The sequence below is a fragment of the Lepidochelys olivacea genome, assembly GCF_965140295.1.
Source record: "Lepidochelys olivacea isolate rLepOli2 genome assembly, chromosome: 25".
Taxonomy (NCBI): domain Eukaryota; kingdom Metazoa; phylum Chordata; order Testudines; family Cheloniidae; genus Lepidochelys; species Lepidochelys olivacea.
Window position 1 is genome coordinate 18,542,501 of NC_140435.1, and position 279,218 is coordinate 18,821,718.

Here is a 279,218-nt window from a genome sequence, read left to right on the forward strand (position 1 = left end):
TCCCTGGCAGCAGCCAGGCCAGGGGTCACGCTGCCCGGGGGGGGCGAGTTCTCCTGGCTCCGGAGGCTTCGCTTCGTGCAGCCCCGCGGCTGACACGGCTGTGCCTGTGGAGGCCTGCTGCTGGGGGGCACTGTTAACATTAAGCATCACTCTGCTGGGGGGCAGCTAAGGACCCCCGGCCGCCAGGGACCAGTGCCCCATGGTGCTGCGCAGCCAAAGCGCATGGGGCCCTTCCTGCGGAGAGCCAGACAAGAACCAGCCAGGTGTGTGTGAGGGGTTACAGCTCAGAGCCCTCAGCAGCCCCCCCCCACCCCGCATGAGCCAAAATGCCCTCAGCGGGACCCTCCCTCCAGCTCCGGACAGCTTGGATGGGGAAAGCGAAGCGTCAGGTAGCACGGGTAACAGGTAACACCCTGTTTCCTGGCAGCTGATGGCCTGGCCCTTCCCCCCTGCAAGGTGAGAGCTGAAGGGTTGGAGAACAAAGGAATCCGGTGACCTCCTGGCCCGGGAAAAGGGAAAGCCCAGAGGAGGAGGGGCTGGAGGGAGTGTCAGTTTGGGGCTGGTTGGGGACATGGAGTGAAGTGCAGACGTGCTTGTCTGGCTCACTGCCCCCCAAAATGGACCCAGCTGAGGGGTCCTGTTCTCTGCACCTACAAGCTCTGTGTTAGACCATGTTCCTGTCATCGAATTAACCTCTGTTTCACTGGCTGGCTGAGAGTCCCGTCTGACTGCGGACTTGGGGGGCAGGACCCTCTGGCTTCCCAGGACCCCGCCTGGGCAGACTCGCTGTGGGAAGCACACGGAGGGGCAGAGGATGCTGAATGCTCCGAGGTCAGACCCAGGAAGGTGGAAGCCGGGTGAGCTGTGTGTCCTGCAGACAGGCTGCTCCCAGAGAGGAGACTCCCCCAGAGTCCTGACTGGCTTCGTAGGGAGCAGTTCCAGAGCATCGCCCAGGGACTCCGTGACAACTGGTGGCAGTGGTGGAATGCACTGCACCCCATGGATGGCACTTCCTGCAGTAAGTGACAGGGGAGCAGTAAAACAAAGGGGGAATGATGAGGACCAGGCGTGCTGAAGGCTCAGAGAGGAGCGGTTTTGGGGGGAGCAGTTCCAGAGCATTGCCCAGGGACTCCGTGACAGCCACTCATTAAGGGGATGAATGAAAACTAATACCCCAGTAAAAGAAAAAAGATTCTCTCAATCCCAAAGGACCAAGTCCCAGACCCAGGCCAATATACAAATCAGATCTTACCCACAAATCATGCTGTTGCCAATCCTTTAGAATCTGAAATCTAAAGGTTTATTCATAAAAGGAAAAAGCTAGAGACGAGAGCTAGAATTGTGAAATGGAATCGATTCCATACAGTAATGGCAAAGTTCTTGGTTCAGGCTTGTAGCAGTGATGGAATAAACTGCAGGTTCAGATCAAGTCTCTGGAGAACATCCCCAGCTGGGATGTTTCAGTCCTTGGTTCAAAGCTTCAGGGTAGCAAAGTCCCTCCAGAGGTCGGAAGCAGGATTGAAGATAGAGGAGCTGCAGCAGCTTTATGTGGTCTGTCTTTCTTTGTCCCAAGGACAAGCTGTCCATCACACGGCCTGGAAAACCCGCAGAGTTCGGTCCATGGGCAGGTCCCTGCACGCCTTGCTGAGTCCCAAGGCGTGTCTGCCTTGTCTCAATGGGTCAGTTGTGTAGCTGATGGTCCTTAATGGGCCATCCAGCAGGCTAGGCAGAGCTGTCACCAGCTTGTCTGAGGTGTCCCCCAGAAGAATAGCATAAGTTTGAAATACAGACAGTATAGAGCCAATATTCATAACTTCAACTACAAAAATGATACACACATATAGACAGCACAATCATAACCAGCAAACCATCACCTTGTGTGAGACACCTTATTAGATGCCACTACAGGACCGTGGTTGCAACCATGTTCTATATGGTCCCAGTTCAAGTCAATAACGTGACACCCCCCCACCCGCTCTCACATGTCTGGGTTTTGTCCCTTAGAATAAAGCCCCCCTCCCCCCAGCATCCAGAGGTGAGATGCATCCTCAGGGGTTAAATAGCAGCAGCCGCGGTCACAGAGCCCGTCTGGGGGATGCTGCTCCTGCAGTGAGAGGCAGATCCCGCATGGCCAGCTGCAGCAGGGACTGGTCTCTGCCTGCCAGCAACAGCCTCATTTCCCTGATTTTCCGCCCTGTCTTATTGCCTTATGTGGGTCGGGCCCACTGGTCTAGAGGGTGGGCTTGCAGAACTACCAGGCTGCTGGCATCTCCAGGCTGCACCCAGCTTGCACTCCACTGCCCATGACCCACTGTGGACACACACAGACTATGGGAAGTCCCAGCCCAAGGGGCCTTGCAGTCAGTGTCCACGCAGCAGCGTGGCTCTCCTGTAGCTGCCACTCGTAGCCTTGCTCCCAAACGCCTGGGTTCGGCCTCCCCTCGGTTTGGACCTCACCTCCTGACCCAGCCCCCGAAACCCAACTCACACTCGGCCCCCGGATATCGACGCTGGCCGGAACCTGCCTACAAAACTCCTCTGCTCCTCCCAGCCTCAGGCTTGGCCCTGCTCTGACCCTTGGTCCCAGCTGCCCTGTCAGGATCCTGACACCTGCTTCCTCCGATCAGTCAGTGCTCATGCCATCCGCCCACTGCAGGACTCAGCCAGTCCCTTTGGGCGTGGGCCATGGAAGAGAGCCGTTATTTCCCAGAGTCCCTCATTGCCATGCCCCCCAGCAGCTCCTCTCTCCTGGGCCCAAGCCGCCTGTGGGAGAATGAGCCCTGGGATGGTTAGACCTGAGGCCGGTGATGGCAGTGGCCGGGCACATGGCAGCGGGGATTCATGTTGTCAGCGCAGCTCGCTCTCCGCAGAAAAGCTCCGTTCCTTTGAGCAGGGCCGGGTTCTCCCCAGGAAACGTGAATTTGTCTCTGATGCTCCCGACCCAGCTAAAGTAAATACTTGAGCCTGGCCCCTGCGCAGTGCAGCACAAGCCCTGCTCCCCTCCCGCAGCCTCGCCTGTCTCCTCCTTGGCGCTCGCCTGCGTGATTTATCCCTGAGCGCAGGCTTCCGCCAGGCTCCGGCCTTGCCGCTCGTCTCTCGTCGACTCCAAATTCCAGCCCAGCATTGCCTGCCGCCCACAGCCCAGATCCCCCCAGCCTGGGCCCCGCCGCCCCCGCCAGCCCAGCCCCAGACACTGCGAGGAAGCTGACGCCCCGGGGCAAGCCAGGCTGCTGGACACGAATGTGCGCCCACTCCATGCAAGGACTGCGGGCACCGGGCTGAGCCAGTCCTGCTGGGCTGTGTCACCGCTGACCTTTCCCTAGTCTCGGCGTAAGTTTCCAGCTTGTTGCTTTTAGTCCCGTCCCTGGGCCGCTGCTCCCTTGTCACAGTATAACCCCCCCATGCCCAGGCACGTTCCTCACCTAGTGCTATTCATAAAGCTGCTGCCCAAGAGGCGCCAGCCCGGGGCCCACTGTGCGACTGAACTAGCACTGGCAAACGCACTCAGTGACAGCCCCTGCCCCACACGGCCTAGCCTCCTCCCCCTCTGCATCCCCCCTGCCCGACACGGCCTAGCCTCCTCCCCCTCTGCATCCCCCCTGCCCCACACGGCCTAGCCTCCTCCCCCTCTGCATCCCCCCTGCCCCACACGGCCTAGCCTCCTCCCCCTCTGCATCCCCCCTGCCCCACACGGCCTAGCCTCCTCCCCCTCTGCATCCCCCCTGCCCCACACGGCCTAGCCTCCTCCCCCTCTGCATCCCCCCTGCCCCACACGGCCTAGCCTCCTCCCCCTCTGCATCCCCCCTGCCCCACACGGCCTAGCCTCCTCCCCCTCTGCATCCCCCCTGCCCCACACGGCCTAGCCTCCTCCCCCCTCTGCATCCCCCCTGCCCCACACGGCCTAGCCTCCTCCCCCTCTGCATCCCCCCTGCCCCACACGGCCTAGCCTCCTCCCCCTCTGCATCCCCCCTGCCCGACACGGCCTAGCCTCCTCCCCCCTCTGCATCCCCCCTGCCCCACACGGCCTAGCCTCCTCCCCCCTCTGCATCCCCCCTGCCCCACACGGCCTAGCCTCCTCCCCCCTCTGCATCCCCCCTGCCCGACACGGCCTAGCCTCCTCCCCCCTCTGCATCCCCCCTGCCCGACACGGCCTAGCCTCCTCCCCCCTCTGCATCCCCCCTGCCCGACACGGCCTAGCCTCCTCCCCCCTCTGCATCCCCCCTAGCTAACACGGCCTAGCCTCCTCCCCCCTCTCCTCTTACTCAAAAGCGGGACTTACTTATTTACCAGACTTCAGCCCTCTGCTCCTCCCGCCTCTGCGTCATTCTAGCTGTGTGCCTCCGAATCCCCCTCAGATTTCCCAGCCACTGTGCGGCCGAGGAGCCCAGAACCGAATGCAGGGGTCAAGGTCTGGGCATCCCTGGACCTGCCTAGAGAGGGCACCGGATGCCCTCCGGATCTGGGTATGGAGCATCTCTGCAGACAGAATTCACAAACCCGTGGTTCTGTATTCTTACATATGGCAATAGCACCTGGGGGCCCCCCAACAGCACCACTGTGCTAGGTGAGGCAGAGACCCAGGCCGGGCCAGGGGCAGTACCACCGCACATATGACTGAGGCCCTGCCTGAGGGAACTCGCAAGCTGGGATTGTGACAAGGTGCAAATGGGAGGGTGGGAGGAGGCTGCGGCCAGCTCTGCTCCACACCTGCCTGGTCGCTCTCAGACGGTTTATGCATGTTACTCTGTATAGCCCCGCTCCAGCGGTTTGGATTTGGGCAGGGTCTGATGGAGGGCAATTGGGTGGCATCTGGGGCTGGACAGTGAGTTTTCCCCACAGTGGTTGGCTGTCACTGAGAGCTGATCTGTCCCTGGAGTATTTGGCTGTCATGCCACAGCCCAGGGAGAGGGCCCCATGTCCTGAATGCAGGGTGCAGAGCTGGGCTCCCCCTGGGGCCTTGACAAATTTAACTGAAAGAAGCAGCCAGCTATAAACTCAGCTCCTAAAACTAATCTCTGCCCCAGAGCGACCTTAGCCAGCGCTGCCGACTAGCCAAGGGAGCCTGGGGCACCCAGAGTAGCTGTGTCCTTTCCCAGGGGTGACATGGCCAGCCCTGGCCCTGGGAGAATGACAAGCACTGGCTTCAAAGGCTCCTCTCACCCGTTGTCCAGCCAGGTGGCTGAGGAGCCGGGGATGCATGGGCAGGGCCGAGAGAGGAAAGGAACCGGCAGCTCGGGGCCCCCGAACTCCATGGCTTGGCTGGGAGGGAGCAGCGCAGAATGTGCCTGCCGAGTGTATTTTTAGAGGGCTCTGGAGTGCATCATCCCTGACTTCTGGGGGGCTGTTCATCCTCTCCCCGGGCCTCCGGTGACCGGGGAAGCCTGTGCTCTATGCGGATTGATGGGAAACAGGCCCAGGCAGAGGAAGTGCGTTGCATTCCCCAGGGGAGCCTCACAGGGAGAAAGCCAAACGCCCAGCCCAGCTGGGCACGTGCTCCAGCATGCCGCTTCACCATTGGCACTGTCCACCCACCTAGCCATCACTGGCTCCCCTAGCCACACCCAGGCTGCTCCCTGCACCGCACCTTGGCTTGAGTTAGTGCAGACCCAGGGCAGGGCATGGGGGGCAGGCTGTAGCTTTTGCTGGCTGCTGTGAGCTGCAGAGATTCATCCTAGCCACTGCTGCTAGGTGGGTATTTCCTCCCGCGCAGGCTGCCTGCCTGCGATGCCCCCAGTGCTATGGAGGCGAGTGGCCTAGGCCAGACTGGCTCTCCCCTGCCCGTGAGGGTCCGGGCGGTGCTGTGTCAGCAGGGTAAAGGACGCAGGCAATTTGCAAGCTGGGTGCAGCCCCCGACCCACCCAGGAATGGCACCTGCAGCTCTCCCTGGCCCTCTGGGGTCCCCTGAGCGGGTAGGGCCCTGGAGAGGTCCCCAACTCCCTGTAGCACTGAGCTGGGCAGCAGCAGCCACCACCTCCCATTGCAGGGCAGTGGATGGAGCTGAGGCCGGGGGGTGGAGCAGGGCTGAAGTGGGGGGCCGTGGAGTCCAGGGCAGGAGGCAGATTGGGAGCCCCTGGTGCCCTCCCGCCTGCGTGTGGCTGCCGGCTGTGAGACTCCCCTGGGAGGCGCCTGCTCAGCCCCCAGTGCCTTGCTGGGGCTGCCGGGCTCTGACTCTCATGCTGGTCGTGCCCGCAGGGCATCCGACCAGTCACCACGAGGGTCCCTTCTGGCCTTAAGGGCCCGGAACCAGATCGCACAGGGTGGGGCCGGCTACCCCCGGGGGCTGAGCACCCAGAGCAGGAGAAGCCACCTGTCCTTGCCCCCCACCTCCACGATGCTCCCAATAACGGTTCAATGGCACCACCCAGTGGCCAGATGAGTTAGCCAGAAGGACCCTGCAAGGGCTGGGGAGAGGTTTGCTGCCCTGCCTTTGCTGCCAGCCGGCTGGGGGATGGGATGGGGGCTCTCCCAGCCATGCCCGGTAGGTCAGTCACGTCGCCTCCATCACTGCCTCTGCCCAGGGCACGACGGGGCTTGAGGCCCAGGGTCCATCTCCTCCCTGGGGGCTGGGAAGGGGCAAAACATGTCACATACACCGTGCTCACCAGCTTGGGACTCCGCCCACCCCCTCACTCGGGCAGTGACATGTTTCCATCCCACTCGCCCTCCCTGCCCGCTCCCTACGCTCACTTGCCACAGCGTGGGGGAACGCCGTCAGTGTGCCAGACCCCTCACCGCCAACACTGCTGCTCTGAGCCACATTTCACCATCAACGGCAGCGATTAGAGACCAGAAAGGCCCCACCAGGTCTGGGGCAGCCCACGCTTTTGGGGTCTGTGCAGTGCTGTTCCCTACAACCTGCTTTCTGGGCATATTGCTGAGGGCTGCTCAGCCCGTGTTCTTTGGGGATTGTTCTTAGCTCCGGCTGATGCTTCAGCAACTGATGAAATTATCCTTGGATAGATTTGGTAGCTCAGGGCCGCCTTTCTGGTGGGTCGCTGTGACCGGCTGTTGGGCAGGTAAAGTGAGACGGGTTGTGCCCTCAGGGCTGCATGCAGGGGCTTTAACGCCTGAAGCCACTGTGGCTGAAAACAACAGCGCGTGTGCGACTGTGACATATGGTGCTTCCACCTAATCCCCCAAGCCAATCGCCTGAGCCCTTTGGGACAGGGCACTGGCCGGGCCCCAGGGACGCCAGACCTAGTTCCAGGCACTGCTGCTTGTTGGAGTAGGGGTCTCAGTGCTGCTGGGACGTCAGCGTGCAGCCTTCGCGCGAATAATGGCTCAGCGCCTTCCTTGGGCTCAGGTTCGTGTAAATGGAGGTGACTGGGGTTAGGGGCCATAGACCTCCCCAGGCTAGAGAGAGGGTTGGGGGTAGGGCTCCCTGGCTATGGGCAGGGTGGGGATGTGTGGGGCCCCCAGGGGTAGGATTAGGTTGCAGTCAGTGGAGCTCCCCTGGTTAGGGTTGGACCCCATAGAGCTCCCTGGGTTCAAGTTAGGGTTGGGGCTGGTAGAGCTCCCCAAGCTTGGGTGAGAGTTGGGGTGTCTCCCCAAGCCAGGGCGCAGGTGAGGCTTCCGGAGCTAAAGTTAGGGTTGAGGTTAGTAGAGCACCTGGGCCTGCACTTAGGATCGGGGCTGCTGAGACACCCAGGACTAGGGTGTGGGCTGAGTCTGAAAGGCTGCCAGGGCCAGGGTTAGGTGTGGGTCCCATAGGGCTGCCCAGGTTCGGGATAGCGCTGTAGGACTGCACAAGCTGGGGTGCAGGACAGGGCTGGGGAGGTTCCTTAGCTAGGGCAAGGATATGGGCCTGTTGGGCTCCCAGGCTAGCAGTAGGGTCATGGCCCATAGGCCTCCCTGGGGTAGGGTTGAGATTGGGGCTGGTGACTCTGGTTGGGCTCGATTTAGGCTTGGGGCGCTGGGGCTCCCCAGGCTGGGGTTAGGGTTCATCCCTAGCGATCGCTGGGATAATATGGATCAAGGCATCTTGGGCTCGCTGGGCTAGAATTTAATTTTGGGCTTCTAGGGCTTGGCAGCTGGGGTAGGGTTGCCAACTTTCTAATTGCACAAAACCTTCGTTTCAAGACAGAAACCCTGACCTGAGGCCCCGCCCCTGCAACAAGGCCCCGCCCCTTCTCCAAGGCCCCTTCCCTGCTCACGCCATCCCTCCTCCCTCCATCACTCACTCTCCCCCACCCTCACTCACTTTCACTGGGCTGGGGCAGGGGATTGGTATGTGGGAGGGGGTGAGAGCTCCGGCTGGGGGTGTGGGCTCTAGGGTGGATCCAGGGATAAGGGGTTTGGAGAACGAGAGAGGGCTCTGGGCAGGGACAGAGGGTTGGGGTGTGGGGAGGGGGGGGTATGCGCTCTGGGCTGGGGGTGTGGGCTATGGATAGGGCCAGAAATGAGGAGTTTAGGGTGCAGGAGTGGGCTCTGGGCTAGGGCAGGGGGTTGGGGGGCAGGACAGACTCCAGCTGGGGGTGTGGGCTCTGGAGTGGGGCTGGGGATGAAGGGTTTGGGGTGCAGGATGGGGCTGGGGCAAGAGGCTGGAGGGGCTACGGACTCCGGGAGGAAGTTTGGGTGTGGGAGGGGGCTCCGGGCTGGAGCTGGGAGTTGGGATGCAGAAGGGGGTTTGGGGTGCGGGGTCCCAGCAGTGCTTACCACGGCTCCTGGGAAACAGTGACTCCCTCACACCTGCAGGCGCCGCCCCCGCAGCTCCCATTGGTTGTCCTGGCCAATAAAAGCTGTGGAGCCGGCCCTCAGGGCGGGGGCAGTGAGCGGAGCCCCCTGGCTGCCCATGTGCCTAGGGGCCGCAGGGAACTGGCGGCTGCTTCCCGGGAGCCACACGGAGCCAGGGGCCTGCCTTAGCCCTGGGCTCCCACTGCGCCGCCCACCAGACCTTTAACGGCCCGGTCGGCAGCGTCAACCAGAGCCACCAGGCTCCCTTTTCGACCGGGCGCGGCCCCCGAAAACCGGTCATCGACATGGGGCTGGGGCGGCTCGTACCACCGACCCATGGGGGGTGACATGTGGGGCAGGGGAGCGGGCCGGGGTGGCTCGTACCACCGACCCATGGGGGGTGACGTGGGGCAGGGGAGAGGCCCAGGGCGGCTCGTACCACCGACCCATGGGGGGTGACATGTGGGGCAGGGGAGCGGACCGGGGCGACTAGTACTGCCGACCCATGGGTGGTGAAATGTCGGGACCGGGGAGATGGCCTGGAGTGGATCGTACCACCGACCCATGGGGGGTGACATGTGGGGCAGGGGAGCAGGCCGGGGCGGCTCGTACCACTGACCCATGGGGGGTGAAATGTCGGGACCGGGGAGCGGGCCGGGGCGGCTCGTACCACCGACTCGGGGGGGTGAAATGTCGGGACCGGGGAGATGGCCTGGAGTGGATCGTACCACTGACCCATGGGGGGTGACATGTGGGGCAGGGGAGATGGCCTGGAGTGGATCGTACCACTGACCCATGGCGGTGACATGTGGGGCAGGGGAGCAGGCCGGGGCGGCTCGTACCACCAACCCATGGGGGGTGAAATGTCGGGACCGGGGAGATGGCCTGGAGTGGATCGTACCACTGACCCATGGGGGGTGACATGTGGGGCAGGGGAGCGGGCTGGGGCAGCTCGTACCACCGACCCATGGGGGGTGACATGTGGGGCAGGGGAGCAGGCCGGGGCGGCTCGTACCACCGACCCATGGGGGTGACATGTGGGGCAGGGGAGCAGGCCGGGGCGGCTCGTACCACCGACCCATGGGGGGTGACATGTGGGGCAGGGGAGATGGCCTGGAGTGGATCGTACCACCGACCCATGGGGGGTGACATGTGGGGCAGGGGAGCAGGCCGGGGCGGCTCGTACCACCGACCCATGGGGGGTGACATGTGGGGCAGGGGAGATGGCCTGGAGTGGATCATACCACTGACCCATGGGGGTGACATGTGGGGCAGGGGAGCAGGCCGGGGCGGCTCGTACCACCGACCCATGGGGGGTGACTTGTGGGGCAGGAAACTAGCATGCGGCAGCTCATACCACTAGCTCCTCTGGGGGCAGGTGGGAATTGTGACAGAGGAGGGGGCATATATGGTGGCTTGTACCACTATCCCTACTGGGGGGAAACCTGTTGTGACGGGGGAGATGACGTGTGCGGGCCCTTGTGCAGGATGGTGCCATGTCCTGACAGGGGAGAGGCGGAGATCCAGTTCATACCACTGTTTCCTGTGGGGGTGGCATATATCTTGGTAGTGTTGGCTCGTACCACTGCCCTACGGTGTGGAGGGGTGGCACGTCACGTGCCACTAACAGCCACTGCCTTGAGGGGGCTATGCCACCCCTGAGGGACCAGGCCAGCTGGCCGCCCTAAAGGAGGCTCGAGCTCGAGGCTGTCACTCAAAAGCTCACGAAAGCGTCGAATGGGTGGTGCTTTCATGCTGTCAATCATTAGCGCGAGCCTATCATCGCGCAAGATTGGGTAGAAGCCCGCCTCCTCCGGAGTCTGAGGGAATAGCTCAGAATGGATCGTCTCCGGCCTCCTGACGTCATATTCTCATCTGCATACCGGTCCCCACCCCTTCGGAATGCTGGCGACGTCAGCCGGGCTCTGCAATTGCCGGGGCCGCGCGCGGTGCTGCTGCATTTGGTGCAAGAGAAGGCTGGGGAGCGCGATCTGGAGGTGAGCGCGCGCCCCCCCCCCGGCCGCCCCCCCGGCCCCCTTGGCAGCCCCGCCCGGCCTCCCGCGTGCAGGGCGATAACCTTCATTTGACACCCGGGGGGATGATGATGCAGCGGGCGGGGCTCGTGGCTGCACGGGAGGGGGGGGCAAGCAGGGGGCTCGGTTCCTGCTGAAGGATGGAGGGAGGGGGGCTGTGTGCTTGGGGGGCGCCCCTCGCATGGCAGAGCAATGGGGGGCGGTGTGCACAAACCCCGCTGGGTGATGCATGCACACAGACCTGCTGGCGGGGGGGGGTGCATGGGTCAGCGTTCTGCATCCATGTCCGTCTCTATCCGGCCTGGGGGGGAGAGCAAACGAGCTTCCGCTCCCCCCCCTTTTCCACCTACGCTGCCTGTCTGGCGGGGGGGATTGAGGGGAGCTGGGGTGCACGGGAGCTCCTTGGCCTCCTACCTGGAGTGGGGGTGATGGGGCATTTTAGGGATTTGTATAAAACATATTGAAGGGTCGTTTTTGGACCGAAGGCTGAATCCGTTCCAGTGATTTGCCAGGCTCTGCAAATGTGATTTCTCGGCTGGTAACGTGGGGAAACATGGAGGTTCAGGGGACCAAACAGGGTCACTGAATATTTCTCTCTCTCGGCCCCAGGTGAGACATTTCTCTTGGTTGGTGCCAGGTCAGAAGATTTGGCTGGGCCTCAAGAATAACATAGACGTGATGTTTGCTGTGCATGCAGCCTTTTCTGCCAGTGTTGGGGCGGGGGGGTGCTCACTGATGCAATCCAGAGAAAGCCTGTTAAATAAAAGAACACTGAGCTGGTTAAGGATGTTTTAATATGAATGATTGATAGCAGGGCGGGGACTCTGAGGGCTGAATGGTACAGACAACTGAATAGCTTGAAGCCATCTGCATCCACTCAACCCCTTGGTCTCTGAGTGACGATCATTTATTAACACATCCAACCAAGCATGCAGCTTAGTTGGTTCCTGCTGTACCATGCGGTGGTGTATAAGGTTACTGCTTTGCTCTCCTTTTGATGGGTATTATAACTAACTTCACATGTGCCTAATGCTGCTCTTAAAACAGAGAGCAAAATGGATGTGGGGGCCTGAGTGATTGTTTGCCTTGGCATCTGTGCACTCAGTGACATTTGCATGGTGAAGGCAAACCAGTGACTGAGATGATCTGCCTACAATGATGGGTGTTTTGTGTTTCTTGGGTGATATTAAAGGATGAAATTTCCAGAAGAACACAGGAGAAGAGCGCCCATTGCTAGGGCAGAAGCTTTTGGTGCAGACATACCACGAACCCTTTTCAGTCCTGCTATCTCTACACTCCTCTCTACAGAGTAAAACTGCTCCCTCCCTCAGAAAAGCCCTAGCTAATGAAAGACACTCATTGCCCAGGTCCTAGGTACAGCCCCGCTTCATTGTTACCCTCTTCCTCACAACATGCCTTGCCTAGCTCAGTGTAATTATCTGACTTTACCAACCCAAATCTGCCTCCCCACCAAGCTTTGCTCATTAGCGCAGGGTCACTAGTGTCCGTTACTTTACACCAGGACGCTGTGAGGTTACGAAGAATCTTGCCATAGACTCATGAAAAATAGAGGGCTCGGCCAGGCCAGGACTGGGCTGCCCTGTCCAAAGGCATTGCAGAAATGGAGCCCACCACCAGCCTGATCTGCACGGTCCCTTCTCTTATGTCCCTTACGGTGCGGCTTGGGTCATGTGTCTTAGTTGAGCCTTGGCAGAAGAGAGATGCCTTTACTTGGGTGGCAAACACTAAGTCGTGGGGCAGCAGGGCTAGTGGGGAATCGCCCTCCCTTTTGCTGGAGCGCTAGCTCATTGCTGGGGTCTCCATGTGCCTGTCAGAGGAGGTGTGTGTTCCTTGTTCAATGCAGATGCTTGGAGACAGTATACAGGAAAGCTGCCTGTAGGTATTAAGAGTACTGTAATTAAAATGCACTGGAGGAGTTAGCTCACTAAGTGGCTGGCTTAATGTAGCAATAAAATGTTTCTCTAAATATGAACTTGGTCCACAAGGGCCAAATGACTAATATTATGTTGAGACCCATTATTTGAGTTAAATTGCATATTGTTAAAATGGCCTAAGTGACTTGCTGGATTGTATAGTTCCCATTGGATCTGGATTGCTGGCAGATTAGCCATGTAAACAGGATTTATTCATGGTTTCAGAGTAACAGCCGTGTTAGTCTGTATTCGCAAAAAGAAAAGGAGTACTTGTGGCACCTTAGAGACTAACCAATTTATTTGAGCATAAGCTTTCGTGAGCTACAGCTCACTTCATCGGATGCATACTGTGGATGCATACTTATTAATCGGATACATACTTATTCATACACGTGTTCGGAGGTTTTCTTCTGTTTGGCTTTAGAGAAATGGAGCAGGGCTGATTTCTCAGAGGCTGAAAATTCTCTTGATTTTTTTTCCCCCCCCAAACTCTGAATTGTGCAGCTTATTAGGAAATGGCGTTCGGCTCGGTGCACCATTAAAGCTTCCTGACGGCATGTAATGGCATGACCATAACTGTACTGCCCAGTACGTCCGAGTGCTCCTTATTTGAGGTGCCTTTGGACTGGGGACAGCACTTGTAAAACAAAAACTCTCCTCCTTCTGGCTGTTTGTAAGTTCAGTTTGATAAAGGGAAGCAGAAAGTGGCCATGTATTTCTGGGTGAGTTTTGCACTCAAAACTGAAGTTGTTCAACCTTTTGCCTTGTGCATCGTGCGTACACCGCCTTGCGTACACGCTTGCCTCGTGTACTCTGCCTGTCACCTTATTGCTTGAATATTAAGTGATCAGAGACTAAAACAAAGGTACAACAATTTTTCAGGAAGTGCGATTAGAGACTCAGAGTAGGAGTCTGCCCAGTAGTGACTATGAATGAGGTTATAAGGTCGCATTTCCCGATATTATTTCACAGAAAGAGAAAAAAGTACTTTGTGGCTCGGGAGTCTCTGTTTCTCCTTTGCAAAGGGTGACCTTAGAACAGGGAAGATGCAGCTCACCCACCTTGCCAGCTTCAATTGGCGGTAAAGGGAGACAGCATACCCGGTGCAAGCAATATCCCACGTACTTAAATCTTGGAGCTAAAAGCTCATGCTACTGTGCACCCTGGTACAACTCAGATCAAGCCGAATCTAGTCTCTGTGCTTTATAAACAGGGCTCGGAAACGTCACCGGAGATTTGAAGCGATTAGCCGGGGCCAGCCTGCAAATCTGAGAAGGTGGGCGTCTGCAGGTTATGTGGGCAACTCCCTGGTGTGAAGCAGTAGCCAACCCCCATTTCCTCCCTGGCTCTGGGATTCTTACCAATGAGCTGCCCCTGGACCATGCTCAGGGCTCTTTCTCAGCTCTGGGTGGTAGGGATCTGATAAATGTCAAGCTGCTGGAAGGGAGAAGGATCTGCCTGTCTGAAGAACCTCCTGCCTATGGCAAGGAGAGGAGGTTTGTGCTGCTTCCCACAGCCATCTTGTTTTGTGCCTTCCCGACTGCAGATGACTGGAGCGCCCAACTTGAAGTTGACATGGTTCTTGAGTTTCCCTGAGGTGCTGAGACTAAATACTTGAAACTAATTTCATGCTGTTGCTGAAAAGAACTCTTTCCTGCAGCAGCAGAAGCAATGGAAAGGTCTGTCTGCAGATTCAGGAAGATGCTCCTGTATCCGTTCGTACTCTGCTCCAAGTTGCAAAGTTTATGGTTATCTTCTTCCCCTTTCCCCCCCCCAAAAAAGCTACTAAGGGTTACAGAGGGGTCAAGGGGTCGTCCCTGGTGAACCCTCTGAGACGTGGGGGTCTCCAATCAGCCTGTTAAGGCTTGCTGCAGGTTCTCCCTCTTAAGAAGCTCACAGCAGAGGGGAACAGCACCCTCCTAGGCCCTTCTGGCCTTGGAATCTACTGCAGACATCTAGTGTCTCCCTCTGTTGAAAATGGGCCCAGGACTTCCCCAGAATCATTCCCAGTACATTATTTTAGCAAAACAGCCAATCTTGATCATCTGTTCTCTCCTCCCAGTCCTCCACAGATCTGCTACGGTGAGAGGAGCAGGGGTCCTGAGTGTGTGTGGGGAGCACAGGGGCCTAGGGCTGGGCAGCAGGGCGGGAGCTGTTTAGCCCAGGAGAGCGATTACTCCAGTGAAGGTAACTGTCTCTTGTCCTCCCACTGGGGTCTGGCGATGACATGTTTGAAGCTTAGCCGTGGCGACCACCAATTCTTAATGTCTGAATTTACAAATGGCCTCTCTGCTTCACTTTTGTATTGCAGGGCTTTTTGTCCTCTCTGTTGTGGTGTTTTGGGGGGAGGGATAGCTCAGTGGTTTGAGCATTGGCCTGCTAAACTCAGGATTATGAGTTCAATCCTTGAGGGGGCCATTTAGGGATCTGGGGCAAAAATTGGGGATTCGTCCCGCTTTGAGCAGGGGGTTGGACTAGATACCTCCTGAGGTCCCTTCCCACCCTGAGATTCTATGATTCTGTGACATTTACATTGCAATAGTCCCTCAAGGCCACAGCCAGGTTGGGCCCTGTTGTGGTAGGTGCTATGCAAACGACAACCCCTGGAGAGTCGAGTTAAACTTTGCAGTTTGGCTCTGCAGGAAAAAGAGAGAGTGAGACCACGTCTGCACTGGGGGGCGGCAGCCACGTAGCTGTGGCCCATAGCCGCAGAGCGTAGATGCAGAGGGGTAAGGTCTGCAGAGCCTGGTGAAAAGTGCGCACCCAGGAGCGCTGTAGCCATGTCAGCCTACATTTAAAGCGTAGCCCAGGCCTGAGTGTGAGAAGCTCAACTGGGAGGAGTGGTAGATACGCTGGAGGGCAGGGATAGGATACAGAAGGACCTAGACAAATTGGAGGATTGGGCCAAAAGAAATCTGATGAGGTTCAATAAGGATAAGTGCAGAGTCCTGCACTTAGGACGGAAAAACCCAATGCACCGCTACAGACTAGGGACCGAATGGCTAGGCAGCAGTTCTGCGGAAAAGGACCTAGGGGTGACAGTGGACGAGAAGCTGGATATGAGTCAGCAGTGTGCCCTTGTTGCCAAGAAGGCCAATGGCATTTTGGGATGTATAAGTAGGGGCATAGCGAGCAGATCGAGGGACGTGATCGTTCCCCTCTATTCAACATTGGTGAGGCCTCATCTGGAGTACTGTGTCCAGTTTTGGGCCCCACACTTCAAGAAGGATGTGGATAAATTGGAGAGAGTCCAGCGAAGGGCAACAAAAATGATTAGGGGTCTGGAACACATGACTTATGAGGAGAGGCTGAGGGAACTGGGATTGTTTAGTCTGCAGAAGAGAAGAATGAGGGGGGATTTGATAGCTGCTTTCAACTACCTGAGAGGTGGTTCCAGAGAGGATGGTTCTAGACTATTCTCAGTGGTAGAAGAGGACAGGACAAGGAGTGTGGGGGAGTCCAGGCCCTGCACCCCTCTTCCTGGGATCCACTGAGACTCTCAGCCAGCCAGTAAAACAGAAGGTTTATTGGACAACAGGAACACAGTCCACAACAGAGCTTGTGGGTACAACCAGGACCCCTCAGTCAAGTCCTTCTGGGGGAGCAGGGAGCTTAGACCCCAGCCCTGGGGTTCCCTGTGTTCCTCCACCCAGCCCCAAACTGAAACTAAACCCACCCAGCAGGTTCCCTGCTGCAGCCTCCGTCCACATTCCTGGGCAGAGGTGTTACCTCCCCCTCCCCCTCCTGGCTCAGGTGACAGGCTCTCAGGTCTCCCATCCCCAGGGCACATTCCCAGGTCAACACTCCCCCCTCCCTGCTGAGTCACATCGTCACAGGGAGGTTTAGGTTGGATATTAGGAAAAACGTTTTCACTCGGAGGGTGGTGAAACACTGGAATGCGTTACCTAGGGAGGTGGTAGAATCTCCTTCCTTAGAAGTTTTTAAGGTCAGGCTTGACAAAGCCCTGGCTGGGATGATTTAATTGGGGATTGGTCCTGCTTTGAGCAGGGGGTGGGACTAGATGACCTCCTGAGGTCCCTTCCAACCCTGATATTCTATGATTCTGTGAGGTGTGATGCAGCACACGCTGGCGTACCTGTGCTAACGTTAACTTAGCAAGCATGGCTGAAAATAGCAGTGAAGAAATGGCAGCCCGAGCTTCAGTGTGGGCCAGCTAATGCAAGCGTGTCCCCAGCGTGCATTGCACAGGTCGTGCCGAAGTCCTGCCGCTGCATTGTCATGGCTGTTGTAGCCAGCTGCGCTCGCTAGATTCAAGCTGGCATGGTCGTGCGGACCCGTGCTGCCATCGCACTGCCAGCTGCAGGGCAGACCTACCCTTGGTGGCTTTTCAACGAGAGCTTTGGGGTAATGTTTTCAGAAGCACCTAAGTCCTATTTCTGAAAGTTATTTAGTCCCTTGAGAGTTTAAGTCTCATTGGAAGCGAATGGAATTTAGGCTCCGAGTGCCTAAGTCACTTGAAAATAGGGCCTAGGCTCCTAAGCCACTTGGGCCCTTTTGACAATGTTGCCTTTGGTCTCTCGCTGACAAGTTGTGCTGCGCAGTGCTTGTTGGGGCTGATGATCCACAAGAGTGCCCGTGTTAAAAAATGTTTAACAGCTCTTCATGTTTGATCACAACCGAGTCATCTCAGACCTGGGGGTAGATCTCAGCTTGGAGAATCCGCTCCTTTTGTTACAAAGTGGCACAATAATAGACTTGATGAGCTTCAGTGAATGCCTTTGTTTTTAGGATGTCATAATTCGGGAGCTGCTTATCCAATTCAGGTAAACTGGGGGGGAAATTCTACCTTGGCTCTAACCCTAACCCACTAATATTGGGGCTGGTATGACTTAAGAAAAGGGGGTGTGTAGGAGGCACAGTTGGGTTTATAAGGGAAAAGGTACAGGGAAGGGCAACAAAAATGATCAGGGGGAGGGAACAGCTTCCCTATAAGGAGCGAGTAAAAAGACAGGCTCGTCAGTCTAGGAAAGAGACGACTAAGGGGGAATATGATAGAGGTCTGTAAAGTCCTGAATGGTGTGGAGCAGTGGCTCTCAACCTTTCCAAACAACTGTACCCCTTTCAGGGGTCTGATTTGTCTTGCGTACCCCAAGTGTCACCTCACTTTAAAAACGACTTGCTTACAAAATCAGACATGGAAATACAAAAGTCTCACAGCCCACTGTTACTGAACAGTGGCTGACTTTCTCATTTTTACCATATCGTTATAAAATAGAACAATTGGAATATAAATATTGTACTTACATTTCAGTGCATGGGATATAGAGCAGTATAAGCAAGTCATTTTCAGTATGAAATTTTAGTTTGTACTGACTTCACTAGTGTTTTTCATGCTGCTTGTTGTAAAACAAAGCAAATCTCTAGATGACTAGCTCAGTTCCTGGAGGATAGGTCCATCGGGGGGCTATTAGCCAAGATGGTCAAGGCGCAAACCCATGCTCCGGGTATCCCTAAACCTCTGACTGCCAGACACTGGGACTGGGTGACGGGATGGATCACTTGGTTAATTGCCCTCTTCCACTCATTCCCTCTGACCTGTCTTGTCCCAACCACTGTTAGAGGACACTGGGCTACATGGACAATTGGTCTGACCCAGTGTGGCCGTTCTTATGTTAAAACATCTTACTTTGTTTGCATGGTTTTGGCTGCTGCCAGCACCCAGGCCGGTGGGATGCACGTTAGACCCAGTAGTGGAGGCCTGGCTTTGTAGTGGTTCAGACCGAGTGCAGGAACATCACAGCTGCATGGATCAAAGGCCCGCACTGGCTGGCTGCCTCAAGAAGGAAATTGGAACCTTATCTATTCATGCAAGCTGTTCGCTTCAAGGGTTTCTTTTGAGGAAGCTTATATAATGGGAAAAACACCATGGTGCACTTGGACTGTTACTTCACAGGGAGCATTAATTTCTGGGGGGAAGGAGTTTGTCTCAGGACCTAGTAAATACAGACCTCCTGGATCTATTGCATTCAAAGCTCTTGGGACCTCCCAGAGCAACAGTGTTTGCTGGTGCTGTCTGCCCTGCTATGTCCCTGGAAAATCTAGAGGCACAGACCTGCCCTTAGTTCTCAGGAATTTTGCTCTGGGTTGTCCAGGGCGCTCTCACCCTGCTCCTTCAGCCACATGCCTCTCCACATTCGCGTAGCCTTGTGGGGAAGGCTCTAGACAGAGTCTTGAGATCTGGGCTTGGTTCCTTGCTCTGCCCCAGAGGTCCAGTGTCACTGGGGTAGGGCTGTCACAGGCAGCTGAGAGAGTTCAGGCACCCAGTTCCCATTGAAAACCCAGGAGAGTTGGCCACTGATAATCCTGCCCATAACCCCTCTGGGCACAGTTGCCAACCTGCAAAATGGGGATTGTATTCCCTTTCTCCCGCCATGTGCCTGTCTTGGGCAGGGACGGTCTCTGTGTCTTTGGGCACCACTGGTCTAGGAATAGCGATGCTGATGTTAGACCAATGGTCCATCTAACCCAATATCCGTCTCTCACGGTGGCCAGTACCAGGTGCTTCTGGCAGTTGGAGGTTGAGGGGTACCTGGAGCGTGGGGTTGCATCCCTGACAGTCCTGGCTAACAGCCATTGATGGGCCTGTCCTCCATGAAAGTATCTAACTCTCTAGTCCAGTTCTACTTTTGGCCTTCACAACGTTCCGGGCCATGACCATGGGTTGTTCCATGGCTTGACGGTGTGCCGTGTGAAGCGGTACGTCTGTTTGTTTGTTTTCAACACATGACCCCCTAGCTTGTGTGTGACGGGAACAGATAAATAACGCTTCCGTATTCATAGAATCATAGAATATCAGGGTTGGAAGGGACCCCAGAAGGTCATCTAGTCCAACCCCCTGCTCAAAGCAGGACCAATTCCCAGTTAAATCATCCCAGCCAGGGCTTTGTCAAGCCTGACCTTAAAAACCTCTAAGGAAGGAGATTCTACCACCTCCCTTGGTAACGCATTCCAGTGTTTCACCACCCTCTTAGTGAAAAAGTTTTTCCTAATATCCAATCTAAACCTCCCCCACTGCAACTTGAGACCATTACTCCTCGTTCTGTCATCTGCTACCATTGAGAACAGTCTAGAGCCATCCTCTTTGGAACCCCTTTTCAGGTAGTTGAAAGCAGCTATCAAATCCCCCCTCATTCTTCTCTTCTGCAGGCTAAACAATCCCAGCTCCCTCAGCCTCTCCTCATAACTCATGTGTTCCAGTCCCCTAATCATTTTTGTTGCCCTTCGCTGGACTCTCTCCAATTTATCCACATCCTTCTTGAAGTGTGGGGCCCAAAACTGGACACAGTACTCCAGATGAGGCCTCACCAATGTCGAATAGAGGGGAACGATCACGTCCCTCGATCTGCTCGCTATGCCCCTCCTTATACATCCCAAAATGCCATTGGCCTTCTTGGCAACAAGGGCACACTGCTGACTCATATCCAGCTTCTCGTCCACTGTCACCCCTAGGTCCTTTTCTGCAGAACTGCTGCCTAGCCATTCGGTCCCTAGTCTGTAGCTGTGCATTGGGTTCTTCCGTCCTAAGTGCAGGACCCTGCACTTATCCTTATTGAACCTCATCAGATTCCTTTTGGCCCAATCTTCCAATTGGTCTAGGTCCTTCTGTATCCTATCCCTCCCCTCCAGCGTATCTACTACTCCTCCCAGTTTAGTATCATCCGCAAATTTGCTGAGAGTGCAATCCACACCATCCTCCAGATCATTTATGAAGATATTGAATAAAACCGGCCCCAGGACCGACCCTTGGGGCACTCCACTTGATACCGGCTGCCAACTAGACATGGAGCCATTGATCACTACCCGTTGACCCCGACAATTTAGCCAGCTTTCTACCCACCTTATAGTGCATTCATCCAGCCTATACTTCCTTAACTTGCTGACAAGAATACTATGGGAGACCGTGTCAAAAGCTTTGCTAAAGTCAAGAAACAATACATCCACTGCTTTCCCTTCATCCACAGAACCAGTAATCTCATCATAAAAGGCGATTAGATTAGTCAGGCATGACCTTCCCTTGGTGAATCCATGCTGGCTGTTCCTGATCACTTTCCTCTCATGCAAGTGCTTCAGGATTGATTCTTTGAGGACCTGCTCCATGATTTTTCCAGGGACTGGAAAAATCACTTTCTCCACACCAGTCCTGTTTTCTTTGCTTCAATCATGTTCCCCCCTCAGGCGTCTCTTTTCCAAGCTGGACGGTCCCCGTCTTTTTAATCGCCCATGGAAGCTGTTCCATCCCTAGCAGTTTTTCTTGCCCTTCTCTGTACCTCTTCCCATTCTCATATATTTTTTTGAGATGGGGTGACCAGAACTGCACGCACTATTCAAGGTGTGGGCGTGCCATGGATTTATAAGTGGCCTTGTGATGTTTTCTGTTTTATGATCTATCCCTTTCCTAATGGTTCCTACCATTCTGTTTGCTTTTTTGGCTGATTTTTCAGATTGAGCGGATGTTTTCAGAGAACTAGCCAGGATGATGCCAAGTTCTCTTCCTTGAGTGGTGACAGCTCATTTAGACCCTATCGTTTTGTATGTATAGTTGGGATCATGTTTTCCAATGTGCATGACTTTGCACTTAGACTGAGTCTCAAGGTGCCATTTTGTTGCCCAGCCACCAGGTCTGTGAGATCCCTCTGTAACTCTTCGCAGTCAGCTTTGGACTTAACGATCTTGAGTAATTTTATATTGTCTGCAAATTGTGCCAGCTCACTGTTCCCTCCCTTTTCCAGATCATTTATGAATATGTTGAACATTGTTGGTCCCCGTACAGATCCTTGGGGGGGCCATTTCCGTTAGAAGCCCCGAGGGGTCCTTGTTTTGGTTGACGCATGTGCTGGGGTAGTTCACAGCTACATTAGCAGTTGAGGAGTTTGTGGCAGAGACCTGAGTTTGCTTTGTGCTGAAGCTGGGTGGACTCTCAGCCGAGGAGTCTGGACTAGAGCTTGCCCTGGGTTAGCCCCTCCACGCTGGGGAGGAAGCAGGACTTGAGGCGCATGCTGAGTGTTGGCTGGTGCCTTGCTCCAGTTCACTCCAGCAGCTGGGAAGGAGGGAGACAAAGGTGGTGATGAGCAGAGGAAGCAGAGGCCCTTGTGCAGGCACGGCTGAGAGCAGCGTTCCAGGGAGGAACTGGCCACACGCGTGTGGCTTCCCCAGGCTGGTAGCCGTAAGGCTCCTGCGAGCTGGGCTCCCGCTCCATCTAGGACTCGGAGCGCAGCTATGGGGGCTGCAGAGAGCCGTCCCACCTCCAGTGTGAGCCACAGGGGCTCCATGCAAAGGGCTGCTGTTTGGGGGCCCGTCTGTCACACCTTCCATTTTCCCAATGGTCTCTTTCCTGCCCCACTGAACCTGGGGAGCAGAGTCGCCTCTTTCCACACCCAGAGGCTGTGCCCAGTGCTACGGACCTGGCATTCTCCACTCGCAGATGCTGCTTGCTGTGTCTCCACCAACTGTTCAGACCCTGAATATCCATCGCTTGCCAGCAACAGGCTTCAGAAACGTCATCATGGGTCTGGATCCCTGACGGTTCTGTGGGGCTCGGTCCTGTTTCCACTGGCACAGAACTGCTGCCACACCTGGAACGGACTGGCCCCCGTGCTGCCCATCCCCCCAAGGGCCCCGGCCTGAATGGGCTGTGGGGCTCGAACTCCCCTTAGCAGGGTTGGGGGTGTGGGGAATAGCGGACACCAGCTGCCCATGTCACTGGGTAATCAAAGGGCATCAGTCTTCAGGACTGTCCCCACACGGCACCTCTCATGAGCCCTGGCAGGGGCTGCAAGGATCACAGCAAGGGCAGCCTGAGCCTTTGGCCAAGTCAAAGGGGCGAGGGGGAAACGCAGTATTGTCTAGGCCCCTCGTACCGGCCCTTTGCAGACAAAGTGCAGGAAGGTCTGGGGAGAGCAGGGGCATTGCCTGGGGGGCTGGAGGGGCTGAGCTCTGAGGGGATCGGGAAGGAACTCTGCCTAGTTTGGCCAAGCAGCAGCAGCCCACGGGGTTCGATGGGGCGCTTTGCTGAGGGCAAGGCCAGAGGGACGGAATGAAGATGCAGAGACTCGAGGTGGGTAGCAGGAAGGCTTTAGGCCGTGATGGGGCTCTCCAGGGCGGGATGAGGGGAGCTGTGCCTGGAGTCATACAGCCTTGCTCTGGGTGCTGCCCTGGGGAGCAGGCTGTAGGAGCAGCTTTGTGCTGGCTGGGTGATGGGTTGGGTGGAATGGGCCTCTTCCCCCTTGTTGACTTCCGGGTGTAACGTACCCCGGGTATGTGCCGGGATAGAAAGCCCGGGCCTGTGGTCTGCTGGGCCTCGTGGCTTCCGGCTTGTGAACAGGGCAGGGAGATCCTGTAGAATAGCTAGGTCTGGGAGAGGCTGGATCAGAGAGCCCAGCTGGCTTGGGGCTGGTGTCCTCTGCCGGGTCCAACTTCCTGCATCAGCCGCATTGGTGGGTGGCATGTGCTGTGATCACCCCCAGCTGCCAGTGGGGAAACATGGGGCAGGGCCCAGGCTCAGGCAGGGCTGCGGTCTCAGGGTTATCCTAAAACAGCATGGCAGAGAGGAGCATGTTTAAAATCTGACCAATCCGTTCTGGGTATGCGTAGACCTGGATTCTGTTCCCAGCTCTCTGGTCACTCCGCCCTCGCTGAGAAACCTTGTACCTTCGTTCCAGGGTGCTGGACGCTGCAGTACTCCGTTGCGAATGACACCAGATATGACCCACCGGAAGGGCACCCCCATGAGCCTCCCCCCTCCCCATTGCAGGGCAGAAAGGGTGGGCATATCTGGGTGCCATTTCTGGTGCTTCACGGTGCCCGCCCATGTTACTGCACCCAGAGGGGTGATGGGCTGCGATACTGCATGACGTGGCCTCGCTCTGACCTCCCAGAAGCTGGTGGTGGGGTCTCTCTGGGTCTGAGCGGGGAGCAGCCACCCTGGTGACTCCATGGGGCCGAGCATGCCTGAATCCCCCAGGAAGCACGTACGCCCCCAGCCCAGCTCTGCCGTATGCTTCCCTTTGCAGATGGCTTCCGCTACCGACTCCCGCTATGGCCAGAAGGAATCCTCGGATCAGAACTTCGACTACATGTTCAAGATCCTGATCATCGGGAACAGCAGCGTGGGGAAGACCTCATTCCTGTTCCGGTACGCTGATGACTCCTTCACTCCCGCCTTCGTCAGCACCGTGGGCATCGACTTCAAAGTCAAAACCATCTACAGGAACGACAAGCGCATCAAGCTGCAGATCTGGGTAGGGGCTGTGGTCGCAGCAGGTGCTGGGGGTTGTGGGATGCAGTGAGGGGGGCTCTGTGCTGCTGTATGTCACAGGAGATGTGCACTGAAACCTCCCTGGCCCAGCCAGCTGCTCCAGGGCTGGGGTGATAACCCAGAGTCCTAGCCAGGCCTCAGTCCGGGGAGTCCTGTTCAGCCACCCTCAACTTCCCTGTGGCTTAGACTGGCCCTCCGGCCTTGGCTGCTGCATGGTGTGCCTGGTGTGTTCTCCCCAGGCCGTCAGTGGGCACCATGGGATCGGTGCTTGCTGGGGGAGATGTTCACGAAGTGATAACCAGCCCGGAGTGTTTTCCGAAGGTCGGACATCACATGGGTGATGCCGGTTCTGGTTTCTTTTACGCTCTTTCCCCCCAGGACACAGGTTGCTAACTAACCACTTCCACGAAGTGTGAGCATCCTGCATCTGCTGCTAGCCCCGCGGCGGCCTGGCAGAGTGGCCCTCAGAAGAGGGGTCCTGGTGTGCTGTGTACACCCTGGGACTGTGGTCCGCGTGGGACAGCGGCAGTGAGAAGAGGCTTGGACGGGTGGTGGCTGTGGCCATGCTGTCTCCTAGAACCTGAGCACCCCGCGTAGGCTCAGGGCTGTTCTAAAGCCCAGCTCTACAGCATGGCCTTTCCCAGCTCCTCCACCGAGCCGCTGCAGAGCAAGCCTGGGCTGCCCCTTGCTCTGCACCCAGGCTGTCAGCTCCACCTTGATTCACCTTGGCCCCCTCCACCCCCCCACTCTCACACACACACAGCCTCTGGAAGGAGCCATTAGCCCAAGGCCTTGGCTCCAGAACGCTCAGAGGTGGCCTCACGCTCCGCAGCGCCGTGTGCTGACAGGCTCCCTGCCTCCCCGGGCACAAAGCGTCAACACAGAAGCGCCCAGAACAGTCTCAGCAGCAGAGATGAGGGAGTAGCCGGAGTGACAGATTTAGCTGCGGTGGCTTTGCCCTCGTTCCCGTGGGATGTAAATGCAGCTTCGTGGCTCTGAGCTGCCTGCCGCAGCGATGAAAGGCTCTGGGTGGTGGAACCAGAGAAGCGATGAGCCTGGTGACTCTTGGAGAGCGGGGAGGGGTCTCTTGGGCACACGTGCCAGTTCCCAGCCTAATGAAGCCACTGCCTGGGAGTGCAGAGTGGGGGTTAATTTTCAGGAGAGCCGAGTTCGGGGTTCTTTGCTGGGGCTGCGTTCAGCTCCCCCGGTAGCATTGAAGGCAGCAGAACGGTCCCTTGCTGGGAGGGGAGCCCCTGTCTGACACTGAACCGCTTCAGGGCGGCTGTCTGAACATTGGGGCACGCGGGGGGTGTTCCTGCCCCTGCCTGCTGGGCTTTGCCCTGTAAATTTTGTGGCTTCCTGTTTTCTTCCCTGGGCTCCTCTGGTCCGTCTGTCCTCTGTCAGGGTGCGTAGGGAGGGGCTTCTCCAGCCTTGCTTCAGGCTGCTCTTTGCAAACTCGGTGAGCTGGGCTGTTCACGCAGACATGTGGCTAATCGCCGGGCACCCCACTCCCACAGGCTCATCTGAAACGAAGGGCTCCCCCTTCCCATTCAACGGCAGGCGAATGAGAAGCTGGTGTGTCGGGAGTGCCTGGGCCTGCCTCTCCCTACAGGCCTCCCTGAGACAGGACAGTCCCAGCCCCTATTGGCCGCTCTGCAGCTGAGCCCTGCTTGGGTCCTGCTCCTCGGCATTGACATGATCCTGGCAAGGCAGCTGGCATCTGCTGTCAGTGCCTCCCAGCATGCCCTGCAGCCAGGGGTGGCCCAAAGGGAAAGGGTAGATCTGCAGAGAATTTGGAAATTCTTTGATTGGAAGAATCATAAAATAATTCAAATATAAAACCAGAGACATGGCGATTCCAGTGGGATCAGAGCGGAAATCGGGAACCGGTCTCTTGGCCAGGCTGAGACTCTTAGCGAATCCACCCCAAAGTCTCCCCCTTCATCTGCTTGAAACCCAGCCCTGGAGAGAGACGGGTTCCATTAACGCACCTCTCCTCTCCTGAGCAGCGATGCCATGGCAGGTCTGCCAGTCCCCGTCTCTGCCTCGTGTGCTTCAGGTGGTCCAGGGTTGCCCACTGGGGACGGGGAGCTCCTCCAACCCAAGAGACCCCTGGGTGGGGATGGCAAGTTACTTGGCACAGTAGCGCTGCAGTCGGCCAGCCACTGGGGTGGTTTTGTTATACAGTTAGTTACCTAGTAGTTAGAGTAGGGACTTACCCAGGAGTCCCTGGTTCTGTTCCCAGCCCTGCCACTCACTTGGCTCATGTGGCCTCTCTGACTCTGTTTCCCCATCTGTGAAATGGGCAGGAATCTTTCCCACCCCCACCGAGGAGTCGGGGCTGGTGATTGTCTGAAGTGCTTGGAGCTGCCCACGGGTGTCGCTTTACCGGCTGGTAAACATCTTGCTTCTACTGCCCTCAGTGCTCGGGGTGGATTTCTCCTCTCCATGGCCTGCCCTGCAGCACCTGTTCCGCAGGCCGACAGCCACGGGGGTTTCCAGGCCCTGCACTGCTCCGGAGCACTGGGTTGAACTGTCCAGGCAAATAAGCAGGGGCTTCTGCCAAGCTCCTGGGGCCTGTGGGTCCCAAATAACGGAGCGGAGCGATGACTAAACTCCCTGGATCCTGCCCTCCACCCCCGCCCCTACCAGCACTTGTGGGAGCTCTGGGTCAGATCTTGCTAGGAGGCAAAAAATGCCCAGGTAGGGCCACTCGGGACTCCTGCTGCCAGGAACCAGGGGGCCAAAGCCAGACTGTGAGGTGCTTCCCCACCTCTGCCTGTCCCTGCGGGGAGGTCTGGGGCAGGGCACCCTCCACATGGATCCCCAGGGCAGGGTCTGGCCAAATGTCTCGGGTGGGTGCTGTGGCTCGCAGCCCTGCTCAGACCCCGGGCTTCTTTCCTGGGCCCGGGGCCGGCCGGCTTCTTCCCAAACTGAGCACACCGCTTTGGCCCTGAGCCAGACTCCTGCAGGTCGGAGCCACTGCGCCGGCTGCACCCCGCTCTGCTCGCCGCAGTGGCTGGAGGGAGTGCAGGAGCTGAAGGCATGTGCATGCAGGGGCGGGGCACTTTGGCAAGAGGCGTGTGCATGCGGGGGGAGCTGTGGCGTCCCGAAGCACACGTGTCTGGGATGCATCAGCAGTGGCTGGAGGCCTGGGGCAGGGTCGGTGGGGGTCCGTGGGGCCATGGAGGAGGTGTCTGCAGGCATCGCTCTGACAGTGACCGGGCCCCAGCCCTGCCCTTGGTGCAGCCGCATGCAGGGCTGGGAAGGGAGGGCCTGGGCCCACCAGCTCTGGGTGCGAGAGCTGCCCGCAGGAGGCGGCAAACCACAGCCTGTCCCTGGAGCTGGGTGCACAGTGTGGGACCAAGGCTCCCTTTGGCACGGGGACAGGTTGCCATGGTGAATCGCAGGCAGCTCCACTGCAGGCCTGGCTGAGCCTCCCAGCTGTCCTGGGAAACCCCAGAGACAGGGATTCGCGGTTCCTCTTCCCCCTGCTCCTTGGCAGGGCTCCCTGGAGGCCCCGTCCCCCTCCCCACCCCCATAGCACACGCAGGGTTGCTTGGGTGTGATCTCACTGCCAGGCTTGGGAGGGGATGTGTGGGAGAGGCGCTCTGCCGTGTCCCACACTCTCCCAGCCCAGGAGACGCCGAATGGGGAAGGGGGGCGCACTGGCTTGGCCCCGTGCCCTAGATCATTCTGGGTGGGGGTCAGCAGCCCTGGGAGAAAGTTCCAGAGACTTGGCTAAACATTGGATTTTCCTTCTTTAAATCTCAGAGGCAGGATCCGTCTCCTCCCGTCTCGCAGTGCTGGAGCTCCGGGGCCCGGGCGGGGGGTGCACAGAAGTTAGGGTGAGTTCCCACATGCTTCCTGCTGCTCCCAAGTGACCCTGCTCTGGTCTCCCCAGGACACCGCGGGCCAGGAGAGGTACCGGACCATCACCACCGCCTACTACCGGGGGGCCATGGGCTTCATCCTGATGTACGACATCACCAACGAGGAGTCCTTCAACGCTGTGCAGGACTGGTGAGCGGGTGGCTCTGAGGGCACCGGGAAGGGAAAGCAACACTGAGCCTTGGCCAGTGCCAAGACGGGGCCAGCGTCTCGTTAGCAGAGCCAGTGAGGATGGGGGAGAGGGGGAGGGAGCCTCTCCATCGTGCAGAGCCAGCTTCTCACTGCCGTCACTTTAGCCATGCTGGGACCCGGCAACCAGGCCACTCAGCAGATGTCTAACTGCGCTTCTGCCCAGCCCCAGTCCCGAACTGGACTGTGTAGCCGGGACCCCTCCCCCAGGCCATGTCTGCATGCCCACGGACTGTGGTCCCGCTGGGAGCACTCCCTGCGTGTGACTCTCTCTGCCGCCAGCTGGTCACCAGGTGCCCTCTAGGGCCTGCTCCGCTGCAGAGCCGTGCTCCTAAGGGGCTGCTGTCTTCTCGAAGCTTGCCAAGATGTTCCCCCACTTACAGTCTTCCTCTGCTAAGGAAACTCCCCCCACACGCACATTTGGCACCTGCACCCCCTGCCTCCTCCTAGGGCTGCAGCTTGGACTCTGCACAGCTGCTGCTGGCTGCTTTTCCGCTGCGGCCCCCACCCCATTTGAAGTGGGTGTTTCCTACATCTGGGTAAATACTTCTCTGCGGGGTGGAGCTGGCCTGGCCTGCGATGCCCCCAGCTCTTGTCGCCCAGAGACAGGGCAAGGTTTGCTGCCTGGAGCTTCTCCCTCCTCTGCGCACTGCGATTCCTGCCTCTGCCCAGGTTTGAGGGGACAGGGGCTGCTTGTAATGCAGCCAGCATGGCTCCCCCCACAGGGTGGTCCCCAGCCTTGAGTACTGTGCTGTCAGCAGCCTGGCTAATAACCCGCCCGCGTGGGCTGTCTCTGCACCTGAGCCAAACGAAGTGCAGCCCTTGCAGAAATTCTGGGCCAGGAGCCGCCTCCTCCCCCAGCCCACGGCAGCGAGATGAGTTCAGAGCCCCCAGGAACACTTCTGCAGCAGGCTGGGAGAGCTGCCCTGAGCCAGGTGCCAAGGTGCCCCAAGCAGCCACTGACGGGCCATGTCCGTGGAACTAGTCCAGGCTCCAAGTGCGAGAGCTGGAATCTGGGCTGGAACGTGTCCCGTTGGCACTGAGCCTGGCTGGCTGTTTGGGCCGCCCACTACCTCCCCAATGCAAGACCGAAACAGCCCCCGAGTGCGTTCAGAGAGGGTCCTGTCAGTCTAGCGTGGCCTGGTTCCCACTTCCCCAGGCTCTGCTTTCAGCCCTGGATCACTGGGAATCTCTCAGAAATTCACCCTAGTGCCCTCCCCTCCCCGATGTTGCCCAGACCTGCTGTGTAGCTGGAGAGTCCCACGTACATGCAGAGTTCCTGGCCTTTAACTGAGCCTGTGCTGGGCCCTGCCAGCCCGTTCCGTGCATCTCGCGCTGCTGGTGGTAGGCTGCCTGGCTCTGGCTGTTGGTGACGGCGTCCAGAGCTCTCCCCCTAGGAGGCTGGTTCCCGGATGGGCAGTGACCGAAATCCTTTCCTGGCACTTGGTTCAGAGAACAGGTGGCGTGTTTTCAGCACACTCGCACGCAGCCCCCCAGGCATGCCCCTCATGGCAGTCTCTGCAGAGAAGCTGAAGCCCTGGACACCCCAGCTGGGCACGCTAGGGCTGGGGGCAGGCAAGTCGCAGAGTGGTTTGTGGGAGGAGGGGAGCCCAGCTTGCTCTGTTGCTGTCTATTCTGTGCTAGCCATGGGGTGTCCAGGCTGCTCGTCTGGCCCCTGCCCCAGCACTGGGGTTGAGCTTTTCCATCTCTGCTGTCCCCCTCTCCCCACTTCCTCTGCTCCCCTGTTCTCTGTGCACTGACCACCAATGCATCTTGCTACTGGTTTCTCTTCCCATTAGCTCTCTCTTTAGGTCTCTTCCTGCTTTGCTGGTTTCTTCACACTCTGTGGCTGCAGCTGTGGTGGATCTCTGACATGCCCTCTGGCAGTCTGGCTTTGATGGCTTGATTGAAATGGGGTGAAGGCGAAACTTCTCTGCTAAGAGGCTGGGGGGTGAAGGCCTCTTGCCACTGACCCAGAGAACCTGGCTTCAGTCTCTGGCTGGGATCTGGGACTTTTGGCCCAGAGTCTTTAAAAGTATTGATGTGTTGCTATGCTCAGCACTGCAATGCCTAACTGATTTAGGAGCCTAAATTGCATTACCTGTCAATGGGATTTTGGCTCCTAATGTGTGAATCACTTTTGAAAATGAGCTAAAGGCTCCTAAATCAAGTTAGGCATTGCAACGCTGAGCACAGCACCTTTGACAATCTGGGCCTTTGTCTATAACCAGCTGCCCACAGCCCTGCTGTCTGAATATTGTGATTATTTGTTCCCCTATTGCGGCTTTAAGGTCAACCCAGATCAAGACCTATTCCTGGGATAATGCACAGGTGCTACTGGTGGGTAACAAGTGCGACATGGAGGATGAGCGAGTTGTGGCGGCGGAGAGAGGGCGCCAGCTGGCGGAGCACCTGGGTAAGTGCTGGGTGCTGTGCACTGAGCCCCAGCCTAGGTAACGTGCCGACCCTGCAAGGTTCCGGTTGGCGCCGCTCGGGCCCTTTCAGGATTCAGTCTTATGTGAGCATCTGAGAGGGTTCCAGGCATTGCCGAGCTGTTGGGGCTTTGCGCTGCCTTGCACAAGAGCAGGTCAGAAGCACCGTGGGTAAGTCCTGGGCATGGGAAGGTTCTTTGGCCAGTTGAGCACCAGCATTTGCTGCCCCAAAAGGCATCTGGACGTCCTTGTGCTGAGAGATGGCCGTAACGGTGCCCTGCAGGCCTGGGCAGCATCTTTTAGGGGCCTGACAGGTGTGGGGAAGATGGGGGGTGCTGCACAGAGCTGTAACCCTGCAAGGGGACCTGTCTGTGCGAGTGCACACGCGCGTGTGTGGAGGCGGTGCGGTTGTGTGGCAGGCACAGGGGCTGTAACCCTGAGAGGGGACCTGTGTGTCTGTTTCTTTCCTGTAGAGTAATTTAATTGACTCATTGCACTTGCCATAATCCTGTCATTAAGTAGCAGCATGGCTTGTCTTCTAACAAAACTGTAATTGCCGAGCCAGCGCCAGTGTTTTCGACAACTGTTTCTATTATAATCTGTTATTATCACAACCGTATAAACCCTGCGTTTACTGCTGTAAAGTGGTTGGAAAACCAGTCGGCCTGGGTGGATTGAACAGCAGGTTGAACCCAGTTTAGAACGTGGGGCGAGTTTATGGATTTATAACTAAACCCTTTTCCCTGCAAAGTGTGCCATTAAAATTTAACAGCCCAGAGGAGGAGCTGTAAAACCCTTAAAAATTCAGAGACTTTCCATATTTATCATGCACATGACGAGAACTGTCTATAGCCAGCAGGAGCCTGAGTGGCCCCGGCCATGGACTCTGTCACCTACCTGGACGGGACTTGGGCAATCAATGTTAAGTTACCCCCACCCCACATCTTTAAACGGTCAGTCAAGACCCAACTGCTGATCAAAGAGGCGTGGGTATTTGCTGGGCTTTGTAAGGTGGGGTCCCTTGCATGTGGGTCTCACCTGGCTGCACAGAAAACACTCAGCTCTAGGGATGCTGAGCACTGATACTTGGTTCTAAGCTGGTGGAATCCCAGCCCCGGATCTCGGCTCTTGCCGTCAGAGATGCAAAGCTTGTAAAAATGCCTTCCCCTGACTGACCTAGTTAGCTTGAATCAGCAGCTCCTGTGATGGGGAGCAGGAGTCTGAGCTGAACATCCCGGGCCATTTAACAGAGCCGGGGGGTGACTTCGCTGGCCAGAGCGATGGTCCCCGGCTGCTGACGCTGCCTATGCAGCCCCTGCCTGCTGCTGAGGTTGCCTTGTTATTTTCCATGAACATTTGGGGCCATGTAAAAGTAATTACCTGGGACAGATTAATTTCCAGGGTCTTTAATTATCCCAGCTAAAAATACTTCCCAGGGCTTAGGAATCGTTTGGTAAGGTGCATTGCAGGGGCCCCTGTTGGTGAGCAAAGGCCCTGCCTTGCCCCAAGTCCCTCCCGGCTGCCAGTCTCACACTCTCCCATCTCTCTTTGGGCAGGTTTTGAGTTCTTCGAAGCCAGCGCAAAGGACAATATCAACGTCAAGCAGACATTCGAGCGGCTCGTCGACATTATCTGCGAGAAGATGTCCGAGTCCCTAGACACGGCAGACCCAGCAGTGACTGGTGCGAAACAAGGGCCGCAGCTGACTGACCAGCAAGCACCCCCCCACCAGGACTGTGCCTGTTAGAGACTGCAGGACGGCCCCCTCTGCCCGCGTAGGCCACATCACCCCTCCAAGTAACCAGTGCCCTAGTTACGCTCAGTTGTGCTCCCACTTGAACACCCCAATCACGAGGTCTGGTGGGATGGCCCATAGCGAGGAGTTGTCTGTCCGCTCTCACCTGGCAGGATTTGAAAGGGCTCTGGCCACCCTCTCAGAGTCTGCAGGTTCCGTGGGGCGTCACCCTGCCCTCCCCGTGCCCTCCAGTTTTCCAACCTGGGATGGTAGGAGAAACTTTTTTGTTGTTTGCTTTTAACTATTTCCTGATTGTGCCCCCTTGTTTATAGATAATTGTCTATCTTGCTGGAAGGGGGGAGGGGTTAATTGCAGAATCCTGCATTAACCAGCTGACTCAGCTTGGCCAATGTGTTCCTTACTTTCTTCCTTCCTTCCCAGCTGGATCCCTGCTGCTGGGTGGTGGGAGGAGCCCTGCTCAGGGGACAGCAGCTTAAAGGACTAGAGTCCACCTGGTCCTGAACAAACAGCCCTGCCCCATGGAACCAGAGACCTGCTCCCTTCGCTGTAGTGCTGCTGAGGGGGTGACACACTGGGGTTGCATCGGGGCAGATGTGGATTTTAACCTTGACAATTCAATCACTTCCTAAACGGTGCGTCTAGATCCCAGTAAGGCATTAGTGCAGGTGGTTTGTTCTTCATAGAGATGTGTTCCAGCCCTGTCTTTACACCTCCCCTTAACTTCTCCTTGCTAGCACAGAGGCCTTGGCCGATAACGCTGGCTGGCTGAAGAGCCGCTTGACTTTCATTCCTCTGCTGCTCTGTTCTCCCCCACCAAGGATGGCTAGTTCCTGACTATTGTATAAATAGATGCTAATTTATGCTCCTGCTGTCTTCCTCCTTGTACATAAAAACAACCTTCCTGTAAATAGAAGTAGTGAGTGACCATGGTGTGACATGCTGTGCTGTGATTGTGCAGATGTATTTATTTTATCAGTGTGGTATGAACCTGCTTGTGAATATCACTTTTAAATCTATTATTTAAAAACAAAGCTGAGTAAGGGCCAAGGCACTCCTGTACCAAACTAGCCCCAGCCCGGTGGTGGATGACCAATGGAAACCTCGTGCTAGAGGAAAAACTTTGATGGTTTGCCTCAAGCAAAGAAACAAGCCACCGAACTGCTGCCCCATTCCATGCTGGGGGTGGGGTTGACACCCCACCTGCCCCAGGATGTCGCACTAGCAGCTGAAGGGTGCTAGTTTGCTACAGGCCTCGCTGTTCCTTGTCTGTTACTATAGTAATGTGTTATTGTAGAGACTGTGAAGCAGTAGATCGAATTCTATCAATGCCCAAACCTGGTGCGTTGCTTCCCTCTATTTATTTTTCTTGGCGAACTCTCTCTATTTCGCAGGTACGCACATCCAGCCTCCTGTTTTTGTGATGTTTACTGTAAAAATGTCAAAAGTGTCAAAGTAAAATTTCCTAAAGATCACTGTATCCAAGAGCTGGTGTGAAGAAATAAATCAATGCTAATCACAAGTCCTTCAGGCTCATTTTCCGCAGCCCCATGGGGTGAGGGTCAGGAGCTAGTCCTAGAGCAGAGGTGCCCGAGCACCATACCACTGCACTAGTTCACCTGTCCTGGAACGTCCTTGCTCTGCGAGGCCTAACGGGGACTAGCCCACTCTAGTCTGTGGCGGGAAGGGACCCCATCTACTCCTTAAGCCTGGACTGGGGGCTCTTTCTACAAAGCTGGATCTGACTGATCCAGGGTCCCTTCTCAAGCCTGAGGCGTCTGATTGCCTTGCTGAGGCCAAGCTTAGATCAGTGTTTTCAGACACTCAACCTGGCTGCAAGGAAGACCAAATATCTGGTTTCTTAATTAACATTCACCAATCCCATGGTTCTAGTTTTAAGTGAGTAGCCTCCCCACCCCCCTTCCCAACGGGTGAGCTTTAAATTCCCACTGTGGGACACAGTTACTGTTTCAAAAGACAAGCTACATAATTAAGGTCTCATTTAATTATTTTTTAAGTGACATTTTGGTACATCACGGTTTCTAGCAAAATACAGTTTTCAGACACAGTGAGAATAAATTAAGTTGGTTCCAAGTCATGGGATTATTTTAAGGATCTTGGCTCACTTAGGGATGCCTGGCACCTTGGTTTCAGGTGCAAAACAGTAATGTGCAGCACCTGCCCCACTTCCGCAGAAGTCAGTGGAAGAATAAGAAACTTAGTTATATTAGGCAGCCTGTTGACACATGATTCTTCGTTTTAAAAAGTCACTGGGTTTGCGGCTAGCGAGTTAAATGCTAACTCAGAGAGAGACCCCCTCATGTTTCTCTTCCACACCCATCAGGATAGGTCAGCCACATGACAACGGTAGTGATTTGTCTCCAGGAAGCATTTTGTTCACTTGATCAAGCTATTTTTTCTGGTCTGCATGGGAGCCAGCTCCCTCCCCCAGGAACAGATGGAAACAGAGCAGCCATCCTTGCAAACAGCTTGTCAGCCCACAGTTTTCACCCCAGTGCGGTGGGGCTGAGTACTGCTCTTCAGCTCAGCCTCAGCACCGAGTGGCTGCTTGTGCTACAGACGCAAGAGAAGAAATTGACTGAACCATGATTCATTAAATGTTTGTTGGAGCAGCAAAGGCTCCAGCACAAGGGGTTAGGGGCTGGGGAGCTGACAGCAGCCTGCAATGGCCTGTCTGGGTAATACTGACCCTGTGTTTGAGATAGGAAAGGTATGTGTCCCAGCCCAAGGTCAACACGTTCACATATATCACCCGATACTTGGGAGGAAGGAACAGGAAGTTAATCACCTGAGCTGCTGGCCAGATGCACCAGTCTGCCTGGGAAAGAGAATCAAGTATTAAGAAAGGGGAGAAAAGGCTGAGGGGGCAGGGAAGCTATCAGGGATTCGGAGCAGCCTTACCTTGTAAAATTCCCAGAACTTCTCTCTGAGCTCGTCCCAGCTTTCCTCCAGCCTCTGCCCCTCCAGTAACCCCATCCCTGTGCAAGGCACAATTGGTTGCCGGTGAGTGAGCGAGCAGCCCTGGCCCCCTGCTTTACTAGTGTACCTTTGTTCCTGTCCCCTAGTGGTCATCCCGAAAGTTGTAGCAACCGATGAAGTGAGCTGTAGCTCACGAAAGCTCATGCTCAAATAAATTGGTTAGTCTCTAAGGTGCCACAAGTACTCCTTTTCTTTTTGCAAATACAAACTAACACGGCTGTTACTCTGAAACCTGTCATTGAGCCAGGGAGTGTGATCTTTAGTCTCAGCAGGCCAGGGACTTTGCTGGCTCAGCTATATGGGGAGCTTAGTAAGGCAGGGAGAAAAGGCAGTGGCCGTGCTTTCATCTAGTATGGCAGCCACTAACCCATACCTGCTGTGAGCTCTCTGTGTTTATCAGGACAGAACATGCCTCCCAAGGGCTCTGTTCTCCCTCTCAGCTCCATGGGGCAGTACAACCCCCCCATGCCCCAGCTAACGGGAAAACAGGACTGGCTGGAGGAGAGTGAGCTCTCTGAGTCATTGCAAATGCAGCTGCTTAATGCACATGTTGGAATAGAGCCTGGGCACTACACCCACTCCCCAGCCAAGGCAGGGAAACACTTCAGGGGGAAGGAGCAGGCCTGCTTGGTGCAGAAGGGTTTCAATGCTCCCCGACTGATGACTGTTGGAGAGGGCACATGTTTGAATAGTCTATTAGTAACATTTACATGAGAAAGTGATATTAAAAGTTTTACCCAGAAAATACCAGATTCCAAAGGCCGGAGATGCTACTATCTGGTCAATGAAGACTTTCTTCAGGACAATTTTAATTCCTTTTAATCCACTTGCAGGAAATGCTCTGTCTAACCAGAGATACCAGTAATGCACTAACGGGCCCATGCTGCAGCCAATAGCAAACATCCGAACTGCAACAAAATGCCACCTTATTAATAAATACAAATGCCCAGCACAATGCCATCATGCATTATTGACACAGCTCTGTAAGAATATCTGTCCCTTTACAAAAGGTGCATGTACCCTGCCTCACACAAGGACACAGAGACGCATGGAGATGATGGCAGATTTCAGTCTAGAATATTCTGAATGTTGCTTTGACTCCCTGCAAAAATGGCCTTAAAAACAGAATGGTTAAAACCGCAGCAGTTCCCCAAGGGTCGGATGTTGTTGGGAAGTTTGGCCCCAGCAGATGACAGACAGCTGCCACGGTTCACGCACAGAAGGAAGACTGACCTAATAAGCACTAGGCAGAGAGTAGGTATGATCCCCAGATCTACCACTACTAAGCAATGCTGGGGAACTCACCTCATCCTCTCTGGGCCTCGGTGCCCATCTTCCTTTTCTGTCTGGCTGTGACCTCTTCAGGGCAGACATTCTCACTTGCTATGTGTATGCGGCTTTACCCAGCAGAGTGGAGCCCCTTCGCTACCACAATACACATAATAAATAACAGAGTAGACCCCACATGCTGTTTCCAGCCCCCTACTCCCACCCAATGCTGCTGGCAATACAGGCCAAACAGCAGGAGAACTCTCAGGCTGGGCAGAGCCAGGCATGAAGATGCCCCTCATTTCATTTAAATGGATCAGAGGCAGCTGGTGGGTCCTTTCCGGAGGCAGAGGGAGACACTAGAGCCCTGTGAGTGGTATGTGCCCACCCCTCCTGTGGCACAACAGCTGGCTGTCAAACAAGCACACAGCAAACACACCTGTGCGGCCCAGCTCCCGCTTCCGCTCCGGGTCCTTCCTCATTTGCCACGTCTGCTGGACGGTGTCGCCAGTCGCCAGGAGAGCCCCGCAGCTCAGAGTGTTTGTAACCAGGAGCAACCGGCCTCTGAAAAAAGGCTTCCAATACCCCGAGAAGCCAACGAACATCTGTCTGCCACGGGCCAGCATCCTTCGCTCAGCAACAAACCCTCAGCAACCAGGTTGCACCAGCTGTGCCTGCGCCAAAGCGAAACAAAACGTCGGGGTGCTTGGCACTGCGCCAAACCGCTGCCATTGCCCTGGGCAGCCTAGCCTGCTCGTCCCCAGCTCTGTGCCCCACACGCCCACCACGAGTCCCTGCGCCCAGCTCCACACGAACCCCGGAGCGGGGGGCTCCCCTGATCTGCCGGGCCCCACCCGTCGCCCGCTCTGCACCCCAGAGCGCCAGCCTGCAGGGCCACACAGGCCTTGGGACGCCCCCTTCAGCCCGAAGTGCGTCTCCCCCTCCTCGCCACAGGCCCTCCCCCCACAAGTGTCCCGTGCCCCTCCCCCATAGCCCCTCCCCCACAAGTGTCCTGTACCCCCCCCCAACAGCCCCATGGCCCCTCCCAAGTGTCCTGTACCCCTCTCCCCACAGCCCCCTCCTGCCACAAGTGTCCCGTGCCCCTCCCCCACAGCCCCTCCCCTCACAGCCCCATGCCGCCCCCACGTGTCCTGTACCCCCCGCCCCTCCCCCCGGTGTGTGAAACGTCTCCATTTCCACCAGGTGCGGAGTGCAGCCCGGGTGGGGAGTCGCGGGGCAAAAGGCAGCACCGCGGGGGGGGGGCGTCCCGGGGGGGGTGGCGGGTCGCTCAAAGCCGGATCCGGGCGGCTCCCGCGGCCCCGCCCCACCTCAGGGCCCTGGACGCCCCCCCCGCCCCCGCCCCCTGACCCCGGAGGGTCCCGTCTCCTGGGTCGGCTCCGCTCAGCACCTCGCTCCTGCCGGCTCCCGCCGCGCCCCGCGCCCCGTCACGTGACGGCGCTGCGCCTTCCGCTTCCGGGGCCCGGCGGCCGAGGCGGAAGTGCCCTGGGCCCGCGGCCGGTAACCCTAACGGCCCCCCGCGCTTCCCGCCCCCCCGCTTCCCGCCATTTCCCGCCTGTGGCACCGGGGCCGGAGCAGCCGCACGGCGCCGGGCAGCGCCGAGCACGGGGACGGTACCGGGCCTGGCGGCGCAACTGGGCTCTCGGCCGCCCCCCGTCCCGGCTCCTGGCCCCCCCCGCTCCCCCAGGGGCTCTGTGACCCCCCCTCCCGGCTCCTGCCCCCCCAGGGGCTCTGTGCTGCCCCCCGCTCCCGGCTCCTGCTCCCCCTCCCGGCTCCTGGCCCCCCCGCTCCCCCAGGGGCTCTGTGACCCCCCCTCCCGGCTCCTGCCCCCCCAGGGGCTCTGTGACCTCCCCTCCCGGCTCCTGCACCCCCCGGGTCCCCCAGGGGCTCTGTGACCCCCCCCTCCTGGCTCCTGCCCCCCCCAGGGGCTCTGTGACCTCCCCTCCTGGCTCCTGCCCCCCTCCGCTCCCCCAGGGGCTCTGTGACCCCCCCATCCCAGTTCCTGACCCCCCGGCTGCCCCAGGGGCTCTGTGACCCCCCCACTCCCAGCTCCTGACCCCCCTTGCTCCCCCAGGGGCTCTGTGACCCCCCTGTCCCAGCTCCTGCCCCCCCTCGCTCCCCAAGGAGCTCTGTGACCCCTCCTGGCTCCGCCCCCTCCCCGCCCACTCCCCCTCCACTGCGCTCAGACAGGGGTGCTAGGGGCCCCCAGCCCAGCAGGGCGCGGAGCCTGGGCAGCTGCCGTTGAGCGTTCTGGTGCCCGTGGGCTCACGGCCTGCCCATGCGGCTGGTTGGGTGCACATCAGGCCGTCTGCGAGGGAGTCAGCTTCGCCCCGCCAAGGGCGGTCACAGGACATCACCGCACTGCAGAAGAGATTGCGCTTCTTCCCACCCAAGCAGCCCATCCCGTGGGCCCTCTGCCCACACCCAGCCAGGCAAGGCACCTGACCATGCGGTTCAGCGGGTGCTTTGGAGTCACCAAGAAGTGCTCAGCTTTTCCTTCCAGGCTGTGCCATTTGAGTTGCCCTCTTGTAACCGTTTCCTGGGTTGCCGAGTGCCTTCTCCTCCCGGCCACCCCCTCTGGAACACTTCTCACTTCCCCTCCTGTGGCCCTGGATGGGGAAGCAAGGAGCCAAAGGGGTACCCGTGGGTCCCGCTCAGGAGGTGAAGGACATCCCCTCTGTCCTGGTGATCCTCCCAGCTAAGCTGGGCAGTGCAAGGGCCTCAGCCTGTCAGCAGCTTAACTGCAGTTTGCAAGACCTTGCAAAGAGCCCCGTAGAAGGCCATGGGCCCCTGCTGCTAGGACTGGGCTCAGCAGCTACCACATCAGGGGTTAGGCAAATGCAAGGCTACTGCAGTAAAACCACAGGGAACTCGTGACAACACTTAAATACACTGAGCGTTTCCTGAGCTCAGTCCAGTGGAAGTTCCCCAAGGCACAGAGAAGGCATCTGGCCCCCAGAGCTAGGTCTCTACCCCTCCCCCCAATTTGGTCCAGGCTTCCTACAGCACTGTTTGGCTATGGCACAGAGAAGAGCATCTCCCCAGGGGAGGAGCTTCCAAGAGCCCCTCTTTAGCTGAAAGCTAATGCCCATGTTTGAGATAACCGTGAGCAAGGTGCCATCCCTACCCAGTGGGTGAAGTGAGAGCAGCTGCACCAGAGGGACTGTTACATTTCCCCAGTGTAGACATGGCACCAACATCCCCACACCAGCCTTGCCCCTCACCCCTCCTCCCACCCCACCCCAGCCCTGGGCTCAGGGCTAGACGCAGGAGAGACCCAAAATGAGAGAGAACTAGGCCAGGAAGTTACTCAGTAGATTCATTTGCAGGAAGGGCATTCCTACCCTGAGTCCCAAAAATCTGCATTTGTGACATCAACACAATTAGAGCAAGTAGAAGGGAGTGTACATCAGGCTTGGGAGGGTAAGGCACTGGTCTGTTTGCGTGGAAGGAGGATGGGGCTTAGCGACACAGAACCATTTCCTGGAGGGGCCAGTGGGTAGAGGACATGGAGATGTCAGCATTTGGAGGGGCCGGTGGAGCTAGTTCACATAAGGCATCAGTACGGGCAAAGGGTCAGGTGTCAGGCACCAAATCAGCAAAGCAAATGTAGCGTGTCCCCCAAGATTTGCTGTGCTTAAGGCTTGTCCCCCTCTGGTCACAGCACCCAGCAAGCTGCGCAGCATAAAGCAAGATCTTCAGCCAGTCTTGCTGGTGCCCAAGGCCGGGGCAAAGCAGGGCAGGCGTGGGGCCCCATTCCTGGTTTGGACTGTCTGCTGTGAGAGGCGCAGGTTCCAGCCCAGGGATGGGGCACCTCCTCGGAGAGTGAGCCGGAATGTACCCTCCCTTATGTCATCTCGACAGATCTGGAGAGGGAAGAGCCGAGGGGGTCAGGGAGTTCCCTGATGTGGATAGTTGCTCCTGCGCTTTCAATACGGTGTATTCGACACACACTGGCCGAGATATCTGGAAGCCCTTCCAGGCCCATGCTGCCCAGCTGCTCAGCCAGGCTGCCTACTGGAGTCAGGGTGACCAGATGCCTCTCTCCAGCAGAACCTGCTCTTTTAATCGACTCTCCAGCTGGTGCTGCTCCCTGACCTCTGCAGGGCTCCTGCTGCTGCTCTTCCTGATTACAAGGCTGGGCTCTCCCTAGCACAGCTCCTGGTGCTAGACACCCTGCGTGAAGAGATGCTTCGAATTCCCATGTCCAAATTCAAACCATCTTGTGCCTTTTCTCCCATCAACCCCCCCTCACAACTGAACTGCCCCCACCTGCAGCAGAGTTTACTGGGCATGAGCCCAGAGCTGACATCATACCAGGCAAAAAGACATCCCCTGCTGCCTCTGGCTGTCTGGTCACCCCAGTTGCAAGGCCAGGAGCTGGGGTGCAGGGAGCTGCCCTAGGCTGGGGGTTAATTCAGGCAGAGAGACTGGGTCTTCAGAGGAACTGGGACTCAGCCCCCCCATCTTTGCAGGCATCTGGCTTTTCACCCTGCAAAGACACAGATCAGTCAGGGACCCTCACGACATTCCAGACACCGGGAGGGGCGTAGAGAGGAAATGGCTGCAGTCGCATTGCTGGAGCACTAAGCCTCGGCCCCTGTCCTTGCCTTGCTCCCCTCCCAGCTGGCCCTGGCCTTTAGCCCCAGCGGGCACCCTGCCAGGGAGGCAGGCAGGCTCGAGCTGCTTGTTCTTTGGGCAGGCAGGACAACAGCTATTCCAGCAGTTCCACCAGTAGAGGGGCGTCCCCGAATCTGGCTAGTGGGCATCCTTTGGGCATGAGCTGGCCAAGGTGCTACTGCAGCTCATTGCCCAGAGCCTGGGGAGCAGGGCGCTGTGACCGTGGTGCACTGGGAACAGCTGCCCACACAGGGTTTCATGCATTGCCAGGGTCCACTCACCGTGTACATCTCACAAACCATCTTGAACAGAGCACTCTGCGCTCGCTCCTGGAGAGCGTCTGTGTGTTTCTGAGCAGGAGAGAGAGAGGACAAATCGGTGTCAGCAGCTGGACAAGCCCATTCCAAGGCTCAGCCTCTGGCTGGAGAAGGCAGGCAGGTGCTCAGTAATTCCTCCAGGAATCTAGACATGCCTTTTGCTAGGGCTGCTGCCTGGAACACGAGCGACAGCTCTGCAGCGCTTTGCTCCGGACGCACAGGACGAGATGGAGTGAGATCGGATGGTGCTACCTGACTGCGTCAGTCGCTACCTGCATGGTGCCCTCAGCATTCACCGGGGTCCCTGTTTGAGCAGCTGCAGAATGGGTGTGTTTCTTGTCAGCACAAAACCAGGGCTTGTGTCTGAGCACAGCGCAGCCTCTTGGGGGCTATGGCTCGGGTACAGAACATGCAGCCCGCCAGGGAAAGTCAGTGTGAAATCCCCTTGCGGCCCAAGGCCCAAATCATTGCACCCATGGGGGACATCGGTCACACCTGGGCCAAGTGGGTACAATGTGTCACCTGAGCAGAACAGCAGCATCAGGCCCCCACGTGGCCCAGGTGTAAGTGACGCGACGTGGCGTCAGGCAGGGGAGTGCCACGCCTCAAGCAGGACGGGCTCAAGGGGACACAGCAGAACTGCATGCAGGGAGCTCACACCGCACCTGGCTGGAGCCAGTCCCTTGGATTCAGTTTCCTGAGCAGATTCACCCCAAAGCAAGTGGATGTTCATAGAATCATAGAATATCAGGGTTGGAAGGGACCTCAGGAGGTCATCTAGTCCAACCCCCTGCTCAAAGCAGGACCAATCCCCAACTAAATCATCCCAGCCAGGGCTTTGTCAAGCCTGACCTTAAAAATATCTAAGGAAGGAGATTCCAACACCTCCCTAGGTAACGCATTCCAGTGTTTCACCACCCTCCTAGTGAAAAAGTTTTTCCTAATATCCAGCCTAAACCTTCTCTACTGCAACTTGAGACCATTACTCCTCATTCTGTCATCTGCTACCACTGAGATCCATCCTCTTTGGAATCCCCTTTCAGGTAGTTGAAAGCAGCTATCAAATCCCCCCTCATTCTTCTCTTCCGCAGACTAAACTTCCCTCAGCCTCTCCTCATAAGTCATGTGTTCCAGTCCTCTAATAATTTTTGTTGCCCTCCGCTGGACTCTTTCCAATTTATCCACATCCTTCTTGTAGTGTGGGGCCCAAAACTGGACACAGTACTCCAGATCGAATAGAGGGGAACGATCACATCCCTTGATCTGTTGGCAATGCCCCTATGTTTCCTGCCCCTTTGTCTTCACTGCAGGGCAACCAAGGGCAGCCAGATGAGGCTCATGCAGCGGCAGGGCCTGGCTGCTGAGATAAAGCATTTCCTCAAAAACTCTGCAACAACTTTCACCCTTCGCTTCACCACAAAGACAGGCTCTGTGGGTGCTTCTGAGAGCCGTTCATTCTTCCCTAATCCCACAATGCATTGCACTCAAGTCACCTACCAGAGCTAGATACCAGGTGCATGGGCTCCATAGCATTAACAGGCATGTGCTTTGGGACGCCCCCCCGTATTTCACATGCTAGGTGGCTGGTGCTCCCATGCTGTAACACCTAGCTCTGTGTGGGACTGCAAGAGACTGACCCTCTGGCTACGAGACCCACCGACTGCCCTGCCTCAGTGTTCTCAAGGGCAATAGGCCTGGGTTTTGGAGCTGAAGGTCCCAGGTTCTAGCCCGTGCTTCCCATGCACGTCTATTATCTGCAGCACATGGACGCTGCACTGAACTTCTGGCTCTGGTTGCTGCCCACTGATTCACTGTGTGGCAATGCCCATGGGCCCTGCCAGCATTTCAGCAGGAAGGCCACAAGGCACCATGTCTCCTACCCCATTGACGAGGATCCATGGCACGTAGTTATGGGGTGGGTTGAGGGCATCTGTCAGTTGAGCATTGTGGTGCATCAGCTTGTTCCCCAGATCTCCTGTCACGCAGGCCGTGATCTCAGCCAGCTGGGTAGTTGGGGCATAGACCTGCAGGCACTGCGAGGAGAGGAGTAGTCAGAACCAGTGCAGAGAGCTGGTTACCCAACTCCCCACCACATAGGAAGGCTGAGGCCAGGGGCTCTTATCTGTTCTGAACTCATTAACTCATAGTGCAGGCTGGAAGCACAACGGGCCATGGGACTCAGCCAGTCCCAGGGGCAACCCCCGTGACTGCCTGCATAATGCTAGAGTCTCCAGAGCATGTCCCAGTTCACCTGCCACCTGGGCCTCACTCCTGCAGAGCACCTCTGGAGTGAGGGCAGGTGCCTGGTGGCAGCACGGAGGGGAAAGCGTCCTCGCAGTCCACATGGGATGGCTGAGGCGTGGCAAGAAATGGACATGGCCTTGTCCTTGTCACTAAGCTGCAAATGGCCAAGGCCGGATGTCCCACCAGGCACAGATTGGCAGGAAATGCCAGCCCTTCTGGGCGTTGGGTCAAGACACTTGATTGGACCTGGGCAGGGGAACAAGGGGCAAGTGGAAGGGGGGTTACTGTGGGGTGGGTGCAGAGACCAGCTGGCTGAGGCAGCTCCCCCCAGGACTTGATTGAACCAACGGAGTTTTATAGCTCTGGGCCCGCCCAGCACTGCCAACATACAGCTGCAAGATTCTCGACCACAGAGCCCGCCGATTCCATGCAGAAGATCACAGGGAAAGACTGATCAAAGTCCTTCAGCTGGTACATCAGGCAGGTCTGGAAGAGCAGGGCAAGCCACAGTGTTAGTGCCCTGAGCCCAGCGGGAACATACCCAGGAGCAGAAGCCCTGTCTGAAGAGCCCAGAGAGGCTGTGCCCCGGGGGTTCTCCAGCTGGCAGAGCCTAACATGACCAGCTTCTCCTCCTAGGGAGAGAGGAATGGCTGCAGGGGGAGCCCCACACTTCACTGTCAACTGGGAGAGTCCTATGGAGTCCTTTCCCCAAGGTGGGATGATGCTGAGAGGCCTATAATGAGGCAGCTGAGGGGCAACCCCCCCGAATCCGCTATCTGTGGAAGGCCCCGGGGAAGGTGTTGCTGCTCTCTGATGTTCACCCCGAGATGTCCTGGCTCACCCCCATAGATCACACCTGGGTCTGGCTCCCGATGCCAGCACAGCTGCCTGAGTGGTTCCTGGACTCTGCCCTGTGGGGCCAGGGGCCTCCTTGCTCCTTCCCTTGTGCCAGCAAGGATGTGAAACTCAGCAACTCGCGTGTCACATGGTGACTGTGCTGAGGCCACACGTGGGACAGGGCCTAATTCCACCCCAGGCTAGTCCCATAGCAGAGCCCTTGCGGCTCTCACCATGGGCCCCACCTCCGGGCCAGGGACGAGGGAGCCCTGCCCCCTCCTCCCCCACTCCAAGCACAGCTAGTGAGTCCAAGTCGCCCCTGGCTCAGTGACACAGGGGTGGGGCGGAGTGTGGGGGGTCCCCATCACCTAACCAGGAGCCACTGTTTCCTTCCATCCCGCTGTCCTGCACATTCCACCGACAGCACACACCCCCCCCTCAATCCTAATGCCATGCCTGGGGCCAGCCCCACCTCAATCATGTTCCCCTTGCACTCTGGTTCGCCATGCTGGCATTCGAACTGCCACTTCCCGCTGACGTTCTTCTCCTGCAAAGGAAACCGAGTCAGAGCCTAAGATAACACTACCCCTCCCCCATACTTCCCCCTCGCCCCGTAGCGTGTGCCCCACACGCCCTGCCAGGATCAGGGCAGTGGGGGGAGGGAAGACCAGGCTATGGGGACAGAACAGTCATGCAGTCCCTACCCTTGGCTCAAACTGGGGTGCAGGGCCCTTCCCCCCCCCTCTGCAGCCAGAGACTCTGCCGCTTACCTGGGCATTTCCGTACGGCACCAGTGTGATGTTCATGATGTCACTGAGCATCACCCAGGTGGGGAAGAGCTGGGTGACCAGGAAGCCGCGGCAGGCCGGGCACAGGCTCTCGTAATACAGGCTCAGCGACACAGGGTCGGCTGCCTGGGGGCGGCGGTAGAAGTTGGTGCATTGCTTCTCCACCTGCGGGCAGTGAAAGATACGGGGAGCGGGGATGAGCAGCAGGGTTGGGACCGGCAGAACCAGGACTGGCACAGACCCCATTGCCCCAAAGAGCGAGCTGGGACCCGGCCATCCTGAGCTCTGGTTCCGGCTCGGTCACAGGCAAACCGGGCGTGCACAAGGGAGTCATGAGCCTCTTGGGGCATGCGGAGGAGAAACCTGACCCTGCTGGGAGCCACCAGGGTGCTGCAGCAGCTGCTCTGCTCAACCCGTTTATGCAACAGCCAGCAAGGGGCCTGGGGACAAAGTCCCTTCCCCAGAGGCGCTTGACGGACAGGATGGGGGTGCCACCCGGAGTCGTGTTTAAATAGCAACCAAGTGAGCTGGTGCCGACAGGTGCACGGAGGGTCCCTGTCCTAGGACTGTGCTCTGCCTCCAGCCCAGCTCATTTGTATTTTAGAGGAAACAGCTGGGAGACCTGCCAGCCCTCCCCAAGAATCCAGGCCAGAAGGGAAGTGAAACAGGATGCCGGGGCTTTCAGGGGGGCTTTCTGGGGAGCTGCAGCCGAGCCTGCCACACACCAAACAGCTGCTGGGGCTTTCCAAGGGGATTTTCTCAATCCACTTGGTTCAAACGTGCACTTCAAACGCTTAGCGAAATGAGTCCACACCCCACGGAGGGATTGGGGGGTGGGGGAAACATCCAGGTCCAGAGCACTCAAGGGCTTTTTTCCTTCTGGTTCCGAGTGCACATCCGGGCCCCTAGACTCTCTCCTGCTTCAACGTCCCATCAGACCCAGTTCTGGCTTCTGTTCAATGGGCAGAATCCAACCCAGCAACTGGGGCATTAGCAGACAAGCCTGTAAGCAACACACGCAGCAGAGCCTGGCTCCCGTTGGCAGGCCGGGCCTGCGGGGCCCATGGGGCCAGAGCTCAGGGCTCTGGCTCCCATCGCCAGGCTGGACCTATGGGGACAGACCCTGGGGCTCTGGCTCACGTTGCTAGGCCAGGCCTGTGGGGCCCATGGGGACAGACCCCGGCCAGGGCTCTATCTCCCATCACCAGGCTGCGCCTGTGGGGTCCATGGGGACTAGGTGACCAGATGTCCTGATTTTATAGGCACAGTCCCGATATTCAGAACTTTGTCATATATAGGTGCCTATAACCCCCCACCACTGATTTTTTACACTTGCTGTCTGGTCACCCGAATGGGGACAGACCCCCGGGGCTCAGGCTCCTGTCGCCAGGCCGGGCCCGCGGGGACAGACCCCCGGGGCTCGGGCTCCTGTCGCCAGGCCGGGCCCGCGGGGTGGACTGAAGCTGAGAGTTTGGAGTAGCGTCTGGTCAGGGCTGCCAGTTTCTGAGCCCCGCACTCTGAAGCCCACGCAGTGGTTGTGCAGCTTCAGGCCCTGCTCCCGCTCCGCCATGGGAGGGTTATTAATGGCTGCTGTGCTCAGAGCGGCAGAAAAAGCAGAAGTATCACCAATACCCCCACACAGCTGGATGGGGTGAGGGCAGAGCAGGCTGGGCCGTGGCAAGGGTGCGGGGACGGAGGTCAGGAGCTGCACGGCAGCGCAGCTCTCCCATGGGGATGGCAAATGGACCAGGGCCCCAGCTGGCTCCCTCTTGAGCCAGGGACAGGGGCCAGCTTCCCCCTGCCCTGCAGGCTCTCTCCTGAGCCTGCCCACGTCAGGGAGGCCAGGGGCAGCTCTGAGCCACCAGGCGAGGCGCAGGGTCCGAATGGCGGGGCTCCCCCAGCCTGAGGCTTCTGCCAGCGCTGAAGGCCTGGGCTCGGCTCAGGGGGTGACTAAGGAACAGGGAGGTGTGGGGAGTTAGCCGGAGCTAGGAGGCTGTTCAGCACCATGAAGAGCTCAGGATCCAGGCGCTGCAGCGTGCTGCCCCTTTAGGCCTGGGGCCATGGCCACAGGCAGTCACTGGCACTGGGCACTGCTACCCCTGGATCATAGGGTAAAGAGCAGGAACCAGACGCTTGCTGGGTCCCATGTACAACCCCTGTGGGGGCGGGGGGGGGGGGGAGGCACAGCGTTGTCTGCGCTGCTCCCAGTGAGGCACAGGAGATTACAATTAAGAGCTTGGATCCTGGTGCCTAGATATTGGGGTGATGGGCAAATTCTACGCTGGGCAGGCAGGAACTCAGGCTGGGGGAGTGGGGGGTTCTTTCTCCGCCTTGTGCTTATTTTTCCCAGCTCTGCCCCTATCCTGAAGCTCATGGGGATAGGGCTGCTGCTGCTGCAGTGGAGAGCTGAGGGGGGCTAGCCCCTAGAGGCAAACCTCTCTCCCTTCCCCACAGCGCCCGAGGAACGCCTCCTCTTATGGACACATCCACAGCCAGGAGCCCAGGGGCTTGTGGCCTGCGAGTCTGCTCGGGGCAGGCTGGGTGCCTGCTGAGTGGGTTGCAAGGCCCCAGCCCCAGGGGGAAGGAGTCAGCACTGTCTGCCTTTTACCCAGCCTTGCCCCTGCGAAAGCGAGGGGACAAGGGATGGGAAGGGATTTGCTGTGTCTCACAGGGGGCCCGTAGGCAACACTGGTGTTGGAGTATCAGTGAGTACATGTACTCCCCCCGAGTCTCCAGGGGTCTGAGCCGGTTTCTCTGCGGTCAGGGTCACTGAGGGGGAAGCTCAGCTCAGCCTTGTTGTGAAAGGACCAGGCAGGTTCTCCGCTTTCCCAAGACCAGAGAGGAAGCAGCTGCTGCCAAACCCACAGGACAGAGCAGGGCGAGATGCCAGCTCCCCAGCTCCTGCTTGGAGCTCCCCAAGGACAGGCTGCCCTGAGTCGTCCCCCTTACCTGGCAGGCCATGGCAATCTTCCAGGAGCTGCACAAGAGCCTGGGCGGGTAGTTACAGGCTGGCAGGGAGTCCCCACCGCTCACAGCCCAGAGGGCCAGGGCAGCCAGCAGCCAGCGGCTCATGATGCGATCAGCCTGGAGGGGAGCCAGAGTGAGTAGAGCTGGGGAAGGAGCTGGGACTTTCAACGCTCTCTGGTCCCGCCTTCAGCTGCCTGCCTGCCTGCCCGCCCAACTCGGCCTGTTCTTCCTCCTCCTGTGCCTGCCCCACCTTCCAGCTCAGCCCCTGCTGGCACCCGGAACAGCAATCACATCTGGGCACCAGAGAGGGGGCAGGGGACAGTGGGACGGAACGAGCCGTGCACTGACCACCTCCTGCACACACCTTTCACTGTATGGGGGTAACACCCCCAAACCCCGGGGAGGGGTCAGGGTGCTAGGTGCTGTACAACCTCCCAAAGGGGCTCACAGTCTACATGCAGGACAAGGGGGAACAGGTGAGGCAGTGGTGGGATGGAGGTGAAGGCAGCAGGCTGGCAGGACAGGACAGTGGCGCTGCGGAGACCGAGAGAGAGGGTCTCCCTCTGTCCCAGGGCAGCATTGCTCGGAGCTGCCTGGCCCCCATTGTGCCTGTTGAAATCAGCAGCAGTCCCCCTGGAACGCACGGAGACCAGGAGGCTCCCAGGGCTGGGCTGGGGCCTGCTCCCTTCCCAGCAGTTCAATGGGGGATTTATTTGCACAGGAGGGTGAATCGGCCTGTAACCCACCCCCTGGGGAAAGGGCCCCTTGCTGCCCCCAGAGCCAAGGCTGCTTCCCAGGTGCCGTGGGGCAGGCAGGCTCAGAGGCAGCTCAGGGAATTAGTGCCCCGGAGGCTCTCAGCCCCCCCTGCTTCACATTGGGGGCAGGCTGGCAGGAGAGGGGTCTGCACAGCCATAGGCTCAACCCCTCCCAATTAGATGAGGGACAAGGGGCTACACATGCACAGCGCCCTCCCCAGCCCTCCCCACTGGCTGCCTGCTCCACCACGTCTGCGCACACACCATTCCTTGGGCCCCAGCAGACACTGAGCGAGCGCCACGCATGGCCTCCTGGCTGCTGGCAGGTCACACCACAGCCCTGCTGCTCCGACTGGCACGCCAGGGCAATGGCCTTGGGCATTACCTGGGGGAGGCCCTTTTGAACTGGTGAGAAGTCGAGAGGCTCAGGATGTTGCCTGGGCAGAACAGCTTGCATTGGCACCCTGGCCACAGGCTCCCTGTGCGACTTGTCCAGCCCCCAGGCGGGCGGGTGGCCAGCAGTTGCTGAGGGAAGAGTGGAAAGCACCATGCAAGCCCTGGGTGCAGGTCTATGCTGGGGTGAACATAGGACACCCTGTGGCATTCCCACGGCCGGTTCCATAGATAAAATGCTACAAGCTACTGTCCCCAATGGCCATGGGGAGACTTCTACACATGACCCCCACGCTGAGCCAACAGCCCCTATCCCCCTGCATTACCCTGAACAGTGCCCGAGGACACCAAGTCCCAGAAGTGCTGGCTACTTCCCATGGCACAAAAATCTGCTGGCCACACTGATGTGAGAGATTTGAGGAACTTCCCTTTTCTAGGGAAAAACAACATATGGCCACTTCCTGCCCTGTCAGGGGGTCAGCTTGTCACAAGCTTGTCTCCCCGGGGTCCACATCTCCCCCTGCTCAGTAGGGAGAGCCTGGGACACCAGCAGCCCCCAGTTAGGGATCCAGGGCCTAATGCGCATGAGATTCAGTGACTTTCTCTTGGACGCGATGGGAAATCCACCCCATCACAAGCTGGCTGGGCAAGAGAGCTTTCCACTGCCATGGGGGCCCAGAGTCACGTCTTACTGGGGTCACATGCTCCCTCCATGGGTCCCCCATGCACTGCAGCCTCCTGTGGGCAGGCCTGGAGCAGCGCAGTTGGACCCTGGTGGGAGGGTCTTTGTCTGGCAATTGACACCTTCTAAACAACTGGACAGGCCTCTCCCTGCCAGAGGCACCTGGAGCCCTGCAGAGGCGGTGGGTGCTGCCTGCCAGAGCGTGAGCGGTGGAGAACTCCCACACGGGGCCCAGTTTTACCTGCTGTTCTCTGCAGCACAGATAACCAGCCGGCTCCTGCTCCAGAGCTCCCCAGCGAGATAATTTAACCCTCTGGGGAAAAGGCAGAAGTCAGACAAAAAACACTCCTGAACTTACAAGAACATTTTAAAAGAATTAACCCCTCCCCTCATCCAGCAGCTTCATTCTTTCAGTTTATTTCTTCCTTTGTTTAAAGTACCGTACAAAAATGATCTGACAGTAACAAATCCTGGGCTTAGGTTAGTAAACGTACACAGAAAGAGCACAGAGAATGTCTTCTGCTAACAGACAGAAGACATGGCGATTAGAGTATTTATTATTGCATATCTCATAAGAGCTAAAACCTCAGGAGTGCTCACCAGCCAAGTTCCTCTCAGACTGAGTGCAAATCCCAGCATGTCAGCCCGCCCCCCAGCAGGCAGGGACCCATGCAAGGAATCAGGCTCTTGTCTGCTCACAACCCAAACGGGCTCTTTCCTCCAATGAAATTAGGCTGCAGGCTTAAAACAAACCACCTCTGACTAATGCAGCCCAGAGCTTCCTGCAGAACAAGCAGAATTTCAGCATCCTGCACAAAGCCACATGGTCCTGAGGCCAAGAGGGGGGTTCTAGACCAGGGCCTCCTTTGCTGTCCTCCCAACCAGGCGGTGACCCCGTGCATTTGGCATGTGTGCTCCTGCCCCGAGCTTCCGCGTGCTGCACAAACTACGATGGATGGAGCCGGGAAGCAGGAGTGGCTCAGGCCCCCCAAAGCAGCTTCCCCCCTCCCCTTGTGACACTGCCCATTCCCCACCCCCACATCTCCTCTGCCCTGATGCCAGGGGGAAGATTTGCACTTTCCCCCCTACCCAGTAACCCTGGCAGCGCAGTCACCAGGCCCATAGTGGATGGAGGAGTGGAGAGAAACAAGAAGGGAACTAGCAAAGGGCCTGGCCAGGAACTGGGCACTTGGTCTCAAATCAAAGCCCCATTTCAAGGATATTAGGTCAATTTCTTCCACCCCCACATGGCAGCCAAGACAAAAGGGGAAGGCTGGCTGGGTGCTATTTCATGTTGGGCAGCCTGGAGTTGTGCAAAGCAGAACGAGCCGACTCTCTGGCTTGCGGCTTTACGTTTGCCAGGTGGGACGAGGACACGCAGAAGATGGGCCTAGAATCACAAGAGGTTCTGGTTCACATCCTGACCGAGGGTGCAGATGAGATCACAGACAGCAGAGCACAACCAAGGCGATCCAAAGATAGTGTTCTCACGGATTAACCCAGAAGACGTAAACAGCAACAGCTAAAGCAAAGACCAAATCACAACTGGCTTATTCCAAAGGAGTCATGTCATAAAAAAAAGAAAAAGAAAGAAAGAAAGATTCATTCAAGGGCCTTGTTCTTCCACTGGAGGAGGAGAAAAAGCCAAGTTTCTAAGAGCCAAGTCAGGCATCATCAGAGAAAGTCAGCCGGGGAGGCGAGGGGCGGGGGGGAACTCTTCATTGCGTACTGGATTGAGGAGAGCAGAGCCTTCCTTCTGCAACAGGCACAGGATGCAGCCACTGACCACATTTCCATCCTCAGCAGTGTTCTAGCCACTCTGAAAGGGCCGTGCTAGCAGATGCACAGAAGCAAAGCAACCACTGGTCAGAGCATTCACATGGAGCTGGCTCAGCTCCCAGGGAGCAAAGGGGGAATTTCAAATTCCCCTGAGGAGAAGCAGGCTTGGGTCAGGCAGCAACAGACCAGGCCAAGTGGGCAGAGGGCAAGTCTCCCCCAAGGAGCTAGAACCGTCCATGCAGGGAGAGGCGGGTGAGCCCACCAACGAGAGGAGGGTGAGGCTAGAAGCAGAGGGGAGAGGTTTTCCTAATCTCAGCAGGATCCCAACACACAATGCTGGCGGAGTTACCAAGGTGCTTCCAAACACAGGACGGCTGAGGAGCCGGAACACAGCATCCCCAGCCAGCTCCCTAGCTGTGCAATGGATGTAGTGTATGTAACACCTGCCAGCCCGTGTGCCCCAGGGACAGAGCAGCACCTCTACCCCCCGCCCAGGTGCTGTACCCTACCCCAACAATCCCGCTGTCTGGCAGCACAGACAGGCGCCGTGAGCCAAGTCGCCACACTGAGGTGTGGGGAAGGCCAGCGAGGAAGTAAGTGGCTAAGTATTAATACTAATATGTACAATAGAGGGGTCAGTTTTTATGGCTTAATTTCTCAAGGAGCAAGTCAGCTTTTGGGAGAGCAGGTAGGGTTGCCCCAGCTTCTCAGGGGGTCTCGTGTGCTTTGCTGTCTCCTGGCGCAGGGACATGGACTCCAACCAGCCAAAAGCTGGGGGTGATCTTCCTGACCAATCGAGTCACCATCTCCTAGGCCTCTCCCGAGGGAGCTTTACCTCCCTGAGCCTCCCACCTACTGACAGCTGCCACACTGGGCTAAACTCACTGGCTCTGCCCTTCATTGCCCAGAGATCCCCAAATCCAGTCCTCAGTGTCCCCCTGTGCCAAGGGGGTCGAAGGAGCAGCAGCCATCGTGGCTGCTGACCTCAGCCTGAAGCTAACTCCCTTCTTGCCCCACACATGCGGCTCACTTTGGCCAGCACGTGGCTGGACCCAGCCGCGAGTCCTCCAGCCACCTCGCTCCACTGGCTGACACTGGCGGAGTCCAGGGAGCTCAGACAGCCGAGCTCCACCCAGCGAGGAGACGCCAGCACTCGCTCGCTGAGCCCCGAGTCCGTTCCCACCAGTGCCGCAGGGCACGTGGACGGGGGGGAGAAGAGAGACCCATGCTCACGCCGCCACGCGTAGGGCCACATCAGCTCCTGCAATTCCCAGTGCCACGAGAGCCCAGGGCAGGCCGCACTGGGCTCCACCCACACCATTTCCAGAGGAGCTAGAGAGGAAACCAGGCCCCAGCAGCAGGACATGAACAGCAGAGCTGATGGTGCAGGGGTGGGAAGGGTGCGGGGAGTAGCGTGGTCGTGGCAACGAAGCGCATCCAAAACTCTTCCCCGCCCCAGCGCGCCCACACACAGCATGCGCACGACAGGACGCACTCCCCACCCCAGCAGATCTCACACATGCTCCCTACCCTGCCAGCTGAGGTCTCCCCCGCCCACCTCGCACCTAACCATGCCGCGACTGACACAGACCAAGCGTCTGCCTCCAGCTGGGACGGAGCATAAGGCCTTTGGAGACAGACCAAGGGGTGAGGAGCACCTCCCTAGAGCTGGGCAGGCACAGTGCCAAGGGGAGAGTGCCATGGGATACCAAGCATCACCCCTCAACCCTCCTGGCACTGCCAGCCACGCTGGGGCAGAGGGGCAGGCACTGCAAGGGGCTGGTGCCTACTGAGGCCCGACATGGAGGGAGAGGTACCACATCCCACCCAGGAAGCTTCCCAAACCATTTTGCTCGGTCGAAGAGAACCCCCCGTCTCACCCAGTAGGTAACACTGGCCCCTGCCCCACAGCAGTCAGACCTATGCCCTGCACTGCTGCCTGGCTCAGGCATCATTAGGAAACACACAGCAATTCTCCTGCTCCCTCGTACTAAAACGGACACGATTGGAAATACTACAGAAATCCCCAGCTCCTTCCCCAGGGCTAAGCTCCATGCCCGCTCCCTACAGTACTCAGGATTAGAAGTGCTTCGGAAACAGTTGGCTTTGCATACATAGTTCTACCTCATGCATACACATTGCTCCCTGCTGGGCCGAGTCCACACCTTTCCCTTGCAGGAGGGCCTCTCTTTGCATAGGGCTCGCAGCATCAGACATTCCAGGCACCTCTGACTTCACGTTCTCCCAGGGCCGGGGATGTGCTCGGTCTGTCGCTGCCCAGGGCTTGCATATCATAACAAGGGTTCTGCATACGAATGAGCACTAGCAAGCAGCTGATTATAAAATAACCGTATTCACATGGCTACAGTTCGCTGTGATCAGGGACACTGAGGAGACTTCCCAGAAGCAATGGACAAGCACAGCTGTGCATCCCCCAGGGGCAGCCAAGGGAAGCACTGGTACCAACATGGATTTCACAGCTTAGCTGGCACAACCAAGGCGAAACGGGGGGTTAGTAACAAACTAATCTAATGGGGCCCCCCCAGCAAGCCACACACAGAGGTTACATGGAATGTGCTGCCAACACCTGGCTTCTCCGCCAAGGAGCCAGCGTGCTATGCCCTCGCCAAGCCCTTCAATAATCAAGTGCCCCCTTTTCTAGCTCTCCCTGGGTGAGGCTGGTGCCCCGCAGACCAAAGGCCAGCGCTCACTCCAGTCCACAATATTACTGAAGTGGAGGGAAAGGCGAGAACGCTTTTAGCAACGACCACTCGGGGGTCAGGCAAGAGCGCTACCTGCCCCGTCCCCGCAGGGCTGGTCCCACCAGCGCTCTGGGACAGGGACAGCACCAGAGTTATACGCGAGACGGGGCCGCTGGGCTGGCGACCCCACGGTGCACCCCGGACCTAGGAACCGAGCTGTACAGCGACACACAGTGGGGGAGTGGGAACTGCGAAGGGAGAGACAAAGCCCCACACAGCAATTAGCCTGCGACTGGACTCCTCCTCAGCAAGGCTGAAGTCACGAGCGGCTTTTCCATCCCAAGCCGACGGCCCAGCGTTGCCTCCCCGTCGGCCAGCGTCCAGCTGGGTTTCTACTGCTGAGCGAGCGGGACACCAGGAGCAGGTCACAACATCCCACAGGCTCTGGAGGGGCAGGAGACTCATCTAGACAAGGGCCAGAGCCTGAGGAGGAGCCAGAGACAGCCATTGTGCTCTGCGTCAGTGGCTCATCTGGCAGGTGGCTGGGAGAGGACCGGGTAAGCCAGTGTGACATTCAGGGAGTCATTGTGCTGCACCAGGGACATGTGTTTGTAATGCAGAACCAGGTCCTTCAGGGATGCGTACAGGTTGTAGGGCTCGGCAAAGCCGTAGCCGGTCACCGTCTTGTAGATCACACAGTGCTTGGTGTCTCCATCCACCCTGCCGGGGAAGCAGAAACACACGAGTCACCGGGGCTGCCGTCAGGAGCCGGGGACCCCTCCCACAAGCCATGCAAGACGAGAGAGGCCCGCCACTCCCCGCCTCCCAGGGGCGGCCCGCGGGGGACGAGAGAGGCCCGCCACTCCCCGCCTCCCAGGGGCGGCCCGCGGGGGACGAGAGAGGCCCGCCACTCCCCGCCTCCCAGGGGCGGCCCGCGGGGGACGAGAGAGGCCCGCCACTCCCCGCCTCCCAGGGGCGGCCCGCGGGGGACGAGAGAGGCCCGCCACTCCCCGCCTCCCAGGGGCGGCCCGCGGGGGACGAGAGAGGCCCGCCACTCCCCGCCTCCCAGGGGCGGCCCGCGGGGGACGAGAGAGGCCCGCCACTCCCCGCCTCCCAGGGGCGGCCCGCGGGGGACGAGAGAGGCCCGCCACTCCCCGCCTCCCAGGGGCGGCCCGCGGGGGACGAGAGACCCCCACGTCCCTGCAGGAATCGACCAGCCTATCTGCGAACTTAGCAGAGAAGCTTCAGCCCTGCATGTCGGGAGCTGAGCCTGCTCCAGGCATCACGCCTGCGCCCAATCAGCCTGTTCTCCCCTGATGGGAGAGCCCAGCAGTCCCTTGCACACCCTGCTTCGGCCGGCCCGCCTTCCCCAGCCGGGCTGGGGCTGGCAGTTGGAGGGAGACCCACGGTGGCCCTGCAGAGGGGGAGGGAACTCACACCACGGAGCAGGCATAGCAGCCCTTCTGACTGCTCTCGCGGATCAGGAAGGTGCCGTCGCGCTTGCCACACAGCATCTCCTCCGCCTGCACACGGTTGATTTTCCCCACGTACCAGGTGCGCTCCTCATGGTGCGGCAGCTCCTCCTCATCGTCCATCATGGAGTACTGGCTGCAAGACAAGCCTGGGGCTGAGCAGACCCTTCCCCCACAGGGTATGCGCCCACTGCTGGGGGAGGCCAGGCCAGTTCCGCTCCCACACGCAGAGCTACGTTGCTATGCAGGAGACCCCAGCCTAGAGCAGTGCCTCCCCAGCTCCAGCACCTTCCCAAATACCCCCCGGGCCTTTGACCCTTCCCCATGGCTCAGTCCCCAGCCCCCTGCTCCACCAGGCACCCGAGGCACCCAGGGAGCTCTCACTGTAACCTGAGGGAGGCTGACAGCGTCAGGGCCTGGTACCAGCTTTGAGCCCGCAGTCCTCGGCCCCTGCAGCCCACAAGCCACCAGCACAGAGGCAACGTCAGTGCCGACAGAAGCCCCTGAAACACAGGCAGCTGCATCTCCCCCATGTCTCAACACCCCGTGAGGAGAAGCTCTACAGCCAGCCTGGTGAGAGCACAGGGCTGGGGACCGGGAGCTCCTGCTCCCAGCCCAGCCCAGCCCAGCCATCGTCGCGCTGCGTGAGTCCCTGCCCCGCTCTGCATCTCAGCTCCCCCCTCCGTAGCACGGGGCTGGGACCCGGCGCCGGGGGCTAGCCGTGTGTGCAGTGCTCTGCACTGCAGTAGCAGAGCGAGGCCTCGAGGGGGAAGCAATGCTCGGGCCACTCCTCCACTCAAAGCCAGGCCAGGCTGGAAGGGCTCTCCGAGCAGCCCGCAGTGCCCCATCGCGCTGGGCGCAGTGGGGAGGGACACTTACTCCTCCGTCTCATTCTTGATGCCCAGCCATTCATTGATTTTCTTCTGCCGGGCCCCCTTCTGCGTCAGCCACCTGGGGGAGGAAGACGAGAACTGAGCGATTTGCAGGGCGGGAGAGGAGCAGCTTTTCATTCCGGCCTCCTTCACAAACTGATCCACCAGGGGGCAGAATCCCCCACGGAATGAGCCAAGCAGGCAGGATTGGGCCCAGCTGCCCCTTGAGCTGAGCCCCACAGGGCACAAGGAGGGCGTACCGGGGCCAGAGCCCCAAACACGGCTGGACGCCCAGCCAGAAGCCAGCCGGGATCAGTGAGCAGCAAGGACAGATCACAACTGGGGCCACAGAAGGGCCCACGGGCTGCTTCTTCCCTCACTCCCAGGCCAGAGCCGGGAGCTGGGGCAGGGGGACGGGGCAGGCCGCGGCACCTACACCAGGTACTGGTCCCGAAGCTTGCGCAGCTGCATCAGGTCCGGCTTGAGGCTGTTCATGCGCTTGTCGATCTCCCGGTTCTCTGAGGCCTGTTTCTTCAGGTCCTGCTCCAGCTTCATCTTGCTGTCATGGATCTCAGTGACGCGGGACTTCAGCTTCTCGGAGTTCATCAGGATCCTGCCGGGGAGGGCACAGGAGTTACAAGCTGGGGAGGGGAACCTGGGCCTGATGCCGGAGCCAAAGGGGAAGGGCTGCCGGGCAGCTGGAGCTGGCTGGTGGAGGGGCAGGGGGGGGAAGGACTGGGAGCAGCTGCAGTGTGGTAGGGCTGCGGGGTGACAGGAAAATCAGGCAAGCAGTTTGCCTTGCAAAGGAACTAGCCCTGCTCCATTCAGGCTCCGCCCATCCCCGAGGCATCTGAGCACCCACAGCTAGGGCGGAGATTGCCCTGGGGCCTGTGCCCCTGGCAGCGCCAGGCTGGGCCCTCACCGCTGCACCTCCTTCTCATTGCCCTCCCGCCGGAAGCGCTCGATGTACTCCTTGCTGCACTTCTCCTGCGTCTGGCACTGCTCCTCGAAGATCTTGATGGTTTCGTTGAAGGCCTCGATCGCTGTCCTTTTCATCTGCAGCTCCTGGGGGGAGGGGGCACTCTGAGTGAGAGCCGAGAATCGGGGCCCAGCCCAGTCCCCTGCCTTCCCAGCAACGCCCCAACTGCACCCCACCCTGGGCTGCCCAGCAATGGTCTGATCCCCAGCCCAGCCCTCCCAGCCACGCCTCAGCCCCCAGCCGGAACCGTCTTCTGAGGTCCTACAGCCTCTCAGCGAGGCGACTCTGCCAATTCCTCCCCCTTCACCAGCAGGCTGGGTATCTGCACCCCAGCGCAGCTCCCCCAGGGCTCTCCAGGGCCCAGATCACCTACAGAGCAGGGCAAGCCAGCCAGAGCTCAGGCCCCACTGGCAGCGAGAAGCCGTGCAAGGTATTACACCCCTGTGCTGGCTGGAGTGCCAGGTAGAACAGCAGTGGAGGACGGGGCGTGCGTGGCCCCAGGGGACCCGCGAGGGAGCCGTGTGGCCCCGGGGGACCCGCGAGGGGAAGGGGGGGGCGCATGGCCCCGGGGTACCTGCGAGGTGCGTGTATACTCCTCGTACAGCAAGTCATACTCCCGGCTCTTGTCCTGGTATTGCTGGTGATAGACCTTCAGCTGCTCCCCCACGGCCTCCACGCTGTCCTCCTTCACCAGCTGGTCCTGCCACACAGAAGGCCCCAGGGCACGTCAGAGCTTGGCACTGCCCTCCCACCCAACCCCACCAGCTATGCGGGCACCGCTGTACTCTCACTGCAGGACGTGGGGCTGGCCCACCATGCCAGCGCTGCCCAGGAGTGAGAGGGCCATAGGAAGGAGGTGGAGAGAGGCCTGGGGTAGGGCCAGGTTCGGGGGAGCTCCCAGGGCACCAGGAAGGATGAGACAGCAGGGCATTGTGGGGCCCTGTGCCTGCCTGCACCGAGCCCCGCCTCTTCCACCCGTGGACAGGACAGAATTACCTGGCAGCGGGAGGCACCCAGAGGCCCCATGGACAGCCCCGGAATATAGGGTCTGCCCACATATCCCTGCTTGCGCCCCTCAGCAGCCTGGCCCAGCCCCCTGCCCCTCCTGTCGCATGGACCCCACTGACAAGTGTCCCATTCTCCAGGCTGTGCTGTTGCCCAGGGGATGGTTTGGGCAGCCCCAGCTCCTCCACCCTGGCCACGGCCCCTTGGACATCAGCGTCAGGCTGGGGCCGAGTCCCCCATGGCTCAGGGGACGCAGCTGGGTCGGGAGGAGCGTGTCCCAGGACGCCATGCAAACGTGGCTTCCCTTTCCCCTTGCTGACTCCCTGGCCAATGAGCGTCCCCTGGGCAGCCGGGCCTCGCACGCTCCAGGGAGGTGGGAGGATCTGCTGCCAGCTCCGCCAGGGACCTGGAATCCAGCATTTTCACAAGCCCTTGGCACGGCCACTTGCCATGGCTGGGCCCTATGCTCACATGGACGGCGCTCAGCGTGGGGAGCAGGGCTGGGGCAGCTCCTCCGTATCAGCACCAGCCGCGGGGCTCAGAACCCCCCAGCCCAGGCCTGACCTGCTGGTACTTGGAGATGGGGTACAGCAGCTTGCTGTCCAGCTTGGCGTTGTACTGGGCCAGCGACTCGTGCCGGTAATGGTTAATGAGCTCCACCACGGAGCTGAAGGTCAGGGGCTCCGAGAAGCCGTACTTCCCCTCCCGGTGGAAGATCTTGATCAGCTTGTTGTTGCCACCTTTCCTGCGGGGCGGAAGTGGGAGCAGGGAGCGAGCTCAGCGCCAGGCAGAGACCCACTTGTCACATCCCCAGGGGACCAGCTTGGCAGTGACCTGCCCCCGTGTGACGAAGTGGGACTGTTCTTAATATTTCCTCCGAATATTGTGGGGGTGCCTCAGTTTCCCCTATGCAGTTCTTAAGTATCTAGGGGGTGGGGTAAGGGTGTATGATCATTGCAGAGCCCTAGAGGGCAGGTGTGTGCAGAGGTCTGGACACAGAGAATGGCCGACACCCTGTTTCCTGGCAACTGATGGCCTGGGCCCTTCCCCCCCTGCAAGGTGAAAGCTGAAGGGTTGGAGAACAAAGGAATCAGGTAACCACCTGGCCCAGGAAAGGAACAAAGCCCAGAGGAGGAGGGGCTGGAGGGATTTTCAGTTTTGGGGCTGGCTGGGACATGGAGTGAAGGGCAGACGTGGTTGTCTGGCTCACTGCCCCCCAAAATGGACCCAGCTGAGGGTTCCTGTTCTCTGCACCTACAAGCTCTGTGTTAGACCATGTTCCTGTCATCTAATAAACCTCTGTTTTACTGGCTGGCTGAGAGTCACGTCTGACTGCGAAGTTGGGGTGCAGGACCCTCTGGCTTCCCCAGGAGCCCTGCCTGAGCGGACTCGCTGGGGGAAGCACACGGAGGGGCAGAGGATGCTGAATGCTCTGAGGTCAGACCCAGGGAGGTGGAAGCAGTGTGAGCTGTGTGTCCTGAAGACAGGCTGCTCACAGAAAGGCGATTGCCCCAGAGTCCTGACTGGCTTCATGGGGAGCAGTTCCAGAGCATCGCCCAGGGACTCCGTGACACCCCGTGCTCCGGCCATGGCAACCTTCACACTCACTGTGGGGCTCAGAGCACCCAGCACAAGCCTGGCCGACGGGCATCCCCTCAGTCCAGCATCAGGGAGTGATGGAGGCTGGGCACGGGACAAGGATAAGCCCCCCCACTGCCACCCCTTCTGCAGATGCCACACTCCTCCCCTCCCTCACTGCATCGTTCCCCCTAGCCCCTCACAGACACCCGGGGCAGCGGGGGAGCCTGTCTGGTCTGGAAGCCAGCAGGCTATCAGTGCTCTACAGCTCGGGGGTGCTGCAGCCCTGCCGCCACACTGGGGCTCAGAGCCCTAGTCCTGGGGCAGGGAACCGCCGCAAGCCAGGCACGCACAGTGGGCAGAGCCCGGCCAGTCAGGCGCGTACCTCGGCATACGGCTAGTGGCCCTGCCTAAGGGGCTTGGGCGCCCTTACCTCAGTGTGAGCGTGTACTCCCCCTGGATCTTACTGGAGGCATCGCGGACCAGGAAGGTGCCATCTGGTGTGTCGCGCAGCTTCTCGTTCACCTCCTCCCTGGGGAGGGGACAGGGCACGCGTGGTCACAGCCGCCAGGGCACGACCCACAGAACCCACCCTCGCCCGTGGGGGGCTGGAGTGTAGGGATTAGTCAGTCTCACCCTGCCCGGCCCCAGCCCCACACATCCCCAAACAGGGGGGCCCCACGCCTTTAGCGGCTCCTGAGGGTGTAATGGCTACCCAGGGGGCACGGGGGGTGCTCTCGCTGGCCCACTACCCAGAGGAACACGGTGTGAAGAGCCCGGTACCTGGAAATGTCGCCCCAGTACCACTCCGCCTCCTGCAGGGGCGCGCTGCTCCCATTGGCCAGGCTGGCTCCACCGGGCTTTGGCTTCGAGGGCTTCGGAGGCAGAGCTGCAAGAGAGCCAGGTGAGCACTGGAGCTGGGCTGCGCTCGGGCCCTGCTCCGGCCAGGATTTGCTCGCCACCAGCCCCAGCACCGTGCCACTTGCCCGGCTTGGGCTGCCCTGGCCCAGCTCCAAATGGGCGTCGAACCGCATTGGTGTTGGGGGTGCTGAAGGTGCCACCCCGAGAGCCCTGATGCAGCATCCTCCAGGCAGGACCCACTCCCTTGAGTGCCCCCCCCAACCGCCTCCCCGTGCACGGGAGAGACCATCTCTGCGCCCGTCCCAACTCGGGCCAGTTCAGCGAGTGCCCCGCTCAGTGCCCGTTCTGTGACGGGGGCCGACGGGAACGAACCAAACACACAGCCCTGGCGGAGGCTGAACAGCCTCCTCCTTCCCAAGTCACACAGGAAGTGAGCAGCAGCCCGGAAGGGCCCCAGGGTGCTGCAGCTTGTGGGGCTCAGTACCTGGCGGCACTTGTTCTGGCTCCGAGTCCTTCACCTGCAGAAGTGTTTCCAGGAAGAGTCCTGAGAAATCGGGGCTCAGCTCTGCACTGCAGGGAGACAGGGACTGGAAATCAGCACCCGGGAGAGATGCCAACAGATCCGGGAAGGAGGCATCGCGGCAGGTACTGAGCCAGAGGGGGATGGGGGTTCATTGCCCCAGCACCCCCCCCAGGCTCTAGGGTGCACGCTCAGATGAGCAGTGCAGCATGCTGCATTATCCGGACAGCCTGTAACCCCGGGGTGGGGGGTTGGGGGGATGGGACTTCATTCTACTGTCCCCAACTCACCAAGCTAGCAAGGTGCTCCTTGACAGACAGATGCAGGGTCTGCCCCACTTTCTAGTCCCAACTCTGCCTACAACCTGTGGCCCCAGCTCCCCACTCTAGGGTTGAACAGGTACTCAGCTGCGGGGTGGAGCTGCCAGAGGCCATGGGGAGGCACTGGCTGTTACAGTTGGGCTTTGCGCCCCTTGCTCATACCAGCAGTTTATTTCCGGCGGGGCTAAGTCAGGGTCTCTTTACAGACCACCAGCGAGGGGCCGACCCCATTTGTCTCCCCTTGATGCTGGTGCAGGAGGCAGCGTGATCTGGGTGTGACAGAGTAAGGTCAGGGGCCACTGTCTGCAAAGTGTCACCATGCAGGACGTCGAGTACAGGGCCCTCAGCCACACTCTGGGCTCCTGCACACCCCTAGCTCAGAGACCTGGCCCACGGCAGCGTGAGCTGAGCTGGCAGGCTGGCTCCCGGGGCAGAGCACCACCAGCCATGTCTTGCTCTCACCCATCTGCCCTCTGGTGAGACGCAAACCCCCAGCCCGCGTACCTGGTGCCAGGCAGCCGGAGCAGCAGAGGGCCGAAGATCTCGCCCAGGGCCCGAGGGTGGAGGCCGTTGCTCTCGGCCTGCTGGGACACCTTCCCCAGGTGGTGGAGCAGGAACTGCAAGGTGAGCAGGTTCTGGAGAGGGACCGCAGGAGACTCCAGCGCCAGCAGCAGCTGCTTCCTGCAGCGCTCTGTCTGTGGGATCTCTGGAGAGAAGCAAGAGACACGCTGGAAGGGCAGGGGCCAGGCCTGCCTCACTCCCCAGTGCTCCCAGTGCATACGGGCTGCTCTGTAATCCACCTGCCTCTGTGCACCAGGGTTATCACCAACTGTGCCCTGGAGCCCATCAATGCCCTTCCCCACCCCCTGCAGCACAGCCCTTACCCTGCAGGATGCACAGGATCTCGCCATGCACAGATGTCGGGACCACAGGAGCAGGCAGATCCTGCAGGAAGCCTCGCAGCGCCTCACCCAGGGAATGCACGTCGAATGGCTCCACGTCACCCAGCACCCAATCTGCACAGAGCAAACAGACCCTTCCAGCGGGTGCCGGGGCTCACACACGGCAGCCCCTGGCAGCTCTCTGGCCAGCTCAGCTTTGAAGGATGTATCTGGAGTTTCCCCAGCGTGGAACCTGGGGGCATGAGACACCCCAGAATCCACAACAGTGGCTGCTGCTGGGGCACAGCAAGGGGGTGGCATATGGGCGGGGTCCCTCAAGGCCCAGCACAGGGCAGAGCTGCCAAGGACAGACATGCTCTCTGATTCCCATCCCCAGGGACCTGCGGCATACAGGCCTCGCTGTGACGCAGACTGCAGCAGCCCCGCCCCAGCCCTGACAGGAGCTCTGCAAATCCCACGCGGCCCAGTGCAACTCCACTGGCATGAGCACAAAGGCTCGCTACTCTCCTCTCACACCAGAGGACCCTGGAGCTTGGTTTTGCTCGGCAGGGAGCGGGCGTCGGGCAGGCCAGAGACTCCCTGCCGCAGCTGGTTTAGGGCCTTTGCATTTTTAGACCTCTCCACAAGGAGGAGGATCGGGCAGCCCTGGGGCAACACAGCAGCAGCCACCTCCAGGTGGCTGCACCCCAGTCCGGCGGAGGGCAGGGAACTGTCTCCCTGAAACCAGGACTCCGAGGGCCCAGCCAAGAGGGCAGCCGGCACAGTGAGATCAGCTGCCATGGTAGCTGCACGTGCAGGAAGTGAGCAAACGCAAGTGACATGGCTGAGCTGATCTCTGGCTTATTCGTGGTTTGGGACAGCCTGGAGCTGAGGAAGCAGCATTTAGCCCTTTGCCAGGGGAGCGTGGGAGCATGGCCATCAACACGGAGTTGACTGGGGAGGGGACCGGGCTCACCACACTCAGTGTGTAGCAGGAGATCCAGGAGGAGCTGGCTTGCGACGTCAGCTCCATGCCCCACAACCAAAGAGCAGAACTCGTGTCCACGTTCCCTTGCACAAGACTCCTCCTCCTCCTGCCAAACTGCAGGAAAGTGCAACCGCCTCGGAAGCGACACTTGCTGGCTTCCCTTACGTGCAATGACACCAACACAGCAAGACGGGCCCGTCCTTCACCGGCTGCTGGGGAGTTACCACTTGCCGAGGACAGAAGACAAGCTTGGCCTGCATTTCATTACTGCTGGCACGGTCACGTCCACTAATCTCATCCATCTGACCCAGCTCGCCTCCCCTCCGTACAGAACTGGTTCTTACCGGTCTTCAGCGCTTGTCTCAACTCCGAGCCAGACGTCCTGTATAACATCTCACTGTCTAAGCCTGTGGGAAGTGCAGGACGGTTTATGTTAGCTCTGTGAATAGAGGCAGCCACTTCAGCAGTGCTGATAATCTCTGAGCTGCAGCCACAGCAGTTATTAACCCAAGGGAGCTACAGCCCTGCGGCAGGAACGCTAGCTCCATTCCCTGCCCACCAGCCATGTCCTGATCTGCAGACTCTGACTCACGTCAGCTGAACCGGGGCTAACCAGCCTTGGATCAGGCTGTTTTAACAGACTCCAGAGACAGAGCATTTGCTGTTTCCCCGAGGTGATGGCACAATCCGTTAGGAAACCCAGCCTAAGTCCTGGCCTCCAAACAACTAGCCACCTGCCAGCCTTGGACTAGCACAGGGTTCCTGGGCCAGCGGCCGCCAAGGTGGGCCAAGGGTCACTGCCTGAACTTGCTGCGTATAGCTAGTCCCATGGCGAGTTCATGCTGAGGTGGCACCAGCTGGGCTGACAGGACACAGACTAAACCCATCCTGATAACGAGAACTTGCCAGGCTGCCAGCGTGTCCGGCTTCACGGCTCCCTGCCGCCTGCCAGGCACTCCTGGCCCCGCTTTCCAGCGGCTCAGTGGAGTAGCTGTGCCCGGAGGGAGCCCTGGCAGAGAAGGGGTTAACAATGGATGCTGCCCCTTTGCTACCTCACACGGGGGCTCAGGACACCAGCCCCCTCCCCTCCCCTCTCACCTTTCTTCTCAATGGCTTCCACCAGCCTCAGCAGAAGCGGGGGCGCGACTTCAGGGGGGGTGAACTGCTCCGCCAGGTCCGGGAGGAGCCATGCTGATGGAGACAGCAGGGGAGAGCAGGCAGTTAGAGCCCATGTAGCACCTGACAGCCAGAGGCTGAGGCCACAGGACTGATTCTGACTGCCTGGCTCACTTCCAACCCACCGCACAGGCTTGCTGGGCCCGCAGCCAGGTTGCCTCCCCATTGGGGAGGGGCAGCCCCCACACTCCAGCACACAGGAGCAGGTCAGCAGCTGGCTCGTTCAGCAGGGACTCAGCAAGCCAAGGTACCACAGCCCACCCAGTGCCCTGGGGGCAAGCCCTTGGGTCAGGGAGCTTCTCCTCCTGCCTGTCCAGGACCTGGCGCAACCAGGCACTGATTCTGGCTGGCCTCATGCTAGCAGTGAGCCAAGGGCCTGGGAGGTGCCCCCGCCCGCCGATGGAGGGCTGGGGGAAGGATGGCAGGGAGGGCCCCCAGGGTGGGGCTGGTGCTCAGGGGAGGGCTAAGTTATTTTCCACTTAGGGCAGGCTGACTTGGGGCAGGGGGAGGAGAGAGGGGCCATGTGGAGCCAGAGCTGCTCCAGCCTCTTCCTGGCAGAGAGCAATGCTACAATTCTTTTGCAAGCAGGGATATAATTTCCTGAAGCTCAGGCGTTTAGGAAGCGGTGGCGAGGCACGTACGCACCCCGCGACAGAACCGGACTGGACCAGACACTCAGAGGAACCAGCCCCATTGTGTCGCCGACTAAGCACAGCCCAGGCTGGGTCTGGGTCAGATCCCAGGCCAGCTGATCCTCAGGGTGCGGTTTGCGTCTCTCCCGGTAGCCAGGGCTCACTGGTGGGAAGTTTTAATCTAGCAAAATTATGCAATGGCAGGAGGGAGGGGGACGTACTGGGGAAGGATAAAACCCTCCCCTACTTCACTCCTTAGAGCCACGCGCCCTGCGAGAATTAACCCAGTCCCAGCCAAGGGGGAGAGAAACTCGAACTCCTGCCAGACTGACCCAACCAGGCACAGGAAGGGTTAATGCAGCATCCAAACCTTCCAGGCCCAGATCTAGTGCCTGGCCCTGGCTGCTAAGGGGGGGCTTGGCGGATCTGGGGAGTGGGGGGAGGAGCTGGCTGCAGGGAGCCAGGCTTAATCCTCAGATCCAGAGAGAATGCCATGTCAGCACATTCCTGCCCTTGATTGCTTGTTAAACATGGAAACTGGCCCTTTGCCTCCTGCAGGCAGGAGCTGCTACTCAGCACTCCCTGCAGAGACCCAGGCCCAGGTCCCCCCTCACCCTTCCCAGAGGCTGGAGGATCAGTCAGGAGACCCCCACCCCCCTGCCCTGACCGCAGATACCAATTGATCATACGACTGCTACACACACACCAAGGCCCTGCTTCAGGCCACGGCAGCACTGTAGGGTTCCAAGACTGTCCCTGCTTCTGCTTAGTGTCTGGACTGTAGCTAACAGGAGCCTGTCTCCACACACATGCTCAGCAGCGAGTCAGGAAACCCTGCTCCAGTGCTATGCTTGGGCACGTTAATCGCGATGTCTGCTGGGTACGCAGAGGGGTCACACCATGCCAATTTGCCAGCTCCCAGAGAACTGATGTCTGGAACCTCCCTCTTCAGTGTGGAAGCAGGCCACAGAGATTACAGGTCTCAGCGTGAAATCCCCAAGCATGCTGGGCCCTGCAGTGGTGCTGGACAGCCCGGCCACATCAGGGATGCAAGCAGAAGGCTGCTGAATTGCAGGCCCTGCAGCTGCGTGGCACAGCCATCCCAGGGCCAAACAGTGCGTTACCGTAGGGCTTCTTCCTTCACATAAGAAAAGGCCCCATGGGCAGGGCTCTGGGAACGAAGCTGGTTACAGATGAAGAACACAGTGACTATTTGGGAACATGCCCATCACAGTCACTGAGTCAGAACCTGGGTGTGTCAGGATGTTTGCCAGACCCGAACACACTTCCACAGGCTCCCAGCCCATCCAGACTATGGGGGCTAGTGCTTGGCTTCACCCAGTCTGTTACTGTTACGAGCTCCATGAACAGCTCTCAGAGCTCTCTGGCTCCTCACTCCTGGACCCGGGAAGCATCAGGGCTAGAAATGGGAGATTTAGACCCATGGGAAAGCTGGATTCTGCAAGATGTAGGGGCTTTAAGGCACTGCCCGCCTTCCCTCAGTGCACCCACATGCTGCTGGCGCCAAACCAGCCTCGGCCCCAGGGCCAGGGTTACTGGCAGTCCCAGACAAGCTATTGTGTTCTGTGCACGAATGCTAAGCCATGCCCATTAGTGTGCCATCCAGACTGCAACCTGGGGCTGCTGCAGAGACTCTCCCAGGGCAAGCCCTGCCCTCAGCTCCTGGCCTGTGAGATGCAGGCAGACCCAGCAACTCACCACATGTGAGAGAGACTCAAGGTTCCTGGCTACAAGCTCTCATGCTCAGGAGCTATGAATGCAGGGTCACAGTAGGGCTCGTCTCTCTGGCCCTCCTGGGCACCCAGGCTCCCTGCATTCAGCTGAAGCAGTCACCAGGTAGGTCCAGAGCTGCAGCGTCACCCCGAGCCCAAGCTACACAAGGCCCCTCCCTCTGGAGTCCTTCCAGGCGGTGGGTCCTGGCTGGCTGAGGACCCGCCTCCTGCGGCCATCAGCATTGCAGCAAGGGCGGAGGGGGCACTCCCACATACAGTCCCTAGCCAGAAACGCTCACTGCCCGCCAGGACATAGCCACACTGAGCCCTGGGCATTCACCTGGGGCAGGGCGGCTGCTTAGAGGATCCTGGGGTGGCCGCCACTTGTCACCTGGTTGCCCATTTCAGACACTGGTCCCTCGCCCCAGACCAGGAACTGCTTGTGACCCTTCATCTGGGCTCCTTGGCTAAGCTTTAAGGCCAGGAGGGGAGAGAGGGGCAGCCCCCAACCATGCCCGCTGTGTTCTCAGGAAAGAGGTCAGCGCAGCTCTCCAGTCGCTCAGTACTGTGTCTCTGCAGGGCTCTTTGTAAGGGGCTAGTTCAGTCCAGGAGGGCACTGCAGTCCTGCCAGCTGCCTACGACAGAACGTGGGACAGGCAGAGACCAAGTGCCCAGGCTGGGTGGCACTAAGTGGGCTCTGGGGTGGTGACCCCAGGGGGGGCTCTGCTCTGCAGCCCCACAACACCTGAACTCCTGCGACACGGACAGGTTACCCTCTGCACTCACAACGAGGATGCTGCCAATGGTGCCACTAGACCCGATACGCAGACTTCAGAGGCGTCTCCACCGTCATGCCCGTGCCGGAATCCTCTCAAGAGTCCAATGTGCCCCGGAGACGTTTGTTGGCACCTGACCGTTTCCAAAGCTGCTGTGAATCTTGCAGGGACCCCACTAATGTTACCGAGCCCACCACTCTGGGGCAGGCCTCAGGAGACAGGATGCAGTGCTCACATTCCAGTCCCTGACGCTCCCAATCCCAGATGTGAGGGTGAGTGAAAAGCAAGAAGGGAGAGTTGCAGTGGAGATCAGGCAACACAAAGGAGCCTTAAAGTGGGTACACACAGCTCCCCAAGGCCATCCCTGCGCAGGGATCTCCCCCAATTGCATGGAGAAGGTGCAGGGGTTCTGCTCCCAGCCCTCAGCATAGGGGGCATAGCCACAGTCTGCTGCATTGCAGCTTTCTCTGCTCCCCTAGGCGCTTATGGGCCGCAGAAAGCAGTGTAACTCAGAGCCCCCTCGGGGCTGCTCTACTGGGGGGGTCAGGCCTTGCACAGCCATAGAATACATGGAGCAAGTGAAAGGCAGGTTAAAGCCCCCATCCCCCACTGAAGTGCAGGGATGGCGTCACTGGGAATCACACCCAGGGGCTATTAATCTCATCAAATGGCTTAAGAACAGGGCTGCATCACTGAGGGGCCTTCTGGAGGCGCTCTAAGGAGGAATGTGCATCAGGCTGCAGCACGGCTCAGGGCCGGAAGCCGGACTCTGGGGAGCTTGGCACAGCCCAGGCCGCTACCGGAGAGAGCCAGACTTAGAGCTGCTTGGGACTGCACAAGGCTCCCAGAGCGACTGGAAGGGCTCCAGAGGGCAACTGCAGAGACTCCCCACGTGGCCGGCCTGGAGTGTGCTGCTTCAGAAAGCAGCAGCCGCCAGCATCTCCAGGCTGGGGAGGGACCACGGCGGCTCACACGGCAGCAGCGGAAACATTCCCGAGGTACCCTTTCCGCACGCGCGCGCCTCACAGACCGCAAACACCGGCTAAGCCACCTCACTCCGGGGGCTGCCGCTCACACCAGATGCAGTGTGATGAAAACAGCCCCCTTATCTCCTTGCTACCACCAAAGCCCCTGTGCCCATGAGCGCCTTTCACCCCCAGTCACTTACCCTCTCCCCACAGGCACGCCTCACACAGGTGCAAGGAGGGGGGCGGGGGTAAGGGGCTTGTCCACCCTGAGCCAGTGGCAGAGCTGGAACAGAGCCCAGGAATCCCGGCTCCGAGCCCCCAGCTCCAGCCCCCCACAGTACAATTACCGAGATGGTTAATGAGCAGACGACGGGGCTCCGCAGTGATGCGACGCGTGCGACAGACCAATCCTACCACGGCCTCTTCCTAAAGACGGATTTCTCACAAGACGTTTGTCTCAATCTCCAACCATTTGCCCCGCCCTGCTGGGCATAAAGTGCCCTCGCAAGTCTGAAATGAGTCTCCCTCTGCAGAGCTGCTCACCAGGGGAGGAGGAGGAGGAGGAGATGAACGGCCCCTTTAGAGTGCATGAGGAATTTCAGAGCTGCTTCCCCGGACCTTCCTTCACCTTCCTGTTTCAACTCAAATACAGCCCCATGCTGAGATGTGGAGAGCAGCCAGAACTCCCTGGATCTGGGCGCACACGCTCTCTTCTGGCTACAGGCTGGGGCCAGCCCGAAGGGACGCGTCAGAGCGCCGGCCGAGTCCTGGTCCTCAAAGGGTCCAGCACTCCCCGGTCTGGAGGCACGGGCCGTATTTCTGGCCCCTTTTCCAGCCAGAATAGGCCAGGAGTTTGGTCCCGTACATTCCACCCCATCGCACAGCCCCAGCCAGCACCCCTGGGCTGACCTGCTCGTCCGGCGCGGAGCGCAAGGGCCATCTGGCCGAGCGCACCTCCGCCAGGCCTGCTGGGGACAGGGAGGCCGCGCTGCCTCACGAGGAGAGCGAGGCCTGCGGGCCAATGAGGCCAGCACACCCGATGTGGAACGAGCCCTGGGTTGGAGGGAAGCCCGTGGACCTGCAGCTTGTGAGCAGGAGTCATCGGGCCACGGATCTTTCTCCTGCCACCCAGAGCCGCACGGCCCCTGCCCACACAGGCGCTGCTGGCAGAACAGAAGCAGCTTTGCGGAACGGGGCAGCACCCAGCGCACGGAAAGGCAGCGCTCCGAGGGTCAGCGGGAACCTGAATTCCTGCTGCAGGGGGTGTTGTCCCCCATGCCCCTTGCTGCGCCCTCTCCCCAACGAGACATGCTCTGCTGCGCCATGGGGGCCCACAGCTGCTCTACTCCTTCCCCCACACCGGATCCCCGCCTTCCCCATCCTCCCCCGCCCGCTGGACCCCCCACCTTCCCTGTCCTCCCCCCTCTACACTACCTTCCCCTCCACCTCCCCCCCCACCGGACCCCCGCCTTCCGCGTCCTCCTCCCCCCACGCGGGACCCCCACCTTCCCTGTCCTCCCCCCTCTACACTACCTTCCCCTCCACCTCCCCCCCCCACCGGACCCCCGCCTTCCCTGTCGTCCTCCCCCGATACCGCCTTCCCCCGCGCTGGACCCGCACCTTCCCTGTCCTCCCCCCCGACCTCCCCCCCCCGCAGGACCTCCATCTACCCCATCCTCCTCCCCCCACACCGCCTTCCCCACCCCCACAGTTGGGGCCTCGCCAGGATTAACAGAAAAACTTCCTTCTGTGCTCTTGGCTAGACACAGAGCAGCATGGTCAGGTCATACAGCCCTGCACGCCCGGGCATGCACACTGTGCCCACGCCCGGAGTGTGCCATCACAGTCCTCGTGTGCAGGGCCCTCGCACACAGACAGCACCGCATGGGGCAGGACATGCTGCCTAGGGGCTGGCCAACTGCCCTGCACTGGGTGGCTGGGGCACACTGCGGCTGACCAAGTTCAAACGCAGCTGAAAACCACGGGGGGGTGACTCACGACTGGCTGGGCAGCGTACTCAGGACAGCCTGGTCAGAGAGGCTATTTAGCACCTGCACAAGCTCAAGGCCGGGGGCTGGGTGCACACGACGGCTCCTGTGGCTGGCATGGGATGCAGGTGCAGCAGCACTGGGAGGGAGGGTGCTTCAGCAGGATGGAAATCCATCCCAGGACTTGCATCTGACACAGCCCCCCTTGGATGCCTGCATCTCTGGGCCTGTCTGGGATTAGAGGCCATGGGGTGAGGGAAAGAGCTCACATGATACCACCCAGCCTGAGCTGTGAGAGTAAAACCGCAGCTGAGCAACAGCGGCAGGGGGGGCCCAGCCCACACCTCCCCAGAGGTGGGGATTTTATCACGAATGCATCTACACGATCAGCACCTCCAGCAGGCTCCACACAAGCGGATTAACCCTCAGCAGCCCTGGAAGGCGCAGTCTCAATTTGCTAAGGAGGGGCGGGGCAGGGGGTTGAGCACATGAGGGCCTACAGCTGGGACTGGAACCCAGGAGTCCTGGCCCCCTGCCTGCTGCTCTAACCACTAGAGCACCCCACAGCATGTTCCACTCTCAACCTCACTGGAGAGGAGGAGCCTCTGCAGGCCAGGAGGAGGCAGAAAAGCCGTACTTCCTTATACCTTCACCTTAGTGAGACCCTGCTGTGCAGGGTAGGGCTTACCTTGCTCCAGCACCTCCTGCATGCGGGAGGTGCTGGCCCCAGGAGTCGCTGGCAGCGGTCTCTGCACCCTGGGTCTCTGGGAAGGGAGGGAGATTTTCACGGGCCCAATATACTCCACATAGGTGCCAGGGAAATCCCCTTTCTGCTTGGTGCGCTCATTGATGCCTGGGATCCACCCAATCTGGTTGGGCGTCTGCTCGTCTCCATCTTTGAAGCCCAGGGCCTGCAGGGCTCCTTTGCTCACCACCAGGACGTCCCCGGGGAGCAGGTCGATGTCCTCGTCACGCTCTTTGCAGTACTGGTAGAGTGCGTGGTACTGAAAGCCCTCGGTGCTGCCCATCTTCTCTGCTGCACAGGGCAGCTGGTGCCGGGGCCAGCTGCTCGGGACGTGGAGAGGCGGGGAGGGGGCTCAGGCACTGCTCTCGCCCTCCACCATTCTTTGTGGGTTTAACATCTTTGCACGAGCCAGGATGAGCAAAGCCTGGTGAGGACAGCCCCGCCCACGCACGCTGCAGTGCAGCCCCTTTTCCTTAACTTGAAGCCACGATTCAACCAAATGATGGAGCAGAGGGAGAATGCGACGAACATAATCCAGCACTCGTGACTGGGCATGCAGCAAAGAAAGGGGCAGCTCAGGGCTCTGCAGTCCTAGAAGGGGGCAGGTGTGTCAGGGTCCGTAGGGCGAGGGGACAGCGTGTTTCCAGCCAAGCATGGTGTGTGCTCCCGCTTCTCTTCCCAGAACCTGGAAGGGGGAAGAACGAGGGTCTGTTAGGTCATGGCCAAATGCTCCAGAGCATGGCCCTTCCTGTCATGCCCCCAACATCCAAACGGCTCCCGCCATGCTAACCACTTCAGTAAAACAAACTCCAGGCACTAGGCAATCAAGTCAGTCCTTTACTGACACCTGGATCCCAAGCACAGGAACATCAGAGCATGGGACTGACTTGCTCCATAAACTGCAAAAGCATGAGAGAAGCCCCTGCTCACTGCAGGATCACTCTGTTGCCTGGGACTTGCAACCCCAAGGTAACTGCAAGACAAAGAGAACACAGGGCCTTGTTTGCCTGTCTGCAGTTTGCTCTCTTTGATAGCACTTTGTGAAAAGTAATTCATTGTTTTCCTGTTTGCATGATCTTTTACACAGCAACGTTTACAAACAGATAAAGGAGCCCTCCAAGCCACCCAGAACCTGACACCAAATTTCCTTCTTGTGTCAAACGGAATACACGTTTCACAAATGTATGTTTTCCTGTGCACTAAGAAATCTCTGGAGATCACCACCACGAAGGCCTGGCCTACACAGAAAAGTTACATCGACATAGCCACAGCCGTAGCTATGCCAACCTAACCCCCAGTGCAGATGGGGTTGTATCAGCAGAACAATTCTTCCACCGAACACCTGGAAAGGTGGATCATCACCGGTGATGGAAAAACCCCTTTCATCACCGTCGGGCATCACCACGCTAGGGTGCTACACCAGTCCAGCTGCAGGGTCCAGAGCGTAGACGTGGCCTAAGTCTCTGCACCTGTAGTCTACAGGCTCAGCAAATGCCTGGCAGCTGCCACACAGAAGAGGTTCAAAGATTAGGTTGAAGCAAAACCACTTCTGCTGCTGGATACCTAGTGCAGGCGAGTGCCTGCGATGTGGGGGAGAGGAGATTTTTCTTGGACAGAGGGAGGTGAGGGGGGAGGGAGTTAGGAAGAAATGAATTGTTAACGCCCTCAACTCTACTCAAATTTGAGAGCCACCAGTTGCCTTTAAGTGATTCAAAAATACAAAGAGCAGAAGAACATGGGGCCTGCCTGACCCAGAAAGCAGCCAAAAGGAACAAACTTTTAACAGCATTTTAATTTGGAGAGAATAGATGTCAATCATTTGAGTCCAATGAGAAACGATGGCATGCCCACACACCCATACAGCACTTCCAACCAGCTGTGCCCAAGCTTCCCATTTGACTCCGCTTCCCTCGGGGTAAGACGCGGCGTTTCTACAGGACATGCAGCTGAATCAAAACCGATAGTGGCACTAGAATGTCTGCAGCTACCGAGAGCAGTTCAAATCGGAATTCCTCCAGTCTTCAATGTCTTTGGGAATTCCAGATGCCATTCCTATTAGCTACTCAAGCTGCTTTTGAGAGGTCCATGCCAGAAGCCATCTGACACTAGCTCCATCTTCCTCTTGCAGCCACCCCCAGGAGCAGGTCGGGTTATCTGCATGCACACAACCTGGGCAGGGAGGTAAAGTTACAGTCCTGTGTAACTCAGGGGTGTTCGTATTGGCCACGTTATTGAGCTACCTAAACAGGAAAGCAACACAACAGATCTAGATAAGCATCCTTCAGCACCCAACTGAAAGACAAAGGGGCAGCTGTTAGCATCAAGGATCCTGCCTCTGACAAGGCTGGTTTTGCCAAAGCTGGAAGCCTGGCACACAGAAGAACCCTAAAGGGTTAAAAGCCCCTCTCAGGCAAGGAAGGGGCCAGGCAACAGCTCCGTGTCCAGTCTGGTGGCTTCAAAATGCTTTGGTTCTAGCTAAGGACCGCTGTGCTTGGCCACCGTGTGAACCACGGGCAGTGCTCCCGGTGGGAAGAGAGCTGCAGGGTCTCAGCCAGCGATCGCAGGGGACTGCAGCCCAGGCCCTGGCCAAGCATGGCAGAATTATGGGATCCCACCACAAAGGGGGTGTGCTCCAGGTGGGAGGGGACAGAGGGGCAGCTACCCAGTAAGTGGGATAACCACTTGAGTCCTTGCATCAATACGTTTCCTGGCACAAGCTAAATGAAGCTAGCCGGCACACGTTTAACTAATCTGGCTTTAAGCCGATCGTAAGATGTGTGTTAGAACAAAGCCTGCAGGACCCACATGCTCTCAGGATGCAGAGGGGAGGCAGGAGCAGCCTGGAGCCACCCACCTGCAGCCTGTTGGCATCTGACAGCTGCAAACATTTGCACTGCAGACCAGATATGCTGTGGCAGGGCACATGGGCTGCAGCCAGCAGCGTCCCCACAGCTAAAGCACATTTGGCCCTTTAATCGCCATGCTCCACTAGGTAGCTTTGGCCCCCAGCTACTGTGCTGGGGAAGGGACTAGCCCCCATTTATGGCTGCTGAGGTTTCTGCTTTTTGAATTAGCTAACCTGGAGAGGGAGGACTCCTAGCAGGGCCCACCCCCCCCCCCCCCCACTGTAGTGCAGGCTCGCTCTATTCCTAGGGGCCGTCTTGAGCAGTCTGTGTCCCAAGTGACAGGGCTCCCTGCCTTCCCACGGGACATTACTGCATGGCTTCTGTTTCTGCATTACTTCTGGTTTCTGTTCCCTTTGCTGTTGTTCTTAGTTAGCTCCTCCAGCTGCTCACCATCTGCACTGAGTCCAGCTCCTGCCAGGGTTCCAGATTTCACTGGCCCTCCGACCCTGGCGTCGGACAAGTTCTCTTTGCAGGCAGAAGACGCGCACAAGCTTGGAAGCCAGCCACGGAGGGAGTGCAGAATGGCTACGGTGCTGGCCCAGGGCGTTCTGGGCAGGAACCATCTCCACACCCCCTTTTCCCTTCACCCAGTGCCCAGCAGAACAGAGCCCTGACCCTGCCTGAACCTCCGGGTGCTACAGGAGCAGTGGAGACTGTGCGAGGTGCGCTCAGATGGCACATCCCCGTCTCTATGGAGTCACGCTGACAGCATTCGGAGCAGCACTTCTGAAGGTCACAGGAACCAGCCCGTTCGACAGCGGGCATCTGATTAGCCCCCAGCACGAACCCAGCTAGCAAAAGCCAGAGCTATTTTTAGGAGTAAACAAACGCTGCTGAGATGGAGGCACGAGGAGGCTCCGTCCCATAATTAGAAATGCATGGATGTTTTAAATTTGCCCTGTGAGAAAGCCATGTGTTTTTGCAGAGCTGCTACTGACCAAGAGAGATGGGTCTGTTTGGGGCTGGCCATTGGCCCCCAGCTGGGCTGGGTTAGTATGCAGGGACACCAAATGAATGATGTGGTAACATCAAAGTGTCAGTCAGTTACCAAGTTCCTGGTGAGAGCAGAAAGCTCATTCTGAACCCACAAGAGTCCCGCTCAGGGTCAGGATTTTGATCCCAGGAGCTCGTCAGACTGATGGGCCCAGTCAGACCTCACTGCGCCAGTCCCACGTCCAGCTCTTACCATTTCCCCTTCAGGGTTCTGTGCTCACTCATGTGGGACTTATCCAGACACCAGCTGCCTCCAGCTTCCCCAAGACAACTCAGCCTCTGCGCCCAACAGAGTATCCAAGTTACTGTCATGCGGCCGCAAGAGCACCCTGGATATCTGGTATCACTGGGGCAGGGGGGTGTTTACAGACACCTTTTTCCAAGCACCACACCCCATTTCCCCTTTGCTCTCAAAAGCAATGAGCTCCACTCCAGCCCCAGAACAGCATTAGCTCTCTGCCCAAATCCAAGCGCTTTCCTGACACAGGCTTTGGGAACCCTGGGAGAAAGAATGACAAACCACTCAGTTACTCACACCCAAAGGCTCCATGTTGGTACACAGACAAGACAGCTGTGTTACGTTCACCAGGACCCAGGACATCTCAAACCCTGAACATCCCCCCTCTGGACTCCGATGCCAGCCCCACTGAAAGCTGCTGGTGCTTTTGTTCTAATCCTGCGGGAACTGGCTTGAAGCCTTGGAGCACCCCTCTGTATGCGTGCAGGTCTCAGGGTGCTTTACAGACTGGGAGTTAACACAGCAGCTCACAGACGAGGACAGCTATAGAGAGGTTAACCAGCTTCCACAGACCCAAGAACAAGTGGGCATGCAGCTCAGAGACCCCATTTCTACCTTCTATAAGGCCCCCCCCACTTTGTATCATCAGACCTGTGGCGGCCAACAGGTTATGAAACAGACAGGGTTCTGACGCACAAGGAGGAGACACGGTGGGTAGGAAACAGCAAGGTGATGGCCATGAAAGACTCTGCAAATAAGGTGAGGGGGAGAATGTCTGTAACCATGAGTTCACTTGTCTGGCAGCGATCTGCACCCTCTTCCCGCTAAGCGAAGTGAAGGCTCCTCTCAGCCAGGAGCTGGGTACCTGCGAGTTCTGTTAGATTCAAAACCTGAACCAGGCTGACAAAGTGCCACCCTCCCCAGCGATAACCCCACTGCATCGCACCAAGTGCAGCTGGGGGAAGGAGACTGCCCCTGTCAAAACCTCCAACTCTCCCCCACATGGGAACCTGGGCGAATTCTTAATGTAGTTGGTGCAGAGCTGAGGGTCTGGGACCCTCGGGTCCTGACGTTCCCTTCCTTAACGTCTGGCCCCGAGACTCTTTCCCGGTCTGCATGGCACAGTCTAGGATTTCATGCCCCCAAAGCTCTGCCCTAGTCTGATGCCCCCAAAGGGGCCGATGATGTTCCATGCAAACCCCAGCCATACCATCGCCCAGGGGCAGGTCCTAGAAGGAGCCGGTTCTTCCCTAGCTGTTGAGTTCTGTGACTACAGGCTCATGATTCACCAGTGGCCAAAAGTCACGCAAAAGACACTCTGCATCTACAGCTGGCCTCACCAACCAGCAGCATCTGTCCCAGGACCCCAAACGAGGCTTCCACCACAGCCAGCCTCATCCTAACTGCAGCTAGGCCAGGTTCATGCCAGAACTGCAAGTTCTTCCTCTGGGATCGTTAGTTCCACCCAAGGGATGCTTGCTGGCACCGCCCATTCCTCTTCCCATTGTGACCCCTCACATGACAACCTGGTAAACCCGAGACACAGGGCCATGGGGTGGCATCCACAGCCCCCCCCGCCCCAGACATGGGGCGACAGGGCAATTCACAACACACTGTTTCATTACAAAGGAGCTTCCTCTTCCAAACGAGGGGGCCTTCCGATTGGTTGAGGCTGGCCCTCTAAGCCAATCAAACCACAGACTGTCACAGGACCGACACCTCTCACTCCAGAGAGGCGCTCTGGGTTTGCCCTCCTGGGTTTAATTCCCAACAGTGGCTCCTTGGCATGGGAGAAGTGGTAAGACAGCGTGCCCCTGCAGCGGCTGGCTCTCCTAAGGCCTCCTCAGCTCTGGCCTCACGGGCCACCCATTATACCCCATCCCTATGGGCATCTCCCGAGCGCCAAATGGTGGGGGATCCCTTGCTGCCATCAGCCTGGATGCGGGTAGTGACGGAGCCACGCAGACTGGCCTTACTGCAAGGCTCCCCGGTTCGTTTGGATCTGGGCGTGTGACTTTAACCAAGGCGCCAAGTCCTGCCAGAACTTTGGCTCCAAACCTAGGACCTGGGAGACTGTGCATGCAGGTGGTGTGGGAGGGGACAACCCACTGCAGGGAGGCACTTCCTCTGGAATCTCTCTGCTGATTAGATGCCAGATTCACACCCAGGCCACCGGCACACCACGAAGCAGGCCATTTCCAGGACTGCATTTTAAGCACAGCCGCCCTGTGACACACCAGTGTGTTTCCACCCCGGCAGAAGGGGAAGAGAAGCTCCCTGGGGCGCCGTGGCAGGCAGAGGGAGAGCCCTTGTGAGTCCCCTGGGTGCAGGGTACGGAGCTGCACAGCAGCATTTCAGTGGAGGATACAGCGAACCTTTCCCTCCACTGGTTGACGTGCCTGCAGTCCCTATTCCCCTCTGGCCGGGGAGGCTGTCACACACCCAGAGCAGTTAAACAGCACACACAATATCCAAGTGCAGACTCCCTACCTGCTGCTTGAGGCCTCTGCAGAGTGAAGCCTGCAGTAATCCTGCAACTTTGCTGTCCCTGTGAAACAGCGTGAACAGAAAGCTCCCCTGCACAGGCAGCTTTGTGAGGTGAGCAGCAGGTCGTAATCTGCACAGACTGATCACGAGCTCTTTGGGCAGGACCATCCTGTACTATGTGTCTGAACAGCACCTGGCCCAACGAGGCCCCTATGGGGCTACTGCGATAAAAGTGCACCTTTAAAACACCAGAGTGAAATCCTCCTCTGAGCCCCGGCACTGGGGCGGTGAGGAAACCGCTGTCCAGCCCCACCTGACTCCCACTACAGCAGCATCTGAGCGCCTCACAATCTGCAAGGTATTTATCAGTGTCCTTATCCCCAGTGCTCCGAGCGGCTTTAGTCAAACAGGGAGTCTGGGGCAGAGCAAGGGCTGGAACCCAGGTCTCCCATGTCCTAGGGCATAAGCCCGAACCACGGCACCCTCCTTCCTCTCTGATTGAGGGGGCTACAGCAAACTGTTTAAAATTGCCCCACTTTGCAAGAAATCCTAAGCTATAGGATGGGAGCCACTTTGGAGCGCCACTGAGAACTGCAGAAGCTCTGACCTGTTTTGGATCCCAGAATCTCGATGCCAGAAGAACACGATGAATGTGAGCAAGCCGGTGGTACGGTGGAAGGAAAGGCACATCTCAAACCACAGTGCTGCGGCCCAGGCAAGGGCACCGCGAGTTCACGCTGTCCTGGCATGGCAGCCGCCGAGCGGAACAGAGCTCTCGCTTCCAGAACTCAGCCAGCTCCAGCCAGGAAAATATTACTTCATACTCCACAACATAAAGAAGGAGAGGATTAAATTCAGCTTTCTGCCCCTCGCCCCTCTGAACTCTGCCTGATGTGGGGGGACAGCCAAGAGTCAGCAAAGCGGTGGCAAGTGCCCCAGCAGCAGGGGGTCTGAGCAGCGCCGTGCAGCTGCTGCATGCCAGGAAGGGTGCAAGCTGCCAAGGAATGTGCCAGTTTCTCCTCTGCCGTGGAGGGTAAGTCCCAGCAGAGAACCCTGGAGCAGCATGGAGAACAGGCGCACTGGGGTTAGGGGAACAAAGCACCTACCACATCCCCGGGAATCCCAGCACAAAGCTTTAGGCACAACAAAGCACCTCTATGCTTGAGTCAGGATGGGGGAGGGAGAAACATGCCCCATTGGTTTTCGAAGGGGATGCAAGGAGGCAAACACCAACAGTGGTGCAAGGAGTCTCTCCGGACAGAGGATCCCACAGCTCCATGAGGGTAAGGCGTGGGGGTGCCGTTAACCAGATGACTTACCCTGACATCTTCCCTTCAGCCTGGGTGTCTGCTCTTCCACAGTGGTGCGCTATCTAAGTGCCCCCCCACAACACCCCCACACACACACACACTCGGAGGGAGACCACGTTCTATGCTGCCTCCCCTCCACAGAGCCTCCGACAACAACGCATTCGCTCGAATGCACAAGAGTAAAGCTCAACTGAATTCAGACATGTGCTAAAGCAACCCCCTTACCAGCCTGCTCTCCTGGCTCAGCCAACCCAGCCGTTTGTGCAGCAGGGGCCAGGTAAAGCCTATTCAAAGCAAACAAGCCCACATCTCCGGTGTCTGCACCTGTCCTCTGCAGGGGAAACAGTTGTTCTACATCCCGCCACACATCCAGGAAAGCAGCTTAACTGCGTGCGCGCAGCGGCAACCACAGATCAGGAAACCTTGGCGCCCAATGGAAAGCAGAGGACAGAATCTGTGCTAAGAGATGGGGCTTATGTGCCAAATCCCATAAACAGATATCTGGAGGGTACCAGCAGCTCCAACACTTGGGAGTGAAGTCCCACAGCAGGGCAGTCAGCCAGGGATAGGGGCCATGCACATGCCTGTCCCAGGGGCATGCCCTCAGCATGGAGGTGGTTTAACATTGCGTAAAGACAGCGATTGTTTTCCCCGGCCCCCAAAAAACCCATAGTCCCTAGAATCCCCCACTGACTTGGAGGTGGAAGCCCGTTCTGAACACATGCACTGACTGCCTCCCTCACCACCAGGCTTCTCCTGGAGAGCACACAAGTAGCCACTCCGTGCCACAGCACAAAGGTCCCAAAGGTGAGGCCCTGCAAAAATTGCATGGGTTTTGGGTTTGTTTTTTTAATTTCTGGCAGTGTCCTGGGTGGACGTTTGAGTTTCATGTCAAGAGACATGCATGGCCAGTGAGCCCCCACCGCACTGCTGTGATTGTCCCATAGCAGGGAGGCTGACATGGGCATCCCCGCTTCTGCTGGGGTGGCTAGTGGGGTGATCCCAACCTGGAGGGGGCGGGCCAGGAAAGGGGCCTGACTCCTTCACAGTGAGCTGCAGCCCAGACTGCCCCTGCTGCTTCCTGTCCCGCCAGAGGGGTGGTGCAGACACCACAGTGATTAAGAGCCCAGCCACCACGGGCCCCAGGAGGCCAGGGGAGACACCGCAGCATCAGCTGTTGAAGAGCTGAGACCAGGATCCTCTGCTCGGAGAGGGTCTATCCCATCCTGCAACCACGACCACCAGGCCAGGGTCTCCTCACGCCCCAATCCCCTCACCTCCAGAATAGCCAGCCCCAAACCCCCAACAGCCGATGGAGCAACTCTGCTCTCCTGGCCGCCACACAGAGTATGGGCTCCCGGATACCAAAGCTCAACTTCCCATCATGCCCCCTCTTCACCAAGCCAGCCTACATACCCCAATCAGGAGCAGGCAAGCAGTCTCCAAAGCCCCAGGGCCCAAAGTCCCCACCCAAACCCCACACAGTGTGGGAGACTATAACACTAGATAAAACAAACATATTTGGATTTTTTTAATTTAAATCAGTTATGTAAACATTTTTCTTTTTAAAAATAAATCTGTTTACTGTTAAATTTGAAACTATGAAAACCTACGTTGAAGCCTAAACTTCCTATAATCTCCTAAAATCTTTTAAACAAAAACCAAGACTGCGCCAATGAGCTCTCTCTCCAGCTCTAAGGAGTTAAAGGGTGCTGCTGCTCTTTTAATTACAGAATTGCAGGAAAACATCTAGCTGTTGAAGTCAGCTCAAGCTAGATATCATAAATGTGTCTCAATCTTAGAATCACAGAACTGGAAGGGACCTCGAGAGTCCAGTCCCCTGCACTCGTGGTAGCACAAAGTATTCTCTAGACCACTCCTGACAGGTGTTTGTCCAACCTGCTCTTAAAAACCCCCAGCGATGGAGATTCCACCACCTCCCTGGGCAATTTATTCCAGTGCTTAACCACCCTGACAGTTAGGAAGTTTTTCCTAATGTCCAACCTTAACCTCCCTTGCTGCAATTCAACCCCATTGCTTCTTGTCCTATCCTCAGAGGTTAATAAGAAAATTTTTTCTCCCTCCTCCTTTACAATCTTTTATGTACTTGAAAACTGTTATTATGTCCCCTCTCAGTCTTCTCTTTTCCAGACTAAACAAATCATTTTTTTTTCAATCTTCCCTCATAGGTCATGTTTTCTAGACCTTTAATCATTTTTATTGCTCTTCTCTGGACTTTCTCCAGTTTGTCCACATCTTTCCTGAAACGTGGCCCCCCAGAACTGGACACAATACTCCAGTTGAGCCCTTATCAGCGTGGAATAGAGTGGAAGAATTATTACTCATGTCTTGCTTACAACACTCCTGCTAATACATCCCAGAATGATGTTTGCTTTTCTTGCAACAGTGTTACACTGTTGACTCATAAGTAGCTTGTGATCCACTATGATCCCTAGATTGCTCTACCCTGGTACTCCTTCCTAGGCAGTCGTTTCCCATTTTGTATGTGTGCAACTGATTGTTTCTTCCTCAGTGGAGTACTTTGCATTTGTCCCTATTGAATTTCATCCTATTTATTCCAGACCATTTCTCCAGTTTGTCCAGATCATTTTGAATTTTAGTCCTATCCTCCAAAGCACTTGCAACTCTCCCAGCTTGGTATCATCCGCAAACTTTATAAGTGCACTCTCTCTGCCATTATCTAAATCAGCGATGAAGCTATTGAACAGAACCGGACCCAGAATTATGTCACGTGCCGCAGGACACATCTGTTTTATTTTCGGTCACTACAATAGCACGAGCGCTGGTATTTACATCTTCCCTTTGGGAGCACTTCCAGTTTGCTGTGTGGAAAAGCTTTTGCACCTCACTTCCTTTGGGAGTCAGGTTAGCTAGCAAGTGCCCTGAGAGCTGTGTCTTCAGCTGGACTAGTTCCTTCAAAGCTGGGAAACCAACGGGGAGCTGAAGCAGCAGGAGAGCTTGTTCCCCCCTTTATTCCAATCTAGGACTGAAAACTAAGTGGGAGAGTATTCATTCTAAACACTTGATGGTCATGGGGCCACGTTTTCAAAGGTCTTTAGGCACCAAAATCCCACCAGGCACCTAAGCAGACTAACTCCCATCACTCTTGGGACAGGGACCATCTTTTCATTGTGTCTGTACAGCACCTAGAATCAGAGCCCTGATGGGGGCCTACAGGTGTTACTGCAACACAGACAAACAATGACTGTCTTAATGATAACATACCAAACAGTACAGCGCTCCCATCCCCAGGCACTGGTTCAGTACTGACTCACAAGAGCACCACTCACAGACACCATTTCTGGATTTCCCTTGGCGGTCTCCCATCCAAGGTCTCCTATCTAAGTTCCAATCAGGTACAACCCTGCTTAGCTTGAGGCTGGATGAGATCACAGCATGAGGGTGAGGTTCCAGGGAGGCCTCACTGGAAAGAGCCCCTTTATAGGAGAGTTTGAGCAAGATGTGACATGACAGCAGGCAAGGCGAGAACTCTGGGATGGGCACAGCATGAGGGAGGGATTGACCTGAGTGAAAGTGAGAAACATTTACCTGGGGAGTATCTGCACAGTCAGACGGAAGCTGCAATACACTGAATTACTGGCTCTCACCACAGAAAAGAAGTGGGAACTGAAAGGTGAAAGTTGTTTGAGGTTCTCCAGTTTCTTGGCAGGTGACAGTCATGACCCTCCCAGGCATGCTGGGGGGCCTCCTTGGTCCCCCGTGACATGAAATACCCAGGTTCAGGATTAGTGGCCTTTGCAGTGAGTACTCCTTGCCAAGCACCACAAGCGCCTCTTCCTCTGGATGCCTTTGTTGTGTGTGGGCTGCAGTCCCGGCCCGCTGGCTGCTTTCACATAATCTCTCACCAGAGACTACGAGTATCTTCGCTGCAAAGAGTGGTGTGTACTTTGCTCGGGTTAAACTAGCAGTGTAGACCCAGCAACTCAGCTTTTAACTCAGATTAGCTGCTCGAATGAACTCAAGCTGCTAACCCGAGTTAGGAACACACCTTTCATTTGCAATGACGATATACTCATAGACAGAGTTTCCTGAACCTGGCTGCCTCCTCCTGCCAAGAGCATGGACGCAAAGGATCACGAGCGTCCTGTCCATGACTGTTACTCTGTGTGTATGCTAAGGGGAGGCTGCTTCCTGCTTGAACTTCTGCAGTGTTAATGCAGCATTCTGCAGTTGATTTGTTACTGAAGTCGTGGGCATGAAGGGGTATCTGAAATGTTTGGAAAGGAATAAAAAAAAAAGTGCCCCTGCTAGAACTGTCCCATTGCTCAGTTATCCCTTAATTTGGATCCCTGAGTAGCCAGAGTAAATCACCCCCATTTTAGAAGCATCTTCTTTGCATGTTTGGTTTCCTGGAATACCTAATTTCAGAAGTAAAAGGCTAACTATATTTTGGATATGTCACTCATCACTTACAATTCCAAAGCCAATAAGAAAATCTTTCAAAAGCTTGTAGCCACTCTTTCAGCTGAGGCATTTGTTGGGAATAATGTTATCTGTTCCCTGAAATATTTGGAATTATGCACAAGTTACTGAGCTGAGGGAGCTAGAGTCTAACTCAGAGTTCATTTTTCCTTTCTCAGCTTATCTCCCATTACTCAAATCACATCGGCTTCAAGCAGCAGCCGCTCCAGATCCTCTCTCAGGAACTAAGGGAGCCTCCAATATGATAAATATTTTCCACTGGAAACATGCATCAATTCCTCAACGGAGGCACTGATGCAGCCAGGTCCATTCTTCATTGGATTCCTTTTGATTTGTGGCTTCTCTCACAACCCAGAGTTTTTGGTCCAACAAGAGTTGGCTGAGGGAGGCAGGATTTTTTCCCATTCTAAGAGCAAAGTTGATGAATGTTGTTCCGAGTTCAAAATAAGGGGTTTGGAGTAATTACCCTTAGAAGTACCCAAGATGCAAGTATCTTAAGAAATGAGAGATGGGGACACAGTAACGGCTACTTTGAATTCCGCAGCAGGATCTGAGAGCAAGTCCAACAGGTCAGAGTACAAATAGATAATCGCGAAAGAAACCAAACTATCACCGGACCTTTCCCACATCCTGGAGATATTAGTGACTGCAGCATGGGCTAACACACTACTTTACCCTCCCATGTTAAACTTGGAGGGGGGAGGGAGGGGGAAGAGTAGAAAAATTATTTAGGCTGTATTTACTCAGCTGTCTTCATTCTCTGCTCTTGCAGCGAGAGTCACAGAGTGAAATTCCTGGTGGTTCTGAGAACTGCCCTAAAAATAAAAGAAATAATGCTGTATATATTAACGGGGGAGCAAAGGAGGCCACTGTTCCATTCCTGTCACTAGAAAGGCTGCTTAGCATCCAAAGGAGACAGCGTCAGCATTAAAGGTAAGCAAGCAGCCATATCATTTCAGGGTCCTCACACCTTCTCACTTTGTGGGAGCTCATTTTGGGGCAGTTATAGAAGGGTCTCAGCTAGCCAAATCCCACGCAACTCCACAAGATTTTATTCCCCACCCCAGTGTTAAACATCAGCCTTGGAAGTCAGTGGACACAGAAGAAAGTTCCTCCCAAAGAGAATGAGAGTGTCCCTGCAATCTGATAAATAAAACTGCAAAATATACTATAAACAGGTCAGATTTGCTGCAGGTCTGCCCCTGTCTTTTAGAAGGCAGATATCTATGATGCATAGATTGGGACTTTGTAATGTTACATGGGGAAGAGGACTGCTTGGGTTTAGAGTAAGAGAAATTGCTACATTTCTCATCCCTTTGGATCAATCTTCCAGCTGCAATGAGTTTAAGAAGTGTTCATCAGTAGCCGTCCATATCAAAGCAATAATTCCTTCCACCAACTTCCTGGGTTCAGCTTTCATTTTACAAAATCATTTCAAGTTGGTCCCAGTACTTCTGGGTAGCACACGCAAAATGGCCCAGCTGCTAACACAAACAGATGGGGAGAGAGGCGCCCCTCTCCCAGCCCGGCCATTATTCCCATTTTTAAAAAATGTTAAACTTTCCAAACAGACATGACTGAGAAACCAAGCCAGGCAGTCGTTAATACACAGGAGGCCAGAATACAGCTGACAAGCCAAAGAAAGAGGCTTTCTGCCTGGAGACCCCCCAGAACGAGTGAATTCCTATCATCAGGCTCCAGGTATCTGCCATATGCAAAAAGGATGCCCACAATCCCCATTTATAGGCAGCTGCACTATCATGCCTGACACAAAGGGTTAAAGCCAGCCTCTAAAATGACAACAAAAGTCAGAGAGAGCTGCAAGCAGCAATCTCCATGTAGACTGCATGCAGAGGCCATTTAGCTCAACTAGGATCCCATCCTCCTCCCCAAACTAGGCCTCTGCAGGCAAATGTCACTGCCTGCTCCACCAACTTTCTCTCCAGAGCCACAATGGACCATGCCAAGTCTCCACCACACTCATTTGCTTGTCTGTTGGATCCCCATGCTCTGTTCAGTGCACTGGACACTAAGCCCCAGCAGGGTTTCTCTCTTTCCAAATCTGCGCAGGGCCCAACCCAGTGGGGTCCAGATCCCAGTCGGGGCCTTTGGCACCGCTCACATCACCAACACGCACACCTCTCCTGGGCAGCGCTCCAAGTTCATTTCACAGCCATTTCAAATCCACTTTATGCTAAGGGCCGGCCTGTCCCCAGCCAGAGCCTGGAACAAGGCTTCAGAAACACCCTCCACATGCACTGCCTCTCAGGGCCAGGTTCCTGACTGCCAGGCTCAGTCAAGACCCACTCCATGGTTTCTGAGGAAGTAAAAAGCCAGGCAGATGGAGTCAACATGAGTTTGGGGTTTTACATTCAAAATCCCCCTGTAACCAGTCCAGCCTACCCTGTACCCGCAGCCAACTGACAGCAACGGGGAAGGTCCTGCAGCCCCCTCCTCAGGCAAACTGAGAATGGCCCCCGGAGGGAAGAGCATCATCATCCAAGACATCTTCCTCTGAGCACTGGGGGCTCTTGCACTCCTCTGGGATGGCTGCAACGCATACAGCACCCCCTTGCATCGGGAGCCCCTGCAGACAGCAGTCACTTTACACCCTCCCCCCACTCCAGGAGATGGGTTGGCATAATGCACGCACTATCTCCCTGAAGTGTAGTGGTACAACGTGCCCAGCCGTGATACAATGGACACGGCCTCTCCCCGCACTGTCCCACCCTGAGATGGGAGGTTGCAATGCACAGCTGCCACCTCGAGCTCACTTTCCCCGCACCTCCCCAGGGCGGGGGGGTGCAGTGCACATAGAGCCCCCCCCCCAGCTCGCCTTCCCCCACCTCCCCAGGGCGGGGGGGTGCAGTGCGCATAGCCCCCCCCCAGCTCACCTCCCCCCACCTCCCCAGGGCGGGGGGGTGCAGTGCGCATAGCCCCCCCCAGCTCACCTCCCCCCACCTCCCCAGGGCGGGGGGGTGCAGTGCGCATAGCCCCCCCCCAGCTCACCTCCCCCCACCTCCCCAGGGCGGGGGGGTGCAGTGCGCATAGCCCCCCCCAGCTCACCTCCCCCCACCTCCCCAGGGCGGGGGGGTGCAGTGCGCATAGCCCCCCCCCAGCTCACCTCCCCCCACCTCCCCAGGGCGGGGGGGTGCAGTGCGCATAGCCCCCCCCCAGCTCACCTCCCCCCACCTCCCCAGGGCGGGGGGGTGCAGTGCGCATAGCCCCCCCCAGCTCACCTCCCCCCACCTCCCCAGGGCGGGGGGGTGCAGTGCGCATAGCCCCCCCCAGCTCACCTCCCCCCACCTCCCCAGGGTGGGGGGGCAGTGCACATAGAGCCCCCCCCCAGCTCGCCTTCCCCCACCTCCCCAGGGCTGGGGGGTGGAGTGCGCATAGCCCCCCCCAGCTCACCTCCCCAGGGCGGGGGGGGGGCGCAGTACACATAGAGGCCCCCCCCAGCTCGCCTTCCCCCACCTCCCCAGGGCGGGGGGGGTGCAGTGCACATAGCCCCCCCCCCGCTCGCCTCCCCAGGGCGGGGGGTACAACGCACACAACCCCCCCGCGGCTGGGGGACGTGCCGCCTGCCCAGCCACGCTGCGACCGTCGCACAAACCGGGCCCGAGACCCACCGCTCCGCCGGCGCCAGCCCCGTCCGCCCCGCCGCAGCCCCACGTCCCGCCAGCCTCAGCCCGGCAGCGGCGAGCTCGCCCCGCCCCGCCCCGCGCGGCGGAAACAGCCGAGGTGCCGCGGAACGACCCGAGGCCGCTCCCGAAAACCCGCGAGCGAAGGCGGAGACACCCGAAGCGAAAACCCCGCCCCCTTCCCGGAGCCAACGGCGAGTCCCGAGCAGGGGCGGAAACACCCGAGTCCGCCCGCCCCCGCCCCCGCCCCCACGTCACATCCATTTTTTTAAAGTGTCAGCGGGCGGCGGGAGCCGGGTTCGCCTGAACCCCGAAAAGAGCCCGGCGGCGCCGGGGACGGACACCCCGATCTGGGCACAAGCTTCCGGGGGTGAAACCCAGACCGGCGTGTCCGTCTGCGAGCGGCCGCCGCGCTCCCGCCCTTGGCAGGAGGGTGATTCGAGAGAACGGGCGGGGGCGGGGCGGGGTGGGTCCGGGTCCCCCCCCGGGGCAGGGTCCCCCAGCGCAGCGCCCCCCGCCCCCCAGCGACCCCCCCCAGCGCACCTCCCCTCAGTGACCTCCCACCCCGCTCCTCAGAGTCCCCCGGCCACTCCCCTGTGACCCCCCCCCAGCACCCGCCGCCCCGCCCCTCAGGGCTCCCCTGTGACCCCGCCGCCCCGCCCCCCTGTGACCCCCCCAGCGCCCGTCGCCCCGCCCCAGGCTCCCTTGTGACCCCCCCCCGCGCCCGTCGCCCCACCCTGCGTCTCAGAGCCCCCCGCTCTCCTATGAGGCCCCCAGTGCCTGCCGTCCCACGCCTCAGAGCCCCCCCCGCCCCTCTGTGACCCCCCCCGCGCCCGTCGCCCCACCCTGCGTCTCAGAGCCCCCCGCTCTCCTATGAGGCCCCCAGCGCCTGCCGTCCCACGCCTCAGAGCCCCCCCGCGCCCACCGCCCTGTGTCTCAGAGCCCCCCCCAGCTGCACCCCTCAGTGACCCCCCCAGTGCCCACCACCCTGCGCCTCAGGGCCCCCCCATGGCCGATCCCCTCAGTGACCCCCCATAGCCCATCACACCCCTCAGAACCCTCCCTCCTGGCTGCTCCCCTGTGACCCCCCCACCGCCCCCCAGGCTGCTCCCCTCAGTGACCCCCTCAGCATCCGCACCTCCCCTCAGTGACCTCCCACCCCGCTCCTCAGAGTCCCCCGGCCACTCTCCTGTGACCCCCCCCAGCACCCATCATGCATCACAGCCCCCCAGCTACTCCCCTCAGTGACCCCACCACCACTCCCCAGCACCTGTCACGCCTCTCAGAGCCCCTTTACCTCCCCAGCATCCTCCACGCCCCTCAGAGCCCCCCCCAGCTGCACCCCTCAGTGACCCCCCCAGCACCCATCATCTCCCTCTGAGACACCCCCCCTGTGCCCACCCTGCCTCTCTGTGATGTTGTTGTCATTGAGGGGCGCCATGGTTGCTCTCCAGCCTGCATCACACCCAGGCATCCAGAGAGCCAACAGGCCTGGGGCACCTCGATGCTGACAGCTCCTCCTGTCCCCCGCAGGGAGTATGGACACACCAGCACCGAACCCGCACGTGTGGGACCCAAATTGTCATGGTGAGTTTTTTACAATCATGTGTGTTTGGTCTATCAGGTGCTGCCCTGCCCCTATCCCAAACTTACTGAGTAAGGGGGTTTGGTCCCTGCTGCAGGTGCTCTCTCCCCATCTCCTGCCCAGCTACTAATTCAGCCCCACCCATCCCCACTCCAGTTCAGCCCCCACCCCCACTCCTCCTGGGGCTCACTCCCCTCCCCCACAGGGCTGCAGTGGCACCCCCCCCATTCCTTCCTAGGTGTGTGGGGGAGAAATAGAGGACCCATCTGTGCCCCTTGTTTGCAGGAGGGGAAGGGAAAAGGCTCCTGAGCTGCTAGGCTTTTGGCCCCCCTCCTGCGAGAATGGCTTGGAGTTGATGAGGAGAGAGCGCTGCCTGTGGCAGCTTTAAGAGGTTTTTCTGTCCTAGAAAGCAGGCAAGTTGGACAAGACAGCCAACGAGGGGTCTTAAGCACCCTGGGAGCCTGGAACATCTCAGTGTGTCGGAGGCCTTGCTCCAGCCCCAAGCAAATCCCTTCACTGGTTAAAAAAAAAAAAGCCACCAGCCCTGGCAGCACTGCACAGACACACACAGCTAGACACATTCAAACTTCCCACAGTACATGGGACCACTCACACTGCACTGGGGCCTGGCGGAATACAGCTTTTACTGGCTCAATTTTGGGCCTCAAGCATGCTCCACAAGGCTCACCCAAACAAGTCACTTTAAAGGGCAGAGTTAAAGATCCCATCTTCTTTCAGATCAGCAAACTAAAAGGCAGGGAAAGCCTTCTCAATATTCCCAGGTGGACAGAAGGCTCTTCCCTTTACCTGAATTTTTTGCATCTGTCTTCACGGCTGAGGATGTGAAGGAGATTCCCACAGCTGAGCCATTCTTTTTAGGTGACAAATCTGATAAACTGTCCCAGATTGAGGTGTCATTAGAGGACATTTTGGAACGAATTGATAAATTAAACAGTAATAAGTCACCAGGACCAGATGGAACCCAAGTGTTCTGAAGGAACTCAAATGTGAAATTGCAGAACTACTAACTGTAGACTGTAACCTATTATTTAAATCAGCTTCTGTACGAGATGACTGGAGGATAGCTAATGTGACGCCAATTTTTTAAAAGGGCTCCAGAGGTGATCCCAGCAATTACAGGCCAGTAAATCTGACTTCAGTACCGGGCAAACTGGTTGAAACTATAGTAAAGAACAAAATTGTCAGACACATAGATGGCCATAATTTGTTGGGGAAGAGTCAACATGGTTTTTGTAAAGGGAAATCATGCCTCATCAATCTACTATAATTCTTTGAGGGGATCAACAAGCTTGTGTACAAGGGGGACCCAGTGGATATAGTGTACTTAGATTTTCAGAAAGCCTTTGACAAGGTCCCTCACCAAAGGCTTTTAAACAAAGTAAGCTGTCATGGGATAAGAAGGAAGGTTCTCTCATGCACTGGTAACTGGTTAAAAGATAGGAAACAAAGGGTAGGAATAAATGGTCAGTTTTCAGAATGGAGAGAGGTAAATAGCGATGTCCCCCAGGAGTCTGTACTGGGACCAGGCCTATTCAACATATTCATAAATGACCTGGAAAAGGGGGTAAACAGTGAGGTGGCAGAATTTGCAGATGACACAAAACTAGTCAGGATAGTTAAGTCCCAGGCAGACTGCAAAGATGTACAAAAGGATCTCTCAAAACTGGGTGACTGGGCAACAAAATGGCTGATGAAATTAAGTGTTGATAAATGCAAAGTAATGCACATTGGAAAACCTACACATATAAAATGAAGGGGGCTAAATTAGCTGTTCCCATTCAAGAAAGAGATCTTGAAGTCATTGTGGACAGTTCTCTGAAAACATCCACTCAATGTGCACCGGCAGTCAAAAAAACAAAAGAATATTGGGCATCATTAAGAAAGGGATAGATAATAAGACAGAAAATATCATGGCCTCTATATAAATCTGTGATACACCCACATCTTGAATACTGCATGCAGATGTGATCGCCCCATCTCAAAAAATATATATTGGAATTGGAAAAGGTTCAGAAAAGGGCAACAAAAATGATTAGGGCCATGGAACAACTTCCATATGAGGAGAGATTAAAAAGACTGGAACTTTTCAGCCTAGAAAAGAGATGACTAAGGGGGGATATGATTGAGGTCTATAAAATCATGAATGGTGTGGAGAAAGTAAATAAGGAAGTGTTATTTACTCCTCATAACACAAGAACTAGGGGTCACCAAATGAAATTAATAGGCAGCAGGTTTAAAACAAATAAAAGTATTTCTTCACACAATGCACAGTCAACCTGTGGAACTCTTTGCCAGAGGATGTTGTGAAGTTGAACAGGGTTCAAAAAAGAACTAAATAAATTCATGGAGGACAGGTCCATCACTTATTATTAGCCGGGATGGGCAGGGATGGTGTCCCTACCTTCTGTTTGTCAGAAGCTGGGAATGGGCAACAGGGGATGGATCACTTGATGATTCCCTGTTCTGTTCATTCCCTCTGGGGCACCTGGCACTGGCCACTGTCAGAAGACAGGATACTGGGCTAGATGGACCTTTGATCTGACCCAGTCTGGCCGTTCTTATGTACTTGTCATCTTTGCCCAAGAGATACTGGGGCTCTTGTTTAGTCTGACCTCCTCCTTAATCTACTGAAGCTCAGCTCTGGCCTAATTCCAGCACTGATGCTTATGGCAGCAGGTCTTGCCATGCCCGGCTCAGCTACCATCCCAGAAGGCAGTGAGGAAAATAGAGAGACACACATGATTAGCTCCAAAAGGTTTAAGTAACATCTTTTCCCCGCAGAATGGAAGCTTTATGGTGGCAGTGGGAGCAGCCTGTCTTTTATTCTTTTGCTGTTGTACTGCAATCCATGCCAATGAGAGACAGGCAGCTGGAAGCGTGATTTTGTGCAGACACATCTCAGCTGGTAGGTGTCAGACAGGTAATTGTGTACATATGGAAGAGGAAGATTTGTCTTTCCAGTCTTGCACATTTTTGCTAGCTGATGACTCTTGCAGGGTGGGAAAGCAGAGCAGCTAGATTCAGCTAAAGCATATTTTAAATATTTTGTGAGAACAGGCCCAGTTCCATGTTTAAATGGGTGCTGATGAGATGCTGCTCACCTGCCAGCGAAGCACACTGGATTTGGCAACTGGCTGACATGGCTCACTGGAAATACATTTCAAAATGGAGACAGTTTTATTTTTGTCCAGGGTAAATACAGAATCCAATTTTCTGGCCCATGTTTAGTGAGCACTTTGTCATTTATGCAAGTTTCTGAGGATCCAGGGTGCTGCCAGAGTCAGTTTGTCCATGCTAAATTAATTTCAGATCAAAGGGTGACTCAGGCCTCCCACAGATGACAACCAGTCATAAACAGAGTAAGCTGGGAAGACAATGGCTCAAATATCTAGAGTGGAATGAATAGAGACCAGGCTTTCTGATTTGTCCAGGTGGTCAGTGCTGTCCCTGATGAGAGAAGCCAGAACGAAGTGGACAGAGGGCACAGATAGCATTCCCAAAGAGGTTTGAGAGGAAATGGGTAGGAGGCAGTAAAGGAAGGTTTTTTCCTTAGGTTTGGGGAAAAAGTGGTTGACAAGATCTCACACACTGAAGAAGGCTGGAGTAGCGCAGGTCCTCTGAACAAGGCAGGAGAGGACGGAAGTGACAGGGTCAGTGGTGTGGAGTTCAATAGGCTTGAGGTCACAGAACTGTGCAAGAGGAAGTGGAAGAGTGTGCCCAATTTTGAAAGAAATCAGAGAGTGGAGAAAGGGATTAAACTCTTTGGACAGGGACCATCTTCCTGTTTGCGCAGCACCTTGTGCCATGATCCCTGAGTGGGGCCTCTAGGCACAACGACACTACAAATAAATAAGGGAACAGAAATGAAAGGGGAGGAGATGGGAAAGAGAGAGCATGCAGTGCTTGAAGACCACGTCAAGTGAGTCACCAAGATTGTTAGTCAGTCCAGGCCATGATTGGGAGGCCTCATGCAGTTCAGCAGAGTAAAGGGAAAGACATCACATCAGAGAGGTTGGAGGATGGGGTGGGGGATATGGCAGCCACCCAGAGGAGGAGGACAAAAGAGTGAGGCAGGTTGATTGGGTTGTAGAAGATGCCACAGGACAATAGCTGGAAATGAAAGAAGCTGGACAGCAGTGATGCTGAGGGGAGCAAAGAGTCTGCGGTTGGAGGCAGAGAACTGGCTTTCAGAAAGCGTGAGGAGACAAAAGAAGTGAGATGGAGGTCAATGGGGCACAAACTGGGGAGGCATGCACAAGAGGTTGGAGGCGCACAGAAACGGGAATCCCGTGCATCCCACAGGACCCACTGCCATAATAGCGGGAGTGGAATAAAAAGAGTGGGTATTGCAGAGCAGGACAGGAGAGGGATTAAAAAAAAAAATAGTTCTCCCATACCGCAAACAATATGAATGCCCTGGCTGGCAGCAGCCACTCTCCAGCCGCCCAGCCCTGAAGGCAGCACGGGCGTCAGCAGGATTACTTCAGACTACAAGTGATGTGGGGGAGGGAGGGTGACCAATGGTAAAGGGGGCATGACTGGAAAAGTTTGCGCATCACTGATGTAGATCATGGGTTGCAGTGAACTTGTCACAGGCAGAGCAAAGGAAGGGAAGGAGGTCATGAATGAGAAATATTTGGTGGTCCCAGGTACTATACTTTAGCTCCTTGGGCTGGTCACTCTTGTGCATCCTTTTACTTGATTAGACCAGTTGTCAATGCCACAGATGCAATCCTGGTCTTGAGCCTGCTGGCTGAGTTGACAGCATCAGCTAGTGCTTCAGCTAATTTCAGGATTTTACTCTAGAATCTACTGGATGAAGCTGGGATGTGAACTGCCATTCAACAAGATCTTCACACCAAGGAACAAACTGACAGTGTAGTCACAGGCATGGAATTGCAAAATCTGGAAGGAACTGAAGCAGTTGTTACACTGCATGCCATTTACTTCGTGTTACACATCAGGAAGATTGGGTAGTGAACATGCAGGAGTAATAAGAAATCTATTTCCAAAATGTTCTTTCCAAGCTTCAGTATCAGCAGTTCTGAACTAAGTACTCCCCCCTTGAACAGAAGGCTATGAACTTCAGCTCCATCTCAAGGAACAATTTTATTACAACATGAAACTTTTTCTGAATAGATTCATACCAAGACCAGTGTTCAGTATAATACAGGAAGACAGAGTCCTGTTTACTTTTAAGACATTTTCCATAAAAATCCTTTTAATACAACTTCTGAAACAAGAGTTTTATTCTTAAATACTAGTTCAGCCACTGTCCTGTTGATCCCCTTTTACAGCTGGTCAGTGTAAAGGAGGTGTCCATTTTTAGTTTTTTTCAAAACAACAATGCTAACTTCCTGAGTGGTTAATAGAGAAGGCAGAGGAAGCAAGCAGAAAGCCTATCCTAAATAAGAGAGATGCAAAAAAAATAAAAAAATAAAAAAAATAAAATAAAAAGGAAACAAGTGATTCCGCAGAAACAGGATTACAACAGAGAGTAATTGTTGGCAACATCATTTCAGAAGCAAAAACACTTCATTCTGCATCATCTTCTAGCAAAGAACCATTTTGTTCACTAAACCCCAAGACCAGAAAGTGCTTCTGTGCCTCCACAGGCTGATGATGTGGAATTAATACATGCTCTTGGCCACCAACATGATTGTTTGCTTGTTTTCTGGGTAAACTACTACAAGGATTAACACAGGAGAAGCAGTCAATTTAAAACAGCCACACAAACGTAAAAAAACCAAATTCTGCTTAAATAAGCAATCAAAATAGAAAGCTAGCATCACCAGTTACTCTCAAGTCTGGGGTGGGAAAAGGAATCACTTTACGGTGGGATTGGTGCTACAAAATGGCATAGACATTAGCATTATACAAATAATAATAAAAAAATACCATTCTGACAGCTTTGCACACATGGTTAGGTATCATCGCCATACAAACTGTACAGGGAAGGATATAAATAAGTGTTTTGACATAAAAGCCCAATACTTGCACTGTGTCAGTTTCTGCAAACACTGCAGTTAGAAAAAACACACATGCATTATCAAATGTAAACATTTACATCATATAAAACCTTAGAAATGCTGGAAAATGCCAGAGGGACTCTTCATACAAAATCCACCAGCACAAGAGGGAAAGGGAATTCAGAAATTACAACTAAAGACAACTGAGACAACACAGTGTAGTTTATTACATTTTTAATAAAAAGGTAGAGCTCTAATTAAATGCTCCGTTCACTCAGAAGCCTCTGTGGAATGTCTGTATGTTCTGAAAGCACATCCTGGGGAAGGTTTTAGAAATTAGCTTTATGCAGAATACAGCAGAGAAACTGCAAATCACTGAAAATAAACAAAAACTCAATATTTGCATGAATATTCTGAAACCTGGCCCAGGGAAGGAGGGAAACAGATGGATAAATTCCAGTTGTGCTTTTCCTAACCAACTCTGTCTCATGTGGAACATCTCAGAAAAGAAGATCAAACTGATTAATTTATTTTGGCTCGGAAGTATTTAAATCTCTCTCTACAAGGAAAAAAAAGCATTAAACAGAAACAAAAACCCTCTATACGATTATAAAATTCAATCATGTCTAAAACAAGCGGTCTGAAAACAAGTTCCTCTCTCTCCCCCCACCCCCATTCTAAATAGTCACAAGTAATTAGTAACCCTTCAGCTAATTTTCATTTGGTTCAGACACACAGGTCCCTGAATGAGCTTTGAGGTCTGACAGATCTATCAAACCCCTAGCTTGCCTACTTATTACATCTTCACTGGCAATCCTATTGCTCACACAAAGCCTGAAAAAACAAATACTTTCAGAGGATAGGCATAGGCAGTACAGTGCTGTAGTTCTCATGCATGAGATACAAGATGGGGTGTTCACACAAACTCTTACAAACCTCTACAACTATCTAGGTTTTGCCTATATGTCTAAAAGTACAAATTGACCATCGCATGGACATTTAAAAGTGTGCCCAAGCTCAAACAGTCTTTGGAAGTCAGACCACGAGAATTCTACTTTTTCTTTTCCTTTAAAAAGTTTAATATTGGAAGTTATAAATATTCAAATGTTGAGATGCTGTTAATGTGGCAGGAATGCACAAGTGCCAGCGGAGCATCACTGAGTCCTTGAAAGCTCACATAATCTGCCCAGATGTCATAAAAAGAACCCCACACTAGAAACCCAGCATAACATGCAAAACCCCAACTAGTATTTTCTGTTTGAGGGCTGAGTTCCTGTTCTAGCCCCTGAACAAGGCTGACACAATAGAAACAGCCAGTGATACAGTCTATTTGTGTTTTGTTTATTAAAGAATATACACTTTCCAAATGAGTTAGAGCTTCAGTTTGGAAAAGCTAGGCTGGCAGGTGGTACTGCCCTACCCTACTCCTAGGAGCTGCCATGGAGAGCACGGTTATATGGGAGAGAGGAAAAGGACATACCTGGGGTAGAGAACACATTAAATAATTACATCATCTTTGTTGGTGACGAGGTTTGAATGAGGGATTGGGAGGAGAGATGTTCAAGTCTTTTTTTTAAATGGAAAAAATAGGCAAGTTCCTCTTAAGAAATCTCTTAATGTTCCCTCCATTCCTGGTTCTACTCATAGTAAAGATCTTAAGAAGGTGCTTCTTGTCAAGTCAAATTTATAGCCTTTCTTGTCTCCCTTTAACATGGGAGCACAATATGAATGGGACCAGGCTAGCCAAGAGCAGCTGGAAAACAGGAACAGTTAAACAAGGTTAGATATCTGGTGCCAAGAGGTAACCTGCACTTGGCTGCTTATTCAGCATGTAAAGCCAGTGGGCAGGGTTTGTAGGCTCACCCTTTACAACAGGGCCTTGAGCTGAACAATGACAGTCCTCACATGCTGCAGATTCAAGGAAAGGTAGAAAGCACCGAGGGACATCAGCCAGTCCAGACTTTCCTTGCCCATCACATCTAGTCCTCTGATTTGAACTAGAAGGTGCATGAAGACAGGGAACACAGGACCTAACAATGCGACAAGAGGAGGATAGATATTGCTCATAGACTAATCCCAGCTTTGTGGTTCTTTAGCTGTTGTCAAACTGCTTCTTAGGTGTCATCTTGATTCCAAAAGATGGAATCCTGGAGTGTCTTATAAACTGACACACTAAGACATATTCTAGCCCAATACATCACATATCTCTGTCACATGATTTAAAGGAGTCTAATCCCTTGGTGTATCCCCCCTTGCCAGCAGCACCTCAAGTGAAAATCCCTCAATTTCCTCAGCTGCTAAATAGCAATTTTGATCAATCACCAAATGCCAGGAGATCCCCAAGCGCCATCTCTTGCAACTAAGACTAACATGATTAAATCACTCCTGATGAGCCAGCCTGGTGATGCTCATTACCATGACAGGTTTCAGAGTAGCAGCCGTGTTAGTCTGTATCTGCAAAAAGAAAAGGAGGACTTGTGGCACCTTAGAGACTAACAAATTTATTTGAGCATAAGCTTTCATGAGCTAGAGCTCACTTCATCGGATCCACTGAATGCATCCGATGAAGAGAGCTGTAGCTCATGAAAGCTTATGCTCAAATAAATTTGTTAGTCTCTAAGGTGCCACAAGTCCTCCTTTTCTCATTTCCATGAGGCAGGCATGGTAAGATTCTCAGCAGAGTCTCTTGCTCTGTGGGGAGGAAACACAATTAGCACCTAGGAGGGAGCAGCTCACCTCACTCTGCAGAAACCCCTCTGGCTGAGCTAGCAGCGACACTGGAAGGCTCTGAATCTGTTATCACCCAAGAAAGATAACCGCAACATGGAAAGAACTGGAGGGAACTTCTGTAGGTTACTAAAACATTCATTTTCCACCCCAAACACCCTGGCTTATATGCAGCATCAATTAACATAGATGGGAACTGGCCACACACAGCAAGGGAGTTCTCACTCTCACTCTCAAAATCAGTCCCATCTTGACAAATGCGCACAGAGACCTTGCTGCCCTTTATCAGTACCACTGTGTCCTAGAATTGGCCAAGTCAACATGTCAAAGAAGAAGTAGTGGAAGAGTAATGATTCAGCGCACACACTAAAGAGGAGCTGGTGTTTGAGATGTATACACAACATTCTGGGGGAGAAATGTTCAATGCCAGTGACAGCACAAGGCCAGGATATGGAAACTGTTCAACAACGTTTGTCTGGGATTTGTAATACTTGATTTATACATTCCTGGTGGCCATCAATCACACGCGTGTCCCCTGCCCAGGAGCATCATAAAACACCAAAGCAAAAATTCTTCCCAAACAAACATATTGGGGAGAGGGAAATTTATGCCTAATTCTGAGACATCTGGCATTGGCAAGAGTAGGGTACTGGACTAGATGGACCATTGGTCTGTTCCAGAACACGAATCACATCATTATAAAGTTACTGCTTTTACCTTCAATGAAGACCAGCTCTTCCGGGAAGAATAAGACACCTGTATGAAGATCAAGGCACCAAGACATACCCTGCTGTGCATATCCCTACCAAAAACGGTATTTTAAAGCTTGGCTCTTAACTGTTTTCTTTGTGCCTTGCCTCTTGAAACTGACAATAACAAAAGGGGCAAAACTAATGGTTCTTAGAAATGATAGAACATATAGTGCATTTCAGAGGTGGGATTATAAACATTTACAAAATAGCGGTAATGCTTCCCCTAGCACAAAAGTCAGTTGAGATGCCCTCAGATGCCTCTTCTTAGCTTATAAAGGTAATAAATTAGTTAGAAGGATTCACGTCTAGTCCTTTCTATTTACAACGGTTTAGGTCCTACTGAGGAAACGCCATCACAACAGAGCAGCTTCCTTAGCTCTACAAAAATATTAACATCTTTCCAGTTAGTACAAAAACCTTTTGTAAGTAAATTCGTCAAATTATTCCCCACCCCTGCCAGGTCTGATGTTAAAAATGTTTCAGGTGCATTTACTCTCACAAAACGCAGGTATGTAATTTGAAGAGCACATCTCAGCAGCTGGATGGTGTGCCAGTCTCCAGCGCAGATTTGCTTTTTCTGGAAGCTGATCCCTTGTGGAGTTCATGCAGAGTTGAAGATGCCCTGTCACTGTGTTGACTGTTCACCTTTAGCAGTTCCTTTTGCTAAACGTGTGGCTATTACTCATCCTTGACTTTTTTACGAGCTTGATCATGCATCTTTTGTTGATTTGCGCTGGGCGTCTCAGTTTCTGTGCACTCATGCTCCTGCATTCCTGTGCTCCCCCACAACTTCAGCCTTGGAGGCGCTTTGCTCAGCTGGGGTGAGCCCACCATGCCCTTACCACAACATGTCCTATGTGGGGACCCAGAAGCTGGTGAGGGCTCTTGCCCCGCACAGAGCTCTCTCTGCCCCCGGTTCTCTCTCCACTGGGAGGAGACACTCTTGTATTCCACTGCTGTAGTTCCATCCATTTGTTCAGTATAAACCCTGGCCATCAACTGGATAGGGTAGGACCCTTGGCATTCCCACTCAGCTGTGTTAGTCTCCTGTTCATCGCTCTCTGACCCTTGAACTGCTATCTGGGGCACCACAGTAGGCATCTGCTCTGGGTTTGGGGGCTCTGAAGAGCTACCAAATACTGAACTTGGTCTGGTCTCCACCCAGGAAGCTGCATGAGGGGAAAGTCTCCATGGCGCATGCTCCTTGTCCAGCTTGGCCTCTGTTTTCGTGCCATCCTCACTCACAGGCACCAGCTCTGGCTCATCGAAACTCACTTCTTGGACAGCTTCTTGCTTTTTAAAGGAGTCCCTGCGCTCTGACAGGTTCAACCTCCTCATGACAACAACCTCCTGGTCGCGGTCGTGCCTTTCCCCTGTCCAGTCTCTCATTCGGGGGGTCCCTGGGTAAGCCATAGCACAGAGCTCTCCCGCCTGGATAGGAGTCTCCCGCTCCCCGAGAGACTCCCCCATCCCGTCTCCTGGAGGCATTTCCAGTGTGAGCTTCCGACTGCTGATGGTTTTCTTTTCTGCTAGGTAGGTAGCTATTTTCTCAGCAGACTGGACTCGTTTTAGCAGAGGGGACCTGGGGCCTTCGGCACTCCTGGGCCGAGACACTTGCCTGACAATGGTGGGGGGAGACAGGGTCTTGCCCTGGAAGGAATGAACGTTTTTGGTGTAACTTGGTAGTGGCGATGGGGACCTCTGAGGAGAAGGTGGCTGTGGGACTGAAGAAGGAGTACATGCAAGGGGAGATGGGGGGATGCTGCTGGTGGACTTGCGGCGCCCCACCTTGTAACGCTGACCACTGAGCTTCGGCACTAGCCCATGAAGAGAGCTCGGTCTGATGTGTCCTGCAGGAGAGGTGGGGGTGCTAGAGGATGGGGAGGTGCTCTGTGGGGAGACAGAATCTGCCAGAGAGAGAGAGAGAGAGAGATCAACTCACCCAAGATGAATACTATGCTCACATTCCTTACACATCACAGGGCTCGGGCAAGGTCAGCATTTCCAGCATCAGTCTCACATATGGTGGGCCTGAATGAGATGTCCGCCAAATCAAGGCACTTCATGAATGATTTGGAACCTGGCTACTTTACTCTGAGCAGCACTGCAAGTTACAGGGGGACCCACAGGTTCCAATCACTGCATACGAACCCAGCTGCAACTGCAGCTGACCTAGTGCTCCCTCTTGTCATTCTACCCTGTGTTTTTATACACTGCGTTTCTCCGTCCTTGCCCCGTACTGTGAATTTACAGGGAAATGTTCATTTACTCTGGAAGATTATTCCCAAGAGCCACTATGATCCTCAACATGTCAAAATACCTTTTGAAAGGCAAGTTAGCAGTTGGGGCAGACAAGCCCTTTGGCACAAAGCACTGTTGCCATAAACGCATGAGTGACAGAGATACCCATCTGTACAAGTTATCATAGTGTTCTCCTTTGAGTGGAGCAGGCTTAGAGTGTCCACAACCCCCCGAGTGAACCCTGGAGACACAGTCGCATTCCCAGCCTTGATCCTGTTGCAGGAACAGCCTGAGAGCACACGCTCTACAGCCACATACACCACCCATGGAATGGACAGAGCACAGGGCAAGCCACCTCACAAGTAGCAGAAGCCGTAGTTGGGTGAGTGATCAGAACTAACCCCTACCTAGTGGGAGGTCTGGAGCAGGGCTGCGGCAGGGAGTTGTAGGTCCAGGTGACAGACTGTGTGTGGGAGATCCTGGAAGGCTCTCGCTTGATGACAGGGAGTGATGGAGGCCAGATGAGAAGCTCCGGCTGGTGTGCAGTACAGTCGTTTGCTTGGAGATCTTTTTGAAAAGGCACTTTCTCCTTTGAGATGAAAAAAGCCCCAGGGGCAGGATTTACATGGAAGGGCCCATTAGAAACAAACTTCACAAAACCTCTTTGTATTCCCCTTGGGCATTAAAAAACAAGATTTCTCCCAAGTCTGTCTTCTAGGGAGGTCTACAACTCCAGGCTGAGTTTTCAGCCAAGAACTCAACACTTCAGGATTCTGCATGCTACGAACAATGGGGAAAGGAATTTACTGCATCACCATTTCAGACAAAAGATGCCTTATAAAAATATTCTATAGCAAGCTGCAAAGAGCCAGATCTGCCAACAAGCACATACAGGAACCTTACCATTAAAAGCTACTGCAGCCATTAACATCCATGGAATTTTTAAAGGAAAAATCTCTATTCTTTGCCCTTGATATCTACAGCCTGTTTCACTGAGCCTTCAACCTGTGTTCCCCAGGGCATGCTATAACATGGCACTACCAGGCATTGTGGCTTCAAGAAGCTGAGTAAATTCTCACCCCTTCTGTTTGTGTGAAGCAAGAGGATGCTGGCCCAAGAGTAAGTACAGAAGGCACTGGTCTCTTTGGCTAACACTAAGTAGCATTTGCTAGTTGGGAGAGCTTCTCCCTGGTGGAGGCAGCATTTAGACGTTTTCCTTCCCTATCTTAGGTGAATAAACTCAAAGCTCCCCAAGATACTTCAGGGCTCACACGCCAGCTTCTCTTCAGAACTACACAGAGATGCCCAGTAACAGAAGTCATCCGGTTCCCAGTCTATTTCTACTCACCGGTCCTGACTGTCCCTTTTCCTGCTTTTCTTACTCCTTCTGGCCATCCTGGTCTTGGAACTGTTTTTCCGAGCAGGACCAATTTTGATGGATGTGTTCTCTAGGGCGGTGGTTCGCAGCGCTACTTTGTTGCCACTCTGTGAAATGCACCAAGCGAGTTGTTGTGACGCATACGGCATGAGCCTGTTTACAGCAGATTCTAAGGCCAGAAGGGCCCATCAGAATCATCTTGTCTGACCTCCCGCGGAATAAGTGACCTGGTCCACCAAGCCGACAGCAGGAGTCACTGTCAGAGTTGGGATCAGGACTCAGGTAGTCTTGGCTCCCAGTCCACTGCTCAGACTGCTAGATCATGCCTCACTCATGGCATATGGTAGTAAGGAGGCTGAGCTTCCATTCCAGTGGCGCTCTCACACTGAAGCTTGAGTCTCCAGCTCAGCCTATGGAATGCACCACTGCCCTGAGGGTCCCCCCGTAATTAACCCTACTGAGGAAGGGTGTAAACCTCATTAAAAATAGATCGTCTGTGGGCCACTGTACGTACATATGCTTGTCTCACTGTCACTGAGTGAGGAGACAGGACTATAAGGGAGCGGACCCCCCTCTCTCCTCAGGGCCCAGTCTGTGGAACACAAAGGTCCCAACCACCCCAGGAGAATTGCCTTTTGAAAAGAGAGACATTTTGGGCTGCCAGCATCCACAGGGAGAACTGCACTTCCGCCATGTGGTCTCTAGGGCAAGGGGGTTCTCAAACTTCTTCACAGCGTTTCTAGATGGCACTGTGTTGGATATGCAGCTGTTCTGCAATAATGTATTAATGCTGTATGCTGACCTGGTCACTGGGATATTACTGTATACACATATTGGTCTAGTTTAACAGGGGGCTGCAAGGAAAAAGAAGCAGGAAGTGGAAAAAATGGCTCAAGATAAGCCTCCCCTCAGCCAACACTTGCGGGCTATTATGGTTCCATTGGCTCTGAGGACTCAGGCTCAATATCCTGCTGAGCTTACAGGACTGGTTTTGTCCAGAAGGGTCAAAGCCCAAGAACATAGAACAACAAAAGGACTACAGAAGTTTAAAAGGGACACACTCCGAAGAGAAGGGTAGTTATTCTGGGGAACCAGACTTCAGACACCTGTTGGGTGTGTCTGAAGAAGCTAGTCCTGCCTACAGTACTGTTGGGCTGGTAAGCCACAGACATGCATGGATACTGTTTGTTGAATTAAAATCCTCTTTTCTGAAGAAGCTTTGTTCCTACTGTTAAAATAAGCAATAGGTTTAAGAAGGCTGTTTGGTCACACAGTCCTGAAGGAAAGAACCCGGGTGTCTGAATTCTACTGGACCTACTGGCTAAGCATGGTCCGTACACAGGATACTACAGCCCGGGCCAAGTCTAAGAATGAGAGAAATGTGAAATTACACCCTGGGATAGGCAAAGTCATGAGGCCCCGACATCTGTGGGGAACAGCAAGCGACCAGAGGGGCCACCCCTTCGCAATCATGCAGCCCCACCCACCTCCCCTCCCATTTGGGATCTCATAAAATCCTTAAGCCAATTCCAACCATAGCTTACATGGGAGACTACATTCTGCTGGATTTTCAGCATCTTTTAATAGAATTTGGCAGTGGGAAGCAAGGAGGAGCAGCCAGGCCCCAGTGACTGGCCCGCTCTGTACATCCCATGTTTGAGAACTCTGCTTCAGGGGAGCAGACACAGCATGTGAGTCAGAGCCACACTGTCGTAGGGCAAAGCCAAGCCACAACAGAGAGGGGTTATCGCTGGACTCCTGCTGATTTGTGAATTCCCTCTCTCTCTCAGATAATTAAACAAAAAGTTTGCTGCTCAAAGTCTTGAACAGCAGCTCGCTCCCGGGGGCTCAGGAGGCATGTGCAGAGGGAGCAAAGTGTTAGAAGGAGCTCCACAAAGAGCAAAGCACCCGGTGGCACATTTACAACCAGAGCAAGCTGTTTACCTTCAGCAGCAGCTCCACAACATCCATGTGAACTAACCCTAGCACAGACTCTCCATTCACGTGTGTGATGAGATCCCCAGCTCTCAGCCCAGCTTCCTGGGCAGGGCTCCCATCTTCCACGCTCTGGAATTGAAGAACCAGGAAACATTACTTAAGCAGATCCTCAGGATTATTCACACAGCTTTTAGGCTTCATTGCCGGTTGGTGCCACCTCCCTCTCCTCTTCAGAGAACATTGGTCCCTTTACACCACTGATGCTCAGCATGCAGAGCACCGTGCCTTACGCAGCACAACACTGCTCCCTTCATGTGCAGACTCCCCAGCCAGTCAGTCACTTACCCACACCATGTGATGCACTGTGTACACATCGCTGTCCCCCATATACACACGAATGGCGCGCAGGGTGAAGCCATATTTCTTTCCAGAGCTGTGGATGATGATGGGCGGACGCAGGCTGGTGATGCTGAGGGAGGAATCCCGGCTTGGGGACGAGTCCCGAGAGGATGGGTTGGAAGAGAGAGAGTGTGGGGAGATGGGGCTCATGAGGGCTCCGCTGCCAGAGTCATCTACAAACAACAGACAGTGTCCGTTTCCCCTTGGATCCCACGTGCCTGCCAGCACTGCGCAGCGGGGAGTCAGTCCCCTCACACCAAAGAGTAATGGGGCTGCCAAACTCTGCTGTTATTAACAGGACTTGGCCTGGCAGACAACCATATGCAGAAACTTCTTTGTCCGAGTGAGGAGCACCTCAGTCCGCTCCACAAAGGAGCCTAAAAATCTCACTTCCTTACCACTGTCTGTACAGTTTGTCTCCCTTTGCTACTCTGAAGATTTGCCAGCTTCCCTCTCATCAAAAGCTAGTTCCATTTTCTGGCTCTTGTTCAGTGTTATCACTTACATGGGTCCCACTGCCGAGGGGCACAGAGGAACCCAAGAGGGCTTAACTGAGCAGGAACTGCCTGGGAAGCCTTCTTGGTAATGCTCAAGCTGTTGAAAGTGTAACAGAGACAATAAAAGCTACAAAGGGCTGCCATTGTGGGGCAGGGCAGCTGGGGCCAAGGTGCAGGAGTGCACGGTGGAGATGTTCCAGTCTGAAACATGCATTGCTAATTACACAGCTAACGCTGGGCATCAGATTCACTAGCTGCTTCCCACTGACCTGAGGTGATGATCAGGGACAGGGCTGAGACAGAAGCAGATTTCGGCACTCTGCTTCCTGAAGACACTCTCTGCTTCTCTGGAGCGTTCTTCGGACTCCCCAGCCTGCGGCCCAGCCCAGGCTCCAGGGCTCTCGGGGCGGAGTTCTTGGTGCCAGTGCTGTTGCTCCGCAGGCGGACGCGGTTCAGACTGACAATATCAGCTGGACAAAGAGGGAGGAAGGGGGTCAGCAAGCGGCTACTTCTTAGGCACAATAATGCCACTGCAGAGCCATTCTGCTGCTGGCCAGCTGGGGATGATCCTGAATCATTCACTGGAACAGTATCCAGTCTAAGAGCCACTGCCCTTACTGTCACTTCCCCCTGCTCATAGGTAACCTCCTTCCACAGGAACTGGCAAGGTTTAGACTCTGCTACTAAGCAAATGCCCAGCTAGGGCCATCTTGTTCCCAGTGGTTACTCCCACACATGGCTGTCTCCCCAGAAGCCCCATCCCCCATTTGGCTCCCTCTTCCAGCAATTGCTCCCTCCCTAGCCTGTCAGTGCCTATTCAAGGGCACATGTGGGGCATGGGTGTAGCACCCTCAGCACCCTCACAGACCACACACGCTGCCGCCACCCCCCCCAAAGGGGTAAAGGAGAGACGAGCAGCACACACCGGGGAAGCTATCACCGTCCCCTTGAGGCACGTGATGAGCCCCCTACCACCAAGTGATGCAAGCTTGAACGCCCAGCCATTCTGCACAGTGCAGGATGTTCAGAGCGTAACACACCTGCTCCGGAGGTCTCCAACTGTACTCATCAGGGAAATGATGGGGGAGACAGAAGAGCGTAGAGTCTGCATGCCGTGCCAACAGGGCATAAATACAGAGGGTCTTTCACCTGCCCTGGAACCTTGGGGAGTAACAGGGAACCCTAGAGCTAGAATTACCTGGAGGCTTCCCAATGGCCTGGGCCTCTACCAACCAATCCAGCGTAAATGCCCTGCACAATGTATACAGGCTGCTTCCCCAGCAGAAGGCCAGACACAACGCTGTGTCCCACACTTAGCACAGAGCTTTGCCAAATGGCAAAAGGTGACACTTGCAGTATCCTTAATACCCAGCTCCGCCATCCACAGCCCATGTACCTGATAACGCTGAGGACTTTGCCACTCCTCCTGCCCCTGCTTCAGGGTCCCCCAGCACAAACATTGGTCTCTCAGCCTTTACAGAGCCTGGGCAGGGGCTCTCCTCTTCGGAGGAGAAAGCAAACTTCGGCATGGTTTCCAGGCTGAAGGTGCTAGTGAGGGTGGCAGGGCTGCAGCTTCGCTCATGCCGGGAGGAGTAGGCCGTTGAGCCACAGGACGTCCACGATCGGAGCCTATTGAGAGGAAAGAGATGGTCTGAGAGAGTGACCGAGGCTGGGGACAGACACAGCACCAGCACCATACCATAGGGTCCCCTTGGGCCACTTCTCCAACTTCAGGGCTAACTGGACTGCTAGCAGCCAAGGACCCTGCTATGGGGACTTCACCATCTCATTGGGGTTCCAAACCAGTCTTCTAGGAGCAGGACTCACCCACTGCTGGATCTCCTGCCGCCCCCTCAGCAAGGGGACTCCCCCACCCTCTGTCAGGCGACTGCTGGGAGCAAATCCCAGTGCCCAGGGCTGGCTGAGCTGCCAAGCCATAACAATGGTGTGAGGGTCCACACACTTTGCTCATCCCTGCTGCCTTCGGGAGTCCGCTTTCCCCTAGAGCGGGTGTTCTCAAACTGGGGGTCGGGACCCCTCAGGGGGTCGTGAGGTTATTACCTGGGGGGTCACGAGCTGTCAGCCTCCACCCCAAACCCTGCTTTGCCTCCAGCATTTATAATGGTGTTAACTATATTAAAAAGTGTTTTTAATTTATGGGGGGGGGGAGGGTCGCACTCAGGCTTGCTGTGTGAAAGGGATCACCAGTACAAACGTTTGAGAACCACTGCCCTAGAGGCACAGGAGGCTCGTGCTCCATGGAGGGAGATCTGGAGAGCATGCACCAGTGGAGGTTCAGCCAGGTCTCTGCAGCATCGTCCCACCCAGCTCACCTGGTCTCTGTGCCCGACAGCCGGCTCTTCTCTTCGTCTCCTGAGCTCCTGTCCCACCGCTCTGTTCTGTCCTCTTTGTCCTCACTCTGACTGCGCTCAGAGGATGAGAGGCTCAAGTTGGAGTGAGCTGCCAGGTACTCAGAGCTGCTATAAACCTGCAACAAAGAGGCCACATGTTAGAAGCCAGCAGAAGGTGGAGTTCAGCCAGGAACTTTACATATTACAGGCCAGCCTCTGCCGGCATGGCTCCACCAAAGTCACTTGAACTACTGAAGCAGAGACTCTGACTACATGTTTACAGGAATCACCCACCCACCAATGAAATGCAGCCACCTCTGAGGTCAAACAGCTACCACATCTCACAGCAACTCCACATAACAGTTCAGGACAGAGTGAAGAATAATAAATCCAGGAGCGTTCTAGGAAGCAACCAGCCAAATGGGACCTTGGTGAACACTCCAGGGTTAATTCTCCTACCCTGGGGCATGGTGCCATGGGATCCTTATCCCAGAAAAGTCAAGATCCAGACCTGAGCTGTCATGAAGGGCAGCACCTCTAGCAACATCTCCCTCCTTAGTACCAGGCTGGGGTGCTGGGTCAGTGCTCACTTGGAAGGAAGAGCACCCCCCCCGTGAATCACCAGCAGCCTTTCCCAGAGCATTCCCTGCAGAGCTTTCAATGGTGCTCCTGCAGCAGGTGAGCCGACTCCCTGGGCTTTCCCTTGCCTGAGAGCTCAGAAAGCCCCTCTCAGGTCACTAGTAAAACTTGTGTTCTGGCAGAGAGTGACAGCTGGGGGCTTTGGCCCTACCAGAGGGGGAAGGTCTCTCTAAACCCCCAAGCCCACTTGGTTCCACAGGGGCATTTCCAGTACCTTGCTGAAGCGGTGAGAGCATGATGAGAACTGGCCGATTTCCACAGATGATTCCTCATCATTAGTTTCCTCATCCTCGGAGCCCAAATGACGGTACCTTTCAGAGCGAGCTGAAAGCAAGAAGTGATAATGCAGCCAGGGCTGGTCCTCCCATGAGGGTGGGTCAATCCTCCAGGGAGCTACAATCCCAGCAACTTGGCCACACTCACTGTTTACAGAAAATAATAACATCTCTCCTACTGTCTGCCAGAGCCCCTCACCGCAGAAATAAAGGCTGAAGCAGGGATACCATCACTGTCACATGGGGACCAGTTCAGAGGGGCCCTGATGGCCAAATGGCACAGGGGTAGACCTCTTGCTTACCGTGCCAGAGGGCCAAGGTTTAAATCCCAGGGAAGCCCTGGCACAGAAGTGAAAGTTATTTTCTTTTGCTAATGCTAGGAAGTTTTGGAATAGATCTTAAAGCTCATGCTTCAGGGCTTACGCCAGTCTCTAGATAATAGGGATTAGGTTTCTTGCAGCTTCCTGTGAAGTGTCTGGTTCTGACCAACGACAGACAGACTCCTGGAGTACATGGACCATGGGTCTCATCTGGTCCAGCAAGTCCTATGTTTCTCAGCGTGTGAATAGAACAAACTTTAAACACACCAAATTTCTAAGTAATTAGGTCACCTATATCACAGCCTTGCAGGAGTGGGGGAATTAACCATGCATTTTACAACCCCCAAAGTGCTCCCCAGTGAGCCTCAGGTTACCGTGCACTCAGCCTTGCACACTCATTTAACTCCAGCTTTAACCCCTGATGCACCATTGGTCAGCTATGTGGGTACACAAGAAATCAATGCCTTCAGGCATGCAGGGCAGAGCAACAGGAGCTTTCCTCGAGACACATCGCTGAGGGCTGGGGTTTCCCTGGATGGATGTTTCTTTTCCACTTCCCAAAGCAGTTGAGGGGAGCAAAGCAAGGTGCAGCCAGCAAGCCCCTTCACTGCTTGTTAGGAACTATCACCCTGGTGCCAGATTTTAGTTTTATCTGCAGCACCAGAGTCTGTATGCAAAATCCCACAAGTGAACTCTTCCGGCCACAGCCCTCTGCACTCAGTCTGATCTGCCAGTCCCTCCCGCTGTGCCTGGCAGGTAGCGCATCAAGGAGGTTCTTGAGCCAGGGGCACCATCAGCAAAGGGCTTATACGAGCAAATCGAAGGAGCTGGTGCACCTGGAGGCACGGCCACCTGCGGAATGACCAGGAGAATTTCACTTCACACAGCAATGACTTGATCATTCCTTTCTACAGCAAAGTCACTGTCAGAAATTTGCCCACAGCTTCCTGGAGAAAGTTTCTTTGTTCTGGGTAATTCTACCCAGACTCACTGCTGGGACAATGGAATCAAAGAGGAGAAGCAAGAATTGGCCTTACTGTCAAAGTAACTGGTATCATCCTCAGCCTCCAGCTGGGGAATGAATTCAGCCTTCTGCCGCAGCAGCCCATTCCAGTCCAGGTTGTGGAAGAAGGAATGATGCTTCACCTCATGGGCGCCACCTGGTGTCCAGCACAGAATCACGTAGGTTAGAGCAGGCATGACTTCAGGTCTTAGAGCTGTCCCCTCAGCCCAGGAAGCGCTCTCACTTTGGAAACAAGTTTATTTTTATCTGACCCCCAGTGCAGATGGCTTGGATAGACTGGAATCAGCCTGGATTTAGGTTCCCAAAGCCAATCCCAACAAAGTTCACAAGACCAAATTCTGGCCTTGGCCTCCCCAGCACGTCTCCAACAACAGGACAGATTCTGCTCTTGGTTACACCAACAAAGAGAAATCCAGAGTAATTTTTTGACATTTACAGAGTTATGTGGCAGGAACAGAGATAGGATCTGGCCTACTGCCAAAATGTTTGTTGGCGCTTTCTCATTAGCCAAGCAGAGAACAACGAGCAATGGCTAGAGCAGGAAGAGGCAGCAGGACCCTAAAGCCGGAAACGGCAGTGGCACAGAACCATAGCTATGCCCTGGGCTGTATATACCAACAGAGGGGTAGCAACCGTGCTAAGCCGGCAAATGCAGGAGGCTGAAGGTGAAATGAAAGGCAAGCAAAAAGCTAGGTGGGAACCAGAAGGAGAACCAGGGCTCTTCAGGACAGAGCCACTAACATTTCAACACCTGCAGGAGCCAGGAGCAGGAGCCATGGGTTATTAAGCACTGCTGTAGGTTTCCAACTGCAGGTGGCCACGGGGCATCAGGAGCATGCTTTAATCCCATCAAGTACCTATCCACATAGGGTGCCATCATGCAGTCAGCACTGCCCAGATTCTCCAGGGATGCGGACATCTGGAGTGGAGGGGAATGTTTCTACCCCAATGGCAGAATACAGTTTGTAGAAAAGCTATGCTCAAGGCTGAGATGAGCAGTACCACATGAGAGAGCAAAGCCCACAAGTCAGATACTAAAGAAGAGCTCTTATAAACATCCTAGGGACACTTCTAATTGCTTAAGGAAGCCATCTCAAAGGCGAGACAGACATCAATTGAACAGACAAATGCAAATCAGCCAGGAGCCACTCCAGCCATCTCACCGGTGACCATGCCCTGTGCTGCCTGGCAGATGTAAGCTGTAAAAGTAGGGTACAGTAAGCGCATACCGGTGCCTAAGCGTTCCAGTGGGCAGTGCCTTAGCAACCTCGTGATCAAATCCTGAGCATCAGCAGGAAGAGCTTCATCGCCTTCAGGCCACATAACGGCATCTGGAAGAAAATGGAAAATCATGAGGTGACCCCTTCCCTTGAGAGCAAAAGGCCATTTGCATAAGAACAGCCAGGGTCAAAAGCGGATCATGGAGACACCAGCTGGAGACTTGTAACTGTCCACTCCACAAGTGACTTGCACTATTGCCTGGGGCCCCCATAGCTTGTGGTCTGGGACTCCATCCAACAGGTACCCCAAAAGTGGCTGGGATTGGAGGGGGCAGGAAGCTGTAGGTTCATGCCCTATTTTTCTCACGATGAGCAGCTCTGACCTCAGGTCTCCTGCCTTTATGGCTTCAGGGAGCATCCCACTTGGGTCAGAATTAGGAGCGAGTTGAAGAAAGGTCATTATGACTTGTGGCCTTAAGGCAAAGTACCTTTGCTAGGGAAGTTATTTTTGCACAAGAAAAATGCCACAGAGTAACTGCAAAGCATATGCTAGTCACCTAACTCTGGGAAAGCGAAGAGTCCCATGTCCACACTCGGTGACTCTAAAGCTACATCATAGCTATCTTTCTGACTCACTAATCATAAGGTGAGGATGCTGCAAGACCTGGGTGATGCCCAACAACCTAATCAGAAGAGTTATTGTTAAAAGAAATATTAAGCAGCAATCAAAAGAGAAAAGTGAAATGACAGCTGTACAAGGACAGCCCTGCAAGCCACGCTTCCCCCAAAGCCTAGGAAGGAAGCGAAACCCAACTAGACATGGCCCATCTACACTTCGAGAACACTCATGTCTAAATCAGATGATGAAACACCCCTGTGGCCCAACCCTCATTCCAGGGAACAGCATTTGAGTGCAGGCAACAGTTAGGCTGCGCATTCTCCTAAGCCAGTTCCTAAACATCTCTCCTTTCTTCACCTTGTCCTGGGTACCCTTCACCTTGTCCTGGGTAAGGAATACATTGTCCTTCCTCCTTCGCCTGGAGTCAAACAGAGGCAGGAGTAAAAAGGAATCTGTTCATTTAGAGGATCCCAACCTCCTTGGGGTCACTGAATCAGTTCAAAAGACTAAACGCCTGGCCCAGTGCCTGCCACCTGCGAGCCAGCTGCGCACTCTAACCTGCCACAAAGCCAGGGCTGCGCCAACGCCCAGCCATAGTCGTGAGAGAAGCCCACGAACCCCTGCAGGCAAATGTTCATTGGTAAGCGTTTGTACAGCCCTTCAAGGACCACGGATAGAAGAGGCTAGAGAAGGGCAAAATCTCATCATTGTTAATACGCAGATGAGCTGTGCTCTGCGGCCTATAATAGGAAGCGGTGCCCGCATGGTTCAGAGTCTCAGTGTGCCAGAAGCACTAACCCGAATACCCAAACGCCCCAGACCCGGTGCTGATATAACCCAAGACAAAGAAGGGCTAGGAACTCTCAGACCCAGAAAGCCTCTGGAACGAAGACGAGAGGATGGACTCAGGGTATCGACCATTGCTAGAGACCTACCGCTGATCACCTGCCCAAAGAGCTCTTCTGGGGTGTCGCCGAAGAAGGGGACGCAGCCCACGAGGAACTCATATAGGATGATGCCCATGGCCCACCAGTCGACAGGCTTCCCGTAGCCTTGTATGAGGATCACTTCTGGAGCAATGTATTCGGGAGTGCCACACACCTGCATTCAAAGAGGTGTCGGTCATACTGGAACCTCTGCTCTCTATAGCAGCCCAGGTACTGCTGCAGCATGCCCAGAACTATGCTGGTTCCCTGAGATGGGGAGAGATGGATACAGGATTCCCACCCTCTCCCCAGGGACCAAGAGAGATGGTTTGAACCAATGGCCCCACCCACTACAGCGTGGGATCTGAGCCTACCAAGATCCTGAATGTACCTGCTTGTCCATGAACTCCCGAGTGTCCTTCTCAATGTGCCCTTCATACAAGTTTGTGGTCATGTTCATCAGCCCAATCTTTGACAGGCCGAAGTCTGTTAGCTTGATGTGGCCCATCGAAGTGATTAACAAACTGCAGGAGAGAAGATGTATGCGTAATCTCACTGGCTCACTCCCTAGCAGAGCCTGGTACAAAGCAGAGAGCAGAAGCAGGGCCCCGCTCTGAGAATTACATTGAAAAGGCTGGCTGCTTTCTGCTCATGCCATGGTCTTGACTTGGGATCACTCAGCCAGAAGCAACTCCCACCACTCTCAATGGGGAAAGGGGACACAAAGGAAACCCCTCCTTCCTTCCCCGCTTTAGAATCTGACAGCCTCTTGTCCATGCTCCTCCAACCCTGAGCCCCCTTTCTGTCCTTACTTGTCAGGCTTCAGGTCCCTGTGCACAATCCCATAGTTGTGAAGATATTCCAGAGCTAGGACAGTCTCTGCAAAGTACATCCGGGCCATGTCGACTGGCAGAGGACCCATGTTCTTCAGTAGCGTGGCACAGTCCCCACCTACAGAAACATACAAACTCTCCATGAGCCACAGGCAACTGTGCAGCATGCAGGACTGGGCTGAGAGCATCCTGAAGTATTTCAAGCAACCTCTTCTTAACAGGAATGTAGGCCTCCCTACACCAAATCAGACCCCTGAGCTGTCAAGTCCTGGATACTGCCTCAGAGTGGCCGCAACCCAATGCTATACCTGGCCAATTGCATATGGCAGAAAAGCGTTTCTTTCTGAACCTGGATGGCCACCCATCTGCCAGGCCCTGCTGCTGCTTCAGGTGGCACTTGGCTCTCCAATTTTGGGGATGTTGCATTGGTACAAGCTGAGAACAGCAGGTCTAAGACTGAGACATATCGGAGGGCACTCCAGCAAGGAGGGTCTGTTGCAGCTCAAAGACATCGATTACCTGGTGAATGCATGTTTGTTACGTGTTTGGATGCAGATGAACAGGAGAGGTTGGCAGAGGGAACACACCAGAGACATTAACACACACAATCCTTGCTGCACCCCGAGAGGAGGTATTAACCACCTCATTTTACAGAGAGGGAAACGGAGGCAGAGAGAGGGAAACACAAGGAGCACCTGTCTCCAAGTTGTGTGCACAGACCAAGCTCCTCTCTCAACGGGCAGCAGATGGTTTTTGAGTCTCTGCTCTGCGAAGGAAGGAGGATTTTCCATTCCTGCAGGAACAGGACAGGCACGGGGAGCAGAGGGCAGCGTGACGTGCTCGCACAGGACATCACACAGACATTCAGCACCGAGGGGCCTGATGGCCATGAGAGCTAAAAGCATTCTCAGGCCGCAACCTTCATGTTGGGGATCTTTGTTTTCCTACCCTAAGACAGCAGGTTAAGGTTTAAAAATCTGCTCTAACAACCACAGTGTAAAGTCACCATTCAGCCCTTGGGTGACCAGCTTGGCTCTCACCTTCCACGTATTCCATCACCATGCACAGGTGCCTTTTGGTTTCAAAGGAGCAAAACATGCTGACCACAAAGGGGTTCTCGGCAAAGGTGAGGATGTCCCTCTCCACAAACACCTGCTGGATCTGGTTCCGCAGAATGAGGTTTTGCTTGTTAATTTTTTTTATAGCAAAACGCTGCCTGGTCTCCCTGTGCCTCACCAGATACACGGCCCTAGGAGGGGAGAAAGCGATGAGACCACCCGCCAAGCTGCAGGCACCGCAGGGTTCATTACTGAGTGCATGGGGCTCCAGCAGCTGCTGTCAAGTTTATCGACCAGAAGAGCTGGTCTTGTTGCTTCAAAACACTTGTAAAGCACAGAAAACCCTGCATCTCCCGCCACCTAGAGTAGTTCCCAGTGAGAGCGAGCATTCACTCAGGACTCTGGCATGGGGTTTCTGGAGGTTAGCCTCTAACCTGCCAAGCACTGTGCTCCCCATGTGCAAAGGGTGAATTTGACAAGTAGGTCAATTACAATGGGCCTTTCCAAGCAGGCTGCCAGCTGCATCTGTCTTACTGGACACTGGCCTTATTTACAACCCAAGCAGCGAGGCAGGCGCCGTTGTCAGACGTGGCAAGCAGCTCCTCGCCAGGAGGATTTGTGTGCAATAGCTGTAATGACACACTCAATGGAGTCGCGTTGGAGTGCCAAGACTGATATAGTAAGTGAGATACCTGGCCTGCTCTGTGTCTCTCTGCACTCGCCACCATTGTGCCTGCTTTCTAGGGGAGCTGGTCTTGCTCAGGCCAGGCCCAACACTAAGATGATTAGTTCACACTTAGATCGTTTGCAAAAAGAAGCCAATGTTTGCGGTCATAAGTGGATTGCTCAGCGCAGCCCCAAGCCTGTAAGCTCCTGAGCGCCCTGCACTGAAGCAGAGGCTCTCTCCAACTTACCCATAGGCCCCATTGCTGATCAGCTTGATGGTCTCAAAGTCACTCTCACAGGGTTTCCTCCGAGAAGTGGCAGCTGAGGCCCGGCTCTGCATGAGACATACACAAAGGGGTGTTTTGATCTTTCTTCACATCCCAGTGCTGTGACTGTAAATACTGCGTATGCTTCCCCTCCACAATTCACTAGCCCTGGGAAACACTCCTGCCCACCCTTCCCTACCCCTATGGTACCCATCACACGAAGGGACGCTTTCTTGCTACAAGGGGCTAGTCCGACCAGTAAAAGCAAACCTAGACCTACACTCAAAGGAGGCTGCTGTTGCTCAGCATCCTTAGAAGCCACCACATCAGAAATCAACTGCACTTTGCAAACTGTGAACTGTCAAGTCAAAACTGCCTCAAGCACATGCCCGTTCCACATGTCCAGGTGCCAACTGGAGGGTCCATGTACAGGAATAGAGGTGTCCATGAGACATGTACCTTCAAAAATTCACACAGTTTCAGCAACCCTCCATGGATGGACAATTCAAACTCCAAGCTCCCTGGGAATGTAGACAGCCTCCTGGCATTGCCTTATATGGCATGCCAAGAGTTAATTTGCTAAGTGTCAGAGAAGCTGGTTGGGAAATGCGAATACTAACTCAGGCTGGATGGTCTTACCTCATGGGAGACGTCATTCTCTGGGGTCATGGTGTTCCCACTATCAAAATGATCCAGCTGAACCATTTCTGCAGAAAAACGGAAAGAGCTAGCCGTCAGGAATTCAACAGACCACAGAGACACGCTGCTGCTGTTTCAGAGGGAGGAGGAACTGAAACCCGTCTATCCTGGATTAAAGGAACTCCACTGAGATTTGCACACTGCTCCCTTCCGGGGAAGTTTTTTGTTAGAAAATTAACCACCTTTTCCAGACATAGGCTTGACCCTGCTGCCGCAGCTAGTATCAGGCTGGCAGAAGGTGCCGTCTACACACAAGATGCCTTGCACAAGTTCACTGAGCAACCTGCACTGGGTGCCAACTTCACCAGAAGCTGCAGAGATGCTTTTCCTGGCCTACTCCCACTACATTGTCTGGGTTTGCTGCACACACAATCCCTCTGCAGCCAATATTCTGACTGTTCAACGGGATGTGATGGGCTGCTATATATGTGGGATCAGCAAACTGGTCTGGATAAAGAAGAACAGATACAAAACTTCGCCCACATCGAGCCTCTGCCATCCTCAAGTGCTTGACTAACTTCTGGTCTCTCACCCATTCCTCTGCAAGTCCAGGATCAGTTCTTCCCAGGGCTGGGAGCACCAAAACACCACAAGGAAGCCCGCTGGCAGGCAGCGGGCAGCCTGACTCACAGATATCTGTCAGAATGGAAGCTTCAGGCTCTTTGAGGCCTTCATCACTAACAAAAACTAATGCTGAAAGTAGAAAGTGTCACCATCCATACCGCGCTCTGTGTTCAGATGTTTCTTTGATGTCTGCCTGCCTGGAGCCCACACAACGTCTGTATGTTTTTGTTTTAGCCATTATTGCTGGGAAATTCAGGGTCCTGGCATCAAGGGGTTAAACATTTATACAATTCTATCTACTCTGCACCATCCTTTCAGTGTTCTTGAAGGATTATGATTCCCCCACAGGCCTTGGCTTCCCATGGATTAAGTGTTCTTGAAAGTAATATTTAATATGTAGCAAGCGATAATGAAGAAAAATTTGGTTCTGGCATAGAGAGACTTGGATACAGTCCTAGAATGCACATCCCACTCCACTACCACAGTCCAAGCATGGGTGGGTTTGGAAGCTGATGCACGTTTATCCCTGCACAGACTGCTTCAGTACTGTGCGCTAATCCTTGCAAAGGCAATCATGCCATCTGAACCCTTGCTACCACAGTATCTAGAGAGGTACATTTCCAACAACAACTTCAAGGCTAATTCCAATCAGTATCAGCCAGAACTTGCTGAAGAAAGAGTTACCTGTTGGTCTGAGAGATCTCCTGATTGGCCTCATAAGCATCTATTCCAATGCAATGTGTAAGGAACAGGAGGCAGAGTTAACGATGCTATCGGAACCTTAACACTTGGGCAATTAACATTTGGTGATGCAATGTTTATACACTTACCAAAGAACAAGATCCATTGGGGAGAAATCACAAATCCCATCCTGCAGTAGTCACCTGCACTGCGGGACTGAGAGGGGGGTTACTGCCTTACGCACCTTCACCAGAGTTGAGGGGAAAGGGCCTCCCAGAGGATACACCAACAGCTACCTAGACCTGACCTGCTGACTGCATAGTGATTTCTGACAGTCCTGCCGCATCTGCTTTGGTTTCATTTCACAGTGCGGGTCCATCTCTGTCATTCTGCCCAGCAGCAAGGTGCGCTGGAGCGACAAGCTCTCGGTCTGTCTGTGGAGCACTTTCAGCACAGGCAGGGGCAGCACAAATCTCTCCACACCAGGCTGCCATGCCACCCCCCACCCCTTTGCCCTGGAGGGACCACCCTTAGAAGAGCCTGTTCAGTCCTTCTCCGTTGGCTGAGAATGTCAGCAAAGCTGACACTAGCATTAACTGCAGTGGTGACTTTTCGGATTTGGGCAGCTCCTAGCCTGGGAGTAGCAGAGACCTTCCAACACATGCTAACTCTGACTAACTGGCAGCAGCCATGTGCAAGAGGCTCCTTCTCCTGTTCCTGATCCCCTGCCTGATCACTCAGCGAGACACAGTCCAAGAGCTGTAAAATATCCCTACCCTCCAGAGGGTCCTTGGCAAGCCCCAGCTGGCTGATGATGTACCGCGGGATATCAGTTTTTATTCCTTGGCCTACTTTAGCATGTCCTTCCACGGCTTCCAGAAGATGATAGAATTCCTCAGGATCAAACTCCTAGCCAAAGGAGAATAAGTGCAGTCAAGAAGTGAGTTCTGCCTTTGTGTCTTTAAATAAAAGCACCTCCCCCACCACAACTCACAGGCATCACAGTACACAGGCATGTACATATTCTTAAACGGAATTAGAGTAACTATCGTAGATTGTAATGATAGGGCTCCCTTTAGCTCTGGAGTTACGGGATGCTACGTGGGCATCAGAATTCTGCAGGAGAACCATAGCTCCCCTGATCTTGGGTTTGTGTCTGCCTTTCCAGTGTAATCCCCCCTGGTTGAAAAATCCAGCCATGTGCCCATGTCCCAGAATTCAGGGGGCAAGCTGGCTGTATGCCTGAGCTGGCATACCTACTATTCCTTCTGGCTGTAAATAATTCTCGGACTAGCCCTACTGAGAGAGATTTGGAAATACACCACTGAAAACTTTAGGTTTTCAAGGTGGATTAATAACCAAAGGAGAATGTGTGTTGGAGATTAAGTGTAACGGATAAAAGCTAGAGATGGACAAGAAAAGGAAAACAGATTAGACATTCCCACCTCACTGTAATTCCCATCCTGTACTGTAATATTCTTTAACACATGGATCTAAAGATCTGATTGTCTTCGTCGTCTCTCTCTGGTCCCTAACCAAGTTCCCTAACGGTGAGTCTGAAGCCCAGTGGCTGGGTTAGCGAGTACAGTGAAGCTTGTGTTAGGGTTACTCAGTTACTGCGTACGCGACAGAGGAGCTGCACTGCTGTTCAGTTGTTGGGTGCACGAACGTAGATCGAGCTGTTCTGTGCGAAGGGATTCTTTCCAATTTACTCCATGAGTAATGAGCACTTCCCTTTCCAAATGAGGCATACCCATGACAGACCTGCACGTGCAGACAGCCTGGCAGGCCACGCAGTACTCCTTACCAAGCACTCCAGAAGGCGGGCAGGGCGGGATATTATTAGCAGCAGCTTCCTGACCAGCTGGTCAATGAACCTCACTTCCTCACTCTCTGAACGCTCCTGGGCCTGCAGAGAATGAGACGAATGCTGAGGTCACCAAACAGCCATTGTCAGTGGGGAGCCAGGGTTGGGAGGAGCGGGGGATTGCGAGAACACCCAAACACTCACATCGTGGAGCATTTTCTCCAGTTTCTCCTGCAGCTCCATGAAGTAGCGTGAAGTGATGAGAGCTTGTTGGGACTTGGCCAGACAGTCTCGGGCCAGCTCAATGATCTGATGGTGGATGAACCCCAGCACGCCATCAGCAAGGGGCAGCATACTGCTCGACGAGCAGCTGGTGATGGTCCCCTGCAGGCGCTCCTCCATCTGCGCTGTGGCCTGCAGGGCAGAGCAGGAGATGACTATAGTGGGACTGAGACCTTGAGCCTACATCCGGGTGTTAGCCATCAGCACAGCTGACCCAGTGCAAACTCCTACTGCAAGTGCGCTGCCCTGGGGCAAGCCAGGACCTACACAAGTGCAGCATGTTTACACTAGGGGCTACGTCCTCAGCTGGAGTGAACTTGGAGCTATGGCAGTTTACACCAGCTGATGCTCTGGCCCTGGGGTTTACACACACATATTCCTGAACATCCAAGAAGATTGCAGAGTAGACCCTTGTGGTCCAAACACTCCTAGCTACAGGACAGGCGTTTCAGTATGACAGTGCATTCGAGATTGGTAATTTCCAAGTGATCTGGCACTCAGCACTTACCAGCTCTTTCTCCCGTAAACCTTTAAGTAGAAGCATGTGAAACCACAGGAAGGATGAAAACAGAGGGGCTTGTCACCCCTGGCAGGCCCGCAGCCAGGAAATTGCCAGCTGACAAAATGGAAAAACCTGCTGCCAGAAGCTATGAGCTGCTGTGCCCAGCAATGCAGCACATCAGCCTGGATCCCAGCTCGCACAGAACCGGAGCCTGGCACGCACTGGGCTGTCTTTTATGACTGCAGCATGCCAGCGGCATACAAAATAATTGTACTGATCCTCACATTAGAGATGTGCTGGAAAGAATGTTCCTCTTATGTATGCGACTTTGAGCTGTGTCATGGCACCCTAGGACCACTGCAGCTGTACAAACAGCCGGCACGAGAATTTCCCTGCTTTTGTGATATTATGTCTCACTATTTTAGACTGTGCTGTAACTGCACTGATATTGTTTCATTTGAAAATCTCAGCACCATATTCCTGTGCTTACACGGACATTGTTTTAACCAAGAAGTGGTCTCCAGAGACTGTTAATGAGAGTTTTATGTTGCTGCAGTAACACATGCTCCACAGTGACCAGGAGAGGACATTATGAATCTTCAGCTCTTCCCCCAGTGAATTATCAGGTTTCCAGCCCCCTCACACACCTCCCCTGTAAGGTACACCTTTTGTCCCAGGATAAAGAACAGAAATGATTTTGCTGGAGACAAAATTGCTGAAAAGCCAAAGATACGTTATGTTTGAATAATCTTTCTGAGCTCTGGGCAGTTACCTTCGGGAATCGTTCCTTGTAGACGTGATTCATCATAACAATCTCATTATCAAAAGCTCCACTTGTTCGTCCAGGGCTGGGGGGAAAAACAGGTTTATCTTCAGAAAACCAAGTAATTATGGGTTTGTGCAGTCTTAAGTGCCTTTGGAGACTCATCACACTTTGTTTTCTATTCAACTGCTACGTTTCACAAGCCATTAAAGCACATTCACACCAAGCACTCAGCATCCTGACAGTTAGTGACTCTCCCAGGGCACCGCCACCCCCAAATACAGCTCCCCAATGCACCTCAATGGCTGCCTGCAGCTCCCCCACCACCCTACCCTCCCACCAACAGCAACACAACTCACTGCTGCCCTGAAGCATCCCCTCTGGAACTGCTCGTCATTCCTGACTCACAGAACATCCCCCACCACATTCCCAATCTGCACCCCTAGCTGTTAGTCTCCAGGAAGAGAGACTGGTCGACGGAAGAGACTGCCTGGCAGCTGTCTGAGCTGAATAATTGTCTGCAATAAGCTACTCCGACCTCCAGACTCATGGCATTTATAAACCAAGGTAGTTTTGAATCTAGATCTCCAGAGCTGAGAGACTAATGTGTCCATTAAAGAAAGGGCTTGTCCTTTTTCTTTCCCTCAGGGTTATAATTTCTGTCCCAGTCCCCACCCTAATGCCAGTATTACAGACAGCAAACTATAATGCCACTGGCGAGATGCCTAGACCACAGCCAACTGTGAGCAGGCCAGCATGCCTGACACCCAGGGCCTCTCGATCTGCTGATATAGTTGTCTTTTCACTACTGGCAGCAAAACAACTGATTTTTGTTCTTTGCAGGGCACAGAGAGATCTTCACATGAATTGTTTATCTTTTTTAGCCCACCAGTGAATTCAGCGGACCCTTCTTTCTCCCCTGGCCACAGCGCCACCACTGGAATCTTAATCCTGTTACACAAAGCCAGATACAGGGAGCAGCACCTACTTGTTAACCAAGATATAACAAATGCCAAGATCAAGACCAGTTTCAACTCTCCCCCCATTCTCATTTCAGTAACTAAGAAGTAAGCCACAGCTTAGCGAGGGACTCTTTGTATTTTCTAAGTACAAGTGATGGCAGTCATATAACTAGCATTTCTTTGGTAAAACATTCATCCACTTGTAAAGCCCTTGAGATAATTAATCTAATTTTAATGAAATTTCAGGCAACAAAGCCCAGGACCAATTACAGCTCTCGCCCTACTAATGAGGCCTCTAAACACATTCCACAACAGGAAAAAGTATTTAACTGAAATATTCCCTGTAAGGATGCACACTTGCTGCATTTGACAACTGGAGAACAAACCAATGAATGGAAACTCGACATTCCAATGCACAGCGAGTTTATGAAGGGGCACTGTCAAATTCAGGAGGTCTGCATGTTTAGTCTATTGTCAGTTGCAGAAGTTGAGGAGGAGTTGCCAGGCACTCTTGCTTGTACTTCTCTGCTCCACTCCCATGCTGGACCTTTCTTGTGAATTTCATGCAATGTGCCTATGTACAAGAAGGGAACAGACAGATGCAGCTACACACAAATACACTGCATGTCTGAAATCTCTGAGAATGCTGTACACCTGCTTGCGGCCCTGGGTCTGAAAAAGCAATGGTTGGGGAGAACAGGGGTGAGGGAAGAAAAAAGGCATTGCAAACAGATGTACTCAGAGCACCTAGCTTTTATTTAATATGCATAATGCTTCTAGATCCAGTTACATAAACAGATTTTTTTAAATCTTTCAAGGGTAAGTCTGATTCCTGGCCTCTTGACTTAGATCCCAACCTGCAGCAGGGTCTGCAACGACAGACTATCAGGTATGCCCTGATCTGATCTGAGGATCAGTTGAGAATTTACCTCTCAATCTGCTGTGACCCACCCAAGGATCAGCGTGAAGGCATGAGTCCCAACTGAAGGACACAAAAACAAACAACATAACAAGGCGCTTCAAACAAAGCTTCTGTAATCTCAGCCTCAAGAGCCTGCATTTCAGGCGTAAACAGTTTCCAGCAACAAAAGCCTCATGCTAGCAGACTTGTGTATGGCTTGTACTCCAAGTCCAGAGGAGAGCCCCCCGAGAGGCAGGGAGTGCCGACAGGATTAGCGTGAGATTTATTACACTGTGCTTTGGAATTAAACTCCCGCCATTTTCCATTCGTGGAAGTGCTGCAGGGAAAGCAGTGGCATTTCTGTAGAACACGGTCTGTGTAGTAAAGCACAAGAAATACCAAGTTTCACACCCCCAGACTCTCACGGAGAGCAGAGAATCAGACTGGTGGTCAGCATTATTGGTACAGCCAAACTGTGACGGGGCTAGTCCATAACTGTCCACTAGGGGGCTTCCCGCACCTTCCGCTGAAGCGGCAAGCCAGCCTGCGTCAGACAGAGGATCCCAGGCTAGATGGGCCTGCTCCAGTCTGGCAATGCCTATGACAATGAAATGCCTCCTTCACCAGCATCTTTTACATGCATCAGACACACAACTTCATGCACGTGTGCACACATACATGTACGCACACACACACTGTGGAAAGCCCAGGGGCAGCCAGAGGCTTTGGATACCTTAGGCTCCTGGATCGTGGCCGCAGGCAGGGTGAACGGCGCCCCTCCTCGTCCGTGACGCTCTCTGTGCTGCGGAAATGTTTAGAGAGGAAATGCAGCTCATCAAGGGTGGGCTGGTATGGTAACTGGTGCAGACGCTCCTGAGAGGATGAAGACGACTGGATAGAACAACAAATGCAAGCAGTTACGAGACAGCTAAATTCCTCCATTGGAGCAGGATGGAAACAGTTCATTAGAAACAGCTGCCTCACACTCCTTTAATAGATTGGAAATCCTGACAGGCAACCTGGGGGCCTTGCTTTTTACAAACACTCCCAAATCCGCTGCACATAAGTGTGAAAAATGCATTGCATTAGCCCCCAAACACCATGAGATCAGGCACCGCCAGCTGCCCCAGACAACTCTGACCTGCAACTCCTCTGCTGTTCTAGCTCCCTACAGAACAACTCTGTAGCTGCTCCTCAGTCCCAGTCTGTAGCATCCTCTTCTGTTACAGCCCTGGGCTCCCCAAACAGCTCCACAGTACACCCCAACCCAGACATGCAGCCCCCAGTATTAATTTGCGACAAAAGAACCCGCCATCTACAAAGTGTTGCAGCTAACTCAGATGCACACTGTAAAAATAACATCTGAACAAAACATCTGGCCATGCAGAGAAGCCCCAGAGAATGCGATGTTGAGGAAGGGAAACTATGGAGCTCAGGGGAAATTTAAACCCCATGGGACATGGTGGCACTGGCCCCTTCAGAGGGAGGCAAGTCCAGAGCCTCTGATTCCCAATTAGGTTTAAAAGAGGCACCTGGGCCTGAGGAGACAGACTGGGTGAGTCAGGTGAAGGCAACAAGGACCAGGAGACTGGAGAAGGTCTCCGGGCTCATGAGGCCCTCCCGCGAAAGAGGGAGGAACGGTCAGGAAGCCAGTGGAGGGGGCCACCCAGCTCACCTTCCGGTGCCAGAGAACCAGAGCCGGGAAGCTGAGAAGACCAGATGGGGCTAGGCTGCTGATCTTCCCATGCCAAAGAAAGCAGGAGAGGGCTGCAGGCTCAGATGCCTGCTGGTTCTCTGGGCTATAGAGCTGAAGCCAGAGGACCTTAGAGAGGCTGCGGGACACTAGCACCATACCAGAGAGGAAAGCGTGGTGAGAGACGCTGAGGTTTCTCATGGATGGACTGTGGGGACTTGTGTTGTTACAGTTTGTGCACAAAGGGCTTTTGTTCATATTAAATTAATCCTCCAAGGGCTGTATTTATACTCAAGGAGCTTTTAGATTATTTCTGAGAACAACTGAAAGGGAAACTGAGGCAGGCACACCGGGCAGGCCACTATTTCAGATTTCCCTCTCCTGTTACAGACGGCTGGATAGCTTTACCGAGACAGTGGAACTGGGGGTGTTAGTCCCATAGCCAGACGAGGGTAGTGAAGCCAGTGACCACCTTCTGCCATCAGCCCTGCAACAGGAAACACAGGGATCACACAGAGAAAACTTTGTTTAAATGCAGACAAAGGAACAATGAATGTCGAAGTGCTGTGGGCAGGAACAGGCACCTCGCTCTGGCCCAGACAGCTGCAATCCAACGCCTCTTATGCCAAATGTATTTTGATATCACTTCATGTAAGTAATAACGACTTTGTACAATTAATTTTATGGCTGAGAGGAATGTAATGCTAGAATCTTAGAAACTAGGCTCTGTCCCCTGCTGCAGCAGAGGGTCAAACTGGTGCACGTGTCCCTATGAACTGGTGCTGTTCTCAGTCAGTGAGCGGGGTGACAACTCGGAAGTGGCTGCAGCCATGTGACAGCTCTATCCTGGCTTCTTTCCAAGCTGCGCTCGAACGAATCCACTTAGGGAAGGGGAAAACCATTAGGGTGGGATTTTTAATGAGAGTCAAATTTGGGCCCCGGGGTTTTATTCTACAGAACAGCATGATTCCTTCGGGCGTATGAAAGTGAACACGCACAATGGACATGCCCCCACCCCACCCCTGCAATAAACAAGATGCCGGAAACTTAAAACCTAGAAGGATATTTTTGCTGGAAGTGTTTTCTAGTAGTCTAAGGGCCTAGGAGCTCAGCCCAGGGCTCTACATCCCTATGTTACTGACTCACTGTGTAGATCACTTCACCTGTCTGGCCTCATCTGCCTAACCCAGCTGTCATGGATCCATAGGACCGGTGCTATGCCCCAGCTTTTAAACCAGGAGTGGGCAAACTACAGCCCAGGGGCCACATCCGGCCCTTCAGACATTTTAATCTGGCCCTCGAGCTCCCGCTAGGGAGCAGGATCCGGGGCTTGCTCCACTCCGGCACTCCAGGCAAGGAGCGGAGTTGGGGGCTTGCCCCGCTCCTTGCATACCGTGGCTCTGTGTGGCTCCCGGAACAATAGCACGACCCCTCTCCGGCTCCTACACATATGGGCAGCCAAGAGGCTCGGCACGCTGCCCCCACCCCAAGTGCTGCCCCCACAGTTCCCACTGGCTGGGAACCATGGCTAATGGGAGCTGCAGGGGCGGCATCTGTGCACGGGGCAGCGTGCAGAGCTGCCTGGCTGTACGTCCACATAGGAGCTGGAGAGGGGACATGCCACTGCTTCTGGGAGCTGCTGAGGTAAGTGCCACCTGAACCCTGCACCCCGACCGCCTCCCATGCCCCAAGTCCCTGCACGAGCCCATATCCCTCTCCTGCCCTCCGAACCCCTTAATCCCAGCCGCACCCCAGAGCCCCACCCCACTGTTCCCTCTAAGCTGTGCGCGCGTGCACAGATCCTAAACCCCGCACACACGGCGAAACACCACGCTCACAAAAATTTGCACAGAACACATTTTTTGTGCACACAGCCTGTCAAAAATTAGAGGGAACATTGCGCCCTCCCAACTGCCTGCCCAGGCCTGGAGCCCCCTCCCGCACACTGAACTCATTTCTGAACCTACCACAGAGCCCGCACCCCCCCGGCTGGAGCCCACACCCCAACCCCCAATTTTGTGAGCGTTCATGGCCCACCATACAATTTCCATACCCAGATGTGGCCCTTGGCGAAAAACTTGGCCCACCCCTGTTTTAACCAGTCTCTTGGAGAACCCTTCATAATGCAGACCCCCAAGGGCTCTCACTGTTCCTTCAGGAAAGGCCATGCAGCCCCACTGCCTTTGAGACTGAGCCTCTGGGCTTCAGCCAGCCTGCTTCGTGCTGTGACTTCTGCTCAGGGAGTCCAACTGAGAGACTCCTGCTTCCAGACTTGTACATGCCCCAGGGGGTGCGGCACTGCAGCCAGGATGTGCAGGACACCAAGCAGTGTTTTTCAAACAGAGTAGGGTTAATTAGTCAACTGGAATGCAGCACTGGGAGTCCTTAGATTAGCACAGAGAAACAAAGGTGAAAATAGTTCATTCCAGCCAAGCCAGAGCAATCCACCAGCCAAACTGCACTGAATTCCATTGCAGGCTCTGTCTCTCTGATTCCTTAGCCAGTCCCAGGTGAGAGCAGCCAGCTTCTTCCAGAAGCCTTTTCTTTATCCCTTGCTGGTCACCTCCCAGTCCTTTGTCTCCAGGCAGGGCCATGCTGTGTTCACCCCCACCCTGTCCCAGAGCTTTGTTCAGTCCTTGGGGCTTCCATTGTCCTGCTGGACCCTCTGTTGATCTGGGTCAGTTTCAACCAGTTTCTTAAGGAGCCTATTCACTACAGCCCAGTCAGCAAGGGGACCTTGTGTCTTGCGCTGTCCCCAAGAGGAGACTTGACCCTTTTCCCTTCACAGGGTAGCAATGCAAAGTACACAGGGAAACTGAGGCACACATAGGATTCATGAAAATATTACAGAAAATACCCGCTTTATCCCAGCAGCTCGCCGGGATAAGTTACGAGAATTGGCTAAGCCCCCACAGTAAGGCCTTTAGCAGTGCCAAGGACTCTCGCATCAGGAGCTGGTTCAACCTCGTAAGTTGCTTGCATTATCATTTTTCTGTTTTCCCATCATTAGCAGCTTGAGAATAAAGTGTCACTTGCTCCATCCTAGCTCTTTCCCATTTGGCAAACAAGGAGTTAACACTCCCCATTTTCCCTAATGATCCTTGAAATTAAACCTGACCTCCTGTTCATTTCTGCCTGCGTACACCAGGGAGGCTAACGGCATCAACCCAGCAGGGCCTGGAGAGCACTGTTCCCATCTCCACCCTGCACACGCATTGGCGATTTTTCCTGGTGACCTAGTTGTAGATTTCAGAGGAGCAGCTGTTTAGAATCCAGGACACTGTTTATAATCTGGTGAGAAGTGTGAAAGTGGGGCAGAATTTGGGCCTGAACTCCTGGCCAACTGCAGCATGAGGGGAACAGAGCCGTGTCTGTGCCTGGAGCCGCAGAGAATTATGGAGGCCAGTCACAGACTGATTAAATCCGGCACTGCCACAATGGGGGTTACGCTCAGGACAAGCGAGGTACGAACACACAGCGACAAGGGACATGTCAAAGTGGAGCAGGCATTACCCACTGAACACAGGCCCCCTCCATTCCGCACCTCTCTCTGGAAAGGCTTGGTTCCTTCTCGTAATTACCTGTCAGTCCGAGGAGCATGACTGCAGGGTGGTGGGAGATTATCAGCCAGGAAGAGGGAGCGAGACACAGTGGCAGAGGAAAGAGACAAACAGAAAGAAGGAAAAAAAGAACAAGACGGTAACCGAGAACAACACTCCCAGGCTTGCTGTCATTTCCTAGGCTCACGGGTTACCGTATTCTCTCTGTCCGTGGGAACACTGACAGCTCTAGCAGGCATCACAGCTCACCCAGTCTCCAAAGAGCTAAGAGGGAAAATCTGCACATAGCAGAACTCTGGGGACAAATGCTTCAGCTAACGAAGTGCTCTGAAGCCCTTTTGGGCTGTGCTCTAATTTATGAAGGGACTCAGGAAAGAGGGCCTCCTCTTTCTACCCAGCTGGGGCTGTCTCTAAACACCCACCCACAACCCAAAGTGAGTTTTCCTCTGTTATGTTAGTTCTGGCTTGAGTCAGGTGCAAAGCAGGCAGGGTTTGCGCAGTGACTCTGCCATTGGACCTTCTCAGTCTAGGCCCTGCAAATCCCCCTGGCCCTTTTTCTCCAGCCATGGATAACTCTTGAACAGAGACTGATAATCACACTGAAATGTGACATGGATTAATTAAAGAACATGATGAAATCCCCAAGCACATTCTCACCCATGAGCACGTGCACCATGTGGACACTGCTCTCTGGAGGTGAAAGGCAGCAGCCAGCAGTTACCCACTGCGCCACCTTTTGCCATGAAAACAATACTGTAAATGAGAGTGGATTCTTTCACTTCTCTCTCAGTCCAGCCCTGTCTGCTGGTATTTACTTTCTCTGTTGGGGGTAGGAGAGGGAAGGAGAAAGCAAGCCCCGGTTTACCTGCGAGCAAAGGGAAAGTTGACAGACGTGCTAGTGGAGAAGTTTCGTGGGCTATCCAAGGGGCTGCTCCCAGCTGCAGACAGAGAGAGAGAGAGAAATTAATGCAACTTCTGATCCAGCCCATTGGCTTGTTGTCTGGGATCTCACCTCTGACAGCAGAGGTTACTTAAGGTTAAAGAGTCACAAAGTAAATTGTGCTGTAAAGATTTGTTATATTCCTATTGGAAAATAAACCCATTCCATGAAGACAGGAGACATCCTGTGGGGAGATAACTGTCCCCGTCACTGTCAAGACAACCGCAATTGCTACGAGGACAAAGTTAAAACATGGCCTCCCCCACTCCAATCTTTATTTATTAACCCATGTCTTGTGCAGCTGCCGCTCTGCAAACCCCAAGTCTAACACACACGCCCGTCCCAAGGGGCTGACGCTCGGCTTACTGCTAAAATAGAGAAATCAACACTTCTGGCCCACAGCATCTTCACACAGCACATACACCACTGAGAAGGGATTTCATAATAATCTGAATAAAAAAAAAACAAAACCCACAGGGGCAACCTGGTGTTGCCCCTCCAGTCCTTCCAACAAAGGATCCTGCAAGGGACTGAAGGTGTCAGCAAGCTGCCTTCAAGATACCTTAGGGCCACGCACTGCCCCTCCAAAGTAACCAGGATAAAACCACGGCAGGTGCATAGCCTGCCCCCAGAGCTCAGACCTTCCCTACCTGTCGGCACAGAGAGCGGGGAGAGAGGCCGTGAGAGGGTTGGAGACGGCGTTCCCACCACCAGGCTTTTCCTGTTACTGCTCCGGCAGCTAGAAAGGGAAAACAGAGTGTCATTGTTGCATGGTTCCCAGAAGCCAAAGCAAAGGGGCGCGGAAGTTTATAAGGCTTCGGGATTTATAAACCATCTCAACACTCCAAGTGCTTTGCTTTACAACTGTAGCACCCCCAATTCATGCAGGAGAGCCCCACCGGAGTGCCAGCCCCAGAGCTCAGCACCTCTGGTATAACAGAACAGACCATGAGGAGCCCAGCAAAAGGGAAGAGCGTGGCCTCTCGAATGCTTTTGAAGAGGGCTGGCATGATTTTATTTAACAGGAAACTGGTCTCGCCCAGGTCCGACTTCCAGTTCCTGCTGGACCTAGGGGAGGATGGAGCTCACAGACAGCCAATATCCAGCAAATAAGAATAGAAAAGAGCCAAAAGGACCTAAAGAAGTGGAAGCAAAGAAGAAACTGGCAAGTGGTTTCATGCCCATAAACGAGAGTTTGATGGAAAAGGCCCTCTGGTTCCTAAATTCACCGTCGTAACCAAATAATACAGTAAATCACTGTTGTTTATGGTCTAACTTTAAACCACTTTGCTCTGATACCTGTGAGCCCGAATGGAAGAGCATGCCCTATTGCCACAGCTGCAGAGACACCACTGGTGAAACTGTGCTGGCTTTTGCTCCATAAAAGACAGCTGCAGGATCAGTTTCCCCTTTCAGCTGTGCTCCATGTCTGTATTCAAACACTAGGACTTTGGTGACTCCCCGGCCAGAGGTTCAACCTGGAGAGCCTTCTTTAAACAAAGGATGTGGAAAACAGGAGCAAGAAACCAAGGGCGCAACAGGGCCAGGAAGGAGCAGAGAACCTTTTGCTAGCTGGAAAGCTATTTGAGAATCCAATCCAAGCAAAGGAATCACTGTGTTATAACCATGGATAACCCAATCTTCTGACTTATCCTAGATCAGCTGTTACAGCACAGAGGAGGGCATTGCAACCTGCAAACCGAGGAAGGCTCACTGCCTTGGAATCAGACCCATGGGCTCTGTCCCTGTGTGCTGGTACCCCCCCGTAAGTGCCCTTAGCAGAGAGTCTCCAACCCCAAATTTTCAAGAATCATGAGACTGTAACAAAATCTCATGTTTTTTTAAGCCATAGATGTGGGGATTCTTTTTGTTGTTGCTGTTTTTCTTTTTGAAAACTTTGCCACTGTTAGCCAGAGTGCTGGTCCCAGGCCTGGACAGAAGAGGAGGGTTCTGCAGTTAGGTTTGCGACCCCCTCAGCTAAAACTTTACTGCAACAGAAACAGTTAAATCAAAACCTGAGGACAGTGGGTGCAGAGGACACTCAAAACCCAAATCTGACAGAGCTCAGTGAAAGCCAAAAGGAACCTGAGATCTTGAGACATGGAATCCTAATGACCAAAGCTGTAACAAGTCTAGGCAGGTGGAATGTACATACTTTGTATGGTGCGGGAAAGCTGGCACAGGTTACATGATAAATGAAAAAATACCATCTGATGATACTTGATGTAATAGTGGGACGAGATGGGCAGGGAGTGGGAAGATGATATCTGAAGGCGCTACAGCCGTCAACTCAGGAGGAGGAACACAGAAAAGAAGTGTAGGAATTATGCTGGACCACATCACAGTGAAAATCCTGCTGGCTTGGGAGCCAGTGAAAGACAGACTAACAACCAGGTTGAAACAAGACATGTCAAGGGAACATTAATCCAAGGATATGCACCAACAAATGCACAGCAAGCAACAGTGAAAAGGATACAGTCTACAAGCAGGTGCAGCAGTCCTGGATGTCATGCCTAACCACAACATCAAGCTGATGACAGGCAAGACTTCCAAGCACAAAGTGGCAACAACTCTACTGGCTGGGAAGAAGTCATGGGCACAGTAGCAGAAGACATCCAAGATAATGGCAAATGGCTCTTGAATCTCTGTGGCACAAACCCCTTAAGAGGAGGCTGTCTTTTCCAGCACAATAGTACTCCCAGGCTCACAGGGAGACCACCAGACAATGTGACAGTCAATCAGATAGACCATGAGTGTATAACTAACAGATGGGCATCTTCTTTGAAAGATATCAGAATCAGCAGAAGAGCAGATGTTCGCTCAGATCATTATCTTTTAGTTGCCATGTTACAATGTATGCTCAAAAAGATCACAAAGATAGGCAACAGGAGTGTTACAGCAAGCGAGAAGTTCAAGGACAAAGAAACACAGATCAGATTGCATTTAGCAACCATTCCGGTGTTTTACAGGATCAGGCTGATGAAAACCTGGAAGACAGATGGTCAAACTGACAGAAGATGGTAGCTGAGACAGCAGAGGAAGTAATGGGCCACTGAAGGAGGCAGAAGGAAGACGCGTGGATTACATCTGGAACATGAACAGTGATTGACAAGGCTCTGAAGGCAAAAAAGGAACAGTGCAAGACAGGCAGAACTCTTACAGGTGGATGCAAAAGACAGAGACAGGGATAAAGAAATAAAGGAGAGATGCAGGCAAGAGAGAAATGTTTGGGTTCAGGAGGTTGCAGAAGCACAGAAGGGAGACTTTCAAGCAGCTCTACAGAACAGTGAAAAACCTCTCAGGAAGCACCAGACCATCCCTTGTGATGCCCTTCAGGGACTCTCATGGACAGATGCTGAAAACATCTGAAGAAAAAGCCAAACAATGGAAAGAACATTAAACTGTTCAGAGCTGATGATTATGCACAAATAGAAGTAGGACCAGTAACACCTAATGAACTTGTAGCAGCTATCCAAGTCCTCAAACAGGTATAAGTTCCCGGGACTAACAGAATTCAAGCAGTAGTACTGAAGGCAGGAGGCAATATTCTGACTGAGCAGCTAACAAAAGTAACCAAACATAGGTGAAAGAACAAGTGCCACCAGACTGGAAAGATGGTATCATGGTGGCATTGCCAAAAAAGGGGGGGATCTTAGTGCATGAACAAGGGAGGTACTGTAAGGCTATCAATTCCAGGCAAAGTATCGGCTACCATCAGCTGAACAGAATGAAGACTACAGTGGATGCCATACTACAAGAGCAAGCTGGGTTCTGTCCAGGTAGATCATGTTGTGAACAGATATTCGCTCTTCAACAGATCACTGAAAAAGCTATTGCTTGGCAAAAGGCATCTTAATTAACTTCACTGACTTTAAGAAAGAGTTTGACAGTGTCCATAGAGAGACCCGTGAAATATTGCTAGAAGCTAGGGGATACCAGACAAGCTATCAACATAATAAGGAGTTTATATGATGGAAGCAAATATGCAGTAGGATCAGATACAGTCCTGGGTGAGTGTTTCGATATTGTGACTTGACTTAGACAAGGGTGTCTGTTATCAATTTGCCTTGTACTATCGACGGTCTGGGTGATAAAGCAGACAACAACAGGCATCACTGAAGGGGTAAAATCGGTTAGCATAGATGAGTAGACTTTGCCAATGACACTGCTTTACAAAGCATGACGTTGAACAGAACGACTGCCCTTCCATCAGAGGGAGAACAGGAGCAAAAATTGGACTGAAAGTAAATGTAGAGAAAACCCAGATTATGAAGGCAGGAAACTGGAGAACAGATGCAAAGGTTAACATGTGTCAGAGACAGGGTTGTGGGTGGTCAGGCCTAGTGGTTCCCAGATCTGCTCTAGGAATTGTTTTGGGGCTGTTCTCTGACCTGTGTTATACAGGAGGTCAGACTAGATGATCACTGGGGTCTCCTCTGGAATCTATGATTAGCGTAGGAGTCGGAAGCAAGGAATAGGAATCCAGTGTCAGAGCCAGACTCAAAAGTCAAGAATCAGAGCAGAGGGTCAGAACTGGAGACAGGTCAGGAATCAGAGCCAACGGTCAGAGCCAGGTTACCTAAAGTGCAGCAAGAAAGGGGCAAGGCTGGGAACCAGCAGGCTAACACAGCCGAACTGCTGCTGCTTGGCTCAAGAGCTGGTATGCTGACCCTCCCAGCAATCGGGTGGGGGACCAAATCCAGCTGCCTACTACAGGATAGCTGGGTGTGTTAGGTTGCCCAGAGACTAGCTCTGCTGCAGGCCCTGATTCCTGACAGAGTGGATGGAAATGAAATCCAACAGGTCCAAGTCCCTCTCTCTGTAGAGTGCGATGACATTTGGGATAAAGATATGCATCAGAGATCAGGAAAAGCAAACTTCTCTTTTGGAAGGATGAATGCCACCTGGCCAAGCAGAGGTGTCCACTCCAAACTAAAGGTCAGATTATACCATGTGACTGTGCTGAGCATGCTACTGGCCAAGGGCAGGCGCTAACAAGAAGAGACTAGAGGTGGCCCATCACAGATGGCTGAGGAAGACGCTACGTATTTCCTGGAAAGACAAAACAACAAAGGGAAGTCAGGGAGCTGCCAGAGCCAGACGTGTTAGAAAATATCATCAAAGAAAGTCGGCTCAGGACGTTGGGACACGTACCCCACATAGAAGATGGGAGACATGCTAAGCCAGCCTTGAATTGGGTGCCTGAGGGAGGAAAGAGAAAGGTCAGGGGAGAACTAGCAGAAGACAGTGCCAGAAGATATTGAAGACACTGGCATCATCTGGGAGGAAGTATCACAACCAGTGACTGACCGTAACCAGGGGAGGAACTGGACTGCAGCACAGGAGGAAGTAAGGTCTGAGGTCAGGTTTTTGAGTATTTAAGATACATGAGGTCACATTTTCATGCTTTTCTCTGTAAGGGCTAGAAATGTACTTGTTTAAAAAAATATATTTTTAATTTTACATGACTCTAGCAGCTGGGGTCTGAATGCCAATTATCACAAGATTCCTGATACAATTACTCACACTCATCCTGTCTGTGCCTACTAACAATCGACCAATGCATTCTATTTTTTTTAAAAAGTTGCGATATAAATTCTGCACAGTGCGATATAAAGCCATTCTCATAGCCTTAAGCATTTCTTGCAGTGTATAAGCTGTCAATTTTTTAAATTGAAATTCAGTTATAATTAGTGGTTCCTTCCAGGCCTCCCTCCATTTTGCTGAAAAGGGGCACATGAGACACCATCAGTGCTGGGCTGAACATCTGAGTATATCAAGTACTGAGAGCAGGATAGTAAACACAGCAAGAGGGCTGGGCCTATGAGGATCCATTTGCAGGATCTGGTTCAGTCTCCTCCTTCAGGATCTGCTGTAACAAATAACTTCCCTTTTCAGCAACAACAGGTGCCAGCCGCATGAGACTCCAGACTGCTGATTTTAATCTCACGTTTCCAATTATAATTCACAGTTTATCCTTGGTGCAATGTGCCTCTCGCTGCACAAACTGTTAAGATGCTCCTCTGAGCAAAGGACTTACAGGCCTCTGATCTTTGCAGATGTTCCCTTGCAAATAGCTTTTAATAAAAACCCAGTATAGTCTATTGCACACAGGAGAACGAGTTTCACCTTCAGCATCCGTAACTTCAAACGCCTCGCTGCGTCACAGACCTGCGTGGCCAGTATAAAAAGCTGCCTTTCAGTGCCTTGACAGAGATGCTTGATGTGACGAGTATATAATGAAACAGACTCGGCTGAAAAATTGTTCCAGTCTCCTCTCCCATTAAACGGAGTCAGTAAGTGCTTGGGGGCCAGGCCCGTGTCTGCTTGCTAGTGAGACTGCCTGCCATATTTCTGGACACACCGAATATTTATTATTTAACAATGAATAAAAAGTAGCAAACACTCAGAGCAGACCCCAGAAGCAGGAAAACACAATCTACAGAGTCACAAACTAAAATTAGGGGAGATTTCCATAGATGTCAGACCAAAGGCACATCTTCCATGAAAACAAGAATACTTTATTTAAATCTGGCTCTCGGGTGTAAGTCAAACTATGTCTCCTGGATTGCTGTAATCCTAGACTGCTCAGTAAAAAGGCTGTGCAGAATTTCCATTCAAAGCTGGGAACAGAAACCCTCGCATGGGCACTAAAAATAACAACTCAGTTTACCATCATGAGGTACCCACATTAGCTCAGAGCTTCAAATCAAAGAAAAGAAAACCAAGGAGCCTGGGAAGACTCTCTGTGGGGTCTAATTATGAATGCAGAAAAGTTATTTGCACCAGGAGTAAGGCAATACAATGTTTTAGCTCCAGACAACCCCCACACAGACCCTCTATAACTGCTGTATGGATTCTCACTGCATCAGTGCACAACCTGCTACCGACTGCACTAAACGAACGTCAGCGGCTGACCCAGTCACCTCGTGGGCATTAGTCTGTCCTGCCACGCGGGGGCCCCAACACCCCCCTGGCAGGAGGAATGCCTGGCGTGGCTTCACACAGATACACAGTGTACCCACACAGCAGCGTGTGAACATTTTTCCATGCACATTCATTGTTTTCTGAATAGTCCCCTTTGCTGAGGGTGAGCCCGCACCTTGTGCTCATCAAGGGCATATTCATTAGCCACTGGAGGATGTCAGGAAGCTTCCACAGGCTCTAACCAATTTTCCTACTTCCCACACCTCTCCTCATTTCTCACCTGCAAATCCCTTGTGGTGCCTGCCATTCCTATCAGAGAAGTCGTTTACTTAGAGGCCATATTTTAATTACCCAGCTGATGGAACTGTGCAGCATAGAGAGGCAATGCTGCAGCACCAGCCGCGAAGGATGGAAGGAGGGAAATACTTTAAATCAAGGGTTAGATATGTGTCTTTAAGCATTTTCATCTTTACCCCGCGTGGGGCAACAGAAGCCTTTTCTCAGCTGCAGTTATGACTGGGCTTGCAGTCTCTCTGGTACCTACCCTGCTGGAGCTGTATCCCCAGTGCTCCCCATATTAATGCTGGCCTAGAAAGACAGTTGTTTCCTCTGGCTGCAAAGGCATTTTCCAGAGCCCACACAGAGCTCCAGGAGGCCAAGAGCTCAGCAGAATGCAAGAAAATGATTGGACCTTTGAGTGGATAACGAGAACATCCAGAGTTACAACAGTAAATACGGGTAAAATCGGACGTTTGGAATGGCTCTTCCGCTCTTGCTGCAAGACATGAGCGGACCTCTAATTAACAGGGGTAAAGAAAAAACCAGCCTTGGAGGAACCCTATACCACCAGGTGTGTTGCCCTTCCTCCAAAGCAGCTAGGGATTGCCACAGACTGGTACTCCAGAAGTTCCAGTCTTCCTCCACCATCATTTTTTCCTGGCCCACTCCAGTGGGTTTGTTTTGGTATTTGACTTTTTTTTTTTTTTAAACAAGGTATAGCATCTACAGTAGCAAACCCCTCCCCTCTGACCCCCAAGCGTTTGAAATACTGACCCATGGACCGGTGAGGATTCACTTCTACTCTAATTCCATGTTAGCAAATTTCTAATGCTAATTTGTAGCTACACTGAGATGAAGATTGACTGACATACATAAGATACCCCAAGAATAATGAACAAACAAATTTGAATGGATGTTTTGCAGTGATTTTGATTGATAAACGAGCAAGCTCTCATATCACCTCGTTAACCCACGTCAAGAGGTCAGCTCTAGAGAAATGGTAAATAATTAACGACAGCGAACATGTGCAGAACACCACGGCCGTCTTCCATAGATTCATAGATCCCAGGATCAGAAGAGACCATTGTGACCCTCTAGTCAGACATCCTGTATTACACAGGCCATAGGACTTCCCCAAAATAATCTTTAGAACGGCAGCATGTAAAAATCTGAAGAGCTTGGTGCAGCTTACTGATTTCTGCAATACAATGCATCATTTTTTGTAGAGACACGACCACCCTGCACACTCCCCCTCAGGAGGTTTATTTTTAAAGTGAACACAAACGTTTGGCTAGGTTAGTTCCCGTAATCTCTATACAGACAGATTCTGATAATATTTCCTGTTCCTGCGCACTCCACCCTCGGTGCTACAGCTATCTCGCGCCATTTTAACCCTGCCCGATGCATCAGCTGCATCTGGCTCCCTTCCTCCAAAATAAGTAAGCCTTGTGCAAAAACGGCTGCTTACTCTCAAAGTTAGGAGTGAGGGGCACTAACCCAGCCCCCAGTGCTCTGGCTCTAATCCTACATTTGTAAGTTTTGCCAAAAATGGAGTGGAAACCAGCAGTCAGCAAAGATCAGGTTATTTACAGAAGAATGTGACAACGCACCCTCAGTGCGGCACATCTCCAAAGTCACCTTCCAGCAGCACCAGAGCAACCATCGCACCCTCAAGCACACGCTCACAGATCAGGGAACTGTTGCAGCAACTGTGACCCAAAAGCCCCTCACAACAACCTGTGACAGCACAAGAAAGCCTGCTACAGAAGACAGGAAGTAAACACCACAGCAGGCTGAGAACTGCATCATCTGACCTATCTCATTATCACAACCCCAGGCCATTCCACCTGGCAGCGGCTCACAGTATCAGTCTTAGGTTTATTTCATGAATATAAGCAAGGCAATCCCACCCCAGGCTGCCCCACAAGAGAGACAGGAAGCAGAGTCTGAGAGCTAGAACACGTAGACAAGGCTTTTCGACCAAAGCGTTACCATCAGGGCACAATGCATTCAGGTGTCTTGTGCCTTTCCTACAGAACCAGGCCTAAGAAGGGGCCTATCACATTTCTCCATTAAATGTTTAGAGAAATAAGCATCTGGTTACAAACACCTTCCAGGGCACCACAAGGCCAGGCTGGCTCTGAGGAATGGGACACAGGCCCCTTTGCCTTGGACATGGGCTCAAATCAAAACCTGGTGACAAGGTGACCAGCTGTTATGAGCTGTCTGGTGGCCTATGGAAAATGACTGGATGGTCTAGCCCAGCTCCCCAGGGATCCAAGGAACCTACTTTCAAAACAGGCCCAGTCTGTCCAATAGCCTGGAAACAGAACTCCCGCACCGGTGGCCCTGCCAGGGCAGGATGAGGCAGAGAGCGAAGCTTGCACTGCGGCTGCCCAGTTTGACTCTGAGTGGAGGATTTCACCAGCATTCAATTCAACCCAAACATTTTTAGCTACAGTAAAAGGCACGCAAGGGGCCAAGCAAGTCCACTCAGACCCAAGTGCAGACTATGCAGGCACAGGGCACACTGTTGCTGGATGAGGACTGCAATGCAATCCCAGCTGCTTCCCTGCAATGCCCCCACCCTGATGAGCCCAATCTCCTCGCCCTCTGAGCGCCACAGAGGTGCATGGGACAGTGCAGACCACATAATACAAACCACACAAGTCACCCAGGAACATTTTCAATACATCCAGTCTGATAACACAGGAGAATTACACCTTTCTTTAAAAAACAGGATCTCAATAAGTAGGCAGGCCACAGGTCACATTGTAACCACGAGACAAGGAGCCGAGTCTGGACTCCTGGGTTCTATTCCCGAATCCGGCACTGACTTGCTGTGAAACCTTGGGCAAGTCACTTCCCCGCTCTGTGCCTCAGTTTCCTCACTTCTGAAATGGTTAAATGGCAACATCCAAGTCAAAAGCGTTGAGACTGCTGGACTAAAATCACAAGGTAAAGTAGCACTCATTTTTTAAAACGAAACTGGCATCAGATCAGGGTGCAACAAGTAATTTTGCTAGTGTACACCAGGGTTTAAAGGGCTAACAACTGCAAAGCGCTGTCAGCCACAACCAAACTATTGCCTTCAAGAGGACAGTATAATTCAGCTGGCCCTGTTAACCAATTTCTCAGGCCCTGTCTACACCATTCAGGGAAAGAGTCAGCCGCTTTCTAGCGCGAACTGTAGCTCACTGGAAAGATGCTAGCGGGCTTACCCAGGCCTGCTGTCTGGGCCACTCACCTCAGATCAGTTTACAGACAGCAGCTGTGATGCACATGTTTAGTCCCCGCCCAATCACACACTCCTCTCTACATTGTTCTAACTCAACAATGGGTTCAGACAATTCCCTTCGCGTAGTGACTTCTTTACTTTTTAACAGTCTGCATTGTCAAAGAATTTCAGAACGGCCTATTGCAACGTAATGGAGTACAGCACAGCACGGGCAGCAGCATCACCCACCCCAACTGTCCAAAAGTTATGAGCCAGAAGCCCCCAAAATCACGAGATGGGCTTAAAACTCAGGAGATTCTAAAAACGAATGCGTTTCAGGTTCTTTGCACTAACTGGGGGGCGGGGGGAGAGCCTTTAGGTCACACTTTGGTCACATTTTCAAGCTTTTCTCTGCAACCACGACAGCTAGAAACTTGAACAAAAGCTAAAGCACAGGCTTAAGTGCTTGCAAGATCAGGGCCTAAACTTGCTGCTGAGTCCGGAGGCCTTAATCAATTAAACCCCATCCTAACCCAATGGGCACTACTGAACATCTCGCAGCCATCTGCCCATGACACTAGAGTTCAGATGCGATAGCCAGGTTTTGCTGTGAGAGAGGCTGAGGTCAGAGTGCAGTGCTGTCGTCACACCAACAACATGCAGGTCTGACACCCATGCAGGAAGAAAGGGTCAGTTAAATATCAAGATAAATCAAGATCACTCAGAGGCTGCTCCATCCTACTCTGCTGAGCTGTTCCAGCTCTGCACCAGCCATTTCAACAGCCACGCGGCAGGAAGCTAGGATTCCTCATACATTACAGTGCTCTTCATCATACCAAACAACACTGTATGCTTCTTAGCTATTATAAAATACACCGCACTGTAATTCCATCTCTGGGTTCTAGCAATACTAATGAACCACAAGAGCATTGCCCAAGCCCTTGGGGAGAATTACGGCCTCTTTAGGTTCCGCTGGATGCACACGACTCCTTAGATTATCACACTGATTATGTGTATTTTTTAAAAAGTCATTTCACGGAACATTCATTTCACAGATATGCTTCCATGAGTACAATTATTATTATACAAGATACAGTGGTGCCACTCATACTCCCACCAATACAACTGAAGTTGACATTTTATCCAGAAATTCTTCTTCCCCCCGCCTGCCATTTAATTGTGACATTTCATCCCCAAACTTGCAAGCACTCATTAAGTTTTATACATGTGAGTCAAAGGGACAAAGTCTTTAAAGCTGTGGTTTGCAGGATTGGGCCCAAGAAGGGGATGGATCCATGAATTTGCTAAGAAAATACACTCTCCTATTCCTCTTTATAATAAAAAGCATTGACATTTTGAGACTGAGGAAGGCAGTTTTACAGTTGTGTATCAGTCTGTGTGCAAGTGAGTTAAATACCCACATTATATAAAGATATCAAAGACACTCACTCCTGGATTAAACGTGGAACCAGAGATTTCAAATCTCACTCCTATCAAAATGTTGCCCCCATTGCTCACTTATTAAATTTTCAAACACGTGCCTTGGTGCTTTCCCCCAGGCTGCCCCTCACACCCTGTACACACCCTCAAAGCCCCCTCACTGTTCTCCTTAAACCCCTTCCCAAAGCTCTCCTTTGCCATGATGCTACAAACAACTTGGCAGTGGCTAGGCTGCTGGCATGCGGATATCACTGCCTGTCGCCCTGACCATTATTATTGCATTGTTTCCTTGCACTCCCCTGCCTGTAACCACATGTCTCTTGGCTTATGCTCCGACTGTTGGGGCAGGGACTCTCTTTTTGTTCTGTGTTTGTACAGCTCCCAGCACACCAGGTCCCGGCCCCTGACTAAGGCTCGTAGGCACTAGGATAATGCAAATAATAAATAAGAGCCCTTTTTAGGGAGCAAACATTTTAAAAAGTAGATTAATCACCCACTTGAATTTAAATAAAAGCTGGATTCCATGTTTTTAGGGAAGCATTTTTAGCTTGTCTAACTAGACGGTGCAGCCACTCAGCCCTCACACAGGCTAGTCCTGGGAACAATCAGAAAATACACAACAGAAAAAGATTAATGTTTTTGGAAAAAATGAGCTCCGGCCATCCCAGCAGCAGCCATTTGTTTAGTGCCGCTGCTCTGGGCAAACACAGCTCCCCTGGTCTGGGAACAAGACCTGTTTGGTAGGAGAGGGGTGAAATGCTCTGGCCTGGTTTCTGGCTGGGGGAGAGAGCAAGAACACGGGTAATACTTGCAAAACTGAGGTCTGGTCTGCACTACAGACCTGTATCACTCAGGGGTATGAAAAATCCACACCCCTCAGCAACATAGTGATATTGACCAAACCCCAGATGTAGACAGGCTGTGTCAGCGGGACGGCTTCTCCTCCCTCCAGCACAGCTACTGCCTCTCTGGGAGGTGGGCTAACTAGAGCCCCTCGTGTTGGCGTACAGCGTCTTCATTAAAGCGCAGCAGCTGCATTGACGCAGCATTTTAAGTGTTGACCTGCCCTGAGCAGTGCACTGCTCGGGCCCTATCCGCATGGCAGGAACTCGCTAGCAATGGCTGTTTTAATGGCTAGTTTTAAACCCAGCCTACTTTGGGCAGGAATTCCTGTCCCAAGAACCGAGATCTGTTCTGGACAATGAGGACAGAGACGCTGGTGTTGTTAGCACAGCCCCAGCTGGAGTGTGCTCAGGACCTGGATTGCAAAGGCCTTGCCTGGGAAACCCCAAAGATCTTACAGACCAAATGCCCCCTCCCGCCCCCGCTGAATCCTCCTACTTGACTCCTTAGCTGGGGCCTGGCCTGACTCCGAGGTGGCTCCCCTTCCAGAGCACAACGCCCCAGCTTGAGCTCCATCCTGCTGCTGCACTGGGGCTCTCTGAAGTGACTTTAACCCCCCTGCAATTACCTCCACTGCTCTGGCCCTCACCTCCAGCCCAGAGCTCAGCAGCTCCAAGCAGGAGAGGAGCCCAGCCAGAGCCAGACCTTGAGTCTGGAGACCTGGAACATCCTCTCCCCAGGGCAGCAGGACCAGGGGGCCCCAAATCCTGAGTCACAGACACGCATCACAGCACATAGCCCCCCCACTGCATGTAGCCCCCCACATACAGGCCCCCCACTGCGTAGAGCCTCCCCCCCCCCGCCATGTAGCCCCAGGGCGCTGGAACAGTTTTTACAGTGGGGGTGCTGAGAGCCATTGGACCAAACTGTAAACCCTGGATCTGATGGAAACCGCTTCAAACCAGGGGGGTGCAGCAGCCCCCCCTCACTCCAGAACCTATGTGTAGCCTCCATCGTGTATAGAGCCCCCCCCACTGCATGTAACCCCCCCACAGCCTACAGAGCCCCCCCCACAGCCTACAGAGCCCCCCCACTGCATGTAACCCCCCCACAGCCTACAGAGCCCCCCCCACTGCATGTAACCCCCCCACAGCCTACAGAGCCCCCCCCACAGCCTACAGAGCCCCCCCACTGCATGTAACCCCCCCACAGCCTACAGAGCCCCCCCCCACTGCATGTAACCCCCCCACAGCCTACAGAGCCCCCCCCACTGCATGTAACCCCCCCACAGCCTACAGAGCCCCCCCCACAGCCTACAGAGCCCCCCCCCACTGCATGTAACCCCCCCACAGCCTACAGAGCCCCCCCCCACTGCATGTAACCCCCCCACAGCCTACAGAGCCCCCCCCACTGCATGTAACCCCCCCACAGCCTACAGAGCCCCCCCACTGCATGTAACCCCCCCACAGCGCCCCCCCCGCAGCTCGCCCCCCCGCACCTCTTGGAGCGCTGCAGCAGGTCGCCCTGGCCGCGCTGGCCCCGGTAGCCGGGCGGCGCCGCGCCCCAGCAGCTCGGGTCCGACATCGCCGCCGGGCGCCGGCTCCCGGCTCCGCTCCGCCGGGCCCAGCCGGCACCAGAGCGCGGCGCGGCGGGCCCAGCAGCCTCCCCGCGCGGGCCGCTCCCGCCCCGGGGCTGGGCCCGGCCGGTCAGAGCCCGCCCCCAGCCTCCCTGGAGCCCGCCCCCCCGAGCTCGGAGCCCCCCCCGGCTCCCTGGAGCCTACCTTCCCCCACCCCCACCTCGAGCCCATCCCCCCCCCGAGCTCGGAGCCCCATCGGAGCCCCCCCCGCCTCCCTGGAGCCTACCTCCCCCCCCGAAGCCCACCCCCCCCCAAGCTCTGAGCCCCATCGGAGCCCCCCCCCGCCTCCCTGGAGCCTACCTCCCCCCCCGAAGCCCATCCCCCCCCCCAAGCTCTGAGCCCCATCGGAGCCCCCCCCCAGCCTCCCTGGAGCCTACCCCCCCCCGAGCTCTGAGCCCCATCGGAGCCCGCCCCCCCCAGCCTCCCTCCCCCCCCACCTCGAGCCCCCCCCCGAGCCTCCCGGAGCCTTCCTCCCTCAGCCCCCCCGCCAAAGCCTGTCCCCCCTGGAGCCAGCCAGCCTCCCTCCCCGCATCAGAGCCTGCCCCACCCCCCTCCGAGCCTGCCTCCCCCACCCCCCCGCCGCAGCCTGCCCCCCTCCAAGCCCCTCCAGAGCCTCCCTCCCACACCCCCCATCGGCCCCCTTCCTGCCCCCAGGCTGATCTAATCCCCCCTTCCTTTCCCAGCCCCCAGGTAACATCCTTGCCGCTCCAGCCACCCAGGAGGGGCTACACTGCCCCTGGGGCTGTGGAAGGGGGGTGCTGGCAAGTGGGGTCACTGGAGGCGCTGTCTGCGAACCCCGCACCCATCCTGCCCCACGGGCTGTAGACACCTTGCTGGGGTGTGTGCAGGGCCAGAGCAGTTGTCATGGTCACTGTGTGGCGTTTGGGTATTTCCTGCTGTCTAAGCCACATATAAATACAGACCTTTGTAGACGTACCATGGCAAAGCCAAGCAGCGCTCGTCACATTGGCCAGGCCCAGGCAGCAGCGGGGCCTAGTGGAAATCCACTGAAATCCCAGCAGGGTGCATTCAGATTTTACAGCCTCCATGCAGCTCCCCTGCACATCTCTGCCACAGAGCCCTGTGCAGCAAGGACCAGCAGACACCCTGCAAAAGAGGGCCCTTCCCGCCTGACAGACAGACATTAATTCCAGACAAACTACCATGGGACAGGAAAACCGCCACAAGTGCAAAAAAGTCAAGCACTCCAGTTAGGAAACGGCAGAATGAAGACCGCCCGGGCAACCACGTGCTGACTTCGAGGGCCAGATTTTCAAAAACACTCTATGCCTACTGTTCTCAGTGGGAGCTCCTGAAAATCTGGGCCCATTTGTGGATACTGGGCCCATCTGAAAATCCTGGCCCATTAGGGTGTGCCAACTCCCACTGAACCCAATGGAAGGCTTTCCAGCGGCTCCAAAGGGCACTGGTCTATCACACGGAGCCCTATTTTCCACTAACCTTGTTCTCTAAAACAACTGACCAAAACTTCAAAAACCTTAAAACAAAAAATTCAACTTGAAGCAGAGACCAAGCCTGGAAAATTTCAACTTAAACAGTTTGCTAAAGTTATAAGCAACTGAAAAAGGGTTAGAAAACTTAGAACAGGTCATGTTAAGGAACCTTAAGCACAGGTGTTTCTGCTGCCTTGCCTATAACATTCGTATCTCTACCGTTCAGTGTCCACCTCAGCCCCTCAATGCAGGGGACATGATACAAACACAACCAAAATGTCATTTGAAGCATCATTGACCACAAACACATCAAAACAATCGAGGAATTGGAATCATCTCACCCACAGGAATTGCACGCAGTCTCAGCTGGCCCCAGCATGGGCCTGGATTTTAGCCAGTGAAGATACTTGGGAGAGAGAGAATTTAATCCCAATCTCCCTTTTTCCTCTCCTGAAAGTCCTAATTAATACTGAATCTGCGGCACCCCAGTTGTCTCCACAGCAACCGTCTGATGTAACACTCAACGCAGCAGGCAATCCCACAGGAGAAGCCGGCCCATCTGGGCCAACTGAAGGATCTTCAACACTAAGGTAGGAGGAGGAGACCAAAAGTTACAAGAAAGTTAAACTGCTGTTTGCATAAATGTTCTGTTGTTTTGGGCTTGCCAGGGATGAAAAGCTTCCTTTAAGCACATGTCTGCTCAGTGAAGGAGGCATTAAGCAAAAGGGTTGTTGCGGGAACAGAACCCCAGAGCCACAGGAAAGCAATCCCCTCCACAGCGAGGGAACTGGGTTGGGCAAGAGCAGGAGGCTTTTCCGCTCTGTGGTCACATAGCGTGAGTGTCTTAACGTTGCAAAAATGTGCCTAGCTTCTTCCTTCCTTGGCAGAAGAGCTCCAGCCAGCACGTTACAGATTTTGCACGTTCTTTTCTTAGGCCTGGTCTACACACAGCGTTTGTACCAGTCTGTGACTATGGCTAGAGGTGTGGAATAGAGATACTGGTGCAGTCCCTGTGTGGACACAGTTATGCCAGTAAAAAGGGGCTTATATTAGCATAGAGGGAATATGCTGTCTGCACTAGGGAGCTGTTCTGCTTTACCTACACTGGCACGGTTAACGGGGTGCCACTTCTGTGTTTAGACAAGCCCTCCAGAAAGCCGTGAATTTCCCACTGCTCTTGTTGCAGTTCACCCGTGAGATGATCACAATCCCCATGCAACAAGCCAAACTCAGCCCTGCTGGCAGAGATCAGCGTGACAGTGAAGCTTAGTGCCAAGCGAGTCTGGCTCTCCAGTTACGAGGCTTGTCCGTTCCAACCGTTCCCTTTTTACAATTAACACTTGTAGCCTCCAGTCTCTTCCTTTGTTACAGTTTAGCTCCTACACAACCAGGAGTTTAGTACCTAGAAATCTAAATTGAGAGAGAAACCTGGACCCAATCTCAGCTTTCTTATAGCTACAATAATGAGAAATCCACTTCTTCCCAATCCCACACAATATCGGTGTCTGAATAATCTTGAATAATTATTAATAACTAATCATTAAGAGTGTCCAGTGCTTTTCAGCCAGACGGATCTCTCAGTGCATTTTACAAACCATGGACTGGACTCTGCAGTGTGACCCACATGCAGAGCGAAGAAATGGGGAGAAAGGGGGACAACTGTATTGGAACCCCACACTTAGGAGGGCCCCCAAAATATCTGACTGTGGTGAAGATGAAAGTGGTTGCAGTGAACACGATGCACCAGGGCCCCAAATTTCTCCTGACGGGCTTGACCACATGGACAGACCCCATTGCTTGTCCACGGCCCCACTGGTGCTCTGAGCAAGCTCGAATCCACCTATGCCGACATCACTGCAGGATCAGGGCCTATAGGTATTACTTTGCCCCGGACTGACAAGCAGTTTCCTCCAGAACAGGACACAGCACCCGTTTAACAACACAGAGCAACACTACACAACTTTTCAGGACAGGAAATGAAGATGAATACCATAGCCAAGGAAAATGACACAGGGGATTTAGGGAGGCAGGAAGCAATTACTCATGCTGGAATTTACCCAGCACACAACAATTACCAAGAGTGCCTCTGAATCTTTAGGTTTAGAGTAGCAGCCATGTTAGTCTGTATCAGCAAAAAGAAAAGGAGGACTTGTGGCACCTTAGAGATGAACCAATTTATTTGAAGAGAGCTGTAGCTCATGAAAGCTTATGCTCAAATACATGTGTTCGTCTCTAAGGTGCCACAAATCCTCCTTTTCTTTTTTCTGAGTGGCCAAGACTGCAGTTTACATCTTATCCCCAAAACAGCACCCCCACCAGCACTTTGCATGTTGGAGCATCTGTTCATGACTGCAGGAAAGGGAAATACACACTTGAACCTGGGTGCTTTGGAGGGTTCCATGCAAGTACTAACTAGGCCCAGCCCTGCTTCATTGGAGAGCTGACAAGATCACAGCAAAAGATAGTATGGGTGCAGCCTAATTAATGCAAACAATAAGAGACACAGTCATTAAAGCAAGGGCATTCTGAAGGCTGCCAAGACATCCATAGCTCAGCCACACTGTGTCTGTACAATGCAAGCCACCTCCCCCACCCAGTCATCACTATGCTTCCAGCAAGATCCTTTGTGCCAGAAGCACTGCGTCACCATGACAACTTCCTCTAGCTCACTCTTCCTGGTGCTGCAGTTAGAGCTGGAATGCACAAAGGAGCATCTGCAACTGACATGTTCCTAAGGGCCAGCAATGTGTTTTCTGCAGTCACACTGGGAAAGCATCGGATGGTTTTTATTAGTGGCGAACAACTAGGACATGATGATCTGACCAGCTTCCGGCTGGGAGATCCAAAACCATGCTCTGAAGTGCCCCTAGCCTCTGTTTGCCGGAAGCTGGGAATGGGTCACAGGGGATGGATCACTTGATGAGTCCCTGTTCTGTTCATTCCCTGTGAAGCTCCTGGCATTGCCACTGTTAGAAGACAGGATACTGGGCTAGATGGACCTTTGGGCTGACCCAGTGTGGCCGTTCTTATGGCCTTCAGCTTGCCTTTTTTTTTATGTATGTTGCCCAAGGGCTGGATTCAAGGAGGACAAAACTTTCAATTTCAATTAACTTCAATAACAATTAATTTAGGCTTGAATAGAGACTGGGACTGGCTAAGTCGTTATGCAAGGTAACCTATTTCCCCTTGATTTTTCCTACCCCGCCACCCCACCGTTCCTCAGACGTTCTTGTTAAACCCTGGATTTGTGCTGGAAATGGCCCACCTTGATTATCATACACATTGTAAGGAGAGTGATCACTTTAGATAAGCTATTACCAGCAGGAGTGTGGGGTGGGGGGAGAGAAAACCTTTTGAAGTGATAAACACCCATTTTTTCATGGTCTGTGTGTATAAAATATCCTCACTGCATTTTCCACTGAATGCATCCGATGAAGTGAGCTGTAGCTCATGAAAGCTTATGCTCAAATAAATTGGTTAATCTCTAAGATGCCACAAGTCCTCCTTTTCTTTTTGCAAAAACCTTCAAAGTAAATTTCCAACCACCACTCTTTCCCCTGCAATTAGGTAGCTAGAGGATCAAGTACTGTACCTGGATTAAATTGCACCTAGAAAAGGGAGTCCTCCCACACTGTGAAAACATGGCTCCTAAGCCTTATCTACACTGGGGAGATTTTGCAAGAATCTCCCACCATTGCTAACACCTGTTCATGTCCCTCAGAAGATTCTACATAACCAGCCAGAGTTTTAAGCACCATATAATCTAGCCCTACTCAGAGCCATCCACACTGGGCTCCCAGGCAGCTGTGCGAACATTTGTGGCACTGAGTTGGCTTTAGCAATCTTTACAGAATTCCCCTAGCGTAGACATGTCTAGAGCCTGCCCTTCTGCAGCCCAGGCCAACCCTTGCTAAACACGGCCCCGCCTTTGTGCAGAAAGCAAGTGGCTATTTTATCATCATGCCCAGAAAGTTTCTTTTTGTATGCAAAATAAATGTCCTTCCTGAGACCCATGAATCTGATGATTACAGTGGAGGTCAGAAAAAAGAAAAAAGATTTGTAGGCTTGCTGTTTTCCCACGGCCAGAGAGACCAGACAGATTCCATGCCGCAGCCATTCATGCCCTGCAAAGTGCAGTTTAGACGACTCTTGCTATATTTATGATTAAACTGGTTGCTGACTGGCTGGCGGGGTCATTTTGTTTCTAGACTTATCATCAGAGACCTCCTGTACTCACCCTGTCTTGTACAGCCACTTCTGGGCACAGTATCACATACTTGTTGTGGTGGAGAATTCTCTCAGGCATTTATATTCATCAAGAGAGATCTCTGTAACATTGGAAAGTCTGCAACAGGGAAAGGAAAAACCTAGAGATATAATCCCCCTATGTTTTAATTCCTCTCCTGGCTTGATTAGTAGGGCAGGTGCTAAGTGATCACAAGTGTAAATTGCTTGTTATCACGTTTTCAGAAAGTGTACAACAGCTGCCTGAAAAGCACAGTCTAAAGCCTTTTAAACGGCAACTGTAAAACCAAAACATTGCAGCAAACAGGGCAAGTATCTGGAAAGTGTGAACAGGAGCAGTTAAGTGTCAGAGGTTCTCTAGAGAGCTTCCAGCATGGTTTGAATCTCTGTAGGCACAGAGGCCATGTCTACACTACAAAAATTAAATTGACCTAATTTATGTCGTCATACAGCCACCACAGCAATTACATTACTTGTGTGCGTCTACACTTTGCTCCTTGCATCGGCAGAGCATGTCCTCACCAGCAGCGCTTGCACCAGTCGGTGCAGGGCATTGTGGGACGGCTGCTGAAAGCCAGCAATAGTCAATGTAAGCAATGCAGTGTCTACATTCTCACCATGTTGCCCTAACTACATCGACATTGACTCTACACCTCTCATGGAGGTGGAGTTCTTAAGTCAATATAGCAGGCAAGTTTTGTTGGTGGAAGAGAAATTTTGGTGTAGTCATTTACAGAGTTAGGTCGACATAAGCTGCCTTCCATCTACCTAATTCTGCAGCGTAGAGCAGGGCAGAGACTTTAAAGGGAGTTCTCTCTGGCCATGAAAGGTCAGGCTCGTGGCCTGAAACACTGAAGAATCATTCTGGAACTACTATCTTGCTTGCAGATTACGTAGGCCAAATTTTCTATCTGAGTAAACAGGTGCAACCCCACCGATTTAAGATAATTTGGTCTCATAATCCTACCTGTATAAGAATGAAACCAAACAGGCCTAAGAACTAAACATCAGCAAAAAAATCCTCAAAAACAAGCACCTGCCACCCCAGGATTCTATTCCTATAGAAGTTTCACTCAGGAAAGCAACACTTTTTGCCTTCTTCAGCAGCATGGGGAATAGGTCACTTGCAGGTTTGAACTAGTGTAAATGGTGGATTTTCCGTAACTTCAAGTCTTTAACCATGATTTGAGGACTTCAGGAACTCGGCCAGGGGTTAGGGGTCTACTGCAGGGGTGGGTGGGTGGGTGGGTGAGGTTCCGTGGCTGCAATGTGTGGGGGGTCAGACTAGCTGATCACGATGGTCCCCTCTGACCGTAAGTCTGTGAGTCCCCACCTCCCTGCAGTGTATTCTGAAATTGGAGAGATATTGAATGCACACATCTGTCCCCAACTGCGACCGACATCTGGAATGAGCTTTGCGGCACTGCAGCATCTCCCCAGTGTGGTTTGGTTTAGTGCATCTTTTCCCCTCTGGAAAGAACAATAACTACGGGAGAAAGAACCTGCATAATTCTGGGCCATGATGAAGCAGAATCAAACTCTCTAGCAGGATAATTAAGCTCAGCAGAGAAGAGGTGATTCTTAGTTTGACTGTTTCTGTGCAGTTACCTCAATGAATTCCTTCTCTGTAATATGGCAGCTCATCCCTTTAGACCTTGGTGCCCCTACTGCCAGCTTACTAATGGAGAAACACAAACCACTTAGAAGCTCACAGTCAATCGACCAGCCACCAGCACCCCAGGGTCTCTCCTGGGTTCAGCTTGGGGAAGGCTTCGAATTTTTCTTTCTTAGGATGTTCTGAGGGCTCCCTGCACTCCCAGACCTGCTCTTCCCAAGAGAAGAGTCAGTCCACAGCTGGGGGGTTGGATTTACAGGTTGGGAGACTCCTCCAGGAGGAAAATGGCAAGTCAATTCCCAGCTCCCCAGATAGATGCTGGGTGGTGCAAGCCAGCAGAACTCCCTCTGCTGGACCATGAGAGAGCAAAGCATTATGGACCCCCCACCTTTGCGCATGTAAAAATGCACCCAACCAAAAAAAGTCTCTAGCCTCTGGTTTATCAGCACCATATGCTGGGCTGGTTGGGTGCATACATGGAGTCTGCACAGCCACACACACACGCAGTCATGGCACACACAAGCACAAATAAGCACACAGAGCAAACTGACTGCGCTCAATATGCACTCAAGTCTAATTAATGGGAGAGGAAGGAATCGAAGGGTTCCAGAACCGGGCTAACATCCTGGTGAGAAGAAACATGAGCCTTTCGGCTGATTCCCTTGTGACATGGCATGCCTTGTGCCACTCAGACCCTCTTCGCAGGTTAGTGCCACTGGCACCAGGTACCTGCCCCTGTAACGTAGGAGAGACGCCTTTTGGGAGGGGCTTCAGAGCCCTGGTCCTAATGCCTAGGCAGTGAACCAGGCCCTTGGGCTGATCTCAGAGAATCCAGATTTGGGGATCACAATAGGTTTGTCTGGAAAAGGATAACACCAAGTGTAACAGATACACACATGCAGCCTCCTGGTGCAGACCAGCCATTCACTAAGGCCTGCCCCGGGCCAGCACCCCATACTCCATCCAGTGTGTGCAGGATCCAGGGTCCTACCCACCTCACCACCACAGCTACACCTTCTGGATCTTGTGTCTCTCCATGCCCCTCCTCCCGCACTCTGTTCACTCAGCAATCACCATCACTGGGGCAGGAGCAGGCTTCATCTGGATCAACCTCCCTACGTCTCTGATCCCCAGCAGATCTCAGCCGAACACAGCCCCATTCTCTCTGGCCCTGCCCCAAACCTCTCTCCCTCTTTCCCACCTGTCCTTAGTTAGACTCGGTAAACGCATCAATTCAGCAAAGCACTTTGGGATAGGGTGTGTACACCAGGATGCACAGAATAAAGTCACACGCAAACACAGAGCAGAGTGGGTACACGCATACAGTGTTCCCGTTAGCTGTAAACAAGTACCCAGCGCAGCTATAAGGTTTTGAGACCCTCGTCTCTGCTGCCACCAGATCTGACCTCATGAGAAACATGGATCTTCGGCCTGCCCAGGACGCTGTCTTCTCATTCCCAGCCTGATGCTCAGTGAGGAAAGTGCCTCTTTATTAGACTGCAAAGGAAAAACGCAGCCTCTCAAGCCCTGAGCCTGCAAGCTCCCTGTGCTGAGGGGCACCCTTCCCACCACTGCCCATTCCCTGCTTCTCCGCCCTTTTTGGCCACCCTGAAACCAGAGAACTTTCAATCCCAGAAAACAGGGACCCGAGGGCAGGGCAGCCCATGGCCAGAGGCTCAGTCTCAGGTTCGCCCGAGTTGGCCATGCTGACATTACGGCATGCTGCCTCAGCCCCTCCGCCGCGCCGCTGACTGGGAGCCGCTGGAGGTAAGCCCCCGCCCAAGCCCCTGCCCTGAGCCAGAGGCCGCTCCTGCACCCCAAAACCCTCATCCCCGGCCCCACCCCAGAGCCCACACCCTCAGGCCAGAGCCCTCACCCCCCCCTGCACCCCAACCCCTTGCCCCGACTCTGAGCCCCCCCAAACCTCTCATCCCCAGCCCTACCCCACAGCCCTCACCCCAACCCCCTGCCCCAGCGCAGAACCTCCTCCCACACCCTGAATCCCTCCTCCCCAGCCCCACCCCAGAGCCCTCACCCCCTGCCACAACCTGCTGCCCCCTCCCACACTCCAAATTCTTCGGCCCCAGCCTGGAGCCCCCTCCTGCACCCCAAGCCCCTCCTCCCCAACCCCACCCCAGAGCCCTTACCCCCTCCCGCATCCCAACCCACTACCTCAGCCCAGAGCCCTCTCCCGCACCCTGAACTCCTAAATTCTGGCCCCACCCCAGAGCTGGCCCCCCCAGCCGAAGCCCTCACACGCTCCTGCACCCCTACCCCAGCCCAGTGAAAGTGAGTGAAGGTGGGGGAGAGCAAGACAGCGAGGGAGGGGGAATGCAGTGGGCAGTGGGCGGGGCCTCACACAAGGGGCAGGGCTAGGGTGTTCGGTTTTGTGTGATTAGAGAATTGGCAACCCTAGCCCCTCCCTGGGGGGGCTGTGAGCTGGGGGGGGGGCGGGCGCGAGACACAGCGGGCACTGACATGTTCCCAACTCCCACGGAGCCCCTGCCGGCTCAGACGAAGGAGCTGCCGCCAGACAGCGCGAACCCCCAGCCTTCCCCAGGGGCACACGGCCACTGGGAAGGGAACTTGGCTCCAGAAAATGCCCCCTGCAGCCTGGGGGCGAGCACCACGCCACTGGCTTAGCCACAGGCCCTTGGCCTGGTGCAGTGGGGCCCTGGAGTGCCTGAAAACCACTGGGAACCATGGGGCCCACCTGTGCGGCCCCCCACTGAGCAGCGCCAGCCTCCTCCAGCCAAGCCAGAGAAAGCAAACAGCTGGGAAACTGCCCAAGTCTTGGGTGCATCCTCCCTGCTGCCATGACAGCTCTGCAGCACCCAGGTCACGTTCTGCCCTCTCCACACAAGGCTGCGTCCTGCGGGGCAAACAGACACATTGGCATCGAGAGGAGCTGCCTAGCGTCTCCCCACACCCTGCTCCCTGAGTCCCTGCCACCAGAAATGCCCTCACCCCCTCTGCTGCTGGGCACGCTTTGGGAGAGGCATCTCAGGGAGCCATGGGCACAGTTACAGAGACACACAGAGGGTACAATTCCCCGCTGTCACATACGTGCCTGTCCGGCTAATGGCAGACGGGGTCCGACTGCTCTCAGATCCAGCTGGTCTCTCTCCAGCACACAGCCACGCGGTCAGAAGGAGCCTGGCTCTGGATCTGCTTGGATGTGTGTGGGGCAGGCAGGACCTGCCCCTCCAGCTGGAGTCCAGCATTAATGCCCCATTGCAGACGGAGCAGGAGCCGAGTGGGAATTAACCTGTCAGACAAAACCCTTCCCATTGCCCCATTAACGGTCGCTCCCCGCTGGAACCAGAGACAAGGGGAAGAGGTGAACTAATAGCCCGTAATGCTGAGACCCTGCGCCAGCCCGATGCACACAGCTGCCCCCCCCCAGCCCAATCCAATCCACACAGCCGAGAGCGGGGCCCCCCAGTCTGACCCACAGGGCCAGCCCCTCCCCACACAGCCGAGAGCCAACCCCCCCACAGAGATATCCCCGCCCCCAGCCTTGAGAGACCCAACCCGCACAGCCATGAGCAAAGCCAGGCCACTCAGGACCCCCAGCCCGACCCGCAGAGCCTCAGAGACAGGAGTGCTCAGAGCAGGGGTCACTGACAAGCGGAAATGGCTGGAGAAGGCAGCCGTGCAGCCTGTCCCCCATGACAGAGATGCAGAGACTGGGCTGGGAGGCTGCCTGCTTGGGGTTAAAGGTGCTGGCACTCGGGCACTGGCCCCGTTTCATACCAAGAGAAACAAGGTCACCTGCCACCAGCGCGGGTGGCAGCCAGTCCAGACGAGGGCCCCTCGCACCCGAGCCCTGCGGTGCCCGGTCCTGACAGGCAGTGCTAGGAAACTCCTGCAGCTCCACACGTTATCCGGCAGGAGGAGCATGGGCCATACACTGCATCATGACTCCAGCTGCAGGCTTCCAAGCCACCCTCCCCATCCCCCCTCGCTGTCACCGCCCCGTCCAGCTGTTTGAGGGGAGGGGCAGTTTAATTGCACAGTGACAGTGGGGTGCAGCAAGGCACTGAGCCCCGCACTGACCCAGACGATCCCGGGTATAACACAGTGGGTTTCTTGGCTGGACCCCCTTGACTCGCTCTCCCCCACCCCCCCGGGGCCATTCACGAGCAGCCTCAGCCAGAAGGTTCAGGCCCCTTTGGGGGCCCAAGTGCAGAGGAGGGATGGGCGCTTTCCCCCGGCTGTCCTGGCGTGGCTGGAACGTGTGTCGTCCCCGCCCCCCCCCCAGTACAAGGGATGTTGCGTGGCAGAGCACAGCCCACGGCAGCACTCAGACACGCCTGGCCCTAGAGCAGGGCAGCAGGTGCGTTCAGCCCTGCAGCAGGAACCTCCCTTGCCTGTCCTGCCCAGGAGGGTTTCGATCTGCACCATCTGCCCCGTGCAAAGGGTGGGGCCGCTGCCACCCAGGGGCTCCCACTCAGAACTGCGACCAGAGGGTTTACAGCCTGCTGCATTCCCCAGAGCGCCCCCAGGGCTGCTTCCTTTTCCCGTCCTCCCTGACAGCTCTGTCCCAGCCCCAGCTGTGCTGGGTGGTGCTAGGGGACCGCAGGGTCTTACCTCCAGGGATGCAGGGTTAGTAACGGGCTGCAGGGGCTGCAGGGACTGCAGGGGCTGAGCAGGGTCGGGCTCTGGCTACTTGGAGACAAACTGTAAAGCAAGATGCACCAGACCAGTGTGAATTCAAATGCCCACCCCCTCCAGCGCCTCATGCACCCTAGCGCTGGCCAGCAGCGACACAAGGCCACACTCCTCCAGGCTGCACAGACCCTCCAGTGGGGCTTCTATGGGGTGTCTTGAGGGTCAGGATTGAGAGGCCCCTTCGGGCGTGGGGCTGGACTACCAGGAGACTAAGGAGAGGGGAGCACCAGCACAACTGTTTATGTGCAAGGAGTCCAGAACTGGAATTGCAGGGGACTGCGGGTCGGGAGCGAGGGGCACGGGCAGAGCGGGCTGGGGGGAGCCCAGGGCTGGGGAAGCAGGGGGCTGCGGGTCGGGAGCGAGGGGCACGGGCAGAGCGGGCTGGGGGGAGCCCAGGGCTGGGGAAGCAGGTGGCTGCGGGTCGGGAGCGAGGGGCACGGGCAGAGCGGGCTGGGGGGAGCCCAGGGCTGGGGAAGCAGGGGGCTGCGGGTCGGGAGCGAGGGGCACGGGCAGAGCGGGCTGGGGGGAGCCCAGGGCTGGGGAAGCAGGGGGCTGCGGGTCGGGAGCGAGGGGCACGGGCAGAGCGGGGTGGGGGGAGCCCAGGGCTGGGGAAGCAGGGGGCTGCGGGTCGGGAGCGAGGGGCACGGGCAGAGCGGGCTGGGGGGAGCCCAGGGCTGGGGAAGCAGGGGGCTGCGGGTCGGGAGCGAGGGGCACGGGCAGAGCGGGCTGGGGGGAGCCCAGGGCTGGGGAAGCAGGGGGCTGCGGGTCGGGAGCGAGGGGCACGGGCAGAGCGGGCTGGGGGGAGCCCAGGGCTGGGGAAGCAGGGGGCTGCGGGTCGGGAGCGAGGGGCACGGGCAGAGCGGGCTGGGGGGAGCCCAGGGCTGGGGAAGCAGGGGGCTGAGGGTCTGGAGCGAGGGGCACGGGCAGAGCGGGCTGGGGGGAGCCCAGGGCTGGGGAAGCAGGGGGCTGAGGGTCTGGAGCGAGGGGCACGGGCAGAGCGGGCTGGGGGGAGCCCAGGGCTGGGGAAGCAGGGGGCTGCGGGTCGGGAGCGAGGGGCACGGGCAGAGCGGGCTGGGGGGAGCCCAGGGCTGGGGAAGCAGGGGGCTGCGGGTCGGGAGCGAGGGGCACGGGCAGAGGGGGCTGGGGGGAGCCCAGGGCTGGGGAAGCAGGGGGCTGCGGGTCGGGAGCGAGGGGCACGGGCAGAGCGGGCTGGGGGGAGCCCAGGGCTGGGGAAGCAGGGGGCTGAGGGTCTGGAGCGAGGGGCACGGGCAGAGCGGGCTGGGGGGAGCCCAGGGCTGGGGAAGCAGGGGGCTGAGGGTCTGGAGCGAGGGGCACGGGCAGAGCGGGCTGGGGGGAGCCCAGGGCTGGGGAAGCAGGGGGCTGCGGGTCGGGAAGGAGGGGCACCAGAACGGGTCCCCCTCCCCGCGCCGGGCTCCAGCCAGGCCCCGGCGGACCCGCGCAGAGAAGCGCGCCCTGCCCCCGGCTCTCCCTGGGGAAGGGTCCGCGGCCCCTGCGCTCTCCCGGCCGGGAACAGACGGTCCCGCCGCGCAGGGGGCAGCCCAGGGACCCGTCGGACCGCGCAGCCCCCCCGCAGCGCAGCCCCGCACCCTGCGCGCCCCGGACTCACTCCAAGGTCAGAGACGGGATTTTCAGCCGGTCCCTCCGCGATTTCATGGCTGGGGGCGGCCGCGCCGCCCCGCCCGGCCCGGCCCGGTTCCCAGCAGCGCAGCGGCCGGCACCAGGCGCCAGCCTCGCTGGAGCGATCTGGGCACCGGCCGCCCCCGCCCGCCGCTCAGGGGCTGCGGCTCCCGCAGGGGGAGGCGGCCCCCGCCCCGGCGCAGGGACGACGCGCTCTGCGGGGCTGGCTCCGTGCCCCCTCCCCGCCCCCAGCACGGCCGGGCGCAGCGCGGGGCCCCTCCCGGCGCACCGGGGCCGCCACCCGCCTTGGCCCGACCCGCCGGGGCGCTGCAGGGGACGGTCCCAGACCCAGCACCCACCACGCGCCACTTGGGGCCAGGGGCACGAGGTGGCAGGGGCCCCTGCAGATCCGAGGGGAGCCCCAGGCTGTGCAAGGTCCAGGTGCCCCCTGCCCCACCCCCTCCATGCTCTCCCGTAGGGCCTGGGCCAAATACAGGCCCATGAGCCAACAACTGAGTCTTGAGCCTGGGCTCCCTTCCTGGAGCTGCAACAGACGTGACACCAGCTCTCAGCCCTTTGCCCGGAGTCTGGGCAACCTTCAGCCCCACGGCAATCTGCCCCCTCCGAGAGGCCGGGCTACTCCCAGTCCCAGGCTGCCAGCCCACTGAGGGTCTCATCCACAGGCCCTGGTCCAGACGGGAGTCAGGGCAGGAGTCAGACTCAAACCACGTTCATGGCAAACCCTCCACCAGGACGGGCCTTCGCATGGCAGGTCTGTCTGGCGGCGAGTCCTGGCATCACTGGGCGAGCCCTTGGCACAGCCATGAAAACTTCCCCCAACCCCTGTGTGCTGCACGGCCCAAGCACGTGCACAGATCTGCAGGCAAAGGGTTAACCTGTGTTCCCCGGCCCTTGCTGGGCACCACCCTGGAGCCCACAGGGGCGGTTGAGCCTGGGAAGGCAACTGAGCTTGGCCTTCAGGTTCACTTGGGTTTCCACACTGCATCAGAGGAAAATGGGCCAAACCCACCCACAGTCCAACGGGCCTGGCCCCGCAGGCTCCCTGCCTCCTGGCAGAGGCCTCGGCACGGCCCTGAGGTGCCACTGTAGACACAGGACCAAACCCATCCCTGGTTCGACCCCACTGGCATGATGCCAGGAGGGATTTGTCTCAGTGCCCGGGCTCCCCCCACTCAGAGCAAAGCGCCCCGGGGCGAGTGGGCAGCTCCAATGTCAGTCCCTCCCCAGCGTACCAGTGAGAGACTCAGGCCAGAGCCTCCAGTGCTGCCTGGGCCGGAGCCGCCCTGAGCACGGAGCCACCCGGAAGGAGACAGCAAACCACCACCAAGCCCTCCAAAACAGCCCCTGCTGCACCCAACCCCCCGACCTTGCCCTGACACGGGTAGCCCCAGGGCTGGCTGCGACTGGGGCATATCGCTGGAGCGCCGCACCCTGGGGGCCCGTTCCAGCAGGGAAATGATTTGAGCAAAGAAAAATGACACCCTTAAAAAAGCACCCCCCTCCCCTGACTCCAGCAGGGACCATGGTGCCTTCCAGTCCCAGCTGGGCCCCGCAGCACAAGGGAAGGGCCAGAACTCTCTCCCGGGAGAAATCCCGTCCCAGAAGTTCTGGGCCAGTTGGACCTTAAAGCTCACGCTGAAAAGCAGGGCTGGGCAGGCGTCCGTCGCTCGTACTTACATGTTTCCTCTGCGGGGCAGGCTCAGCTCCTTCTGCAATGAGAGGGCAGAGAAGAGAGGGGTCAGCCAGCCGCTTCCCCCGCCGTGCCATGGCAGCTGCTGCCAGCACCGTGCCTGCTGCAGCCACAGAGCAGCCAGGGGGATTTCAGGCAGGCACGGTGCCCAGCCAGCGCATCAGACCCCACAGCCCGCCACAGGCTCTGCCCCTGCCCCCTCTGCCAGCTGGGAGGAGACAAATGGCTGCAGCTCAGCCTCCTCCAGCTCCCAACCAGCGGTGCCACCACGTGAGCCTCGCCGCTGGGCGCTAGTTATGGCTGCTGACACACAGGATGAGGGGCAGGACTCCTGGGTTCTCTTTCTCGCTCCCAAGCTGGCACAGTGCGGGTCCTTGGGCACGTCTGGGACAGTTCTCTCTTTGGGGGCGCGCAAGGCCTCGCTGGCTGAGGATTCTGAAGGTCTTTGAGACCCACATGGAGAGGCGTGTGCCTTGTCTGGGGGAGCCAGCCCTTGGCCTAGCAGGGGAGGCTGAGAACGCCATGCTCTGAGTAGGGAGCCCAGGGCAGGCCGACTGAGCACACTCCCCCCTGCAGCGTCCCACAGCTCTGCTCTCACGTATCCTGGCAAGCTGCAGCCCTGCTGAGCCTCTTCCTGCGTCTCAGGTCCATCACCTCTCCTCGGGGTCAGACTGCTGACGGCGCCGTGGCCTGGGCATGGATGGGTGTCTGGGCTCCCCACGTTTGGGTTCTCTCCGAGGCACCGCTTACACAGACACTGCCCTTAAAGTGATCCTAGCCACGTCGAACATCAGCACCCCATGACCCTGTCTCGTGTTCTGAGTCCTGTGGGAGCAGCACGCTCAGCTTCTCCCACGGTTGTAAACTCCCCAACCCCCAGCAAACATCTAACAAATCACAGAGCCCTGGCGGATCCCCTCCCCTTGCCCAGGTCGGGCACAGTGAGTGGCATTTCCCTGCAAAGACCCCTAACCCCAGCATGCAGGAGGGAGACAGACGCCTGGAGGAAGGGAAGCAAAACAGAGGCATTGTACAGCAGCTGGCAAAGCTGCATTTCAGCCCCTGGGCTGGGGGTGAAAGGCTGCCCATCCCATGATGCTTTGCTTGGAGGCCTGGCACCTGCCCAGCGTGAGCCCACAGCATGTGCGGAGCAGCCAGCAAGCAGCAATGAGAGCCCTGTTTACTTTTCCCCTCGGGCATATTTCTGCAAGAGTGGTTTGCTGGCGCGTGACATGAGGGGACAAAGGTCAGTTCTTCGGAGGCCCCTGGGAATATCAGAGGGTGGTGCTGGGAACAACTGCATCTGGGTGCGCGCGTCTGTGTGCCGAGGGGCAGAGACACAGGCTCCTCTCAGTGAGGTCGGCGGGGTGCACGGCGCGTGCACAAACGGCAGGTTGTGTGTGTGTCATTGTACGTGGGGGTGCCTGTGCACACACTGAAGTGGAGGAACATTCCCCTGCCCAGGCTGGTGCTTCTTCCACTGCTCTGCCAGCAGCCGGAGGCCTAACACCCCGAGCCCCACACCTGCACAGATTCCCACGCTCTCCAGCAACAAGCTAATGAACGCACCTCTCCAGCACCACTGCCCCAGCCCTGCCCAGCCCCTGTAAGCAGCTTAGACACAGATGTGAAATCACACCGAGTTACTGGCACGACTCTAGGGCCTTTGCACACACTCACATCTGCTCCCCCAGACACACGCCCCCAACGACCTGGCTATTGACACATGCACACGCAGGTGTGCTCCCTACATGTACTCAAACACAGCCACACGTAAGCACAACCCCACCACATACACCCCTGCCGTCCACGCACACGCAGGTGTGCCCGCACACCTCTTTCCTGGACAGCCTGTCTCCCCCCATCCCAGAATGGGGAAACCCCCACCCATGGTACAGTAATGGAATGCTAAACGGTATTACACAGTCCAGCCACAAGGTGGAGCTGTGTGTAACACACCTTATTTAAGATAACCTCAGCCACACCGGGCAGAACATAAAAGACTGGTTGGTGTGTCTCTCTCCCAGAAGGAAGCTCTGTAGCCCGTCTATATCTGGCCCAGGGGCATGCCCTGGTGTCAAAAGTAAACTAGGGCCAAAGAACAGAAACAACAAGGAACAAAGCACCAATGGTTGCAGGATCTCACCAACCTCTCCCTCTCCAGTGGGCTCCGGAGAACGTCAGCTGTGACAAACCTTCAGCGTGAACAGCCTGGAAGCAAGACTTTGCATTGCTTCCAAGCTCCACAAGGAAATGGATGATATTCAGGTATCTTCTTTAATTGATGCTCCGGTGAAGCAAGCAGAGTATATCTTTAAATCTTTTCCCTTTACTGACGCAGTCACAGAGGTGACTAGGAAAGGGTCCTGGTTACACTTGATGGATACTTTACACCTCAGAGAAATGTGGTTTATGAAAGAGCACATTTTATTTCACCAGAGAATTCAAGAAACAAGAGAAAATGTTGACTGTTTTCTAAGAGCTCTCCATACATTCACTGCAAACTGTGGTTTGGGGACGGCAAAACATGAAAATATTAGGGACAGGCTGGTTATTGGGTCAACAGATAAAAACCTTTCACAGCAGCTACAATTAAAAACAGACCTTCTCAGATGCAGGCTGGCAGCCGTGAGGGGCCAAGTGAGAAAGGACTCAATGGATTATTTGATGATACTGGACTTTTGAAAGGGGATCCCCTACAAATCAACTTAAGAGACGATGCTGAACCCTACAGTGTACAAACACCAGAGACCATGGAGGAGACTAGCTACGGATTTATGGCAATTCAGTGGACATCATCTGGTCATAGTGGACTATTTTTCCATGCATATAGAAATAATGTATTTGAAGGACATAACTGGGACACAGTGTTATTGAACAACTGACAAGCATTTTTGCTCACTTTGGTATTCCAGAAGAACTAGTGATGGACAACAGGCCACACAATTCACTGCAGCAGAATTTAAGTCATTCTGAATGAAATACGATTTTGATCGTATTACCAGCAGCACATACTACCCACAAGCAAATGGAGAGGCTGAGATAGATGTACAGACAGCCGTGAAAATGCTACAGCAGGAAGATCCTTTCCTTGCTCTTCTGAGCTACAGATCAACACCTACAATGGCTCCTGGATATAGTCCAGCACCACAGGTGATTAGAAAACAACTCAGAACTACCATTCCAACTTTGGAAAAGAATCTATCTCCAAAGTGGCGACAGCAAGAGACTAGCCAAATCGGATAGAAAAGCAAAAAGAGATTATGAACACTTTTATAACAGATGTGACTCAGAGAATTGCCGAGTCTAGAACCTGGTGATCACGTTTGTGTCAACCTGGATGGAGAAAAAGGACGGACAACTCCAGCTGTCACATAGAAAAAGAATTCAGGGCTAATATGCAATTGAGATTGGCAGTGGGGAGTTCAACAGAAACCATCAACATCTACAGTTTGTTCCTCAGAAAGAACAATCAACAGAGCAAATGCTATGGATGGCGCATGCAGAAAAGATGACATAAGGATTCCAAACCCACCACAGCCAGTCGTGACAACTAATGTACAGGCAGATGGCCAAGTTGTTATACGTTCCATTTGTGTCATTAGAAAACCAGTACAATTCAGAGACACGTAACAGACGGATCCATGCTGAACCTCAAAGCTAGTGTGATGATAATGTAAACTTTGTCAGTGGTAGAAAAGGCAAAGGGGAAGATGGAATATTATGCTAAATTATTACACTGGTCGGCTACTAGGTGGCACTGTGTGTAACACCTTATTTAGGCAGGTTTCAGAGTAGCAGCCGTAGTCTGTATCCGCAAAAAGAAAAGGAGGACTTGTGGCACCTTAGAGACGAACCAATTTATTTGAGCATAAGCTTTCATGAGCTACAGCTCACTTCATCGGATGCAGACTGTCTTCTGCAGTTTCCACAGTATGCATCCGATGCAGTGAGCTGTAGCTCACGAAAGCTTAAGCTCAAATAAATTGGTTCGTCTCTAAGGTGCCACACGTCCTCCTTTTCTTTTTACCTTATTTAGACTAACCTTAGCCCCACCTAGCAGAGCATTAAAGGATCCTACACTGATCACATCTGGTGCGTATTGCACTCAGAAGGAGCTTTGTAGCCGCTCCACATCTGGTACAGAAGCCTGGCCTGAGCAGCACTGCAACCTTCCATGCACCAGAAGTACATGCCATCGTGTCAGAGCAGCACCAACCCCCATCCTCTGCTCTCCAGCCTCATTTAGTCCTTTGCGGCCCCACCAGGCCCTTTCCAGGAGCCCAGGGGCTAAGGGGGTTCCCTGGCTTTGCTTTTCATTCAGGCTTCTCTCTTCCCAGATCAAAGCTGGGATGCCAAGAGGCAGGCAGGCATTTGCCATGGCAACCACTGATGTCACAGTGCAGTGATGCACCAGGAGCGCCAGGGATTCTCAGGGGATGGCAGGGGCGGGGAGAAGTCGCTGCCTCGTGAGAGCAGGGGCAGCTGGAATTGTGCACAGAATCCTGAGCTCTGGGAGCTGCAACCTCTGTCCACCCCCTGCAGCCCACATGTGCCAGGCCTCAGCCCGCCAGCGGGGCTTAGCACCCATGTCTTCCACAGTGCTAAATAATCCACACAGCTGCTGGCGGGGGGTGGACTGCGTGTCGTATCCCCTTTCACAGGTAGGGAAGGAGGCACAGAGACATGAAGGGGGATAGCAGCAGAGCTGGGAACAGACAGCAGATGTTCTGATACACACACCAATACCAGCTCCCTGCTCCATCCACTCAACCACGCTGCCTCCCAAAGGCCAACAATAAGGCAGCAAAAGGATGCAGGCAGAGTGGGGCAAGGCAAGGGCAGGGGCAGGGCATAGAAGAATCAGGAATGCTGTGGGGTAGGGCAGAATCAGGGATGCTGTAGGGCAGGGCATGGAAGAGTCAGGGATGCTGTGGGGCAGGGCAGAATCAGGGATGCTGTAGGGCAGGGCATGGAAGAGTCAGGGATGCTGTGGGGCAGGGCAGAATCAGGGATGCTGTAGGGCAGGGCATGGAAGAGTCAGGGATGCTGTGGGGCAGGGCAGAATCAGGGATGCTGTAGGGCAGGGCATGGAAGAGTCAGGGATGCTGTGGGGCAGGGAGGAAGGGTTTTAATTTAGCAAAATTTGGAGATAGCGCATAAAAAAACAAGTAAAATTGTTTGAGACACGATTACTCCAGTTATCCCCTCCCCCAATAAACCCCCCTATTACTCAGATTATCTCCTCCCCGATTACCCTCCACCCCCAATCATTCCTACAGGATGCTCCCTATCCTGTTTGTCAGTGACCAGGTGCAGTCCGATTGGTTTAGAAAACAAGTCTATTGTGTGCCCAGGCTAATCAGGGAACATTTGTGCAGCGTTTTTATGAATCAGAGAGTCCTGGCTAGGCAGCCCTCGTTCTGCAAGATGACAGGCCAGCACGGAGCCATCCCGAGGGCTGCGTGGCTGGTGCCTGTTCCCCAGGTTGCCTACGGGAGGCCATGTGTCATGCTCAGGAGCGGATGGCTGGAGACAACCCCTGTGCAGGTTCCCTGGAGGAGCCGTTGAGCCCCGAGCCCTGTGGTGGGGACGGAGCCAGGGATTAGAGATTAAACATTTGTTATCGGGATGGCCATGATGCTCAACGCTTTGGAATTAGATCCAAGGGCCGTGTGCCCCAACTTCAGCAGAGGAGAGAGTGCAGGAAACCGGGAGCCACTTCACGCTGCAGGGGGCTGACAGCTGGAATAGCTCCTGTCCAGGTTCCTACAGAGCAAGCAGCCCCCCAACAGCTGCAGCCCTCGCAGAGTGCATGTCCCGCACCCCTGCACAACACTCCCTCCCGTGCATGCCCCCACAGACCCTCCATGGCGCAGCACCCCACACGGTCACCTGCCTCCCTGCCCAGTCACACGCGCTCGAGGAAGGAACCGGTTTTGGCAAGAGTATTTTAGGACTTTGAGTAGCAATTAGTCTGCAGAAGAGAAGAATGAGAGGGGATTTGATAGCTGCTTTCAACTACCTGAGAGGTGGTTCCAGAGAGGATGGTTCTAGACTATTCTCAGTGGTAGAAGAGGAAAGGACAAGGAGTAATGGTCTCAAGTTGCAGTGGGGGAGGTTTAGATTGGATATTAGGAAAAACTTCTTCACTAGGAGGGTGGTGAAACACTGGAATGCATTACCTAGGGAGGTGGTAGAATTTCCTTCCTTAGAAGTTTTTAAGGTCAGGCTTGACAAAGCCCTGGCTGGGATGATTTAATTGGGGATTGGTCCTGCTTTGAGCAGGGGGTTGGACTAGATGACCTCCTGAGGTCCCTTCCAACCCTGATATTCTATGATTCTATGAATTGTGCTGATGAAGGATTTGTTTCTGGGGGAGGGGGGCCGTTGTACACCCCACCTCCCTATGCACCCCAACCCCACACATCCCACTCCCATGCTGCAGGGTGTTTACGGATGATTTCACTTGCTGTATTCCAATGGAGAAAGATGAACACAAGGCAGACAGCAGAGCATGCCTGCCCCGGGAGCTGCCAGACTAAATAACAGTAACACCGTGCCCTTGTGCAACAGCCCAGAGAGTTTCGCTGACATTCAGCGATTGCACCTCACAAGCCCCTAGCAGCACAGAACCGTAGGGCTGGAAGGGACTACCAGCCCAGCCCCCTATGCTGAGGCAGGACCACGTACACCTAGACCAGCCCTGACAGGGGGTTTGTCATCACAAGCTCCTTTTGCAGATGGGGAAACCAAGGCACAGAGAGACAACATGACTTGCCCAAAGTCACACAGCAAACCAGAGTTGGGAACAGAGCCCCAGAGTCCTGACTCTCAAATAAAACTGCCCTGGGGGTGGGATTCCCAGGCCACGGAGACAGACTCTCGCTAGCTTTCACGGAGGTAACGTGCTAAAAGTAAGACAGCAACAGCAGCACAGGAAGCAGCGAGTGGCGGCCCAGCCTGACTGCCCTGAGAACATGTCCGTGGGGCCCGGGGGGGAGGGGGGGTGGCAGTGCGTGGGGTGGCTAACTCCTCCCTCCTCTCGCCACTGCCCATGCAACGCTGCTGTTTGTCGTGCGCTCGCTCCCGAGTGTGTCACGCCTGTAGCTTGTAACCCCAGTCTCGTCTTATACCGCCTACAGCAAACTGGAGCCACTGTTATGGGGCACTTAAAGAAGAAATGAAGAGACTGTCCCTGCCCCAAGGAATTTCCAAGCTAGTTTTGACAGGAGCCTGCCCATTCCACAGCCATACTGGGGCACTGGGTCTGACCAGCAAGTCCTGCGTACCCTGGATGTGCAGAACCCAGCCTTCATCTCCTCTAAACACCTTGCTCACTAAACAGTTGCCAGCTGATCCCCTGCAGCAAGGCCTGGTGCAGGCAATCGCAGGGAGGGTGTACATACAGGCAGAGGCCATAGACACAGCACTAGGGGGACACTCACACAGGTTTCTGAGTGGTACTGCCTAACATTAGCCGGGGAAGGGACAGGAGTGGACCAACCTGCTGGACTGGGAGTCTGAGTGGAGAATGGATAGACACACAGCGGGAGGCTTCCTTTGGCTGGAGCAGCCAGGACGCAATTGCTCAATGTCGCAGCAGAAGTTACTGGAGTTCTGTGCTCACATAGCCCAGTGCCGCTGCAGCTCAGGGCATGGCCCTTCTCTCCCTTCCCTCACTACTGGGCCAGGTTCTGCCTCCCATCCGTGGGGCTCTGAATTCACCAGCGTAACCCAGGGTAAACGGCCTTTCCCCTCCAGGGCACTGTGCTGAGCACCTGCAGGTGCTGCAGCCACCCACCTCTGCATTATGCAGAGCATCACTCTGCAGGCAAACCCTGGGCGCCCAGTCCCAGTCTCTACCTTGGCCCCTCGCCCCTCTGGAGCATGAGGGCCAAGAGGATGGACTGGGGGCAGACAGTTGTCAGGGGACCAAGCCCACCCTCTGCTGGACTCCCTGGTGCCAAAGACACCAGGCCAGGAGCTGTATGCAGCAAGCCATAGGCTACAGGTGATGCCAGGCAGAAAGCCAATCTCAGAGCAGCCATGGGGCTGCCCCTGCATAGGACGCATGGGTACCCCCGGCATTGCGGGCAATGGCTCGTGGCCTGACTCATCCCACGTTCCATCTCAATGCCACACGCCACCCTGGCCCCTGTGTGCAAAGAGCATAGACTGGGGAGCAAAATGACTCCACATGGTACATGGGAACAAGCCGCCTAGGGCCAGGGCAGGGCCACTCTCATGCTTAGAGGCCTTTTCTGCTGCACCCCCTACCCCCTCAAGAGAGGCCAACACTGGCTCTGTGCATCCCTCTGTCCCCACCCCTCCCCCCATCACATACACAGGGTGCTATGCAGCCTCTCAGCACCCCTCACCCCCATCACATGCAGACACTGGCTCTGCACAGCTCCTCAGTTCCCCATCATGCACAGGCCAGTACCCACCACTGCCACTCGTGCATCCCCCCAAACACATGCAGCCCCGTCACACCCATCATACACATGGCACCCTATCTCACACCATCGGTGCTGGAACTAGGGGTGCTGGGGGGGCTGCCGCACCCCCTGGCTTGAAGTGGTTTCCATCATATGCAGTTTGGTTCAATGGCTCCCAGCACCCCCACTGTACACATTGTTCCATCACCCCTCACCCAGACACAGCCCCCCATCAAACCCACACACACCTGTCACACCCCTCACCATGACAGCCTCACCGCCCCATCACACCCAGACAGCCCCCATCAAACCCCTGACCCAGACACAGCCCCCCATCAAACCCACACACACCCGTCACACCCCTCACTCAGACAGCCTCACCGCCCCATCACACCCAGACAGCCCCCATCAAACCCCAGACACAGCCCCCCATCAAACCCACACACCCGTCACACCCCTCACCCAGACAGCCTCACCGCCCCATCACACCCAGACAGCCCCCATCAAACCCCTGACCCAGACACAGCCCCCCATCAAACCCACACACACCCGTCACACCCCTCACTCAGACAGCCTCACCGCCCCATCACACCCAGACAGCCCCCATCAAACCCCAGACACAGCCCCCCATCAAACCCACACACCTGTCACACCCCTCACCATGACAGCCTCACCGCCCCATCACACCCAGACAGCCCCCATCAAACCCCAGACACAGCCCCCCATCAAACCCACACACACCCGTCACACCCCTCACTCAGACAGCCTCACCGCCCCATCACACCCAGACAGCCCCCATCAAACCCCAGACACAGCCCCCCATCAAACCCACACACCTGTCACACCCCTCACTCAGACAGCCTCACCGCCCCATCACACCCAGACAGCCCCCATCAAACCCCTGACCCAAACACAGCCCCCCATCAAACCCACACACCTGTCACACCCCTCACCCAGACAGCCTCACCGCCCCATCACACCCAGACAGCCCCCATCAAACCCCAGACACAGCCCCCCATCAAACCCACACACACCTGTCACACCCCTCACCATGACAGCCTCACCGCCCCATCACACCCAGACAGCCCCCATCAAACCCCTGACCCAGACACAGCCCCCCATCAAACCCACACACACCCGTCACACCCCTCACTCAGACAGCCTCACCGCCCCATCACACCCAGACAGCCCCCATCAAACCCCAGACACAGCCCCCCATCAAACCCACACACCTGTCACACCCCTCACTCAGACAGCCTCACCGCCCCATCACACCCAGACAGCCCCCATCAAACCCCAGACACAGCCCCCCATCAAACCCACACACCCGTCACACCCCTCACCCAGACAGCCTCACCGCCCCATCACACCCAGACAGCCCCCATCAAACCCCTGACCCAAACACAGCCCCCCATCAAACCCACACACCTGTCACACCCCTCACCCAGACAGCCTCACCGCCCCATCACACCCAGACAGCCCCCATCAAACCCCAGACACAGCCCCCCATCAAACCCACACACACCTGTCACACCCCTCACCATGACAGCCTCACCGCCCCATCACACCCAGACAGCCCCCATCAAACCCCTGACCCAGACACAGCCCCCCATCAAACCCACACACACCCGTCACACCCCTCACTCAGACAGCCTCACCACCCCATCACACCCAGACAGTCCCCATCAAACTCCTCACCCAGACAGCCCCCCATCAAACCCACACACCCGTCACACCCCTCACTCAGACAGCCTCACCGCCCCATCACACCCAGACAGCCCCCATCAAACCCCAGACACAGCCCCCCATCAAACCCACACACCTGTCACACCCCTCACCCAGACAGCCTCACCGCCCCATCACACCCAGACAGCCCCCATCAAACCCCAGACTCAGCCCCCCATCAAACCCACACACCCGTCACACCCCTCACCCAGACAGCCTCACTGCCCCATCACACCCAGACAGCCCCCATCAAACCCCTGACCCAGACACAGCCCCCCATCAAACCCACACACACCCGTCACACCCCTCACCCAGACAGCCTCACTGCCCCATCACACCCAGACAGCCCCCATCAAACCCCTGACCCAGACACAGCCCCCCATCAAACCCACACACCCGTCACACCCCTCACCGCCCCATCACACCCAGACAGCCCCCCATCAACCCCCTGACCCAGACACAGCCCCCCATCAAACCCACACACCCATCACACCCCTCACCCAGACAGCCTCACCACCCCATCACACCCAGACAGCCCCCCATCAACCCCCTGACCCAGACACAGCCCCCCATCAACCCCCTGACCCAGACACAGCCCCCCATCAAACCCACACACCCATCACACCCCTCACTCAGACAGCCTCACCGCCCCATCAAACCCCAGACACAGCCCCCCATCAAACCCCAGACACAGCCCCCCATCAAACTCCTGACCCAGACACAGCCCCCCATCAAACCCACACACCCCTCACCCAGACAGCCTCACCGCCCCATCACACCCCTCACCCCCACACAGCCCCCCCACCCGTCACACCCTGGGACACCCCGCTCAGCCCGGGCTCCCCGGGAACCCCCCGGCCGCAGCGCCCGAGACAGGAGCCGGGACCCGGCCAGGTGAAGCGACCGCCGGGGACGGCCCCGGCCGGGCGCTCCGGGGCCGGGGGCGCCGCGCTCACCTGCAGCCCGCGCCGCCGCAGCAGGCCGGGCTCGTCCATGCCGCGCTCCCGGCCCCGCGCTGCGCGCAACCTGCGCCGCGGCGCCCGCCCCTCCGCGCTGCGCGGCGCCAGTCAGCTGATCCCCCGCCCGGCGCCGCGCAGCGCCGGGGGCTGGGGCCAGGCGGCCGGTGCAGCGGCCCCTCGGTCCGGCCAGCGCAGCTAGGGGCGGGTCCCGGGGAGCAGGTCCCCTGGGTGGCCTCCCTGCGCCCCCCGCCCTGGTTCCCAGCCTTTGGGGAGCCCCTCTGCGCAGCGACCCCCCCACTCAACACGGGGAGCCTGTCCAAAGGGCAGCGGAGAATGGGGGCGGGGCAGCAAGTTCTGCTTTTGCTTTTCAGTTGCAGCGACATTGTCAGCACCTGGCCCGGCCTGGCTCCCTGCCCCTTGCTTGTGTGCGGGAGAGGGTGGCCCAGCGACCTGCGGCGGTGCTGGGCTCAGGACAAACCGCAGCTCAGCTGCAAGGAGTCTGGGCTGTTGCTTGGCGGCCTCCCCCATCAGGCAGGCCAGCACCGGCCTCTGAAACCCCAGGCAAGACACCACCCGAGAAGTCAGCCAAGGCCAGTCCCATGGGGCTGGCCATCAGCAGGAGATCAGCTGTTCAGCCCCACTGACCTGAGTGGGGCCCTCCACGCTTTTAGCCCGTCCCTCCAAGACTTGCAGGCAGGGCCGGGCGGGACAGGGCTGACTGAGCCCACAGTGGCTCATTAACGCTTTCTTGGCCAGCGTGGGGTTTGTCTGGCACACACCTGCAGCGTCGTAGTCTCTGAGCCCTAGTTCCAGCCGTGCATTAGGCAGTGACTGACTTCTGGAACCTGTCGTTTGTCCTCTCAGCCTTGCTGCAGGGGGGAACATCTTGCTCTGCATTTATGTGAGAGAAGACAGGACCAAGCAATGCTCCTGGCACTTGGGGTGGAAGGTGGGGAGGTTTGGGACAGTCTGTTCCTGGGGAAGTTCAATCCACAGTCTGGGGTGGACCCTAGAAAGCTCTGTTTCGTGCCCAGGTACGTTGCATTGCTGTCGTCCAGCTGAGACGCCATGAACGTGGACAACCCCCTGGGGGTGATGACCCCCCCCGGAGAAACTCTGGGCTAGATGATCAGAATGGTCCCTAAAATCAATTACCTGAGTAGGGTTCCCTAGCAGCTCTTGCCATGTTAGTCGCTGGGGTTCCTTAGCAGCTCTTGCCATGTTAGTCGCTGCAGGGAATGTTTGCTGGGCCTATCTGAATTAGACAAGGAGAGAAGTAATCCACATTTGCTGCCTTATATAGAGCATCCTCACGTGCCCTGTGGAGACCAAGCACTGACAACTGAGGCCAAGTGCCCTAATGGGGTACGAATCCCAAAGCTGCATGGACTCATCCGGTGCCAGTATGCAGTACTTAATTTGTAACGAAAGACGTACAGGGGCTCAAGCATTTTTCCCTTTCAGAACTGATGCAGCAAGCCCAGAGGTGCTGGGGCTATGAACTGCCAGACCCAGAGATGCCAGGGCTCAGGCCTGGCAAGCCTCGGCCCAAATTAAACACTGCCAGTATAGGAATCAGATAGCTGGATTCATGGTCTGAACCTATACCAGAGGAGAGGGGCCTGCTGGACCAACAGCCTGAGGCAGTACAGCAGGGGACCCAGGTGGACCAAAAGAATAAATGGCCAGTTTTCACAGTAGAGGGAGGTAAATTGCAGGGTACTCCAAGGGGGGAATTTCTACTGGGACCAGTGCTGTTCAACATATTCCTAAATGAGCTGGGAAAAAAGGGGTAAACTGTGAGGTGGGAAAGTCTGCAGACGAGACTAAATTACTCAAGATTGTTAAGTCCAAAGCTGACTCCGAAGAGCTACGAAGGGATCTCACAAAACTGGGTGATTGGCAACAAAAATGGCAGATGAAATTCAGTGTTGATAAATGCGAAGTCATGCACATTGGAAAACATAATCCCAACTATACATACAAAACGATGGGGTCTAAATTAGCTGTTACCACCTAAGAAAGAGATCTTGGAGTCATGGTGGATCGTTCTCTGAAAACATCCACTCACTGTGCAGCAGCCATCAAACAGGCTGAGAAAATGTTAAGAAAGGGATGGATAATAAGACAGAAAATATAACGCTACTATATAAATCCATGGCACGCCCACACCTTGAATACTGTGGGCAGTTCTGGTCACCCCATCTCAAAAAAAGGTCTATTGGATCGGGAAAGGTTCGGAGGAGGGCAACAACAATGATAAGGGGATGGAACAGCTTCCAGGGGAGGAGAGAGTAAACAGACTGGAACTGTGCATCTTAGAAAAGAGGCGACTAAGGGGGGAGATGATGCAAGTCTATAAATCCCTGTCTGGGGGGGGGGGGGGAGAAAGCGACTTGGGACATGTTATTTACCTCTTCCCATAGCACACGAATCAGGGGTCTCCCAGTGAAATGACCAGGCAGCAGCTTTAAAACAAACAGACGCGCCGTCACCCTGGGGAACTCGTTGCCAGGGGATGTTGTGAAGGCCAAAAGTATAACTGGGTTCAAAGAAGAATTAGATCAGTTCACGGAGGACAGGTCCAGCAATGGCTATTAGCCAGGATTGTCAGGGACGCAACCCCATGCTCCGGGTGTCCCTAAGCTTCTGACTGCCAGAACCTGGGACTGGACAACAGAGGATGGGTCACTCGATAACTGCCCTGTTCTGTTCATTCCCTCGGAAGCACCTGGCACTGACCACTGTGGGAAGACAGGACACTGGGCTAGATGGACTATAGGTCCGACCCCACACAGTCGTTCTTCTGCTCTGAATGGGCTGCTCTGTTGGAACCGCTCCTGGGCCGATGGGCAGCCTCAGCTCTCCACTTCCTGACTGCGTGTGTTAGTGGTCCCTGCAGGAGGATGTAGCCTCCACGGCCAGAAACAAATCTTATCCTGAGATCAGGAGTGGGGCTGGCTGACTGGCCTGCTGCAACTTTTCCTTCTCTGCTGCCTCCTGTCTCTCAGCGCTGTGACTTGGCCTCAAACCCATCAATCTGCCTTTTGCCTGCTTCAACCCAAACATGGCTCTTCACCGAGCCCAGCTGAGTTCCCTGTGCATGGAAGAACAGAGTATCGATTGAAGAGTCCTTCCAGAGACCCAGCCCCACTCGAGAGACCCATCGACTTCCATTTGACAGTAAACATAACCCAGCCTTGAAGCGACTGCCTGGCCCAAATGACCATAGGATGCTCACCTGCACAGCTGTCTAGAGCTGGGGCTGAGTGGGGAGTGCCCCCAGAGAGAGGGCAGAAAGGTGGATCCTTTGCCTTTCAAGGGCTAGGACCCACTGGTTGAAGATTCTGTGGCCTGCATTGTGCAAGAGGTCAGACTAGATGATCATAATGGTCCCTTCTGACCTTAATATCTATGAATCTATGTGAAATGCTGCGAGCAGCTGCTGGAGCAGAGACACCTGGTGTGTGGGTGTTAATGAGAGAGAAACAGAACAGATGGGTTGATGAGGCCCAGCATCCAAAGAAGCTGGTGAATCCTGGGCCCCCCAGAAGGGCTCGGACCAGGTGCACTGCTCACAACAAGGGACCCAGCTCCCACATTGGCAGGAGGCTCCGTTCAGGGGAGAAGCTCCCATGGGGCCTGCATTGTCCCTGTGGCTTCAAAGGCACAACACAAAATGGGGGGTACTCCCAGGTCAGGAGGGAGACTGGGTAATGGGAGGAGGCAGGAGAACCGGCAGTGGGTAATGACAGTGTCTGCTGGGCTCTGCTCACTGGGGCAGAGGGGCTGGGGGAATGATTGGGGATTCATCACTTTAGCATGTCAAGAAAGCCCTGCAGCCTTCATTTCAGGGGCAGGGGCTGGCCAGGGCCCTCTCATCTGTGCCGCCTTCCCTCCTGGGCTGATCCCGGTGAAAGGGATGCTTTTTGCCTGGACAATGGGGACTCTGTGCCAGGCCCGGTACCACCCGTGTCTGCTTGCTCATGTGGTGGCGCCGGCCCCACGGCCAGGCTCCCAGTGACACGGGAGGCTTGTGACAAATGCTCTGCATTCAGAGGCAGCCCTTGAGCCGCTGGCTTCCGGGCAGTGGCGCTCACTGGGGCTTTTGTTCAGCGCAGCGGGCAGGGACATTGTGTCTGTTTGGGATCTCAGGAATCCATCCTCACCCGCAGGGGGGCCTCATCTCCTCCCCAGGAAACAAACACCCATTGCTACCTCCCTGGAACCAGTTGTTTATCCCTGTGAGAATGGAGCATCATGGGAGAGAGAGGGAGGCTGCCTCTCCCGCTCCCTGCCCTGGATTGGCCTCACCCCTCTTCTGCCCACGGTGGATTCAGGCAGGCTGCGCTGTTGGCTCCGAACTGAGAGCCGGCACAGGCTTAGCCACACTGGTCCGTGTTCATGAGTCATTGTGAAATGTCCCTGAAATGTCAAACGGCCCCAGGAGCCGTCTCCGGTGCGTGATGCCCGCTCCCAGACGCCGCTCCATACCGGGCCCCAGCGACTGCCGCACCAACCGTTCACAGCCTTTGCCCATCTGCGGGAGCTGAATAACAGATCCCACCCTACGCCTGCTTCCCCGCACGTGCTGTTGTGTGGTCCACATGGCTCCAGCAGACCCCGCGCTTCGCAGGGCCAATAGAAACAGGAAGGAAATGCCAGGGGCTTACATGCTGCCCCCACTAGCCATAGCTGTGTTCTTAATGGTTCCCACCATTGTTACTGGTGCCACACCGTGGGCAGCAGCAGCCAGTCACTGTCACCCCCTCTGCTCCCAGTGCAGCTAGACAAGACGGCAAAGTGCCACCAGGCACCAGAGTCTGTCTACACTAACACTCCCACCGTGGGCAGCTGGCCACGAAAGCGGGGAGCACAGCAAGGCATGAGGATATAACAGGTGAATGCCTCATTAACGATTGTGACGTTCCTCTCTGGTGTTATCCGGACTGGTGATCTGCTAGATCACTCCAATCCTTGACTCTGGGAGCCAGCCTGACCCTGCTCTGCTGTGAGAACCCCCACTCCTGGGCTGTTCACACACAGCCTCTGGCATGTAAGCTGCTCCTTGGATTGTGCAACCCAATGACACTAGCCAATACCTCCGGTCCCAGACACAACCCTAGGAACCTCCATCTTGCAGTGACCAGTTCTGCCCGCTGGACGCTGCCAGCTTATATGAGTTCGTCAATTTAACAAAGAAATTGATATGTACCAGGCTTGTTATCTCAAGGGGAGTCTCTGTCATGCTTCAAACCAAACGCACTGCTTCAGGTAGAATAAACAGATTTATTAACTACAAAGATAAATTTTAAGTGATTATAAATCAAAGCATAACAAATCGGATTTGGTCAAATGAAATAAAAGCAAAATGCATTCTAAGCTGATCTTAACACTTTCAGTGCCCTTACAAACGTAGACACTTCTCACACAGGCTGGCTGGTTGCCTTTCAGCTAGGCTCTCCCCTTTGATCAGCGTTTCAGTCGCTGGGTGGTGGTATCTGTAGATGGAGGTGGAAGAGAGAGGAAGAGCATGGCAAAATCTCTCCCTTTTATCATGTCCGTTCTTCCCTCTTGGCTTTGCCCACCCCCTTCAGAGTCAGGTGAGCATTACCTCATCGCTGTGCCAAGCTGACCAGTGGAAGTGGGGGTGACTCACTCGAGAGTCCAACAGATCCTTTTGTTGCTGCCTCGGCCAGCATCCTTTGTTCCTGTGAGGCTGGGCTGGGTTTGTCCCATACATGCCCTGATGAGGTGTGAGCTGACCCTCTATTCCTGGAGAGTTTTTGCCTGGGTCTGTTTTAAGCCATGAAGACACATTTTCAGCCTCATAACTATATACATGAAATTACAACCTATAACATTACTGTAACAACAATTACTATCACATCACTATAACAACAATGCTCAGTGCATCATGAGCCTTCCGAAGACACCCGACATGACAAACTTTGCATTGGATACCACACAATCATATTATAAGGATGAACATGGGGGTGCTGGGTGATCCCCTGAGATACAGAACATCACAACAATAACCCAGGGTAACTGAGGAGACACGTCTTCCAGCACAGCTCTTCACATCCCAAACTCTGATTGACATTGAAAAGCCCAATGAGGCCAAGTGGCCACTCCCTGCTTTAAGTGGAGGGCAGGGCAGGCTATCTGCTCCTCCACACCTGCAGGCAGGATAGTAACCGACTGCTCTTCCTTCTTTCCTTTGTCTGTGCGCTTGTCTGCTTGCTCTCTGACTCCCCTTTGTCTTCCTCTTCTGATGTTGATCTTGGCAGCTCTTCCCTTTGGCTCCAGACTGGCCCTTTCTTCTCTCTCTCTCTCTCTCTCTCTCTCTCTCTCTCTCTCTCTCTCGTCTTCCTCAGCCATCTGTGATGGGCCACCTCCAGTCTCTTCTTGTTAGCGCCTGCCCTTGGCCAGTAGCATGCTCAGCACAGTCACATGGTATAAGCTGACCTTTAGTTTGGAGTGGACACCTGTGCTTGGCCAGGTGGTGTTCATCCTTCCAAAAGGGGGGTTTGCTTTCTGGGCCTATTACTGGGCTACAATTCTAATCTTCAGCAATCTGCTGGCTCAGACGCAACAATAGAGGAGAGGAAGTGAATTCTGTCACTCAGAGAATGGCAGCTCTGTCACTGTGTTTTCTGCAGACATTTCCTCTTGCTCTGGTTCTCTCTCACAATTCTCAGACAGAATTGCAGAGTACCCGGATAGCTGCCTTGCAGCCCTGTGTGACGCCATCAAAGGGGACGCTGCTTTCAGGAAGATGCTGTGCATGTTTGCTGTCCCCTGAGTTAAACTCACTCAGCCTCCTTCCCGTGATCGCAGGAAACCAGATGAGGGAACCATAGTATTTGCAGAAATAGTAGCTCCAGGACCTGCCAAGCCGGGGCTGCTGGAGGGACGACACAGGCTTATCTGAGTGCATGCCCTCTTGCTGGCCTCTAGGTCAGTGGTTCCCACCCTTTGCAGGTATCTGTGCTGTTTTACGAAGAGGAGGTTTCACTGTATCGCCCAGTGCCTGCGGAACAGAGTCTGGCCCCACTGGTGCGAGGCTGGGAGTGCTCTACGCTGCAAGACGAGCACTGGCAAGCAGCAATGGGGCACCAGGGCCCAGCACGATGGCCCCAGCCCATGTCAGAGAGGCAAGGGAAGCCCATCTTATTACATCTTACAACAGCAACAGGGCACCCTCCAGGAGAACATGAAAGGACGTGACTAGCATCTTCTGCAGCCAGTTGCCAAAGCCTGAAGCACTAATTCCAGCTAGCAACCCCCACCGGAGACTGATGGCGGAGATACTCAAACAGGGCCCAAGCCAATCCAGCTGGAGAGACTATCATAATTTCACCCTTGGGGCTGGGAGCAGCAGCCCCACCAGCCTTGGAGGTGCCAGCCCCTCTGCTCTGCTGAGCCCTGTCTATGCTGGAGCCCTGCCTCTGTCCCGCTCCATTTGGGGGGCTGAGCTATTTCCAGCTGCCAGCATGGTCAGGTCTTGTCCCCAGCAAGTTTGCTATCAGTCACGTCGTGTCTCTCCTCCTCTCCGGCTGGATGGACTCTCAGACCATGGCTAGAGCCGGGAGGCCCAAGGCCGCGGCATCGCAGGGAGTTCCAGGGTCTCTGTCAGGCGACTGACACCGCCAAGCATAAGGGACGTGCAGCACGCTGGGCAGTCAGGCCCCGCGCACTCTGCTCTGTGCTGCGGACTGAAGGGGCTGGAGCATCTCTTCCCGTCCAGCTGGGTGTGCGACCAGGCTCAGACATTAATTCAGGCACAGCACTCTCTGCTGAGAAGGGTCAGGGGGTCTCAGCCTGCTTCCTGCCCTCCCTGTGGAATCAGGATCCTTGGCAAAGGGAGAAGTGGGCACTGCTGGTCAGAGACACCCTTATCAGTGCGAGCGCTGGCCTGGAACCACTACAGCCAGAACAACACCTGCTAATCCTAATTCTGAAGCGCTGGCTCGGCCTGGGATAGTGTCTCCCTGCAGTGGCTGGTCCCAGCCACTGCACCAGCCTGCTACATACACACGGCTAAGGGAATGACTCCTCCAGCCCCAGCAGCAGGGACGTCTGCATTTCCTGCTGCAGATCCTGGCTCGGACCCTGCTGATGGCTGCGGGGCCCGTGTGGACACAGGGTGCTGGAGCAGCCATGACGGCTTGGAGCAGCCCGTGCACAGTGCCCTGCAGCCAGTGGATCTGTGGGGACAGCGTAGCCCTGGCCGGGGGCCCTCCAGGGCGGCTCCTGTAGCACTGGGCACAAGCCAGGCAGCGGGAAGGCAGGAGGACTGCGTGCCTGCCCTAGAAGGGCTGGAGGTTTCCTACCACAGCACAAGAGCTGGGAAGAGGCCTGAGGCTCGCAGTTCATTGGCTTGCCTGGGAAGAGCCCGTTCCAGGCACAGTATGGGGCATATACAAGCAGCTGCAGACAAGAGTCTTGACCGGCTTAGCACTGGCTGTGCCACAGACCTGCGATGTGACCTTGGCAGGGCCACACGGGAAGCGTTTGGGGGCCCAGGCCAAGATCTGAAACTGATGCCCTGTAAAGGATTGGGGCCTATTGTCACGGAGTCCCCGGGCGATGCTCTGGAGCTGCTCCCTACGAAGCCAGGCAGGACTCTGGGGAAGTCTCCTTTCTGGGAGCAGCCTGTCTGCAGGACACACAGCTCACCCGGCTTCCCCCTTCCTGGGTCTGACCTCGGAGCATTCAGCATCCTCTGCCCCTCCGTGCACTTCCCACAGCGAGTCCACCCAGGCAGGGTCCTGGGGAAGCCAGAGGGTCCTGCCCCCCAACTCCGCAGTCAGACGGGACTCTCAGCCAGCCAGTAACACAGAAGGTTTATTAGACAACACGAACAGGGTCTAAACCAGAGCTTGTAAGTGCAGAGAACAGGACCCCTCAGCCTGGTCCATTTTGGGGGGCAGTGAGCCAGACAACCACATCTGCCCTTCACTCCATGTCTCCAGCCAGTCCCAAACTGAAACTCCCTCCAGCCCCTCCTCCTCTGGGCTTTGTCCCTTTCCCAGGCCAGGAGGTCACCGGATTCCTTTTTTCTCCAACCCATTAGCTCTCACCTTGCAGCCGGGAAGGGCCCAGGGCACCAGTTGCCAGGAAACAGGATGTCGGCCATTGTCTGTGTCCAGACCCCTGCACACACCTGCCCTCTAGGGCTCTGCAATGATCATACACCCTTTTCCCACCCCCTAGATACTTAAGAACTGCCTAGGGGAAACTGAGGCACCCCCACACTTTTCAGAGGAAACATTAAGAACAGTTCCACTTCGTCACACCTATCTTCTAGCATCCTCTTCGGTGTAGCTTATGCAGTACATTCTAGATTTGAACCTACCTTAAGATAAGATCTCATCTCTAGCAATAATGCACACAACCTACAGGCCCAACCCTGTCAGATATTAGCATAAGGCAGTTAGGCCTAGAAGCCTTAATGTAAGTAAGTTGACCAGCGGTGATCCTAAGTCACAAGATGCCTTAATATCTTATTGTGCAATATGCAGTTTTGCTGTGATCTTGCATAAAACGCTGACTGGCAACCACGAGAAGTCAGTTGATACTGGTTTTGGGGTATTTTGAGATAGCAACCTCAGCAGGTGCATAGCTGCAGGATTGCCATAGTAACCAGCTGATGTATGTGCTAACAAGTTTGGGATAATTAATGTACTTGCCTATAGGCTAAGGATGCCCCGATATTATTAGGGTGAGGAAGTTAGTTATGGGCAAAAGAGGCAGAACACTTAGGAATATTCACGGCAGCCAGCAGACCCTATAATAGGCCCATCCCCGATCTAGGCCCACTCCACACTCACCCCTCAATGGTGGCTCCTACCCCACGGGCTGCACCCGGCTCCCTGCTCTGAGCACTGTGACTGGCACATGGGGTCACAGCACCACTCTGGTTTGGCCCGGCCCCCCCGTCATGCTGGGGAAGGTGGGGTGGCTGGGCCAAACCTGGGTGGGTCTGTGACCTTGTGCACCAGGTCACACCACCACTCATTTGGTCCGGGGCCCTCTCTGGGCCAGGATGTGGCAGGCTTCATTCTCTGATGTTTGTAAAGGGCTTGAGACCCTTGGCTGGAAGGTGCCTCTAAGGGTACATCTACCCTGCAAAACAAACCAACAGTGCGGCAGAGTCTCAGAGCCCCGGTCAACTGACTCTGGGTTCGCAGGGCTACAAATAGCAGTGTAGACATTCATGCTCAGGCTGGAGCTTGGCCTCTGAGACCCAGCCCTCTGGCTGGGTTTTGGAGCCCGAACAGGAACGTCTGCACTTCAAGTTCTAGCCCTGTAGCATGAGCTTGAGTCAGCTGACCGGGGCTCTGAGACAGGTGCTGTCGTGGGGTTTGTCTGTTTGATTGCAGTGTAGACAGGAGAGTGGAGAGAGTCTTCTAGGGTGAACAGCAGTAACTGCCACTCGCTTCAAGTCTAGACGCAGGGAACTGGCATGAAGGAAAAATTTCAAACACATCTTACTTAAAACTTGGGTTCTTGTAAACTTTCCTGAGGGCTTTGCCCTCTCCCCAGGCAAGTTTGCTAATTATTTCTTTATTTAAACAAAAAGGTTTTCCTATCCTGGCCCATCTGCTCCTCTTGTGGATCCTCCAGTGAAGACACTGTGCTGAATTTATTACAGTCACAGTTATTTCTACAACAGGCTGTGATATCATAAGCAAGGGACCATGCCAGGATCCGATCAAAGGGGAAGCTAGGGCTTAAGGGAACAATTTCATCAGAGGAGGACTCATAGCTCTGTGTTCTCCTCATAATGAAAGCCCCTCTTTAAAGAGATTAGTTTTTCTCTGAAATAACCTTGCCTAAGAAATCCTAAATAAACCAGGGATGGAAAATCCTGCCCAGAAATGCCAGCATCAGAAAAACTAGGAAAACCTCATCAGAAAAGCTTCTTCATGCACGGCAAACACACTCACACATCCCTACAAACATGCGCACGCACACACATAGGGAGTCATGCTCTGGAAATAAGAGAAGTCCAAACACACACACTCATGCACGCCTGGATGTGTCAGGCAGATTCTCATCTCAGTTACGCTGGTGTAAATCTGCAGTAACTAAACTGACGTCAGTGGAATGACTCCAGATTTGCCCCTCTGTAACAGGGACTGGAGTCTGAAAGACTCCAGATTCAGTCCTGTGTGATAGAGATGGACTCCGGTGTGGGGTTCATAAGAACACAATGCTTTTGCTTACTTTGCTCTTCTCTCTCCGCTTTCTATGTGTGGTGTGATCTTGTGGTTTTGGTGATGCTTCCCTGAAGTGACAGAACAGAATGGTGCACCTCTCAAAGTGGGATAGTTTTTTTTTGTTTCTCTTTTGCTTTTGGTAAAAGCGAGGCGTGTAATGACACCTCAGTTTCTGCTGCAATGTGTGAGCACCTTTAGTATGCATGGGGAAATTTGTCACCTTTTATCGGAAATGTGCGTGCCAGATGAGTTGTCACCGAGTTGCTCTGGGTCCAGGAGCTCTGTGAGACTCGGGAGGGTCACTCTGCAGAGCCAGTCACTGTGCCCGGAGTAAAGTCACCAAGCGCTGAGCCCTCCGTGCTGCTCCCCTCGGTTATGGTGCGGGAGCAACTGGACTGACAATGGCTTGGCTGCTGCTGCTGGCTGCGCTCGCACTGAGCGGTAAGTGGTTCTGTGGTGTACAGAGATCAGAGATATCTTTAAAAGAACCATCAGACGAGCGATGCTGGGTGATAATGAGGCTTCCCCTCCACAGACTCTCACTCTCACAGACCAGGGTTTTGGCAGTAAATTGTTGCTGTTTTGGGTTGGGGATTATTTCTAAAGCAACAGCAAAAGGGTCACGATTCCATTACAAGGGCTCAGTGCTGAGAACCTGCCCTGGGCAAAAGGGAGCAGGGTTCTCTTTACGTCGAGTTCAGATTCCCCGTCAGGAAGTTTCGGCTGTTCTGCCACGGGCAGAAGCCCTTCTAGAGCAGCTTTTCCAGAACGAGTATGAGGCTGATTCAGCTGGGAGGAGACGAACCCTCCTTTTCAGGAGTCCGTATTTTCTGGCCAACATCTGTTACGTTTGGACCTGCATCGGAATTCCTGAAGCAGCGACGTGTGGGCAAGTTATTCCTAGGCTGCGTGTCTCTAGTGCAGAGAGCTGAGCTGAGCTGGCAGCGTGACTGGTCGGGGGAGCTGCAGTTCCTGAAGGCGATTAGCTCGCCTTACTCCTATCCCTGCTTTCCCCCTTCCTTTTTGTAGTCCTGAATACAAAACAGTCCCCTTTCACAGAAACTGGCCCCCCAAGTGCTTCCAGGGAGCCCCTCGGACCTTCTCCCCCAGCTTCCCAAGCTGAAAATGGGGGGGGGTCAGAGTACAATGGCATCTGCCCTGAATCTCCCCACAATGGCACAGGCCCCCCCAAGGGACATCTCATTCATCGTGTCCTGGGGACACTCAAAGGTGCTGCAGTGCCAGGCCTGGCTCCTGGCTGGGGGAAAGCCTCCAATTCTTCACAATCATTTACAGTGAGAAATGAGCTTCCAGTCCCCTGAGAGCAGAGGGGGAGAGGGCCTTTGCTCATCACCTAGCCTGTGCGTGCACCCAGCCTTATTGAGTCGGAGATGCCCAGCTGCCTGGATCCTATGTCACCCTTATCCTAGAACTGTAGGACTAGAAGGGACCTCGAGAGGTCATCTAGTCCAGTTTCTGCCCTCAAGGCAGGACTAAGTATCCGTGACAAGTGTTTGTCTAACCTGCTCTTAAAAATCTCCAATGATGGAGATTCCACCACCTCCCTGGGCAATTTATTCCAGTGCTTAACCACCCTGACAGTTAAGAAGTTTTTCCTAATGTCCAACCTTAACCTCCCTTGCTGCAATTTAACCCCATTGCTTCTTGTCCTGTCCTCAGAGGTTAATAAGAACAATTTATCTCCCTCCTCCTTGTAACAACCTTTTATGTACTTGAAAACTGTTATGTCCCCTCTCAGTCTTCTCTTTTCCAGACTAAACAAACCATTTTTTTTTCAATCTTCCCTCACAGGTCATGTTTTCTTTAATCATTTTTGTTGCTCTTCTCTGGACTTTCTCCAGTTTGTCCACATCTTTCCTGAAATGTGGCCCCCAGAACTGGACACAATACTCCAGTTGAGCCCTTATCAGTGTGGAGTAGAGTGGAAGAATTATTACTCATGTCTTGCTTACAACACTCCTGCTAATACATCCCAGAATGATGTTTGCTTTTCTTGCAACAGTGTTACACTGTTGACTCATAAGTAGCTTGTGATCCACTATGATCCCTAGATTGCTCTACCCCAGTACTCCTTCTTAGGCAGTCATTTCCCATTTTGTACGTGTGCAACTGATTGTTCCTTCCTCAGTGGAGTACTTTGCATTTGTCCCTATTGAATTTCATCCTATTTATTTCAGACCATTTCTCCAGTTTGTCCAGATCATTTTGAATTTTAATCCTGTCCTCCAAAGCACTTGCAACCCTCCCAGCTTATTATTGATTGCAAACTTTATCAGTGTACTCTCTATGCCATTATCTAAATCAGTGGCTCTCAAACTTTTTTACTGGTGACCCCTTTCAAATAGCAAGCCTCTGAGTGCGACCCCCCTTATAAATTAAGAACACTTTTTAATATATTTAACACCATTATAAATGCTGGAGGCACAGTGGGGTTGGGGGTGGAGGTTGACAGCTTGTGACCCCTCCCCCCATGTAATAACCTCGTGACCCCCTGAGGGGTTCCGACCCCCAGTTTGAGAACCCCTGATCTAAATCATTGATGAAGATATTGAACAGAACTGGGAACCCTGCGGGACCTCACTCAATATGCCCTTCCAGCGTGATTATGAACCACTGTCTGGGAACGGTTTTCCAGCGAGTTATGCACCCACTGTATAGTAGCTCCACTGAGGTTGTATTTCCCTAGTTTGTTTACGAGAAGGTCATGTGAGACAGTATCAAAAGATTTAGTAAAGTCAAGTCTTAGTAAAGTCACTTACCACATCTACCGCTTCCACCCTGTTCACAAGGCTTATTACCCTTTCAAAGAAAGCTATTATCAGCAGGACACAGGCTGCAGCTACTGGCCTTTTTTACACAACCTGCCTGATAATGTTACAAAAGCAATAAGAACAAACAAAATTGCATTGTATGTTACAAATGAAAATTATCCTTCCACCCAGGCTATCCCACTGAGACACCTGGGGAGTTGTGGCCCCGTAAGTCATAGGGGCTGTAGCTACTTAGTGCCTTTCAGACAGAGGTGATTTTCCTCTGGGGATCTGTACTCACCAACACTTTGAGCAGAAGGAAATAGAAGCCTTGCAAGCGAGCCGAGTAAACCACACACATTCTTCCCCCCTCCCACACACCTCATGCAAACACAAATGCCACATAGACTTTATCTCTTACTCCATATGCAAACAGAATCTCTCTCTCACCTCTCCAATCTCTCCCTCTGCCCCATACAAACTCATCCACTCATACACTGCCCGCACATGTTCTTTAGCGCACACAGATGCACCAGTCACAGTCCCTCACACACACACACTCTCTCTCTCCCGCATACACCCTTGGACATACCCCCCCCCGCACAGACAGACACACCCACAGTTTGGAAGCATCAAACCCTTCTTTCCCTTCCTGCAGAGAAGGGCAGATCTGTTGTGGCCCTGCGGGGCTCGCTTCATTTCAGCCTGTGGCTAATGGGGACGGGGTTAGATGGGGTAAGGAGCAGGCTTCCCACAGAGCCCCAGATGATCCCATAGTCTTTCTTGCACTTGGGGGAGGGGAGGGGGGCAGGAACATATCTCTAAAGGCTTGAAAACCCAGAAGACAGACAAAGAAGTGGAGGTAAGAGCTGGCCTTGGGGGTCACTGCAGCATGGGCTGCGAGCAGAGGAAGAAGGCATGCTGCAGATGCTCAGCCCTGTGCTAGGGTTTAGCCCATTACCATGATCAGGCAGCCCAAGGCTAGAACCACAGGCCAGGCCTGGAAAGGTGCCAGGATTGTGCTCTCTCTTTGACATAGGCACAGCCCATTGTAGTGTGGGGTAGTTCCTATGGATCCTGGTAACGTTTTGCCCTGGACCTTGAATCCAGCTCCAGAGGGCAGGGTCGCTGGGCAGGGAGTGAAAACCTGTAGCCCATTGTGTGGGCAGGTGGAAAGGAAAACAACCCTGTGGCAAACCCCCAAGGTTCTGTAGCCTAAGTGGCTCTGTACAGACACTCGCACCAGCCTCCTGCTACTCCCTACACACACTGCACCTCTGCTAAGCCAATCGAACAGGAAAGAACAACTCCAACTGTTTCTTTGTGTGCCGCAGGCTCTGCCGAGGATCCTGATTTGGTTTGCTACAGGAACTGCACCCAATGCAATTTCATCTGCACTTGGAGAGCTAAGCCCACATCAGGAAATGTCACCTATACTCTTAAGTTTTGGTGAGTCGGAAGCCCCAACAGTGGGACCAAGTGAGTGGGAAGGATTGTGCCGTGATGGCATTGTCTGCCTACTACGGTGATGGGAACAATAGAGATGGATAGGTAGATCAAGCGAATAAAAACCCACCTGCATCATGCACCAGGGAGTGGGTGGTGGTGATGGAGAAGGATTCATGGCACATCTCAAAGCACACAAAACTAACTCACTAGTACGTTTTTGGGATGTCAGGTAATGTATGCATAAAGATGCTGGGGAGAAGGATGATGGATAGAAGGCAGGGAAGGTGACAGGGGATGGAAAGACAGAAATCCACTGGAGGGGAGGGTAAGTCGAATGCCAGTGAAGGTGATGGGGTAGGTAGAATCTGGACAGGGAGGTGGGGAACTTAGCATTCATCCATCTCCCTAAATTCTCAGCCAGGACCCCATACAAAAGCATTAGAAACAAGCGAGAGTTCCTGCGCAGAACCCTGCAGACAGTTTGTACATGTGGATGGTGAAGATATTTGAATTCCAGGCGGCCTGAGCACGCAGCCAAAGGAATAAGACTCAGCTCTGGGGCTGCAAAGTGTGCGCGTTAGGCCCTCTGGTGCCAGCAGCAGGAAGAGTAAGGGGCAAAAGCAGTAGGGAAGAAGATTGGCTCGCTTTCTTCCACCGCTGCTGGCCATGTTGCCCTGAGCTGTGCCTGGCTCAGCCAGCGCAGGCCTCGCTCAGACACACTCAGGATCTAGCCTGGTTAGCATAAGTCATCCTCTGTAGATTCAGCAGCAAATGAGCCTTGCCAAGAGCAGGGGGTTCCAGCTTTCCTCTCAGTCACGGTCCCTGGGCAAGGCTGGCTAGAGCAACACCAGGCCTGCCTAACAAGGGGTAGGCCGGGGGCGGATGGGCAACAGCGGCACACTGGCACTGCATCACGGACGCGCTACAGCCAATAACGGGGACAGCCTGGCACTGCAGCAACCAGGTTTCTTCCTTCCACAGTTATCACAGCACCTATCCCTGCAAGGAATTCAAGACGGAGTCCTCCACTCACTGCAGCTTTCCTTATCGGACACTGCGGGTCCTACAGAACCTCACCGCCTGGGTGGAATCCCACAGTGGAGGCAGAGTTGAGAGGACCCAGAACATCACTTTGCAACTGGAGAACGCCAGTAAGCAGCCCTCTGAAGTATGCTTTCTTCATAGCACTGGCCCTTGCTGGGGCGGGGGCTAACGCCAGCTCCCTTGATGCTGCAGCTGGGTTAGCAGGGGGCCACATGAGCCTCCTTAGGAAGCAAACAGCTGCTTTCCTGTGATGCAAAATCTACAGCTTGTGAAAGCAGCTGGACTGACAAACCTGGAACCTGCATCCTCGTCCTGCCCCCAGGACGACAGTGGCAGGGGAGGCTCCACATGTCCCCCCCCCCACCGTGTATCCCAGCTCTGCCCCAGATGGGGCTAGCAGAATTGTGGAGCTCAGTTTCCATAGCCATTCATCCCTGGGCCTTTCTGCTGGGTCTGCCAACATGGCAGCCGGAGGCACCTGCGCTGGTGTTTTGTGTGATGTGGACACCACTGTGTTTGTGTGTGCGCACACACAATGGGTGTCTGAGGTGCCCTTGGCCCTGTTGAAATCACACACCACCTCCACCCATCTGCCCCGCCTGTTACAAGCCCCAGTGACGCCTACTGTCACATTGTCATTCCAGTCAAATTGGATCCGCCACTGCCTCATCGAATCACATTCTCTAAATCCAGCGGTACCCTGACGCTTACACTGCAGCAGCTAGATTCCTGGACGGTCAGATACGAGCCGTTACGAAGGGAAGCTCGGTACAGACAGAGGAATGACACCGAATGGACACAGGTGGGTTGAACAGACACAGTGACCAGCACTCAGAAAAGTGAAGGCCCAAGGGGCAGGGACACTAAGGTGAGTGACCCCAGCCCTGCTCAGGCTCACTACTTCTCCTCCCAGTAATCCCACAGCGAGGACGCTGATGGTGGAAGCTGATGATCGTTAATCGTCGTTACCATTGTAAGCACGTCTCGTGCACCCACTGCCCGAGCAGCTCAGGGCCCTGGTGACGTATTTCCCGCAGCCCAGCTGCTCCTTCCATCTGTTTCATTGTATAATAAAGTCTCCCCTCCCTTACCAGGGATGGATTATGCTGTCTCCCTTGACAGGATCTGGGGCTTGTTTGCAGGGATTAGATAGGAGGAAAAACCCAGATAATAATAATAAAATCCTGCAGTTTGTTTCCAATGAAGTCGTTCTCAAAGATGTGATACAAATTGCCCCTTCGTTGCACCGGCCAACAGCACCCAGGCCCCAGCACCCCATACCAGAGCTAGGGGGGTGGGGTTAGTGAGGGCCTGAGAGGCCAGTTAGTCTCCTGGCCTCACCTGAGCAGGAGGGCCAGGGTTAACAGAGTGAAACCCAGCACTGGAGAGCCAAGCAGCTGAGAGCAGAAAGGGGCTGCTGGGGAAGGAGGCTGCAGACGATCCCTGGGATGAGGGAAATGTCAGGAACAAGGAGAGACTCCAAGGGCAGAGTAAGCCCAGAGATCCTGCCCTGGAGTAAGGACTCTGGCAAGAGGCATGGCAGGGGTGAGGTAGCAACAGGGAGTAGAGGAAGCTCCAGTGGCAAACCCAGAAACAAGCAAGGAGAGAGAAAGGCTGGGCAGGAAGGAGCCCAGGGAAACAGCAGCAAGGACTGGGACTGAGCAGCCCTGATCGCTGGTTGCGGGGTTCCTGGGTTTGAACCAATGTAGAGGGTGGGCCCAGGTTCCCCTGCCAGCCACTGGTGTCATGGCATAGAGCCCTGAGCTGGGGCTGAACGCCATCTGGAGATAGCATTGGAGAGTTGTCCTGTTGGACTTTAATCCACCTCTTCCGGGGTTACAAACAGTGACCAGGCCAGAGGGACAAAACTTGGATGCTTACTCCCAAGTTCTCATTTTTTAGCACTGCAATCCACACTGTTCTGGGATGGAGCAGGTGCCTCGAGCTTTCTCGCAGAGCAATGAAGCTGCAGGAGTTGCTCCTGCTGAGAAAGCGCCAGCTTTGCTCCGATGGTCTCAGGCTCTTTCTCTCCTGCTGTATTTGTTTTGCAGAAAACTCCTTGCATGAGTATCGTAAGAGGTGGGCTCCCCACCACCAAAGCACTTTACAAGAACATGTGAATGGCCCCACTGGGTCAGACCAATGGTCTGCCTAGCCCAGTGTCCTGTCCTCCAACAGTGGCCAGTGCCAGATGTGCCAGAGGGAGTGAACAGAACAGGGCAGTTATCGAGTATCCATCCCCTGTCGCCCAGTCCCAGCATCTGGCAGTCAGAAGTTTAGGGACACCCAGATCAAGGGGTGGTGTCCCTGACTATCTTGGCTAATAGCCATTGCTGGACCTGTCCTCCATGAACTCATCTAATTCTTTTTTGAACCCAGTTATATTTTTGGCCTTCACAACATCCCGGCAGTGAGTTCCACAGGGTGACTGGGTGCTGTGTGAAGAAATACTGCCTTTGTATAAGCCTTGTCCGGTTTGCTTTTAGGTGGAGTGTCAGACACGAGGTGAATACAAGCGTAACAACATAACAGGTCAGCTTATTATACTGTACCCTCACAGATACAGCCAATGGCATTTGAAGCTCTTGATCCCAGCACAGTGAGAAAAACACCTGCCGGGAAGGCCTGGGGACCCTCCGTGCACCTTCTGCCCAAGAGTTCCTCTCAATATCACTGCACGTTCCTGGGAGAGGGAGGCTGAGAGGGCTCGAGTCAACACCCCTATTGCCCAGTTCTGGTTTATGTATGAACCAGATTTGTACGGCTGCTCACAGCCTATAAACCCTTGTGCTGAGTCCCCACATCCCACAAAGACCCCCTCGGAAGCGCCCGGGGAATGGATACACAGGCCTGTGCTGCCTTGAAGGTAGAGAAACTGGGAGTGGGTGTTGTTAGAGGAAAGCGGTGGCAAAACCTCTGTTCTGTGAAACACACTGCAGCTGGGGGAGTGCCAGGTTGCCTCGTCTCTCCACCCTCTGCTCCTTTCCAGGCACTCAGAATTACAGCTGCTGATCAAATCCATGCACTGCCAGTCACTCAAACACCCACCTGCTCCTTAACTCTCTTGCTGGGAGGTAATTTCTCATCCGACAGGAATGTGGCCTCAAGCTCCAGCAGCAGCGAGTAAGAGTAGTGTCCCATGATTCTGTTCTGATGCTCAGGGGACCCAAGCCCCTCTGACCCCAGGCCCAGGCTCCCTGAAACTGACTCCAGCTAGCCAGAAGGGCATGGTGCCCATATGAAGCTGAAAACTCCTGCTGGATTCTGTCACTCAGTCCCCGGTGTCTTGGTTTGCTTTAGTGATATGCAGCTTGGAAACAACAGCAGCCTGTGAAGTCCAGATTCGGCACAGAACGGCCCATTGGAGCAGCTACTGGAGCGGCTGGAGCAAATCCATCTTTGTTCCTGAGGGTGCGAGATTCCACATGGTTCACTCTGGGCTGAATGGCTTAGAAGAGAGGCTGACTTGGGGGAGGGGAGGAAAGTGAAAGTCAGGGGAGGGATAGCTCAGTGGTTTGAGCATTGGCCTGCTAAACCCAGGGTTGTGAGTTCAATCCTTGAGGGGGCCATTTAGGGATCGGGGCAAAAATTGGGGATTGGTCCTGCTTTGAGCAGGGGGTTGGACTAGATGACCTCCTGAGGTCCCTTCCAACCCTGAGATTCTATGATTCTAAGTGGCATCTGAGGGGAGGAAAGCTAGAGGGCAGGACTTTGCAGAGAGAAACAAACAGGTGGCCAGAATTCCCTGCTGTCATTCCAGAAATTCCAGAGGTGACTTACACGGTGGGGAGACTCGGGAGGAACGGGCAGAGAAACGTGACGTTCCATTGGCAGGTAATGCAGTGTGTGGATGGGGTGCAGCTCCACCACCAGACACGCCATCACTTCCGGGGACCCTGTCACAATGCAGTTCCAGGGCGCAGCGTGAATGGGGTCTCAACTCTCCTGTGACAGGGCTATGGACCCTCTGGTCCAATCAGGATGCAAGCTGTAGGGCCAACATCCTCCCTAATTCAGAGTCCAGATGGGTCTGTGGTGTGTTCAATCTGGTGGTGGTTACGGCCGCAGTAATACAGCAGCTGCGACAGCAGCTTCCTGGCCACTGCATGAGGTCTATAAACAAGCCCAGACTGCATGACCATTTATGCAAGGCTCCTTAATTCTGCCCAAGTTATACACACACACACACACAGCTTCAGGGGAGCCAGGATCTTGTCACTTAGTGTCACCCTTCCAACCCCCTGTCAGGAAGCCCATGAGGAGCAGTGGAAAGTCAATTACACGCTAGCTGTCTACATGCCAGCGTGCAGGTGCACAGTGCTGAAGAAGGAGGTCCCTGAAAAGGACGAGACAACGCTGATCTTGGCTCTCTCTGGGGCAGAGTATCACGTTTCTATGAGCGCATCTAACCCAGCAGGGAGAGGTCCTGTGCGGACGTATCACATTCCTCCAGAACATCGCACAGGTACAGAGACCTCAGCTTCCCCTCCATGCCTCAGACCAGCGGTCCCTCCAAACAGCTGCTACCCTAACGAGCCTCCTGAAAGAACCAGACCCATCCACTGCTGGCCTTGCTGCTGTGGCCTCAGACAGGGACTGAAGGCAGAGCATTGAGTTCCATGGCATAGTGACTCACAGCCATTTCCCTGGGTTATTTCCCTCTTTGGGATTTTAACAAACTGCATCCCCAAAGCTCTCAATGTTGCAAGGCCTCTGCAAAGGGGGACAAGAGCCCACATCTCCCTCTCTGAGCAACTGCAGGATCAGGGCTTTGGGTAACTGGCGAACAGAGAACTAGACTGTGCCCCTGCCCCAGTGCTGCCTGCCCCGGATGCCGTGAATTTGGTGCCATGTCTTCGTGCCGTTGGTGCCGTGTTCCTGCTGAAATATCTCCTTATATTTCCTCCCAGAAATGAATTTTCTGAACGTCACCTCGGATGGCAGCAATGTGACAGTGCAGTGGGCAGCAAAGACCAATGGGACCTTCTACTGCTTTGAGAAGCAACCCCTGGAAGAGCCCCAGGAGGACCAAGAGGAATGCAGCCACAAACAATTCTTTGAAAAGGACAGCAATGTGAATACAGGTAACAAGGACAAAACCCACCTGTTTAACATACCTTTCTTCAGCCTCCCTCTCCCAGCACCCCTCCCTACTGGGACCCTCCTCCCTCTGCCAGTTGTTTGGAAACTAAATGCCCATGTGGTAACAGCTGGCTTTATCCAAACCCACTGCAGCCAGCATGAATCTCTGCATCAATTTCAATGGCCCAAAGTCAGGAAGAGTCAGTGTGAGGCAAGTGCATGGTACCATCTGGTGCCAAAGCCATCCATGCTTTCTAAGTTCAATTTACAGATGAGTCCAGCTGTCATTTGGGACCTGTGCACGTTTTGGTCTCTCACAAGGTTCCTTTACTTATGCTGGAAACTCACGCGACTTGGCGAAGCCGGGAAATCAGCTGAGATATGCAGCCGGCCTCACTTTCTCAGTGCCTGCTAAGGCCCAGCCCTAGTCACACCGTGGCGCAGCCAGGCCCTCACCTTGGGACCAGGCAGTTCGGACAGAAAGGTCTCTCTCTCATCCCCTTATCTGAGGAGTCGTGTGGGGACGTTTGATGACGTCTCCTGATTTTATGCTCCAGGGTCAGTGAAACCCAGGAAGTGTTACAGAATTGCCATTCACGGAGGGGGGCCAGAGAAGCACTGGACGTTTGGTTCCATGTACCACTTTGCTACTAACAGTAAGTCTGCATATGGTGTGTTTCCACTGGGGAAGGGCAAGACCCACTAAACTTGCTTTTATCACGCAAGTGCTGGGCAGAGTGTGACTCACAGATGACCTGGAGTAGGCAGGGCATGTGATCTCAGAAGAGGGGGCTGATGGTGGAATGATTTCTTTTTAAATACATTGTTGTAGGGAGGGATTCTTTTCTCATGTTCTAAAAATTGGCCAGTTACACGTAGTAATAACCCCTCCCAGAACCGAAACACCCCTCCCTCCATGCAACCTTCTGCCCTCACCCAGGGAGCAAGAAATTATTCACCATGGCCCTGTGTGAAATGTGCTAGGCCCTTCAGAGAAACAAGCAAAGCCACAGTCCCTGCCCTGCAGAACGGACCATCTCAGTTTTACGTCACACAATAAGTGCATGACGAGAACAGATGCAAGGGGAAGTCCTCCCCAGCCCTACATAAGGGGCCTTTCCCAAACCCGCATGGCTTGCAGGGTGGCTTTTCAGAGCACTGGTCTGTATTCGTGGGAAAGCAAGATGCCTGTATAATCCACACTCTGCAGAGGCAGGAATTCTTTAGGGGCAGCCCTCTAAGGGTTTGGTTTGTGTTCAAGCAAAGGCTGAAGACTCATATTGTCAGTTCTTATTTTCCCTAAACCACTTAGTTCATCACTAGTGATCAAGTGAACTGAAGGTTGCAGGTTATGGGCCGACGAAATAAGCCAGGGCGAGAAGATCCATGGGTTCCTGGTCTGTTTTCTTGCTGTGAATCCACGTGCACGCAGCCAATTACTGCTTTTCTTTCCTACCTCTCCTTTCACAGCTTCTTTTGATGGGCCCATTCACATCCAGAACATCACAGCAAACTCTGCTTTCCTGCTGTGGAAGCCGTCACCACTCTCCCAATGCCCCGGCATTCTGAAGAAATACATTATCTGCTACACAAGTGAGCAGGACAACAGAACGGCATGTGAGTGTGAAACACTTGACTTTGCCTTTCTCCCTTCCAGCGCGTTACCGACCCCAGTGGGCTGCAGCATGTCCAGGCTCACAGACAGGCAGTCCACATAACTGAGCGGGGCAGAAATCAGCCAGTGAGCACACCTGATTCTTTGGTCTCCTGCTCCCGCTGCCTCTAGAATGGCCAGTGAGTCTATGTGCCAAATAGATTTAGGGATAGGAGTGCAGGAGGGCTTGGCAGAGGAGCAGAGAAAAGCTGGGCAGAGCAGGGAGAGAGAGAGAGAGAGAGAGATGGGAGGAAGGAACAGGACTGATGGGCCCCTGTTCTGCAGGCGGAGGGTGTGGTAAGCAGTTTAAGAGCTAAAACTGGGACAAGCGGTTTCAGAAAGAAAGCAGAATTGGGAGGGGTTTCCATGCTGCTGATAGCTCAACTAATCCATCATCATCTAATCAGATCAGGAAGCGAATTCCTTAGCGACCCACTACACCCTACAGGACCTGCAGCCTGGCACCTCCTACAGAGTTGGGATTCAGGCAGCCACAGCAGACAGAGATGGGTCCTGCAGCCCCCAGCTCCTGTTTAAGACCACGAAGCTCGGTAACAGCCACTGGATCCTTCCCCCCATGTTGCTTGGCCCAGGGAGGGGACTGACGTGACCATGTTGCAGAAGCTGCTTGGAGGCTCAGATTCTCGGAAGAGGCTCTTTCTGCCCGCGGGAGTTTCTCTTCTCCCGGGGACCGGCATCTCTCTCTCTCCTGAAAGCAGAATGATGCAGCTTTTGTAGAAGCCGAGGGCAAAGATGCTCACAAAGGCAAAACCAGGAAAAACAGAAAAGTCTGTGCTTCCTCCAGGGGTCCAACGATCAATGGGAATGTGTACTTCTATTTGTATTTTGGCAGCTCCCAGAGGCCCCAGCAGAGCTCAGGGCCTGCTGTCTTAGACTCTGTACCAGCAAGCAGGGAAAGACCTTACAGTCTAAATAGGTAAGGCAGGAAGGGGAGGATTATGATCCCCCTTCTACTGATGGGAGCTGAGGCGCAATGGTATTAAGCGATCTATCCAAGGTCACACAGTGAGTCTGTGACACAGCCAGGAATTGAACCCCAGCCCCCTGAGGCCTAGCCTGCTGCCTGAACCACAAAACCATCTTTTCTGGAATGGCTGAAGCCCTGACCCTGTCCCCTGGCCTGGCCTGGCCTCCCCACAGCCTCCCTGACTGGAATCTGCCATTACACACCACAGGAGCAGCTAGACAGAGGCCAAACCCTGTGTTAGTAAAAGACCTGCTGACACCCAGCCCCCACAGAAACAAGTCACCCCTCGGGAAAGGAACCCACGGCCTTGGCACTCCTTGGGCGTGTGCTGCTGGCACTCGGGCTGACCCCCGCCCAGCCTGAGATCCAAGCTGCAGCCTGAGCTGCCATGTCCACCCAGCTATTTGTAGTTGGCCAGCTCGAGCCCCTGCTAGCCCCACTCTCTCCCCCGGGGCTGCTCACTTCCCACTGCAGTGTAGACATTCCCTAACTAGCTCCCTCAAACATAGGTGCCATTACCAGCATAAACAAGGGACAATCACAGGACACCAACACACGCCTCTATTGGGAAGGGTGGCATGCCAAGGAAAGCAACCAGGACATCCAGGGATTGTGCTGGGGGAAGGAGACTACCCACGTTCATGGCCACAGCGTGGCCACCTCGAGGCTCAAGCCTAGTCCCTTCACTGCGGTACATTGGGGTTGATCCTGCTTTGAGCAGGGGGTTGGACTAGATACCTCCTGAGGTTCCTTCCCACTCTGAGATTCTATGATCCCTGCCTTCTTGGCTGGGAACGAATGTCAAGTGCTGCCCGCGGACACTGGGACCGGGGCAGGGTGGGGATGGTCACTGGTACAGAGCCCGCAGGTTCTCCCTGTCCCTTGTGATGCCGGTTCCAGGGGGCTCTAAGACAGAGCTGTGTTTCCTCCTAGGTCCCAACCCTGCAGAGTGGAAGCTCAACCTCAGGTACCTCAGTATATTCCTAGGCGTCCCTATCCTGGCTGCGTTTTGCCACTTCAGCAAAAAGAGGTGAATGCGCTGACTTTGCTCCCGTTCTCCCTGCCCTTTCGCTCTCCTGCACATTAACCAATCTCTGCCAACGTCCTCCAGGGCCAAGAAAGTGCTGTTCCCGCCTCTGCCCAACCCCATGGACAGCGAAGCAATCAAGTTCCCAGCTGAGGAGATGAGCCAGGTGAGTCTCTGACCCCGAACTCTCACCCCTGGGAAGAAGCTACAGGCCAGGAGGTCTGCTGGGGGAAGGAGATAACTCATGGGATACAAGTCAGAACACTGTCTGAGGGAGAGCAAAGCTGCATGGGGAGGTGCGATCAAATCAGGCTTTGCAGCTCTCATGTAATTGCTGCAAAATGTGCCAATAAAATATTAATTTGAGCACACCTGACCCCCAAACTCTGCCCCAAAAGGGCTAATATGGAGGGAGGAAAAGGTCTGTACCAGGTGCCATAGATATACAGACCCACAGTCAGCAGCAGGATTTGAAACTGGGTCTCTCAGCCCCAGAAACACAGGTTTCTTCCCATCTAAGTTCAGGAAGCGCCCCACAAGTAGCAGGCTCCTAGAGTCACTGTGGCCAGTAGCTAGAGGGAATCCGATCGTAGTCCCTCATCCAGTGTGCTACACATGTGACCTGTGTCCCAGCAACGTCAGGCTCCCAGCCTGGTGGCAGGCCCTGGAAGGGTCTGAGAGCTTGGAATAGCATAGCTTCTTGCCTGAAATGCACCAGGGTCTGTTCTGCCTTCGGCATGTCGACACAATGGTTTGTACTCAGCACACAGATGACTGACACACACATGCCCCATATCAGGCTGTTTTGCACTGAATACGTGCTTTGTCCTTTTCAGGTGAAGCCGCGGCCAGACTTTGTGGAGCCGTCAGAGAAAGTCAGCGGCACAGAACCGCTAGTGACCGAATTCACGTCAGACAAAGGGGAGCCTGACCTGAACACAGAGACTCACTCGCTGCATCTCTACACCCAGACTGAAGAAACGGCAGAGATGTTACAGGCCAAGGAGGGGCAGGCAGGCTCTGACAATGACCTGCCATTTGAGTATAGAAGGCAGGTGCTTCTGACCCCAGCGGAAGAGGAACAGGAAGAAGATGATTTCAGAGAATTTGCTGCTGTTTGTGGTCAGAATAACCTTGCTGAAGCAGGCACAGGCCCTTCTCAGCCCCACCCAGACGAGGGTGCTGCCATGGAGCCGACAGGGCTCTCTCGGCCTCTGATGCAGCTCTCCTTGCTGCTCTCAGACAAGCCTGTCATAATAAAGAATGGGGGCAGCTTTGACCGTTTACATGATAAGTGAGCCTTGTCATGAGGGTTCAGCTTGGGACAGCCTGGGAAGACAGAGCACTGCAGTGACAAGGCACCGTGTGCTCAGGCCCATCTGGGCAGAGATCCCATGGTGCAGGACACAGGAGCCTCAGCAGGTCTCCTGAGAGACTTCCGACCTCAGCCTTGCAGCACTGTTAGGTCTTCTTTCAGATTTTGTGTGTGAACTCTTTGCGGCAGGGACTGTCTTTTATTATACATGTCCCAGTCCCACAATGAAATAGTGAATAGGAAGAATGAACTGTTCGAACATCCTCTATATTTTGATATGCGAGAAAAGGTCCCACAGTCCAGCCACGGTCTCCTATTATTCCAGAGCCCACTTCCTTGTTTGAGATTCCGTACGGTGGCAATAACAGGTGGTCGTGGTTTTGCAGGCAGGAGTTTCCTTACGGAATGCTGAACAAAATCATTCCTGGATAAAGACTTTGGTCGCTAAAATTGACAAGCTGGTTATAGATCCAAGTCTCTGTTCACCCACTAAGCACAGAAGACTAGGATCAGCTAGAGACTAACAAACGTATCTTCCTTTCAGACTTGTTCTCGGGTTTGAAGCCAAGGCTTTAGAACAGAGGCTAGTTCACTCCACTGCTGTGCCAATGGACCCTGCATGTTTAATATTACACAGCAGTTGTTTGTATAGTAGGAAGCATGGAGGGCACCTGTATGCCACACTCTGTGGATGCAGCTCAGAGACTAGCTTTCATGTTTCAAGCTTAGGCTGTTGCAGGTAATTCGTGTCTTATTTAAGGCAAGGTTGAATCAGCATTTAGGGTTAACTTGTGGTTTGGCCTAGATGATGCATTTCTCGGAGACAGTCTCAGTGCGTGCTGAATGTTCAAACACATTTAGCAGCTCGGGAAAGTACAGGGAAAACCTGATGCTCAGCAACCTTCTTTGCACAAAACCGTCAGCGGCATGTGAATCAGGCTCAGTGGGCACATGGCCACCTGAGACACAGTTGCGGGGCTGCCTTGTCCCACACCCTGCAAAGATACCAGCTGCCTAAAAAGGTGAATCTGGTCCCAATGCCACTGGTTAATGCATGTGCAGCGCTGCTCAGCTCCTACAGTTCCAATCATCACTGTACTCCAAAGTGATCGGAATTTGTAGGGTGAATTTATTATTAATAAATAATTAATGAGCCAGATTTTAGCGAATCTCTTTTTGCCTATCTTCCTCATTCACTCCTGCCATAGATTACATTTAACACCCCACACAGAGTAAAATAGATAGCTCCCCCCAAAAATCAACAAAATCCAACTACAACAAATACTGTGGTACTAACATAATGTGCAAACAATCATTCTGCTTGAATGTTGCATCCCTTTCTCCCCCACTTGCTCTGTCTAGTTAGATGGAAAACTGTTCTGGGCAGGGACTGTCTCCTACTCTAGGTTTGTGCAGTGCTCTGATCTCGACTGGGCCTCTGGGTGCTACCGGAATACAGACAAACAACAAGCAAACGTGTTAGGAATGGGATTGTGTCCCGAGAATCCATGTGTGATCCCAGCAGTCCCTAGCACTGCCTGGAGTCCACGGGGTGCTGTGAGCGCAAGTGTGGCTTTGCTCCAATCTCATCGGAATTCCCATAAACAAGGGCTTTGCTAGAAAGAACCAGGAGATTGTAGGCACAGAGCAGAACGGTTTTCCTGGGGTGGAGGGAGAACTAATCCTCAGGGTGAGATCTCTGCAGATGTAAGAACACTACAATCCAGGCGACAGTCATTGCTCACAAATTCCCTTGGAGACAAGCCCAGATCAGGAACAGCCCTAAGGATAACACTTGCCAGATCTTGGTTGGTCTGTTTCATCCAACAGTGAGCAACAGTGGCTGGGAGGGGTGCAGTCGCTACATTGTCAGGCGAAGCTTTTTAACCGACAGAGAGAAAGAGAGAGAGAGAGGTGGAAGTAAAAATACTCCCACCCTGCTGGCAGCATGAACTTACCCCCCGCTTTGTCGCACTCCCCAAGCCAAGAGGGTGGGGTTCTGAGTGCAGGCATCATTTAGCCAAGTTATACTTAGGGTGAGATGGGAGTTTTGCCATTGGCTCCCACAAGGCCAGGATTTCATCCTCAGTCTTTATAATCGTTTATCACAGTCACGCCCTGGCCTCTGGCTTATCTGGGCTGTTGTGACCTGACGGGGGCATACTCTCAACTAGGGGAGACAGCATTACATCAGAGCTTCTTGAAAGTAACTGGAGAACTCTTTCCACTTAGACCAGGCAATGGAAAGTAAGTCTGTTCTTCACCCAGTCACCAACACTGAAACTGTAGCGGCCAGTTAAGAAACCTATCAGCACTCTGCATCATCCTCTCACTTCCTGATGCGACATCTAGCTCTTCTGCTCACTTGCTTGTTGCTTTTCCATGGATTTTAGACACTGACCTTATCATCATCAATAGTCACCTGCCCTGTTTTTTTTTCTATTCCAAGTTGTACAGCAATAAAATCTCTGCTATTTAGAGACTGGGAGCCCCTTTCATCCTGAGTGAGGACAAAGTGCTTTACAGACGAGGCACATGGATCACTTCATCCAGCAATGAAATGTTGCCACTTCAGAACGAAACACGACAGCTGCTTCACAACACTCAGCTACGGTGTACAAGTGTTTAGAGCATGAAGTGAATATTCAATCCAACTGAAACACCAAGGAAAACAGAGGGAGCTGGAATGCAATGATCAGAGCTGGAATTTGGCAAAGGCACCAGGATTAACAGGATTCACGTTTGTGAAAAGTGCCATGAGATTTTTAATAAGCACACTGGGCCGGACCAGCTTTATCTTTCTTTCTCTAGTTGGAGAGTGTCTCCTAACCCCATGCTGGGGCACTTCTTTCATTCTAATTGAGAGGGAAGGAACAACCATCACCACTTCCTGCAGTACCTGGGCATTAGTTGTATGTCTCTTTTCAGAGTACCGGCCATCCTCACGCAGCAATGTTGGACCTGACAGGGTCCGAGCACAAGATGCTGCTAAGGACTCTCCTTGAGTCTAGTCTCCGGTAGCCTGAATTCTGCACAGCTGCAGAAGCCACATCTGACAGTAGTTGGTGGCCTGGGTGAAACACGTTGGTGTGTCCCTGACCAGCTTACCACTAATGGGCCTCCTTTGTTGGTAGTCTCAGCAGAGGTGAAGGAGTGAATAATTTGGGTCTGGAATCAAATTCCCCCTTCTGCCTTAGAAGCGGGCTGGTCCTTTCAACTGAGGGCTGGAACAGACATTCCAGGGACAATTCCCACTCACAGTCAAGGAGAGAGGCTGCACAGGAGAGCTCTTAAGGGATTTGGAGAAGATGCTGTGATATGTACTGATTGTGCAATCTATCGAAACCAAACATCACTGATGTTAATGAAGAGATAAACATCAAGCATCGCTGACGTGAGTGAACCGCAACACGAATAAAAATAATAAGTGAGTCTCAGCTAAACCAACGTGCAGAATATCTACCCCACGCACCTAAGGCTGATTCTCATCTTGCTTCCACTGCAGGTCTTTGCAACCTGATTATAGCCTGGTTTTGAAGTGTGTTTTCGGTATTAGCTTCTGTGTAATTGATAGCTCCTTCCCCTGGATTACATTCTTTGAGAACCAGGTCCTCAGCTGGTGCAAGTTAGCACTTACATGAATGGAACTATGCTGATTTAGGCCAGCTGAGAATCTGGCCCAGCATTTTAAAACATCTTTATGTTCTATTTGTTCTGTGAAGGCTGGAGCTGTAGGTCTTCATCCTTCTCATGAACTTATAACTTCTTTCAATAACCCTCTTTAAGCTGATGGAAGGACTTTGCATAAAAAATACCAAACAAAGCTGCAGTCAGCAAGGTCTTCCCCATCCCGAACAGTTTGCAACAAGGAATCAGAATAAGTCAACACAAGCAAGAAGGAATAAGCGGAGCATTCCCCAGCCTGTATTCAGCCTGGATCTGGGATGCTGGCTGAGGTCAACTTTTCCAAAGCAGCAACCCCTGTTGCCCTTTTCCTAAGCATCTGTGCTAGGGAAGGGGAGCTGAGCTTGGGAGCTGGCAACCCTGGAACCTGCTACATTTTCTTATGATTGTAGCCTCCCTTTGTCTGGTGTTATGGGGGCAGTCAGTGCTTTGCAACAATGCCACACCTCGCTCTTGCAGAGCGCTTTCCATCAGTAGCTCTAAGCGTTTTACAAAACAGGTAAGATCAATTGCTGCCCTGCACATACGGATGAATTTCCATCTAGGCAGGTTCTCTTTGTGTTATGGTAGCACTTAGAGGCCCCAGTCTTGGCTGGGGCTCCATTGTCCTGGTCCCTGCTCCTAAAGTCTTATAATCTAAAGAGACAGGACATACACAAGGCTGGAGGAGGAGGAGAATTCTCCCTGTTTGACAGATGGGACCTGAAGCACAGAGAGGGTAAGCAGCTAGCCCAGCATCACACAGGGAGACCGTGGTAAAGCTGGGAATGGAACACAGATCTCCTGAGTCCTAGTCCAGTGCCTTACCCACAAGGCTGTCCTTCTACATGCTGGCTACTGCCATTTGGTCAATGGAAAACATGGGTATTTTGACCACAAAACTCCCCTTTGGTCTGTACCAGGGATGAATTTGAACATGCTCAGACCAGGGCAATCCAACCTCATACTTCAGTGTATAAGCAGATTGCCAGAGGAGTCAGGAAAGATTCATAGAATATCAGGGTTGGAAGGGACCACAGGAGGTCATCTAGTGATTCCTCCTCTCACAAGTAATGTTGCACATTTGTGTTTGTGGTTGGGTTGGTGTTTTTTTATCCCTCCCCCTCATCTTCACCCTAAAGCCTCAGGTCACTGCAGGAACAGGATACCTGACTAGATCTGGCTGTGAATCTTACATTCCTACATGATTTCCAGGGCACTTTTCAAACTGGTGAGAGGAGCGTGAAAGAGATGTGAGCAGGGGGTGGGTTTGAGCCAGCATTTTACACCTCGATTCTCTCTCAGCAAGAGGCTCTAATATTCCAAGCCGTCGATGGGCTATTTCTTAGTGCAGAATACATAGCCTGCTGCATCCAGAGAGGCCCCTGCACTGACCACACAGCTTTTGCGCTGCTCATTACTTGAAGTGCTGAGGGATAATTCTAGCATGAAACGTGTCCTGTCCTGCCACCTGGTGGCAGAGGGCACATCCTGCTACGTGACATTGGAAGGCATGTACAGAAATATGGAGAATCGAGATGATGGCATCCAAGACCAGATTCCTCTCTTTACAGATTAACCAACATCCTCTCAGTCCTGACAATGTCTTGAATACTGCCCAGCAACATCCCCACGTCAGTCCAGGGAAATCCGCCCATCAAAGCTGTTCTTGAATGGGTTAGCTATGGAGTGGGATCCATTCTCTGTTGGTCCAGCATCTCCAGTGGTTGAGAGCTGGATGTCACCACCCCTAGTGTAACATTCACAACATCAGCTGGCAACAGAGAGCATGAGTCCCTTATTAATTTCCACCTTCTTAGCTTTAATTTAACAGACTGTCATTACTAGCGTACCAGTGAAAATAAAACATTGTGGTTTTTTTAAGCTTCTTGGTGCTCCTCAAGCATTCAGCACCTGATCCTCTTGATGTCCCGGTGAGATAGTACTATTGCCCCTGGTTTTTAGGTGGGGGAGCTGAAGCAGAGATGAAATGACACAACCAAGCCCACAGAGGGAGTCAGTGTTAAGCCAAGTCTTGAGTTCTTGGCCCCCAGTGCTGTGGTCAGGCCACTAGCCTACACATCAGTAAAATCAGGAGGGAAACTGTGAACGACCATGTCTTAAAGGGGAGAATGGCGTGCCCCAAGATGCCCAGCATGCACCGCACAGTAGGACTGTTGCTTTCTCTTCCAGAATAAGAGCAAGGGATTGAGGGGCTAATTTTACACACCCACACAAGGACAGCAATGAAAGTGATCTGGAAATACCATAACATGCCTACCGCAGGCCACAGGGTAGCAGCAAAAGCACATTGTACTATGAAAGCTGGAGCCTAGCCCCTTCCCTCAATGCAACCTCTTTCCTGGAAAGCACACTGACACAAGTGGGCCAAATTCATCCCAACTCAGTGGAGTTACATGGGACTGAATTCGGCTTCATGTTTTCCTCACGCTCCAGCCCTGCAGGAATATGCTGGGCTAAGTGATGAGCCGCTGAATAACTGGGCAAATGGGAACTAGAACTGAGCCTTGACAATTGAGGAGCCAGGAAGTAAATGAATCTTGCTTGCTCAGCAAGCCCATGGTGGTGCAGAGAGGGGACGGCTCCTGGCAACTGGGAGATCAGCTGAGGCCAATCTGTTAGGAAGACAGCCAGGCCTGTAGCACAGTTAAAGTGAGAAGTCAAAAGTTGTAGAAAGCAAAACAAGTTTGAAACCCCTTTTGTAATGTGTTTGTGCAGGACATTCTGAACACTGTGCCCACTGCAGCAGGCAGGCTCTGCATGTTAAATTCCCCAGGGGATCTTCCCACTGATTCAGCTGAGTTGTGCGTCCAGAGTTCCCATGAACCTCCAGTCCTGAGGGCAGTGAGGGGAGGAGGGGACCACGCCCCCAGCTCCATATAAACCCTATGTTGTTACCTGGGAGCCACCTGGCAGCTCACTGCTAGCCCATGAGATTTCCCCATTGCCCCTCACTCTGAAAGGTCCCAAAGTGCTTAACAAGACCATCTGACTCCCCATTGCAGAGCAGCTCCCTCCGGGGGGAGGAGGTGTGCGTGTTTAAACTGCACAGCAACCCTGCATGCATTAGGAGGAGGAAGTGAAGAACACTGGGTCCAAATGGTACTTCTGGGGGTGGCATGGGGAATTCAGGGAAGCCGAACAGGACTGCCCATACTGGAATCTGGGCAGGACACCCGGTTAACATCCCACACTCGTGACAAGCACCCTGGAATCTTTAACGACAAAGGGTCAGGACCTCAATTTTATCTAGAATATAGCGTCATCATCTTGTTTATAACACCACGAATTCCCAGAACAGGACAGCAAGTCAGCAAGTGTCCCACCCACCCTGTGCCATTCCTTCCAGATCTAACAGCTGTCACTGAACTGGAAGTGTTTGTCTGTACATTTGACACCATTAACAGTCAGGATTGCAAAGAGGAGTTCTGGATCTCTCTGCCCAGGAAAGCTGCTGGTGCCTTTCAGTTCACTTTCTTGTTCCTTGGGAGGGGATACATCGTCTCTTTTAGGAGGTGACCCTGTGATAGTATCATTGCTGAATGTGCCTCACACCTGAGACTATTTAGAACTACTTCTGGGTGCAGATATGGTAACTGAAGAGGGGCTGAGAGAACGCTGCACTATTGCCCTGTGGAGGAAACTATGATCTGGGGCTTTCTCCTAGTTTTAGGACAGTCATCGATCAAGGCTCTTTTCCTTTTGGTGCATTTTGAAGCACACAACAGAACACATCCACAATCAAATCAAACCGGCACAAGCACTGAAGCTCCCAGAAATTTGCTGGAAGTCGCTGGTGGCAGCAGAGGGCTTTTCCAGTCATACTGCAATCTGCTGGAGCAAGAAAAGGCTGCACATGGGTGATGCTGAGCTCAGCCTCCAGAGGCTCATACCCTTAGCCCTGAAGGTCCCGGGTTCAACCTGCAGTGGCAGCCACCAAGTGGTCATTCCACATTCATTCATCGGAGACAAGTTTACAGCATCTGCATGAACCCAAAGAACTCAGTGTTGTGACATAATCTGCCCATGATCTTGCAGAGAGAATCTGGAGCCCGCGCACCCCCATGACTATGAGACCACAGAGGCCGCTCTGGCCCAAGTCCTGCATGACAATAATGGCATCATCCTGGCTCCAGGATGCCTCTGCTCACTCATTGGATTTTCTTTGCTATTCTAGAGCTGGTTCTGCTGCACTGTTGCTGGTTTAAGTGTTCAGTAATATTTTGAACAAACTAAACTGGAAAGGCTCGACAGATTTAATATCTGGAGTGGGACTAGTTCACTCCCTAGAAGATTCTCAGACATGGGTCTGAAATGTTGGAGTCCATGTTCCTACCTGGTGGGCCGCACTTGCACCCTGCTTGTATTATTAATGTCAATTATTTGTATTACTGTAGCATTGAGGAGCCCTCCAGGACTCTGTTGTGTCCCCGGTTCATGGCACACCCACACAGCGGGGGGAGCTGAGAACCGACAGGCTCAGTGCATTAAGGAGCAATGTCATTGTCCCTACTTTGACTTGCTGAGAAGTGGCAGCTACATTCCCCATGGTGGACAGGGTCCCCCATCCACCCTGACTGTCAGTGAGAGGCCCAGGAAAGCCCAGGGTCTGGAGGGTGGGCGAGCTGGGATGTATCATGGTCCCCTAGTGGAATCAAGGGTCAAGCCCCCCCGGAGAGATCCGGGCCACAAACCCCCACAGCCTGAGGTAAAATTGGTCTTTTCCCTCCTCCCTGCCAGGGAGCCGCTGGGCTGCCTGAGGTAATGTAATCTCCGAGGCGAGGCAGCGGGCCGAGGTTTCCCTGCTCCCGCTCCCAGTGTCTGACCAACCTGGCTCGCTGCTCAGGCTGTACAAAGGCCCCAGTGGCACACACCCGCCACTGTAATTAGGCGTTTATACACAAACTGTGGCAGTCAGTTTCCGATTACAGCCTCCTAAACTCTGTAATTAGGGGAGGAGCCGGCAGGGCCCAGTCTCACACTGCGCTTTCTAGGCTTAAAACCACAAAGCCTCAGCATTCCCTGAGGCAGGCTGCCGGCTCCAACCCGAGCACCTGCTGTTGAACAAAACACAAACTCATCAGGAAAGGGGCGTCTGAGCAGCTGGGTCAGATGGGGGGGATTCAAGGAGACACTCTTTACTTCACCCAGAGCAGCCCCTGTACGTACCTCGCCCTGACCCTGCACCGGGACGGCTCCATCTCAGGCTTTGCATGGATTTCTTAGGATACCAGGACTCAGGAGTTCTGGGGATGTCCCTGGGAGCAGATGCTGTACCCACGACACAGAGTGGAGGGGGGTAAGGAGGCCAGCCAGGCCACAATGATGACAGTTCTGAGTCACTGGACAGCTCTAGTATGGGAAGGGATTATTTTTCTTATTTAAAAAGAAAACCAAGACATGTATTTGGTGCCAGGCTTTTTCAGATGGCAGTGAGAAGCCCAGGGAAGGAGCAGAGAGGCATCTCAGGCATTGGGGTACATCCCTTTGTGGGGAGGCATAAGCCCACCCTCACCTGTTTGCATCCGATGAAGTGAGCTGTAGCTCACGAAAGCTTATGCTCAAATAAATTGGTTAGTCTCTAAGGTGCCACAAGTACTCCTTTTCTTTTTGTGAATACAGACTAACACGGCTGCTATTCTGAAACCTGTTTGACATGGCAACTCCACAGTTTTACTGGATTTTACTACTAGCTGGTGCTCAGAGCCGGGCATCTCCAGCCGAATTTGGTCACCTGGGGAGAGCCTAGACTAAGAGATAAACACATTCCTGGAGCCATGACTCAGCAGGCAGCTGGGAAACAGAAAGTGTCAAGCAGAGATGATACTCCAGTCACAAGCAGCTCAGAATATCCCTTGGCCAGAGGCTGATGTGTTCTGGCTTGTCCTGCTCAGGACAGCAGCCTCTGCTTTAGTAAGGTCAGTGGCTGGTTACTCTTGGGGAAATGCACAGTGACTCTGAAATGATGAACCCAGAGTATCTGCTACAAAGCTGTTCTAAGTGAAAGAACCCCCTTCCCACAAGAGAAAGGGATTTTGAAAGGGAGAAAGTCAAGTCCATGGCTGATTAGGCGACTCGTTAACAAAAGTGTAGCAGAGCATCTCTGGCTGGATTTCAAAAGCAATCCTGCAGTTACTCAAGGGAACTGGAAGAGACCCTTACTGCAAAGCACGTTATGGGGGGATTTATGATGATTCAGCCAATTTGCAACTGAATTAAAAGCTGCCAGGCTCAAACCTTGGTACCTTCTGCTCAAAATGGACTCACCATTTTGTGTGTGCAAATCGGTTTGTAGACCCTGAACTTCAAAAGTATCTGGGTTTGACTGACCCCAGTCCCTCTGTGGTTGCTTTTCACTAATTCATAGAGTTTAAGGCCAGATGGGACTGTAGTCATGTCACCTCTCAGTCTTCTGTTTGAGGAGATAAACCAACCGAGCTCTTTCAGTCTCTCACTGTAAGGCATTTTGTTTAAATGGGCCCTGTTTACCAAACAATCCAAATTGCTCTGTATGACTGCCCTGTCCTCATCAGTATTTATCACTTTGCTGATCTTTGTGTCATCCACAAATTTTATCAGCAGTGATTTTATATTTACTTCCAGATCATTGATGAAAATATTGAATAGCGTTGGGCCTAGTACCAAACCCTGCAGAATCCCACTAGGAACATGACAACTACTTTTTGAGATCTATCAGTTAGCCAGTTCTTAATCCATTTATCATGTGCTTCACAGGTATTGCATAGTGTAGTTTTTAATCAGAATGTCATGCAGTACTAAGTCAAATTCCTTACAAAACTCTATTGCATCTATGCAGTTACCATTATCAACCAAATTTGTAATCTCAACGAACGAACTCAGATTTGTTTGACAAAAACAGGTTTTCCATAAAACCATGTTGACTGGCATTAATTATATGCATATCCTTTAACTGTTTATCAATTGAATTCTGCATAATCTTTCCCATTATTTTCCCCAGGATGTCAGGCTAACTGGCCTACAGTTCCTTGGGTCATCCTGGTTGCTCCTTTTTAATGTTGTCATGACATTAGCACTCTTTCAGTCTTCTGGAATTTCCTCAATATTCCAAGATTCATTAAAAATTATCAAGGGGCTAGAGGGCTCCTCAGCCAATTCCTTTAGGACTCTTGGTACAAGTTATAAGAGTATGCGGATTTAAAAATGTTAATGCCTAGTAGACATTGCTTGATATTCTTCTTAGTTATTAATGGATTGGAAAATACTTCATCATTGTCGTATAATACAAGTACATCATGATGCTTCTTTCCAAACGCGAAACGAATATTTATTGTTCACTTCTGCCTTTTCTGCATCATTATCATTAACAATTTTACCATTTTCATTGCAATTACATAGGCAAATATGCTATTACCAGAAGTGGAAGTAGTACTCCTATAGGAAGATGCTATGCAACGTACTCCATCAAACAAAGCGAACTTACAATTTCCCAGGGAACAGCAGCCCCAGTACTTTCTTAGAGATCTAGATGGAGGCAGACTCTGACAGATCATTTGTGGGGACACACACACAAAGTTCTAATGAATCACTGCTATTTCACACACAGATCGAATTCAAACCAAGACCAAATTTGACAACTATTGGGTTTTGAGTCAAATGTATCAGACAGTTCTTGATTATGTTTTTCTGACCCAGAGGCAGCTGTCACATAAGGGAAGAGACAGCCAGCAAAAGAACTTATATAACCTCTCTCATGCTGCTAACAGCCTCGGGATCTGGCAACTTCAGTTCAGCCAGACTGATGGCCTGCATACTCCATGCTAGTGTTATATAAGGATCCAGAAATTGGATAACTAGCTCACAATGTTGTGTACCTAAGCGTACAGGGGACCTTATAAAAACAGAACAAGTTAGAAGGGTTCTGGCTGAATTCTGATTAGTGCAGCGTTGTATCTTTAAATGCACATCTAGCATCCGTGGTACACTGAGGCTGAAGAGGCAAACATCCCAAAGACAGGATATTGTGCTCACTGCAGCTTCTATTGTGGCGGGTCCTTGTGTGGCTTGTCGGAGGAAAAGGGAGTTCTTGCCTTTTTAAGAGTGCCCTCTCCATGACAACAGGTACTGGAGGAAAAGGCTCACCCGAGAAGGAAGCACTTGGGCCAGGTGCTCTTCCTGCTGACTGGAAGGGGAGTGATATTTATACCCCATGCAGTACTGGAGAAGCCTGCTCTTACCTGGATCAGGCAAGAGCGCCCACCCACCACGCTATTTGCAAAAGGACCAGGTTTCCTTGGGGACTGGGAAAGAATTTTCCCCTCACTGTCAGATTGCCCAAGTGGGGTGGGGTTTTTTGCCTTCACCACAGCAGGTCTGGGACCCAGTGGGGTAGGGAGGCTAGGTTATAATATCACAATCACAACCGAGTAAGTAAAACTTGTGGCAGACATCCAGGGCGTGTACTCGTTATGGAAGGGATAGTTATTGGACAACACAGATGGGAAGGAAAGCATCCCTTAGGGTAACTAAGTAAGGGGGGTTCGGGGCTCCTATGATGGGAACAGCAGGGAGACCCTGCCCTCTTTTTTCTAACCCCCCCTTAAGGGAGCTGAGGAAGAAGAATATGGGGTTTCTATGACTGAAACACAGGGCACTGATCCCAGTCCTTTTATAGCCCCCTTTTACCTCATTCAAGGGAAGGATGGCAGGGTCCCAACAATGGGATGGCTGGGACCAAGGTGTAGGATTATGTGGAAATTCTTAAGGCGGTGATGATGACCTGCACTGCACAATTTATTCCTGGGTATTCCCAGATATTTTAAGTAAATAGAGCTGCCAGCGAGCTAACCAAACCACATCCATTCCCTCCTGTCTTCCTTCCGGCATGGCTTGATGATCCAAAATGTAGAGGGTTTCTGCCCCATTGCATCACAGCCATGGGCTCGACCCTGCAGGCACCGCATACAAAGTCTTGATTGGTGCTTCTGAACAATCATGAAAAATTAAGTACACAGGTTTAAGAGCTTCCTACACCCCACAGCAAATGCGCCAAACAGTATTTTCACACAGAACACAAATCCAGAATTGTTCAAACCCTAAGAAGGGCACTATAAACCCATGAGTGAGGGCTTATTTCTTCCCGGGTTTGAAGTCAGAATTCTGCTCCTTTTGAGTTACCTACTTGACAATAGCTGGTGGTCAGAACAGCAAATATCGGTAGGGGTGGAGGTTCACCCTCAAACATGGCCAAACACAACTAGCTCAAATTTTCCAGGAGTCGAGAGAAGAGACCAGGTGTGGAAAAGTTCAGCTTCTTTTAAACAGAGGGTTTTTTTCCAGAAAGTTATGAGCAAGTCAAAATTGGGCATTATAAATGAAAGAGTTTTGTAACTAACTATAACAGTGACTACTGAAGACCACTACAGTACAAGACAGTTGGCTGGTTCCTGAAATATTTCGTGTCTTGTGTAAAGCATTCAGTACAAAGACACTTCACTTGTTTTCAGTGCCACTGATGCAGTGAGAATAAAATTGATCTGTAAACAACACAGGATCAGAAAGTTTAAACCAGGATGGCAGTTTCTAATTCTTGCTTTAAAACAAACTGGAAAGTTATTTAGAAACTGTAATTTCTCCAACACAAATTGAAACCCCTGATCAGAGAGCCACTGGAAGTTTTCCTTGCTTACTATCTCTAGGTTGAGACTAATGTGCATACAGGATGTGGCATTAAACTAGAAAAATATTTAGGCCCACGTTACGCTCTTCCACAGAATAGCTCTGGCCCTTCCTGGAAAGCCCCCTATCCACTTGCATTGGACAGGACAGAGCAATGCTCTGACATTTACAAAACATGCCTTTTTCACCCACATCGGGTGCCTGACTTGATCTCTGCTGGTAGCACGCACTGTCCCTATGAGCTTCCAATTGTTTCCTGAATTATGTGCTCTGAGTAGGGAATACCTCACAAGCCCATGCAGTAACAATCTAATTAGGCTGCCCTGTAATTCAGCCTGCAAAATAATGCAAATAGATGGTTCAGGGCTTCGCTTTTCATAGAAATATTTCCCAGATGAAACTCCCATGAACAGCTCTGACTTGATGACACAGGAGTCTGCTGAAGCAAGTAAAGCAATTCGCAGCTTAGTGCGAGGGCGAGTCCTCCCTTGACCTCACTTCAACTGGACTGTCTGGCATTTCTGTGTGGGGAGAATGGCACTGAAATGGCTCCTGAAATTACCGAGTTATATATAGCAAGGTAACTGTACATGGCATTTGGTTGCAGATGCAAATGATTTACAAATCCCATTGCAAGACAAACATTAATTCCCTGGCCTGCCCGCTGACAGGCCAAACACAAAAAGGAGCCCAGCACAAGGAGCAAACCAAGGCTATTGTGCAGCTATTATCACGACCTGCTTGCTTCCCCCAGTCAGGAGCAGACCCATTCTGAATCTTTGTGCATTGGTCTAAAAGATTCATTTGAGAGCCACCCCAAAAGTAGCAGAGAGCCAGGGGAGCTCAGCTTATACTTGGCAGGAGGAATGTGTTCATTTGGTGCCTACCATAGACTGAAGAATGTCATATCAAAGCACATGACATCACAAGAGAGGCAAGTAGTTGTCTGTGTGACCAGTAGTAGCTCTGATAAATGCACCTGAAATACTGTGTTTAGCTTTCAGAATATCATCATCAAAAGAGGTTTCATATCTTGGAATTAAATTCCATGTAGTCAATAAGAATAATTAGGGAGCTAGAGAGACTATCAATCAGTAAAGATAGAGATAAGTATGTATAAATTGTCTTTGCAATAGCTGAGCAAGGGGACTTGGTAAGTCTACAAATATGTGAAGAGGCTGATCTCCAAGGAGGGAGACAAATTATGTAAGGTTCTACCAAAGGCTATAACACTAGGAGCACTGAGTGAAATTAAGAACAGGGAAATCAGGAATTAAGCTATGGAAGAGTCTCCCAAGGGAAGACATAGGAACCTCTTCATTAGATCCACTAAAAAAAAAAAGGACTAGCCAAAGTGCTAGAACTGCAATGAAACACCCATGCATACACCCAATAGCGGACTGACCAAATGACTTAGTTTGTGTTTTCTCTCTTCTCTGATGAAGCCGCTCTGCCACACACACAATGGTTCAGGCACACACACACACACACACAAACCTGAGACACAAGCAAAAACAGAGAGGGAACTGGTGGGGAAGGACAGACAGACATTTCTACCCCCAAAACAGCTTTTTTTGGTGAGAAATGATGAAATTAGTTTCCCTTTGGGAAAGATTGTGAAGTTGCCCAACAGAAGATTCATCGTATGGACCTCATTGGGCTGCCCACACCAAGAACTTTTACATTTGGAAGAATATGTTCTTCTGATGGATGTTATCCTTCTTTGCTCCCAACAGATCCTGGAAATCCTGACACAGTCCCCTGTCCATGGTGCTCAGCACCCAAGAGCTGTGCACTCAGGGGTGGTGGGTCTGGATGGAGTATCTGGCCAGCGTGCCGTGAGATCAGATCCAGGTGGTCCAGGAGCTGGTTTGGAAGCTGAATGGCCATTTGTGGTAGATCCATCAGCCAGAACTGCCTCAGCCAATACAGAGCCACCAGAATGATCATGACCATGTCCCTTTTGATCTTGGCAGTCACTCTTAGAATCGGAGAACTGGTGGGAATGCGTACAGCAAACCTCTCTTCTACTGCAGGGGAAAGGCGTTGAGTAGTGACCCTGGATTCAGGGCTCCTCTCATGCAAAAGTTCTGGCATTTAGCATTGTCCTTGGTGGCCAATAACTCTATCCTGGGGAGGAATCCTGCTGACAGAATATCACTTCTGTGATGCTCTGTGCAGGGACTATTCATGGTGGGTCACTGATTATCCGCTCAGGAATTCTGCTAAGCTGTTGCTGACTCCTTGGAGAGGAAGGACTTTTGGCATTCCCCTGTTCCAGTGGCTCCAGATTCCAAATCCAAGCTGTGTTGGTGGCACCCATGACTGCCTCCGGGACTTTTCTAGCAACCATTTGGCCTTCTGTGATGATCTCCCTTAGCTCTTCCCCTTTCTGTAAAGAATGCTACAGAACACCAAGGGTCACCCTTTCCCATGCTAGGAAGTTATACTCTACAAACAATGCCTGACAGTTTGCTACTCAGAATGGCAGCAAAGCAGATGAGTAGGCTTTGTGCCCAAGAAGGGGTCCCTGTCCTGGCACGTGCCATTCAGCAATTTTAACTTCTTTCACTTTTTCATCAACCAGGCCCATTGACCAGGCAGATGAGTCTGTTGCAGGCTGGGGCAGTGTTTAAAACCACAGGATTTTGAGTCTGCCATAAGAACGGCCATACTGGGTCAGACCAAAGGTCCATCAAGCCCAGTATCCTGTCCTCTGACACTGGCCAATGGCAGGTGCCCCAAAGGGAATGAACAGACCATTATCATCAAGTGATCCATGCCCTGTCACCCAATCCCAGCTTCTGGCAAACAGAGGCTAGGGACACCATTCCTGCCCATCCTGGCTAATGGGCATTGATGGACCTATCTTCCATGAATCTATCTAGCTCCCTTTTGAACCCCGTTATAATATTGACCTTCAAAACCCCCTCTGGCAAGGAGTTCCAGAGGTTGACAGTGTGTTCCATGAAAAAATACTTTCTTATGTTTGTTTTAAACCTGCTACCTATTCATTTCATTTGGTGGCCACTTGTTCTTGTATTATGAGAAGGAGTAAATAACACTTCCTTATTTACTTTCTCTATACCATTCATGATTTTATAGACCTCTGTCATATCCTCCCTTAGTCATCTCTTCCAAGCTGAAAAGTCCCGTAGAAGCAGGTGCAAGGCACCTGCCCCCTCTGTACAGGAGAGTATCTTTAACCTTTTTTGGAGGGGCATCCAAATTAAAGAACTAACGAATGAGGAGGGTAAAAGACAGACTTCTTCACAAATTCCTTCGAAAAAGGAAGAGCATGAAGCTCAATTGGAGCCGAGGGCCGGACATGTGCTGGGTTCCATTGCCTGGAACTGAGCAAGGGTCATGACCACTCCACCCTCTATGCCCTCGCATGGGAGCACAAGGTGCTACAGGGCCCCAGTGGTCACTGCTATTCATAAAAAGCCACTTTCATGTGCATGAAGCCCATGCACCTCTATAATGGGATCCAAACAGACACATGCTCAAAGAACACCAAGTTCCTGCTCTTTCAAGGGTCAAAAAAACCCAAGAGACAGACGTCAGAGTAGCAGCCATGTTAGTCTGTATCCGTTAAAAGAAAAAGGAGTACTTGTGGCACCTTAGAGACTGACAAATTTATTAGAGCATAAGCTTTCGTGAGCTACAGCTCACTTCATCGGATGCATCACTGCATGCATCCGATGAAGTGAGCTGTAGCTCACGAAAGCTTATGCTCTAATAAATTTGTCAGTCTCTAAGGTGCCACAAGTACTCCTTTTCTTTTCTTTTTTTTTTTTTTCTTTTTAAGGAGACAGATGGTTACTAATGGCCCTAGCAATGAGCCAAAAATGCATCAATTCCTGTTCTTCAGTCAGTGAAGGAAGAATGCAGTGAGTTTGGGCTACTCCAGAGCTACCCAATCGGATGATAGTGACGCTGCAATGTTATTAAACATTGGATTTTCACACCTGAAGGATTCCAGTTACAAGTTTCTCAGTAAAAGGGCCCTGTAGGGGAAGATTTCGAACAGAGACACTGTTTGCTAGCTCTGAATTGTTCTGGTCTACTCTGGGAAATTGCTCTATCTGGAATCTCCTAGCCTGTCTCTGCCAGTACAAACTGGTTCTAGCTTCCTCACATAACACACGCACACAGTCTGACTTCTGAGCCAAGGAAGCCAGGCTTCCTTACATGCTGCAAGAGAGAGAGAGAGATCAGCTCTGCTGTTTCACTGCCTCTCTGCCCACAGATTATGGGAGGGGCAGCCAAATGGGTCCTTCCCCCATCAGTTTAGAATCAGGACTGTAAACAACAGTGGAAATGCTGCAGTTTCCTCAGTTGTTTATACATGTCCCTGGGTTTAGTAAGTGGGAGTTTAAAACTCCTTCCCTAGTGTTTGTGTTTGAAATTAGACACGGAGCCACGCAGTAAACAAAACCGAACGCTGGGTCCATTACCCAATACCAAGATTGGCTAATGATTTCCATCCATCTGGCCACAGCCTGCCAACTTGGAGGAAATCAAACAACAAGAGCAAGTCAAACGAGCTCTTTGGAACCGATTCCAGAGGGGTCCTCAGGAAGAGCCAAACTTTCCCAGAATCAAAAGCTGTCTCCATCGCCAGAGTCTTGTTGCCCACTTAGCACTAACACTGTACATTGCACAGCCATAGAAACAATTTCCAAAGCCCCAGAACCACAGTGTGCCAAAGTGCCCTGGGAACTGCACAAACAATAATGAGTAGGCATTAGTTTGCAAGTCAATTACTTCTGAGCTACCTGCAATGCACAAATGGATATGAACTGGCCATCAACAAGTTTAGGCTTGAAATTATGTGAAGGTTTCTAACCATTGCAGGAGTAAAGTTCTGGAACAGGCTCCCAAGGGGAGCAGTGGGGGCAAAAAACTGAACTGTCTTGGAGCTGGAGCTTGATAAAGTTATGGAGGGGAGGGTACGAAGGGCCTGCCTACAAATGGCATGTGGCTGATCTGCCTGGCCACGTTCTTAAGAGCAGGGGATGGCCCTGATGTCTCAAGCTGCGTGAGTTACTCCTGAGTACCTGGTGACTGCTCTGTTTGCCGCTGCCTGTCCTGTCCAGGGCTTTGAGATCCCTGGAATGTCCAGTGTTGCAGAAAATCCCGCTACTCTAGTCTATATTATTTTGGTGCTTTCCTGAATCATACTTTTGTCTGTTAACATTTCCGCTAGCAGGTTAGGAAGGAGGCACCATGCAATTCAAACGGATAGGACTGTTCCTATGGCCACCAGTGCCCAAAGATTTGCTCATCTCCCTGGTGATTCTGCGTAACTGAAGTCCAGTGCAAGCTAATGAGGGGAGTATTCACTCTTCCGGGGGTTGTTGTATGGGAGCCTTGTGGGATAACAGCAAGACTTTCTTGCTTCTGAACCCGAAGAGCAGCTCTGTGAAAGCTTCACTCTCACCGAGGAGGAAATGGTCCAATACAAGATATTACCTCACCCACCTTGTCTCTCGAATATCCTGGGACCAACCGGGTGACAACACTAAATTCTTTGAGGCAGGGACAGTGTCTTTGTATCCCTTTGGACAGAGTGTACTCAGGGAGGATTACACGAGTACAAATGATAAACAATAGAAATAGCCAGGTAACCCCCAGCTTCCCAGTACTGCCCTGTACTGTCAACATGGGCATGAGCCACCTACACCCTGGGACGGTGGGATGCTGGACCAGAGACAAGTGCTACCCAATAAGTCACAGGCAGCCTGGGTGAGTTAGTGTCTCCCTTTACATCACTTTAGATAAGCTATTACCAGCAGGACAGTGAGGTGGGAGGAGGTATTGTTTCATATTCTCTGTGTATATATAAAGTCTGCTGCAGTTTCCACGATATGCATCTGATGAAGTGAGCTGTAGCTCACGAAAGCTTATGCTCTAATAAATTGGTTAGTCTCTAAGGTGCCACAAGTACTCCTTTCCCTTTACATTGTTTCTTATTCACCGAGACAAGCAAGTAGGCAGCTTTAATCTTGCTTCAGAGACAGACACATCAAAGAGAAAACCGCTCCCGCCTATAGACAAGAGCCATGCTGCCCAGCCCTGCAGCAATGAAAGCAAGGCTCTGGCTGCTGCTCTGTCACCAATAGAGCAAGACCCCGGCTGCTACCTCGTCACCTCTCTACCAGAACAGGGCTCTTAATTTAATACATGTGAACATGGATGGGGTGTTTCAGGCAAAGAAGGAGAATGTGGGTCAGTGTGTTGAAGGCAGTGAAAGGGCTTCTGGTCTCTAGAAAGTGTTAGCAGCCAGTCGGTTCTGCTGGTGGCTGTATCTTACCACAGCCTTCTGAACCAGGAAGTACAATAAAGTTTGTTTTCACAGTTTGATTTGCAACTAGGACACCTGGCAGAAGCAAATAATAACAGCCCCACACTAAAGAGCCTGTTGCAATGCAGATATCCACTGCCAACCCTGCCTCAACTGAGCCATGCTCTTAGCAACAGCCCATATTTAGCAAGGCCAATGAACACAGGCTTTAAGCAGATGCCCCTAGCGAGTGTGCGAATCAGTCACGGAGCTGGAGACTTCCTCTGTTCTCAGACAGCAGCCTGCCCTCTGTGACTCAGTTCCTAAATGAACTGCCTTTAAAAACATAGAAGCCAAATTGAATAGCTTAACTCCCTCGTGCAAGGATCTCTTTGCAACATTACAGTCTGGAATCATTCAGGAATAGGAGGGAAAGATTAGCACAGATTTAACACTGAGGAGGGAAACAGAAACGGGATCTGCTCCCCATCCCGTTGCTGGAGAGAGCAGCAAGGCAGAGCTGGAAGTAAATAAAATCTGTTGCGAGATAGACAGTCCAATCATGGCCCGATCACAACAAAGGGATCCAGATCACCTGAGTTCAAAGGCTGGTTCAGACCCTGGGCAAGTCACTGAGGGTAAGCCTACACTGTAAAAAACCCAGACCCATGCAGCAGCCAGTCTCACAGCCTGGATAAACTGACTGAGGCTCACACACGCAATGGGGCTAAACCTAGCAGTGCCTGCAGACATTCCCCCTGGGGCTCTGAGACCCCTCTCTCTCTCGCCAGGTTTTACAGCCTGGGTTCCAGCCCAAGTGGGCGTGTCTACACTGACACTTTTCACTCTATAGCGCAAGCCCTGCGAGCCCAAGTCAGTTGATCCAGGCTCCGAGACTTGGTGCCGCAAGGGTTTGGTTTTTTTTGCAGTGCAGATGTACCCTTAACCTTTCAGCGTCAGTGTCTTCATGGGGAATAATGGCACCCTACTGGCAAGGATGTGGCAAGGATTCATGTTTTTAATGATAATATTAATCTCTTGACTATAAAAAGAAAATCAACCCTCAGGCTGCAAGTAACCTGTGCTTGAAGGCACACCCTCCCTTCCAGCAGACGCCAGGCACAGGTGCCAGGCTGTATGCAAAGAGAAGGATTCTTGTGCAGGTAGCATTCTTACCACTACCAAATAAATAAATACAATAAAACCCCATCTCACAAATGGGGTGGCAGCTGGTTGGGGATAACAGAAATACTACTAAACCGCTCTAGGTCTTCTGATCATCTCACCTCCTAAATAGTCCTGGCACGCTGCAAAAAGTTTTGAAGTTTGTATACAACACACTCACATCCTTTGCTCTTGTGTTGGCAAAACCAGGCTGAACTCTCGAGAGCTGGCATGCCCTCCCCAGCACATGAACCTCTCACACGCAGGAGAAGAATCTACCCTGAAGGGTAGAGTCTGCTCTCTCCTCTCTGCAGAGTGCTTCAAGAAATGCAGATAAAGTGTTGATGACCACAGGCCTGAGGAGTGATTCCATCCAGTTTGGGGAAGTGAGTTCAGCCAAAAGGTCAAGCAGCTCTTCGCTCCAGGCTTTAGAACAAAACTCAGAGATAGTAAAATACCAGACCGGATGATTCCATCTGATCTCCTGGTACTTTGCAGGGTTTCTCCCTACCTCATGCCCACCAATACCTGATCTAGCCTGTTCTTGTATTTTTGCAGGCAGAGTGCTATTTCTGCCTCCCTCCATTCCATTACCTAATTACTTTTGCAGTTAAGGACTTTTTCCTACGATGTAGCATGTTTTTCCTTCCTTAGCTCCAAGCCATAGGAAAGCAGAAGTGAATATTATTATGTTGAGGCCCAGTGGATGGTGGAGGGGAAAGACCAGCCTGATGCCAGATAGTTATTGGAAAGAGTAACTAACTTGAAAACAAGCTATAACACAGAAAAGGATTATCTGCTGGGCAAAGAGCCACAAATCCAGTGAAGTAAACTGTGTAACCAGCTCAGGAGAGAATTAGATGTTGACAAAGGAGTTAATTTGACTTAATCTTTGGAAAAACAAATCAATCCCTAGGATTTTTTTTTTTTTAAAGCAGCCTTTTAGGACTGCCACTTTAACAGCAGAACAGTATGTTTAATATTTTGCATATACAAAGCAAAATGTCACACTGGCTTTACAAAAAGCCATAACAATTATTTTTCAGCACAGCATACTTTAGCTACATTCTCATCACCATATTCCAAGGCTCATAAGAGCTGGATGAAAGAAGAAGAGAGGAAAGTTATTCATTTAGCACCCAGTATGCTGGGTCCCCTATGACCCACAAAGAAGGCATGAGCCTTGCTCCCAGGGCTTTACAATCTAGAGAGACAATGCAACTCAGACACATCCTGCTCTGGCATCCAAATGAAGTCTAATCTGAAGATAAATTGCCCACTTGGGCCAGTTTTTCATGAGATATCTCAGTGTCCCAGGACCCCTAAATTATCCTATTTTTCTATTTCATTAGTCAAAATTTGTTTTGTTTTTAATCAACTACACTATGTTTATTCAAGACCCATGAATGGAATTTGTTCCGTGTTTATTAGAAACAGTCCAGCAACTTGACTGTTCAATGTGATGAACGGTGTTTGGAGTGAAAAGTCAGAGAAGCAGAGACACTATTGAAAGCCGTTCTCTTGCTCAGTGTGAATGTTAACACCACAACACCGAGTTATCAGAAAAAATCCTTCCCTCTGAGAAATACACCTGTTGCTGCTGATTCAGAGTTGGGCAATACCCACAGCAGCATGCATTTACAACTCAAAACATACTTTATCACTATTTTGCAACCCTAAAAAATGACATCATCACAATGTCCTAGTTTCTTATTTTGAAAATACAGTCACCTAATCCCAAGCATTGACTGGGCTAAAAAACAAATGAGAACCAATTAATTTTTTCAACTAAATGTTGACTAGTTTTCATACAAGTCTATATTCTTTTCATGGAAAGTTACTTACATATGTACATATTTAGTGTTTATTTCCTCTAAGAACATTTTATAATTGCAACAGGGCCCTGCAGGGCGTGGATTACAATGCAGTCATTCATACCTAGCTGCTCTGATAGAGTGCTGACAATGGAACTGTATTAAAACCATATCCTGCCATGTCGTATTGCTACATGAAGCAGGCCCTCCGCATCTCAATGTCTGGCCATGCAATAATGATGGGAAAGATTCTTCCTTACTTTGAAAACAGACAGTTTTCAAAGGCCCTGGGATGATTTTAGCCCTGGCATGCTGCTGCAGAGTGACAGCTAATGGGGTTAGTCTAGCGCCCGAAGAACTCTGTGTACTCGAAAGCTAGTCTCTTTCGACAGCAGATGATCCAATAAAAGAGGTTACCTCTCCCGCCTTGTCTCTCGAGCATCAGTGGTGTGAGTGGTAGGAGTGTTAGTTTATAATGGCCACTGGTGTTTTTAGCCATGTGTTGATCTAATCCTGCCCTGAGGGGAAGCCCCTCTGGAGCCTATGGCAGCCCGTGGTTGGTTTATGCCCTGAAGCAGGACAGTGTATATCCCTTATTACCATGCAGACATTTAACCTATCTTGAATCCCTCTAAGCTTTTGGTGTCAGTGGTATCCTGTAGCGTCCAAACCCACAGGGTGATTAATGCCCGCTGGTAGGACGCCTGGCCGTTTATCAGCTTTAAGTTTGCTGCCCTCAAGTTGCATAGGTTTCAGGACAGAAGGGATGTTCTATGGAGGGTGAGTAAGGGTTCCAGACCTATCTTCTCTCTAACAGAACGTTTTTCTGCACACCTCTAAAATACCCTCTTATTCCTTTCCTTTCTAAGCATCCATCCCCACTTTATCTCAGTGGAGGGGGCCCAGTTGCATTATAACAACTGCCATGTTATTCTCTGCCCTGTCCCTTCTTCACCCCAACTTCTTGTTCTGTGATCCCCAATGGGCTGAGCTTCCCATGGAGCCGTTCAACGTGGCATCCAACCTCTTATCCTGAGTGCTGCTGTGCCCACCCATCTCAGCTCTGGCTCTCCTCCTGGCCTCACCAGAGACCCTGCTTCAAATATGTTCCTCAGCCTTGGCCATAAGGGCTAGAGGCCTGTCTGCATCGCACGCCTCTGTCCATCACCCTGCCCCGGGGTTCCAGCCAGAGCACCACCAGTGGGGGAGGGGCCGTGCTGGACCTGGAAGACTCCAAAGGGTATTTATGGTTTGCAGTCGCCCTCTGCTCCCCAGATAGAGACACACAGGTGCTTGGGAGCTGCTCAGCGTCCTGAGCAATTTGGGATGCTGAGCAGCTTAGAGGACATGACATTGGCCAGCCTTGAATCCCACCTGCCCCGGGGCTGCCATTTGCCTGGCCCCAGCTGCCCTTTGCAGCACCTCACAGCCCTCCCCACTTTTCACCACCCTAAATAAAGTTAGTCTCTAAGGTGCCACAAGTACTCCTCGTGCTTTTAAAATAATTTGAGGCACTCTGCAAATTTGGCCATCTCCCGGCTCACCCCCAATTCCACATCACTGACAAAATAACTCGGTGGCCTGCTCCCCATACCTCTCACACTGCTCCTGCCCATCTATGGAATGAAACACACGAGCCCTAGGGTGAAGAGCTTCAGGAGTCTTCACTTCTAATAGGAAGGTTCAGTATCAGGACTACAGTTTTAGCCCTGGTCTACACTAGGACGTTAGGTCGAATTTAGCAGCGTTAAATCGATGTAAACTTGCACCCGTCCACACAATGAAGCCCTTTATTTCGACTTAAAGGGCTCTTAAAATCGATTTCCTTACTCCACCCCTGACAAGTGGATTAGCGCTTAAATCGACGTTGCTGGCTTGAATTTGGGGTACTGTGGACACAATTCGATGGTATTGGCCTCCGGGAGCTATCCCGGAGTGCTCCATTATGACCGCTCTGGACAGCACTCTCAACTCAGATGCACTGGCCAGGTAGACAGGAAAAGAACCGCGAACTTTTGAATCTCATTTCCTGTTTGGCCAGTGTGGCAAGCTGCAGGTGACCATGCAGAGCTCATCAGCACAGGTGACCATGATGGAGTCCCAGAATTGCAAAAGAGCTCCAGCATGGACCGAACGGGAGGTACGGGATCTGATCGCTGTTTGGGGAGAGGAATCCGTGCTATCAGAACTCCGTTCCAGTTTTCGAAATGCCAAAACCTTTGTGAAAATCTCCCAGGGCATGAAGGACAGAGGCCATAACAGGGACCCGAAGCAGTGCCGCGTGAAATTGAAGGAGCTGAGGCAAGCCTACCAGAAAACCAGAGAGGCGAACAGCCGCTCTGGGTCAGAGCCCCAAACATGCTGCTTCTATGATGAGCTGCATGCCATTTTAGGGGGTTCAGTCACCACTACCCCAGCCGTGTTGTTTGACTCCTTCAATGGAGATGGAGGCAATACGGAAGCAGGTTTTGGGGACGAAGAAGATGAGGAGGAGGAGGAGGTTGTAGATAGCTCACAGCAAGCAAGCGGAGAAACCGGTTTTCCCGACAGCCAGGAACTGTTTCTCACCCTAGACCTGGAGCCAGTACCCCCCCGAACCCACCCAAGGCTGCCTCCTGGACCCAGCAGGCGGAGAAGGGACCTCTGGTGAGTGTACCTTTTAAAATACTATACATGGTTTAAAAGCAAGCATGTGAAAGGATTACTTTGCCCTGGCATTTGCGGTTCTCCTAGATGTAGTCCTAAAGCCTTTGCAAAAGGTTTCTGGGGAGGGCAGCCTTATTGCGTCCTTCATGGTAGGACATTTTACCACTCCAGGCCAGTAACACGTACTCGGGAATCATTGTAGAACAAAGCATTGCAGTGTATGTTTGCTGGCATTCAAACAACATCCGTTCTTTATCTCTCTGTGTTATCCTCAGGAGAGTGAGATATAATTCATGGTCACCTGGTTGAAATAGAGTGCTTTTCTTCAGGGGACACTCAGAGGAGCCCATTCCTGCTGGGCTGTTTGCCTGTGGCTAAACAGAAATGTTCCCCGCTGTTAGCCACAGGGAGGGGGGAAGGTTGAGGGGGTAGTCACGCGGTGGGAGGAGGCAAAATGCGACCTTGTAACGAAAGCACATGTGCTATGTATGTAATGTTAACAGCAAGGTTTACCCTGAAAGAGTGTAGCCACTATTTTATAAAATGTGTCTTTTTAAATACCGCTGTCCCTTTTTTTTTCCTCCACCAGCTGCATGTGTTTCAATGATCACAGGATCTTCTCCTTCCCAGAGGCTAGTGAAGCTTAGAAAGAAAAAAAAAACGCACTCGCAATGAAATGTTCTCCGAGCTCATGCTGTCCTCCCACACTGACAGAGCACAGATGAATGCGTGGAGGCAAATAATGTCAGAGTGCAGAAAAGCACGAAATGACCGGGAGGAGAGGTGGCAGGCTGAAGAGAGTAAGTGGCGGGCTGAAGACAGGGCTGAAGCTCAAATGTGGCGGCAGCGTGATGAGAGGAGGCAGGATTCAATGCTGAGGCTGCTGCAGGACCAAACCAGTATGCTCCAGTGTATGGTTGAGCTGCAGCAAAGGCAGCTGGAGCACAGACTGCCACTGCTGCCCCTCTGTAACCAACCGCCCTCCTCCCAAAGTTACATAGCCTCCACACCCAGATGCCCAAGAACGCGGTGGGGGAGCCTCCGGCCAACCAGCCACTCCACCACAGAGGATTGCCCAAAAAAAAGAAGGCTGTCATTCAATAAATTTTAAAGTTGTAAACTTTTAAAGTGCTGTGCTTAAAGTGCTGTGTGGCATTTTCCTTCCCTCCTCCACCACCCCTCCTGGGCTACCTTGGTAGTCATCCCCCTATTTGTGTGATGAATGAATAAAGAATGCATGAATGTGAAGCAACAATGACTTTATTGCCTCTGCAAGCGGTGATTGAAGGGAGGAGGGGCGGGTGGTTAGCTTACAGGGAAGTAGAGTGAACCAAGGGGCAGGGGGTTTCATCAAGGAGAAACAAACAGAACTTTCGCACCGTAGCCTGGCCAGTCATGAAACTGGTTTTCAAAGCTTCTCTGATGCGTACCGCGCCCTCCTGTGCTCTTCTAACCGCCCTGGTGTCTGGCTGCGCGTAACCAGAGCCAGGCGATTTGCCTCAACCTCCCACCCCGCCATAAATGTCTCCCCCTTACTCTCACAGATATTGTGGAGCACACAGCAAGCAGTAATAACAGTGGGAATATTGGTTTCGCTGAGGTCTAAGCGAGTCAGTAAACTGCGCCAGCGCGCCTTTAAACGTCCAAATGCACATTCTACCACCATTCTGCACTTGCTCAGCCTGTAGTTGAACAGCTCCTGACTACTGTCCAGGCTGCCTGTGTATGGCTTCATGAGCCATGGCGTTAAGGGGTAGGCTGGGTCCCCAAGGACACATATAGGCATTTCAACATCCCCAACAGTTATTTTCTGGTCTGGGAATAAAGTCCCTTCCTGCAGCTTTTGTAACAGACCAGAGTTCCTGAAGATGCGAGCATCATGCACCTTTCCCGGCCATCCCACGTTGATGTTGGTGAAACGTCCCTTGTGATCCACCAGAGCTTGCAGCACTATCGAAAAGTACCCCTTGCGGTTTATGTACTCGGCGGCTTGGTGCTCCGGTGCCAAGATAGGGATATGGGTTCTGTCTATAGCCCCACCACAGTTAGGGAATCCCATTGCAGCAAAGCCATCCACTATGACCTGCACATTTCCCAGGGTCACTACCCTTGATATCAGCAGATCTTTGATTGCGTGGGCTACTTGCATCACAGCAGCCCCCACTGTAGATTTGCCCACTCCAAATTGATTCCCAACTGACCGGTAGCTGTCTGGCGTTGCAAGCTTCCACAGGGCTATCGCCACTCGCTTCTCAACTGTGAGGGCTGCTCTCATCTTGGTATTCATGCGCTTCAGGGCAGGGGAAAGCAAGTCACAAAGTTCCATGAAAGTGCCCTTACGCATGCGAAAGTTTCGCAGCCACTGGGAATCGTCCCAGACCTGCAACACTATGCGGTCCCACCAGTCTGTGCTTGTTTCCCGAGCCCAGAATCGGCGTTCCACAGCATGAACCTGCCCCATTAGCACCATGATGCATGCATTGGCAGGGCCCATGCTTTCAGAGAAATCTGTGTCCATGTCCTGATCACTCACGTGACCGCGCTGACGTCGCCTCCTCCTCGCCCGGTATCGCTTTGCCAGGTTCTGGTACTGCATATACTGCTGGATAATGCGTGTGGTGTTTAATGTGCTCCTAATTGCCAAAGTGAGCTGAGCGGCCTCCATGCTTGCCTTGGTATGGCGTCCGCACAGAAAAAAGGCGCAGAACGATTGTCTGCCGTTGCTCTGACGGAGGGAGGGGCAACTGACGACACGGCTTACAGGGTTGGCTTCAGGGAGCTAAAATCAACAATGGGGGTGGCTTTACATCAAGGAGTATTTCAGGCAGGACTGCACGGAGGGTTCCAATAAGAAATGGTGCACCTAAGTTATCGTTCTTATTGGAACAAGGAGGTTAGCCTGGCCTCTGATTGATACATGGCTAGATTTACCTCGCTGCACCTTCTCTGTGAGTGACTGCAGTGTGATCTAGAGGAATGAGTCCCCTAGACAGGGGAGGAGGCAAATGAGTACAAAACAAATCTGGTCTATTTCTTGTTCTGACCCACTCCATCTATCTTTTACATCTTTGGCTGGCAGCAGACGGTGCAGAAGGACTGCATGCCATCCACATCTCATGGCTGCTCGGCAGAAGATGGTACAGTACGACTGCTAGCAGTCCGTATCGCCTGCCCGCTCACCATAAGACGGTTCAATAGGACTGACTGCAGGACTAAAGAGAATGACCTGGTCAGGTCACTCCAAATTTAGTCCCTGCGCCCATGTCTGCCCAGGCGCTCCTGATCGACCTCACAGAGGCGACCAGGAGCACCTCGGACATGACGATGACGGCTACCAGTCGTACTGTACTGTCTGCTGCCACAAGGCAAGGGTTGCTGCTACTGTGTAGCAATGCCGTACCGCGTCTGCCAGCACCCAGGAGACATAGGGTGACTGTTACCTGAGCGGGCTCCATGCTTGCAGTGGTATGGCGTCTGCACAGGTAACTCAGGAAAAAAGGCACGAAACGATTGTCTGCCCTTGCTTTCACAGGGGGAGGGAGGGAACGGGGGCCTGACGATATGTACCCAGAACCACCCGCGACAGTGTTTTAGCCCCATCAGGCATTGGGACCTCAACCCAGAATTCCAATGGGCAGCGGAGACTGCGGGAACTGTGAGATAGCTACCCACAGTGCAACGCTCCGGAAGTCGACTCTAGCCTCCGTACTGTGGAAGCGCTCCACCGAGTTAATGCATTTAATGCACTTAGAGCATTTTCTGTGGGGACACACACTCGAATATATAAAACCGATTTCTAAAAAACCGACTTCTATAAATTCGACCTTATTCCGTAGTGTAGACATACCCTTAGTTACGTTTCTGCAGCCAGCCACTCTCTGCTGCACAGATCAGGCTCCTGCAGCCAGGGCTTTGGCAGGTAGTTTCGGAAAGCAGGAGATTTCTTGAGCTGAGCTGTTACATTATAAACAAGGGTGTGTGAGCCAAGCAGTTGCCTCCACACAGGGAAAACAGGAGGGGCAGACTTGCCTTGGTGTTTATTCCTGGGACTTTCTGTGGCTATTTATGGAAACAGCCGTGACCCTAACAGCTGTGACTCTAGTTTCTACTCCCCATCTCAAAAACAAAGAAAGTCCCAGGAGGTGCTCACAGTGTCTCTCACCAACTCTCGCTATCAGATTATCTCCCAGGAAAGGACATGCTGCCCTATCAACACACACATGCCTGTTGATTCGGCTCTGGCTGCTTCCAGAGGTTTGCCCCATAACATATTTTGCTCCCTCTGCTAAACAGGGGTGATTAAGGCTAAAAAGACCTGAAACTTTGAGCTCCCCTGTGCCCCAAGACTCTGTCTTCTACTCTCCCCTCCCCTTGCCTGATGGATATTTGTCTTTTGCCCACTCCCAATTCCTTGATTTTGCTCCAGGTAAAGTTTCTCAGGCCCCTCCCTGCAAGGGACAGTCCCAGCCCACAGCAGGGAGCTGTATCTCTGCCCCTTACCATGACATATCCATGTGCCCAGCTCCAGAGAATCCTGTCTTAATTCAACCCTGTTCTAACATGTTCTCTCCTTGAATTTCTTATCCTAACGGATGCGGTTTGAAACTTTACCTAGGGGCAGCAGCAAAGGGAGAAAACAAGGATAATGAACCACCCGGAGTTCAGATCCTGTGGTGGGGAGGGTCATACACACCTAGACAGACAGACACACATAGCTTTAGAGGGCAGAGTGGGGAGAGTATTTTCACAGACAACAGTAAGATGTAGGTGTTTTATGCAGTGAGGGAAGGGGAAAGCCAGCTCTGTACCACCAGGATGCAGCGACGAGTCGCAGTGTCTCATTCCCACTCCCAGAAAGGCTGAGCAGGGGAAGGTTCATACATGTCAAGTATGAGCAGTGACCACAGCAACAGACATTCCTGGATCATCGGCCGCCGGGCTGCTAGAGGTGGCTCGGCCAAGAAAACAAAACCAGATGGAGACTGGGTCAGTCTGAACCAGCTGGATCAGGAAACTAACACAACAATAGAAAATGTTTCCCCTACAAATATCACCATAATTGCAATGTAAATGCACCCAGCAGGAGGATTCACATTCCTACAGATTAGGCGAGAGCTTCTGGCTCTCCTGTCACTCTTACCTGGCAGCACCGTTTAGCTAAGATTACATCGGGCCCTTCCAGCCTCGGACAGCTCTTTCCGGCTTTCAGGAGGAGCAGGAGCACTGCAGAACTTTTTTTTTTTTTTTTTGGGGGGGGGGGGGAGAATAAGGGGCCCCTGACTGTGAAGTGGCTGGCCTTAAAACAGTGACAGAAGTGAGGTAGCCCCTAACAGTAGCAAGAAGAGCCAGCCCCCTTCAGCCCCCCCAGAATTCAAGCACTGAGCAGCAGCCTGTCCAACAGTTGCCTCTAAAACTCTGACTTTCCATGTGATTAGAAAACAGCTCAATTTATTTTTGGTAGTCAGAAGTCCTCCAGAAACCCCTTACGTCTCCGATGTAATCACTCCAGAAAGGTCCTGTCTGCTGCCAACCCATCCTCTGGAAGAGCCACAGAGAGCAGCCCCGTTGAGCATTCCAGTTGGTTGAAGGGTGTGGGATATTTTCCCCCATAAGATGAGCATGTTGCATCCACAACACTGCCAGACAACACAGTGCTGCTCCTGGTCTCCAGAGTGCTCTAGCCCTGGTCTCTGCAGCAACCAGATACAAACCCCTACCTGAGCAGCAGATGCCTGCACTTGGCATGTTTAGAATTAGACTGAGCAGAGCAGTGTGATATTTGCTGCTAGGGAGAGGGACTGAATGGGTCCCAAGAGCTCTCAAAAGAAAGGCCTGCCTGTTTCTTAGGTGTACTGCAGCTTAACCAGGCTTATAGTTTCTCCCACTCATGTTTCTGATAAGTGAGTTTGTAAAGCTCTGTCAAAGGCTACATACATCACCAGCTATGCTTCTCTCAGCCATTGCTGATGGAATTCTACTCACAGGCTCATTGCAACAGACGTTTGAATGAGGGGGCATCAGATGGTAAGTAGGTCATGGATGCACACTTTGCAAGGAAGGAGTGCAAGCACCAGGGATTTCCCTACACCCCTCCTGAATTTCTCCAACCCCCCCCCCCCCGTCTTGTGAACTAGTTACATGCAGTGTTGCCAATTTAGTGATTGTTTGGTCTGCAACAACAGTAGTAGATCTTTGTCCAGCAATAGAAGCTACACTTGGATCAACCAGAGAGCCATCTGTTGAAAAAGTACTAGAAGAAGCAAATACTTCAGTCCAGAAGTTGACTAATGAAGGCGTTTATATTGAATCCTTAAATGAAGAGGACAAGAAGTGTTTGTTAAGACACCTGAAAAAGTACATAGACTTGAGTCTTAAAAATCTACTACAGCAACTTCTAGATTCTACTCAACCCCTACGTAGCTTTTACAGATCCCTGCCCTATAAAACACCGACAGCTGAGTGGAGCGAGGCACTGTCAGCCATGGGGCTGCCGTGCGCTCAGGACAGAACAGAGACTTTGAACACAGAGTAGAATTTCATACGACGAACAAATGAAGATTTGATTTCAACTTCTTTTTTATCATCACCAGTGGCTCGACCCGATCTCTGTGCTGTTCCCCGGATGAAGGAATTAATCTCTTGCTACTCCCAGTCACAACAGCTACCTTCTAGTGTTCTTTTTCATCATTGAATAGAATTTCGTGTTCTGAAAGAAGTCGCCTTCTGCCTAATCATGTGAATGAACTAATGAGCAGATCAACCGAAGGAATGGAAGCACTGGACACACGAGAAGCCACCAAAGATGAATGCATTCCATTCAAGAAGTTCATTGACAGAGTTGTGCAAAATTATAACAAGAAACCAAGAAGGATGTAGATGTAGTGCTTCATAGAAGTGTGACCAAGTTCCTCTTCTGCCTTGGTGGGTCCTGCGCTTTTTGGCAGATTTGCTCTCCTCAGAGGTTCACGGCAGCCCTCAGTTTGGCCACTTCTGCTAGAGGCTCAAACCCGCCATTCATTCAGCTAACCTCACCACTGGCCAGCATGGGGGAAACAGAACAATCCCCGCAATCTGTGTCCCACCTAGTGGGTCAGGGACAGGCCAGATCCCTTTCCAAATTAGACCCTCCCTTCTGGTGTTTTTCACAGACCAGGTCAATTCCTCCTGTGTCCGATCAGGAGTTGGGAGGATGGGGGGAAGCAGGGCCCACCCTCTACACTGGGTTCCAGCCCAGGGCCCTGCGGATAGCAGCTGTCTACAAATGTCCCCTACTGCGTGATAGCTACAACTCCCTGGGCTACTTCCCCATGGCCTTCCCCCAAGACCTTCTTTATCCTCACTACAGGATCTTCCTCCTGAAGCCTGATCACACTTGTACTCTTCAGTCCTCCAGCAGCACACCTTCTCACTCCCTGCTCCTTGCACCCCCTCCACTAACTGATGGGAGGTCCTTTTTAAACCAGGTGTCCTGATTAGCCTGCCTGCCATAACTGATTCTAGTAAGTTCTTAATTGGCTCCAGGTGTCTTAATTAGCTTGCCTGTCTTAATTGGTTCTAGCAGGTTCCCGATTGCTCTAGGGCAGCCCCTGCTCTGGTCACTCAGGGAACAGAAAACTATTCATCCAGTGGCCAGTATATTTGCCTTCAACCAGACTCCTGTACCCCTCTGGTCTGGGTCTGTCACAGAAGGCTTGAGCAGCCAACTTTAATTTGTGTGATGATTTTAAAACATGAGTTAAATCTAATAAAATAGTCATGAAACATTTTTCAGTTTTTACTATGGTGCCGTACAGCCACCTTCACCCTCACGGTCTCACCCCTCATTGGTCCTGACACCCCCCCTGTAAATTCGAACACACACACCCCCATTTCAATTCCTGGGGAAAACACTGCTTGGCAAGCACCTTACAGTCAGTGAAACCCAGAAGATGATCCCCAAATAAGGTTAGTAGCAAGAACACGCTCCATCATTCTCCCCAAAACATCCTCTACCTGAGGGTTATTTGTTTAATTGTTGTTAGCTCTTTGGTAGCCAATTATTTTTTCTGGCGGTTTTGTTACTAAAATCCTTCAGGAAGCAGAAAAACTGACTGGCAGGCACCCCCCACCCCGCCATCATATCTAAACTGCTCTGACTTGAAGTGCAGCAGAAGGGCAATAAACCCCTTTGATTGTTCTCACGTCCACCCAGCACTCCTTGCTCTGGTCATTGTTTTCCACTCAGCACTGCCCTGCTGCAACCCACCCCGACCGCTTCCAGTAGCTTTCAACCAGTTCTCAACACTGATTGTCAGGACTCACCTGGGGAAATCCCAGCCTCTCCCATCAGCTATCAGATTTCCTCATCTCTTGGGCTCAAGAACAGCTGTAGTTACCCAGTCTTGTCACTAGATAATTCCCTCCCCCACTAGTCCTTTTAAAATTCTCCACACCCACCAAGAGTCTCTAAAAGGTTTTAGGACCAGATTTGCATCTCCATGGACCTTTGGCCCCCATCTTGGTAAAAGAGGAGAGGCAATCCCAGCCCCAGCAAAGGTCACACAGCCCCTCTTGTCCCCTGCAGCAGTTAGGGTCTAATCACATTCAGCCTGTTGCAAGATTGCAAAGGCCCCTGACACCACACCTGGTGTCAGATTTCACTACCAGCTCATAGGGACCCCCTATGGGTTCCTGTTGGTTCCAGCCCGAACTGGCTATTTCCTGTGGTTTCACATGAAACTCAGAGGCTTTGATCAAGTTTCACTTGAGTATTTGGATCAATCTGAACCCCAAACTTGAAGCCAGATTCCAGGGGCTGCAAACCAGTTCCCAGCAGCACCCAGAGAAGGGAAAAGGCCAAGTACAACTCAGTGCTAGGTTCAAATCTACTTCTGTAAAATTGATTGGAAAGGGGGAGCATTCGCTGCCTGAGCCCAGTGCTTTTTCTGTGGTAAGTAACCAGTCTGAGTAATGGCAAAGTCTGGCACAAAGCACATGCATCAGGGCAGCGAGAGGGTTTTTTTCCCAAGGTATAGATAAGGAGCAAGGGACCTTGCAGTTAGTGGGTGCCCAGGAGCTAGGATGGGGAACTTACCATCCACAAACAGTAAAGACCCCCACAAGAAACAAAATCCCCCAGAGCTCACATACCCCCAGAGCTACCTTTGTGACAGGGATTCAGCAGTGAGATTGCCCCAGCAGAACCCCACTCCCAGGGAGTCAAGTATAGCTGTCAAGTCCTGGAGCAGCTGCCATGGCCCCTGATGTGATATCTGTAGGCAGCTACCCACCATGGACTTGTGCCAACGCTGCCCCCGAGTTTGTGCTGTGATGGCTTCTTGGTATTTTCACAGCATCACGAGATAAGGATGCAGCAGCATCCAGAATGCAGAATGTTCTGCCCTGCCCTTTGCCTGGCAGCTGCCTCCCCTACTGAACTGTTGCCTCATATGGGCTCCTAAGAGCTTCTGAACGAAGGAGATTTCATCTGTCAATTGCAGTAGGAAGACAACTTTGAGGAGTTATTTTATGGGAAGTGCTGTAACTGCAGCAGCCCAGCAATGGCAGGAAGTGATCCTGATTCCTAGGGAGGGAGACACATCGCTAACCCCATCTAGATCTTTCCTGTGTCTCTTGCTCCCAAATAAGGAGAAGCTGCTTTCAGAGCAGGAATTTTTGCTGCACCCTGTTTGGTCACTGCTCAGTTACATCAGTGCAAAGGCTTTCTCAGCACAAGGCACTATAGGCTGTGCAATGAGAGGGCCAGCCTTGGCCTGGGAGCACCAGGGCGCCTGCAGGTTGCTGGAATGGTGAAGGGTTTGATCACAGCCATTTGTGCTTATAAAACAAGTAGCAATCAGTTAATAGAGCAGGGAAGTCTGGCTGAGCTCAAGCCTGGAAACTAGTAAATGCTGAGCTCTTATCCTTGCTCTGACAGAGACTGGCCCGACAGTTGTGAACAAGGCACATCCCTTGCCGTGCCTCAGTTTCCCACTCTGTAAAATGGGGGATAGCACCGACCTTAGTCAATGTTTGCACCGTGCTATGAGAAGTAAAAGTGCTAAGGAACATATTTAAGCAACTCCGTTTAAAATTGTGATGGGCCAAAGCACATGCTGTAACAAAGATTTTCTCTGTTAACAGCAAATAGATGATTTTACATTGCCAGTGGTTATTTGTCTGTTAGCTAGCTAATCATCCTTTGTACAGAACTTATTCCCGTATATTACGCCAATAAAAACAAAAGTGCAAATGGCTTGTGCTGAGGATGTCAGAGACAGAGAGAAGATACTGAGCATAGACTGATTTACACCAAACTGCAGCCTTTTGGAAAGCCAGCCAGGATCTTCAGCACAGAAGATGAATTCCTGGTACTCAAAACGTATGCCTGAAAAGTGGGAACATCATTTCGGCAAAACGAATATATACATTAGATTCTCCTCTGCAAAAATTTGTGTTAAAAGGCAACAGAAATGTTCCAAAATACTGGATCGCTGATGTTACAAATTGTAACACAAACAAAAATTCAGTGTGTGTGAAGAGAATCCACATTACAATACAGAAGCTGTGGAATGACCGAATGCAAGACTCTGACCCGACAGCAGCGAGGTTGGGGGGGGGACAAGACATCCAGCCCAAATTTATTTGGCAAAGCTCTCGGCCTTGAGCAGCCAGTTCTGACCCCACCCTTCCCTCTCCTGAAGTAAGGTTGTGGGGGCTGCCCCACATGCCCTGCACAGAGATGTGGCTCCTTCCGGCACGGCTGCGCCAGCTTGTGCTTTCAAGGCAGGGCTGCGGGTTTTGGTTTCCACTCAGAGGTTTCTGTGAAACAGCGAAACTCATTTTCACTTTTCATTTTTTTTTTGCTCATGAGACTGATGGCGGCACCAGAGGGTGAGAAATCCCAGCACAGTGAAGGACAATCCAGACCCTAATCAATGTGGTAGTTTGCGAAATGCAGACGTTTGTGTGTTGTTTAATCATTCCCACATACATGAAATAACACGGAGCCCTCTCCATAAAGGCCTATTAAACCAACTCTCCCATAGAGGGCGCCAGCGGGCAGGGAAAGATGATTCCTCGCTACATGGGGATGGGGGAATTTGAGGAAGGGTGTAGGAACCCTGGGCCAACCCTGGGGAGTGTAAATAAGGAGCAGACATGACAGAAGGCTGCTGTCAGTCTCCTATCAGACCTGTTCTGAATCTCTTTCCTTCTGGTTTTGTTCAAAATTAAAATAGAGAAGGTACAAAGTGGGTGTTTTGGTTTGCGGAATTCCTGGCACACAATCCATTACACCCAGGGTGACATCCTGGCCCCAGTGAAGTGACTGGCCAAACTTCCATGGATTCCAATAGGGCCAAGCTTTCACCTTAGTTTCATTGCAGAGAGGCAGTGAAGACAAATGTCACCCAGTTCAAAGGTGGCAAAACATTTCAAGGCAGATTAACACGGACACCAGCTTTGGGGAGGGGACCTGGCTATGCCTGGCAGGGGAACCAGCCAGCCCTGGAGGATGGCACTGCAATGTTCAGTAGCCATACCGTTAGCAGAGGTGCGAATGGGGTGCAAAGGGAATTTCTCCCAGGCTTCCTTGGCCATGTAGAATACCCCAAGGAAACGAAGGGAGATCTTCCTTGGAGCTCTGTGTTGGGACACGGCTCCCCACCTAGGACCTTTCGCTCCCTCTGAGTGCCACACCCAACCTCGGCTCCTCCAAACTCCTGGTCCCTCTGAGCGCTGTGATGGGATGTGGCCACCACGCGCCCTACTTCCTCGGAGCGCTGCCTGCCATGGCTCTGGGCTCCTGTGAGCACCGTCTCCCTGCGAGCATCTTGCACAGGCCTGGCTCCTGCTGTCTCTGAGCACCACGCTGGGATTCAGCCCCTGCCCCTGCTCTTCTGCTTGCTAGTTTGGCATCCCAGCCAGAGGAAACCACATTATTGTTGCTCCTGGCCTGCCTCCTAGGCCCTGCCCCTTCACCACCCTGGCTGTACAGAGAGGAGCGGCACCACACACATGCTGTCTGATGGCCCCGCACCCAGCTGACGGGGCAGAGCTGAACAGGCCTTGCAGCAGGCAAGAAGGGTTCAAGACCCAGCTGTGAGGATTTGAGGGTTGAGTCACCGAGAGCCACTGGTACAACGGCAGGTGGAAGTCACACCCCAGAGGAAACAGGAGATGCCACCAGTACACATTAGATGTTAACCGGCAGGAGGGGGTTAGTGCTTTGGGCTGCAGGTCGCAGCCAAGAGCTCATCTGTGCTAGGAAAGGGATGCTTGAAACTGGCCAGTAAAGCTCCGATAATCAGACATTCAGCGTCTGACCTTGTTGGCAGTGGTGCTCTAAGCCCAGAACTCCCCAGGGAGGCGGCTGCCTAGCTGTGATGCCGCTGGGCTCATGTCTGTGCAGCCTCCATGGCCCATCCACTGTTCAGCTGGGAGAGGGCCTTGTTACTGTCAAGAGAGCTTTCTAATCACGTGTGCTTGTATTCTCAGAAAGGAATCAGTCAGTGCAGCCCAGGTCCATGCCAGGAGGGAAGAGTTAGCACCAGCCACGCAGAAAGACCATTTTGCCTTTCATCCATTCAAGAGCTAATGACATTTCTGTGAGAAAAGCTGTGATTAGTTCTGGATGTAAAACATTATTAATAGCTCCGAAAGGCCACGCATCCTGGTGCCTCCCCCTCCGTTCATGCAAGGAGCCTCCGGCGTGTGCTAAAGATAAACTGGGTGATGGCTCCAGGCTGGGCGACAGGCCTCTCCCCTTTACTTCTCCCACCTTTACGGCAAGAACTGGCCATGAGACCAAAACAGTGGGTGTCCAGGAGGCCTCAGAGAGGTTTGTACTGGTGTGAACTGGATAGCAATATTTCGGGGGAATGTCTGTGAAAATGGAACAAGTCACAGAGTGTCACCGCCTAGTCAGTCCCGCTGGAGATTCTGTATTGTTTAAGTTTCATCCGTAAGGCTCCCAACAAAATCCCTTGCCCACGATGAAAAGAGAATCCGTTTGAGAGACATCAGTGGCAGTCAAGGAGCTATTCCCTAGGCCAAGAGACCACCTTTAGGAATGTGTTCCTGATTTCCAGCCCAAACGTTCCTCTGCTCACTTCCATTCCATTCCATGGCCAGAGTTATAATTACAATACGTTGTCCGGCAGGGATATTCAACCTCATGCGTTGGGGCTTACGACACCAGTCGCTAACTCTTGGAGATTAGGAGGAGACCTAAGGAAGGGACAGACTACTCCATGTCTGCTACACTGAGGCGTCTGACCTTTTCCTCTGAAGCATCTGTGACCAGCCACTATCGGAGGCAGAGGGCTGGACTTGGTGGACCTCAGAAGCAATCCAGCCTCATCAGTTTGATATTTCTCTGGAGAAGAGAAGCCACTCTAGGGAGTTTTGAATGTCTAAGCTCATCCGCCTGTGATAATACAGGGGGGCCTTGCATGTCTGGTCCTGGTGCTTCTTTTTTTCTTGATGCTGCTCAACCTTCATGGTAAGCAGGTGAAATTAGAGTTCTCAGGATGACTGACCATGCAGGAGGCCTCACGAGAGGGTCCATCTTGTACAGCCAGTAACGCCTAGGAAGAAAATAATGGCTATGGGAATGGGAAGGAGTATGTTGTAGGTCGGCACAGCAAAGGGCAGTGGTTCTCAATCAGGGGCCCCCTGGGGGGCTGCGAGCAGGTTTCAGGAGGGCCACCAAGCAGGCCAACATTAGACTCACTGGGACCCAGGGTAGAAAGCCGAATCCCAGGGTCCTGAGCCCCACCACATGGGGCTGAAGCTGAAGCCTGAGCAATGTAGCTTTGCGGGGGCCCCTGGCGTGTGGGGGCTTCTGTGGCATGAGGCCCCCAGCAATTGCCCTGATTGCGACCCCCTAACGCCAGCCCCAGCTTTTATATGCAGAAAACCAGTTCTTGTGGCACAGGTGGGCCCTGGAGTTTTTATAGCATGGGGGCGGGGGGGACTCAGAAAGAAAAAGATTGAGAATCCCTGGCATAGGGTTTCACATTCTACAGACTCCATGTGGGCAGAAGACTCCATGTGGGCAGAAGGGTGAATTAGGCCCTGCACTGTGCACTTAACATGGCTATGATGGGGCATTTCCTGATGGATTGTCTGTGAGGCCGTACAACGAGAGAAGCTTGTTAAACAGGTCCCCTTCAAAAGATACAGCAGTTGTCATAGGAGTTTGCAACTGGCTGGCAAAGTGCCTCGTTTCTGAGGTCAAAGAAATTCATTTAAATCTCATCCAAACACGTCGGGAAGTTTTGAGTGAGAAGGAAAGAAAATGTTTAGGTGGCACTAGTGGTTTCCTCAATATCTCAGTCCAGGTTCGGTTAATAACAAGAGCGTATGTGAGTGAATTGCCAGAAACCGCAATAATGAACCATGGTTACAAGTGTCAACAAATGAAATTCAGCAAAGAAACTGCATCTTACCCCTTGCATTTATGCAGTGCTGGTGTTACATGTCCGTGTTTAGCCATATCGACACTGTGGCCAAGTTACTGTGGCTGTAGGACGAGGATGTGGAGTTTCCTGGCTTTTTGTGTCTTAGTGGTGAATTAACCAGTGAATTTCAGAATTTTGTTTAAAAACAAAAAACCAGAGTGATTATCACAGCTTGAATTAACGTGTCTATCCATGAGTGTCTGCACTCACCACACTAGTATCTGAGTGCACTGACCCAGGCAGTCTCTTGAGCGGCTTTTCTATGTTCTGCCAGAAAGGGTCTATTTCCTAACTGAGAATCCTGGACCTTTGCTTAGAGATCTTTATAATAATTGTCCTATAGAAGGAAAAAGTATTGTTGTTTTATAAAGACTGATTATTATTGATGGTAGCAGATCATAGAATCATAGAATATCAGGGTTGGAAGGGACCTCAGGAGGTCATCTAGTCCAACCCCCTGCTCAAAGCAGGGCCAATCCCCAACTAAATCATCCCAGCCAGGGCTTTGTCAAGCCTGACCTTAAAAATATCTAAGGAATTATTATCATTAATAATCCGTCTGTATCCATCTATTGCCTCTTGTCTTAAACTGAAATGGTATGAGCAGGGACCATCTTTTGTTATGTGTTTGTACAATGGGGATGGGACCTTCTGACATTACTGAAAGATCAATAATAAATATCAATTAACACTTCTAAAAAGCCTGATCTAAGTTCCCCACTGAATGGCAGGGGGCACTCTGGAGAACATGAGGCTATCCATGAATGGGGTGAGCGGGACTATGCTGTACTAAGTCATGGCATGTCTTCCATTTACATTCCTCACCTTCATTTTTAGAACTGGCTGAGACCATGCAAGAATCCCCAGGAGAGGTTCTGTCTGGTCTGATCCAATAAGCCATGCCTAGGAAGAAGTTAATTTCTGGATACAGAACAGGAATGAGTCATGGATTGACACTGCACATGCAGCCCTGCTGAAGAGTCCCAAGTCTACAGGTTCCACGTGGGCAGTAGGTCTTCAGAGTGCCCGAGGCCTGGCATGCGAGGAGACATGAGATCCATCTGTCAGGAGGCAGTTGCTATGGATAGCAACTGCACTCACTCAAGCGAGAGAGGTGATCGCTCAGCAGCACAGCGAGTTACTGCTTTCATCTCTGGAGACGTGACGTTGGTGGGAAAGTGAGCTGAGTTACAGTAGTTTGTGGTTTTGTTTTAACACTGTACATCACAACACTGTCACATGGTGTACAGCTCCGCCCCGTCAGCTCTCTCTGCTCAGGAGAGGCCTTGGACTGAAGCAGAGCATGGTGCTACTGGGCGGGAGGGAGATACATCAGTGAAAGGACCTGCCTCGGCTGCATACAGCTCTCGTTAGAAGGAGGAAGGGCTGGGTTAACGCTGCTGGGATTCAAAGCTGTGGTGCTCTGAGGGTAGGTAAATACAGAGACTGGGTTAGAGCAGAGAAAGGGGATGGGGTATTTACCATTCACACCTGACCTCTGGCAAACCAGACGGCTGCTGCTGCACCTGGCCATGAGGCATCCCTAACCCACCCGCCTTCATGCTAACAGCAAGTCCCACAGGCCAGTTCTCAGAATGAGCCACAGTTGGGAGCCTGGCCGCCTGGGACCATCCAGCGCGATGAGTAACACTAGAGGCTCATCTAGTTTTGCTCGGCAGAGCTGCATCTTCAGCTGGAAGGTGCCTTGTTTTCAAACAGAACAGAAAGTGTCAAACTGTAGAGAAGGGGTCACGTGAACTCCGGCCACCGGGAGCCACACAGATCAAGCACCAGTCGATGCCAGATAAAAGTTACAGCTCTGGGCTACAGGGAGCTGGCGAATGGAGATGGGACACAGATGAAACATGGACCCATCGCTGCCAGAGCGAGTCAGCCGTGCTGGGGCTGGATTCCAAGGGGAGAAGCCTACAAAGACGTCAGCAGCAGCTTCCTCACTGGAGGAGGAGCAGAGTGCCAGCCACATCAGAGCGGCTACAGTGAGGGATGGAGGAGCTGGCTATGCTGCTTCATGCCAGCTACAGACTCCTCCCTCCAGGCAATACCCAGTTAGGGAGATGCGGAGGTGTGCTGGCTCCTTTGCACTACCTGAGCAATGCAAAGGGACAGAGTCACAGCTCAGAAGCCGGCCCTGGGCTTTGAACCGGTGAGAATGAAGGGTCCTGCCAATATACAGAGGCTGCTTTAAAACACATCTTAGCAAAGAGAAATTTAGACAGTCCTCAGTTTGTTTAAGATGGGACACAAATGATCCTATTAATACACAAGGCCCCCTTGTCTTCCCCTCCTCTCTACCCACTTCCTTCCCTTCCCATCTCTATTCCCCGCCTCTGAATTTGGCCTCTATTCTCACATTATCTTAATTTTTTCTTTAGCTAATTGGATTTTTATAAACTAATTTAGTTAGTCTGAATTGTGTAACACAATTAATTGATTGTATTTATATTTTAACCATTCATATATATATAACAAAATTAAATTTCACATATAGCTACAATTAGATAGCAAACAGTTAATAGATAATAAGGAGTTTATGTAGTTTATTTAAAATATATATATACAGAAAAAAATAAAATTTAAATAAAATTTAATTTAAAAAGATATCTGGCACAAATTCAGCCTGACTTCAGTGGTGGTATAACCACTTGTATCAAGACTAAATCTGGCCCTTTAAGTGAATTCATCAGTAACAAAACCAAAGACACAGAATTACCAGGAAAAGAAGATAGGACCCAACAAGGCATAAAATAAAATCTAAGGAACTGGGCACAACTAAAACTTAGCTAATGAAGAAAAATAACCCAGCTCCACCTGAATATTCTCAGCCTGATAGATTCTATACATATGCCCTGCTTTTCCTGCAGCCATGCCCCATAAATGTTTCTCAGACTTTAACAAACAATTCTATTTTGGGGGAAAACAGCTAACTGGTCTCTTGTGAATCTCTGTATTTACCATATGAACAGGGAGGGATTCCAGTTCCCCAGCCTGAAAATGTTGCATGACTCCTGAAGAGCTCTATAAAGCAAGCCCTTCCCTGGCTAAAAGTAAACAACTTGCAATGCAGAATTAGTGCCAGCGGATGACTCACTCCTTCTGACGACATTTCTTTCTTTCTATTGCAGGGATCACTTATGGCCCAGACAGTAAGGCCATGGAGCACAGCAGGGAAAAGCCGCTGTCTTTCTGAAAAGATCACTCCCCGCCGTCATCCCAGCAGCCAGATAGGAAGTTAAAATGAACCCTCACTAAGGCGACCTGTCATGGGGCACGCTGACAGCGCATAACCAGTAGAAATAGGATGATGATAATCATACAAGAAATTAAGCAAAATCCCCGAGAAGTACTGACAATTCCTGCTGGCAGGGTGCCTTGGGTAGGTTGACAGTAAACTACCCTTCTCCGCTGTAGCAGGGAAGACACTGACTGAGTCAATGACTAACTGGCAGCTGGAAAGACCCACCATGGCCAAACCGAACGCTGAAAAGAGCAGCGAGAACCATTACAGGAAATCCAAAAGCAGTAACAGCAGCCTGCAGCTCCCTAGTACCTCCCTCAGATGTCAAGAGAGTTGGAAAAGATTCACTAGATGGTCTAGTCCATCTTCCTGCAAGGGCGGCATTGTTCCCTCAGCACATCACCCACTTTCGTCCCAGACTATAGATACAAGGATCCTCCACCCACCCCGCAACAGGTACCATGTCATTATGCTCCTGACGTGTCCAAATGCTGGGCCCTGGCTGTGAACACTTCCCAGCCTGATCAGAGTAAATAGAATTGAGAGCTCCTTTGGTGAGATGTGTCTGCTATTCAGGACTGGAGTGTGATAGTTTCTAGCAGGGATGGGAGAGAAAAAGCCAGCTCATACTACTGGATTTGTTTCTGTTCTGTTTCTTTAAAACTAATGGTTTCATTAGAAAGTTATGAGTACTTTTACAGCTCATTGTCATATGAGCACCGGAAGTTACCGCATTATCTGTTACAATACAGAACTTTTTGTTTAGAGAAACATTCAGCAACAATACAGCCCCCAAGTTTTTCTGTTTAACAGGGCAATACAACCCAGGACATGCCTGCAGGAACTAATTACCTTTTGCCCCTCCCCGCAATGACTGTCTTGAAACAATCTAGTCTGAATATGGGGGGTTTTCTGAGCATTTTGTCTTCTGAAGGCATCATCCAGCCCTTTAACACTGGAAGGCACTTAAAGAAGAGAGCCATTGTTAATTGCTGTTTGGCTTATCTCAATTTTTTAAAATTCTAGGTTCTTAAATTTTCACACTCCTACTTGGACTTCAGTCAGGTAGGGCTAGGCCCCATTCTGAAGGGAGCATGACAAGAAATGCCAGTCCAGCTAGCCTTTTCCCTCAGTGCTCCAGGACTACTGGAGAAGAGACCTTCTGATGGCATAAATCTATATCTAGCAGCTACCTCTAATTCATCAATAATGTTCCTACAATTATACACTTGGCATAATTGTTGCTTGTAAACTTCCAGGGTTTTTTTTTCCCCTCAGGTTTGCTATGAAATGTCCTCCAAAGATAACAGGGAGCTAAGAAATACGGAGTACTGAGGGCTCTTGGGGGCAGTTTCTCTGGAGCTAGATTCTGCTCTCAGTTACACTGGTATAATCCCAGAGTAACTCCACTGATTTAACTGTAAAGGAGGACTTGTGGCACCTTAGAGACTAACAGATTTATTTGAGCATAAGCTTTCGTGATGCATCCGCTGAAGTGAGCTGTAGCTCACCAAAGCTCATGCTCAAATAAATTGGTTAGTCTCTAAGGTGCCACAAGTACTCCTTTTCTTTTTGCGAATACAGACTAACACAGCTGTTACTCTGAAACCTATCAATATAACTGTGTCCAAGCAGAGGGCCGTTTGCATCCGGAACATCAGACAATAAGAGACAGACAACCCTCGGAGGATGATTTTAACTAAAATCACAATCCTACTAGGACAGAGCTGCTAAGAACAGACCATAGGGTCACACTTGATGTTTTGCAGGAAGGCGAAATTCACCATCATGCACCTGGCCAGCTGTGCAACACTGCATAGGAGAGGAAAGTTTCCCTGCCCTGAACCCTGTGGCCATGATCTGACAGCCTGCAGCAGGAGCACTTAGCTCACAGGGCAACAGATGCTATTTTTGTTAGTCATAAAAGCAGCCAACTCTTTTTAAATCCAGCTACAGTAACTGGCTGGCAGAGAAATGCTGGCAGAACACCATTAAACTAACATTAGCAGCTTTTAATCAGTTATATATTAATGTCCACATCCCCGAGAGCCAGAAAAACGCTAAAGGCTAACTCAGGCATGGAGATCACTGGATTGCTAACAGAATGGGCTCAGGTCTAAGCAACATGACTGATTTGTGCCTCCCTCATTTTACTGACTTCCACATTAGTGAGGGAGCTGGAGTCTGTTCACACCAAATCATGCTGAGACCTGAATGTTGCCATTCTGTGTGATTACCCTGATACAGAGAGCAGACACGTCTCCAGAGAAAGGTTGTAGGGAGAAGAGTTAGGGTGGGAAAGCGTTCACAGCATAAGCCTTCACTGAATACCATGCAACTCTAAATGTGATCATTAACCCATTAACTCATTAGTCTGTGAATACAGACTAACATGGCTGTTACTCTGAAACTCATTAACCCAGTGTGACAAAGTTCCTGCTCTACCTTGGTGGGTCTTGTACTTATTGGCGGATTTGCTCGCCTTGGAGCTTCATGGCAGCCCTCAGCTTGGCCATTTTTCTGAACCCACAGTCCAGGTTCTCTCCTCCTGTGTCTGACCAGGAGTTGGGAGGATTTGGGGGGAACCTGGGCCCGCCCTCTACTCCGGGTTCCAGCCCAGGGCCCTGTGGAATGCAGCTGTCTAGAGTGCCTCCTGGAACAGCTGTGTGACAGCTACAACTCCCTGGGCTACTTCCCCATGGCCTCCTCCCAACACCTTCTTTATCCTCACCATAGGACCTTCCTCCTGGTGTCTGATAATGCTTGTACACCTCAGTCCTCCAACAGTCCGCGTTCTCACTCTCAGCTCCTAGTGCCTCTTGCTCCCAGCTCCTCACACGCACAGCACAAACTGAAGTGAGCTCCTTTTTAAAACCCAGGTGCCCTGATTAGCCTGCCTTAATTGATTCTAGCAGCTTCTTGATTGGCTGCAGGTGTTCTAATCAGCCTGTCTTAATTGTCTCCAGAAGATTCCTGATTGTTCTGGAACCTTCCCTGTTACCTTACCCAGGGAAAAGGGACCTGCTTAGCCTGGGGCTAATATATCTGCCTTCTATTACTCTCCTATAGCCATCTGGCCCAACCCTGTCACACCAGCCCCTGTAAGGTTCACACTGGGCAACCAGATTCAGTGCTCCAATCCGGCACCATTCCATTGTTTGTAAAACAGCTGTGTGGCTGGAAAACACCCAGCAACCCAAAGAGACGGACAGGAGGAGGTCAAAAGTATCCACAAACATTCCCTCTCACCCTCTTCTTCTGACAAGACAGCCTGGGAAGATGGAAAGACAGACAGATACACACAGACAAGGGCTTACTTTTTCTCACCATTAGCCTGGCTGAGTAAATTCCTTTTGAGCAGTAAAATGCTGCCTATTCCCTACGATCCCCTTTTTCTTCACATTGAGTCCAGACAGTGGCTAATTTGCCTACTGAGGACATAGAGTAATACAAATCAGTGAACACTTTTGAGGCTGCCTCGCTCTGTGACCAAATGTTCCCTAAAACCTGTGAGAAAGGGGAATGTTCCCCAGGTGAGTGGCTTGCCTGCAAGAGTACTCTGCCAGCCTCAAAGCTCCATACAAAGGTGGGTGCTAGAATACCCATGTTACAGGTAGGAAAGCTTAAGGCCAGAGTGATGGGGACCTACCCAAAGTGTCAGTGGCTGAGCCAGATATGGATCCCAGATCTCCTGATTCCCAAGACCTAGGTTCTAAGCTCCTGCCTCCTGCAAAGCCCCACCTGTAACATACAACCAGCATCTTTTCACCACCCCCTACATCCCCAGGCCAAGATGTTTTTGAAGGCGAAGGCTCATTGTCTGGGTAGCTTTATTTATGAAACACCAGCCCCGGAGGGATATGCAGCAGTTCTCGCACCATAACAAACGAGAGGGAAAACTGCATGCTCGCACCTGGGCTTTTGTGCTTCCCACCAGTGAGCTCATCTGGGAGACAGCAGAGAAAACCAAAGGAGAAGACTAGTGACTGCCTGGGAGATGGGTGGGGAATGATATCGAACAGCCCCTAGGTTGCCCTGGTTACATACAGACCCAACACACTCTCCCAGCATGGGGACAGGCGAGCAAGCATTGAGCGCCGTGGGTCACTGGCCCAGCATGAACCCCTTCCCCATCTCCCTGTCCCCCCCACAGAACCCCGGCACTCCTCTGCCCCACACTGGCTGTTCTTCTTGCTCGACATGGGACAAACTTCCCGCCCACTCCTGCCTTTGCTGGCACCTTGCGTCACTGACCTGGTTCTTCCCTAGGGAGGAAGAAACAGCCCTTTATGGTGGGGAAAAGGAGGGGCTTGAGGGACTGATATCCCTGCCTAGAGCCAGTGTACAGCAAGCTGGTCCTGGGCCAGCTTCCCTCACCCATCTGTGCCACTGCCCCACAGTATTCTTCTGCTGAGGCCCCCCACTACTGACCCGCAGCCCCCCACTAATGACCCGCAAGCCCCCCATCCTGCCACTGCCCCCAACTACTGACCCATAGCCTTCCCGTTCTGCCAATGCCCCCATTGCTGACCTGCAGCCCCCCTGTCCTGCCACTGCCCCCACACGGACCTGCAGCCATCTCTGTTCTGACGATGCCCCCCACTATTGACCTGCAGCACCTCCACTATTCCAGCCCTGCTGCCCTCTGGGCTCTGCCAATGCCCCATAGCTCTGAACTGCAGCCCCCTCACCCTCCAACTCTGCCAGTGCCCCTCAGTCTGGCCTGCAGCCCCCCATTCTTCCGGCCCGTGGTTGCTCAGGTCTCAGCCAGCCAGTCAGGAGTCGGCGGTGAGCCCAGTCAGAGCTGGGCTGAAATCAAACTCACTGTCCCATATCCCCAAAGGTAAGAGGGGAAAGGCCTCATGTGACCCCCACCACGCTCCTCTGGGTTCCAAGCCCTTGTGGAAAGTCCAGCCCTTCTGGTGACTGCCAGGGCTGATCAAGACTAGACAAACCTCTGCTCATTACATGTTTGTGCAACACCCAAAAGCTGAACAGAGCCCAGATAAACACAGCCTTGGATTTCACGTAGGAAATGTTGCCTGTCTGCTGGGGCAGCCTGCAGTGTTATCCGCTGGTAGCCTTTTGGTTTCATTGGAAACTAGTCGAGAAATACAAATAGAATTAGAGAGTTGAGCTTGGAGCATGCACCAGCCGCACTTCACACACGAACAGCTGGTACCAGCTGGTATCGACTGAGCACCAGAGAGGAGAGCTCGTCCCCAGGTCTCTCCAGCTGCGACAAATCACAGCATACGACAGGCAGCCTAGTGTCGCCCAGCTCAGGCTGGGACAACAGGCTGCTGGATCCTAAAGGCCAGCACCACATGCCGCGTTGCTCTTGCTGGTGGCCAGAAAAAACAGACCTTGCAAGTGACAGCAACGACGTTTAATCCACATCAGGGATGCTCCTGCCAGCTACCTGCATGGACTGTGCATTTTCAACTGAAGGTTAGGTAGGACCTCACAAACAGTCACTCATTAAACTTCACCCCCAACCCAAATATTAGCCCCATGGTAATGGAGAAACTGAGGCACCAAAAATTGAAAGGTTTCAGAGTAACAGCCATGTTAGTCTGTATTCGCAAAAAGAAAAGGAGTACTTGTGGCACCTTAGAGACTAACCCATTTATTTGAGCATGAGCTTTCATGAGCTAATTGGTTAGTCTCTAAGGTGCCACAAGTACTCCTTTTCTTTTTGCAAAAATTGAAAGTTTCCCCACACTGAGTTGGCCACCGAGAGAGGACTAAAGCCCAGGATTGCTGGCTCCCCATGCTCTGCGATTTCCCCCCTCCGATGGACCTGCCAGAATAGCCCCCAGATGGGCTGGCTCACCATACTGATCGAAAAGTCCAGTGTGGGTGTAACCGGGCCTTAGTGGGTCACAACTGAGGATGCCAAATTCAGGACAAACTGCTGAGAAACAGGGCAAACACAACTCAAAACTGGTGGTTATTCTTTTATAAGATATACCAAACCAACCACAAAAATAAACTCCTGTTTCACCACACTGGCTAACAAGAAAACATAAAGGCAGTTGCCTCAGGCATTCCAGTTCTTATATCACCACCAAAAAGACTGGATACAGAGAGGAGTTGTTCTTTACAACCGGTCTCATCAAATAATAGGTCCTTCTGATCCCAAAGGACCAGCCACACACCCAGGTCAATATATAACATAGATCTTACCCAAAAATCACTCTGATGCTGATCCTTTAGTATCTAAAATCTAAAGGTTTATTTACAAAAAGAAAGAAAGGTGAGAGTTAAAATTGGTTAAAGGAATCAATTACCTACAGTAATGGCAAAGTTCTTGGTTCAGGTTTGTAGCAGTGATGGAATAAACTGCTGGCCTAAGTCAAGTCTCTGGAGAACATCCACAGCTTGGATGGGTCTTTCAGTCCTTTGTTCAGAGCTTCAGTTTGTAGCAAAGTTCCTCCAGAGGTAGAAGCAGGATTGAAGACAAAGTGGAGGGGTTTCCAGGGCCTTTTATAGCTTTTGCCATGTGGAGGGCATCCCATTGTTTTTACTGTGGAAATTACAGCAACAAGATGGAGTTTGGAGTCACATGGGCAAGTCACATGTCCATGCGTGTCACCTAGTCACAGCAAGAAATTTCATTAAGTGTAGATGGGCGTCTCCCATGGTCCACAAATGTTCTTTCGATGGGCCACTCAATTTGAATAGGCCCTCCAAGATGTGCTGGCTAATTACTTTGTGGGCGTTACCCCAGGAAAAAACATTTGAAATCCAAGAATGGAGCCAATACTTATAACTTCACATACAAAAATGATACGTGCAGACAGATGGCATCATCATAACCAGCCAGTCATAACCTTTCCATGGACAACTCACTCAACAACCTTTGTACAATATTTGCTGCAAATATAGAACAGTGGTTGCAACAATGATCTATATGGTCATATTTTAATGAGCTAAAGTCACAGTGGGATGATCCCAGGATCTCCCAGCTCTATTCGAAAGGCAGAGGAACAGGTGGATGTGTTTGTTGTGGTGTTATTGGGTTGCTGGGCCCAACTCACGCTATGTAAGTGCGTGAGCTCCACTGGGCAGGTTAATGCCGCGCTCGTCGTAGCAGGGGTAGGGCCTGTTCATGCCACGTCCTACCCGATCCCTGGGAGTACAGATCAAAAGTGACAGAGGGGCTCATTCTAGTGGGAGAAGTGGAGCAATGACTCTGCAGAGAATTCCTATCCCTCTGGGTCCCCACTGGAAATGTCTGTTTGCCTGCTGAAGCAAACTGGGGATGCCAGGTAAAGTTTGCAGCTTTGGGTTTCAAACCAATCGCGTGGAGAGGTGCCCAGCTGGCACATCCCAGAGGCCATGGGGATCCATTACTGGAAAGGTGTTTGTGCTGTTCACCCAGCCCTGCTGCACACAGGTGTCCTTAAAGCCTGATATGGCAGCTGACTCCCCTGCCATTGACCCATTAATCTTTCGCTTAGTAGAGACGGACGGAATGAGATGGTCTCACAGTTCCTAGGAGGGCTTGACACTGAGGGGAGGCAGTGAACGGACAGTGTACTAAGCACAAGCACACGTCCCATGACAGGCAGAAGAACCACATTACAGCTTGTCACCTCACAGACCCACAGCTAGAAGCTTTGGGGCATGACCTCTGATCTCCTGCTCCACCCAGTCCACATCCAGGATCCTCTCGCTGTTTGGGGTGCTGCAGCAGGGTGTGCAGGTCTTTGGGGGCCCTGAGGGGAACCAAAGGCCTGACTCACCCCACCCCACCGGCGTCCTGAGTGTTACATCCTTGGGGGTGTTAATAAGGCATCAAACGATACAAGCCAGAAGAAATGTCACTGTGCAATGCTCCCAGTGCATGGAGTGACAGTGTTGCCAGGGGCCTGCCCGGGGCAGCTGGCCTGTGGAATAGCAACTAATCAACCCTCAGGGGGCCCCTGGATATTTACAGCGATAAAAGGGACAGTGAGGGGCTAAGGTCATGCCGACTCTAGTTCTCAGAGCCCTCAGTGTTAGGGCAGCAGCCTCTGGCGTAGTTTTTACTGCACGGCGCATCCTCTCCACAGGAGCCATCGATGACCTCCCAGCACACCCAGACTAACGAGGGCATCAGCTCTGTTGATATGTCAACACATCATGTGCCTAAGTCAGATGATTCTGGAATTTTTTTAAACTCACTGTGTTTGTGAGAAACTCGGAAACGTTTACCTTGGGGCAATGAACATTTCCCACCAGTTTGAGGCTCTGTTGCTACATCGTAAGGTGTGCTGTGTCTTGTCAACATCTGCACCTGCCCTGTGTGCTGAATGCCAGCTCCATCACGTGAAGTGTCAGAGCACCCGACTGAGACCCACTGCGATGGGTGCCAGGTTTTCAGCCATATTCCCCTTCCATTGAGACAACAGGAGAGAGGGTATTTCACTGCAGCTCTCTGAAATCCTTATCATTATTTACAGCTACACTATGGATCTTCTCCCTCTCAGCTCCTCGACTTTCCTCCAGAAGTGCCATTTCTGGTTCTCCCTCAGGCGAGACTGGTCATTTCTGTGAGTGGAAAGACTTTCTACACAATAAAGTTCTGGGCAGTGTCAGGTTATATAAGCAGCTCGGTTCACAGATTGAAACACATCATGTTGTCTTGGCCTTTCCTAACACTTTGCAAACTTGAGCTAATTTAGCTCACAAGGACCTTGCAGTGTGGGAAGAGCAGAGGGAGGGGAAAGGGATTGAGGAGGGAAGAGAAGCAGAGGAGATGGGGAAGCAGGAGTTCCCCTATGTGAAAATCTGCTGGCCAGCAGTATGGAGATAAAGTCCCTTGGGGCCCACAGTCGCCCGCACCGAGCGTGCTGCAGACAGCCAAGCTTTGCCCTCACCCATCCTGGTGATCAGCACCTCCGCTCGTGGGCCCAGGCTGTGGTTTCCAAACCAATTGCTTGGATTCCTACAGCTTTGCCTCCTTGTTCAACCAAAGCCCCATCGTACTCGTGCCAGACGCCCTGGCTTTCTGCAGCAGCCAATTGAATGGGACCAGTGAGCCGAGAAAACTTGCACAAGGCAAATGGAGCCTTCCTTAGCGCCAAGGCCCTCAGGGCTCCCGCAGACACCACAGAGCAGGGCACAGGGACCCAGCAAGCAAGGAGACCACAGGCGCTTTGGTGAGACTCATTCCCCATAGCAGACAGAGTGCAGCGTGGCTGAGCCCTTTGCTCTCTCTCTCTCTGCGGGAGCCTTCACTCTCTCTGAATCCTGCCTCTCCACAGCCCAGCCATGGTAATGGGCGACTGGTGTACATGGATCCCCAGAACTGGGGCAGCTCTGCCAGGAGGATCACCAGGGGGATCCTGTAGGGCGAGTGCAAACAGCTTCCAGGGTTATTTGTCCCTGGCCATCCCAGGGCCCAGTTGTACCTGCCTGTGATCCGAGCTCCGATGTCCTGCACACGACGCACGCTGGCAGTGCATTGGCCTCGGGCTGGCTCAGTCACCTGTTAATATTTACAGGGCGAGGCACCGCACAAACACAACACGGGTCCCTGCCCCAAACGGCAGAGGGGAGAAGCTCCTTTTCCCATCCCCAGTCCCAGAGCTGCCCAATAGTCCAGACATAAAAACACTCGGTGCACTCTGGTTTCCTCCCCGGGAGGATCCGCCCCGCTCTGACATTGTGTGGGGACAGGAGAGATTTATTCATCCTCCACTGAGACCGTGTCTATGGCTCTCGCCGGGCCTGGCGGACCTGACTCCAACTGAGCGAAGAGACGCTGGCTCCCTTTGTAGCTGGAGTTGGTGTATTTAGGGGTGGCCTCTGCTAAGGACAAACCGTGGCCCCAAATGGAGGGAACGGTAGCAGCATGCCTGCCCCAGCAAGCGCCAAGGCCTGCATGGTTTGTTATTCTCGAAGCAGCCGCCTTGCTGAGCCCTTGTGTTTATACATAGACATGCTTGAGAGCTGGGCTCAGCCTCAGAAACAACTTCTGCTTCAGAAACAACTGGGGCAAGAGTAAGAAGTAGTAAAAATTTTCCATTGTCAGAGGAAGTGACCAATAAACAAGAGCCAGCAGCCTGCGGCAGCCCTGCCATGCAGGCAGCCTGGGGCAGCCCCAGCGAGTCTCTTGAGCAAGTGATGCCAACAACATGTTAGGAACAAGAGGAACCAGAGCAGACAAACAAGGGGCTGTTTTTAACAAAGTGAATAACAAGGCAACGTGCAGGCGGGGTGGGGAGGCAGTGGGCAGAGCGGGGCCTGGGGCATCAACAGGCTGTGTGGCAAACGGCTGTGTGGAAAAGCCCCACGGCTTCTGGGAAAGAGCCTAGAGCCTCCCACGCTTTGTGGCCTTCAGAATCAGAGCCGCAGGACAGAAGGTCTCTCCCTCCAGGGGTGCAACCAGAGGCCCCAGCCCACTGTGCCAGGCTCTGCACAAACGTGACAGGACAGTCTTTGCTCCAAAGCACTTACTGTCCTGGTACAAGACTGAAAACAACAGGTGGTTACAAACAGCCAAGGAGAACGCAAGGAAACAATGGAACGGTGCTGGCTAGGTCAGCACCAGTCACTGCTCACCAGTTGGCCGGCCACTGTCCAGTGATCTGCAGGCATCAGTGCAGAGGAGTGTTTGTGGGATGACAGTGACTTCACGGATGGTCCAGGGGAGCCCCTCTCTACTCAAGGGGTGACATGACAGAAAGCAACAAGGCACTTGCTGGGAAGTGTTTTAAACACCCAGAGCCTGTTTCTGGTACAGTGCTGCTTTGCACAGACGTAGCTGCTCTGTGCCAAAAGCCTCCCGGCAGCATGCCTCAGTATCACTCCCATCTTACAGAGGGGAGCGGAGACACACAGGTGACAAGTCACAGGCGGAATAGCTGACTGCACTACATTACTTGCCTTCCCCTGCTCTGTTTAGACATGGGGTGGCCTGGGAGCGTGCTCCATGCCTGGAGTCTCACCACGCTCCTGCTGCCGAGCCTGTGTGATTAGAATCTATGTTTGAACTGCGAGTCTGGTAACCTGCTGTGGGATTTGCCTTGTGCCCTGGGCAGGCCTGTGCTCCGTGGTCCGGACAGAGTCCTTAATGCATAGGAGATTTGCCCTGGGAAGCACAAGCAGGAGTTTCCCTGGGATGTTAAGCGGGGTTGGAAATAGAGGTTGTTGCTTCAGACCAAACTGCTCCATGCAAGAACAAAGGCGTTCGTGGTGACACGAGGGAGATCCGCATGCCCTGTGGGGCAATCAGTGACACAGCAGTGCACAGGGGACTGCGCCCACACCCATAGATCCAGCAGGGTCCAAATCCAACAACTCAGAAGGAGCAGGGCAGCCTAATCCGCAGGTAAAGAGCCGGGGGGGCTTTCCTTGCTCCTCTGCTCCCTATCACTAGATCTGGTGAATGCAGAGGCCTCTCTCCTTATACTGTGCAGCACTCGCCTGATGGCAGGGGGAAAGCTGATGTTCTTCAAAGGAGAGGAAGCAGGAGGACTAGCCAAGCAGACTTTTACAGCTCCACAGAGCAGCTTGCACAGATGCTGCAGGGAATCGTCCCTCCCTGTGCCGTGCCCATTCACTGAGAGGATCTCAGAGCAATTTACAGACCCCCCCCCCGTCACCCCTGCCTTCATTACTTACCCCCCAGATGGTTCCCCTGCTCCTCCCACCCTCAGCCAGCATGCCAGGGTGCTGTCACCTTAAGGGAAGCAGGCTACACACACCCATCAGGGCAGGTGCATGGTGGTTCAGCTCCAAGCAGGCCTGGGGGATCAGACAGGGGAGTGCCCGAGCAGGCCCCACGTGGCACGGAACCCGAGTTCCCTTTTGGGAACAGATGAAGTTAAGATTTTGAATGTCACCTTGACAGGGCCACCACTCTCCTCCAGCTCTAAGGAACCTGCCCAGGGCTTTCATGCTCTCCACCCGGGGTCACTGTACTTCCCTAGTGGCCTCCCGAGCTGTGCCCCATGAAAGCACAGACAATGTCAATGCAACAAGTCTGCACTGCGGGCAGCTCCCCAGGGCTACCTGACCCCCAAGCCTCATCTCAGCATGTCCCAGGCCCAGGGTAACACTGTGGGTGGGCTCTTTGGCAGCTGCCTCTTCTGGGTCAGTCCAGAGTCCTGGTGAGGAATCTCCAGGAGGCTGACCAGACCCTCCTTGGCCGTCTGGCAGACACAGGGTGTCACAGTTGTGGTTTGGATACAGATTCCCTGACGCCAGCTTCCTTCGCGTCTCTGGCTCTCTGCCAGGTGGGGTCAGGGGAGCTGCCTCCATCTGCTGCAGCCCCATGGCCACCGCGAGGCGCAGGCGCTCACTGGCTGCAGACTTCCCAAGGGCTCACTCCCCACAGACTCCTGCTTCCTGTTTGTGAAGGCAGTGGCCAGGCCTGAGTGCAGAGGAGAGCCCAGAAATGCTGACCTGGTACTTCCCAGGTTTAGCAGAATTGAAAACACACGTCCCCATGCACACAGCCTCCGCCAGGGAGAAACCACACTGGAGACACCCGGCCCAGCTCAGGGGAAGGGGAGGCCACGTTATTTCAGCTCAGAGAGCCCCGTGGCCTGCAGGGCTCTCTCCAGCCCCTCCTCTCCGGTAACCCACCCAGCTCATGGCACAGGAAAAGCCTGTCCTGCCTCAGTGCTAGGGTGCCAAATGCCAGCATGTGTTGTGGCATCCTGCACCTAAGCCCGAGACGGGTGGGTGCGCTCAGTGCTAGGAGGGCAGGGCAGGCACCCATATTGCAAGCAGCTGGCACGGCTTATTTCCTTGAGGCCAAGCAGCGAGTAGCTCTGGAGACTGAACTTGCCTCTCCTCCCTAGACAGGGCATGGCCAAGGCCCGCTGGCAGGGCAGACAGCGATCTCCAGCTGCCCACCCCACTTGGCTGTGCAGGTCAGAGCGCTTTGCTTCTGGCTCCCAGACTGTCCACATGGCTCTGTGCACCAGCAAATGGGCGGGGCCCTGACAGGTCAGTGCAGGGTACCACGGGACATAGGCAATGAATTAATGGTTTCAATCCAAGCTTAGAGATGGCCCAGGCGTCACCTACGCCCACTTCTATACATGCAGGGGATGAACTAACCGTGGCGATGCTGGCTCTGGAAGATCAGCACAGTTGTGGGTGTGCAAGAAATGTACGCAGGTATGTTTATCTGCAAACAGACCTGTTAGTGTCATGTCCCATGAAGTCTGCCGTGTAGTCCCCCGCTAACCTAGTTAACTTAGCCTAGAAGCCAAATACAGCTGGAGAAAGTGTCACATTCTGATCTCAGTTACACTGGCTTAAGTCTGGAGTAATGCCATGGACTTTTGCAGCATCACGCTGGCTTCACAGCGATGCATGTGAGCTCAGGATCCAGCCCAAAGTGAGTTTAGCCCCCGTCAGAAATAGAAGTGAGGGAGGAGCATCAGCAGCAGCTTTGGCTGCCGGTGCTGGGTGCTGCAGCCTATTTGTAAAAAAGTCACGTGGCATCAAGACTCCTCTGTTGAGCAGCAGTACACAAAACCGCAAAGCCAAGAGGAAACGTCTGTGTACGTGTCCCTGTGAGTGGAAGCCACGTGCCGAGGAGTTCTGATCTTGCAGAAGGACAAACAGAAAGGGGCAGAGGGGGCTTGGTGGTGGTTTCTCTTAGTCCCCCAACAGTGAACAGTCCTAGCAAGCGTAGCCAAGGAATGGATCTGCGGATGCTGATGTATATTGCCAGGAATGCCAGGCACAAGTCAGAGCAGCATCCTTACCGCTCTGACAGCGCCGGGCACAGAGGCTGCCTGGCCTCAGAGAGCCCCCAGTCCCGGTGTCAGGCAAGACACAGCAGGGGCATCAAACCGACAGGGACAGCATGGGTGGTAAGGACAAGAGAACACAACAAACAGACCTATGCATTGGGCTAGGGCCTGGCCAAGCTAGTCCTGGGAGACCCAACAGCAGGGCTTGCTCACAAGCCCTCTGCCGGGCAGCAAGGAGCGTCATCGGGAAACGAGGACTAGAGGCCATGTGACTCCCCTGGCATCAGAGGAGGAAGGAGCTGGTGGCAGGGCCCAGCTCTCCTGACTCCCAGCCCCAGACCTGAGCCACACACTAATGCACCCCACAGCAGGGCCGCCAGGCGGAGGTGCCGTGTTGCTGCTCTCTGGCTGAGGCCCTCAAAGGAGGACTCAAGTCACCAGGGAGCAGTTCCCTGGGCCCGGCTGCACCCCTGAAGTCAGACACAGCACCCATCAGATGCTACCGAGAGCTCCCTGAGCCTGAGGGGAAACAGCCTCTCAGGTGCTACTGGCAGCAAGAGCACAGCAGCGGGACCAGTCCCACTCGACAAAGCGGCTCTTTCAACCTTGCTCCCAAATGGGGGGGGGCCTGAGAACCCTCATTCAGCTGCATGTGACAATGTCTCCAGCCCTCCCGACTGGCCAGCAGTTTGGGGAAGCCCCTCACTTTAGGCCACGTTCATTTGGGATCCCTTCAGTTTTAAGGGTGAAGCTTATTCACATCAGAAATAGGGAAGCCTGCAAAGGAGGCTGGGGAGAGCGCGATTCGCACCAGACACAGGAACCTCTCCACACTGTAAGTTCCCTGCACGGAGAACGTGCCCGGTTCCCTTGTTTGGGCCTAGGACACTGCACCCTGCTAGCAGGTTCAGCAGCATGAGCCTCTCCCACCAGCACAGCGCCAGTGTGGACGGGACCACGGGAGCTAGGTCCAGTGTGACCGTGAGGCACCTGCTCTCCTGGCATCAGGAGAGGGGAACATTGCAAACAAGTCAGAGCAGTGAAGAGGCCACAGTTTAAGAGTCACTCTAATCCCAGGGTTTGGCTGCCCCTTCCTGCAGAGGGCGGGAGAGCTGGACCAGCACAGGAGGTACCTGCCGGTTTCAGAGGGTGGATTCTGCGCCAGGTAAAGCTCTGCACAGGTCAAGCCCCAGCCACAGGAGGGTGGTTACCAAGGCCCCAATGAAAGTGCATCATCAGCTTTGCTGTCCCTGGGGGCAGGGGGAAACAAAGGCAGGGCTTTTTACAGAAAAAAGTCAGGACCCCCAGATGCCAGCCAGGAACAGCAGCACCTACGTCAAGGGGGGAGGCGCGATCCCTGGGAGAGGGAAGGAGAAACCGGAGTCACATGCAGGAGTGTTCACACTTAAGTGAAATAAGTGCTACTCAGAAGCATTGCCACCCCCTGCCAACAAGAACCTAAGAGCAGCTACACTGGGTCAGACCAGTGGTCCATCTAGCCCAGTAGCCAGTCCTCCTACAGCAGCCAATGCCAGGCACTTCAGAGGGAGCAAACACATTGAGTGATCGGTCCTCTGCTCTCCAGGTCCAGGTTCTGGCAGTCAGAGGTTTAGGGTTGCGTCCCTGACCATCCTGGCTAATAGCCATTGCTGGGCCTATCCTCCATTAACTCATCTAATTCTTTTGGAACCCAGTTATACTTTTTGCCTTCACAACATCCCCCGGCAACGAGTCCCACAGGGTGACTGTGCGTTGTGTGAAGAAATACTGCCTTGCGTCTCTTCTAAAGACGCTGCCTGTACATTTTATATTGCTAGACGCTCCAAGTGCAGAAGCAGAATGGTACGCAAGAGGCCAGGCAGCCCCCAGCCAGTGCATAGCAGTGTCCTGGCACTCCCAGCACAGGGTGGGGGGAGCTGACGTTAATGGGATGTTTGTGACACGCAGTTGCAATGAATGGGCCACCCTCGGGGACACATTCCCCAAACTTTCCACTAGAGGCTCGAGCTGTGTTTGTTTGCAGGAGTTTGTGTTTCACAAGAGGGCGGGAGAGGGCGTTGCTGATTCTCACTCATCACAACACGCCTTTGCTGCCCTATTTTGCACCATCCATGCAAGTTGCACAAGGGGGTCACTCAGGTGCCCCCTGCCAAGGTCCAGGTCCATCGGACAGGCACATAAGGAGAAGGGGAATCACAGGCAGGTTTTGAGGCCTGTGAAGTAGCGAGATGATGTTTATGGGGCTATTTTCAAACAGCCCCAAGGAGCTTCCAGTGTGACCGAAACAGACCAACATGGTGCACTGGGGGGACAGGGTCTGCGTGAGAGCAGAGAGCTTGGAGGAAGCTGTTCTAGGCCCAAGGGCAGCATGAGAGGGCGAAGAGGACAAAAGCAGCAGCGAAGAGCGTAAAGCCAGTCACTACCAGCTCCGTTGGGGCTCCAGGCTCTCTCAACCGCGAGGTCAGCCACAGAGGCATTGGGGACGCAGGGAACACGTGCCTAGAACCGCTGTAAGCACATCCATGGCTGCAGCTGTTGGGACAGTCGATAGCGGGTTCCTGTAGGGGACCCTGTGGTGGGTCCCCAGGGGCTCAGGCTGTCCAGGCTCTCAGCCAGACCCCCCCAAGCACTGGAGAGTGGCCAGTAAACATGCCCCCTGCACTGGGGTGGGGTTGGGCTTTGGGGATCCATCCACCCACCCCATAAACATCTTCCTATGCCTCCAAGCAGCCCCATGTTTGCAGAGGCATGGGACTGCGCTGCTCTGGGCCAGGCCTGTTTGGGCTCAGGCCTGTGTGGCTTGGTAACCTTCAGAACGAGGGGTTTACTGGCAGCGGCCCGGCCGCACACCCCCTTTGCCCGCATGTGCCTGGCCCAGGCAGGGCAGAGCCAGCCCCTCCGTTGGTTTGCTCCAGACCAGCCTGAGGCGCACAAGCTGAGGTCGCAGCCTGAGTCTCCCCCCGCCCCGCGAGGCTGCTGCCAGTGCAGTGCTGGGCTCGCTTGTTTTTCTCTGTGGGGAGCTGGAGGGACTCCAGAGCTGCAGCTCAGGAATCCACAGACAGCAGGCAGGCCACTAATCCCCAACCCATCTTCTGGCAAAGACCCGGTCACAGCACCCCTCCCCACAGTCTGTCCCCATCAGCCGGCCAGCCCACCTGATCCCATTGCCACAAGTCTGGTATTTCACACTCGGCGGGTTCGCCTGGCCCCCCCTTTCCAGAGAGTTCTGACCCGCTGCTGGAGAGGGCAATGACCCCAAAAGAGCTCCATCCATAAACACACAGCTTGCCAGTACAATACCTCACAGCCTGGGCCCGCTGGCTTCTGCCCTCAAGTTACCCCAAAGGCAGCAGGGACACCAGGACCTCAAGAAGGGGGTTAGTTACCTGGGGATATCAGTTTCACAAGCAGCAGGAAAGCTCATCACTAGGGCCCTACCAAATTCACCGTCTATTTTGGTCAATTTCACAGTCATAGGATTTAAAAAATCGTAAATTTCATGATGTCAATTGTTTAAATCTGAAATTTCAGTGTTGTAACTGTTGGGGTCCCAACCTAAAAAGGAATTGTAGCTCATTCCAGGCGTGGCCAGGATTCTCACCCTTAGCAGCCAGCCTTGCTGCAGTTGCCATGGGAGTTCCTGGGTAAACTGCAAAAAGAACAGGAGGACTTGTGCCACCTTAGAGACTAACCAATTTATCTGAGCATAAGCTTTCGTCAGCTACAGCTCACTTCTCATCGGGAGCATTTCGATAATTTGCACTTTGTTTCCAACTCACCAGCTACGGCACCAGCCCAAGGAGACATCGGTCAAATGATGACTGCTGGCCTTGTGTGTCAGCCCCTGGCGTGGGCTCTTTCGAGTTACCTGTCTGCCTTGGTACCCAGCTGTGGGGCGCTCTCTGCTTTCCTGCCTGGGACATGCACACTCCATGTTCACTCTGTGTGCTTCTGGGGACAAACTGCAGCCGCGTGCTCACTGCCCCATGGGGAGGTATCAGCATGTGGCTAGAGCATGGGGAGGAAGGCCCCAGAGCTCTAGGCTCAGCTCTGCCCAGGACTTGCTGGGTGCCCTGCAGGAAGCCTCTCCCAGCTCTTTACCACAGCAGAGTGGGGATGCTAAGCCTGTCTGACCACATGGGCTTGGGGCGCCGTTAGTTCTGACATGCTTTGAGAGCAGTTGAGAGGCATGCGGCACGGATGCGTGTTGTATGTTGCGGTATGTATGTTATAGGTATTTAAAAAACAATAGAGAGAGAGAGACACCCCCCCCCAGCACTATAAGAAAGGCCCCCAGGCAGTAACCTGAAGCATGTTTCTCCCTGTACAGAGACAGGCCTGGCCAGAGAGGATTAACACCCAGAAAATGCCCCTGCCTTCCCTGTGCAACATAGACAGCGAGAGAGAGAGACCCCCAGGGGCACATGTGAGCCAGGGAGCGGGGCCAGGGCTTGCTGACCATGAACTGAGGGGCACGGGGGGGCCTTTGGGGAATCCAGAGGAGCCGTTAGGTTAGCTGAAAGCAGCTGCACTAGGAAACCTAAGGAAGGGTTACAAGCTGGCCCCAGACTGCTCAGCAAACAGCCCCAGCTGATTCCAATTCGGGCTGTCTTGCTTGGAGGCTGAGATTCTGGGAGGGGCCCAATGCTCCAGATCCAGCTGCGGGCTGGGCCATTTCCTGGCTGGGGAGGAATAGCGTAAAAAAAAAAAAAAAATAGAAAGGAGCATAAACAAGCCCTTAAATAAAATAAAATTTGAGAAAAGGGAGGGAGTAGAGCTAGACCTAGCGACCACTGGCAGCATCGTCCCTGGGAGTCTCCAAAGCATTTCCCTCCCAGCTGGACCAGGTGTCATAAATAGGCTCAGCACCGTAATACCACAACACGCCCCCTGCTCAGGATCAGGTCGCTGCACACGTGCCGCTCAGAGCTGTGCACTTGTTCGGGTGCCGTTGTGTAAGCGGCGTCGTACAGGACGGTCTGTGCCTCCCTGACCGAGTAAACCGAAACGACACAACGCTGGTGCTTCTGCAGCCTGCTGATCGCCTCTGGCTCGTCCCCGTCCCCCCCCCGGCCTCAGCACCCACCCTGCTGATCGCCTCTGGCTCATCCCCCCACACACACTGGCCTCAGCACCCACCCTGCTGATCACCTCTGGCTCGTCCCCCCCCACACTGGCCTCAGCACCCACCCTGCTGATCGCCTCTGGCTCGTCCCCCCCCCACTGGCCTCAGCACCCACCCTGCTGATCGCCTCTGGCTCATCCCCCCACACACACTGGCCTCAGCACCCACCCTGCTGATCACCTCTGGCTCGTCCCCCCCCACACTGGCCTCAGCACCCACCCTGCTGATCGCCTCTGGCTCGTCCCCCCCCCCACTGGCCTCAGCACCCACCCTGCTGATCGCCAGCCCAGCCTGGCACATGGGGAAGCTGCGGGGGGGGAGCTCTGCAGTTCAGGGGGTGTGGATGTGTGGTGGGCGCAGAGCTCTGGCCAGGAACCCGTGGATACACCACGTCCTGCACACAACAGGCCGTAGGCAAGCGTGCCAACCTTGCACCTGCCCGTGTGCCCAAAAGGACCTTCCCAAGGGCAGCTCTGTGGCTGAGGCTTATGTGAGGCTGAGGCTCCCACTGACCTCAGCCAAGTCTCTGTGGGGCTGCCGCCAAGGGGAACAGGTAAGCCAAAGGGGACAGTGGTTTTTGTCAGCTGGACACTTGTCCATGGGGCACTAGCCTGAGCCCATGTCACAATGGTAAATCCCTGAGGCCACCAGCCAGCCCACACAGCCCAGCACTGGCTGCATTTTGCAAGGACTCATTTGTTCGCTCACTGTCAGGTGCTTGAGAGCTCCTTGTGTCCTGGCTGTGACTAAGCAGCCGGGCAGCAGCACACTGCAGCCCTGCCCTGCTGCAGCATCTGTCACAAGCAAACAAAGCCAAGCAGCAGGGGCTTGCGCTGGGGGCCTGGGAGCCCTACACCCAGCCAGGGCTCCACAGGGAGCTGGAGAGGGAATGCACGCTGGAGAGACAGCTCCTGCTTTCCTAGGGGCAGCTGTGAAATACATTTGTGAGCAGCACTGAGACATAAAGGCCTGGTCCAAGGCCCACTGCCCAATCCAAGGAAGCAGGGGCAAGAGCAACAGGACAATGCCCCGCAAGCCGTCAGTGACAAGCGTTCCGGCTTGTAGTAACTCTTAGCGCCCAGGGTGCGATGTGCTGCATGGCCTCACGGCAAGACAAACAGACACGCTGGGCAAAGGGAAGAGTCATTACACTGCTGTACTGGTCGCTGCACCCGCACGGTAAATAGCATCAGACACAAAACCCCGCTGAATTTATAAACAAAGGAATCGTAAATACACAGGCAGGCCGAGGCATGAGACATTGGAACCTGGGGAGATAAACAATCTGTGAGTAAAAGTTCAAAGCACCTACCACACACACGAGGTATTCCGATTATGAAACCTGTTCGCGTGATGTCAGCCTGTCTCCGCTGCATGCAAACACACAATACATAGGCGTCCTGGGTTTAGACACAGCCCATCTCCGTGTAATACACTATGAACATGGTGAAAGACATTTTCCAGTCCTCCTCTGCTTAGAAACAGACATAGCATGTCCTCCTAATGCACCCTCTGGTTTAGCCAAGTGTACGACGGCTTTACAGCAACCCCTGGGAGAATTCCTGGAAGAATCTCCGCTTGAAAAAAGTCTTAGTCGCAGGCTGTAGCTTGACGTGGTGCCTAGTTGGGTTGGATTCCCTAAGGTGCCAGGCCAGTGCCCAGCTCACACTACACTCTCCCCCTGCCAGGGATCATGGGGGGAGAGCGGGGCTGTAGGAGTACTGACATCGCACTGGAGCATGTTTCCCCATAAACAGCAGGCTGGTTTTTGCACCCACTAGGAAAAAACATGAGAGAGCAAGGGCACAGGTGCCAAGTGTAAACACGGGCGCTGGCCCAGGTGCAGCCCCAGAGCACACCTCTTTACAGAGGCCTAACACTGTTTGCCAACAGCAGCACGAACGCTGCGAGGTATCTGAGCACAGCCTGCAGCCACCCAGGGTGATGGGGCCAGGCCAGCAGGTGACATTGTTTAGGGGTCTGCAAATTAAAAATAAGTTTGCAACCCTGTGTTATGGCACAAAGTGCTATAGCTTAAGCCAAGAATGCAGTCCGTGGCGCTGACAGGGCCCAGCATACGGTGCTCCAATTTGACCCAAGTGGCTCCCTGCTGGGGCCCACCAGGTCCTCAGTATCAGGGCGGCTGCATTTGGCTTCTGGACAGCACTCTGGCTGCTACAGAGACATAGAACCCAAAGGTGGAAAAATACAATACCAAAAACAGGAAATGAATTAAGCGAACCTAGGCCAAGGCAGTGCCCCAAGGCCCCACGCAGAGACAGGTAATAGGAGTGTCAAGCGCGGCATCTGCTGTGGGACCTGATTAACCTGGGTTAGGGGGAGAAGAGGAAGTGTGCCACAGCCTTTAACGAGCAGCTGACATGCCTCCTTCCGCCCAGGAGCCTGGCCCCTCCTCTGGCCCAGCCGCACCATCACAGAGCAGGCTGGGCTCTGCTGCACCTGTGTTCAAAGCTGTAAGAGTCCCTGTGCCCAGCCTGGCATGCCCCCCTGTGCCCCTCATGGGGGGCCCTGCTGCCCCTCCCTTACCCAGCACCTCCGCAATCATTGCCCCCAAGGCGCTGCCCCCAGCAGGGGGCTCAGTGCTAATGAACTGTGCTGGTCTCTTGGCGCCAGGCAGGGTAACCTACCCCACTCCCCACCAGCCTGAGCCCCCCCCCCCCCCCCCCCGGGGCTGCTTCCAGGCTTTGGAGGGGCGATCAGGCCCTAGGGACCAGTCTGTCCTAGACCAGCCAAGTGCAATGCATAGCCACTATGTGCTTACAAGAGCTGTGCACTGCCCAGTCCACAGGTCCTGAAGGAAGCACTGGGGGATAGTTACCTGCCACTGAAGAGGCCTGGGCCTGTCACTTCTACCTCGCCTCCTCTCCCAGCTACCGCTGCACAAACAACCCCGACCACCCCACAATGCTCTGCTGAACCCAGCACATGCCATTGCTCCAGGGGCCAGCTGGCCTGTTCTCCCTGCAGCAGTGCCTGGATGGGACTGGCAACTTCCACTGCTGAGTAGCCTGGGGTCAGGACTCTGGTTCCATTTCCACCTCCCATGTTGTGTGGCCTTCTGTGCACTTCAGCATCCCTCTGCAGCAGGGGTAGGTGACACCCTCCCATGGGCTGGGATGAGGCAGCTGAGTTCAGGTGAGATCAGGAACCACTTTTGGATCCCCTGGACAGCTGTGCAGAGCAGTCCTGAGCTTCTCAGAAGCCAGGGGGCTGACTCACAGTGATGGGAGAGGGCTGGGTTAGCATGTCAGGATCTGGGCCCCAAACATAGAAGGGCATGGACAGGTCCCAGCTATCCCTAGCCGGGGACTATGGAAGTCAGTAGTGGGTAGGAATGGACCAGGCAGCCTGCCTGAGAGCTCCCCTAAATACACATCAGCAGTCCTGCAACACCCTCATGCCAACAGGGGGGCCCTGCAGAAGAGGACAGGAGGTAGAGTTTCCAGGACACTATTCAGACACTAACTTCAGAATAACAAGAGTTTATTTCAAAACCTGGAGTTGTACAAAAGCAGAATTAGTCAAAAAACACACCAGTTACAGGTATATTAAATTTTTTTTAAAAAAAGCTTGCGTTTCCAGTCCTTAGTGGAGGAAGCTGACTGCATAGCTAAAGTAAGCTGGTTAGGGACCTTTTGCTTTGGCTCTGAGCTGGAATACTGTGGCTGTCAGTGGTTTTAACCAGCAAGCTGGTAGTTTTAGCCTCAGATCATGGAATGCATCGTTTACTAACGAATGATCAATGGCCAAGATCTCTTGTCAAGTCTGCACAGGGAGCAGTAAGACCAGCCTGAAGCCAAAGGCAGATGCACCCAAGCAGTCTTCATTACAACCTCTTTTTCCCCTGCTAACAGGATTTACCAGCTTTCAGTGCATACCATCAGCAGCATCTTCCTCACTCTGCTAATGGCAGGCAGACCTGTGGCTCTTCCCACTAGGTGCTGGGTGAAGTGTTAACAAGGCAGCAAGTCCACAGGCAACTCCACATGCAACAGGACTGGATTTAAGGCTGTTACCTACTTAGCCTATAGTGTCTACAGGCCTCATCACACATACTCTCCCAGTGCTGGGCTATGGGACACTGACCATGTCAGCAACTGTATGGCCCTGCGCCTGGCAGCTTTCCCCATTCACCTTTTACTCTGGCAAATATATAGAGAGGGCAATCAAATGCTACTGGAACCATTCTAGCAGCCCCAAAGGCACAAGCCCTTTAAAGATTAAGGCACAGCTTTCTGCATCAGTGGAAGGTTCAATGGGTTTTGCAAGTTTGTCTGGTGCCTGGTAGGGACCAAACTAGACATGGTGACCAAGACAGCACCATAGGTCTTGCTGTGGTTTATAGAACAGGAGTTCTTCCCTGAGCTCACAGCTCTTGCCTCCCCTGGCACCTATACAAGCCTTGACTCAAGGGAACAGTCTTCACACATTTAATGTCTCAGAGTGTGTTAGACCAGATGCAATGCACAGCCTCGGCAGCAGGCACCCCGGGGCACAACTTAAGGCTCATGGGTGCTGGACAGCAAGGGCTGAGCCTCAGTCTGAGGAGACCAACCCCATTTAATTCTTCAGAAACTGAAGTCCTGGTGACTTTATAAGAATGCAGAAGCTGGAGGGTGCCCTCAGATTACCATGGTGTTTAAACCCTTACCCAGAGCAAGATTAAAATGCTTTCCAGTAATCCCAAGAAGCACTTCCCAGTTCTGTTTTCTGTTGGCAGGAGTTAGGTGGAGCATGACCATGGTAGCTGCAAGATGAAGGAGCTTGGCTTGTTTGAACCCTATACTCCCGCAGAAGAGTTCTTAACCCTACACCCTCCTCTGCCACCCTTGCCCATGTGCTCAGGAGCTGCTCTGACCCCACATGGCAAGTCCAACCCCCTCGTTTCAGCTCTGGGGCAAGAGGAGTCAGTCCATGAGATGCAGCCGCATCAGGTAGTTTCAGGCGGCAGTGAGCAAACAGGTTCTCAGCTCCACACGAGCACCAGCCCCACAATAGCCTCTTGGACGCTGATCCGGATACCCAGGGCTGATGTCCTGCGAGTCTGCAAGTGTCTCAGCCCCACCAGATTGGTATTCTAATAACTGCACTCAGTGACGCTTCCTTCAACAGGTCATGCAGCGTGGCCGGATGCTGTCTGGTGTGGGGTTTGGATCCACCTGAAAAGCCAAGAGGAGTTGTACCAGACACCAAAGGGAAAGTCATCCCAGCAAGGGTCCCCTAGCCCAACCTCCCAGGGGAGGCTGTACTTACCTCTGAGTACAGTGGAGGAGGACGGTAGCGGAACTCTTGGATGTAAGCAAAGAAAGGGCCTTCCAAGCCATTGCCAAGTTCACCCGGGCAGGGTGGGGACAGGTTCTGAGCAGACTCTTCACTGGACACAACAGACGAATATTCAGGGGGAGCTGGAAGGAGAACAGAGGCATTGTGTGGTTAGGCAAGAATCTGCTAGCAGCAGACATGCAGGTAGTTATGTCTGCATTCAGCCACATCCCCTCCCCTGGATACCTGGTCCCTGCAGCACCAGGGCACACAAAGCCACATGCTAGGCAGAGTTCGGGGCAGAGGACAAGGCTCCTAGTTTGCCCAGACACTCCCTCTGGACCAGCTCACTTGGAGCTGCCGCCCCATGCGGCTGGATCCCAAAGCACCAAGAACAGATACTTACCCTCAGGCTCCTCCGGGATCACCATTCTGAGCCAGTCCAGGTTGACGCTGTACTGGCTGCTGATGCTGGATGTGCGGCTTCCGAACGGATGCAGTGGGATCGTCCCAATCACAAGTGGTAATTCCAGGAGCAGCTTGGAGGTCCCAGGAATATCGACACAAACCTTTGAGGGGGGAGGACACAGGGGTCACTCCTTAGCATTCCCTCAGCCCATGAGGACAGGCAGCACCCCACTCTCCCCAATGGGGGTGGGGTGCAAGCACGGCCTGGCCAGCAGCAGGTTCCCTTGGTAGGCGGCTAAGCCAGGTGCAGGAGGAAGCTGGCAGACAGCCTCTCCAGCAAGAATACAAGGTTTTACCTGCACAGTAAAATACTTAAGTTTGATGGAGTGGGGAAGGAGGGACTGGATATTAGCACAGGGTAAGAACCTAGGAATTCACCCTGCCACTGGCAATGCGGCATGGCTCTGTGGGGACAGCTCCCACCCATGGGCATGAGGGGCCCCAGCACAAAAAGGGCACTTCAGCAGAGTGACCAAGCCCCACTCAGTCACGGCTATGTATCAGCTAGGCAGCTGCCAGAGAAGCCCATCAGCCTGTTTATTCAAGGCCTTCTGCTGCAGGTCAGATTTATTCCACTTCCTACCTTTAGGGTGTATTCCACACGGATAATGCGGCACTGCAGGATTGAGGGGCCCACAGGGGGGATCTTCAGCGCTCGGCCATGCCACACTTCCCTCTTCCCAGCTGCAATGGAGTCGCCTGCTATGCTGGCCACCACAGACTTCTTCTGCTTCTTGGCTCCCCGGGCAATGAACGTCTGAGTCTGGATGATGGCAGCTTTGGGCACGACTGTGCGGGTGCTGCAGTTGTCAATTTCAGCAAAGATGGGGATGACCTCACCTGGCAGGAGAGAGACAGGCTCGATTAAAAAACAAACACTGGCCCAGCCATGTGGTGTGCACTGCACAAGAGAAACCAGGCACGGCTTAGATGCAGAACAGCCTGGGACCGCATTTGTTAAGCTACATCTCATTCCTGCAATTCCAGCCATTCAGTTATTTGTTCCTGAGAAGCTGCACAAAACAAGGGCATGTCTGAGCAGGGTTCAGGGGCCAGGGCCTCTCTGGAGCTTCACACCAGTATGAAGAGCCCCATCACAACACAGTGCTAGGAGCCTCGTTGCCATAAACCCTTCAGCTCCTTTCAAGCCCCACTCTGCATTACCCTTTGAACAGCGAGTGGCCTGTTGAGTTACCTGGCGTGTAGCCTTTTCGGTCGATCTTGGCGGATACAGAGACCTGGCCATGGTTGCAGTACCAGGCGCGGGCAAGCTTCTCCTTCACACCTGCCTGAGGAGCCTAGAGGAAGGGACAGAAGTGATACAAGTTTCAGCTATTTCTAGGCAAGAGCCACCACCCATCTCTACTTCCCAGGATCGCCACACAGCCAGTCCTCTCCCATTCAAGCAGATTTTATTGCTCGTCTCCAGCTAGAGTTGTGATCAGAGATTAGGCACCCACTGAGCAGAGGGCAAAAGTCTCAGGGACGGTTCCTCCTGCATCTTTAGGACACATCTACCCAGCAAGAACAAACCCCAGCAATGAGTCTCAGGGCTGAGGTCAACCGACCCAAGCTTGCACACAGGGCTAAGAATAGCAGTGTAGACTTGCCAGGCTCCAGCCCAAGCCCAGATGTCTACATGGATATTTTTCACCCTGCAGCACAAGTCCTGTGAGCCCAGGTCAGTTGGCCCGGGCTCAGACTCTCTGCCACTGATCTCTTGTTTTGCTGTGCAGAGCCCCCTGCCAGGACAACAGGCAGGGCAGATGCTGATCTGGCTCCTCATGTTTTTAAGCCAAGGTTTTCACGCAGGATTGAGAGAAGCTCCATTTGGAGCACCTCTGTTTTGGGGAGCCCAGCGACAGACATGCTTTGAGAGGGCAGGTGTCTGCCATGTTCTGAACATCTGGCTCTTTAAAGGCGGCCCTACTGTGTCACTAGTCACTCCTGATCAATCTTAGTCCGAGCTAAGGTCAGCTTGAGCACACTGGCTCAGGTCTTGGCATGTCGCTCTGGCTGGCATTCACTTACCAGCAAGGCCGGGGTGTTGATGTCAATGGGCTCGATCACTGTGAATTCTTTCTTCGCTTTCTTGACAACTGACCAGGGTCTGTGGAGCCTGGCTTTCACCCAGTAGCGCACATTACCATGCCGGCCTTCAAAGGAGGTGGCCAGAGTCCTGCCCGGGGAGAAGCGAAAATGGTTAGGGGTGGGTTCCTCCACGGGATTCACAAGGAGACACTTTATCCACCTACAGAGCAGACACCCAGAGCCTGTATATTTAAACTGGGCTTCCTCTGGGGAGCTGATGATGTCCTTAACCAGTTGTACTGCCCCCACCCCGTCCTGCAGACTCTTGCAATGGTACAAGCACAACAAATAAACTGAACTTACTCTGGGAGCTGAAACGTGAAGGGGAATTCGTGTTTTCCTGCCTGCAGAACTGTGACTTCACCATTGTCTGGGGAGATGACAAGAAAAATTTAAGATGAGTATGATCATATCTTTCTTGCAAGACTTCCTTATCGGAAGAGTGCTGCTTGGCTGTCACTTTACAGGAACTGCAAAACAGCCAGCCACTAGCCACGTTACTTTCGTTCTGACTCAGGAGTCGCTGAAGCATTTGACACAGAAAAGCAAAATAAAGACCTGAATTCACAACAGTTGTCACATGGTCAGGCTGAGGCTCTGCAGGGTGCCGTTTAGATTGAACACAGAAGAGTCCTCATTTGATAGAGGACTATCAGATTTATTTAAGTGAATATATTTTGACTATTAAAAACCCAGAGGACATTCCGGTGAGCTCCAGGGTTATACCAAACCCCACACGTGCCAAGATCTTCCTCCCCTGCACTGCAGCTCGCAAAAATCCTGCCACGCCATTTCTGCTGACCGAAGTAACTGATGTGCAAACAAACTACTGCCCTGCAGCTCGACACGCACCCGCGATCCCTCTTCAAACACTGAGAGGGATCCCCCAGGAGAGGCGGGACCAGAGAAGGGAAACGTAAAAAAATTAAAGTCACACCCTGCGGGACGCGCTGCTGCGGCGGCGTTTCGGCGGAGACCCACCAGCCCTCTCCCGCAGGCCTCCCGCACCTTCCCCGGCTGCCGCGCGTCCCCTCTGCCGCTGGCCCGGCCGACGGCTCTCGCCCAAGCGGAGCAGACGGCAGCGGAGCCGCGCTCCCGGCCGGTCCCGGGGAGGGACGCCTCCCGCCTCCCCGGCCGGTCCCGGGCGAAGCACCAGGCGCAGGGGCGCCCGGCCCGAGCACCCCGCCCCGGCCAGCGCCCAGCGGCGCCCCGGGCCCTACCTGGCGGGGCCAGCAGCGTGTCGCGGTGGCTCAGGAACGGCACCTGGTCGCTGTAGCTCTGGGTGTAGGCGGTGCTGGAGCCAGCGCTGCGGGACTCGGTCCAGTGCACCCGGGCGCAGCCCTGGGCGTGCAGCCGCAGGGCGCCGAGACGCGCCTCCCCGGCCAGCTCCAGGACCACCCGGCCGGACACGGCCTCGCCCGGGCTGAAGACGGGCGGCGAGTCCAGCTCGGGGCAGTCGAGCAGGACGCAGAAGCGGCGGAGCCGGTCGAAGAGCATCGCGGGTCGGGTCGGGTCGGGTCGGGTCGGGTCGCGGCAGGACGAGCAGCGGCCGGACGGAGCAGCCTGTAGGGAGCCCCGGCCCCGGGGCCCTTTAAATGCCATGTGGCTGGGCCGGGTCGGGCCGCCCCTCGCCCGCCGCCCAATGAGCCGCCGGGCCGGGCCGCCGCCGGCCTATCCCGGGCGGGGGCTGCCCCGCTGCCGGAGAGATTGATGGGCCGAGCTGTGCGACCCGAAGCGCTGAGCTGGGTGGGGGCGGCCCGGGGAGAGCAGCCCCCCCAGCCCGGCCCCGCCCCCCCATTGGGGCTTTGCCGGCAGAGCCCGGGGGTAGAGCAACCCCCCACCCCCCGAGATCAACTTTCCCCCACTGGGCAAAGCCGCCGCGATCTCCAGCGCCCGCTGCCCTGGCGGTCCCCAGCTCCCGGGCCTGCCCTGCCCTGGGCTTGCTGGGAAGCGGGGCTCGGGCTGCAGGCTGGGCAGGCTCCAGCGGGAATTGCTGTCCGCGGAGAAGGGCAGATTCCCGCAGACACCCAGTACAACCCGCTCTTTCTTTTTAAACATGACAAGAGAACCACTAGGAAACAGCCCCTTGCATGGCCGGTTATCGCCCCAGCGCTGTGCCCGATGCTGGGAGCAGAAGCCCATAACAGTGATCCCCCCAGGCGAGGCTGACCCTCCGCTGATCATTTCCTGGGTCCCTAGGTCTAGACAAATGATGGCCAGAAACCAAACAGAGGGATTCTGAAACCATCTCAATTCTGGACATGCCACATCCTGTCCATGTGTCCCCTGTCCCCAGGCCCAGCTTCAGCCACCTCCTCTGACCCCTCCATCCACTCAGTGCTAGCAAATGCCCCTGCTCCTCCTCCTCCAAATTCCCAACTGTCCCTGTCCTAGGGTCCAGTAACACACAAGCTACAGTACAGGCCATGCTGAGAAACCCTCCTGCCGCTCTGCATTGCTGTTCTGCTGCATCCCCACCTGACTTCACAGAGTCAAGTGCAGCTGTCCCACCTGCATTTGATGCCACAGTTTAAATGCACAAATGCTCAAAAGTGAAGCACTGGGCCAAGCCCAGAACACTGCAGATTGGCAGCCCGACTGCAGGCAAGAAGTCAGCCCAGTCAGCACTCGCTATGGTGCGACTGGGCACACAGGAGTGTGTTTGCGGGACACAAAGAGGAGTTTCAGGATGTAAGTGTTTGATGCTTTCAAAAGAAATAACCCAGCAGCTCCCCATTCCCACTTCAATTTAGCTGAGCCCAGCATCCCGACAACTTGCACTCGGTACAGTATTGACCAAAATCCATTTTCCCAGAAGCCTAGTTGACAAGATTGATGCTATGGGGCTTCTCACTAGGGAACTGAGTGGAACAGCTCAGCTTAGCTGCTCCTCATTTTGCTCCTTGGCCCATGTGCTTGCACAGCAAAGGAGACACCCACTCTTCTCCTAAGAGCAGGGATGCTGATGGTACAACCTTAGGCACTGAGCTCAACACCTACCACAGCCTGATTTACCAAACTGGAGCTGCAGAGAGAACCACTCTGGGAGAAAACCACGTTATACGCTTCCAGGTCTGTAAAGTGGTGTGTTTTACCCATAACTCTTGCAATTAATTACTGAGCAATTTGTCTTGCTTGTGTTTTTAACCAGGCCAAGTCCAGTGCTGTACAAGGTTTGTAAGTGGCCTATCACTGTCCTGCGCTTCAAGTCTACAATGCCCAGGAACAATTAAACAATCTCGCGTGTAAATGGAGTGCCCCATTACCCAGGACAAACACGCACCAGTTGTTTATGGCGTTCAGCAAAAGGTAGAACAGTGGGGTGCTGGAGGCTCTGTGCATACCGAGTTGATCCTTGGTGCAGGTACCTCTGTTATTAATTATGCAAAGACACGTGCCTGGCTGTAAAAAGTGACCGAAGGCAGTAAAATGGCCCAGGACTTCTAAGGGATTAAAGCAGCTCCAGCAGCTTTCACTTTAATGATTACTATTAATTTGTTAAGCATCAAGTGTGCTCTGCCCCCAGGCCTGGAGGTGGTGGTGCACCAACGAAGACAAGGTCCTCATCATTGGCTGGAGAAAGCATGACTATAATATAGCATCAATTCAGGCCATGCTGTCCAGGACCTGCCCCTCCAGAACTCCTGCTTTGAGTGCGTTATTCTCTCAGCCATTGTAGATCATGTTGGGCTGAAGCCATGTAAGGCTTGCTTGGTCAGCTCGGAAAGCTCGATGTTGAATTCCTTCGAAGGTTTCTGCCTGATCCAGCAACAGGGAAAGGGCCTGTTGCTTTGTTACATGTATGTGCAGTGCCCAGCACAGGGGTCTACCCACAGGCAGGGGTCTACCCACTACCAACATGCAAACAGCAATACAGATTGCACATGGTTCAGCTCCTGCAATGGGAGTTTGCATGTGAATTCCACTAGGAATGGCCACAGCATAGGAAGAGTTAATTTGTGACAGCCAGCTCTGGGAGGCTCCTTGTCATCCCTATGGGTACCTCAGGATACAATCATTCCTCACTCCCACAGAGACATACTTGCTGTCCTGTTTTAAGGCCGGAGACACCTCCCAGTGCAGTCAATGCAAAGACTTGCACTGACTTCAGTGGAAGTTCGATTGGGCCCTTGTAAAAGATTGAGAATTTCCCCACTCTGTCTATGGCCCCCATGCCCCTGCATCTGATCCCGACAATCTTTGAGGGAAGTACTGTCTGCATGTTAGAGATGGGGAACTGAGTCACAGAGAGACTCTAGGTCTGTCTGCAATGCAATCAGGGGGCGGGGGGCGTGATCGTAGCACACGTGAGGCAGGCCCGAGCTACCTCGTGTGGGTACCAATAGCAGTGAACCCACTTCCCTAAACTCTGGACCATCCTTCCTGTCCATAGCTCCTCGTATGCTGTCTCTCCAGAGAGCATTCTCTGTCCCATGCATTTCACTGGCCCCTCACAGTGTCTGTGCCTGGGTTCGGAATGGGGGTAGGCACAGATGCATTGAGAGGCAGGGAATTTTCCAAGCTGCATCGAGTCTCTGAGGGTGGGTCTGGGCTCCGCAGCTGAGCCTGTTGTCACTGCCTGTCTGCGAGGTGAGCATGATGCTGCCAGGGCAGGTGGACGAACAGTTTTCCCTGCAATGTTATTTCACTAGGCAACGGTCCCATTGACATGAATGGAATGTCGCACATCTGATTTTGGAAGACTTTGCCAATGGGAAAAGCAACATTGTCTTGGTGTGACTCACCACTCTTGCATCCTATGGCAGCCTGGGGCAGCAGTGTTATGACACATCAACGTTGCTAATCGGTCCACTGTGGTTCACCTATAGGACTACAATTCTAGCAGGCTGGGCAATGTAAAGGTATCTATAGGCCTGCACCTGACTCCTCTGTGAGCCCCCTCAATTTCAAGGGGCTATGAGAAAGCCACTGTTCAGTAAGGTGCACTGTGGAGTAGGGATCCAAATCTAACTGCAGGAGTTTTGGAGGCCTTTCCTCTTACTGCCCTGATAGGTGTAAAGCAATGCACGTTGGAAAAAATAATCCCAACTATACATACAAAACACTGGTTCTAAATTACCACCCAAAAAAAGAGATCTTGGAGTCACTGTGGATAGTTCTCTGACACCTTCTGCTCAATGCACACCAGTGGTCAAAAAGTCTAACAGTAAGATAGGAACAATTAAGAGAGGGATAGAAAATATCATATTGCCACTATATAAATCATAGTGTTGTGTCCAGTTCTGGTCACCCCACCTCAAAAAGGATATTGTGGAACTGCAAAGGGTTCAGAGAAGGGCAACAAAGATGATCAAGGGGATGGAACAGCTTCCATACAAGAAGAGATTAAAAAGATTAAGCTGTTCAACTTAGAAAACAGACAACTAAGGGGGGATATGATGGAGGTCTATAAGATCATGAATGGTGTGGAAAAAGTGACTAGAGAAGTGTTATTTACCCTTTCCCACAATATAAAACTGGGGGTCACTCCATGAAATTAATAGGCAGCAGGTTTAATACAAAAAAGAGGAAGTACTTTTTCATACAATGCACAACTAACTGTGGAACATGTTGTCAGGGGATGTTGTGAAACCAAAAGTATAACTGGGTTCAAAAACTAATTAGATCAGTTCATGGAGGATAGGTCCATCAATGGCTCTTAGCCAAGATGATCAAGGACACACAACCTCATCCTCTGGGTGATCCTAAACTTCTGACTGCCAGGAGCAGAAGATAGGGATGGATCGCTCCCTAATTACCCTGTTGTGTACACCTCCTCCGAAGGTCTGGTGCAGGACACTGTCAGACAGGATACTGGAGAAGACGGACCATGGTTGGAATCAGTCTGGCAAGTCTCATGTTCTTATGCCCTTCTGGCCACCACAGATAGCCCATTTCAACCTCTAGGGCATGTAAATCACGTCAGAGATAACCAGGTCTGCTTATTAATTAGCATTTGAAAAGCACTTTGAAGAGGAGAGCATGATATATGTGTTCAGCATTGTGATCTAATGGGCATATTACCTAATTAGGAGCAGTAAATTTGGTGCAGCAGCATCATGTGTAAAACATTCTTTTAGAAAATCATTGGAATCTGTATGAGTTGAGGAAAAGGCAGAGACCTTTTAAAGAACAAATAAGAAAATTTAAGACAAAATGAGTTCAGTTAAGGTCCCCACGGAGTTCTCCACCAGGGCTACACCCACCCAAATCTGTGTTGGTCCGTCCGTTAATTCCCTAACACACACACATTAAATGGGAGTTAAGTGTGTATCAGTAATTTCACAGTACATGGCAGTGCCCCTGTACTTATCCTAAAGACAGGTGCTGACGCAGTCAATTCCTTGAGAAAGTCAAACATAAAAGAAATCGCAACATGTGAAGGATCCAAATGCACAGTGGAGGCCCCCAAAGAGCCCTAGCTGCCCGTCAGAGTGACACCAGGCGATTACCATGGGATAAATAGCATTTGCATTCCCATGGTAGAGGAAGCTGGTTTTTGATCTTCTCCCTTTCCTCCCAATGTCGCAGGTTTCCCCACTCACTTATCACACCTTGTGCAGAGGAAAGAGGTTGACTTTTCTCCCTGTGCTCAGACAGGATCCCAGAGTTCCCTGAGCCTGAGTCCCGCTGGTGGTCATGGTGCCATTGACAGTGGATGTGCTCTCCCCATGTACAAAAGGGAAAATGTCACTAGCAGGCAGCGCCTTGGCAGTGCCTGGCTTTGCGATTAGTCCCACTGCGCCCACCAGGGCTTCACACAGACCAGGCACTGCCAAATCACAGGGATCTTCTGTCTAGTGCACAGCGTTAGCATATGCCGCAGCCTGCATCACCACCCAGCGGGAGCCGCGGGGCCAAGCAAGCCCAGCGTCTTAGCAACACTCAGAGGGAGGAACCAAAAGGTGACTTTGCCTTGGTGTTTCAGGGCAGGGAACCAGAGGCACCTAGTGGCCAAACAGCAGAGTCACACGCTTAGAGCAGTGAGCTATCGGTCTCCTGGCACAGGTTGGCCCACCGGGGGCCTTGACCAAAGCTTTGCTGACGTAACTAGCAATCAGGGGCGTGAAAAAGCCACACACCACTAGCCAACGCAGCTGCGCCAGCAAAGCTCCCAACGTAGATGCGGCTATGCTGACAGAAGAGGGCTTCTTTCGGCATCACTAATGTCATCTGGGGCAGAGCACCCAGGCCCATATTTCCTGTGCCCAGGTGCTACCCTGCCCCCTAACCAGGACACTCCTATGCAGGCCGAGGAGGACTGAGACCCTGTGACAAGATGCAATCATGGAAGGTGAGGGAGAGGCCCAGCCACCCAATATGCAGATCCAATGCCGGGCGTGTGCAGCTCTCCACCCACGGGGCCGGGCCCTTGGAAAGAGCCCACCAGGGTTCTGTCAATTATCAAGGGGCAGCTCTGACTCAAATGCAATGGAGTTTCTGTAAGAGCCTGCGAGAGGCACTGAGCCCAGCTCCCTCCTGCCTGGCACCTCGGGACACCAATGCAAAGCAGGTACCAAAAGCTGCCACGTCAGAAAGGCGGTGTGCCATGCCCACTTTGCACAGGAGGCCCAATTCTGCATCGCCCTGCCACTTCCCAAGGCACCTGCACCAGTGCAGCACCAGTGGAAAACACCCCCAGCTCACTTCACCCCACACTGCGCTCCCTTTGCACTGGTATAAATGGAAACACAAGGTGCAGGGCAATGGAGAACCAGGCCTAGTCTCGATTCTGCAGAGAGAAGTGGACCTAGTGTCCCTAGCTGGGTTCTTCAACGAAGCTACAGTCCATTTTTGATGCCTGTGTGACTTGCCTGGGGCCATAATCCTGCAGACACCAGGTGAGCAGACCCACTGAAATCACGTGCTCAGCATTACACCCACATGTGAGTGTTTGCACCAGCAAGGCCCTCATCTTTCTGTGTCACTGGTTCCTTGGCTGTAAAGAGCATATCGTAAAACCCAGACCCAGGGTGACATTGTCAAAACTAACATAGGCACTTAGGGGCCAAAATCCCACTGAAACTCAATTAAATGCGGGCTCCTAAGACAATGTTACCCTTAGACTGATCTCTTGGGCGCAGGGCCGGCTCTGCTGGAGCTTTGTGCAAGGCCCAGCACGGTGGGGCCTGCCCTCCAGGCACTACTGCAATGCAGATAATAACCACCACCGGTGCTACACCCCATGTAAAGTGCTTTGGGATCGCGATGGCAGAGCTGGGAAAGGGCAGCTTTGGGCACAGGCGCTCTCTAAATACCCGGTGTGTTATTTCATGCAGAAGAATCCAAGGAGATTCCCGTTTCTGCCTCTGCCCGCTGAGCCCCCTCTGTCCGTCTGCTTAAGGCAGTTACACAGCAGGAGCCTAACTGCCCCCACACTCAGTCCGAACAAAGGGTTCCCCAAAGGAGGCACACGCCAGACCAGAGCCAACAACCCAGCTGCCTCCTGCGCATGGCCTGCCAGCCAGCCTGCCAGGGGTAAGTGACCCCGGCACAGGGCACCGTGTGGGGAGGAAAGTCGGGGTCTCAGGCTGGGCTTTCCAGAGGAATTGGTACAACTGTACAATGTCCCCTTAGCACACAGCTTCACAGGGCTGCCTGAGCAGCCCGGGGCCGGGGGGGGGGGGGGGAATGCTGCTGCTCTGCAGGCTGGAAAGAGGATCGGAAAAGAGAAGGAGAGAGGATGTAAACCCGGAGTTCAGCTGGGCCAGAGCAAACCGGGGGAACCACAGGACACAACCCCCCTGCACGACGGGCATGTGGGTGCAGCACAGATCTCCCTAGGCTCAGCTCCCTGGCTGGGAGCCTGGCTGCACGCGGGAGGAGCTCTAAGGTGCTCATAGCTCAGCAGGAAGCCCAGCCCCCAGCCCACGAGGGCTCTGCTCTGCGTTGTTACCATGGCACCTGCTGCATTCTTTTTTTAAAACCCCGGACAACCAGTAGATCTCACCAGGAAGCCGCAGCTGCTGCAGGAGAAGCAGGGAGAGGCCACGTGGGTGGTGCACAGAGTGCTGACGACAGGCACTTCTGCACCCCCGGCAGTCCACATGAAGGGACTGGGGCCCCTGCAGCTCTCCTGACGATGGGGTATGAGCGCTGGGTGGGGCCCCATGGCAGCAGTCTTGACTGCACAATGGCTTTTCTCAGTAGCACGTCTCTCGCCTCCTCCTGTCCTTCAGGAAGCAGCAATCACACACCCGGTGCCCCAGGGAGAGCGCAAACCCAGCACAAGGTCATAGCCAATAAAGTCACCAACCCTGGGGTCCGGCAAACCCCACCGCAGCTCCCCACAGGGCCTGGCTAAACCTTCCCGCCCCAGTGGGTGAGGCCAGGGGCCAGCAATGAAATACTTATCTCAGCTCCAAGCTGCACCACAGCAGGGTCCTGCCAGGACAGAGCAACTGATCTTATTGCTCCAGAGTCTGGCTACGTGCTTCCCCCGCGGCTCCAGGAGGCTCTTGCATCATGCGAACCAAGCCACGAAATCTAAACACAGACAGCAGCTCACAGCTTCCCAGGGGAGAGTCACAGCAGGTATTAATGGGGAACAAAACTCACCCCATCATCCTCCTAGCTCCTGAAATCACCCTCACGGCTACATGCAAACAGGAGAGCACCGCCCTGTGTGAGCTCATGGTGGGGCCTCTCCCCAACCCCCTTATCCACTCACCCTCCTTTCATTGTAACTTATATAGTGGCAGTGTAGGAGCCAGAGCCCCTGCTCAACGGGGAGGGAAACCAAGGGCTGGATTCACCAGGATGCTGCACAGGGCAGCCAGCGTGAACCAGCAAATCTGGCCCTACGCGCTTACCTGAAAGAAAAACAACTCACCAAAGGATCGAACACGATTCACCCCACCTGGGACAGCGATTCCTCGCATCCCACATCTGATTATTCAGTTTTGTTTAACACATTCTTCTAGCCAGAAATATCACTTGTGTCCTTCTGGGATGAGCAGCTTGTTCCCATGCCAGATGTGGCCAGAGATCTGCAAACTACATGCTTGGCAGTCACACGTCTACTCCCAGTTCAACCCCTGCAGCCACCTGGCCGCTGTGTGAATTCACAGGGATTGGCTCCCTCCACCTGGCACCTGAGTCTGCATTTACACTTCAGCAAAATGCCAACATTCACAGTGCCAGGTGGGGAGAATCAGGTCGACTGGGATACAGAACAGGGCTTCCCTTTGGGCCATCACTGCCACGGGTATCTCCTGGGCAGAGACTCCATGGGGAGAACATCTTCATTACCCAAGGCAAAGCTAATGGCTTGATCGCTGTTAATGAGCACAGAACCCCTGTGCTATTAGTCCTGTCCATCCTAGCTTGGCTGCATTGTGCTGGGTGGGTCTGAGCAGGCCGGCCCTATTAAGCTGACTAAGGGTGAAGTCCAGGAGGGGTGTATTGGACCAGAGCCATGGAAGAACAACAAATATTTGCCTGCCAGCTAAGTGCTCCATTCACACCTGAGAAGACTTCGCTGTTTACCTTTCACTGTACAATCAAAGCAAGAGCTGGGGCAGCTTTGTGTGTCCCAGGGCCGAGCCCCTGGTACAGAGATTTGGTCCGAAGAGGCCTCCAGCCGGGCAGCAGAGAGCACTCCCTCGAGGGGATGCTAGCGTGGGAGCAGGTGAGTCAGAGGCACTTAGTGAGTGCCTTTGGCTTTCAGTGGGAAATGGGGCTTAAGTCCAGTAAAGCCAAGGGCAGTTGTACTCATAGGTCAGTTAAGCATTTGAACCCCCGCCCCACCATCTCACAGGGCAAACCTGCCCTTACAGGAGCTGTGGTCATGAGCACTCCAGGGCCGGAGCTCCCTAGCAGCATCTTTGTGAAAGGCCTGAAGCCGAAGAGCCCCCCTGGAGTGACCCCTGTGAAATCCCCTCTGGTGCCCTGGGTCATGCACTGGCCTCTCCCAGCTCCACAGAGCCAGGGGTCTTTTCTCACAGAGCTCTTGTGAGAGAGCCTTCATTGCTGCTCCCTGCCAGGTCTGGGAGAGGCGCCACGACAGGGGGTGGGGGGTCATGCTGGCCCTGCTCTGAGGTTTGGCATCTCCTGTCTCCAGGGCCTGGCAGAGGAAGGTTTCCTGGGAAGTGCTATCAGCATGACACCTTGCCCACCGGCATTAGCCAGTGCCGGACTAGGCTCCATGGCTGATTTAGAGTTTGGAACAGCCCAGAGCTAGACCACCGCCAGTGCTGCCCTGAGCATGAGCCAGGCATCATCTGCCCCCCGTGAGAGCCCAATGCCTAGCTCTCCTTGGCGAGGGTTATTTCTGTAAGAGGCCTGTGGGCAGGGAGAGGCCAACGAACCGTTGGTTTGCAGGGTTTAATACTGAGCTAATGTCACTCCCCCTCCACATGGGGCAGGGAACAGCCCCTGAAAGGGCCAATTCAAGCTACTGGAAAACAGGGCTCGTATTTAGTCAGGAAGGATCCCCAGCCCCTGCATGTCTGGCACCACCATACTCGAGCTGGAGCCAGATCTAGACTCCCCACAGCGGGAGGGTCTGACTGCATTTGACCCAGACGCCCTATTTCAGAGAAGTAAAATCCTCAGCCCTGTGACGGGCTAGTCCAGGCAAAACTCATGTTGCTCGATCCTGCCTTCCGCCCATGCAGAGATGGTAGGAAATCTTTCATGAAGCGGGCAAGCTCTTACCTGTCTGCAGAAATGGAAAACTGCTGATTGCCTTGGGCAGATCTCACCTCCACAAGTGCCGTTGCACTGGAGGTAAGGAGCTACACCGGAGACGTGTGCATGCACCATCCCCTTCCCAGCTAGAGCGTGGCGCAGTACGTCGAGATCCCCGTTCGCCTCCCAGTTCTGGAGACCAGAGTCAATGACTTGGGCAGTGAAAGGGGAGAGCCACAGCTTTTCAACGTGAGCCCCTGGGGCGTGTTCACCCAACAGCGGCTCCCGTGGGGCTGCGCAGAGCAGACGCTGCACCAAGGTCCCTCAGGGTCACCTGGCACTGCTTCCTCTCTCAGCCCAACCACACACCGCAAGGAGCAGGAGGTGCTCCCGGGGAACAGAGCCGGGCGGGACAAACCTGGCCCTTGCCCTCCAAAGCAGGCCATGTCCCACGTACCAGCAGCTAAGGGGGGAAGACGTGAAGGAAACGCCCTGCTCAGGTGCCAGGACACCCTCCCGGCAGACTGGCAGGGCTGGGCACTGGGACGCGGACAGCGAAGGGGGGACGATGTGGCTCCCTAGGGGCGCCAAGGACCCGCTCCCATGGGCGGGCAGGGCTGGGCACCGGAGAGCAGCTCGCCCAGGCCAGGGACTCACCGCGGATGAGCTGGTAGCGTGCCCTGAGGTAGGGCTCGTAGGCGGTGTAGTCGCTGTAGACCGTGTTCATGCCGACGCTCCTGCTCTCCAGCCAGTGCGCCGAGGCCAATCCCCGGGCGCAGACCTCCAGCGCTCGCACCTTCAGGACCTTGCTGAGCTCCAGCACCACCTGGCCGGAGAGCAGCTCCCCGCCGCGGTACACCCCCTGCGCCGGGCCGCCGGCCAGCTCCAGCGCGAAGCTGCGGATCTTGCCCAGGGGCTGCATGGCCGGCGCCGGGCCTGGCAAGCTCCTGTCCCCCGGGGCCGGGTCTCCCCGGCGGGGCTGGGGCTCCGGAGAGCGAGCTCGGCCCCGCGGAGTCCCGGCTCCAGCGCAGGGCGGCTCAGCTCATCGCGGCGCCCCAAGCTCCGCACCAGGCGGCCCCGGGAGCGACGCGCGTCGCCGGCCACACCTCCCCGCTGCGCCGCGCAGGGACCTCCCGAAAAGCGCAGCAGCCCCGCCCCGCGGCTGGCCCCGGCTCCCTGCTCTCCGGGCGCTAATGCCATTTAAGGCCTTTTCCTCTCTCTGCTTTGCCCTGAGCCCGGGTCCGCTTCCTGTCTCCTCTGCCTTCCAGGGCAGCAGCCCAGGAGTGAGCCCAACACGGCGCAGCCCTGGTCAGCGGTACAGCTCAGAGCACTGAACATGGCTCCCATTTTACACATGGGGAAACTGAGGCACTGGGTGGGGAAGCGCCTTTGCCCAAGATCACCCAGGCCAGTGGCACAAGTGGGAATAGAACCGGTTGCCCTGATGCTGGGTCCA

The 279,218-nt window shown here is 53.8% G+C and overlaps 7 protein-coding genes and 1 long non-coding RNA gene across 15 annotated transcripts; 3 read left to right on the forward strand and 5 right to left on the reverse strand.

Annotated features, from left to right (window-relative positions):
* Nucleotides 1–3,176: 3,176 nt before the first annotated feature.
* RAB3A (RAB3A, member RAS oncogene family) lies at nt 3,177–33,702 on the forward strand. Of its 2 annotated transcripts, none has more exons than XM_084614819.1 (5): nt 3,177–3,330; nt 23,671–23,898; nt 27,820–27,938; nt 30,287–30,411; nt 31,984–33,702. In XM_084614819.1, exons 2-5 carry the CDS (start codon nt 23,671–23,673, stop codon nt 32,172–32,174), a joined length of 663 nt encoding a protein of 220 aa, XP_084470945.1. In that variant the 5' UTR covers nt 3,177–3,330; the 3' UTR covers nt 32,175–33,702. The 2 variants fall into 2 exon arrangements, with proteins under 2 accessions (XP_084470945.1, XP_084470944.1); XM_084614818.1 differs by lacking the exon at nt 3,177–3,330 and adding an exon at nt 10,558–10,670.
* Nucleotides 33,703–34,163: 461 nt separating this feature from the next.
* Nucleotides 34,164–37,919, reverse strand: MPV17L2 (MPV17 mitochondrial inner membrane protein like 2). 2 transcript variants are annotated; one of them, XM_084614820.1, is made up of 6 exons: nt 37,858–37,919; nt 36,889–37,123; nt 35,918–36,088; nt 35,103–35,179; nt 34,891–35,019; nt 34,164–34,754 (listed from the first exon to the last, which is right to left on the reverse strand). In XM_084614820.1, exons 2-6 carry the CDS (start codon nt 37,073–37,075, stop codon nt 34,674–34,676), a joined length of 645 nt encoding a protein of 214 aa, XP_084470946.1. In that variant the 5' UTR covers nt 37,076–37,123; nt 37,858–37,919; the 3' UTR covers nt 34,164–34,673. The 2 variants fall into 2 exon arrangements, with proteins under 2 accessions (XP_084470946.1, XP_084470947.1); XM_084614821.1 differs by having other exon boundaries at nt 37,818–37,867.
* A 1,850-nt stretch (nt 37,920–39,769) lies between these two features.
* Nucleotides 39,770–49,514, reverse strand: IFI30 (IFI30 lysosomal thiol reductase). The gene is made up of 8 exons (XM_084614893.1): nt 49,381–49,514; nt 48,223–48,357; nt 45,256–45,438; nt 44,958–45,032; nt 44,039–44,134; nt 43,285–43,437; nt 41,369–41,437; nt 39,770–40,959 (listed from the first exon to the last, which is right to left on the reverse strand). Exons 1-8 carry the CDS (start codon nt 49,450–49,452, stop codon nt 40,906–40,908), a joined length of 837 nt encoding a protein of 278 aa, XP_084471019.1. The 5' UTR covers nt 49,453–49,514; the 3' UTR covers nt 39,770–40,905.
* A 957-nt stretch (nt 49,515–50,471) lies between these two features.
* PIK3R2 (phosphoinositide-3-kinase regulatory subunit 2) lies at nt 50,472–88,155 on the reverse strand. Of its 3 annotated transcripts, none has more exons than XM_084614889.1 (16): nt 88,073–88,155; nt 71,989–72,730; nt 65,126–65,218; nt 64,372–64,434; nt 63,043–63,174; nt 62,663–62,864; nt 61,803–61,888; nt 61,241–61,346; nt 60,891–60,989; nt 59,444–59,624; nt 58,449–58,574; nt 57,818–57,960; nt 57,332–57,508; nt 56,903–56,974; nt 55,989–56,159; nt 50,472–55,271 (listed from the first exon to the last, which is right to left on the reverse strand). In XM_084614889.1, the coding sequence occupies exons 2-16, from the start codon at nt 72,326–72,328 to the stop codon at nt 55,079–55,081; spliced, it is 2,184 nt and encodes a 727-aa protein (XP_084471015.1). In that variant the 5' UTR covers nt 72,329–72,730; nt 88,073–88,155; the 3' UTR covers nt 50,472–55,078. The 3 variants fall into 3 exon arrangements, with proteins under 3 accessions (XP_084471015.1, XP_084471016.1, XP_084471017.1); XM_084614890.1 differs by lacking the exon at nt 88,073–88,155 and adding an exon at nt 85,187–85,205; XM_084614891.1 differs by lacking the exons at nt 71,989–72,730; nt 88,073–88,155 and adding an exon at nt 69,660–69,745.
* Nucleotides 88,156–92,512: 4,357 nt separating this feature from the next.
* On the forward strand, nt 92,513–96,723 carry LOC311512947. The gene is made up of 2 exons (XR_014709621.1): nt 92,513–92,595; nt 94,497–96,723. It is a non-coding gene; the product is annotated as an uncharacterized lncRNA (long non-coding RNA).
* A 1,508-nt stretch (nt 96,724–98,231) lies between these two features.
* MAST3 (microtubule associated serine/threonine kinase 3) lies at nt 98,232–157,220 on the reverse strand. 3 transcript variants are annotated; one of them, XM_084614421.1, is made up of 28 exons: nt 157,100–157,220; nt 155,392–155,481; nt 129,793–129,881; nt 129,068–129,140; nt 128,224–128,244; nt 125,051–125,129; nt 123,683–123,840; nt 121,096–121,171; nt 119,744–119,953; nt 119,540–119,641; nt 118,509–118,641; nt 116,428–116,495; nt 115,771–115,856; nt 114,839–115,047; nt 113,778–113,916; nt 113,357–113,489; nt 112,975–113,140; nt 111,430–111,531; nt 110,214–110,336; nt 108,796–108,905; nt 107,925–108,079; nt 106,988–107,220; nt 105,861–106,061; nt 105,041–105,267; nt 104,702–104,824; nt 102,728–102,864; nt 101,787–101,968; nt 98,232–101,045 (listed from the first exon to the last, which is right to left on the reverse strand). In XM_084614421.1, the coding sequence occupies exons 1-28, from the start codon at nt 157,144–157,146 to the stop codon at nt 99,817–99,819; spliced, it is 4,701 nt and encodes a 1,566-aa protein (XP_084470547.1). In that variant the 5' UTR covers nt 157,147–157,220; the 3' UTR covers nt 98,232–99,816. The 3 variants fall into 3 exon arrangements, with proteins under 3 accessions (XP_084470547.1, XP_084470548.1, XP_084470549.1); XM_084614422.1 differs by lacking the exons at nt 155,392–155,481; nt 157,100–157,220 and adding an exon at nt 143,347–143,465; XM_084614423.1 differs by lacking the exons at nt 128,224–128,244; nt 155,392–155,481; nt 157,100–157,220 and adding an exon at nt 143,347–143,465.
* Nucleotides 157,221–181,575: 24,355 nt separating this feature from the next.
* On the forward strand, nt 181,576–196,487 carry IL12RB1 (interleukin 12 receptor subunit beta 1; the record flags this gene model as incomplete). The annotated part of the gene is made up of 15 exons (XM_084614211.1): nt 181,576–181,615; nt 185,280–185,394; nt 186,376–186,545; nt 187,083–187,240; nt 188,925–188,970; nt 189,739–189,849; nt 190,199–190,272; nt 190,687–190,903; nt 191,349–191,522; nt 192,078–192,176; nt 192,991–193,137; nt 193,582–193,725; nt 195,096–195,192; nt 195,274–195,355; nt 196,026–196,487. 15 exons carry the CDS (start codon nt 181,576–181,578, stop codon nt 196,485–196,487), a joined length of 2,136 nt encoding a protein of 711 aa, XP_084470337.1.
* Nucleotides 196,488–261,776: 65,289 nt separating this feature from the next.
* ARRDC2 (arrestin domain containing 2) lies at nt 261,777–278,857 on the reverse strand. Of its 2 annotated transcripts, none has more exons than XM_084614470.1 (8): nt 278,420–278,857; nt 266,435–266,501; nt 266,072–266,219; nt 265,236–265,338; nt 264,624–264,880; nt 263,979–264,141; nt 263,564–263,715; nt 261,777–263,469 (listed from the first exon to the last, which is right to left on the reverse strand). In XM_084614470.1, the coding sequence occupies exons 1-8, from the start codon at nt 278,682–278,684 to the stop codon at nt 263,416–263,418; spliced, it is 1,209 nt and encodes a 402-aa protein (XP_084470596.1). In that variant the 5' UTR covers nt 278,685–278,857; the 3' UTR covers nt 261,777–263,415. The 2 variants fall into 2 exon arrangements, with proteins under 2 accessions (XP_084470596.1, XP_084470595.1); XM_084614469.1 differs by lacking the exon at nt 278,420–278,857 and adding an exon at nt 267,352–267,679.
* Nucleotides 278,858–279,218: the final 361 nt, after the last annotated feature.

Coding starts and splice junctions, on each gene's coding strand:
- RAB3A (XM_084614819.1), top strand. CDS start 23,671: ATGGCTTCCGCTACCGACTCCCGCTATGGCCAGAAGGAATCCTCGGAT. Junction 23,899..27,819: donor GCATCAAGCTGCAGATCTGG/GTAGGGGCTGTG, acceptor TGGTCTCCCCAG/GACACCGCGGGCCAGGAGAG. Junction 30,412..31,983: donor CCAGCTGGCGGAGCACCTGG/GTAAGTGCTGGG, acceptor CTCTTTGGGCAG/GTTTTGAGTTCTTCGAAGCC.
- MPV17L2 (XM_084614820.1), bottom strand. CDS start 37,075: ATGCTGGCCCGTGGCAGACAGATGTTCGTTGGCTTCTCGGGGTATTGG. Junction 35,180..35,917: donor TGGAATCTGGTATTTTCTGG/GTAAAACTTTTA, acceptor TGCCTTGCACAG/GGATGGGGTTACTGGAGGGG. Junction 34,755..34,890: donor TTTCCTATCTCAAACACAGG/GTCAGTATTACC, acceptor TTGCGTCTGTAG/CACAAGCAGCCACTCGGTGC.
- IFI30 (XM_084614893.1), bottom strand. CDS start 49,452: ATGCAAGCTGTTCTGCCCAGGCAACATCCTGAGCCTCTCGACTTCTCA. Junction 45,439..48,222: donor AGATTGCCATGGCCTGCCAG/GTAAGGGGGACG, acceptor CACTGCCCGCAG/GTGGAGAAGCAATGCACCAA. Junction 45,033..45,255: donor TGCCGTACGGAAATGCCCAG/GTAAGCGGCAGA, acceptor TTTCCTTTGCAG/GAGAAGAACGTCAGCGGGAA.
- PIK3R2 (XM_084614889.1), bottom strand. CDS start 72,328: ATGGGCAGCACCGAGGGCTTTCAGTACCACGCACTCTACCAGTACTGC. Junction 64,435..65,125: donor GGAAGCCATTGAGAAGAAAG/GTGAGAGGGGAG, acceptor CACTTCCCACAG/GCTTAGACAGTGAGATGTTA. Junction 55,272..55,988: donor TGCTATGCCTGCTCCGTGGT/GTGAGTTCCCTC, acceptor CTTCCCCGGCAG/GGTGGATGGAGACACCAAGC.
- MAST3 (XM_084614421.1), bottom strand. CDS start 157,146: ATGAAATCGCGGAGGGACCGGCTGAAAATCCCGTCTCTGACCTTGGA. Junction 129,141..129,792: donor CCCGCTCTCTGTGCCGACAG/GTAGGGAAGGTC, acceptor CTCTGTCTGCAG/CTGGGAGCAGCCCCTTGGAT. Junction 106,062..106,987: donor AAAGTCCTCAGCGTTATCAG/GTACATGGGCTG, acceptor CTCTTTGTCCAG/CTGATATTGTCAGTCTGAAC.
- ARRDC2 (XM_084614469.1), bottom strand. CDS start 267,628: ATGCTCTTCGACCGGCTCCGCCGCTTCTGCGTCCTGCTCGACTGCCCC. Junction 264,142..264,623: donor GTGTGGAATACACCCTAAAG/GTAGGAAGTGGA, acceptor CCCCCCTCAAAG/GTTTGTGTCGATATTCCTGG. Junction 263,716..263,978: donor GATCCCGGAGGAGCCTGAGG/GTAAGTATCTGT, acceptor TTCTCCTTCCAG/CTCCCCCTGAATATTCGTCT.